The sequence below is a fragment of the Harpia harpyja genome, chromosome 12 (genome assembly GCF_026419915.1).
Source record: "Harpia harpyja isolate bHarHar1 chromosome 12, bHarHar1 primary haplotype, whole genome shotgun sequence".
Classification (NCBI taxonomy): Eukaryota; Metazoa; Chordata; class Aves; order Accipitriformes; family Accipitridae; genus Harpia; species Harpia harpyja.
This window is the reverse complement of record NC_068951.1, coordinates 40,107,881-40,355,154: the sequence shown is the minus strand read 5'-3', so window position 1 is coordinate 40,355,154 and position 247,274 is coordinate 40,107,881. Positions and strand designations below refer to the sequence as shown.

General features: G+C 40.5%; 1 protein-coding gene across 5 annotated transcripts; it reads left to right on the top strand.

Annotated features, from left to right (window-relative positions):
• The first annotated feature begins 24,702 nt into the window (after window positions 1-24,702).
• On the top strand, window positions 24,703-227,094 carry LOC128149374 (multiple epidermal growth factor-like domains protein 6). 5 transcript variants are annotated; one of them, XM_052804504.1, is made up of 39 exons: window positions 24,703-24,781; window positions 24,880-24,954; window positions 39,562-39,696; window positions 40,351-40,460; window positions 41,930-42,034; window positions 138,727-138,849; window positions 159,027-159,149; window positions 166,022-166,147; window positions 170,371-170,493; window positions 173,156-173,278; window positions 175,875-176,012; window positions 178,108-178,230; window positions 178,810-178,932; window positions 179,920-180,078; window positions 182,643-182,774; window positions 185,046-185,174; window positions 185,537-185,665; window positions 186,514-186,648; window positions 187,664-187,798; window positions 188,236-188,361; window positions 189,477-189,608; window positions 190,544-190,672; window positions 192,293-192,424; window positions 195,495-195,623; window positions 201,840-201,968; window positions 206,631-206,759; window positions 208,439-208,567; window positions 209,086-209,211; window positions 210,282-210,410; window positions 210,640-210,768; window positions 211,874-212,005; window positions 216,687-216,815; window positions 217,686-217,811; window positions 218,492-218,620; window positions 220,830-220,958; window positions 221,276-221,404; window positions 222,071-222,196; window positions 224,635-224,763; window positions 225,814-227,094. In XM_052804504.1, exons 2-39 carry the CDS (start codon window positions 24,947-24,949, stop codon window positions 225,891-225,893), a joined length of 4,707 nt encoding a protein of 1,568 aa, XP_052660464.1. In that variant the 5' UTR covers window positions 24,703-24,781; window positions 24,880-24,946; the 3' UTR covers window positions 225,894-227,094. The 5 variants fall into 5 exon arrangements, 4 of the variants coding, with proteins under 4 accessions (XP_052660464.1, XP_052660463.1, XP_052660465.1 ...); XM_052804503.1 differs by lacking the exons at window positions 24,703-24,781; window positions 24,880-24,954 and adding an exon at window positions 25,192-25,350; XM_052804505.1 differs by lacking the exons at window positions 24,703-24,781; window positions 24,880-24,954; window positions 170,371-170,493 and adding an exon at window positions 25,192-25,350.
• Window positions 227,095-247,274: the final 20,180 nt, after the last annotated feature.

The following is a 247,274-nucleotide window of genomic DNA, read 5'->3' as shown; positions in this document are numbered from 1 at the left end:
GGGTGTGGGTGCTCGGCAGCATCAGTAAGCGAGGCAGGGAGTGTGTGAGATGAAGGCAACAGCTGGTGGACCATGTGTGGGTGAAAAAAGTAAAGTTAATTAAATCTCTGATACAGCTCCATTATAAGGGGACTTGTGTCTTTTAGAGTTAGCTAACAAAAAAACCCCTAACACTGCTCAGTCAGTGGAGAGGAGCTCTTTGCCTGTGATGTGACACAAACCAACTGGAGTATTGCCCTGAAAGTTTAGGGAGAGACAGGAGACAGTGTGCACATGCATGATTTGTTAATCATACCTGAATTGTAAGTGCTTTGAGGCAATGGAGCTCATAAAGTTTTGCAAGCATTTACACAGCACATTTACACTGTGAATAAAGAAGTGCTATGGCTGCTATTAAGAACCTTTGTATGGAATTACTGCATAATAAATAATGAGTCTTGAGAGTAAAACCTACTCCTCTATGTTGTCAGACATTCTTGTGTTCTGGCCATGATGATGAACAGTCTCTGAGAGGCATAAAGTCCAGCTCAGTGCATGACTTTTTTGTTTGACTTTTGGTTTTGTTTTTTTTTTTAATTTAGTTTCCTTAGGAAATGATGCTGCAGTCAGCCAAGGGTGTTGTGTTTATGTGTTGTTCTCTTTAAAACCTTGCAATTCATTGTCTGATTCAAGCAGACTTATCAGAGGGAAGCAATCTCAGATATTACATTCCTGAAAGTTTCATGCAAATAGGTGGCAGGGTAGAGGAGAGTGAGCCATGAGGGAAAGGCTGAAATGTGGTATCAACTAGCATCTGATAACACGGAAAAATACTTTATAAATACTGGAAGCACAGGAAAAGCTACCATTACTTTTGGTAGTAAACTATAAACCACAAGATTTTCAAAGATGAGCTTCTGTTGGAACTATTTGTTCAGGCAAAAGTAACAGAAAACTGGTAGTAAAACAGGAATGTGAACAGGATTAGGGTATTAAGCAGCATCAGTGGTTTTACTCCTGATTACAGTCTCTGAAGTGGAATCACATTGCTAGAGTACAGTTGTCATCATACCCCAGCACATTGCCTGGTACCGTGGTACCGTTTAGTGCTACAAAAGTTCTTAGCAGGAATACATTTATATCCTGGCAGAAACCCAAGGACAGTGTTTGTCTTACCTAGATTTTTCTTGCTGTTTCGTAGTAGAATATCCTAGTATACTGTGAACATATTCTCGCTATTTTCCACTCATTCTATTTTAAACATTAAGGTAAACCTTGTCCCCAGTTGGGGGTTCAGAACTATAATATGTGACTGCCAGCAGGCTGAGGAACTGATGGTCCCTGAAGAAGGTGCCCTGTGACTTAAAAGAGGGTGGCAATTCACATAGTCCTAGGAAGAACAAATAGGAATGGACCGAACTCCCTATCTCTGTGCTACTGTTGGGACTCTTGCCTCTCTCATCTCCAGGCTCAAAGGGGATCTCCCTTCCTCCCTACCTATTCAGCCCTTGATCTGAAAAGAGGGGGTTTTGATTCATGGGGCAGTTAGCCTTGCATCTGTAGGAATCAAAGTTGTATTTACCGTAAGTCAAGCCAATCCTTGAGGAGGAGAGGGGGAGAGAGAAGAGATACCAGCAACCCAGTGGCCCAGATCATTGGTGACAGTCCACATGTTTCAGCAAATATCCCAGATCCCTGCAGCATCAGGTACACTGTTGTTTCTCTTTGGATATTTTGTGCTTTTTGGAGTCTCACTTATGCTGACCTGCTAGAGGGCTGGGACATGAGATTTTGTAAGACTAATTATACATGCATGTTTCTTCTAGCATGTTGTTTATTATCTACTCTTCAAAAGGAATCTCCTTTTCAAACAGCCCCACAGAAGTTCCTGTATTTAAAAATAACAACCATAAAGAGCTTGCATTCTCCTTTTGGCTTTTCTTCTTACATATTGCATGATTCAAGAAAAAGCCTGAACATAGAGGGAGGAAGTGACACAGACATACTGTTCATGATGAGAGCACTAAGCAAATGGAAAACAGAAAACAGAAATTTGGCAGAAGGAAGTAGGGAAGGTTAAAGTACATCTGGAGTAGAGCTGTGTTATTCCAAGGGGTAAAATAACCAAAACAATTGGAAATCAAAATACATTATTGGATATTTTAGCATTCAGATACCAGCAATGAGGAGAATCAATTTGCCAACTTTTGGTAAAATAATATTTTATTATGGTGAGCTTTCTACAGTGACTCAGGTAAACTTCCTCATTGCTTAAAATTAACTTGTTTTACCTGTAAAGTGCCTCAAGGGATGGAGAAGGCTGCTGCAGCAAAGCAACATGGCTTTTGAGCTCATACAGTACCCATAGAATAAACATGCTGCCAGGAAGCTGATGTTTTTTTCCAGTTTCAGATAGCAGAAATGTCCACATCTGAAGGTTACAGTTATGTAAAATAATTCCTGACCTCCTACCTTAAGAATGGTTGATTAAAAGTGCAATTCCTAATTCAAATCAAATATGCATATATATTTACCTAAGGTCTTCACTTCTCAGAAGAGGCGCATACTATGTAATGCGTATTATGTATATAAAACCCTTTAATTCCTACAGACAGTTTTCTGGGTGACATACTCGTTCTATTAAAGCCAACATCAGATTACTGAATGTAGTGTACTCAAGATTTCACTTTTACTTTCTTTTCACTTTACAATTTAATATGTAATTACTTTGTTTTGACTTGACTTACAACCTAATGCATGACTAATGCTGATATGCAGTGATAAAACTTCCTGTTAGAGTAAATCCCAAGGAACTCTAGTAATTTTATTGTCATTTTGGACTCATACCAATGTTACAGTGGAGAATTTTTTCATTTTTATTTCCACAGTAAAAGTAAGAGGCCCCAGCTGAAATATGACAGCCAGACTGCATGTTGGAGCAGTTTAGGTCCGGAGCCAGACCTGTATTCTGCAGTCTGAATCTTTTTCTAATTAAAATACACTTGATCTACTGTTATAGTGTTGAAAAGCTTTTGAAGTCAGACTCTCACTTTTTGACTTTTGCAGGGTATTTTGAGGAAAGACGGTTGTCTCTGTTTTGGGACACATAAATGAAGTTTGCTTAATAGATTATAGTAACCATAGACTAGATCACATTGTAAGTTTTATACTCCACTTTGATTTATTTGTCCTAAAACCCTGAAATTTTTACTGCATTCATCACAATGGCATTTGGAGACATATTAGGTTTCAAAGTGGGCTTTCTGAACTTTCTGAATCTGTCTTTTTTTTCCTAGAGGTCAACGTACACTGTCTTCTAGGACTCTGTTCATGTGTTTCAGTGCAAATTTTGAAACCAGTTCAAGAAGTAGGTTTTATATGATTTTCTGAAGACGCGAAGCCTCAGGATCAGTCAGGATTACCCATCATCTTTGGACACATCACTTATATCTAAATATGCCAATATTTCTCTATAAATATCAAAGGCACATGGTCTGGTCTGAAACAAATTAATTTTTTTTTTAAATGGAAAATAAATTTCCATTTTTTGAGTGGGATTTTTGGTATCTAGGATATTTTGCTTCAAAACAGGTTCCTTCCCTTATTTGAATGTAACAGCTAAAAACCTGACTTTCAGTAGCTTCACACTAGCAATGTACTTTTTACACCTCACTTCAAAACCCATGCAAATATATCATGTTAGCTTATTTGTGTGTGATGCTGCACACAACTGAAAACTTCAAGGTTTGCAGAGGCTGGATGACACTCTGTAATTGGGGAAAACAGTTGTTCCAGAAGAGCAGGATTTGGTTTAAACTTGATGTTTGTCATATTAACTACTTTCTCAGGCACGCTAGTACTCCCACAAAATTCCTGCTCGGAAAATATTGGCCTGTAAACGTCGTGGGATAGTAAGAGTGCTCTGGGTGACCTGCGTGTGCATGTATGGAAGCTACAGCATCCACCAGGTTGTTATGCTGGGTGCTGTCGGGGGACCAAAGCACAACTGGACACACAGATGCCTTGTTGCTGAGAGAAAGTAGTCTGCCCTCCACACCCCTCCACCTCTGGCTTCTCAGTTCAGATCCTCAGAGAAATCCTAGAAGTTGCTTCAAAAGCTGACCTGGAACATTAACGTTTCCTCGTTCTAATAGACAAGTTGATTTTATGGCTCTTAGAGGTTTTCTCACTTTGCACCGTCTATTAAGTTCTCACTGTCCCAAAGGTACCTCTCCTTCGCCTTCTGCTGCCACAGGGCCAAAGGAGCTTGTCTCTTTTGTTGCGTTAGCTTACCCCTAACATCCCTTCCTTTCCCAAAGTGCCAGCACCCTCTTTCTCACAATAACTGATTAAAGCAGTTAGATAAAGTTCTTGGTGTAGGCAGCTCAAAGGTTGGTGCTTCTGGCTTAGTAGGTGAAGAAAATGGAAGACGTGCAAGAAATGGAACTCAGTTAAATGAGGAACAGTAAAGAAGCAAGCATGTAGATATCATTTACCTTCTAAAAGGCATATGCAGAGTATCCTCTGATGATAAACCTGTAAGTTGCATATGCCTGATATTTTTAGTTAGTACAGGATTTATTCTGGCAATAATAAACACTATTCAAGGTGCCAAAGCTGTTACCACAAGTCACAACTTCTGTATGCAAACATGTAGAACACTGCAGCATGTTCCAATTGGTTGGTGCTTACCTAGGTATTATGCCAGACTGCAAAGCCACAGACTAATGATAATAGTTGGGGTTTTTTTCACTTTCAAAGGAAATTGTGCAATTAAGCATATGTGTAGCAGTCCTATATAATAGGAAACTTCGCCCGAGAGATCTGGCCATAGGTCTTGAAATCACTGGAAATCTTTTTAGTACTGCATGGGCCCCAAACCCTCTATTTATAAAACAGATCCAGAATACGCATCCAAGCTTTCTATCCTGTTTCCGTGCCATAGTGCTTTGTTGGGACACAGTTTAAATTCCTTTGAACTCAAATTCTCCTTGACTACAAGAAACATTCACTGGGATCCTGCCTTTAAAAACAGCAAAGTAAATGAGCCTCTACGCTCAATCACAAATAGTCAGGCCTTTGTTATCTGAGCTGCTTTTAACATAAAGATCTCCTATGCGAAAAAAAGAACACCCTATTTGTCAAAGCTCTGTTTCTGAGATGAAGGGATAAGTCTTGTCAGAGTCCACAGCAAGGCAGTGTACACATAAAACTTACCTGAGAGATGGCAGATGGAGGTTACAGTCGTCTTTGAGTCAGGGAAAGGAAGAATTCAACCGTGGCTGCCTCACACTATGTTAATATCCTAGCCACTGGGCTTCTGACTGTTTTGGATACCGTGTTGAAAAGTCTTGATGTCATCTCAAGCCGGATGGGGATCATACTGTAAATCTCCAGGTTTTGTAGGCTGGGGGAGAGTTTCTCACCTCAAATAATGAGCTGCTTTTACTGAAACAACCAATTAGGAATGTGTTCCTGCCAATTTATGTTACTTTCCTTTGCATCTAAGGATTGAGTCTGGAAAAAATGTTTTTTGATGTTGTGCTTCGGTTATACTGCTTCTCTGCGCAATATCTTATAAATACCTTCTGCCTTGAAGTTTATGCGGACTTTAATTTGAGGCCATATTGACCCCCGAGATCAGGACCCTGTTGTTGAACAGAATTTGGAAAAGGGATTACAAAATATGGGGTATGAGCACTTCATTTTGGACGTGATAAATGTGCAGTGAAGAGCTTTTAACTAGCGTATCTCCATCACTAGAGCCCATCTAGTAATGGCCAATAGTGCTGATACAACTGAAGAGAATGATGGGGGAGACAAAAAGAAGAGGGAAACAGGCTAACTGATGACACCCAGCTCATTAGTAAGCTTTTTAAAAGGAGGAAAACACACTAAAAGAGTCCTTACTCCAAGTTCCCTGGTGTATCTTATTTTCTATGTACCTTCTAGAACACAGCTGCCTTTGGACAAAGGCCACCTATGTTAGTTACGCCATATTACATGTTTCTGATGCATATTCACCAACAAGAAGCTTATCCAAGCTTTTTTAGGAATCTCCATTTGGATTGAGAGGTGCGTGACCTGTAACTTCATCTTTTCATGACGATAAGCGCCACAAAAGTAAATGGCTCAAGTGTATTTGTGGCAGTATTTGCAGAAACAAATCCAACAAATCCTTCTGGGGTTCTTAGTAACCTCTCAGATGCTAAATAGTAACTCCTTTGAAGTGAATACATAATCCTTTTTGCGGGTTTTCAGTGAAATATGACTTCACGTTTCAAGATGTGGCAGTGATATGGAAGCCCCTGTATGCAAATCAACTGCACCAATTATTTTGTGCTGATGAGAAATTGTTTTACTTTTTAATGAGACAAGAAACACTGACTAACGTACAGTCATGTTATACATTAAAAAGGAGCAGCATATTTGTTAGCCAATTTTAACACCTTGTAGTGAGAATATATAGTGGCAGAAATATTTCTTACAAGTACAGCCTGGTGGTGAAACGCTGAGATGTTCTGGCTCTCAATTAGCACAGTACAGTTCTACTTTATATAGGTACGTGCGCTGCCACGATGGGTTGTTTGCTCTGAAAACTCTTGAGGCACGGTTCCAATGTTCATTTTTACATTGTGTTTATCCATTACAGTGTATGGATGGCACTGACCTGTGAAATTCTCAGCAAAAGCAGAGCATTCCTGGTCACTTACTCCAATCCACCCGGTGCTTCTCTCTGACACGAGGTTTTTTCCAGCAATTCTGTTTTCTGCCATTCAGGCATCCAAGCTGGGAGCCGGTTTGAGACTTATTCTTCCTCTTCTTTCTTCTGTCGTTGTTCGATGATCTTTAACTACGACGTCTTTAAATTTCTGTTCTGTTTACCCTCTGTGACTCCTCAACAGCGACAGCATCTGTTCTGCTTCTGTATATAAGCCTAAGGGTCAAGCAGGCGTAATTCTGAAAACGAATAATTCTGAAAACACGGGTTTACGTGGCCGTTCCGTCGGTGACATTTCGGACCCTCGCGCGGGCCCAGCGACCGCGTGTATTGTGCCCGTGGGCTAGAGAAGGCGCAGGAGTGACACGGATGTCCCTCTGCCACCCACTCCAGTTCAGGGAGAAAAGGGAAAGGTCGCACCCCGTCATCTTTCCAGCTCCCTGCCACCCCCGGGGCCGCGCTCCCTTCCCGCCTTGCGGCTGACGGGGTGGGCTTGCAGCCTCACTCCGCCAGGTGGCACCACCTCACCGGGCTGAGGGCGGCTGAGGGCGGCTGAGGGCGGGAAGGCGCCCTGAGGCGGGACGGACGGCGCCCTGAGGCGGGACGGACGGCGCCCCTGAGGCGGGACGGACGGCACCCCCGAGGCGGGGCGGGAGCGGGTGGACGACGCCCTCGTCTCCCTTTTTGTCTGAGGAAACTAAGTCCGGTGAGAGTGAAAACGCGTCGGTTTAGATTTCAGACCGAATAAAATGAAATGTTCCCCGGAAGGTGAGGACGGAGGTTGAGCTAAACCCCAAATACTCCAACTTCCTGAGGAAAAAAAAAAAAAAAATATCCTGGTTACAGAGTTCCCTCAGGCAACATGGGGATACCTGGAAGTGCCGGGTCCTGAAAAAGTCTCCTGGCCTGAAGGATCTTTGTGAGAGGCTCTTTCAACCCCTCTACCCTCCGTATTCCAGGACACCTCTGTGGAAAGCCGCTTGCTCTCATCAACCCATCCCCGGCTTCCTCGTTCTACCACAGGTTTCCTACAGACCTGTACCTGAACGGGTTCTGCTCGCCAGGCGGATTGTGTCCGCCCTGTAGGACAGCTACTTGCTGTGGTGGGTTTTCTGTTCCTCTCTCCGCACGCACTCGTGCGGTTCCAGGTGTATGAGGAACATTTGTCAGCTCTTGGGAAAGGATCTGCAAGATGCTGTAATACATCAGTGCTTCTGTTCTGCGCTGCTCTGATCCGTTTCTAACGGCCTCAGTATAAAATTCTAGTTTAAAAAGTACGTCTGGTTTCTACTGGCTTGAGCTGGCTTGTGGGTTTGGAGATGAATTAATAGGTGTACTGTCGCAAAGGCGTACTGCCTTCAGAGCGTGGCCATGTGTACACATGTAAATAAAACGGGATTTTTGTTTATTATGATCTTTTCATTATCTGCATTGGGCAGATACTGGCATTTTATACAACAGTTTGACTGAAGAGGTTAGCTACTTGGAGCAACAGCATTTCCTCCTCTTCTGAGTAGTAAATACTGTATTGACACTTTTCTTCCACTTCACTTGAAAGTAGAGTCTGTCCAAGAAAAATAAAAACTAGTTGGGGCCACCTCTCCACATGTCCCACTTTTACTTCAGAGCCAAAAAAAGAAATGTTGACTAGGAAACAGAAAAAAAATATAAAACCCCTTCCCTAGTTGGTGGAGGTTTCATCATAGAGTTCAAAGATGTTCCCTGTGTCACTAAACAAGAAACAGTAACTGTATGTTAATGTTCATCTAGACTTCCCATCAGCTGATACACTTTCATGTATTAGTTACATGCCCTTTACTATCTTTAAAAAAAAGAGAATATTATATTGTACTATACTTGTGGCTTGGGCACTGCCACGGGCCTCAAGGTAACTATGCTCTGAGCATCCTATCTCTGCTTCTGCTTGACTTTGGACATGTTACATATTGCCTTTTTCTTCTCTGTGAATTGGGGATGGTCATTTGCTTCTTCCCATGTGTTGTTTATTTATACTATAAAATTTTAATCTCTCACTGTATGTTTTTTCACAACTGATTTTGCCTCAGTGGGTATCCCGAGATGTTAATATAATGGAAAAAATATTTGACTGCTATGATTTTTTATTGATTTTTTTTTTCTTTCTGTGTATAAATTGCTGATAACATTCAGGAAAGCTTTTCCAGAACTTTAAGGGAGCCTTTGCCAGAGGTTTGTAAAGTGTTTTGAGATCTGCAGGATGAGCATGCTAAAGAAGTGCCAAGTGAGATGATAATAGCCTATGTTTATTACCTTGATACAATCTGCAGAGTTTCAGTGGAAACAAGTCATAAAGTGCTTGTAACCAGCTGATGGAAACTAGGGTCTTACAAAACTTTCTGATTCCCATCTTCCACCCACCCCAGCTCTTCATCCTGCTTTTCATTGACCTACTGTTCTCAGTGTGCTGGTGAGCTGCTTAATTTCAGTGCAAACTTGATTCTTACAGCCCAAAGTCTGCACTAAGTGAAGCACTTTGGTTTATGTTGCCTCATTATTTTTCTTCACGGTATACCATGACACAAGGGTGTTTTTGCAAAGCTTAATTGAAACCAACAGGTAACTGTCTGACCTGCACTAGTTAGAAATGACCTACTAGGTATCAATTTAGTATACTTGAACTGCTTTTTTGGCTTATACACAAATATTTATGGCAAATTGGTTTAAAAGCTATTGTAACTGAGTTGCTGTGACACCATGGGATAATTTATGTCTCAGAATTTCACCCCTTAAAATCCAGGTTTTATTTCACAAATAAAAATGCATCTGTTCATTTCTGCTGAATGATCATTTTACTACTGTGCAGTCCCACATTTACTGGGAACTGCTCAAACTGGAGGCCTTATTCAGGGCCCTAAAAGGAGAGGAAAGTGGAAATCTGTGTACACGGGGGCTCACCAGGGCAGCTCCAAATGGGGCTTTTGGTCACTCACTTTTCTCAGGAACAGCTTTTATAGGAAATGTTTGTGGAGGAAAAACTCCTAGTAATTTTAAAAGCATTGGAAACATATTTTTCTTTTCAATGGACATCTGTTGTGCTAAAGAGAAAACAGGGCTTAGAAAATAATGATGACTCTGTAGCTCCATATTATTTTCACTGTTTGTACATACCCAGAACAGACCGTATTTGTCAAAAGTTTTGCTAAGCATTAGTAAGTGTTGATGTAAGTCCAATATGCTGAAGTGTGCTTGTAGAAATCACATAATAATTCATAGAAATATAAGCAAAAGACAGAGCATCCACAGCAGCCCAGAGTTCACAGTGCTAGAAAGGAGCTCTTAATTCTTAGAAGAAATTATAAATGCTCCTGGAATGCAACTTCTGCAAGTTTCGTTTGTCATCTCTAAACTCATTGACAGTGCTTTATTGGCAACTAAAAGCAAGTCAGTTACGGCATGAGGAATGTGCTGAACAAGGTCAAGAACATTTTAAAGCAGCAATTTCTTTCCTTGGTAACATAAGGCATAGACATTTCAATGCCTAAGTAAAGGTCAGGATGATTCAGGGTCAGCCTTAAAAGTGCTAGCCTTAAAAGAGTCATAAACACACAATGGCCCAGAATTTTCTACTGTTCTACTGTTTTTATAGCTGATTACTCCGGAGTGAGCATAGGTAGTCAGTAATCCTAACAAGTCCTGTTGGGTTTACACCTAAAGAGAGGAGAATATTGTGAAGGTTTTTTTGAATACCCATTTTTTGGTATGTCATAAACATGCCAGAAAAGCTCTTTGCAGTATGAAAATTTCTTCTGGAGTCCAAGAGTTAAAAATTGGCTGGACTAGGTAGTGACAGTCTTTCTTACAGCTTCAGCAGAAGTTGGACATAGTCCCTTTTTCTGGAGGATAAGATTATGGGCATTTTGTTTGTTAGAAGTTTCATTGTGTGAGAGTAATTCATGTTTCCTAAGTATGTCGCATATCTTTAGTATGCCTTTTCTACGGTGGGAATGTAGCTGTGTCCTGTCTGTCATCTGTCCTAGAATTGGGAAAAGGAGTGACAGAAACTACTTGTTAAAATTGTTAAAATTATTCCACAAACGCTACAGGAAAGGTACATTGTTTATGTAGTTGCACTGTGGTATATATACTTAAAGTGTAATATACTGGGGGGGGGATGGGGGGGAATTGGTTGATGGGATGTGTTAAAGGTCTTTTATTTGCATGGATGCTTCACTTCGCCAGCTCTGATTTATAAATCTGTGGATTCTGGAACCCTTACTAAATATTAGTGGGATAGCATTTGCCCCATATAACCACATGCTAGAACTGGAGTTTGCTCAGCAAAGCTGTCATCCCCCACCTCCAAAGATCAGATACTTTCTTAGCATCCTGATCTGTCTAAGGCTTAATAGTAAGAAATTTGTTTTACATATCTAAAGCTAATAAAAAAAAATCATTGCAGCAGGGAACAGGCGGAGACATTCATGTTCTCTGAAGTTTAGACTGGTATATCACAACAGATACTGATTTCTAGAGACTGATAGTTTATTATTAGTTTATTTCTCATAATTAGTCTGTCTGTGTGCTCACATGGACTTCATGAGTCACATCCCAGCTCATTATCTTGGGAAACAGACCTATTATTTTTGAAAGCCATCCAGTCAATAAATTAGCTTGGAAGAAATGATAGTCCAAAACACCTTTTCAATAGATTGCTGTCATGCTTGGTTCCTATCAAAGAGAAGCCTGAATTTTTTGTCGTGACATATGGATTAACTGAGCCTTCCCTGCTGTGAGAAAACAAAAGACAATTGGTGATGCATGGAGCAAACTGATCTTAAAACAGAGACATCAACAAAGAAACATGACAGCGTGAAAAGACAGAGTACAGTCTGCTATCCACACTTACAAAGTCATTCTGTCTGTAACTCCAACATACATCTATTGTCTATTTTTTTCTCAAAGTAAGTGACAGTGTTCCTTAACTATAGCACCTCAAAAAACCCTGCGCCTCAGACAGAAGTAGGGGCATGTTAACCAGAGTTTCTTTTGGTCTTGATCATGCTTTCACGCTTGCCGTTGAGCCACAATAAGCTCACCCAGTGTCAACAAGGAATAATTCTCCAAGCACAGTTCCTTTCTTTGCTCTGGCTTTCATTTGCTCTTCCACACGACTGAGACCGTATGGAAATTTCAATGGGATACAATAGAACAAGCTGATTTGTGGTATTTTCCCCTCATTATTTATGCATGAATATGCCTTTTACCTGATATAATTTTATTTTTTTCTTCTGTTATACGTGCTTCTGATGTATTTAAATAGCTCACTACATACCACTTAATGTGACTTTGTAATTGCCAATTATATCTTTATGATGCATCTAGATATAATACGGAGGCATAACGCAGCTGATTCTCATCTGGTGTAAGACAATGGCTCTCTGCTGCATCAGGTCACGTCTTTCACCAGATACTGATGATCAGAGGCTTTTTAGACTGTGGATGAGGGAAAGTCCCTGTTTGACAGTAGAAGTGACACAGCCATGGTGGCTTCCTTCTAGGAGTGCAGCGTCATGAATTTTGAACTTCCTGATATGACTTCTAAAATTTTGCTTCAAGTGAATCTTGATCATTATCTAATGCTCTTGTTCAGGTGGACTGAATTTGCTTGTTGGTTTTTACCCCTTAAGGATCTAAGCATTTTTGTTTCAGTGTCTTCAGTAATAAATGCTTAGTATTTTCTTGATTTCTTGAGAAACAGATATTTTATTTCCCATTTCTTTAAAAGTATCTCTCTTCTCTGAAATTCAGGATATTTGTGTGAAAAAATTATTCGTCCATTGTGCAGTTGCTGTCATACTCACTATTGCTTTTAAGTGTGATTGATTCTTGAAGAACAGCTATTAGAGCTCTTTGCCCGCTATCCTCTTGTCATTGCTGTAGATAGAAAGAAACCTTTCAGCAAGAGAAAGTATTGATTTTATTGCACCTTGGACAGACTGTCATCAAACTAGAATGAGAGAGCTTGATCCTTCCCTTACTAATTCCTATTTTACATTGGTAATACCTCTAGCTTGTTTCTATGAGAAATAAGCAAGAGAGGCTCACACAACCTTCTGCAGATGGAAGGATTGGAACCATCATCCCTTAAAACATTGTCCCTTAAAATTATTCATGAGAAAAGCATATGGATTGTGTTGCTTGTACAGAAACCCTGAGAAGCTAGAAGAAGAAATTGGTCACATCTTTCTTTACCCACAAAGCCTTTAATTATTGATGACATCTACCTGCTTACATAACTCTCATAATGTAAATATACCTGCATATTGCATGCATTAATGGATTTGTCCTTAGGCCACCTTGGCAAGGCAGGGAGAATTTAAAGGGAAACCTGAAATTAAAGCACAGCCCCCCCCCAGTGCCTTAGGACATTGAGGTGAAATACAAGTACTTAAATCCTGGCAGTACAGTGAGAATTGCAAGCCTAAAGCTCATAGTGTTTTTGATAGTGATGTTTCCCTAATGCCTAACATTCTGTTTCAGCTTGTGTCCAGAACTGTCTCTGTCTTAGCAGGGCTCAGCAACTTTGCCTGTCCCATGCTGACATCCCTCTGTGCAGACTGCTACCTGAGGTAACCCCTCCAGAAGACATGAAGCCAGTATCTATCTTCATTAGAAATTAAGCTGGAGGATACAGGTCTCTATTCTTGCCAATAGTTCAAAAGAAGACGTTTTTCCTCAGTGTTTTCTGTACTTCTGCCAGTCTTCCTCTACGGAAGCACCTGACAAAGGAGAAATAGGGATGAGAAATTGGGGATTTCTGGAGAAATGCTGGGAGAAAGAGGAAGCCAAGACAGGAATATAGATGAATGGAGCTGCTTTGAGCAGGCTCTGGCTCCTCAGTGCAGTGCAGTATGGTGCAGGTGCAGAAGGAGGCATTGAGCTGAAAAAGAGATGCCTTGGTCTTGATCCCTCTTCTAAAGATTGCCAATTTATCTAGTGATCGCTTGATGTAAAGATCAGGATAATCTCAGACATAGTTGTTTTTTCATAGGCCAGTATTTAAGCCCAGGAGAAGGTGAGATTTAGAACACCTCTCTCTTTTGTATTTTTCTATAGGATAATTTTTATAGCTTCCTTCTCAGTGATGCTGAGGATCCATTTCTTCTCTGCAGCAAGATTAGGTGCTGCAACTCTACTTTTAGGAGCTAAACAGCCTAAAGTTAATTTGTTTACAACTTTACAATTCTTCTCATGACTTCTTTCAGGTCATCTACAGGCTTTGGGAGCAAGAAAATAAACCCAATGTCCCATATAATTTTAATGCCTAAGCTATCAAATTCTGGTTCTTGTGCTGCTTTTACTGACTTTTAAGTAAGTGAAAACAACCCATAAGATGGACAGAATAGTTTATCAGTTAATAATGTATATCTGAATGATATCACTGCTGTGCTCAATGCTTAAAGAGAGCAAATATAAAAAACACCATAAATTTAAAGATTCCTGCTCAGTAATGCTGCAACAGCCAAAATACATCATAGCAGTTCAGGAAGCAAATTCCATTTTCACTGAGAATTATAACAAAATGTATACAAAGAGAAACCGCTTTTCAAACTAGATTTTAGTACATTGCTGTAATTCCTAATAACAGGAGCAGATGCCCTGGGGGGCTGCTATCTAGTTCAACAACACACACATAGTTAAGTGACAGGGGAGGAGCAACACAGCTGCAGAGGCATCCCCCTTTATCCATATCATGTCCGGACCAAGCTCTGAATGTCAATTGCATATTGCCCTGGTTGAAATTATCAGCTATAATACAAGCTAATTGATGTTAAGTGAATGTTGCCTACCGTAACAGTTTAATGAGATTAAATGTTTCTGTCATGAGTTCAGTACAAAAGTGGGAAAAATGCTGTTGCAAGGAATGACATAGTAGGAGTGAGATTTTATTCTTCTGAAATTGTTTAGATCCGCAAAATCAGCTTCGCAATTGCTGATCAATTGCCAGTCTTTTTCCTGCATGCATCATTGCCAGAGATAAAGGTCTTGTAAAGAAAATTTAGAAGGCAACTTGCTGATGGTGTACAAAGATATAATAGAAGCTATCTTGTTCTTCTGTTAGCCCTGCAGTGCTAACCTTGGTAGATCTGGCTTATCAGTAAACATATGGTTACAAAAGAAGGTGCTGCTATACTGAAAAGAAAGTTGACACATATTATTTTTCTAGTTCTAACTAAACTATAAAATCTGATCATTTCCCATTGTCAGTAACATTGCAAATAAACTCAGCTAGCAGGTTTGGACTATCTTGACACCACTGGTGTAATTACCCATGCTATCATGATAGATGACTGCATGCAAATTTGCGTTTTGAAATTGTAGCTGGCCTTTGCTTTTATTCAGCCTCTAGATGTTTTTCTGTGATCTAAAAGACAAATATATTCCTATCCTAAGAGAAAACATCATAGCATGCTGTAGTGTCAGGGTTAGCTTGCCATTTTTTGGTTATTATTTATATTAGCACAAGGCTAAAGATCCCGAGCAAGGTTCAGGATTCTATTGCACCCAAACACAAAGCAAAGATTATTCCCACTTCAAGGAGCAAGAATCTTAGTTGTTGGAAGTCACTGAAAGTTAGTTAAATTGGCAACCTTCAAAGCTATTTCATATAGTTACTTGAGGTAGAACCCCATTTTTAGCACAGGAGTTACTAGAAAAAGATCAATGTGTTATTCTTATACCTGAGGCTGCAACACACTATGGTTATAGTGATAGGATTCATAATTAAAAGGCTGAAAACTAGCAAGGTATGTAGGATTGAAAGGCACTGCCTGGTGACCAAATCCAGTTCCCTGTTATCACGTAAACCCATATTTTAGAATTCTTTTAATGAACTTATAAATTTCCACCATGTAGCTAGTTTTTTATTTTGTTCCTATTGCTTGTATTAGGAGGCTATTCCAGACACTCGCTGCTTAAACGTGTATGTATGGCCAGTTTGGACTGGCTTGTTCTTATGCCAGCATTGTCTTTCAGCTTTGCCAACATTCTTGCATGTCCCTGATATTTATCCTGTCCCACCCCCTTTTCATAGTGTGCTTTAAGAGAGCAGTCACATAACAGTCTCTCTTTCAGCCCCAACCTTCATTTTGCTAGTTTAAACAAGCCTTATTTTTGCTCGTCTAAACAGATCAAATTCTTTCTAGTTTCCTGGCTGCCTGTTCTCCTGTTCATCCTAACAGGCCTGCTCCGTACCTGCATCACGTTGAATTCTTTTCTTCATACTCCTGAATAATCAAAATCGTATGTGGTACCTCAGAAGGCCTCCTAGTAGGAGCAATACATCTTTACTGCTAATGTATCACTATATTCTAGGAGCATACTGATCTTTTTTTTTTTTTTAATTTTATTTTTTACTGCCTTATCACATTACTGGCTTACAGAATCTTGTGAGTGACTCCATTTCTTCTCTTTGTGTGTCATGGCAAATACAGCAAAGATTGGTGGTGTTATTAGTCCCCAAGCGTATCATCTAGCTTCTCGTGGTTTTAGATTTCATCCATGTCTTACTTCAGCCTCAGTCATCTTGTTTTTCCAGCATGATATTCTCATTCTCTTCAACACCTCTCACCTTTTCACCAGCAAACTTCATGAGGTTATGCCTATCATTTGTGCCATGTGCAAAGACTCATCTGTGAAAGATTCATTAGTGAGCTTCCCGTAACTAAACAATTCCCTTCTGAACACAACTCACCATTGTATCCTCCTTAGCTTTTCTTGTACAGTAAGCTGCTTGAGGTTAAACTAATAATTTTCCACATGTAATAAATGCTTCACTGAAGTCTGTATAGATTAGAGTTTGCAACTAAAAAGTCAATAATAAAAGAAGAATGTTGAGTTAGTTTGGCATGATTTAGCTTCATAAACTTTTTAGGATTTTATACCATTTCCATTAATCTTTAATTATAGTAACCTTCATAAATATTTTTGATTTTTAGACAAATTTTGAGGTCAGTCTAAAAAGCATGTAACTGCTGACATTGCCTTTTCCCTCCGTATATCTAGGTGCTTAATTTATTATTGTCTTGATACTTGAATTAATAAAACATGCTTGATATGCAGTACTTAGTCCACTCAATGCTGATTTTGTTGGAGTGAAGACTGCTTTTTTGACTGTTATATATTCTTCTCAGACACTTTTTGTGTAAGTCTTTGTAGCAATGTGGGTTTCTCCACAAGGTAATATTAGGCACAGAATTATTAGTTGGGCATTCCATTCCAACACCGTTCTGTTGTTGTTGGATATGATCATGGTACAACCTGTTAAGCTGTAGATAAACAGACACGCAAGCATGTGTGAAATATTTAATTGCCACTTTCTTGCTGCAGTCCGGTGCTTGCTGTTTCATGAAGCATGGTCAGCGCAATTCCCATACTCAGAATGATTTTATTTGCATTTAGCAACAAATACTGCTGATGCTAATATCTGTCTCCCTTAAGAATTTAAAAAGAAAGCTTATTCAACTATTTTCAGTTCATCAGCTCCCTGTAGACAAAAGTGTTTAAAATCTGCCTTGTAATAAGTAAATACCTATATATATGTGCATGGCAGTATGAGGTTAACTCTGTGTATTAAAAGAGCTGTTCCAGGGTACATATGATTCCTTGAGAATAAAGGAAATTCAGTACCTTTTCATGTATCATAGTTATTACAAAGAAAGACGAGAATCCTCTATGCTTCTCAAATACCCATGATTAGGAAAACAGGATCTATCTACTGCTAACTTTCTTAATAGTTCATTTATTCTTTTAAGAGAACTTAGTTACTAACATTTGATAGGGAAGTATGGCGGGAAGTATGGCAGATAGCTTGTAAATATCCTCAACTGCAGTGTGCAGGCATCATCTTCTAGACTTGATATTTGAAAAGAAAGCCTACTAAAGGCTTAGGAGTTAGGGAAGGATCTAGAGCAAAGTGCTTCAGCTGTCCTTTCATAAAGGAAAAATACGTCTATATGATTTTTTTTAAAATCATGGACCTTGATGAGTACTTTTGGAATATACATTTTAGCATGAGGCATTCCCTTTCCTCATGTCTTTGGTCTCAGACTAAAGTCAAACTGAGTGGTGGTGTTTAAGCAATATGTTTGGGTACCTGAGTTTGACCCATTTGGGTTAAAAACAAGTCCGGATAAATTTTGGGGTTTGTAGATCACATGGGTCATTCTTGTCTATGGGGAGGGGACCCAGGAGGAGGGAAGGAGCGAAAAAAACTTCTCTTTCTATCAAAATATGACAAAGTTTTCTGAATTTTAAAACATCTGGTTTAGTTCTAAAAACATCTGAAAATATGGGTCAGGTCTTGCACTTTCTACTCATTCAAAATACATACGGCAGTCCATAAGTGTTAATAGGGGAAAAATAAATACAAAGTGTTAGATTTTTTTTTTGCTTAGATTTCAGTTTCATCATTCCCATGAAATTCGACTGGTTTCTGTTAATAGTTGGTAAGTAGATTTATAGTAGGTGAACTGTCTCTCAGAAGAAAAAAGCACAGACAAATGCTCCTTTGTGCTATGGATAAAGTACCTTTCAATGGCAATAAAAACATGAAGAATAAGGAAAAACCTCTCCTCTTTCATTTCATCCTTCCCTCCCTCTTTCCCTCCAAGCCACTACATTAATTACCTGTCTGACTGATTACTCAGTCAAGGACTTAAGAGATCAATGGTGACAGTAGCCAGGCAGGTAATTTATAGAGAAAAAAACAGTAAAGTAATGCTCTAATGTCTTTCTGAGAATGAAGTGTGGTCTAGTTGTGTCAGCAGAACAGAGAGAGAGGAAAGTTATACAGAGAAACATGCTACTGAGTTTCGGTTCTTCTGTGACAAATTACCTGAAAGCATATTCCTGGGATTTCATTACCTCCTAATTGGAAGCAAACAAACAAAGCATTTATTCCTTTGAATTTTAGTATTTTAAGTACCAGTGATGTGCTTAGCATTGTATTAGACAAAGGAGAAAATAGAGGCTTTCCCAGCAGCTCACATCTGAAATATATGAGCAATTCCAAAGGGACGGGGAAACCCTGAGGAGAATTCTACTTCTGAGCACTTCTTTCTTTGATATATTTTGCAACTGCATTTTTGGTGATGTAGATGAGAGTTACTAGTTTTAACATCTAAAAACCAAATTTTGAGGGGGCTGCCTACCCCAGAGGATAAATTAGAATGCTTGAAGTATTAGTGCTAGGTAAGACTGGAGTTTTACATGCAGCGGTTGCTGGAGTGTTATTATTGCCTGTTTTGTGTCATTGAGTTATTCCCTTTAGTATAGCCCTGACACTCACTGAACTATGCTATGAACCAACTGAAAAATTCATTAGGTGAAACAGACCTCTTTTATCACATATTTTAGTATTTTTTTGCATTTATTTGTTTCAATTTTCTCAGAGAACAACTCTTTGAAATTTCCTACCCTCTGGGTAGATGAAGAATATTTGAAGAGTATTTATCAAGAATATTTATCAGATTGTGTTGTCTACCTGTGGTTGGTTGGCTAAGTCTCAAAGGGCTCTCTGTATTTCCTGACTTGATGAGCCTTTAAACACTCCTAGCACGAATACCCCAAATCTGATTTCTCTGAACACATCAGCATGCAGGTACTCTGCCGAGTGTTTGAATGAGTTGCTTGTTCAGCTCTTTGCAGATTTTTCAGGTGGGTAACAGCATGGCCAAAAGAAGATCACTGGGAAAAGAACTGTTAAAAAATAAAAAGAAAATTTGCTCCTAGAAAATATTTTGTAATACTTGCACTGCTCTGCAAAATAGTGGATTGCTCTGAAGTTTCTAAACCCTAATTCTTTTCTTTGTATTGAGATGAGGCTGGAATAGCTCCATTACATTTATTTGAGTTACATCTGTCTCTCACCTGTGTAGGTCAGAGAAGATGCAAGTCCCCCCCAAATGTGTGATTTTAATTTGAATGAACACAAATACACTAGATTAGCCACTCATTGGAGTGTCATTATCCCAAATCCAGAAATAGATAAAAGTACTCCCAGTTGTTATTGCCTGCTACCATAAAACTTACTTCAGGATTATATTGTCAATAGCGTGTTCTTGCTAGGGTTTTGGTTAACTAATGCTAAAGAGAAAAGCTAAGAAATTAGATCAGTGGTCTTTATATAAGTAATTGTGAATGTGGGTAACATTTTATTTTCTCAATCAGATGTAATAGCTCCCTACAGAAATATATTCCTGACTTGAATATGAATGGATTTCTACTTATTCTGTGAAAAAGAAATACTTTATGTGAACATTTTTTCCCTGTTAGAGAGACTGCTATGGGGTCACATTGTTCAGACCCTTTTCATTTTCCCTCCCTTCCAACCCCTCCTGCCGTCTCCTCTGAATGAATCCCCAACATCAATGAAAACCTAAGTTTCTGTTATACTGGCCAAATGGGAGAGCATTGTCGGTGACTGTTGGATTGCTAAGGTGGAAGTGACTGGGGAACAAGTAGGATGTTGACAGTAAATTCACACACAAGGCAAACCTACTGAACCACCCGTGCCCTGCGTGTCTTCATCACCTGTACCGGCACTTGCAAAGCAATGCCCGCTGAAGGCAGAGCCCCTGCGAGGGTCCCAGTTTCCAGTCCCAGCCACGTTTGCTCAGACACACAGCGAGTTTGTCATTACGCTTCGTGGAGGGGTTTGGTCCTTTGTGGCAGCTAATGTCTGTGGATGGCTGTGTTGCTACCAAGTAATGGAAGAGGGGGTCAGAGGGCAGCAATGCTCTGAAAGACAGAAACGAAGCAGGAATTTCAATTCAGAGCTAATGGATGGGGTTCGGAGGCTTCTATTAGCAGAAATTATCACTGTATTAATGTATTTCAGGCAGCATTTTTTACAGTTGAATATGGTGTTATTTTCCTAGTTATCCATTCCCGGACAAGTGGTTATAATCAAAGCTGTCTGTGAGCACTATTATCAGAAACTTACTATTATGTGCTGTAAGAAAAAATATCAGGGAATGATGCAGTGCCAGAAAGCTATTATATGTTTTAAAGATCTAGTGCAACACCAAGTATTTATTTATGTACTACTTTTACTTCCTGTGGAAGAGAATAATTTGAACTTAATTTTCTTGTCTTACCCAACTGCTTTAGAAAATGTACCTCCCGAAGTAAGTCCATAATTATGATTAACAACGCGGGCTAGATCCTCAGTTACTGTAAATTAGCGTTCCCCCATTCATTGCAACGGAGCAATGCCAATTCATTGCAATGGAGCAATGCCAATTCATTGCAACAGAGAAAGCTTCCAATGGCCTTGGTATGCTGCTTTACATCTTTAAGGGTATTAACAAACCTTCTTTAATACAGTATCGTACAGAATTTCCTCTGGCCAGAATGAACTTAAAAAAGCGATAAATCTAGCATTGTGGTCCTAAAGTCTTTAAAATGATCTTGAAAGCAAAATTAATCCTTTCAGTATATTTTGTTGATTAATTAAGTCAACAAAACTGCCATTGCTCTGTCATGTGTTCTGGCTTTGTAGAACAACTTTATTTTCTTCTTAAATTTCAAGTTAGCCATATACTTAAAAATATTACTGTAATTCTGGCATAGCTCTTACTGCTTATTGTGGAGGAAGGAACTCCAGTGAGACAACAAAGAAAGGAAGTAATTACCTAAAAATGTTTATATCTATATAGTTGACTATGAAACATGAAGAAAACAAAAAATCACAAACCATAGGGATTTTGAGGTTAAGGATATGAGTAGGCAATAATAAATTCTGCACTTTTCAATTAATAAATCCTCAAGAAGGCTGAAGCTTAATCAGATTAATTTGAGCAACAGAGTAATCAATACACTTTTGAAAACATTCTGTTTCAGGCTGGTCTGCCATGCTGTCCTTTCAGTCAGCGCTGATGAAAATGATGGTCCGAGACTAAGACTAGTGAAGAAAAATTTAGAATACCTAAGGATACACTGATAGACAGTTTGCATCTGAAAACAGGTACCATGCCTGCAACTGGTTCCTTCCAAATCTCCCTTTCTCAGCGTTCCCTCTTTTTCATCTTACACCTGGGAATTGAACAAACAAAGTCCAAATAGGTTTTTGGAACAATCCTAAATCAGGGATACTGTGAAGACAAATGGTAAATGTCTGTTACCCCAGCTGCTAAGTTAATTACTGTAATGGGAAACATCTTGAGAGAAGCATTGCATATGGTTATTAGCAATTAACCCACCACTCCAAAAATCACAATTCCTGCTAATAACAGAACACAGCACAGCCTTCCTAATTACAATCTCTGCACGAAAATTTCTTTATATCAGAAGGGAATGTTAAATCCTGTAACTAGCTACGATTTAAAAAGACTGGAAGTGGGGATATTAAGAATTAGACAGAAAAATGAAAATAGAAAAGGGTGGTGTGTTACTGACTCAAAGTTGTGGGCACACTCATTCACGCTTGGGGATACACCACAACTTCCACAACTCCTTTGTAGCAAGACGAAATCATAAATCAAAATTAAAATGTTAATGAGGAGGGAAATATGCTTTAAAATGGAGAGGATAGGATGGAACTTCATGAGAGATACCAACTTTTCTACAGAGTTCATGATCTCGACAGTGTTGTAAACAATGTGCTGAATTTGGATTGCACTGGAATCTGTCAGAACAATTTTCTGATCAACGAGAGAGGAGAATAATGAAAATTATGTATTTTCCATCCCATAGAAAGTCATTCAGTACTACACGGAGGGCATGAGCTGTCTTTTTTCTAACTGTTTGTATTCTATGCAATTGGATTAGATTATAGCTCACCTGCACAAAGCCACCAAGGGGAATCGGCACTTTAGCTGTTCAGTTCAAAAGCTGATTTAGAAGAGCAAGATGCAATGTAATTTACTCCTTTCACCAGTCAGGAAGGGAACTCTTTTGTCAACACGTTCAATGCTTGGTTTGGTGGTGGCCACAGTGTGGTTTGTAGGTATCAAGATCAAAGACGTACAATTGTATAGCAAATAAGCTTCATGACAGTAGGCATGTGTCTAGTTGGTCATGGCAGGAATGTGGAATACAAAGAAGTCACTAATGCTGTATCTGCTACCCTTTTTTCCTGACATAGCCCACTGGTACCACTGTAAGAACTGGAATAAATGAGTCTGCTTTTACCTCTGTATTGTCTGTGTCAGGTGTGAAGATTTAACTGACTTAGGCACAGTTGGATCAATTATCCCAGTAGGCTTTTGAAACTGCTTTCACCAATGCTGGTTCCCTGCAACTCTTCCTCATGTGAATTGTCCCATTAAAGTCAACAGCTTTGCAGGATATTCTCAATTAAAACACAGCAGAGGATAAAACATTAGATAATATTTGTAAGAAGGGCACATTGCACAGGCTGGGTTTACATTTCAGTTCAGGAGAATGTCAGTGTCAGAGTTGCTAAAGCAAGGCCCGCAAGTCTTTCTGCACAGATTGCAAGGAGATTTTACACCGTTCCATCTTCAGAATTCATCTGCAGCTGTATTTCACTGTATGGCCCCCAGGCAAAGGTCTCATCCATTAAGTGGCCTTCACCGAGTAAGATACTTTGCACTTCAGTACCTCCCAATTTGCATGTTGCTGTTCCATTATTCTTAGTAACTGGGTGTAATAAATGTTGTGTGTAATTTGTAATGATCACATACAGATTTGAAAAATAATGTTGAACCGTTTATTTTTGAGTCCCTTAAGATGGAAAAATTAAAATATTTTTTAAAGACTAATTTAACTCTCCTGGAAAAAACAGCTGAGCAATAAGATCCTTTGCTATTTTGCCATGATGTGATCCTGAAAATAATCCAGGTTGGGATGACATCTCAGGACATAATGAACACTCAGCCCTGACGTAATGAAGGTCTGTTATTTTATGAAGAAAGATTTTCTGGGGTTTAAGAAATAAAATGATTAGAAAACTATGTGCTCTGCAGGAGGTAATGAGATTAGCTCAACACAAGGTCCTGCAGAGTTAAAACTACTCCAGACCCAAGAAAAGCTTAGCCATTGAATGGAAATTTCAGGGTACAATTAATCTGCTCTAAGGTCAGATAAGGGCTATATGTTTTCTTTACCATGAAAAAGAAATGAGTTGATAAAATCTCAAGGGGATCATGTCAATGCAAGCTTCAAAGCAGTGAACAATATAAAAGCAGCTTTCTTGTTATGATTGGTAAACGTTTACGTACTTTAGCAAAGGCTTTGGAAAATAAAAACCATACAGGAAACTGTGCTTGTAAAGTGTGTATAAAGGAGGAGCCGGTGTATCTTGTTACAGGACTGAAAGGAAGACAAAGTAATGCCCTGTAAAACTGAGGCTGACCCCTAACCTGTGAGGATGTTAGTGTGCCAACGCAGTTCTCTCCATCACAAATTCGTATAGGAGCTAATCTGGAGCAACTTGAGACAAAACCCATTCCACTGGAGTGGAACGAAATCACAGTTGTCTTTAGCATCGGTTGGCTCAGGGCCCATCTGCTCATTCACAGCCCAGTGGTTGGTTAGTCATGGGTCTCTAGAGATAGGAAAATCGTGGTGTAATGGACCCCAAGTCCTACATTAGGTCATAAAATGCTTGAGGTGTGTTTTTCTCATTTTTTATTTGCTACTATGCACAGTTCCCTTTCCAGGTCAGTTGGTCTCCCTCCTCTCACCAGTAAAGGGGAAAGAGTTGCCTTCTGACAGCAGTAGTAAAGGTCTGGGGAGATCATAAAGAAGGGAGGATGGATGGTCTAGAGGATAGCAGGCAACTCTGGGATTTAAGAAACCACTCCTCGGTTCCCAGCTTCACATTCTTGCTGTCACTAACTCTCAGCAGTAGCGGTGTTACCCCTCCCTCACGCTGTTAAATGCATTTATTTTCACGGTTACCTCTTTGAAGTGCTCAGATGTGATTGCAATGGACGTCACGCACAGAACAAAGGAGGACCAGAGGAAAAAAAGAGAAGCCAAGATAACGCCTCTCGCAGCAAAGCAGGAGCAGGCTTGGTACCCTGGAGCAGAGGGGGAGCGTGCGGGGGGTGCTCAGCTCTCCTCCCAGAACCGGTAACCGTCACCGAACAGGAGGTTGCACGTAACTTCACATATTATTCAGTGAAAACAAATCCCTCCTCATCTCCACCTCTCTGCGTTGCACCCAACAGGAATCCGGACCAGGAGGAAAGTCCCTGTAAAGGAGGGGAACCGAAGAGACGTTGCGGAGGAGCAGAGATGAGGCGGTAAGTACGCGGGCAGAGCCGGGCGGGAGGAGACCCCCGCGGCGATGCGGGCGGGGAGCACCCAGCCTCCCCCCGGAGAAGAAGAAGAAGAAGGAGGAGGAGGAGGAGGAGGAGGAGGAGGAGGCGGGGGGCTGCCGGGGGCGGGCCGGGGCCGCCCAGCCAGTGGCGCGCCTCGCCGCCGCTTTAAATGATTTGGAGGGCCGGTGGTGGTCGTGGCTGTTGCTGTGGTTGGGGGTGGTGGTCGTGGTGGTGCCGCCGCCGAGCCGCGGCCGCCCTCCGGCTCCCTTCCCTCGGCGGGGCGATGGGAGCGGGGCCGGCGTGCCTGTACCTCTGCCTGTGCTGGGCGCTGGCCGCCCGGGCGAGCGGCGCGACGGAGCCGCGGCTGCAGCGGGGCATGTGAGTGGGGTCGGGGACGGGTGGTGGGTCCGGGGGGGTTTGGGGGGCTCGCAGCACCGCCGGGGCCCGCCGCCTTTGTCTGTGGCGGGGCAGGGTCCTGCGCTCCTCCGGCTCCTCCCCACCCCCGCTGAACGCAGGTTGGTGTTCACCGCGGTTCAACCCGGCGACAAAGAAAGTTTTGCTGGGTGCGCCTTTAACTCACCCGAGTCGTCGTCCCCCCCCCCCCCCCCCCCCCTGCAGCGTAGATTTCTGATCCGTGGAGTTATTTTTGAGTGGTTGCTCGTGAAACTTGCAGCCCCGGAGGGAAGGCGGGCGGGCTTGCTCGACTTTAGTTCGAGATCTGAAGTGAGCTTCAGAGAGTGCATCTGCCGGTATCACGGACTCTCTTCCTTCTCGTTTAAAAAGCAAACTGGTGGCAGAGCTGAGCCTCGTACGGCGGCACTGGTCCGTGCTTTCTGAGAGGCTAAGGTGAGCTTTACCTGCTGGAGAACAGCAACAGAAATACCAGAGTAAGAAAATGTAAATCCGGGCGGGAGCAATAGGGACCGCGAGCAGGCAGAGGTGAGCGATGGAAAGCATCCATCTGCAGCTGTAAGCACAGCTCGTTCGAGGACACAAAGGAGTTAGGTCCACATGGATACCTACTGGTGCTTGAGCAGAAGGAAGTTTCTATGAGGTGTTTCGCATGGCATGAGCAACAAATGTCCTTTGTTGTAAATGCAACTCAACATTTTTGTCAAGAGGTAGTTTTCTGGTCAAATTCTAAAGTAGGATAGCTGACAGCACGCACAGAATCTTATGGTTAAAGTTTTTGCTCATTGAAATTGAAAATAAAATTTCTGGAAACTGTTCCTTGCTTTGTGTCGGGCACCTTTTTCTCTGCAAACCCCTCTTGTATTTTTAAGGAATGTTCTCACCATGCCCCTGCCAAAGCAGCCTGACAACAGCCTTGTCAGATGTCTCTGTATACCCTAATTTCTAACCTCTTTTCTCTTCCTATTTTTTTGACTTAATCAACTTCATCCCACCCTTTTATAATTAATTTGTTTTATATTTGATTTCAATTTAGTTATTTCTTCCGTCACAAATTTGAAATCTCTTAGCCTATTGCTCATTGGTTTTCTATGCAATATTATCCAAGTATGTATTTATTAGAGGTGCTTTTAAGGTGGTTTGTATCACTCCATTTTGCTGGAGCACTAAGTATCCATCACAACGTGTAGAGAAGTCAAGTTCATTTTCTGGTAAAACATGTTTCTGTTTTTAGAAGTGCTTTGTGTTTCTTTCAGGCATGCTTCTTGCTCTCTTTATAAGCAATTACTCTACTGTGAGGAAGAATACTGTTGGCCTACATTAATCTGTTTGCATTTGACATTGGTAATAACCATGATCCTGCACTTAGGAAGCTGGAGGTGGTGTTAACTGTGAATTGCCTCCAAACAATTTTTGTTTGCTTTTACCTTTTTAAAGATAGTGTCCCTGAAAGAATAGGGGAAACATTCCTTTCTGGAAATGACACTGTATGAGGATATTACCATTGGGCTCAAGTCATTGGGAGCAGCAGTGCACTGTTAGCCAGAAGCAATCAAAAAAACCCACCCAAACACCCATACCTGTGGCAGAGCCTTGAGTGCTTTTTCCAAGAGGCATATTCCTGCAATTACTATAATTCTTGTTGCTTTTCCTGAGCTAGGGCAAGTATAAGTATTACTCCAAACTTACTTTATGCTATTTAGGGGCTTTACCTTTGATGTAAACAGAAATACAAGGCATCGTTACTCCTTAGCAGTAAGCCTGCCAGCTTTCACCAAGAAACAGTGAAATGTCTGAAAGGATACTTTTCATGAATCTCCTTTTTCTAGTAATTCTGTTTTGTTCTTTTGACATCGGTCATCTGCAGTCAATGGGATAAGAACAACAAACGTATCCCTTGGAACATACCATGCCGACTACTTTCTTCTTTAGCATTTGCTGTTGTTTTGATTGAGATATTATGTGGCTGAGGATATACAGGAGATTCTTCATAATTGTTTTTGTTCTGCTGTCGAGTATTTGCTCCTAGCTAAAAATGCAAGGGATCTGTGTGGATGTTGGTATTCTACTTCCAAGCCCCCTGAGGAGATTTAATGTAGAACAGATTATAGGATGACTAGCTGTTTCCATCAACTACATTTCCAGACAATTAGCCCTTGATGATCTTGTGTTAGAACTTTAGAGAACACTGGAAGGACCGGAGAACAAATATGCGGTTTTCATTGAAAAGCATGCTATTTAGGCCTTGAAACGATGAATTAACCATCTCTTGTCATAAAAAGCACATTTTTAGCAGCTCACTTTGCAGTGAGCTCTGTAGTTCAGAATTGGGGTATATAATGACATTGCAAGTGTGATGTGTGGTTATCTAGTGTTGCGTTTACTTTCAGGATCGTGCTTCACAGAAGGCTGGGGGTAGTTGTGGGACAGTGCAGAAATAGTTGAAATAGGAACTAAGAGTAGAGGGCTTGAGTTGCTGTCAGAAGTGGTAAATCCTCTCCTAGAGAAATATTCCACTACAGGTTTTAGAAGTACAGATGTTTGCTCCTGGTTAGCTATATAGGACAGAGCAAAAGGCAGGAGTGGTTATGAGGTATGTGCTAGGAACCCACTTTGTGCAATAAATATTATCTTTCATAGTTAGGACTGAGACACAGATCAAGAATGGATTCTTCTGTTCCCAAGTGACACATGAGTGAGATCTTCTTTGATGACTTTCTGTCATCATTAAGCCCATTGACTTGTTCTGTGGTTTTGCAGGTCCAGGATGACACCTAAAGGGTCTGGTTTGATTTTTAGAGGACCCAATCACAATCTTGCAATAAAACTATTTTGTTTAGGTGTTTTTGACTGCTCAAATGTTGCAGCTGCATATTTTCACTCTATCCATACGCAAGTAAATTTGGTCACATTCCAAGGAACACCTGGATTTAGAGCTGGATTCTGGGCTGAGTAACTGTTTTCTAGCTTCAATCCTATGGGGCACTGTAGGCTTACTTAAGCACCTTCAGATAAATCGTGTTCCCAAAAGCAAAATCTAGCATTCAGATGGTATCTACATTTGCAACACTCAAGTGAACTTGGTCCTTTAACCGTACCAGTTATTGGGCTACAAAGATACAGGACCATTTTTGCACCGTGTCTCACTGCAAACAGATGTGGTTGTGGACACTATTTCAAAGTGATACAATTTTTTTTTTTGTTAGGTATAATTAAAAAGGTGAAGTCCACTTTTTTGAGGACTGGAACGTATTTCAAGATAAGCTACTGTTGTACAAAGCATTTCCATATGAAGAGATGGTTCTGAATTTTGATTGCTACAGTGGAATAAATTGCATGTCACTTTGTTTTCTGCATTGCATTCCAACATATTCAAAGTAACACAAAAAATTCTTCTATAAAGTATATGGTGATACAGCTTAAACTTGGAGCCTGGAGTTTTGTCATAATACTGTCCAAATGACGTGAAAAGTAGGTTGTGTAATCATTTCTTGGTGAGAAATTGTCTTAGTATATTGGCTGTTTAGCCAATACAAAACATTTTCACCTCCAGCGGCGCCAATTTGCAGGTGTGAGGAAAGTTTGTATTCCTAGCATTATATAAGGACTCAGAGTATGTTTAGTTTTTGGAGCTAAAATGAGTAATGTAGTAGAATCTCCTTCTATTTCTTTGAATGGGATATCCTACGTTCAGAGACTTGATAGTTAAAAAAAGATTGCAGGTTTTCTAGTGAAAATAAAGACCCAATTTGCCACTGGTGTATTTAAATTTTTATCTTACATTAAGTAAGATGAAGTTAGTCTTTCTTATCAAGTCTTTTTAAACCTTGGCTGAAGCGATGCTGGCAACCCAGAGTCACTGCCAAATTCTGATTTAGACTACTGAATTTTACCTGAGAGGTTTTCCTTCAGCTGAAACCTCAAGTACTTCTTCTCAGTCCTGTCTGCCTAGAATCCATAACATTGCAGTAAACCCTCAGTACTCTTGAGTAGTGGCTACCTCCAGCCTTTGAGGTTTGGATAATGTGATTCTAGTAAGCATGGTTTAAATGCTTTGGCATAAGAGTTATAGCAGTCCCATCCCCCCATTCCCCCTGCCTACTGCCCCATGTCCCCCCAGTCCTTTAACATCCAGTAGTTCTTTCTAGGAAAGAAAAATAAGAAGACTGAGATGTTTCTCATCTTTGTGAATGTGAACATCATGCTGAACAAAAAAGTCTTTCTACCCTGTGCACTACAATATCTTGCCACCAGATAGAGCTCATGCTGGTCAGCGTTGTAACACAATCATGTTTTTCAAGAGTTTGCACTTAAAGCCTCTGTTTCAGAGTTTCTAGAGGAAAATTAATTTTGAGTTTAGTCTTTTAACAGATGGTAAAGGGCTTTTTTTTTTTTTTTTCTTCCCTAGTATATTCATTGGCAGGAGACTTAAAGATAATGAATGAGTGTCATCATGGTATAGTTCTTTTCCTGATTTATGACAAGTTTTCCTGCTCTTCAGGGAAAAAATGAGGTCAAGACTTCCTCCTAAACTCTGAAATAGCCATAAGACTATGAAAATATGTGATTATCAAAGATGAACTTGATCTCATGTTTAACTGTAAAATATTTTCCAGTTTTATAAATATCTGTTTTCGTATCAGAGAATCACATAATGTACCTACAAGAAGTTTAGAAATTTGCTGCCCATAATCACAATAGCTTATATATACTGTACGAGTCTTAAATTTGCAAGTTTAAAGTAGGTAAGCCGCTGCTCCCATTCACTTTTAATGGGATTTGGCTTCTTACATTATTCTTCAAAAATGCACCCTAAGAGGGGAGAACTTGTCAGCGTTTCTTTAGGTTTAATTGTGCTGCATTATGAAATGTTGATATAGTTTAGTTATTTATGCATACATTTATCACGTGCATATACTCTGTGTTGCAGAATTTTTGATTTCTAGGAAAATTGCCTGCTTTTTGCTTCAATTTCTTCCTTCTGTTTATATCCAGTGCTGCTTATTTATCATAGTTCTAGGCATGCCAAGATCTAGATGTGACAGGGAATGTGGAATATTTTTAATAAATTTGAAGGAACCCCCTGGTGAGGAGGGGTAGGATTATCTGGTAATGTGAAACCTAGTCTTTGGATGACTTCAGCAGAACCTCCTTTGATGGAAGCAATGCTTTGGCCCTCGGAGAGTTAACAGACCATATTGCAGACTTGTGTTATTCACCAATTAAATACCTTCTCTCTTTGAACACAGTTAATAGATTTCCTCCTTCTGAAATTCAAGCCTGTTATTGCTTACGTTCTCTCTGAAATCTATTGCTTTTAATTTATTTCTGAGGAGAAAGAAATTTCCTTTCATTACTGCTAAATCAAAGCATTTTAAAATTGCATACTGAACATATGTAGTCTTGGTTTTATACTTTGGATTCTGTGCTGGTCTTGGTTTAAAATTAGTCATTAATTGCTCCGGAGGTAAACCTGAGATTTCTGCCTCTTGCCTAAGAAGATGTATGCTTTCAGATACATGTACACAAGCACTTAGCTGTATTTTTCTTGGTGTCTTTGACCTATGGATGAATATTTGATCTCAGGTGTGTGAAAAGGGGAATGTTATTTAAGTCAGAGTGCTGATGTTCTTTTTTTGTGTTCTTTAGTAGAAACACCATACTGCCTTCCCTTTGTAAGTCAGAGCAGAACTTAGTTCAAATTGTTGCTTAGTAGAGAGCACCATACCCAGACTGTGTTTTTATGTACACAAATTAATTCAATATTGAAAATGTTTCATAATATCTTGGGCTATGCCTGAGAAGGAGGCTTTATAAGGTGCTTTGTATTGTTTTTATGACCAAAAAAAAATCTCAAATTATGAAACACTTACTTATTTTGGACCTCATCTTTTCCAGTGAGAGTATTTCTGTATAGGAGATGAGTTTTCATACACCTCAACCCTTACAATACTCTTCAGTGGTTATCCTTCTATTTGTAATTGCTAGTGCTCTCCCTGCCTGACAGATGCATCATCAGTGGTGAAAAATACAGTTGCATGAACTTATCTCTTATAATTTTATTCTTCATGAGGCAAGGCCTGTCCATCTGTTTTTGTCTGTAAAGTAACACCAGGAATCTGTGGGTTACTTAGAATCTCAGTGTAAATTTCTAATCTGAAAGATACAAATGTTTGGTGAATTTCCCCCCCCTCCATTTACCACTGTTGAACACTAATCCACTAATGCATGCTTGCTAGTTGCCATGGTTTTTTTGTGGCTAGAATTCATAAAATATTTAGCTTTACCAAAATTGCTTAATATTTAAAAAAAAAAAAAATTAAAAAAAACCCCACAACAAATGGGCATTTGCATCAGTGGTATCAAGCTAAGGATGTATAGGGGAGTAAAAGACTTGGAATATTTTAACACTTAAAACATTGGCATGTAGGGACTTTTCTTGCATATATTACATGTTACTTCAAAAGTAAGCTTTCAAGAAAAGAGGTTTTGGTTCTAAACTGTTAAAATCTGACATCCACCAGAAAATTGGTGAACAATTCCTAGATACTGGTTGCCAAACTGAAACTGAGGGTTTCGCTACCTTCTAACTAGTTTCACTGTCAAGCAATGTGGCACTTGCTGCAAACCAAAATGAGCTTTTTTTTCTTATGACACAACTAATGTGACATTTTTCAGTGATTTTTATTTTAATATTTTAGCATCAAGTCCTCTTGAGTCTTCTTGCCAAAAGAAGCTGAGATGTGCGTACCTGGCAGATTTATGGGGGTGACTTTTATTATGCACTATTCTGCAGTGGAATGATAATTGAGATGGGTGTAGTTAATGTGAAATTTCATCTAGAGGTGACTGCTGCTACTTGATGCTTTCCTTTTATAATTTCATATTTTTTTAACTTTTTTTTTCTCTGAGTTCTGGACAATTATTTGCTTTGTCTTAACAATGACTACGTGCAAACTATTTCTTAGCCTCCTTATTTGTGACCTCCTATATGGTTTTCTAATTACATTAGAGTTGGATCCTTGGGACAAAGGTACTGTATTGGTACAAAGTTGTCTGTAAAGCAGCCTGCAGGCTAGAAGGGTTTGTTGGTGCTGTGTGAGGCTTGGCAGGCCTCATCACTGGCAGTGATGGTGACATTCTCCTGGCTGCTGTTCTTTAAGTCACTTGTTTAAAAATAACGCCAGTGTAGAAATCTGTGGAGGTGTGCAGAAGGCAACTAACAATGAAGAGCACAATGGATTTAAGAAGATGCCAATGTCACATAGTCTCTGCAATTATTGTACTATTATTTTGGTAATGAATTTTCTTTGTTTGCAGTAAGACTCATGCCAAAGCAGCCATATTCTGGGATAATCAACTATTTTGGGTACAGTAAATACAAGTAATGTGCACACTTGAGTGAACGTTAATGAAGACATGTATTTGGAGGTTATCAGAGTTGCATGCTAAAGTGGTGATACTATAGTTGCCATCCTGTGGGTGTGTACTTTACTTGATGCTTTACCTGATCCTGCAGATGCCACTTAGTGCCTGCAGAGGTCAGCCAGTAGAAGAAACTATAAAACTGGTTGTTGCTGGGGACTGAGGCCATGTGACACAATTAAAAAAAAAAAAAAAATCACTCCTTGATTTAAAATGCAAAAAAAGGTGACTTGGCAAATTGTAGTTAAATGACCTGGATGTGCATGTTTATCTTCTGGTTTTCTTGCTAACCAGAATAGATTATTCTGTCTTGGGGGAGGGAGGAGGATAGTTAAATAGGAGCTAAATAACAGACGCTGCACTTTGATAGCAGTAGGAACTAAAAATCTTATTGTTGTTATAATAGCTGAGTGTGTAATTAATCATCTCATATTGATTTGCTCTTAATCTAGATGCAGTGCACAAAGGCTGAAAGAACTCTCATGTTGTTTAGCTGCTCCATGTAATCAGATGGAGGATGTGAATAAGACACAGCAGTGCATTAGTAACCTGTGGGGTTAGGAGAGTCTTCTGTGGTGGACCTTCGTCCACAGATCCAGAGAATAGTAGTGATAATGAGACCTAATCTAAATGAGCTTGGTGCTTACAATCCATACCCCAGAGGACATATAAACATCACAAATATTGATACAGGATCAGTAGAGAGCAGGGATTGATTAGTGGTCAAGGGAGCAGGATGTCCTAATTGTCTCTGGTAGTGCTGATTAATTTTATCTGGGAAATGTGGGGAAATGAGCCTTAAAATAGATTAAGGGTAGAAAGGGGAGCTTGGCAGTCTAAAAAGGAAGAAAAGCCTTTTCTGTCATTCCTGCCTTTGTGAATTATTGTTGATATTAAGCAATATATATCTAGAGACAAAATTTATCTGTATCTTTGTCTCTATATAAATAAATGTATGTAACTTGTTCTTTGAACCTTTTGTTTCTGTGGCCTATTTCCTAATTTGACTTTTTTTTTTTCCCCAGTGTTCAGATGAAATTTGCTTTTCTCTCCTTTCCACTTGAGATATTTATAGCAAACTTTTAATCAACATCCTGTTTGCATACAACATCATGTGTCTGACTTTTTCTCCTTTACGGTGCGGGATGTTTCTGCATGGTGCCAATCTGCCTTTCTAGAGATCTCTTTTATAAGAAGCTGGGCATGTTTTCCTTGGGTGGTTGGAGGTGTGAGGAGATTCAGACAATCTTCTAGCCCAAGAAGTTTCTAGCCAAAGCCATTGTAGCTATGTACAACCATGTTCTGATCAACATCAGCGTACCTCTAGAGCAAAGCCACTAGCTGTCATCACAGCAGTGGAGAATTTAGCCCTGACTATAATCTTGGTCTTCTTAAGGAAAGTTCTTATTTGATCTTTTCAAACTAAATCTGGAAAAGCATATAGACTATGCTTTTCTAAACTTTTAATAATGGCATAAAGGGAAGGAGCACCGACCAATTAGTGTTTTGAAAATACAGAATCCCAGCAAGTCGCTTCCTATGACAGGTTTCATCTATTGACTGTTTCATGGGAAGATCGATAGTGTTCAGGCTGCAAATTCTTCAGCTGAGGCAATGCAGGCTACATCATCTAATTTTTAGGAAGATGTTAACAGCCTTCTGGCTTAGTGTAGAAAGTGCTGTCATTCACTTAGTCTCTGTGGAAGAACCTAAAATCAGACAGCCAAATCATTCTTCGCTTCGTATTCATTAATGCTTTGATTTAAAGTTTGCGCTGTTGAAAGAAACCTTTAGGGATATCTTGATGTGTGTTTGCTCTCTTACTACCATTAAATCTACCTACCTTTAGCTTCTTGATTAGAGCTGGAAAAAAGTGGATTGATAGAATGAGAGATTTACTTTAATTGTCATTCAAAGAGCCAGGCGTTAGGATCATGGCAGGCAGAATAAGAAAATATCCCTGCCAACAGAGATACGATGTACCTTTTGAAATGGTGGAGCTGTTCCCTTTGTAGCTCTAGTGTGTTCAGTTGTCTTCCTATCTCCTGACCTCTGTTTGCCCCTGTCGGACCACACGTGCCACGAGTGTGTGCAGAAAGCTGCACCTCTGCTCCCATGAGCAGATGGCCTGTACCTGTAACTGTCTTTTCCTTTGTTATGTGAAAACTGTGTGCACTTCATCATAAGAGCCCCTCTACTGCTATATAAAATTATTTATGCTTGGGTGAGTGTGTGTAAAAGAGCTAGCTGCACCGATATCCTTCTCAGACTTGCAGAATCATGGGCAAAGATGAAACTGCAGAGAACCTCACTTGGGAGATTGTAGACATGCTGTTTCTATCATCTATTCTCTGCCACGAGTTGTGGGAAGGCTGTAATCCCTTCTCAGGGGAGCTCGGTTGAGGTGATACTGGTGGTGATGACAGCTTGAGGTGGAAGATGTAGAACTGCAGCTCAGGACGAATGACCACAATTGCCAAGTGACTCATTGAGGACATCAAGGATGCTGTTTGTATGTCCAAATGCTGTGAGATGCCGGGTAGGTGAGACCAGAGTCCATTGAGCTTGTGGGCTGCTTCCTGGAATGGGCAGCAAATGGCTAGTGAGGAGAATAGGAAAAGGGGTGAGCGTGCAGCGAGACTTTGCCTGAATAACTGCCTCAGCCTCAGTAACTTGAAGCTCATGGACTTCCTGAGCCAGATTTGCCATTTTTGTATTTAATAGACCTCCATGGGTGCTGCTTTTTGACTGTATTTTTGTATGGGGATACATATTCCTTTTTAAATTCTAAACACAGGAATGAATTATATCCTGCCTGGAGATGCTTTCAATTTTCTCTGAACTTTTCCTGTTGTGCAGTGGTTCACAGGCATCATGGCTATATGATTAGCCAAGGCTGCTCTCGCTTCATGTTGGTCTAATTATCTGTTCATTAGAATCTTAAGTCTTGAGCTGGAAGTGTGTAGGGTGTCTTTGTTTAAAGGGCAGTCTCCTAATGCAAATATTAAAAGAGAGCTTTCTGGCTTGCCCGAGTCAGACTGACAAGCTAATAATAGCCTTCGTGTTAGTCTTGGCTAACAGAGAGCATCAGTATAAAAAGGTTTTAAGGGACTGGTGTATCAATCAAATCATAGAACATAATATGCATTTGTGTGTTTTGCTTGTTTTAACACTTAAGCTCCCATTAAGAAATATTTTCTGAATGCAAAGGGTATGGGAGTAAAAATGGAGCTCTCCTCCTCTAAATATACTATTACATCCAGTTGAGGTTTCAAGTTAGTCTTAGACGGCCTCTAATAGAATGCCATATTACAAAACTGTATTTTTCAATAGCTGTAGTCTTGTTCAAGAAACTGTTCTTAAGTTTGTAGGTAACATATCGGAGCAATGAGTCAGATGGCTTAAAAACTGGTGTGTTGACTGTGTGTGGGGGGAGTTGTGAAGATGGCTAATTGTTGGAGAGGGCATGTTTTCTTTCTCAGCTTTGCCAGCAGAGGATTACATGTTATGCAATTGCTGCAATTTAATTATAGTGTAGCAGAGGTTTTGATATCTGCCTTTAAATTATCCCAAGGGCATCTAGGAAGAATGGCTTACTTTGAATAAATCTTAATAAACATATGACTATGCTGCTGGCTTGTTTTGTTCTGTGAGTGCCATTTGTTCCTATTAACTGTATCATAGAAGTCAATACAGCTATTCCTGGAAAGATGGCAATATCACATGAGTAAGAATTTATAGGATGGGCTCAGTATGTCATTACAACGATTGTCAGCTTCTCTCTTTTATTTATGGAAGAGCAATGCATATGAATGTACCTTTATCTGGAAAGTTTTAGGCAATTCTAATAAAAGGAGATATGCATGAATTATCAGTACATGATGTTCTATTCACTAGAGGGAGAGTCATTTTAAAAAGCCTGCTAAGTGAGGCATGGTTGCTAAGTAAGGCGAGGGTTTTATTAGACCAACTGACGTAATGGAAAAAAAGCAGGCAAGATTTTGGGTGTACAAAGACCTCCTTTGGATGTGAAACAAACGGCAGACTTTGTGCTAAGAATGGCTTGGGAACAATTGCTCCAAACTGAAGCTAAATATGTTAAATGGTGAGGTAATTTGAGAGGAAGGGGTAGCTGGGACACGTGGGAAGGATTGCTAAGTAGTTGGGATGAGATGGGAATGTGGAGGAAAGGTGGTTTCTGGAGGAATTTAAGGCAATCTGAAACTACGCTGCTACTGTCTTCTGTCTTGCTTCATGGTGTTGGGAGCTGCAGCTAGGGCAAACTCAAGGAATGGGAAATAAGGAGCAATATAGAAAACAGACTCTGCAGTGGAGGAGGAAGAACATGGAGCAATGCGGGAGGGATGTCCACTGGAAGTGGGGTTTAGGATGATGGAGATGAGCAGTTCCTCCAAAGCCTGGGAGAAATAGGCATTCTAGTTCAGGAAACTAATTTCTGTCAAGATAAGGTTTTCTAGTACAGACGTACTCTTTACTCTTTTTCCATGGTGAGTGAGGTAAGACAACCAGAGCATACAGTTGTGGACTTTCTTTTCATAACTTCCTTTATGTAGGCTATCTGGAATTCCTGAGGGGGTGGTTGGTTTGTTTTTAAATCTGATCTGTTTCTCTACTGGAGTGTCCTTGTTCAGCAAAAGTCCTCTTTACCCTGAGGTGGATGTCCCAAGTATTCCCCTCAGCTGGGGAGCTGCAGTACCTTTGGGAGACCTGGCTGGATTTCCCATTCTGGGTGTGCTTTGCATGATCACTGGCCTCTGCAGAGTACTGAGAGTCTTCTGCACAGTACTGGGAATGTTGTGGAGTGGATTTGATCTAGGTAGGCAGGGTTTCTTCCACATATTTAGCTCATCAGTAAAAATGATTGCTCTTATATATTTTCCTGTTCTGCACAGGCTTAATTTAATGATGTTTGTAAACTACCTGAAGACCTGCAGATGAAAGATGTACTTTTTTTATTAGAAAGGCTACCTTGTGTGGTGTTCAGACATAATAGGGAGCTGTAAATTACTTTGGGCCTCTGAGAGGAAAAGCACCGTAAATCTTGAATGAGATATTAACAGTATCCAGTGTAACTAATGATAACTTTAACTGCCAGGCAGCAGTTGTGCTAGAACAGTTCTCTATCTTATTAATGCAACCACCCCCCCTCCATTTTCTAGCGCAGGCTCACATTCATATCTCTGTCGATTGACAGAGGAAATGACTGTGTGAATGTGTTACTCTCTAGCCTGAAGAGGGGTCTCAAACTGAAATTTGGGGAAGGACTTGTCTGCTAGCCAGTATGACACAACTGCTGAATGTCGTTTACCACTGACCAGAGTGGGTATACAAGGTCCCTTTTTCCCCCCTGTGTTTTAGTCATTGAGGCTTAACCTTGCAAAGCTTCACCAGTTAGAGCAGGCTGTCTGGGGGAATTAATAATTTAATTATTATGTTAACAATCTGTAAACTACTCAAAATCACTGAATTAATTTCATTTTTGATACAGTAGGCTCCTGCCTTAAAAGAGAACAAAAAACCCCAATATTCTGTGGCTTTAGTTAGACCTTGCATGTTTTATGCAGTTATTTTCTGGCATGCAGCACTTCCTAATTTACCCCAGGGCAAAGAAATCAGAATAAGGCTGGCAGAATCTCTGCAAAACTATAAACACGTGCCCTTTTTTTTTTTGACCCTCCATGCCTCCTGGAATCCTGCTATTTTTGTAACTAGGGCTAGGTAGCAGGATGAAGATTACATATCAACATACAAAGCAACGCTTTAATTTTGGTCTTGTTATTTTAGGAATAATCAGCAGAGAACAAGGATACTTCCTCTTATGAATTTCATGTGCTTCCCTAAGGGAACTGACAGCAAAGGGGGTCTCTTACAGAATATACATTTTCCACAGCAATAGTTTAAATAAATCTTATCTGCCCTTGAATCCATGGTAAATATTCCATTGACTTGTGTGGAGCCTGAATTTCGTTGTACATTTGTGTACTGTTTTCTAAGGCAGATGCTGTGTTTTCATTGCGTATGTATAGAGGCTGGCTATTCAGTAGCTTTGAGCTGTGGAGGTCAGTGCCTATAGTTGTCAAGTCTTTGATTCCCACCCTGGCAAGTCAGCTGAAATGGGTGCTGTTGCATGTACAAGACATAGCGGGGGTCTTCCAGCAGTCTCGGTGTAGGAAGAGCCTCTTGAGCTTGAGCTAGTCGTCTGCTCCTCAGCTTGTGAGGTGCCATCCTTTGTCAGGCAGCGCCTCATCTGAAAGGGTTACTGTAGACTGGTGTTAGCGAGAGACAGCAAAGAGTGTCTGCTGAGTTGTCAGTCAAATCCTGCTCCAACGCTTTAGTTCTCGTTTTCTGGGAACAACATACAGTCGTGTTTTGCTTAGCCAGGCTGTTCGTGTAAAATAAATTGCCATTGGGAATGTGTTTGTGCTTGTGACTTGTGCAACCGATGCATTAATGAAATCGTGGCTCCATTAATGTCTGTGGACCACTTGCTGTTCTGGAATCGTGGGATCATGATTTGTCAGGTGTTTATGGATACTGTATTTTTGCAAGAGAGCTGTTTGATCAGTTCAAGGTGAAAAAGAAGCATAGAACTACAGTATTTTTAAATGGCAATATAAAATCTGTTTCAAATTGTTACTAACTATTATACATAGCATAATTTTATGTATATTTCTCTAGCCTTCTAAACTTTGTGCTAGAAGTAATAAAGTATATCTCTTTCTTTCCCTCAAGGCCAAATGTTTGTCCAGTGTTTGAGTTGGCACTGGTAGGACACCAACAGCCATGTGTTCAAGCCTTTAGTCGTATGGTCAAGATGTGGAAACAAGGTTGTACAAGGAGGAGATGGTGTATGGGCTATGAGAGAAGGTAATATATTATCTATTATTATAAATGGATTCTTGCTACTGAACTTAGTGCAAATTCTTCGTAACTTTTTTTGGTGTGAGAAGTTGTAAACTCTCTCATCTGAAATATGTGTGACTTAGTTATGGATGTAGTTAGTGTCCTGCTGAGACTTCACCTTAAGTCTGTTATTACTGAGCAGAAAACGTGACTTTCCCCCCCCTGTGTTTTTGGTGGGTCATGAACTTGGCTGGCTCTAGATCACAATTTTATATTATCAGAAAATGCTTCTGTCTCATTCTTTTTCAGGTGAAGTCCAGCTGTCAAGTCATCTACTTTGAAAAATTGAACTTCTTTCTTTTTCTGTCATATGCTTAGAACTGATGGGAGATCTGAGTCCCCCAACAGCTAAAACCAAAATTGATTGCAAAACAAAATTACTCACCTTTCACTAGCCTGAATAGAAATTCATCAGAAAATATGTGGACATAGTATATTAGAGCTATTGGATGTTATCAGGATGCATTTTGCTATATTTGCTTCATTTTTAACAAGAACTACTGATAGGGGCTGAAAAACTGTATAGTAAATATGATATGAGTACAGTTTGTTACTGATGAGATGTGAATAAGTGGAATAGAAGTTGTGATTGTTCTCTTAAACTTATTCTCTTCAAAGGTCTGGGTACTACACAGTTTACAAGCAGATGTACAGAATGGAGCGTCAAACTGTCTATAAGTGCTGCCCTGGTTGGATCCAACATGACAATGAACCTGGCTGTTTGCACTGTAAGTTGATGGCAAAACTGTGACAAACCGAGAGACGACATCCTTAGGCCTTACTTCCCTACTGATGCTTACTTCTAGAAAGATGGATTTTGTTTCTTGCTATTTATAACTGGGTTTTCCAGTTATAAAGAGGTAATCCGTTGATGGGGAAAGAAACTTCTTTTAAAAATACAAAAGCTGTCATATGTAAAAGTACCAAGTATCTCTAATTTTAATCTAAACAGGGGAAACTGAATTTCTGATTATAGTTGTTGCAGCATTTTTGTGCCAGCCTGGCTTTGACAGGCCAACCAAATTTATTGCTGTTACCCAAATTATGCAAAGAAATCTGCTGTAAGGTGCTTGTTTCTTGGATGTAGCACTCATTGCGGAGTCTGACTGGTTTTGGCTCTTTCACTGCTGCTGTTGCCATTGAAGCAATTGTGTTTCTACGCTATGGTTCTCCATCTGATGAGAGCCCGTTCCTATCAGTAATTTCTAATCATGATTGGATGTTTTCCTAGAAGATGGAATTTAATTTAAATGTTAAGGAAGCACTTTAGCCACTGTTAACAAGACACGAGTATAAGATAGCAATCTACTCAGTGTTTAGTCTTGTTACTGTTTTGTCAGTAATTGTATTTTCTGTATGAAAGTTAGCATCTGTTCCTATGCATTTTTTAATCTTCATACCAACTTGAGGGCTGCATTCAGAAAGCTTGCTTTTATGATTTTCTCTTTGTATTTAAAAAACAAAAACAAGCCTGAGAGGTATTCCTGTTAGTTTCAGCCTGAATCTACATATTTAGTGTGCACCTGTTTAGTTGTAAGAAGTCAAAGATATGTTTACAATCTGTATTTTAATCTCTGGTGTAAAGGAATTTAACATATTTGAACACCAATGGCAATATAAAATTATTTTCTTCCTGAAAGAGCAGTGCAGACTTGCTTTGAATTCTTTAAGGCACCAAAGTGGTTGAATTATTCTTTTATATTTGATACTCTTTGTAAGTTTGGCTCAAGTATGTGGAATTTAATTTATTGTAAATAAATAATGTTCTGCCCTGGAAGAAGGGAAGTATTGCAATTCCCTTGGACATATATAACATCTTTTAGTACACTAGTGTTTCTTAACCATTGCTGCATTGTTCTTTAGCAGCTCATCTCTCTCTTCTGTCATTCTGGATTCAGGCAGTGCTTCGAGTCCTAAGAAACTGTTTTCTGCCTCTGAAGCATCTTCAGGTTAAACTGCATTATCTTAGTCTTATTTTTATTAAAGTTAAATTTCTTCCTATTAACATGGTAGTTATACCCATGATAACAAGTTTCTATTGCAGTCTAGCCTTTCCACTTAAAAGCTGGATTTCTTCTTATTTGGAAGTTCATGTTACAGCAGGACTATGACAGGAACAGGCAATTCTTGAAGGATCCTTGGCACAAAACCAACAACCCCCCCTCCCCATTTCATTCATTCTGTTTGTGTGCACTAGTGCTGTGCAGTGTTGGCACTTGCTTCAATGGAGGGAAATGTTCTGAAACAGGATCCCAGATGTGCCAATGTCCTGCAGGATTTCAGGGTCCTCGCTGCCAGTATGGTGAGTTGAACATAAATTGTCTCAAATGCATCTGGTGTTTGGGTAAAATGCATGTTTAACAATATTTGTTGAAACATGAATATTTTATTAATGTTGACTTTACTGCATTCTAACTGGTTATTTGGTCATTCTCTTATTTTCCAGAATTTGCCTTTTTTGGTATTGAATTTTAACAAAGCAAGATGAAAATTTAATTTGGCTGATATCAGATGAGTTTCTGTAATGGATAATACCATTGAATATGAGCAGTGGTGCCCAGTGGAGTATCTTTCTATTGCTTCTGAACTTGCATGTTCTTGTGGTGCTCTTGCTAAATTTCTCAGCGTTGCTTTTACCCTTGTGAGAGTAAATTCTGAGTCAAAACAGGTTGTGCAGTAGGTAAAGAATGTAGCAAATGAACCAAATGTATTTTTTCGTGGGACTTCTTTTGGTGCATCTGAAAGTAGGAAGGCTGGTTTTACAGATCGCTACCAAATATTTCCTAGTATTCTTGAAATAATTTATGCACCAATCTTTCATTTCGGTAATTGTGTTCTAGCATATTATAGCCTAAATTCTATGTGACTTAGACTATCACCCACTCTCAATGGGAATCTTTTTCTCTCATATGCTGGTTCACAATCTGATAAATCCACAATGGGTTGTCTTGTAATTTATGTGAAATAAGACCATCACATACTGTGTAAAGCTCTCCAAAATTATAGAACTGCATCTATTTGGCTTCTTAAGGGGGGGGAAAAGTCATTCCCTCATAGTAGGCTGTGATTGGGACAAAGGATTTCTTTCGTATTAGGCAAATGATAATTTCCTTTTCAACTGAAGCACATTGTGTTTTGTTCAAAGGAAGGCAGATTTTTGAATATTTAGGTTTTTCACTTTTAAATTCTAGTGTGTTCACATCCTTACCTGGCTTGTCTGTCATGAAGTATAAGTGAGAAGGAACATAACTGTTTGCAACAATCCCTTTAAGAGCTGAAAAGCTAAGCTCTGTATTTGATACGTGGCTTGTATCATGCTTGCTTCATAACCTCTGTCCTATTCTGATCTCTGGGCTCCACCAAGGCTTGTGTGATAGACTGGGTCTTGTGTGATAGACTGGGTCTTGTGTGGGCTCACTGCACCAAAGCGACTGTGTCTGTATGGGTAGCAGCCTCCCTCAGTGAAGGTAATAAAGCAGCTGGAGTTGCAGCAGGCATGGTAAGTGGGAAATGCAACAAGTCAGCAAACATTGTAACAGGGTTGTTTTCATTGACACCTGGTCATAGATAACAACATTTTTCATTTATAAGCAAGCATTTAAATAAAATTCAGTGCTCTTTACAATGAAACTTCGGCTGACATCAGATCACGGTGTGCCAACATCTGCCTTCAGACAATGTTAGTTCAGGTAAGCAGACTGCAAGGGAGGTGCTGTAATTGTGTATTTCTTTACTGCCTGTAGAACCAATAAGTTTATATATGTAACTTGATATGAACCAGAGTGACACCAATGCAGATTGCTTTGATACTGACTTACAGCAGAGCTGCTGCTTCAAGGTAAGCAGGATCAGGATCTCTAAGGAGCCCATATAATAAGCTTTTACCAAATGCAGTATAAGTCTTGGCAAATTCTAAACTGTCTTCGCTAGTCTTTTGAGTCTCCTTCTCTTGCTTGGAAATACTTATGGCACTAAAGCATTTCCAGCAGGCGGATTATGGGGGTGCAGCCTGTGGATAGCACAGGTCAGATTTTCAAACTGAAATGGGATTGTGCGGTCTCTGTTTCACAGGTTGGTGACTGCAGACACTGTAAAAACAATGTGAGGTATCCTGCAGTTCTGGCTCTCTGCAGTTGGGTGGAACTTTTATCTTGGTGGTTTGTCTGCTTTCTATTGATTCCTAAGGTTTGAATGGAATTTCAGTAGTCATCATTTTCAGGTTTATACAGTAGCTGCTATCGCAGCTTGGCAGGAGTGAGTTTATAAATTAAATTCTGAAGGGAAAAACCTCCTTTCAGAAAGAATGTTATGGACAATTCACCTGCCTAACAAAAGCAAGGTAATTTAGAGTGTAAGGCCTTTTAACCGTTGCAGGTGTCTCCAGTCAGATGCTTGTGAGGTTTGTATCATATTTGTTGCAAGCAAAACTAAAGAAAGTGTGTTGTGAAACTAGCAGCTATAGCCTCTGTTTTTCGGCTGATGTTGCAATATTGCTCTCCTAAAGTAGCTTGAATTTCATGTGACTGCATTACTTAATGGTAATATATTGTGGTTTTAAATGATCATTAAGTCTAGTCTGTCCTCTTCTCCCTGCTTGCCTGTGCAACCTTACTGTAAAATAAACTGTTTTCCTTCCAACACTTAACCCAAAGGAAAAAGAATCTCTCCTACCAGCATCTTTTGCTTTGAGGATTCGGTGGAACAGAGGAGTGCCAGGAAAACCACGGTTTATGTTTTTGGAACGTGTGCTATAGAATGTTAGTGGAAAAGATTATACTGTGATATGTGAAGCTGTCAAAGGGGACTGTCTTTGGTACAGAGGCACGCTTCCCTGTACCTCTAAACTGCATCCCTCAGTTGTCTCTTTGGCAGGAGTGTTTGGATAACCCTCTCGGGGGCTTTACAGGGTTCTAACTGGGTATGAGACCACAAACTACTGGCAGAAATCTGCCCATTGGGTATCCTTGGTTGTAATCTTGATTTCTGTTGCTTTTGGTGTTGTGGCCTCCTGTCAATCTCCTGACAGAGGGGGAACCGTGGTCATTTCATAACTGTACTTGAACTCATTTGAGCAAAATTGCTGCCTGTATCCCATTTTATATCTCCCCCTCTCCAACCTCTTTGCTTATCATCTTTCTGTTTCTGTCAGTCAGTGTTGACAGCTAATTCTAAAGTTTTACTTGTGCAGTGGCCCTCATGATCTCCTGGCTGGGCACTACGATCCACGGACAATAGACAAGAAATTATTATAAAAATATTATGAAAATCAGCTACTTGAAAAAATAAATGGGAACATAAATCTTGAGAATCTTCTAATCTGGCTTTTCCTGTTTATTGAGTTTATATTTGCCATTAAGTTAGTAAGGAGGTCAGCCTCCTGGAAATCAAGTTGTTAAATGCTTTGTCTTGGTCTGTCCTGCAGAAAGTTTGTGGCAGGTTTTTGAGAATGACTTATGACAGCCCAGTGCATCATAGCAATCTGTAGCAGAGATGATTATTCACAATTGGCATGATCGCATCTAATGATTTTTTTAAAGATATCATGTCGTGTTTTAGCAGCCTGTAACACAACGTTATTTCTGATTAGACGCTGAAAGGGTTATGATTCCTGTAACAAGCTTTATGTAATTGTGACTAGAAATGCATTACTGCATCTTTTGTATACTTCACTCCATAGTTTTATTGTTTTACCCACACAAGCTGCAATAAAAACTTAGAAGAAAGATTTATGAGTGAAATGGTCGAGCTCTTCATATAGCCATTACAAGGATTCAGTAACAGATTGAGCTGTCTCTTCCATTGTCTGCTGCAATTTGTCTTGTAATAATAGACTTATATCAATTACGATGTAAACTTGTAAGCTGTATTTCTTTCTGGTTTGTTTTTTTTTTTTTTTTTTTTTTAAAAACTTGTTTGGAAGTTGAGATTCCCATTTCTCTTGAGCCAGTGAAAGGGAGGGAAGACTTGTAACAAAACTGTAAACCCCAGAGCCAAGAATAAAATCTGCTGCAGTGCTGCTTTCATTGTTATTCATTAGTTGTCCTGGTAATCTTGTTCAAGGCCTGCTAGCCACCTGAGCTGGACATGGAAGTAAATTAATTTCATTTAGCTTGTTTAATTCAGCCCTGGGACTTCTACTTGGACATGCAGCTAGTGAAAGCATTCCAAATTCTACAAACAAAGATAACTTTATTTACTCCTCGTGTACATAAAATTGTTCAATACAAAATGAGGGGTTAGTTTTGACTCAAACATTTTGTGTCACCAAGCCTCAAGTTATTGGTGGTTTTACCAAGTGCCTCCTGCTGGTTTTAATACTCAAAGTAAAAGCAAGAGTGAGAACTGAACAGGCTTTATAAGTTCATGACTGAAACAAAATCCCAGCATTAGAAAGGTTTTGCAAGAGGCTACCATAATTAGGAAAGAGTAACTACAATTGAATATCTCTGAGGCAATGGGTGTTATCAGAAGACATTTAAAAGTAGATGAGGAATGACCAGGGCAGACTTGTCAGGAAAGTCATCTTATGATGACATGATGTTTGTCATCTTAGCTTAATCATTTGAAGAAAGCTGATCACGATATTCCAGTGTTTAGCAGATTAAGTGTCAATATATTTAAATTTTACACTGTGATGTTTGCTGTAATGCAGGTGGAATTTTCAATTCTTTTATACTACCTGATGTAGATTACTAAAGATTGCGTGCTTGGGAAGCATTTACCACATCTTGAGGCAGTGTGGTCTGCTGAAAACAGTGCTTACCTGATATTTGAGATAAGAGCTTTGTTTTTTACCTGCCACTGACCTTGGATATTAGTTCAATAACTTAGCAAATTAAACCACTATGCCTCAATTTCATTATATACAAAATGTTGATAATGATAGCTAGTTCCTTTGTAAAGTGCTTTGAGACCTAAGTAATTAAGTGTAAGATAATAGCATTGGAATGTGTATATAAAGGCAAAATGCACACTGCATGGGTAGCTAAAATGAAATGCTTATGAGATAGATATTCATCAGTTCATTGACTAGCTGTCAATCTCTTCCTTAACTCTGGTCACACACTATTAAGATATTGAACTATATAAAGATTCTAGTAAACAAAAATGTCAGCACCTCCTAGTCCAGGTAGATCAGTTTACACTACAGAACTACTTAAAGGTGGTTTGTTTTGTTTTTTTTTTAGTTTTTTTTGAAACCATTGATTAAAATTGCATGAATTCTGATGTATCTTCTTGCAACTAAAAATGCTCCTTCATTCACTGTGAAAAAGAATTTTCCTCCATTTTCCTCTAGGGAATATTTCTTCCTGCAAAGAGTTATTTGATAAAACTTCTGATTAATGTCCTGTCTGCCATTCTGGTCTGTTGTAGGGATGCATATTTTCTTCTTTGAGACTGAAGACCTAGACAAACCTTACAGGGCAGTATATATCCATGAAATGGTGCTACAAATTTTCATTCTTTGTAGGTCCCTTGAAATAGCAAATGGCAAGCTTAAAACTCCTGTGGATCTGTTACCCATAGAGATGTAGAGATGTCTTTAGTTTTCAGGATCTTTGTTTCTCAGTGGAACTAGATAATGTTTCAGTATTTGTGAGGGTAGATTAGTTTTTAACATTCTTACGCAGTGCTGCTGATAGCAAGGCCCTTGCTGTTGCCAGGGGTTTTGGCATTTTGTTTTCCTATTTTGGCTACTAGTCCCATGCGGTTTTACTGAAGACAAAATTTTTAACATGAAAATTCTCCATTAGCCCATAGGGAGAGTGGAAGAGGATGGTGCAAACATAATTTATGTTCAGATTGCTCTAGTTTAGTGCATGTAATCTCTTTAAGATTATCAGGGTTTTTTTTCTGTCCTAGCAGAGTCATTCTCCTGCTCCAAATGACTCAGTCTCACTAGTGAAATGGTAGTGAGCCAGTCATGGCAAGGGAAGCAGAGATGACTGATTAGGCTGCTCAGGATAGAAAGGTACCTATTTTCTAGTAGAAAAAAAACCTTGTGATTATCCTCTACTCCTAGTGGGACGTGTTCTTCTGTTCTTCCTCTGCTCCTTTTCAACTCCCAGGAAAAATGATCCATCAGTCCTGTACCTTTTTCTTTGGCTACCATACCTTCTGTTCTTATGATTAAGAAGCACTGGCTGACAGCAAACATGAAGGTGTAGATGCTTTTGGTCCTTTATATGGCAGTAAAGGAGCACCAGTGTCATGTGAGCTCTTGACAGCTTGAGAGCATCCTGTTGGCTTGGTATGTGCTGAAGCACTTCAAAGCTGTGCAACTGCTTGTGCCTGCGTTAGGGGCTGTGGTAATGAGTGTCTTTTTTAGCACTTGTCAAAGTAATAACAGTGCTGTTGTACTAGAGTATCCAAAACCCTTCCAAGTAGCAAAATTTGAAAACGTGTGTGTTTTAAACAACAAACGCAGTTAATGACGTGTGTTGACATGCTTCATCTCATCAGAAGTTAAGAGTAGACCGTGGCACTTCCTTTGTGTTTGTCATGTGTGAACCACACAGGAGAGACGAGCAGCTTGAGGCACTTTCATATGATGGTGCTTTAATGTCTTTACTTCTTATGTGGCAGGTTGTGGCCAGCAACTAATGCTTAATGTTTTGTTAAGGAAGTAGTCACTGCTGACATCTCAGCCAGTTCTAAAGCAAACTGTTTTAATTCAATGGAATAGCAGGCAGTCTAGGTTTTAAACAACCTTAATATAAATTGGTCATGTTACAAATGCAGAAGCCCTTGATTTAGATGAAGTGACCTGAGAATCCAGTAAGTATTTATCACTGCTGTAATTCTTTCCAACATTGAAGATTTCACAGTTCCTTTAAAACTGTTTCAAAGGGTGTTTCAGGTGATTTTTATTTGGTGTTAAGAGTGTTCTACTGCCCAAATTGCATTTGAAAAATCCCCCTTATTTAACTTATTTTAGGTGGTTTTGGATTTAAAGTCCTACTTCAGTTGGCTAGACAGCTCTGCTCTTGCTAAAAATGCTAGATGTGTCTTTGTATGGCATAGCAATTTGTACGCTTGATTTGTGTAGAGCAGTCCTGTAGGCAAGAAAGCCAAACCAAAAGGAGATCTAGAAATCTGCTCAGTCTAAAATATGGATGACCTTTTCAAATTTCCCCTCTCGCTAACTAAAAATCAGTATCTTATTTCATATGAAAATACTGGTGTTATTACTGTGGTGGTCCTCCTAGTCTGCATTTCTTCACCTTCCTTGATACTGTCTGTAGCACACTGGCATCCCGTGAGTTTGTACCAAATGCAGCCTTTGTATTTCTCAATGTAATCCCCAGTGTATCATCAGCCTCTGTCAGCTTGGAGTTGTCAGGGCTAAATTGGTGTCCTGCTGTCACCGCTTTGTTCATTCTGATGCTTCTTGTGCAATCTGCTTCTTGGTGACCTTGGAAGCTGCTGTTATGGCACTGCCTGTTTCTGCCTCAGGTGGGGGCTGTGAAGCCTCACAAGAACTACAAATTCAGTTTTGGCCCTTCCAGAAGCAATACAAAAGCTTGACAGCACTTAAAGATTCCTTGATGGCACGGAAGTCCAGAGAGTCTATAACCACAGAGGCAACTAAGATAATGCTGTTCAGGTCAAAAAGCAGAAAGGAAGGTATGAATGATGAAAGTATGCTGTCCTTGCACTTCAAAAACTATTTCAGACCTCATATCCATTCAAAAACAGGGCTTGTGTAATTTTTCAAAGGACGGACAATACTTGCATCGTTTGGAGGAATATTAGGGCAGGAATCAACTGAAATAGTGGGATGGGGATATTCAACTCAAAGTAGCTTGAGAGTTCACAGGAACAATAGAGAAGTATAGGCACAAAGCCAGCTCTTCCCTTGGACTGTCGTTAAGAGCTTGACGCTTAACTTGGTCATTTTTAGTAATTGGGAAGCATCGCTAGTTATGTAGAACTTATTTAAGCAAGTCCTTTAGTATGCTTTTCTGTTTCTTGTGCTTGGAAATGGTGGATGATTTTTGTTTGGCTTTTTTTACTGCATGAGTTTTTTACTGCTTTTTTTTTACTGTATGTGTCCTGGACTGCATCAAAAGAAGCATGACCAGCAGGTCGAGGGAGGGGATTCTTTTCTCTCCTCCTACTCTGCTCTCATGAGACCCCACCTGCAGTACTGTGGTCAGCTCTGAGGCCCCAACATGAGAAGGACATGGACCTGTTGGAGCGAATCCAGAGGAGGGCCACGAAGATGATCAGAGGGCTGGAGCACCTCTCCTATGAGGACAGGCTGAGAGTTGGGGTTGTTCAGCCTGGAGAAGAGAAGGCTCTGGGGAGATCTTACAGCAGCCTTCCAGTATGTAAAGGGAGTCTACAAGAAAGCTGGAGAGGGACTTTTTACAAGGGCAGGTAGTGATAGGACAAGGGGTAATGGCTTTAGACTGAAAGGGGGTAGATTTAGATTAGAGGTAAGGAAGAAGTTCTTTGCTGTGAGGGTGGTGAGGCACTGGGACGGGTTGCCCAGAGGGGTTGTGGATGCCCCATCCCTGGCAGTGTTCAAGGCCAGGTTGGACGGGGCTTTGAGCAACCTTGTCTGGTGGAAGGTGTCCCTGCCCATGACACAGGGGTTGGGACTAGGTGATCTTTAAGGTCCCTTCCAACCCAAACCATTCTATGATTCTAATTCATCCTTTGTCAGGAGCAAATTTGGATAAAAATTGAGTTTATAAAGGATTTTACATAAACCAAATGCTTTAGGCAATTTTATGTGGTTAATCAAAAGTATTGGCAAGAGAAAATGTGCCAACAGACCTTTGGCATTCAAAATGAGTATATTAATCAGAGCAGTTATTTATAGTTAGTGAACTGAATTGATTGGTTTTTTTCTGTGATGTCTTACACTACTTAAAACCAATCGATCTCATCCTGTCTTACTTGTAGGAAAAAGGGAAAAACACTGGTGTCTTGCTCTTTCAGTCCATAATTAGTGTATCAACTTTAATGAAATTTTAGCCATGATAAAGTCTTCTGATGTAACCTTTTAGCAGATTCTGGTCTCAGTGGATAGTTGGAGACCTTCAGCACTTCAGTGGTCTAATTGCCTTGAAAATCCAAGAAACAAATATGCACTGGTGGATTCTTTCTTGGTTTTTTTAATAAGCCTTACTGTAGCATGTAAATTTCACATTAGATTTTTAAATGTTCTAAAAGGAAAAAAAACCCCACCTATTAAGTATTTTTTAAAAAATCTGTTTCTAATATGCAATGTCAAGCCCTACATGTAGGTCCTTCAAAACAGTCATCTGCTGTCATTGAATAATGCCTTCTGGGTTTGGTCTCATGGTAATATACCTTTTTCTAATCTGTCTCCTGTATTCTGCACTTTGATGGCAACTGATAGCTATCCTGACACTTAAAACAGATTGTGATTTGAATAATAAATTATAGACATATATAGTCACAAATTAATGCAAATGTAACTTTGGACCTAAATATAAAGTGTCACAGAGCTGGAGCCAGTTAGAAACCCATGAGAAAGATGAGTTGAATGTTTTGCGGAGACTTGCAAAAGACAAATGTAGTGCACAAAACACTGCAGAAGGCCCAAGCTATCCATAATCTCTCAAGAAAAAAGTTATGGTTAAGATAAAATGACATTATTTGTTCTAATGGTGGATAACAGTTGATTCAGTGATTAAATCCAGTTGCAAGCAAGATCCTATGAAGGATTCAAAAAAACCCGAAATCATGGCTTCTTCCAACCTTTCCATTCTCTCTTCTTTGCCCTTCCCCAGCATTCACTTCCCTCTTCATACACATCTAGTCTTTGCCAGTGTTGTCTGTTAGGAACACCTTTCATTGTTGGTAAGATATGAACCTCTACAGATAAAAAGCCTTTTAAAGTAGCCACTAAAAAGCTAGGAGGATTAAAAGCTTTGCCATTTTAAAATGGGAATGGTAAAACACTGATTGAAAAATCATGACTGGGTCTCACCTAGATATGACAGGATATAATAATCAGCCCATCTTGCTGAAATGCTCTTGAGTGCCTGGGCTTTGCAGCCATTAGTACAAAGCGACAGGTAGACAGACGGCAGTAGTGAAACAGCAAACAAATACGTCAAAAGTAAATGAACCTAAGAATACCACTTGAGAGCAAATTTACCCTTATTGTCTTTGGTACAAAAGGCTGTTTACTTTGTACTTGCTGCAAAAAGTAAAAGTGAAAAATAATGGAAGAAAACTTGCTTTCTAGCTGCTAGCATTTATTTGATGTTGGTTCAGGAAATGTGGTAGCAAACCATAGCAAAGGTGAACGTTGTGCAGAGATGCTTGCAGGTACGTTTCCCCTGCCCCCATCAAAAGGTGAGTGAACAGACCTTCAGTCTCTAAAAACATCTGGATTCTATTTCGTGACTCCTGCTGGTCTCTGTGACTGGGCAAACTTATTTGGGTATCCAGCCTGCCTGCTTCAGTGCAGTGCAGAGGTATCTGAGCTAGATCACGATCAATTATGTCGGGTAATACAGGTGAGTTTAAATAGCCCATGGTACTGTGGCTAGACCTTTGCCAACACCCAGTTCACGCAGTTTTTATGCAGCTCTGTATGCAAACCCTATGTTAAAAAAGCATCTAGGTAACCTAGGGTTTTAACTGATTTGGCAGAATATCCAGCAGATATTTTTTTTTTTTTTAATCTTTATTGATGTATTTTGGGAGGTTTGCAGAGTGAATTTTGAGATGGTTGCTATGCATGTCATTCTCCTCTCAAGAGATAGCTCTCCCCTTTCTTTAACCTTCTTGTGCTTGGAGTTAGAGGTCAGGTGCTTCTGTCTTCTCTTGTGCTTTCTCACCCATCCTCAGAAGTAGTTGGACTGTTGTGTGTTTCCAAAGAGGTACAAATAATAAGAAAACTCTTCACAAACAAAGCTCAGTTGACTATTGCTTTCTACTTCGGTGGCATTACTCTAGCATGTCGTCGCTGATTGCTTTTAATCCCATGAAATGTTTTTGAGGCATTGTCATTGCAATGTTTCTTATAAAAGTGAGGAAATGGAGCCTTCTTGAGCAGCACTTCAAGGATTATGACCGAGAGTCAAATTCAGGTAGCTGTTTTTGCTGACCTAAACACTTTGACACACGGATATGAACAGGTTTTTACTGTAAAAGAAAAAAAAATGTACCTCTAGAAGTGTGCCTATGCAGCTATTCAGTCACGACTCTATCTCTAAGTCTGATTTAAGACGTGGGCAATGGCCTTTAAGAAATGATCTTAGCATCAAAGGAAGGCCTGTGGTTCCTTTACTGGTTCCTTTTCAGCCCTTGCCTGCAATTCTCTCAAGCTGGATCTTGATATTTGCTTTATTCTAGATTCTTAAGTGTAGATCTGTTAGTGTATCCTGTCATACCTCCTTTACAGGAAATTCCTTCCATCCTGTGCCTTGTGTCTCTTTGGGTGTACTCTCAGTGCTTTTAAGGAAACAGCTATTTGTTGTTAGCCGTCATCCACTTAGAAATTTGTTTTCTCAGGTGTAATGACTGCAACAGAATTCTTCTATATAAATACTATTTTACAGTCATTTAACAGCATTCTTCAGTGCTGATGTTTATTTCATCTAAAAGGGGCAAAAGAGTTAATTACATTGTCTAGAAATGGAGACAGAATCTTGCCAGCAACCACGAGGCATTACTGTTCACTTCGATACAACTGAACTCACAGTAGTGGCAGCTGGATTTAATTACAAGTTTGCAACCCTGTGATTTCAGCAGCAGCTGCTGAAGAATGGATAATGCAAGTAGCCTTCGAAGCCATTCACATTAGAGATAAAACCTTGTCATTCACGGAGACAGCTGACTGAACAAGTATTAAAATGAACAAAGATTTCCCCAGGGAGGTTGCAGTATGAGGTTTGTTTTTTGTCTATCTGGCTTTTGCTCAGATATGTCAGGCATGCAGTATTTTATTCTGTGTTTCCACCCAAAAATATGAGGCTATTCACAAATAAAAAGTCTTAAAGTATCTGATTGCTGAACATACTGAACAGCAATGTGTGTGCATGTGTGTTTTGTATTATGAGTGACTTCTGTAATGCTAAGCAGTCTAGGCTAAGCATTGGTTGTGTCATTAACATGTGGCTAAACAGGCTAGAAAGGAAATAATACTTATTGGATTTTGTTGTATTTCTGTAGCAGTCTTATGAAGTAAGCATTATCCCTGCCTGAAATGTGAGGAGGGAGAGAAGGCTAAACATGGGAGAAGGCTAACCATTTGCTAAACGCACCTTAAAGTTTCACTTTCTTTGTTATTTTTTTCAGTGATATGTCAGTAATAGACTACCATGACTGACATGCTATGGAATAGTATGTGGCTATTGAAATTATATTTTCTTTGGTTGATATTTTTCCAGTTTTTATAGAATGGAAAATTTCAAATTTTAAAATGAGTTTGAGTCTGAAAAACTAAAACCAGAAGCTACAACCTCCACAAGCAATCTGAAGTATTTTCCAAGTCAGACTGGAACAAGAGCTAGGTCTCAATGATGTGGAAATTCTAAGTTTGATACAGATTATATGCCTGGTTTCAAACTTGGCTGTATTGGTGCCATTTAGTATGATATGCCTTTTACACCTGAAAAACTGTTTGCTGCTATGACTTCTTCCTCCACGAAGGCAAGTCTGCTGCTTCTGTGTCACTAGATTACTTGCATGCCAGTGTGTCTTCAGGAGAAGACACTATAAAGCAAGTCTGCATTATTTTGTGTACTTATACAGACCCTGTGGTGCATCTGTAAGACAAAGATTTGCCCTAGCAGCTGTTTGAAAAAAATTCTTTTCTAATGCTGTTGTATCACTGGTAAGTTGCTATCTTACTCCCAGCAGTTTTGGTAGTATTTCAATGGTAGCATAGGCATGTAACCTATAACATTCTTTATTAATCTCTGAAAGTTGTGGTATAAGCTTAATGTTGGGTAATGATCAATCTAGAAGTTAACTGTAGAAGAAAAAATATGAGGACTTTATTTTATCCAAATGTCAACATATTAATTGGGTGAAGCAAGTTTAACTACTCTTCCTTAAATTTGTCCTGCTCAGAAAGGCTTTCTAGCATCTCTAAAATGACCGTAGCTGTACAGTACAAACCCCGACAATTGCAGTCTTGAACTGTGGAGCAGGTTTTCAACTCTACTCAGTTCTGATATTCCCTGCTGCCATTTTCCAGCATCATTTGTTACAGTTGTGTCGTGGTTTAACCTGAAACCAGGACAAGTTGCTTCCTAAAATGACTTCCCATGCTCTCTTAAATTTTGAGGTGAGTAATGATTTGGAATACTAGAAATCCTTTTCTGTTTTCTGTACCATGAGCCTTGCTGTTTTCTGAAAATGGGCCCTGTTTAAGGTATGTTTTGGTGGGCACATAAAAACCTATGAAAGTTGGTCAAATTCCAGGCTTGGCTGTTTCAAAGCTGAGCCTCATGTGGCATTTCTTAGGCCTGTTCTTAGGTGCCCCCCTTTTTTTCTCCCCAATAATAATGAAGCACTGAATTACACTGTTTAAAGAAAGTGCAGCTTTTATTTGTCTACGCAGATATCTGTCATTTCTGCTTTGTCACCTCTCCTGTGGAGGAAGAGGCAGCTATGGATGAGATGGTCTCTAGAGGTGCTAGCCCTGTGATTGTTTGAAATTCTTTCATTTTTATTGAGTGTCTTGATCATTCTTCCTTCTTTTCATTGTTCATTTTTTTCCTGTCTTTGCTACTTTCCAAGCGTGAAGTTGTGACTTAAACTTCAGATCCATTTTTTTCAAAATTGTTTTCTGCTTCTTCAGGTACTTTCTAATAACCTCTTCTAAGTACAACCAAAGTTGAAAAGGCCAAATTTATTTCATGGCCACCTGGAATAAAAGTGGCTACTCTTGTTTTCAAGATGTTTGAGAGATTCTGATGGTGTGCATCACTTGTAAGGTACTGAAGTAAGGGAAATGGTGTCTGTGCTATCCTTTTAAAGAAAACTTATTTCTGACTGTTTCCTTTTTTGTGAAATCTAATTGCTTTTGGTTCACCAAGAATTCATGGGCAATTGCTTTTCTCACTATTACCCATACTGCAAGTACAGCTTTTGTGTTCAGGGTTGCTGACCTGAATCTGTTTTCTCTCACCGTAATCTCATACTGGTTTGGAGCTCAGAAAAGCTGACAGGAGTTAGGGGAGGCAATACTGATCTGTTAGATGGTAGATGTGTCTTGCATCATTTACTTCACATGTGAATACTAGAAATCCTGTATATAATGCAAAGGCTAACTGAGGAGGGGGAAACAGCCCATTCCAGTGGAGATTTTTAGGGCTAGTGTTTCACTTGTCCATCTATTTCTTCTTCTTCCACCCCTGCCCCAACCTGAAATGTACCTGCAGGTACAAGTGTGACTTTTTTCTACACCACCCCCCCCCGCAAAGGACTGTTTGTGTAAGTGATATTTTCCAAGCTGGGGTCTGCAGTATATCACTTCCGGATCTTTGCACAGTTAAACAAGTTAAAAGTTCGACTAAATCCTCTCTTCCCTGATTTCTCTGCTTTGTGGTTAAAATCTGCTTTCATCAACTTCAGGGTGGTGCTATATGACTGTATTTGGGAACTGAATTTGGAAATATTCTTGACCTTAGCATCGTAAAGCAACAATCTCCACTTGTAATAATCTTCCTTTAGTTTTATGTGGTGTGTGTGAAGCAACAGGAAGGAGAAATGTGCAAACAGAGTAGATAACAGATAGATGTTCATCAGAGGGCAAATTTTAATAACTGTGAAATAAGTGAGTATTTTAACAACGCTTGCTAAATTCTTTGCATGGAGGGTAAATTCATCTGTGGCATGACTATACTATTATACGTTGATTGCAGCGGAGTTGTACTTCACATCTCTAGAGAATTCAGCCACACTGTTTCATGTTCCACCTCTGTTCCAGCCAAGTAAATTTGAGACAGAAGAAAATTGCACAACACATGGGGAAAAAGAAAAAGAGAAACTGTAGGTGTAGCTCTAAGTGTTGCTCTCGTCATCATCTTTGTATTTCAGATAGCTTTGTGTGACGATCCATTTATCATGGCAGTTGTTCATTATCCTGCCAGCCACTTGGCATTATCATTTATTCTGACAAGCGCATAATAAATCTGAGAGTTTTAGAGCTGATGAACTACTGAATACGTGAATAAATACTTTAGGATTTTGGGGTTGTGCAACTAATTCAATTTCACTGAAAACATTTTCTTTTGGTTTCATCTAATTCTGTAAGAAAACGGAATGGCAAATAAAACAAGTCACCAACAACCACATTGCTGTCAATCTTGTAGTGGAATATGGACAGCTTTTTGGAGGTGAAGGATAAAGCTAACCAGCAATTTAGAAAAGTGTATGAAGGGTAACATAACTCAGTAAAATTTCAGAGAAAATTTTAGTTATCCATCCAGAACAGTTCAAACTGAGGTTTGGTCAGTACCTGACTCTTCTTCTCTCATTTTCACAAAATTCCTGTGTATTCTTAAATAAGCATTTGTAATGTAAGCATGCTGTCTTTATTAGAAACCAAAAAAAGTTATGTCTGACTTATGGTATGCTCCATGCATGCTTTTGTTGTAAAAGCCTAGCTGGGCAGTTAGTGAACTCCAGCACTTCGCAGGGTTCAGTTACTGTATCCCAGGAATGATTCTTTCTGCATGCTTTAGTCTTAAAATAAACAAGGAAGACTGTCTAAAGAAAAAAGCTTGAACTACCCCAAATATCCAGTCCCCCATATCTGTGAAGTTTCAGATGTACCTAAACATTTAGAAAAGCGAGATGCACAGGTTGTAGTGGGGGAGAACTTGCAGGAGAGGAACTGTGTGAGGTTGAATGTGCTCTGACATGGCATCAGTTAACCACAAATTCTTGAAACGTGGCTACTCTGTCAGTGCAAGTTTTCCTTATTAATTGATGTATTGCTTTCATGCCCTCTTTATGAATGTTCATTTACATAAGCTTTCAAAAATGCAAATTCAATGCCAGTATCTTTTTCTTTTATTTTTAATAGACCTATCAAAGTATCAAATGGAAAGTGTGTATAGGAACAGCACATTCAAATTTATAACCAGATGAAAATATACTATCAGGGTAGCATTGTGCTTGGGATTCAGAAATTGAATATGCTGGAAGTATGGTTCATCATAGTGAAGGCTATAGTCCAGTTACCTTGCACAAACATTTCTGGCTGACCTGCAATGCAGTTCATTCTGTCTGTACAGTTCATTGGATATAATGCCTTGAGTTTCGTTTGCCCTTTATCCTGACACAGGTACTTAGTAACTATCACCTGATTTATTTTGCTGGGCTTGTTCCTTTCCAATATCAAATTTCCTGACTTAGTAGTTTTAAACAGGTCATATTTTTTTGCTCTGTTGGGAGGCCCATATTTCTATCACCATTGCAAATGTTTTCTGTGTGGTCATTGTTAGCATTATTCAGTGCTAACAGGAAACCTGCTAGATTTTTAACTAGTAATGGTGAAGAACTCTTGCCTACATAGCGTACTATCTTCACAAATGTGCCTGTCTCTTCCTAATGACAGCCTAATGTCTATAGGCTAAATTAGTTGATGACTTACACAGCTCTGATGCATTGAGGCATGAGAACAAAGGATGGGTTATTACACTTGTCCAGAAACCACATCAATGTGGCTCATGTGTCTTACATTATACACTTTCCTGGGGAAAAGAAAATAAATACAGCCTTATTGTATGAGAGCAGAGTGATTGGAGGTTGCTCCAGTGCTGTTTTATTGGCATCCCAGCTGAGGGACAGAGCAGCCCTCCTTTCTCCAGCACTGTCCAGAAAGAATCCAGCACCTTTCAGAAGTCCTTTTGCTGCCGATGCAAATCAGGATCGTCTTTTATCCACTGCAAGGTCTTTCCTTGCTTTCCTTCTGTGTTTAATCTTGCAAGATGTTAGCATAAGCTAGGAGGCTCAGTGGTAGGTAGCTTTATTTGATAGTCCCTAGGACATGGGCCAGAGCATGTTGCAATCTCCTGTGGAACATATGTCTTTTGCATTTCATTTTATTGCACTGGAGTATGATTATAGCCAGTACAGAAATTCAGAGGATCATGTGTGAAGCACCTAGTCTCCTTCCCAAGCCAGGAAGGACTTGTTGCCGCACCAGCAACTTGAATCTGCAAAGGCAAATACTAAATATTGTGGTGTCCTCTGGCCTGTTCCTCCCTGAGTCTTTCCTTCCACTATAAAAGATTGTCCTATTCTTGTATTCTTCTCACTCAGCTCTTTGGGATTAATATGTAAGTGCTTCCTCAGAGGAGCTGTGAACTATATAGGCCTTAGTATAGGTCTCCAGGCCTTAAAGAATCAACAGCCCTTGTTAAGCAAGCAATGGCTTTTGAGCGTACTGCAGAAGCATTTTTTCTTTATGAGCACTTGCCCCATGTCTGCTTTTGCATAGCCTAGCAGAAGCTATTTGCATTGCATTTGGCCTCTAATACCCTCTGTTTGAAGGTTTTGTATGGCAGGTATTTAGCCATGTTTAAACTCTACATCAGGTTTGTTTTATTTTTTTAGAGAAAATGAGCACTTAACCTTTCAACAAATTATATGTAAGAAAATTAGATCAAAACCAGTATGTCTTTTTGATTGTTGCAATCTGCAGCCAGCTTTTAGATTGCAAAAATAGGTCTCGGTGATCAAAAGTACCATATGCACGTATTGACATGAAGGAAAGTCTGACTCAGTTGCACATCAGGCCTATGTCAAATGGAGGCAGTGAAGACGCAGTCCAAATGCAGTGTGGGAAGGATAAGTTGACAGTGCTTTTCTGCAAGAGAACATGCTTTATGCTGAGAATCCACAGCTAAAGAGTAAGGAGGATCACTACTTTGGTGGTGCCTTTTTCGTTTAGCTCCTGTGTTGTTTTCCACAGAACGATGGTGGATCATCTTAATAGTATCATGATTCATTTTTCTAGCTCCTCTGAAAATTAGGTACTTAAGTGTAGAGTGAATGCTTTGGTATTCCTCTAGAGACCCCACAAGCAATTTATGGGAAGTCTACGTCTGTGGAAAAAAAGCATCTTTGTATGTCCAGATAGATGCAGAGCCAGTAGTGCCTAATAGGACAAAAACATTTTCCTAAAAAGTTACTACTTCTTCCCATTTCTCCTACCTCTGCACACATGGACTGTTATAGAAAGGCTCATGGTTGTGTGTAAGTAACTGAACTGCTAACAGTCTCTCTTGGATTAGTTATTAGGGGTGAGTCTGAGGCACTTCTGCAATTTTAAGGGCTTTTTACTGTTTTTTCCTGGCTCAGTTTCTTTCTGATTTAAAGGTTTTAATGGCTGGGACTAGTGTGCAGTATTTGCATTCCTTCATTAGGAGCAATGTGGTGGAGGGTTTTTTTTGTTTGTTTTTTGTTTGTTTGTTTGTTTTTTAATGAAAAGCAAATTTCAAACCAGCGATGAAAATCAAACATCCCCCACAATGAACCCAGTGACGCATATCAACCAAAAATATTCTGAACCCATAAATGTGGAAAAGGTAAATTAGTATTTCTTCCTTTTCCTGTCTTATTACTGTCTGATGTTGCTAGATGAGCACAATAAGCCATTTTGTTACTTCTAGTCATGCGTATCTTTCTCCCTCTTCCTTCAATATCCTGAATCAGACTAAACCTCTCTTTTTCACTTCTTATAATACTGCTTTTAAAAGTCAAAATATAAACCGGTCATCCTCAAAGTTTTGTTTGACCTTTTTCTGCTGAACAGTCTATTCTTGTTTTGGATAAATATGAAGGTTTTGACATGCAAAACGTGATGTTTTTCAGATTACTTTCTCAAATGGTGTAATTGCACTTCTGGCCACCTCCTGGTGGCTCAGACACATGTCCCACCTCTTAGCACTGCTAGAAATATCAGTGAGTAAAATTTATATTCCTTTTACAAGTATGGAGTAATAGAGTTTTTCTTGGAGGTTGAAAAGGAACAGCGTGAGCACTTGCATAGGGCTCTAGCTGAGCTCTCTAAACGCTCTTTGAGGATACTAGCTGCTCTAGCTAGAGACTCCCAACTCTCCTATCTGTGCATCAGGGCACCCTTTCCACATCCTACTTAGCCTAGTTGTCCTCCTTGGCTCTCTGATGAAGGTGGTGTTAGCTGCTCTGTAGGGCTCTTGCAACGTTTCATGAAGAGGTAGCATAAAGGTCCCTGCATCTGGGCTTACAGGCAGGAATACATATTACTGAAAAATAACTGATCCTACAAACTGTACTTCTGAGCACAGAGGGGCTGAAATGATTCTCTAAAACATCTGATTTTTTTCACGGGTCTGTCCTTGGCTTGTTTGGCATGTTTTATGTCTGGGGGCAAGCAGCCCCCAGATTTTTCCTCATCTTACCCATCTATGAACAACATTATAAATGTTTGGGTGTTTTGTTTTGTTTTTTTTAAATAATTGCCAAGCCTTTCTGAGTCTTACATATTTTCCTTTTATAAAGAATCTTATCTCTACGGAGAAACACTCATTAAAAGCCTATTGTATTCACAATGAAGGAAGTAAGATTCTGTGGTTTAAAAAACACTCCTTTCAAAATTCTCTTTCAAGTATTGCAACAACTACATTAAAATTGAAGAGGTCTATTGATTTAATGCACACAACAATATGGTATTGTGCTACATTAGGTTTCTCTTAGTAGAAATGTATTATTGATTGTTTTAATTTTGACCAGATGGTAATGACTAGCAAAGTGAGTCTACACAAGTTGCCAATATCAAAAAACATTTGAAAACCTTCTTGCCATTTTGTTGGACTGTACTGTACTTGTAATGATCTCATTCTTTCTCATACTTAAGTAAATGGTTGTCGTCTTATTGAGAATAGGTTTAAGCTTAAAATGCAAGTTTATATAATTGGCAGCACTCTGTAACTTGCTGTTACAATTCATAGGTAGGAAAAAAGTGAATGTTGCAAATATTTGGAGAGACTTTGGCTGAGATTACCCTGACTTACGCTCTTTTCAGCCCTGCTGACTTTGAGGGAGGGATGTGAGGCAGCAGAGGACTTGATGCATGGTTAACCTCAATAAATAAAGGATCTTCTTGATTCTTAGATACTTGCAGCTCCTACTGAAATCGCTGGGAACTCTTCATGAGAAACAATGCAACTTCAGGTTGACATGTGTGAACCTGCAACAAGCTGTCCCAGCAGAATTTGGGAGAGCAGGAGCAAAGTGGTAAAATACCATGTTGTATATGATGCATCTGTCTGACAGGGTCCCTCCTGACTGCATGCACCCTAAGCATGTTTTGAAGCTTCAATATAATTTTGGCAAGTGATGTGCTGTCACAATGGAGTAAATGAGAAATGATCACCTTCTAGGAGAAGTGATGCTAGACTTCAGAGACAGAAGGCATGGCTGAACCTTTCTGTCCAGTGACTCCAAGCTGGTGCCCAGTCAACATGGCAGAATAAAAGTACATGCTGGTTCTGGTGGAGAGAATAAAAAATAGTCAGATGGAAGGGAGAAGAGGAGTTTTGACTTGGGTGGATAGCAGCATTAAGTGATGTGGAATGGTGGTTCTGCAATTACGTGGATCTGGGACTATGTAGGCAGAGGGAATAGTCCTGGAGCCAGAGGGAGAAAACTAGGAATAGGAGCCAAGAGAGTGGATGATTGTTTCATTTTTATTCTTATTATTTATAACATTAAATTTTTATAGTTTTTTTTTTTCTTTTCCCTGACTGAAGCCAGAAAGTTAGTGGTTTCTGATACAAACTAAGGTTCTGGTCTTGGCAGTGAAATGCAGCTACAGTCATCTATCTAGGATTTTGGCCGAACGGCTTGCTTAACTCTGCCCATCTGTCATCAGCATCCTTTATTCTGTGGCAGAGTGAAACTGGGAGTTTGACTTCAGAGATGCTTGTTATGCCTGGCATGTCACTGTTCATGACAGATCTGATGTACTCCTGTACCAATTAATGGTGGTGCAGATTTTCTTTTGGCACCATCATGTTTCATGAGTTTTCATCATCCTGTACTTGGTTTGAAGTGAACAAAATACTGAATATTAGAGACAGCGAGGGCTGCGATTGCAGATGCCTTTGCAAATAGCATGAGAAAAAATGTGCCATAGTGTAGGGCTGGCCAGGCAACGATGTTTCTGTTCTGTGATTTGTTTTCAAGATCAGAGAGCTGTTTTGTTTTGATCTTGCTCTGGTTCAGAACAGACTCCCAAAATTCAAGTGTTTACGGACCTGAAGATCTCCATTATTTTGCTTCAGGTAGAGTACATGTAACTTCATAAGACACCTGCTCCGGCAGGTGCTGAATAAACCTGAAATGATCTTTGCAACTGCCATTATATACTCATCAATAAAACGAAGAGCCTTTCAGTCACACAGCATGACGTGTCCCTGGCTCTGCACAAGCCTTGCAGCTTGGCTCTTTCAGGGCCCTGGCCAGCATGGCTTCTAGACGTAGGGGACATCTGTCTCCCGAGAATGTCCCTGTTCTGTGACTGAAGGAAAATCCTGTGGTTTCTGGGTCCGTAACTCCTCCAGATGGGCTCTTCTGGGTTGTGGCAGACCAGGGATCTCTAGCAGCCATCTGCATGAACTGCTGAGCAGCTATGCTCTTCACTAACATATGCCTCCTCGATGTTTCATCAGAATTTGATTTCAACTCGTGTGTTTTCTGTAAGATACTTATTTCAGGGAATGATCTAAAAACAAACAAACTTGTTTTTCTTGGAAAAAGCTCAATAGCCTTTATTGTATATTTAATTCTGCTGAAGTTTCTGGAAGATCTGATTGGCATGATCCACTGTAGTGGGCCTCTTCTTATAGATGGTCAACAGAATGGACTTAGTACAGCTTTAACATCTCTTCTGCTGAGAATATAACTACTTTTAGAAAAAGTAAAACTAGTAAAATAAAACACCAAGTAAACCACTTTTTGCCTCAGAATGAAATTGAATGTACATGTTTAGGCTAAAAAATGAAATGTTTTTAAGCAAGATACAGTATTCAGCATCTATTCACAGAAAAGAAGGTAGTAACACAAAGACAATTTTTATCTTCACCAAATTAAAAAAAATCCACAATGCTCATCTCACTTAAGCCTATATAAATAATTGCTCTGAATTAATTTTGGGTTTCTGTTTATTCTGCAATGTGATTGTCAGACAGCTGTTTATTTGCAATTGTAGCTTTATAGCCTAATTCTGCTGCTGTTGATGTGAATGTCAAACTTGGCTTCCTTCGGTGGAAGGAGAATTGGACCCTTAGCTTATGTCTTAAGAGTGAGAATACATATACAAGTTTTTACTTTATAAGAATAAATTGTTACAGAAAACCTTCCTGTCTAGGTTTTCAGTGACTAGACTGTGTTTTCCATATTCAAACTATAATGAGTAACAAGTTGAAACTTGCATTACCTTTGCTGGTTTTACTGAGTATTACAGCATATTTCCAAACTGTTTTATAGGCGTAATATTTCAGGATTTTGCTTACTGTAGTCTTTACACTGAAAAATGGCCTTCTAGAGTTGAGCTGTCCCAAGTCCAGTTTGGCAGCTGTTCCACTCTAGACTTGTACGCTTCTCATTTTAAATCTTGTTGATCGAGTTATTCCATATTGCATTACAGTTTTCTTATATAAATAACTTTAAATCTCAAAGGGACTGAAACAACAGTTGTGGCGGCCAATTCTGGACTGTGATTTTTCTGATCTTTTTATGCCTTTGCTGGCAGTGAATGTGTGTATCAGTCCTGACTCAGCTACTGCACCCTTTTGGCTGCTTTTTTTTTTTTTTTTTTTCTTTTCCATTATTAACAATATCAAAGGATCACTTAGTCACCTCAGCCTAGGTCTGAATACCCTATTTGCTGGTCATTTTTGGTCTTTCAGCCTGGAAGGCCTAGATCATCTAGGCTTTAGAAAAGACTTAAAGTAGATATTTAATATAGGAAAATATTCCTTGAAGCTTGGACTTTGTTATTTTATTCCCTTTGCCAGTATTATATGTGACAACTGAAATACCCAATAATAATAGTTTCAAGCCATCATTATTTAGACAGTTTTTCCCAAATACTACTTAATTCCTTCTCTGTTTTCCCTGCTATTGATAGGGGTGGAAAGGACAGATGTTACATGTGGTCTAGTCGCTTTACCATTTGCATGATAACCAAAAACATCTACTAAAAATTACTTTCTGCCGTACGATAATTTAACATGCAAAAATGAGCAAATATCTTTAAAATGTCTGTACCTTTTAATTAGCAATGCTACATTCCGATATTCTTGCCATGAACATCCTCTGTGGAAGAAATTTTCTTTTTAATGCCGTCTTTTGATGTGTGTGGGAGTGGGTCTCAAGATATATTTTAGCGAAAACCTTTTCCGAGAGTATACATATATATCTGCAGAGAGGTGGTGATGCATGTCATTGAACCGAGTGATTGATTGGTGTCTATGTGGCTTTCAAAATACGTTGGAGAATCTTCCTTTTTTAAAATAAGTCTTTCTGGTTTCAATAAAGGCAGGAGGAACAAGCTGCTTTTAGATGCTGTGAGAAATTCCTAACAGCTTCTTGATTCTTCTCCCCCTCCCCCAGCCAGCTACAAGGTAGTAATTCTGTAAGTTTTATTCCAGTTTTTAGGATCACCTAAGATACTTAGTAAAGTCAATATTGTTTGATCATGCATCTGCCATGTATAGAAATTGTCTTAGTGAACATTTAATTTTGAGTGGAAGGTGTGTGTGTGCATGTGTATGTACACATACATATACAACAGGTAAGAAAGAAAGTTAATTTTGTAAATCTGTAGAGTTTTTTAGTGAGAGATCTTAAAGCTAAGTAAACAGTATTTCTCTGCTTTGCTTAGGGAGCTTTGTTTATGTGCATGTACAAAGAAACTCCAAGTCCGAATTCACTGTTACTAAATAGTCCCTGTGCACCCTGTATACATATGAAGAAATTCTTTAAAGCTAGCCTTTTCCCAGCTAACCTTCTGACAAATGCTTACAAAAAGAGAAGAACCTTTCTAAGACAATCTTTTTTCAGAGGTTCTGTTTCTCAGCTGAGCATCCTTTAGGGCTAATGCTTCAGCACTAGCCTGGATATTGAAAACTAGGCACCATTAGCTGGAGTGTCCCAATTACTTTAATTGACACAGGCATATCTGAGGAGAGAGGCTGTTTCCAAGGTTACCAGGATTTGAATTACAACATTACTTTTAAAAAAGAAAAAAAGAAAAAAAAAAAGCTACCCCTCCCTCTAAACTCCAGTCCTATTAGAAATCAAAGAAATGGTAGTAAGAGTGGAATAGGCTCTTCTCAGCACTAGTAAATATGATCCTAGGCAAAATTATCCAATGCCTTATCTAATGCTGTGGCTACTTTGATATGCTTTTGATTTATTTGCAAAGTACCAGTGTTATGACTAAATGCTCTTAAAGGATTGGTTTCTGGATCATGCCTGCAGCCACTGGAGAATATTGTGAAACACTTTCTTCGGTGTCAGATCTATGTGCATGTCTGGCACTGAAAGAAAACACATCTTCTCTCATCACCCATTTTCTGGAGAAATGTGTGTTACAGTCAATAGAAATGAGAGTTGAGCCTTCAGTTCTGTTCTATATTAATGTTTAAATGTTCATCTTATTATATGCTGGCATAATTCTACAAATATTGTGTCTTCCAAATACTTTTTAATAATTCAAAATAATTTCTGTGCTGTGATGCAACTCTTAGTTCCATTTCTGCATTCCAACATCTGTTTCACTTTAGTGGGAATTTCAAACACTTATTCTCAATGTGGTGCGTGAAGTTTTTAGAATATAATTTTATCCAGTTTTCCAGAGACTAGTACTAGAAATGGCAGCAGAGTGGGTGCAGGTTTTGAGGCTGTCCTGGATTACAAGAGAAGGTACAAGAAAGGTTAATGCTTAAGACTGTTGAGTGTCAGTTGTCCTTCTGCCCCACTGCTGCCAACTTTATTGTGTGTACAGCACTGTAATACAAAGAAAAGGAATTTGCTGTCACATCTGGAGCTCCTGTCTGTCAGGTTGGTGGCTTGCTTTCCTCCATAATGTAGTTACATATTTGAGTCATCCACCCCTTTGCCTGCCCAGCAGGCCCTCTTCTCTTCCTCAGGCTCACTAGCAGTCCTGGAAACCTTAAGGACCTGGCAATGATGGCTGCAAAGGAAGAGAAAACATTGGAAGAATGGACGGAGAATGCAGCAGGGGCAGGGGAGCATCTATAAAATATACATCAATCTCTGTCCTCTGGCAGTCAGTTTTGCATTTAGTTTGGGGGATGATTGCTGTGGGAATTGACTCAGTGCTGGAGCTGAACACTTGCTGTTGTCTCCCCTTCTGTTCTATTGTAGCTTAAGTTGTGCTCAAAAGTTCAGAGAATCATTATGTTATTAATTCTGTATTTTCTCTAACAGTCTAATGGAGAAAGACTCTCTGCCTGTAAGTTCAGCCAATTAACTTTCTGTGAACTTTCCTGATAAGTTTTCCTCTATTTCCATCATTGTAAATCAGGAGCAGCTTTACTGGCCCCAGTCTGAAGTCACTTTATGTAATTGAAACTGGAGAGTTTGAAAACCAGTCTGCAAAAGGTTTTGTGGCAGAAGTTGCCACAAAGGAGCTTTTTCTCCTGCTGTGGAGATACGATGTCAAGTACCTAGCCTGTCTGTTGTGGAACAAGGAAAGATACCCAGTTAATTTATACTTCAGTATCTCCTGTAGACGTGATGCCTCTCACTGACTCAGTTTGCTGGTTGAACAGGTCCAGTACCATTTTGCCTAGTGCTCTGGCAGTCCTGCATTCCCGAAGTCCCTGATCGTCGGGAGCATAAAGCAGCAAAAGGCAGTGAAAGCCTCATTACTGGTTCAAACCTATTGATAAGTGTCTGGAAGTAAAATGAGAGATATTCCATGAGATCTCCAGAGCAATTGTGTAGCTGCGATGAGTTTAAATAAAGTTCAGTAAGACACACTGGACTCACAGCCTTTTGTGATCATCAGTCATCTGTGTGGATGAGAGTGTAATTGTTATGGGCATGCTGTCAAGACTCTGTAAGACTCTAGTGAGGAATAGTTTGCAAGACTGGTTCATCATAAATTTTGTCATGTAAGAGTGAAAACAATTTCTTCCTTATTGGACAAAACTGAAATATACATGGATCTTATCCAGTGGATATCTTCTTTTAAAGCCTTTCTGGATTATATCTGCTTTATTAAACTAGAACTGTTAAAGAAAATAAAAGTCTGTTCTCGGAGCCTGAGGTCTTTTCATTAGAGAATTGGAGAATGCCACAATAGGTGGGAAGAGCTTGTGATGAATTTCCTTTCTGGTCCATGGTTCAGGTGTTTACAACAGGAAATGATTTATGAGATTAATCTAGATTTCAGACTGTGTTTGGCAAGAAGAGGCAAGAGCACCCTCTGAATAGCGTAATGAAACTAAGGCATTTAATTTTTTAATATCTTCCTTCAGTAAGTGAAGCCTGCCAGTTCTAGACATATGTGCCATTACTGATTTAATCATATAAATGATACACACAGAGAAGTGATACACAACTTGTATTTGGAATTATTGAGTGTTCTTTATACCACTTCTGTGAAAAATAACCTTTTTTTATAATCTTTTAGAGCTCTGAATAGAGAATTGCATTCCTTAGTGTTGAACTGGAGTTTTTAGGCACTGTGACATGTACCAGGAGGTTTGTGTTAAGGACTGGACAAATGCTGAGCAAAAAAGATAGTCCATATAGAGAAGGCTTACAAAGAGAAAAGACTCATTGTCTTTTTGAAACCAAATATACTAAGAACATCTTCTATTGAGCATATTTGTTTCTTAATTTTAAAATTCAGTCACCTCTTTCTTTCTATACCAAATTGAGCACTTCAGATAAATGAATCGTAAATAAGACCAATTCCTTTAGTTGTATAGGTACACAGTGTTCTTCCGGTACTTTTATACTGGGACCAGTACTGCTGTATGTAAATTGGGCTGGGACCCAGTACAAGCTATACCAGCAAGGAATTGTTTCTGAATGTGTCCGAAAGGGTGTTGGATGCAAAATGACTATGGCAGTGTAGCCCTACTGTCCACCCTCACCTAGTATAAAGGCCAAGAAGGTGCAGAAACACTTTGTGGTGGTCTAGTTAAAGGCTGGCAGAAATCCCATCTGTGAAGCTATCACAAACATAACAAGTGTGATCATAACTTAAACTGTTAAGAGGCCAAAGTAAAAAAAAAAAACCCAAAACATAGAGTACAGTTGCAGCTAGTTTTTTCAAAGAATACTAGTAGAGACCTTATTGCAAAAAGCTTCAAAAATGATAAATTCTGAAGGAAGTGCTTTGTTTGTTTTGACACTGTTTATCTAAATATTGTCTTTTTCTAGCAAATGTGGTTATGTGTAACACACACAAACACATGTGTATGCTTCACAGGCATACTGTAGGAGTTGCTTATCAAATCCATTGAGACTCTTCAGTCATCTAGTGAGACATCTACCCATACCAAACCATGATTTTCTAGTTCCAGTTTCACAAAAATAACGTTGGGGATGTGGAGTGAGATTACAAACTTTTGTTCTGTTCCAACCTATTGAAAAATTGCTTTAACACACTTTTCATCATTTATCTCCTCACTTATATTCAACTGCTGTTCTTGGATTTGCCAGACTCAAAGATTTTTCATTTTACTATTCCTCTGCTTGTTTCAAAAAAAAAAAAAAAAAAAGTGTAGTAGCTGGTTGTACTTCATAACTGTCTGGGGGTGAAGTCATGGATCCCTTAAAATTGATGGAAAAACTCTCATTGACTGTAGTGAAACTGAGTTTTCCTTCTGAAATCTGTTTTTAATTATGAAAACAAACCTTTCCCTTTTTTTTTTTTTTTTCCTGTGCCTTCTCTTCTCTCCTTGCTTGACTTTTCATCTCACTTGCATCATGTTACAACATGCAAGTAAGAGCATTTGAATAACAGCAACAAACTTTATTTCTTTTGGATGGTCAACTTCCATCACTAATTCTTGTGCCCTTTGAAAAGAAGAAATAGCCCAATAGTTTTTGATGCTCACAGCAAGTATAACATGCTAGACAAGTCTGAAAAAAAAAAAACATACTTAGGTTATCTGTTCATCTCTGGAGTTGTTACTGAAAGCCAAAGGAGCTGTATTCCTGACTAAAGGTATTAGAGTGTACGTAAGTCTTTAAGATCTCAACCTAGATGTCTCACTGAGCACTCAATCGTCCTACTGAAGTTAAAAATGAATTTAGCATATGCTCTAAGTTCTTAAGTATTTGGTAGAGTTGATGCCTGTTTTATAACTGTAGTGTTCTGCTTCCCCAGCTAAAGCTTTTTTTATGTCTGCTTTGAAGAACTCATTCTGCTTACAATGGCCAACAGGTATTTGAAGAAACCAGGAAACAAAGTTTTCTAAAAGCGTACACGGTAAATAAAGCACAGTAGTTGCTTTAGTGAGCATTGTTCTGTTGTAAAGCCCTAGTTTTGTAATGCCTTTGTAAAGAGGGAATTGGATGTACAAGTTACTCTATTGTTAGGTAACCTCAGCAACCAGTTCCTATGAAAGTGTACATGAAAGAGACTCGTGTCTCTAGACATTGCCTTGCTGCAACTGCGTTTCTATAACAACTTGAGGAATCATTAATAAATTTAAAACATAGCTTCTCCCCCGAAGCGTTTCTTGCAGCAAAATGGGGGTTCCTACTGGATTTCAAAGAGAGCATCGTGTTTACAATTTATTTCCTGAGTAAAATAAATTACTTTTTCAAGCAGAACTGAGCCGATACATTGTATTAAAAACCCCACTGTTGGTTCTAAAAGTTGTTCAGTGGGTGGCTTGCTTAAACAAGTAATTATTTCTAGCATTCTGTAAATTATTAACTCCTTTAAATCATGAAAACTTTTGTTTGTCAAACTGTTCTTGTAATGTTTTCTCTTCCTATGTTATTTTTCTCTTCTCTTGTATCTGGAGATTTGAAAATAGCTGAAGATATTTTGGGGTTTATACCCACTTATTTTTATTTCTAGTTTTTGTATTGCTCACTTCTTAGAATGAAGTTTCAAAGGTTGCTTCTGAGAAAATTCATTAATGATGCTTTTTTGAGATATGTATTTCATGGGATTATAAAAAGCAGCTTCTGATCCCATTTCTTACTACCAGCTTGTTCTTGGGGTTGTCAGTTAATTTGTCTGTTCCTCAGTTTCTGAAATAAAACTGAGCTTTTCTTGTAATGAGTTGTTTGACAACTGTTACATAGCTAACCAGAATGAGAAAGGGTAGTCATGGAAAGATTTTTTTAGAAACTCTCATAACCTTGTGCTTAATATACTTATGTTCTTATGGTTCTTCAAAGGTTGTACCTTTGTGGCGGCCATCCTTTTTAAAAAAAAAAAAAAAAATCTAGAAAACAGTTTTCTACATGTTAGCATTTGTTCCATTGCATCTGTAAGTTCCCCAAAACTTTAGGAAAAATAAATATCATTAAGCTAAATGCTTAAAGAATTTACGCATATTGCATCATCTTCCCGTTTGTGCTTTGACTTGATAATGCTACATCTGTTCACTGGTTATCATTTACAAAAGAACTTGATTTAGAGTTGTAATAAGTATTGGTCAGTACTCATACTAACCTGAATTTCAGTTGAAATTATTCATTCAATTTAATCATTAGAGATAGCCGATTTCATTGCAGATACATAGTCTTCCCCAATAATGTCAAAATTTCCTTGGTGAAAATGGAATATTCTGCAGAGTCTGTAATTATGACAGAGGTTTGATCAATATGTACTTCTTTAAAGATATAATATAGCTTTCTGGTTAGAGAGCCAGTGAAATGATTTACCTTCTGTAGGACTGCTGTGTTGAAATGCACCAAGCACAGTATCACAAAAACAGATAAGATAGTTAATCTAAAAGTCCACTGTAGAACAACAAATGTTGTTGTTATGGCCTATGTAGAATGGTCCAGTGTGTTCCTAGAGAGCAGCTTAGATGATTCACGTAGTCCTTATTTCCATTACCACTGTCTGCGATGAGTAATAGTGTGCTGTCCAGCACACAGGATTTTTACAACTCCTCCTCTTTGTGAAAATCTGTTGCTCTGCGCCAGCTGCATCTGCTGTTATTTAAATGTCTCAAATATATACTTTCAGAGGACAAAAATATGCAGGCGTTGCTGAGTAAAGTTGAGAGAAACTCTGCTAATTCTTCTCTTACATTCACTCAGGCTCGTTACTGAAACCATCTCGGGATGCAGAGCCCAACTCAATCCACTTGCGTCTCTGTTGCTGTTGAATATAAAATGCCGATTCGGAGCTGTCTCTTGTTTGCTGTATAATTTTCAACCATTGACTCTGTTCTACGATGCCCTCAGGAGGCTATTAAGAAAGTAACTCATTGTGGGAATCCAAAGTGTAGTGATAATAGTTTGCCATAAACTGCATAATGGAAGAATTTTATAGATTGTTAAAGCTCATTTTAACATTCTTTATTTCGTCTTCTGCTTTGGATTAATGCAAAGACCACTGCAGACAAAGGATGGATGATTGCTGCTGGATTCATGAATTTTGGATCAGGGTGTATAGGAGTCCATGAATAGAAGCAGATGGTTCCTATTGGGCAAACAGGTTCTGGGAAGTCAAATTAGTGTGTGTTTTTACTTATATTTTTGCAAATAGTAAGAGCACCGGTCATGATTTCAAGGCCTCTAGTGTGCTTTTACCAGATGCTTCCAATGCGAAATTCTTACTCTTTCTGGCAGTAAGATTAACGCATGCTACCTGTCCAGCACACTCCATATACTCCACAGTAACATTAGAAGGCTAGAAAATATTGGTAAGCGTAATAAAACCACATTAGCATAAGCAAGTACACTGTCCCTCCGAACATGATATCAGAGAGAGTTGAGATGGTTCACTGGAAAATACAATACTTAATACATCAACATGCAGTAGTGCCAAAACAGAAAGGTTGGGTGGAGGCCAGAAGGAGAAGGAAGAGGAGCGTGTTCCTGGTGATTGGAGGGGAAAAAGAGTAACAAAAATACAGGGGCCATCTACCAATATTGAAATTACAGATCCAACGTGGTAGATTTGTTTCTTGTTTAACTTGTAGGGATAAGAAGTATTTTATGTTTTTGACAGTATTTCACTTTAAACTCCCCAGTAATAATGTTAGTTATGGATGAGATTCCCAGAGTGGTGAAAATACAAAGGAGTTTTGCTTATCCCCATCCAAGAATTACACCTTAAATGTAAAAGACAATAGACGCTAATGGACAGGGAGGTAGAAAACCAATGAGAATTCAAACTATTTATTGTTTTAGGTTGTGGTTTTGTCATAGCTATGACCTAATTGTTGAGCTTCTTAGTAACAAAGTAAGTTGTTAGAGGGATTTTTGAAGGTCGGCAATGATTTAGTTTCGTTCAGGGAGAGTTGTGTCCCTGCCTGGTCCTGCAAGGTGAGGGACAACATAAGACAATATGCAAGGAGAGATGTTTGCTTTTATTTTTATCATATGGGTAATGAAGTCTGACATGTTGATTGATGGGACAGAGCTATTGGGGACCTTGGAAGTAAGGTAAGGCAAGAAAATATGCTTGATGTCGCAGAGAAGAAGGAGTCAGTAGAAGAAACAGCACTGAGATTTGGCTGCAAATACCACTTATCTGGACTGGTGGTTTCACAAGTCTGTACTGATATAAGCAAGGGAAACTGCAACACTCACGCTCAAAAAAAAAAAAAAAGAAAAAAAAGTGTGAGAAAATCTTTTTACAGTAGTCAACATGTAAAAAATTATGAGAGCCTCAAAAAGAAGTTAAGCTATGCAGATGAATACGCTGTTATTGAAGCTGGTAGGCAGACCAGATCTGGCAGTCGGGATCTGCAGGCAGACCCAGATGATGTGCAGATTAGCAGGTTGCCTGACAGGATGGCGATGTGGTACCTGGTAGACGAGAGAAGATGTAGCAGTAACGTTTTTTTCTCTCCAAATAACACCCAGACAGACAACATGGCAACCCTGTTCTCCTCACTGCAATTAATCCTTAAAGGAGCCGGAGACTACCTCATTAAAACATCAAAACAATTTGTTAATTAGCTTGTCCATTCAAAAGTACATGCCTAGGAGTCCGATGAAATAATTGGAATGGAATAATTGGAATTCCAGGTTTTGGGGAAAAGCAGATTTAGAATTTTAAATCTAAGTAAGAGCAAGCAGTAAACTAGCTCCTGTTTTGAGCAAAACTGTTTGAGAATTAGAAAAATACAGATGCAGCTAGTGATAAACCAAATCTCAAGCAATTCATTTAACTGGAAAAGCCACCCTGGAGACTTGGATGGGTCTTGATCTAGAGTTTTCTTCACTGTCAAGTGTTTGCTCCCTTTTGTTATCTGCAGCAGGGTCTATCCTCGCATTTGATTTCTCCTTTTAATATTTTATTTTTTAGTTGCTAACAATTTTTTTGATCTTCATCTTCCCCACCTTGTCAGTTTGACAAAATGAATCAAATGCCTGACAATGATCAGAACTATTAATCTTTTGTGCTTCATCATTTAACTTTTTGTATCTTCTTTTTTAAAACTACAATATATGTAGCTTCAGACCTATGCAGCTGACAATTCCCCCTCCATAAGGTTTCTCTATTTTGGAAGTCCACTGAGACTTTCAAATAAATTGAATTGACCTGTGCAGCTCTCTGCGTGTTTGTCTCTTGCCTGACCCTCCTCTCATATGGCAAGCATACAGATTTGAATGAATATGATTATACAGGAAAGCAAATTCTCTGTTTATAATTGCTTTTAATTGCTATTGCTTGGCAATGGAAAGTGCTGATACTTTGTTTTTTCAGAAATGTTTTTTCTACAGGAGCTTTTGTTTGAAATGAAGATGGTCTCATTTGTTTTGTCCAATGACTATGCCATGACTAGTTACTAGATATTGTAATCGGCAGCTAACTGCAAGCTTTGGTTGCCTGTCTAACACTTTACTTCTTCGGAAACAAGTGTACCTTTTCTCAGCTTAGTATAATTCTGGCTTGGGTGAAATTAGTAGCTCGGTGTTTTGTTATTCTGCCCTATGATCATCAACCCTGCAAAAGCAGTTTTCCCTTTCATGTGCTATCTGTAGGAAATTTGTCTTTGTCAGCTGTGTTCCCTTATTCTGCATACCTAAGGATGTCTCTCTGTTTTATCAGGTGCTTCAGAATTATTGTGTGTTGTGTGGGAAGTCTCAGAGGAGGCATTTGTCCAGTCATTTGGGTCAGGGATCTCTTCCCTGTGCAGTATTTTCAATCCAGCTACTGCAATATTATGCAAACACTTGCAAACTGGAAAGTGTAACATGCTGTAAACAAAGGGGATGTTTATTAATATACTTTGCCTGTGCAAGCTGTAAATAACAAACAACAATAATGATGCAGTGTCTGATCCACATCTGGCAGTAAAATGTTTGGTTTTCTTTTTTTTTTTTTTCCTTTAAAAAAAATATTATCTGGATGACATCTAATGAAAAAAGCAGGATTTTTATTTTAAAATTTGTGTGACCCCTATCTTCCTTGGATTTGAATCACTAGTTAAATCCCTATAATTTTCTCTGTACTTCCTCATAGCAGTACTTTCAGGACAGTTTTTGTATATAAAACTTAGGAGGTAGTCATTTTAATGAAAAAGATTATTTGCTATAATAAGATACAGTTTTGTTCTCTTTCTGTGTAGAAAGCATTGAATTATTTTCCCTTTCAAGCAGCCTACTACAAAGTGAAAGAAAATGTTAAGTACTTCAGATAGCTACAGCAAAGCTAAAGGTTGAATACAAATCTTTGCCTTGCCGCTGCCGCTAGCACTGACAGTGGTTCTGATATTTTTGTGGCGGTTTGTTTACCAGATGGAAATACTTCATTCATCACTATCTTTTTTTTGTTTGTCACAAAAAACAGAATTGGACTTCATCTCTTTTAATCATGGTTAGTAGAAGTTACAAGAAGAGTCAAACAGTGGTGCCGAGAAGACTGGTAAATTTAACACTTATTTTTTAAAGAAAAATGTACTTACATATGTGTAAATGAAACTTTTTTCTCACCTTATCTTGATGTTTAATCACAGACCTTGCAACTCCCATTTTCCCTGTCTGGCGCTTACAGTTTTGATATGATTACTCATACTGTTCTCCAAACTCTAAAGCTCAAGGGAATGCCTATAAGCACATATTAATGATACAGTTTTTCTGGATTAAATTCACTTATATCATTCCTAAACGAGGAGATAAGTTTGAATTGCTAAATCTGCCCAATTTCTTTCTAGTGCAATGTTGTCTTTATGCCTCAGATAAAGGGAAAGTGGGCGATGTGGCTTTATTTAAAATAAAATGAATATTTGAGAAAACAGAGGTGCAACTAGTTTTCATATCTCCTCTAGGAGAGGAGCATGCTATTTTACTGAAATAACTTGACTGTTAAAAGGTGCAAAGTTTGAAGACTTAGCTAGTCTGATACTGAATGTACAGTGTTAATTTTGACTGTGTACGTTTTTGTTCTCTCTAAGTGTTGGCTTGTGACTTTTTAAGCATTTGAGCCAGGAAAGTGCTCACAAGGATCTTACTACCATCTTTAAGAGCGCAACCTTTTAATTACCAACAAAAGTGCCCTATAAGCAATATGCAAAATGGTCACAGTACAAATCCCAAATACATTTAAAGCCCTGACTCCACTCAGTCCACATGTTATTTTATATTCCTTGTAAGAATGATTCTTGTGAAAAGAGAAATGAAACCGCATGAAACATCAGCTCTGGATCCTTCCATTTGTCCCAGAACAGGAGTAGGGAAGCCGCCTTCCGAGTTACTGGACCACCAACATGCCTCAATTATGCTGTCCCTGGTGGAAACCCTTCCAAGCAGAGAGTTGTCTTTGTTCCCACTTCAGGCTTCTAATAAGGCAATTTGTGTAAATTGAGGTTGTTTTCAGCGTGGTGAGGTATTAGCTGTAATCTGGGCTAAAGCCATTTATGTTTGGAACTGGTATTGGGAGTACAGGACTTACTTGACTAGGAACCGTAGTTATTTTCAGCATGTCTAGAATAAAGTAAACCTAACAAATGCTGGTTATCTTTATTTCTTACCACTCTGTTACAAACAGCAGTGCTCTCAGCCCTATACTTATTTGAAAGCTCAAAGGCTGTTTCACATTAGACAGCTTTATTCTCTGAAGATAAATTCTTGCACCAGAAGAATTACTGAAATCTCAGACCTCCCTGCTTGGTCATAAGTCCTCTAAGCTTCCATCACCTCTTTGCAATGATGCTTTTAATGAGACTCTACAGTTCACATCTGGCTTTTACTACTGTGAATGTGTGACAGAATACAAGGGGTTCATTGTTTAAAAATCAAGACCTGAGGCTTGTAAGAAAGCAGTAGGAGTTGAAAGTGACTGTAAACAAAATCCATTTTAAATGAATTCAAGTCTTCAAGAGTGATTCTTGTACATTTTACATATCAAGGGCCTTCGTTTCTTATTTATAACAGGTAAAAACTGTATAGGCCATTGCTTGCTACTGTTTTATCCTTATTTCACTATATTAATGCTTGGTTACTTTAGGGTAGCATCTATATTCAGTAAATTTGTTTATCTTTTCTATCCATAAAGAGCCAGTGAGTCTACATTGTCTTTTCAGGAAAGTATCTTTATGTTTACACAGTACCAAATATTGTTGGCCTTTGGTGACAAGTAATGAATAATATTTGCAGTGGAAACAGAATAGCTTCTGTCTTGTGGGCAGACCCTACAGAAAGGGGTCGTGTCCACTGGAAAGCTCCCAGGCACTACCAATAAGGAGGTAGAGAGGGGCAGGTCCAGGAGGGGTTTACCAGCTGATGGATCCAAGCAATTGCAAGAGGGATTGCTAATTGTGCAAGTCAAAACCCCTCGTGTTTTGGAAAGGGGAAGAGAGCAGGCATTTTAGAAAGTGCTTTTTCATCTGAAAGCATCATCTGTGGAATGACTTTAATGGTAATCCGTAGCTGTGAAAAGTGTTATGATCTTTTTTGCTGTCCAACAGAAGGTCTTGCATGAAGCACTTTTTGCAAAGTGCAGAAATGCATTAACTTCAAGAATCATAATTTTTATAACTCATTAGTATTCTCGCAGAATTTCACCATATGTTACGGGAGTGATATATAGGGCAAGCAAGGGGAGTCAGGAGACCTGGCTCTGTGTTGGCGTTGCTGTAGGATTGTTTTGCGTAGTCTGTGTTAGCAAGTTTTTTGCTTTGCTGTATTGTTGCTTTCCACCTCCTACCATTTCTTTCTGGTTCATCTGAACTAATTCAGAACGGGGACAATTTTACCCTATGTGCTCTCAGCGGTGTTAGCCTGGATTTTCCCCCAGACTACCTGTTGCTATTTTTCTAGCTAATTTAGCCACACTGCATCTGGTAGCTGAGAACTTACTCAAAGCTCGTAGGAGGCGCTGGAAATGGCAATTTGCTGTGCCATGTAGGCATCTTGCTTGCTTTTGTAAGGCAACCTTGCTTTTGTACGGGTTGTTATAGCTGAGACCTTTAAGTGATACCATAATATTTGTGCTGTTTTTAGACAGGCTGATTAAGATAAAGTCAGGTTGCGTCTTTTTGTACTTCCCTTTGGTCTATAATGTTACTTACTTCTCAGCATTACTTATTTCATACAAAGAAATAAAATGTGGTGGTTCAAATTGATGGCATGTGTTCTCTTCTGTAAAGCCATCACATGTTATTAAACAAATGAGACTTCTGGAGAAATAGAAAACTTGTGATTTTTGAAGTTACATACTCATATGTAAGTATGAGTGTATACAGAAAAGCGTAAATGATAAGGCTAACCCCGTATATTGTAGGCAATGTTTCTAATTTCCCATATAGTAATTCAGATTGGAATTGAATTGAAATTGGGTTAGAACTGAATGTGGATTCAAAGACAATAGAGACTTCTTCCATACCTGGGTCTAAATAGTTTTTAATTTGAGTGGTTTTTCTATGGTTCCACAGTAGTATTTCATATCTCTATGTGCTATCAAGGCAAGCAGCTTTCTGCTCATAGGCCAGGGTTGGTCACTTAATATGACCTAGACAGTATGGTCCTTGAAATATCAGTCAGATTTAGACTTTGCGTTGGGGTATGTGAATAGTCTTGTCATGTTTGACCACTGAAAGCAGGCAGAAAGTATTCCTTTTCCTCCTTTGCCCCAGAAAACACGTTTTTGGGGGATATATCTTACCAAGAGATAGGCAACAGAGCAGGACCGTATAAGTTGGTGGTTTTTTTGTTTGGGGGGTTTTTTTGGTTTCTTTTTTTAAACTAGGTGAATACTTTTTTTTTTTCTTTGTGAAGGACTATGGTCATACACATTGATTTTTTTTTTCTTTTTTTTTAAATTTAAAAAAAAATAGACTGACATTCTAAGCACTGCACATTAATTCCAAAGCAGATTTACAACACAGCAGATGACCAGGGCTTTTTTCTAATCACTCTGCCTGCAAAAAGGAAGATTCTGGGTTCTCTGGATTTACCCTCATCTCCTCTACTAAGAGGGGCAAAGAGAACTTGACACCAAGTATGGTAGCTTGACTTGTTCATAAACCATTTTGTACGAATGAAAGACTGTTTACAATCTGTAAGGCTTTTCTTTAGTTTTAAGAATACTACAAATAACTGCAAGCTGCATTAGAGGGCTGAAGAGCAGCCACTTTTGTAAAGTCTCATGTGGTCCATGTGTATGTACTAAATGGACTGCAGACTTGTAATCACCTCAGAGCTAAGGGTCCTTCAACAGGCAACTGAAGGGTAATTCTGTTTTAAACAGCAATATGCACTGTTTTGAGGGATAATACCTTTTCTTTAGAAATGTATCTCTACAAAATTTGGGCTGTGCTATGAACTGTTACAACGTTATGATGAACTTTTAATGTGATGATGTCGATTTGAATAAAATAACTGTCTTTTTTCAAATGAATTTAAGGAATACTGATGGTAACCTCCTTGAATAAAGATTTAATAAAAAAGTTTCTCTCTGGAGCTGATATGCACATGTGATGCTGTCTCCATGAGATTCAGAAATGTGAAGAAAAAAAAAAGTGCTCTTGGGTCACTTACATGCATTAATTTTACTTAAGATAATTTTCGAAGTGCGAAACCAAAAAACTGTGTGTGTGTCAAATATTATGACAAAGTTCATACCTCGGTGGATCATTTTATTTACTTAAAAGGTACCCTACAGAGCTTTTGAGCCTTGTTGTGGATTGCTAGGAATCCTGGGCCAATTTTAGTTCGCTCTGGCTAGCTGAAGCCTTTGCTTTGTTTGCTCTATGGGGTTGGTAAGTGCCTTAGTTGCTCTTGGCATTCAGAGGAGCATCTGTGAGGGAGTTGATGGGATTTAAGGGACTGGTAAGGTACACTGCAGCTGCAGGGTCTTCAGAAATTAATCTTAGGCATAATAAGCTACTGTAGCCTTTGATTCAACAAAGAGTGAAAAAGAAACAATTTATAGACAGACTTGAATAAAATATGAACAAGTTAACTTCACTGCAAAATTTCAGTGATTCTGGTTTTCACCTGCAAACAACTGATGGGCACAATTCGTAGGTCAGAGTGTGAGTTTTGTCTGGCAGCTTATTCATGGTACACTTGGCTGGACTGTAGTCCAGTCATCACAGGGACTGCTGCCAGCTTGACCTTGTTGGGGCTGGCAATCTCCAAGTCAGCCCCATCTGTGAGATAGAAGGGTTTGTGTGTCTCTGCATGCTCATGGATGCTTACTCTGCTCATCTTCAGTTTTCTGATATATGACAGATGAGGTCCTGCAATTTTTTTTTCTTGGAAATGACATTGTACTGCCTTTTTCTTCTATGGAGGTTCATTTACTTTTTGTAATTCTTGCCAGTAAAGGGAAATTTAGAAGATTTGGTCCTCTGGAGTCAAAGCAACCCTTGTGGTTTGGCATCTGCATCTATTCCAAAGCAAGAAAGATCTATCCTTCCCTTTAGATTAGTTCAGAATATTACAAGAGCTTTCAGTCCAGGCAGAGAGAAATATTGTAAGAATAGTTAATACAAACAGATTTCTGTAAATGCAGCTTGTCCTGTTGTTCTGATGCAGGTATGGATTTTCTTAGGTAATAAATGGCAGAGATCTCCAAAATTTTATTGATACTGTATTGTGTTGGTATATTTATCAGCCAGCATGAAGTGCCAAGAAAGGATTTTGATCATTTGTGATATCCCTGTTCATGTTGTGGCATACACTGTAGCATTGGTGCTCTTGGGGACTTTGGTGGTGTGTACTCTTTGTATAAAATACTGTTCACTGTGAGTGAGGTTAGTGTAATCTGTCCTTAAAATTCAAGATAAGGAGTTTCAGCACCTCCAAGTCCTGAATAGTTGCTTTTGTAACACACAGCACGATGAGAAATAGAGCCGAGCAATTGAATACAGGAAAGATCACCAAGGTCTAAGGGAAACAAATACAAGAAAAAGTACTATGCTGAACAAGCACAAGCCTTCACATTGAACAGACACCAGAAACTTTATCTTCTGGGGGCAAATTGTGTTATCTTTGACTGTTTTCTGCTTCTGGAGCAGATAACTACTTTGGCCAGGAAGGTTTCTTTTCTCTTCATTCAGTCTCTCATTATGTGGCCTGATTTTTGCCTGTTAACCTTTCCTGCTTACACAAGGTTAGAGCTTCGACGATGTTTTGCTTTTCCCACTAAAAGCTCTCCGGTATGAGGAAAGTACAGAATGTAGTTTCGTCTCTTGCAGCTCCTTAGTTAATGCAAACTGCTGCAAAGCCACTGAAATTGCAGGGCCAACTGCCACGTTGGTTTTGTCTGCCTCTTCTTTCTCAGTGTGACTTATAGGCATCAGTACAGGAATGTTTTTTTATAAATGGCATCCTCCTACCACCTAATCTGTAAGCACATGGCAGTTTGATTATAATGGCAGTTTGATTATATAAACTTTGTGATAAATGAGAGAAACTGAGGCATGTTGTTGTTCAATGTTTGTGGAGATACGACTCAGTGAAAATGGCAACAATTAAGCGAAATTTCCCAATCCTAAGCTATTTTTGTAACTCCTACTTACCAGTTGATGCAGGGTTTAACCCTTGCCATCAAAGGGTGTCTATTTTGATGGTGATTTGCTCACCTTCCTGAAGAACAGGTAGTGACTGTAGCTTGATTTTTCAGAAATGCTGGCTGCCCAAATCATTTGGGAAGTCATTTGGGGTATGTGACCTTGACAACTTTGAAAATAAGACTTCTGGGTTGTAAAATGTTGCCCACAGTCTTCCAAAGTTTAGTCAGTTCTGGAAAAATAGTTTTTCTTTTACTGGTGCTATGGCAGTGGTAAATATTCAAGTGTTTAGTCAAAGTGTTTTTAATTGAGTAAAATGCAGTGTGGCGTAAATGAGATCTTAAAGACCAAACCTGTCCGAAGCTAAAATACAGTTCCTCCTGCCTCAGTCCTTCCCCTCCAGATTAATGACACCATAAATTGAAACAAATTTGAAATGTGTATCCAGGTCAGGCCTTCTCTACTCCTCCTGTCTTCAGCTTGATCCAAATACTCTTTAAGTCTTTCCATTGTCTACTTTGGGAATAGATCAGGCTCTAATCGTCCCTTTAGTGAGAAAGTTGGCCTCTTGACTGATTATTTTTCTTTTGCTGAATTAATTTCTTTTTGTGTTTGAAAAGTGACTCTGGATGCCACTGAAGTGACTCTGTTATACAAAGGGAACCGGGATTTAATAATAATAATAACAACACTTCTTTTGCACTTCCTTTTGATGTGCCCTGTAGGAACATCCTGGTACAATCATGAGTAGAAGTCAGTAGAGTCTTCCTATTAACCTAACCAAGGTCATAAAAAAAAATAAATAGAATTTTTCATGAAGCTTAATAAGGATGTATCTGAAGATACTTTTCTTTATTCTGTTCTATAGCAGATTGATAAAGCAGTTGGCTATAAAAAGACTAAAATATTTCTTTGTCTATTCCAGCCAACCTTTATTCAAAACTGAAGCATCCTAGGGTTTTCAAGCTTGACAGCATGAAAGGTCTTGGAGAACTTGTGTGTGTTAATGAATGTATAGTTTTTATAAATGAATAAAATTTTGAGTAATAATAAATTAGCATTAGAAAAAACACTCTTAAAAAATGTTTTATGAATAACACACCTCTACTGTGATTGTGTGACATCTCAATATTTTAGGTAATATTGTTTTAATGGGGAATTCCAAGAAACTGTGACCCATATATATCTTTTCTGAATTTTTATATCCAAGAAGGATATAGAGGTCACCCACTTCCTTGAAATGTCTTCTCTTTAGCCTAAATCACAAGCATTGCTCTTTTAAAAGAGCAAGTGCAGTAATGAGATGCTGCCGCCTTCCTGAAGAAATTCGGAGCCAGGAAAGGAACTCTGTGGGGAAACCAAATGTAACCATCTAATATTTTATGAAGAATGATTTCTCCTCTAGGGTTACTATTTCATGTTTTTATTCTAATAGATCTTGTTAAACAATGAGGCAGGTAACTCTGTCCTTACTTTTAATGACTGGTTTCAAAAAAGTGCTGCTGTTCATCAAGTTAAGTGCTTAATTATTGTTCCCTAGGCCATTTACAAATATGCCCTGAAACAGTCTATCAGTGTAAAGATTAATTGAAGTCATTTTGTTGTCTGGGGAAAATCTGAAGTAATTTTGTTGTCTAGAGAGAATTTCAGAAACTTTTCTTGCTGTTCCCTGGTTTTATGAGTAGGCTGACAGGTAAGGTGTCATGGACTTGTGTTGGGGTTGTCATGTGTGACATAACTTTTTTTCAGCTTTAGACAGTCTGTCACCATTCCTAAAAGTATATACTTTTGTTCAGGAGCTGATCCAAAGCCCATATCTCAGACTTTCAATCAACCTGTGGCTTGTGTGTTGGCTTCCTGCTGTGACTCAGAGGACCAAAAGAGCATCCACTTCAGTGATCAACAGGCTATGATAATAAGAGAGATAAGCTTTTTCTTTTAACAACTAGCAAAAGTTGGTTCATTAAACCAATATCGATACAAAAAATATCTGTTCAAATAGGCAGTGCCTACCTGCTAAGCATTTGGTATGCTGAATAATGTTTTATATTTGATGTATATTCTGCTTTTCATCAGTGCCCGTGGGCTTTATGAAGTGTTTATGAAATTCTTTGCTTCTCTCATTATGAAAATGCATTAACCTCCAGGCTGGAGCTCCTTGGTCATTACATCACAGCCAGTAGCAACAGAGAAGACTGAGGGAGAACTTGAAGCATTTTATTCTCCTCATTTGGTAGCGTATAAATGTCCTGGTTGTGCTTGGGCCCCCATTTTGCTGAGCAACGTACAACTACATAGCAGGAAAATAGTTTCTTTCCCAGGTATTACAGTAAGATAAATATAAACTTAACAATAACAGGTGGAGGCAACAGATTGAGAGAGCACAAGTTAATGATGATATTGCTATAATTAAAGTATTAGCAGTGGTTACTTTACAGCAGCTGCTCAGTTGTCTAGAACAACCTATTCAGCTAAGTAATGATACAGGTGAGAATGTAGCTTCTAATAATAATAAAAAAAGTCAAGAAGGCATTATAGTTACCATCTTGTCATTAATGCAGATTCCTCTTACCATTTCATTGCACTCATTAGTGATTTTGAGCAATTACTGCACCTCTTCAAAATCTTGTCTGAAAGATGGTACTTGTGATGGCCTCAGAGCATCTAATGTTGTAGAGAGGTGGGTTTGCTCCTAACCCATGGTACTTTTGACCTGTATTTTTAAAATTCCTGCTGATACCTGAGCTAGACTTAAATAATGAATTTTTAAAGAATTGTCACTTCTTGGCCACACCCTTGGAGTCTATCATTTTAAAAATTGATGGAGAGACAAAGGGAACTCACATATCTGTGGAACCATGCTGAGTGAAACCCTCACAAGCAACAAGTGGAAGGTGAGGCTGAAAGGCAGTCATCCATTTCATTTTTTTAAAAGCTTGGATATGGTGCCTGATGGGGAAGAAGACCAAGCCCAATAATATAGTGACAAATGTCCCTACAAGTATATTCCAGTGTCTCAAATTTGACCAGACTTCTTTACAAGTTACTTACAAGGAGTTGTTTTACATTAAAATATTATCAGCCAGAGGAAGCAAGTTAGGTTTGCTGTGGCCTTAAAAACAGGAGCAGCTTCAAGGGAAGTACACCCTTTGAAAGAGAATTGCGTTAACCAAGTTTTCTTTCTGACCATGTAAAAGCCACAGTAATGTTGTTTTACAGTTTAGATTTCAAAAGATTATAGTCAGGGGCAGGCAGCTCTGGTTGAGGAGCATGTGGGTTAAGGCAGGTGAGGTCTATAGTGCTCATTCACTGCTGTGGTTCTTTCTGCAGAAGTCTGGCAATAAAGTTAAGACATATAAAATGTTTCTTATTTTAGTCATTGCCCTTGTGAGGATATGCCTGTGAAGCTAATGTCTTGCCATTAAGAAGACAAGGAGTTTCTCAATGTGAAATTGCTGTGTGTGAAAAACCCTGTTTCAGATAAAATTTGGGAGTCTGTCCCCACCATGAGGTAATTGCTTCGTCCTCCACCAGCTGATTTGCATGTAAGAAATGATTGGAGCCAACATATCGTTAGTAAGTGAAACATTTTTCATAGGTCTTGTAAAATAGTGACAACTCCTGGAACAGTATAGGGGAGCTAGAGTTGTAAGGTACACACTCCTTAATTTTTGCTTTGCTTCAAAGAAATGCTGCCATACATATCCACTGAAGGTGAGTTGGAAAAGCTCTTGGCATCAGTCTGTGCCAGCAGAGTCAGCAAGTGTCCATTAATCATCGTGGCCTGTTCAGTCCTTGCAACTCTTCTGTGGTTTTCAGTGCTCTGAGCTGTACCTTGCCCCTCTGCAAATGGAATAGAGAAGCAGCTGTTCACTGAGAACAATTTCCTGGGAAAAGAAACATCTTAAGTTTTGAAATAATATTTCAGAAAAGAGTAGAAAAATACCATATTCAGATAAACAATTTATTATGAGAAATTTCCTGAAAAGGCAGTCGACTTGGTTTTAAGTGATGTAGCTTTGCAACATACCATTTTGCACTGTAAGCTTGCAAGAGCTAAAAGATGTTGTCTTTGCTCAGCACATCATATATATTAATAATTGAAGTTGGATTTCAAGGGACAACTGGGCTTTGATATGCAGCTCCTCTGCCTCCTTGCTTTTTTGTTCATTAGGGACCTTTGGAGTGAGAGAGAAAAAGGGAGAGATTTTCATTGCACTTTGGCTTTGCACAGTGAAAGGGCAGTTTTTGAACTGCATTTACAAATTTATTTTTTCATTGGACTTGCTGATTGGATTAGCAATACTGCTGGCTTTATTACCCCTGATTAAAGTCAGGGCACTGGGGATCTGACAAATGAATTCTGTCTGTAGTTCACCCAACACACACTGTTTAATCCTGTTGATTGCAAGGCTTACCGAAATTGTTTAGTCACAAAGCTAGTTCTGTAAGTCAGCTAGGAGAAAAAAGGTAAATAAAAGATGACTCAGGAGGAAATGAGTTTGCAAATTATATACACTCATAGAGCCTCTACCGAAAGTCCAGAAAATCAGTGTTAAAAGTTAGAGCTCTGGGTAACCTTCCAGTCATCTGGTCTGTCCCTGTACTAATGCAGGATTATTTCCTATTGTATATGTATTTTAAGTCCTTGTAGAAAGGAGATTAGGTCTGAGTACTCTGCCTGTGCAAATGTACTCAGTGGTGAAACAAAAGGAAACGCAGTACGTATTTCACTGTTATTGTCTTCTGTGTTCCTTGGACCTCAAATCTCCTAAATGTGGAGGAATGATTAAGTTATTTTGCTTCCATTAAAGATTTTTTTTTTGCTCCATAAAAGTGAAGAGTAATGGTTTTTCACTGAGAGTATTAATGGTAGACAAATTAGTAAGCAACTATTTTCAGTTGTAATTATCTTTGAGGTTTGGGGCTGTCATTGTTCTCCAATGCCTTATGTCTGCAGTCCTCAATTTCTGCTATGCTTTTCAGGCAGCAGCCCTGCTTGTCTCCCATCATGTTCTGTCAAGTAATTAGGCAGACTGCAGCCAGATTTAGTGGTGATCCTTCTACCTTGCCAAGATTTTTGCAGTGCGGTGTTCAATCTGGCCTGCTAGCCACTGCTCTTTTCAGAGTTCTGGTTTGCCAGCCCTTGGGAGTCATGAGAACAAAAGATGGGTCCTAGCGGGGACGGAAGACTAAAACCTGCACTGAGTAGTTTGTTGCTGAGAGTGCAAGTTATATGGCAGAGATTATGTATTTCATGACCTCTTAAGAAAAAGCCTGGTCTTAAAATTTGCTAAAGACTAGAAGGACATGATGAGGTTCACCTTAAAAGGTGAAGATCTGGAGCCCCCATCATTCTGCAAGTCGAGGTCGTGACTGGTTCCTCCTGCATGGGATTGCTTGTGCTCCTGGAGTGAAAACTGGGAGGCGCAAGTGAGCGTTTAGACTCTTGTTTGTTGTGCCCTGCTCAACAGCACTGCTTTAGGAGTTGAGAGTTGGCCTTGACTTTTCAGTTTTATTGCTTAATTCAGTACAGTAACATTGGAAATCTTCTGTTAGAAAACACTAAATTAGCTTTAGACTGTAGAAGAAGGTTATATAAATGAGACGTGATAAATCAAAGCTTTTTTAAGGGTGTAATTTGTACTGAGTACTCTTGGAATGAGTTTTGTGGATTTGGAAGCTGAATATTACAATTTCAGTGTGGCAGAAATATGTTTTGGTGAGAATTAATTCCTGAGTAACAGAATTATGTTTATGTCTACTCAGCCTCTATCCTTTCCAAGGCAGCATCTGGCTTATTCTCCTTCCCAATTTTACATTTGGATAAAGTCCGAATAAGAAAACTCTGGTTTGTACTGCAGTTCACCAAGTAACTCAGGGACCCAGTACTGCTTAGATCCTTTTCTAGCTCTCAGCTCATTGCTGTAACAGGTCCTGGAAAGCCTCTGAGTACCCAAATAAAGGGCTGATGTTTTTGTCTCTAATTTTCTGACTTTCTGTGAGGATTCATTGAATAGCTTGACCAGAATTGCAGATGACAGGCCCAGTCTGGACCAAAGATCAAGGAGAGCTTTCCCTGCAGCAGCTTCTTCTGGTACTTGGATTGGTGTCGTGCTGTGGGGAACGGGCTCTTCTGCCCTTTGCTGTTGCCTCACCAGATGAGAGTTACGGGGAAGCTGGTAGGAATGAGCTGCCTTGGCTTCCCTTTGTGCCTCTGCTTCATCAGCAGCTACTGCATGTTTAATAATCCTGCAATAATGAAGTAGGAGAGCTGGGAGCATCTCTATTCCCATTAAGGTGGGGAGTGGTATTGGCCCAACAAGGTTGTTGCCTTGTTAAATGCTTTTTCCATTGCTTCTTCCTGTCATGTTTGGGGGCTCGGCTTCTGTATTTTTGTTAATAAGTTGAAAATACACAGTGGTACTCAAATCTTGTTAAATGATGTTTGGGTTGCCTCGTAAAACAAGATAATTGTGCAATCACAGAATGGTTTAAACATCTGATTTGGATTTGAAACAAAAATGCTGTGTAATTGCTCTCTAAAACTTGTAACTCGCACATGAAATGGATGTTATCAGGCAGATGTTCTTTTATTCACCAGCACACTCAGTATCTCTAGCTCTTAAGTACTGGGATAAGTGAAACATGCTCAATTAGCTCAATTGTCTGTGGCTAACTGTTATGCCCAGCTTCTGATTTCGAGGTACGGCTCTGCAATAACTCCTGACAATTTTTCTCATGCGCTTGATGGTGTTATACCACTGAACTGAGCCAGCACTACAGGACACACTACAGGACGTAAAAGAACATAGAAGTTGTGGGAACACTAGCACTTACAACTGCCCCCTGAAAACTGAGGATTTTATGTTAAATAGGTTTAACACTGCATCAACTGTAAAACAACTCGCACCTTGCTACAGAGTTACTTAGATGGAAACCTTTTCTCTCATCAAGACAGAAGAGATTTAAAAATCTTAATTCTTTCAGGAGTAAAACTTTAAAACCTAGCTTAATTTTTTGCTGACCCAAAATTGAATACTGTCATTTTTTGTGTGCACCTTTTTCTCCTTGGTTTCACACCCGTTTGCATTGTCTGAAGTAATTTCAGTAACATTTCCTTGGGGAGGGCCACAAACCTCGCAAGCAAATGCCACCTTTTCCACCAATCTGTAAGCAAATTCCAAAGAAAACCTAGTCTTTAAGTAGTATGGGAGGGGGCTGTTGACAGGTCTGAAAGTATTATCCTGATAAAGTATGATTCCAGTTGTCCTTTTGATATATCTCTTCTGAGAGACTGTAAGCGCTTAGAAGTTCTCAGGACTGTGGAGTAGGTAGTTAAAGATGACTGGAAAAAATCCCTGCTAACCAGAATTTCTTTTGATACTTCTAGTGCATGTTAGTGGCTTTCCCCTTGTCCTGTTGCATGACTGTTGCCAGGTCTTCAGTCTTCCTGCACATCACTTCACTGTCTAAATAAATTTTTTTTTCCTCTGCTGAAATCCATTGCGCTGTCACCAGATTTGCAGCACATATTGATCTCTAGTCAAGCACACACTTGCCCTGCCTTTAGCAGTCTCTTGCCTGTGGGCTGCTGCTTCTTGTTATTTCTTCACTGGCCACTGTGCTCTCTGAGATATGTCCATCATCCTGTTAAGTGCATTTGAAAGGCACTGACTCTCTGGTGTTCTCCTAACAGAAAAACAGTAATAAATCTCTTCTCTCAAAAGCAATGCACAGTGTGTAACTTGAATATTTCTTCCTTTTGTCGTGCAGCTCTTTTTTTTTTTTTTTTTAACTTACCATGTTACAAAATATTCCAAGACTAGAAAAATTAAACAAAACAAAAGGAACTTTACCATATAAACTTGGAAGACTTGGTGCAGACAAATAACCCAACAGTGGCCTTAGTTTTTAAAGCTTAATTATGTCAGATCTGGTTAGCAGTTTAGATGGGAAGCACAGGATGAGGCAGAAATTGCTTTGAAGGTAGTGTGGTGAGCAGAGATGGTGTCTGGTTCTGTACTGAACAAAAGCCTAATCTTGGAAGTGAAAGGCATAGGGCAGTAGCAGGTGATGGGCTTTGGGCACCTTTAAACCCAAAACTTTATTCTTGTCCTCTTACACTGTGTTAACCAGCTAAAATCTAAATTGGGATGTTTAATTTGTCTAGCTAAATTTCCCTTGAGGATTCAAATTAGACTCTTCCCCCCAGCTCTCTGTTGCTGATTGCTGGCAGTTTTTTCTTTCTACCCCTTTGTCACTAATGTAAGAAGAAATTAATATCCTCAAACATAAACTCTTTTATTGCATAGATGGGACCATTTTCCTTCAAGTTCATTTTCTTTGTTGTACGTCAGCTCCTAAAGGCATCATACACGATTCTAAAAAATAGAAAGGCAGATATGGTGGCTGAGGTCCACATTACTCATAGTTCTAAATAAAACACGCTCCTGAGCTGTAGGTAAGAGTAGCTGTAGATGCAGTGAAGCAGCACAAAGTGTGCACGTAGGCATCTCTGTCTTCTTGCAGGACAGAGAGCTATAAGGAATCTTCCTTCCTCCAGGAGAACTGTAAAATCCTGTTGCTGAATTAATTAATTACTAGGAGAGGGAATGTTAGGTCTTAAAAGAAAATTAAAACAATAACCACCATTTAACAAGGCACCTCCTGATTTTATCAGAAATACTGATCACACTTAGAATCATTTATGGGATAATTTTTCAAGTTAGGACACACAGAGAAAAAATAACCATGTGTAAGCAAGGCTTCCAAACTAATTTTAGGAGACTAAAACAATGAGCAGATTCCAAGGTGCAGCATAAGACTGTAAAGGGAATGTAACTTGTATACTTGACAGTCTAAGAATCTATGTGCAGTCATCCTGAAATATTGTTAAATTAACTTAAAGTTGCCTCATGATAAAAATTGATTTTTCTTTTTTTTTCCTTATCAGACTTTTTTTTTCCTCCAGGAGAGAGAAAACCAACACTGTATTTGTTTCATTTGAAGTGTGCCTAGGCACTTTGAAATCTAGTCTGTGGATTAAAATGAATTAGGGATGAACACAGGTTTATTTCTGATCAAAACAGAACTTGCTAGCTGAAATTTCTGTGGCTTTTTGGGGTTCTGCTCTGGCTGTGCTGGACAAGTCTGCTAAAGAAAGCTGTGGCTGTGCTAAGCAGGAATGTCGGTTCATGGCTCTCATAAACCTGCGAGGGGTCTCTGACATGGGCAGTAACGAGATCATGGAAATATGGCACTTTCTTTGCTGGACTTTTTAAAAAAAAAAACAACAAACCCTTGTGCACTTCTAACCTAAATGGAGAGTTTAACCTTTCTAGCAAATTCAGGTCTACCCAGCAGTGAAAATGGGCCAGCTCTTACAAATCTCCGTCTCTTTATGCATTATCGGAAGAGCATTTCTCCAGGGGAGTTGAAGGCGAGTGCTGCAGGGGGCCTGTCCCAGGCTGTGTGAGCTGCCCTCAGGCGTGAGGAGCTGGTTTGCTTTAACATTCCTTAGTGGCAGAAGATGAATTTCTCTGGTTTGAGGCTCGCCGCTTGAATCAGGCTGCGAAGCAGGAAGGCGGTTATGAATCCTTAGCAGCTGGAGGACTAGATAATTTTGCAGCTACTTTTTCTGCTGTTTTTAATGCCTGATTGGTTACCATATAAAGAGCTTAGAATTAAAGTTTAGTTTAAGCCACTTTGCTACTTCCTTTAATAAAATTGTCTTCCTTTGGGGTGGGACAGAAGCAAGTGGTTTTGAGCACAGAACCTTGTGTACGTAAGTTCATGTCGGTTGGTCTAGGCTTTTGGGGATTTGCAAAGCACTGAAGATTTCCAAGGCTTGTGCTTGGAAATTGAATACCTGCCACATCTAGCATTATTCTCATTCCACCTATTAGTCCCTCTATGAACATACCTTTGGAGAAGGCAAAGAGATGAGAACAGAAAGAAACCTGAAAGAGGACAGCAGGATTGAAACAAAATGAAATGAAAATCAAAGCCCTTCAGTAAGTTGACATTTAGAGTTTTAAGATGAAGGATACTGTTCAATAATGCTGTGGTACATCCTTAACCTAACTGGTGGTGTTTGTGTCTTTAAATTGCAAGTGATTAAGACTTGGCTGTAGATTAACCCAAGATCCAGATATTCATCTAAAACAGTGACCTCTTTTGAAAGCTGGGTATTTCAAGATGGTCCTTGCTGTTTTTCTGTTATTGCTGTTGTTTGGGTTTTTTGGCAATACCTGCTTGTTGATTGGTATCCCACACACACCAGAAATGGAGCAGCCCACCCTTTACAGACTTAAAGACGATTTATACCATATAATTTATATACACCTATGTTCTTGGATGGATAGAGAAAGAATTTGATTTGGCAAAACTAAACTGTACATTATATAGCAGTATTTAAAACCCTTCCACCCAGAAGCTTCTGCTGACTTGTTAATAAGAGCATGAAGGATTCAGGAAATAATTTTGATGGAGTCATATTGTGTGCTATGATAAGAGAGTTACACTAATGAGGGCTGACTGAGATTCATTGATCTTGGAAAAGGTAGGAGAATAGTTAATTATCTCATCGCAGAGAAGATTAAACCACATAGGCGAAAATGGGTGGTGGGATGAGATCAGTGTTCATGGGATCACATCATCCTAGAGGAACACAGCATCCCTCTCAGAAGCTGGAAGGGGGTTGAAAATGTGCTAACTCGGGGAAGGGAAAAACAAGCAGCTGGTATTTGCTAAAGCAAATAGCAATAGAAATGAGGTTGTAAGGCCTGGGAGAACTTGAAAGCACAACTCTTATTAGAGGTTCTAACACTTAAGAAGATAATGGATAATTCTGAACGCACACGGTATGCAGCTGTCTAGCAGCAGCCAGTGAAGGTGTGGAATTTGAGACTTCACTGTAGGTAAAAGAATAAAAGAAGCATTTCAGCAAGGGAACATTCAGCAGTATGTGAAAGGTTGAAATGAGGTTCTGAGATGGCGGCATAGCCTGTGTATTTGCTGAGGCAGTTGCGCGCTCCTCCTTCTCTGAGCCCAGAGTGGGTCCTCGATGTCCCCCTTTCCTTGGTAAAATGGAAAGATTGGCGTTTCCCTGCCTCACAGGAAAGTGTTGATGGTAAACGCATTGAAGACTAAGAGATTCCCATCAAATAATGTAGACCTAGGACTGGAAGAGAGCTCCTGGGCCACTGACAGAATTTCCAGCTACCATGAGCAGATGTGTCTTATTAATCCCTCTATAAACTTGTTAAGCAATTGCTTTAAAAATTGTATGTTATAGTAGTTGTATCTTTGTTTCAGATCTTACTGCCATTAAATATTTTTGTCAGTGCTGTTGCTGTTAAACCATCTGGCGGTGGACGCAGATCTCTAGTTTTTCCAAGGTTTTCCTCATCTCTTCCTGTTGGGTTTTGGTTTCCTGGTTTAGTATGAGACCGTAAATCCAAAGAAATGAAGAGTTGAGGGGCTAAAACACTATTAATTCTCTTACTTTATGACCTGTGTGCAGGCAGCTCTCATTTAATATGTAGACCTTCACTGTTGTGATGGAAATTTTGCTTTTTCATTGTGTTCAGTTAAAACAAACATTTCAGAACACAAAATATTATAGCTTTTGGACTTCTCGTGTAAAGTCTCTGCTTTTTTCAGGAAGTCGGCAGAAAAAATATGAAAAAACGGGAAGAAATCTTATTCCTTTCCCTGCCTAGTTTGTCCACCTTCATGCCAATAGGAACATTTTTCTCTGCGTAGAGTTGGCCGTGAAGGAAAACGTTCTCAGAAAGAGGACAAAGCAGCCCTCTGATATCAGAGCAGAAAGCGTTGTGCAATTGCGGTTCCCTTGTAGAACAGGACAAAAAGGTGAGCATCTCTTAAATGTGCCACATTCCACAAACAAATTTTGTACCTCCATTTCATTTAAAAATTTTAAATAAAACTCCATGCTAATGCAAGCCACAGCAGGACACCTACAGGTAACTGATCAGCTTGTGTGTGGCACTAGGTGGTGACTGGGGAGTAAAGTTGCAGTAGATCTGGGAAGGGGAGCAATGGGAGAGGTGAATCCTGTGATGTTATTTTAGAACAAAGGCAGGTGATCATTGACAGGAATATCAAATGTAAGCACTATAACATTAAACAAGAGAGAAGTAAAACGGGTAGAGGACAAACATAAAATTGGTTTTGAAGATGTTATTTTTGGTTACTATGACATTTCTTTAAACACTTTAGACATGCTGCTGTAGATTAAGCGCAAAATATTTAAAAAAATACAGGTAAAAATCTTGATTGCTTTGTATGACATGCATGGACACAAGGTATAACTTTTTGTGTTGTATTTTGCTATTTTGCTCTCTTTTTATAAGTAACTAAACCACAATACATTATTTCTGGTTTTCAGAAAGCAGATTTGTAGCATTAATTAAACTCTTGGTACTTTATCAAACGTGCAGTGGCCAAAATGCAAGAGACGGACTTTGTTGTTGTCATTGCATGTTAAAGCCAATTGTATTTGCCCACGGAAAGACTAGCTACAATAGAAGATGTTAGCTAACATTTTTTTCCTCTGTTCAGGGTTGAGTAGAGTTCTTTCCCCTCCTTTTTACGTTCTGGTTCAAGAGGAAGCAGAAATGGCTAGTGGTCTCTTCCCATTTCTCACCTCGTCTTTTAATTGGCTATTTTATTTACGTTTGCTTTTACCTGGGTTAGTGAAGGTCACACTCTTCTCTGATGTCGTTAGCTGTGTGACACTTTTTAAAAACCTTCATTTCTGTAATAAATCTTAGAAATGTCAACTTGAATGTGGGATAGAGTCCTTTTGTTGTCCTTCTGTATTTGCACGTTGGTCTTTTGTGGACTGAAATTACACTCTCTATTTTCTTTACTTACAAGGTCAACATATGACCCCTATTTCCACCTTGCCATCCTGGTTTGAATTGCAGTTCCAGCAGTTAATGCCGACATTAGATACAGCTGCTTCCCCTCGAACAGCTGTAAGAACAGAGAAGTCAACTGAACAGTAATATCAAGTTCTGTTGATGCCACTCTCTTTCTTCAGGCCATTTTGAATCACTCTCTAGATAAACATTTCAGTCCTGAGCATTTGTACATGGTTTCTATCAGCGTATCGATTTTTTACTTATATTTGTATTCCATTTTGAAATATATATTTGAGGCAGAATTGGCTCTAAGTGAAACTCCACCAAAAAAAAGTATTTTTGTGCTTAAGGTTGCATCTGTTGGTTGAGCATCCTGTCTGCCGCTCTGATTTTGGATCCTCTTCTCACAAGTAACTCGCAGACTGATACCAGACTTCCAAGAAAGTCTTGGTATGAGCCACGCAGCCTCCGCCCTGGAGCTGTGATGTGTATAGCTGCAGTGATCCTCAGTATTTAGCAAAATGATCAATGTGAAAGAAGAGACATCCCTGTGGCAGCTGCTGCTGTTCTGGGTTCTTGGCCAGGATGGCAGCAGAAGTGCACATCAGCATCCTTGGTGCCATACGGCTTGAGACTGTTGTGTCGCACACCATGTGGAAGATGAGAGAGAATAATTTCAGCTGAGTATTTAGGGAAGGCTGCCGGGTATTTTAGGTGCCTCTGTGTCCTCATATTGACCCTTTCTCTGCAGTGTATCTGCGTAGTTAAATCTTGTCAGCATGAGGGTATGCGACATACACTTTTCCTTATATCAGATAAATTAGTCTGGTGAGAATATTACTCCAATAATAAATTTTACCCTATGTCTCCCTCCCCTCATCCCACCTTCCTGTTGTGAGCAGGCTTTACATCCTGACATCCCCTTTAAGTGTCTTTACAAATGACTGAATTAACTTTCTTTTGTGACTCTTATCCTGCATGTTAGATGAGATTGGCATTGTTGGTGGAGCTGCTTTTCAGCTAATGACTTGTATTTGACATCAAATGCCCCATTATAAATGCAAACAAAACATATCCTGCCAAAATGAAAACAAAGCATGTTAAGCAAAGACCAGGCAAACAGGGCTTGACTGATGTTCAGAAGTTATTTTTTTTCTCTGTGAACTCTTGTCAAAGTCTAGAATTCATGAAAGCAAAAAAGAGCCTTGATTCACTTCGCGTGCCCTTGGGGAATATATATGGCAAAAAGATTTAAAATTCTGATCCAGCAGCTTCAAAAACGCAGTGTCTGAAATAAATTATTTTCACTATATAGCAGCAAGTGAACTTTTACACTGAAATTATTCCTTTTGAACTTCTGCGTGGTGTGCAACACAACTGTCTCGAGCCATACGGCACCAAGAAAACACTGTCTTTCAGTGCTGTAGCCTTTCTGGCTCGGATTCGTACCAACAGCTGTCAGATGGCTGTCTCTTTTTTGTATTGATCATTTGACTGGAAAATGAAAAGATAATTAACAGCCTGATATTTAATAGGGCATTGTTTTAAGAACAAGGCGAAACCTAGATGGAAGGGATTCCTGGTGGAAATCACCTGGAGATTGCGTATTTCACTTAGCTGCAAATTTGCCTCATAAATCTTAACGGTTCTGTTCCACATTAAATGAATTTAGTGTCAGCAAATTTTAAAACTATGTCTGAAGTGTCTAATGAGTTTATAAGCCACTAGAGAAGATAGGATGCTTTGCTTGCAGCATGGAGCTTAATTTGATATTCAAGGTCAGCACATCAAACTTCTTAATCAAGACCATAATGAGGAAAACATTTCTACTCAAGCAAAGGAGCAGAAAATAGGAACAGTACAAGAAGGAGTATTTACGCAGCTGATTAACATGTTCTTGTTTTAGTCTCCTGTCAATGTTGAACCAAAAGTCTTATACGCTCTTCTATTAAACTAGTGCATTAAAATGTAAAAAAATTACCTTAGTTTCCAAGGGATTGGTAAATGGATGTGAAACCACATCATTCCATTTTATTAGCAAGGTGACAATGTTCTGGTGCCCTACATTTCAAATGGAAAATCTGAAGCCTTCAAGATTTAATCCATTAAATGTTCTCTTAAATTGTGCCGTAATAGAAACAGAGCATGGGGAAAGAACTTCAGGAACGCTTTGCAAAGGAGCTGGGAGCTGCTTTGGGGAATTAGTGAAGGTATTCTGTTTATATTAGCAAATGAAGATAAGAACTTCTCAGTTCCTTAGCAGCAGAGTTAAAATCTCAGTCCTTAGGGCACTCTTTTCGATGGAAAAACAGTCTGATGCTTTAATAATTTTATTTGTACAGTTGATAACAGGAATTGCTTCTGTCTTCACTAACTGATGACCAAGGGTTGAAGCAATAGTGTTGTAGTATAGCTGCTTTTTGTGAGTGCTTTAGGCATTTGACCTTCACTTTGTCCTTCAACTGGGTGTTTTTGGCTCTGTATCCACAGACTACATAAGCAGAGTGTCCAAAATTATTTCAGTCTGAGATACTGTCAATATGTCATCAACTACAGCCCTACTGGGGAGTTTTAAAATTCTTTCCAACACATAATGGATATATCTGTTTAAACAGTTCTTAAAATTCTGAGGAGATAGACAAATCCGGCAGAAAATCAATAGTGTGTTGCTAGTGGCTCTATTATTTATTAATTTCAACACAACCCAGTGTACTGCCAGGTGAATATCGAAAGCCATTTTTTTTTTAGTACATTATGAAGATAATATCTTAAGGGGGAGGGGGCTAATTTGAAAGTCTTTTGTCAGATAAATATCTCCAGAAGGCCCATCAACTAGACTCTGTTGCTTTTGAAGTCTGAGCTACATTTGTGCATTTTAGAGCCAAACATGGGTATATAGACTGATATTTGTGTGGATTTCTGTAGAGATACCTTTCTTCATAGTGTTTTATTTTCTCTGAAATTATTATTTAGAATATGTAGCCTTTAGTGTGATCCTTGTGTCAATGATATTCTGTAATCTTTCTAGGAAATGAAATGAAAAGTCTGATACGTAGAAATATTTCCTTTCATTTATTGGGCTATCTGATGTGTCTCATAAATAAAGATTTAAGAAAAGCTGTTTCAGTAAGTATATTTATATTGCGAATAAATCTATTTTATCACAGTACAAGCCATTATTGCTCAGCATGGGTGTCCGCTATAAATTGGCAATAGCTTGGGGCAGCTTTTAAATGGTATTGTGATTATGAAGATATTAAAGCCTGGCACTATCCTGAAAATAAGTATGTAATGATGACACCACCTTACTTGCAGATCTACTTCCTGCATGTATTTACAGTCCAACCTGCTGATGGAAGAAACTAAAATAGATTCTATTTGCTAGTAGCTCTGCAGTCAGCACGCTCCTGGAAATGGGAGTTGGGCTTTTCTCAGGGCTAAGCAAATCCACCATACTCATTAGGAAAGCTCCGATAGCAGGATCTTCATGGGCAGTAATACATTCAGCAAGAAAAAAAAATTGTCAGGGTTTTTAGATTCAAAATGAAATTGCTAGGCTGCCAGAAATCAATGGGAGGAAGCCAATAAACTGGTCAGGATAAATCTAAGGATCTCCTGGGAATGGGGCAATCTCCGGGGCATCTCCCAGAGCACTGTATGTATAAAAAGAAACAGCATTTCAGCATTCAAAAAATTAGTGGTAGTAGGGAAGTATACTTCTTTGCTGCAAAAATGTACAATTGTAGGGAAAAAATGTGGGGTTTGTTTTCTTTTTTTTTTTTTTTTTTTTTTTTTCCCCAAGTGCAAAATGCAAATTGATTTGCAGGGAATTTTGTGCGGAGCCTAGTCAGCAGTACACAAGGCTAGAAAGGAAAACTAAGCCTTGAACCAACAACTGGTTCTTCTGATGTATTCCTAGAACCGTGCAAGTGTGCTGAGGTAGGACAGAATGGGACCTTTTGGGACCATGGTGGCTAATCAGAAGTGCCTGGTTTGTGGAAATTTAGGGTAGCTGGATCAGTCTGGGTAATTGGGTCCAATTTTCTGCTGCCATAGGCCAGCCGTGCCATGTAAGTCCTTACATATTTTTGTTTTCAGACTACTCTTGTATTTTCAGTTTCGTTCTCTTCCTTTTCCTGCTTCATAAACAAGTGACCAGGGATACAGGACATGCTTCCAGTCCTTTCGCCTGGCCACCACGCAGTTCCCTCCTCTAGTCTTCAGGAGCTTACTGAGAAGCCTCCCAAATATGAGAGTGTTTCTCATTTCCAACAGAACTGATTGAAGCAGGCACATGAAGCTGATGTCCTAGGCAATGCAAAACTTCTATCTCCCTGTTTAAATTAATAAAGTAATGTAGACCAGGTGGCTGAAATCAGCTCCCGGTGCACAGACATCACTCATGGCTGTTGTTAACCTCCTCAGCAGCATGCTTCCCTTGGCCTCTGGTTTGTATTTAACCTCAGTTGCTGGTAGGTGCCTATTGGTGTTCATAAACTGATGACTAGTTATTTACATTGAATTTTTAAAATGTTTCTTTGTGGTTCTCTGAGGACTTTGCAGAGAGAGGTGTGCAAAGTATCAGCCTTCGCAGCAAGTTTCACATCCATTGAGATTCAAGCCTTATGGTTCATTGTCACCTTATGTTAGGGAAACTACTTGTCACAGGTACTGAAGTGGTATCTTGTTCTTTGGCAGTAATAAGATTGTTAACTTACTGTTTTTAAGAGAGTGAAATACTGGAATTATGGTACTGTATCCATCTTATAACCTTTGTTTTATACCATCATTGTCTTTCCGTGTATTGAAAGTGAAAACAAATTCTTAGAAAGTTCTTCTGTCAGTATAATAGACTGAAACTTTTTATAATAAAAGCATAGCACAGGTTTTTAAGACTGTAATTTAGAAGAAATTGCCCATGAGGCTTTTGTATTACATTATTTCAATATTATTTCATTCCTGTTGTTGGGAAAGTGCCGTTCTCATTTTGGCTTCCATGCTTGATGTGTTATTTGTGTAATGTGGGTATAAATTCTCTTTGGACCATTTTATGGACTTTGTAGGTACTGCAACTTAAGATATAGAAGTAGTTTAAACTATCTAAAACTAGTTTATTCTGATCCTAACCTGTCTAGTCAAAAGTCAACTGCCAGTGCAGTGAACAGGGATTTATTGTCATTTGAAACAAAAACATAAAGAGCACACGTTTGTTTTTAGAACCATATTTGGAGTTTAAATCTCAAGAGTTGTTTTCTATTATAATGAATCTAAGTAGTATAGCTTTGTGATCTATTCATGTGTTTGTATACATTAAATCATCTTAAAATTATGTATGAATTAGGTCAAGTTTGGTCAAGGAAGAGTCTTGGCAAAACACAGTAAAGCAGGAAGCCATGCATGAAAAATAAGCTTTAATCCACTTAGTAGCTTCTCTGTACAAAAGCTGTGTCCATTTTATGAACTGAGTCACGGGGTGTGGATGTAGGACTCCTATGGGAAAATCAGGGGTGGATATTTAAGAGAGAAGGTATGTGCTACAAAGGTAGGAAATCTCATTCTAGTATTTCCTCTTGTGCTTTTAACAATCATATGCATGTGTTTAGGTTTTTTGGTATGGGGGTTTGGATTTTTTTAATTAAATCTTTAAGTGGATTTTCTTTGCCAACTGGACTGTGTAGCTATATAAGTCTGTAGTGCAGTTTATTGTTTTATTTGGAATTCCAATTTACAATAGTAAGTCATTTCTTAATGTAGGATTTGAATTAGCACCTTTTTCTGTAATATATTTGAGCATGCAAATGTTGTATTCTAGTTTATGGTATCAGAATCCCTGTTAAATACACTTTTATCTTACCCTTCACTAGAAAAGTCATTGTTACCTGAAATATACTCCTTCTTTTGTTGAAGACAGAACTTATTTAAGACCTTTTCAATTTCAATAATTTATTACATATAAATCTTTGCTTATAACTTCATGAAGCCTTCAGGCTGGAGGCATTGTTAGAAGAAGAGTTATAGAAGGCAATCATTTTTTATATGCTTCTAATAAATGGAACTAGGCCAGGTAAGGGTATAAAAAAGTCAATACGTAAGAAGTAAAGACGTGAAGCTGGTGGATTGCATTTGTGTTCTAATCTGAATAGGAAACAGTGCACATGCAACAGATCAAGTAAGGTTTGCCATGCATCTGGGTACACAATAAATTCAGTGAAAGAAAATTCTTATTCTGGGCGAGTTCTTTCTTCTAAGTAGCCCAAGTAGTACGTGTGTGTCAAGTGTTATGTTCCAGTGCAATTGGTTATCTCATGTTTCGGATATATAAATACCTCTTTGATCTAAGTTTGCAGGAAACTCAATTCAACACGCAGTTGAATTGTGGGTGTAATTTTTCACTAAATGCGCTTGAAATTATATTGATTGTATGAAGCTGTTTTTCCTCATACAAATCAGTGCACGGGTGCACAGAGGTAGTTTTCATGTTCAGTCTTGCTGCATCAGGCCATACGCTGCCAGTTCCAGCATTTACAATTCCAACCCAAACTGTTATTGCTGTGTGGCAGATGACAAAGAGGTGATTGAAGGAAGGGTAGCCTAACAGCGGCCAGGATTATAGAGCTGTGAGACTATAAAATACGAGTATATATTTGTATATTAAAAAACGCACAGAGAACAACAACAAAAATCTTCCCCCTGAAGCACGGCCATCTTCCTGGCTGCTTCTCCCACCACTTATAATCCTAAAAAAGTTATCGATCATGTACTCTGACACCAGCTTGGTAGTCTTAAGAGCAGCAATTAAGAGACTCCAGTGCCTGTGCAGCTGTGTCAGATGTAAAATTAGAGTCCTAAGGAGCACACCAATTCACTTGGACTGTGGTGCTGGTGTAAATGTCCCGTGGGAGAGCTGAAGCCAATGCTGTATCCTTGTTCATCCTGTTGCTGCATAACGTTGGGAGGATACTCAGCTCCTATAAATCCTGGCTGCATTTGTTGAGGTTCACATACTGGTTTTTACACCACTTGAGGATGTGTCCTTGTTGCACCCGCTGCTGACGCTATGTCAGCGTGACTGTCCCGTTCATGTATCCTGCAGTTCAACGGCAGCTTCTGCTCGACACCTGTCGCAACAACCAAAATCCAGCTTTGTTTTTAATGGGAGTGAAAGGAGTTGAAAAATTCACAGTTCTTAGGATTCTTGCTAGTGGAAACAATGGTTTTCAGGTTATTACGTATCCTGTGAAAAATGGCTTTGTGTATGTTTGTATATGCAAAAGAGAGCGAGCACCAGGGACAGTCTCAGCACAAATACAATTAGTAGGTATGGGAGAGTTCAAGGCTTGTGTTGTTCAGGCATGGAAACAGCACAGAAAAAAATAAAAATAAACTTCTATTTGAATTCTTCTGTCTCGCAAAGTGGCAGGGAAAAAAAAAAATAGCTGTACCAAATCTAACAACTGTTAGATGGAAACAATGTGGGTAGTCATTTCTTTGACTTTCCCTAGTGTCAGACTGAAAATAGTGTCAGGATGCCTCACCTGTCTGTGTCTCCCCAAGCCAGGCTTTGCTGTTAGGAGGGACGCTCAGTCTGAGACACTACCTGAAGAGAAAGATTAATGTGTCAGTGGTGGCTTAAATTGTCAAGCAGGTAATATTTCTTTTTTTCTAAAAAAGTAATTACTAGTGAAGTAAAGGATGGGTTTAGGTATCCGGAGGTTTAAAATGACATGAAGTATTTGGTGCTACTATTATAAGAGGTGATTTATTCCAGTGGATCCAGAAGGCTGGTGCAGTGAAAATATTTCTGGTTACTGTTACTGCTTACCATGCGTAAAATCCTTGAAAGAGAAATATCTGAACCATCCCGAAGAGCAATACTGGAAAGAAACCCAGTATGTGTGGTTCCTTGCAGTTTGTATTCTTCATTTCATTCTTGTACTTTTTTTTTTCCTTGAAAATTCCAGTAAACTACAAATAATATTTACTACTGAAAAAACCCCCAACAATTTCACTCAGCTGTTAAAACTGTAAACTGCAGACCTGTAATTGAGGTGAATGCAAGATTCTTTGGCTGATTACCCATTTTCACAATGATAGGTTTCCTTGTTGTGTGTGAAAACTAAATGATAATGTTTAAGTCACAACTGCACCTTGGCAGCCTTTGAATTTGGGTGTACAGAGCTTTCCTTAAGGTAATATCAGAGCTTCATAGCATAAAGCAGTAATTGATGTGACTGATCCGCGAGTGAACTCTGTAAGGTGTAAGATGAATAGCAATGAAATTGCAAAAGCTACAGTAATGAGGCAGGCTGTATTTTAGTCTGCTTTACTAGATGTATGCAGCTGCAGATTACACTGATTTACGCTATGCTACACGGTAAAGGGCATCCTAATGTAAACTCAGAATTTTAGGTTTTGTTTATCTCAAGTACACCTCCAAACTGTTTAGTGTTTTGGGGCAGAGATTTTATTGGAAGTAAAAATTCTCTTGTACATACATTGTGCTAAAAAGGTTGGGGTTTTTTTTTATCTTTTCATAAACCTTCTAAGCAAAAACCCTGCAGTATTTGGACCGTTGCTTTTGTGTTGTTTCTTACCAAGTTGCAGGATGGTTTCTTGTATGTAACAAAACAGGTTTCTTAACTTATTTAAGTTCTTAAAAGAAAGTACACAGTTTCCTTCTGTGAAGTAGTCCTTAAACTAATAAAGGTATAACCTGTTATGCTATTGTTTAGTAGTAACACACTCATTTCTGAATTTGGCCATAATATTTCTTCTACCAAAAGAAACCTCTGCAAAATAGCTCGTTTTAAACAGGGGCTGTAAAATGTCAGACTCGGACTTCACATTCAATTATTCTATTCCCTAACCAATATATTTCAGATTTGAAGTTACAGTTTTGCTTCCTTCTTGATCTAAAAAGCTTCACTTGAAAAGCACCTTTCCTTGGCGGTAACTGCTGAAATGCTTCCTAGTTCCCTTACGCTACCAGAGGTGCCTTCCAGCTGGTTTCCCCTTGGCAGCACTGGCATTTTGGGAGATCATCGTTTCAGTCTGGTAATTGTGGCGCTGGGGTGGAATATTTCAGAAAACCACCAAGTCACACAGGCCATGTCGAACGGGACTTTTTCTTCCAGCTTTATCAGTTCTTATCAGTGAAATTGCACATGAAACCACAATGTGAAAGCAGAAAATTGAGAAGGATTAACAAAATCGGTAGCAGTGAAACTGACTGGACAAGCTCGCCTCTGTATGCATGTTGTGTATCACACAAACGAGGGTTTGGGCAGAGCTTTGGCAATATAAATGAAGTGGGTATTTAATCCTTAATTTTCTTTGTTTCTCCAAGTCCTCTGCATGCAGCTTCAGCCCTGGCAGGACCACTGAGTTTGAATTTCTTTGTTTGTAAAAATTAAGGCGAGGGGAAGGAGAGTTTCTGTTGCTGGAGATCAATGACAGCTCTCTCATTGGCTTCCATGGGGGTGAGAAAACAGCACGCAGCAATCACGGATGGGGGGAAGGAGTGAAGGGCTATTACGGTTTGGATCTCAGGGGCGTTAGGAGATAAAAGGGTCATGAAGTTTATGCATTATTGACAGAATACCCATAATGACTCCTTAGGAGCTATTACACAGTGATATGTGAAGGCCTTAGTTGGGGATGATTTAATTTATGAATCATTTCTGTGATGGATTGCCTGCTATGTCAGACTGGCTGCTGCACTAACTCGGTGTTCTTAATTCATTATGAAAGATTTTATGCAAAGTAATTGCTGTACAACAGCCACTCTTCAGAATGAAATAATGTGGATGCTTTTTTTTCCCCCCCTCCTACTAGTGAAAGCTTTTGCTCACATTACGAGCAATGTTCAGTTTGTGAAGTATCATCTGGAAAAGCTTTGCTAGGAAGCAGCACTGCTAAAGAACAGAGCTTCTGCAATGGCAAATGTTTTTGCACTTTGAGGTCTAATCTTTCAGATTTCGGGTTTATTTCTGTTTAATGAAGTCTCATGTTAATTCAGGCATAGGCAACTCATGTTAATTCAGGCATAGGCAACATATTGAAATTCCTCATTCACAAATCCTCCAGAGGAATTCAGGAATTAGTTCTAAAATATCAGAGGTGAAATTTGAAAAGGTCTTTTTATTATTTTGGTGGTTTTCCTGTACGGTCTTGAGTGAGGCTCATAATCTTTCCCTGCCTTTCTCTTCTTACTGCAAAACAAAACTACCCATGCTTCCTTTTTAGAGAAAGTGAAAAAATACTTTTTCAAGCAATGCAAAATGAGGGAACCCAGTTTCACAGTACGTGGACCCCCCGAAAGTACAAACGAATTTGGAAGGACTAGACAAATTCTGTGCCCATCAGCAGCGGTTGTATCCTGTGGCCCAGATGCAATTTTTGTCTTGGGAAAATCCCAACAAAATATGAAGAGAGGAGAGGACTTCTCCCTTTCCCTCCTGATGTGCTGATTTTCCAGCCATCAGCCAGCCAGGATGCTGAACCAGGTCAGACTGTGATCATCAGGGATGCTTCAGGTACCCTCTTTCCTTGTCGTCTTTCAACTGTAAGCTCTTCCCGGCAGAGACTGCCTTTCTCGCAGGGCGTGCTGGCAGCATGTGGTTAGAGCCCTGTTCTTCAAGGCATTGAGAAGATCATCTCCATGCAGTGCAGGGGTGTGCAGGAATATTGAAGTCAGGCCCAGAATAAGAAGCTGTGTTAATATGGTACACGCTTAATTTATTCTGCTCCTTAGGGGGTGAGTTGCTAGTCATTATTGAGAGAGAGCATAAACACAAAAATCCAAGGCATGGTTTTGATAGTTATTTTAAAAATCTTAATTCCTTCATTCTGCTTTCTTAATTCAAAGCAGGGATGAAATTGTAATATATTCTTCTGGGAAACACAAAAATGGATTCCTCTGGGTTAAAAAATTCAAGTGTGTGTTTAAAAATAACTCAAGTGATCCTTTTTCTTTCCATTAATATGTCCTATTTTTGAAGTCTAGAGATGAAATCTTTAAGATTTTTTTTTTTTTCCAAATAAATGGATGAATAACTTAAAAGTGCAATCCCAGAAATATTGCAAGAGGGTACAAGCTCCTCTGCCTTGGATAAGATTGATGAGGCTAGCCTGACTGGCAAGTGTGCAGTTTACATGCTAATAGCAAGTAGGCTGTCTTGCAGGGAGAAAATACATTGCAGAGTAAGTGTGGAATGTTTATTAGTCCCAGTAAAGTGCAGCAGAGACGGTACAAATGATGTAAGAGGAATGTTGTGCAGGAAATATATGTCATTAGATCAGGCATATGTGTTTCTTGGCCAAAACCCCTTTGTTTTATAATCAATCCGTAAGGATTTGGTGCAGACAGATGTCACACTCATCATCCTCGCCCCACGCTGGGTTCCACAGAGATGCAGCACCTCGCCCAAAGCCATCCCCATGGCTCCAGAAATCAAGGGTGGGTAAGACCTCGTAAGCAACCTTTAAGGCGACCCATACTTGGTTTCAGGGGCTGTGTGGCTATCGTCACTGCTGGGTATCGATGGGCACGCGCGCGTGTGTGTGTATGCGCTTTGTTTTCTTACACAATATACTATACGCGTGGCAAGTAGAGAACAATTTTGCTTTCCCCCTGCTTGCAACAAAGTTTATAACAATGAAAAGTTGAATGAGTCATAGTAAGAGGCCTTTCGTATTAGCAAATAGCAAGCTTACTTTTTGTTGGTGAAGAGGGAAAGCAGGGAGGCTTTAAACTCTTGCCCTCCTTTTTATCATACTAGTCATAAATCTGAGGGAGATTTTAAGGCACAGTGGTTGGGAAGAAAATGAAATTTATCCCTGCTGCTTCATAGATGGTATATATTTTTGCAGAAAGCACCTTGGCTTTGTTGGCTGTAGCTTCTCTGTAAAAATAGGAAAAACTTTGTTTCCTTCACGATTTTATCTAACTTACCAATAAATTCATCGTGTTTTGATTTTAGTATTACTGTAATTTTAGGAGGTGGAAGGGAGTCACATTCCCTAAATTGTCTTCTTGAAGAGTAGAAAATTCAAATTAGTTTTCCTTTTGAGAATGCTGGTTTTATACAAGAAGTCCATCAAGAAATGTCCTACAGTAATGATTGTACCTTTTTTTATCTTCCAGTACCAAAACTTCATTGTTTAAGTTTGCTGGACAAATCGTACAAGTTTTCATTCAGCACAGCTAGAGACTTACTCAAATTCCCATTTACCAAATTAGAATGGAAAATTGCAACAAGCTGTTGTGGTGTTATCAACTGCAAATAAACCAAAGGTAAAACTGGCAGGAAGCAATATGAGTCTGTGATGCCTGTCCAGTGTTATTGAAAAGGTGGGGTTTTTTTTCCCCAGTGAATACAATTTTTCTGGTTTCCTGTGGAATACAGTAAATCCATGTTACCATTTCTCCTGGTTGTGGATCTGATCATATTTGCCTGTGCAGGTGTAGCTCTCTGAATTAATTATTCCAATATATCTTGGATTTGGTGGCCCTTGAAGCAGCTGGCAAATGGGGTGGACCAAGTAATCAGCACTTTGCTACAGAAAATCCACTCCATGCCTTTGGGTTTTGGTTTGCGTCTGGGTGCAGACAGAAGCATAGAAATAAAGGAAGTGTGGACAAATATAAGCATCTGTTTTATGATCAATTGTTGACAATAATATTCAACAAAACAAGCCACCTGCTCTAAGTATGCCCCAAAATTCACTATCAGTGGCTTTCTAAACTCAAATGCTTAGAAAATAAAGAAAGAAATAAGAAAAAACCCTAAAATTATACTTCACAATATAAACAGAAAGTTCCTGTGTTGGAAAGCTCTGGCAAGAGGTTTAACAACAAAACAAAAAAATCACATCCTTGCATGTCATTTATCTATATCCTTTCTCATTTGCATACTAGCAATCAAAATAACCTACTCCCCCATTCTTTGAATAGGCTTTTCAGGCCTGTTTTTTTTTTTTTTTTTTTTAATTGCTCCATTTCCTTCTGGCATATAAGATAGGGTCTTTATATTTTTTTTCTTACTTCATATTTGTGGTGTAATAATTTTCAGATACATGCTTTTCTAGGAATATAAGGTTTGGGGTAGTATATTTTTAAAGCTGATTTACTGTTTTTCTTTTATTAGCTTAGGGGTTAGAAGCTTTGGGCAGATTTTAAAGTCTGTGTTTGATCTTTTTTTTTTCTTATGAAGATGACAGTTCATGGCAATCAGTAAGCTTTATCTCTCCGGGTTTTCTGCAAAATAAGTATCTCTTTATGTGAAAGTATATTTTTACATTTTAAACAGGAACCATTTCAGAAAAGGTCATACTTTTTAAATTTTTAAAACAATGATGTTTAATGATAAAAATAAGCCTAAAAAAATAAATAAATAAAAATCTAAACTTCGTTGTCTCCATTTGCTCAGTGTAGGTTTTGCAATTCATAAGGAGGAAGCCAGCACAATATCTGGAATTTGTAAATCCAAACTTGAGGGCAGGCACACTCTGAAATGAATATGGATGCTGGTCATGAAGCACAGTCCTGCCCTGGGTCTGACTGAGTGCTCTCATTTAGTCCAGGAACCTATTTACTGTAATACAGCAGGGGATTTTTTGAATTGGGCCCATAAAAAGGAAAATGTTCTTATTTACAGAGACAATACTTATCCTAGGCATCCTTCATTCTTCTTTCATATGTTGACATCCCTTTCATATTCTATCTAGAGAATGTATCTGCTGTACAGTTTATATAGCTTATAGCCTTTCATTCTGGGTGTGCAGTGATGTCCTACCCTGGGTACAGCTCTAGTAACTCCAGAGCTGTCCCTGCTCCTGACACTGCCCCATAAAAACAAAAGGGCAGCAGCTACGGGTGGAGGCTTGGACAGTCCCAAGCAGAACATCTGGAAGTGCACTGCTTCACATTTTGCAAGAAAAAACAACTCTCCTTTTATTTAAAAAATAATTTTCTTCCAGTTCCCTGCTGTGCTTCAGTACCATGTCTGCCAAGCCAATATCTAATGCTGCTGCTTGCCCCCTGACTATCTTCTCTTGGTCTTGGTCTTTCATGTTGTCTTCTGTTGTAGCTGGAACATCGCTGCTGCTTATTTACTGAGCCCCTTTTCTTCCCTCTTTTACACCTCTCCTTCAGAGAAACATCCTTTATTGGTTTTTGTATGCTCAGTCTTCCCTGACTGCATGTTGCTCTTGTTATCCATTACCCAGGACAGACGTACTATAGTAGTAGTTAATTATAGCAGAGAACTGCAAGGCAACACATCATATCTTTTGGGTATAGATAAATTACATTACATCAATAGCTGTTGGTATCTATGAAATTTAAGGAACATGGTTAAACTGCAGCACATCTGAAAATGCTGGAGGTATTACTCTGGTTTAAAAGATTTTGATTGTGGTGGAGAATTGTTTGTAAGAGTTAATCCCATTCTCTTTTCTCAGTGAAAAGAGGGAGAATCTCTGTCTTGCCTCCGTGGAAAGCATTTAACCATTCAATTAGCAAGTTCATCTGGAAGGATATGAAGAAAGACACAAGAATCCTCCTGGGCATGCTGTATGAATACCAATGTATTAATTAAAATCTATCTAAATATGTCAGTATTCTGCAGTTAGGGCCATATCTAAGATATCATGGGGCCATCTTTTTTTCATAAAGTTACAATGTACACATACAGCATTAGATGTTTATCTTTAAAAAACCCACTTTCTTTCTGGGACACATAAAAGTCTGGAAGGCTCCTGGGCTTATACAAATGTCTCTAACTGCAAAGAACCATATTGTCGTTACTGCAGGGAGATCTGCTGAGATGCCTGTGCTTTGGGCCCTGGAAAAACAAGCTCTGTTTGGGTTTGTCCGTCTGGTCTCCTTTCTTTGTTGAAAGTATGAAATGCACAATGTAAACACACAGCATAAATAGCCAAACCCAAATGTAATCTATAAACTTTGTTACTTTGGGCTTAGGTTTTTTAAATGCTCTGAAGTGCAAGTTCCCAGGCTCCTTAAACTTTGTGCTGAATCAGCAAATGTGCCCCTTTCGTCTCATCTACAATGAGTTCCACCAGGCTCAGGTCTTGATGTCACCTTATCTGCTTTCTGTCCTCTTTCTGTCTTTTCTACCTTACTTTCTCCTGTTCTTTTCAGTTATTCTCCTCTTTTTGCCAGTATTTCCTACCCAGCTTCTCAAAATTACTATTTTGGGATCCTAAGCCATGTGAATTTACAGCAGGGACAGATGCTAGGTGCCTTGGAGTCCGTATTTCCTCTGACCGCTATTACAAAAAGGACTAGAAACTGGGATTTGGCTGTTGGGTAGTAGCATGAATCCAGGAGACAGGTTTTGGGGGGAAAATTAGCAGCTATTGCAAGGCTCATGCTAAATCTCAAGGGTGAGAGACCTCACATAATACTTTCAGTTGTGGCTTACAGTAAGTAGGAGGGTGTCATTCAGGGTGAAATTGGGTGCTGTGCTGGAGAATATTTAATATTCATATGTGCTGGATTTTATATTAATATTAATATGTGCTCGAGGTATTTAAAAGACGTGTAGACGTAGTGCTTAGGGACGTGGTTTAGTGGTAGACTTGGCAGCATTAGGTTTACGGTTGGACTTGATCTTAAAGGTGTTTTCCAACCTAAACAATTCCATGAAAATCCAGTGGATCCTACAGGCAGGAGCATCGGTGCTGCTCTGAAAGCACCAGGACAGTGGGAACCTGGCACGACCGGGGTCTGTTTGCACCAGAAGGCACACTGACCCACCAGTATGTGTAACCAGTGCCGTGTCCTCGCTCCTTTGTCCCTTTGCTGGGCTTAGCCGTCTGCCCGCAACTGAGAGCGAGCAGGGGCACAGACGCAGAAGTTCACCTGCTTGATAGGCTGTGCTTGCCTTGGCAGTGTCCTTTTAAGCATGCCCTCCATGTCTCCTATGTTGTTTTAAAAAGTTCATAAAGTTTTCCCATTCGATTTGCTGTTGCTAGGTGCTGGGTGGGTTTGTTTTTTTTTTTTTCATTGTGCTTGTTATGAAAAAGCCTTCAGCAGGCTAAGAATATTTTATAAGGTTAGAAAATGGTGTTAAATGTTAATTAGCAGTTGCATAATCCCAGGTGGCATCCTCTCACATGCACTCGTCAATTTTTAATGAGTGTCACTCGTGCACATCAAACTCAAAATTAGCTTTCTTTCCCAAGCACTCTGTTTGATTTTCACACTCACTTCCCCTCCCCTTCTCCTTTGATGTTACTGACACAATATATCATGCTGGCATTTGCTTTGGTTTCATCTCCAATGCATATTGTCATGTAGCTAGTTAGTTATCTGCAACATATACACATACTCATATCCGTAGAAGCACATCTTCATAGAATCACGGAATGAATCCTGACTTTTTTTTTTTTTTTTTTCCTTCTTAAGCATACCCTCTAGTAACTTCAGTAAGGAATTGCCTTCATGCAAAGGCAATTTTAGGTTTCAGTCTGAGAATTCAGAGTTCCAGAGCTGCTCTCTGAGCTTAGCTGGAGGTGACCCTCACTGACAATACATTGCATCTGTTGGAGCTCTGGTGTAGTTTCTCCAAATACAAATTTGGAGCAAAAGTCTCTGTATCTCCGTGAAATTTATCACATGTTAAAAACTAACAAGGAGTGTTGTACATACATGTATCTGCTAACTGGTGGGATACTTCACCCCCTTGTTGTCTGTGCCTTGGACTGGCATAAAAGCATGACTAGTCAGAGGTGAAAAGGATATTTAGCATCCACGAAAGCATGCTTAGCCCTGTACGGGAATGCCCTCTATGGGTCAGTTTTGTTTTTGAAAGGTGTCATAAATGAAAGTTGCCAAGGCCAATGATGTTTTGGAGGTCTGCACGTGCAGGTGAAGTAACCTGATTATTGCAACCCTTGCATCGAATCTTTGGCTGCTCTCAGATGAGCTAGCTGTAATAGTGTTACCCAAACAGCTGGTATCGGAGAGAATGCACACATATAAAATAGATGCAAATAAAGGGACAGTCAGGCTGAGTAAGATCATCTCAACTCCTACGGAGTCTTTCTCTTGACTTTCTCAGTTTGAGAAGAGCTGTAGACTCAAATCTATTAAGCAACTTCTTGGTAAATCATGGAACAGCTGAACAGAAGCTCAGAGAACTGAATTTTCACTGTTGATCATTTCCATTAGTCTTTTTGCTTGTTAAAAGCAAAACTCCCACACACACGCTCCCCTTCTCTCAACACACACAGTTTGGTCCTTAGCTTCTGATTTAATCAGGGAAGTCATTTTGCTTTGGTCTGCATTTTGCTTTGATTTTTATTTGTTAAGGAAAGAGTTCTTCTAAGCATCAGGATGATTTTGTTTAGTTAAATGGAGTTGTTAGCTCACTTGGCAGGAGTCTCTGTACAGACTTTGCTTTGATTTCCCCTAAGAATACCATGTGTAAAAAATATTGGCTTCTTGACACTGTAGTGCCAATGACCTCTCTTTCCAATAGAACAAACTCAGCTTTAAATTATTTTTATTAATCAAGATTTTATCTCTTACCAGAGATTGACAGTTTTCCAAAATCTTTTTGACAGCTACTGTTACATGCAAGAGGTGAACCAGAATTAACGATCAAGGGTTACAGGCCTGATTCCTGCTGTTACTTACCGAAATGTAAATGGGGGGCAAGCTCGCTGATCCTCCTGCAGTTACACCAGCACAAATGAGATTAGAATCCAGTCGTGTATCCAGGAAAATGAAAATGTCATGGCAATGACTTGTGTCCAACTTCTGAAATAAACAGATCAAGCAGGAGTAATTACATTTCTCTTTCACCCTCTCTGCACACAGACACTTTTCACTATCCTTTGATGATCTGTACAGAAAATATATACGATAATAAATACTTCCACACCCATTGCTAGTTTGCAAGAGTAATGTAGCCACTTAATAAGAAGAAAGTAGCAAGATGACACACAAGGTGTTGAAATGCCGAAAGACCAGTATATTTTCTGAAAGCTTCCTACTTAAAATGTGGTGGTTTGTTGGTTTGGGGGGTTTTTTTGTTTGGGGTTTTTTTTGTTTTTTAACTTACAGTAGCAAAGGGAAAAAAATAAACCATGCTGGGTTGTTTTTTTTTCATATCCCAGCACACTACGTAGAAGCCTCGATTATGGACAGAAACCAGTGCAGGCACTGTCCAAGGAGGCAGTAGGGATAAAATCAAATGCTGCAATGCTGCCAACTCCTTCTCCATTGTTCTCCAGTGCAAGCAAAGATACAAAATATTTAGATGTGCTAATTGAAACACATTGTGCTTTCATTTCAAAGTTCTCACTGTATGGGAGAACTTAAAAGATAGTTCTAATATTAATTAACCTGGGTTTGATCCTTTGTAAGAAAAAGCAAGCTGTTCTAATAGGAATCCAGCCCTTGCTGCTCCTGAACTTGCATCTGCTCTAGACCCATCTGGAAACTCAAACGTGGTAGATGACTTGAAGAGAGAAATGATTACTGAGTTTTTTCCAGTCTGCATCAGAAGTTCCATGTTAAAAATCTAATGAGATAGCTTGCTATTGTGGGACTTGGCACCCCAATGGAGTTTCTTAAAAGCTTTGAATAGTACGTGGTATTTATTAGGACTGAGTTTGGGCTTATTTTGACTCTCACTGTCAACCTTCAGGTTTTCATACTTTGTCTTTCAAGAGATTTGGACTGACCATTGAAGCTTTGAAGAGCTAGGTACCATTAAAGGGGATGTGTTTTTCAGACTATTTTTGTTGGTAGATCAGTAGGCAAAATATCAGCTGCTTCTGGAAGATCTCCAGCCTTCTTGTGTGCATTTGTGACCAGGCATGTACTGCCAGGCATTTGCCTCCTAAAAGCAGGCTTATTCTTCTGTGTCTGCTAAGCCATGTGCATCGGCCTTAAAATGCTGTCTGAACGCTGACTCAACCTGGGAGAAAAAAGCAGGAAGGCGTTTTCAGTGCATTACTTCATTTTCTGTTTCCTGACATAAAAGTATGTATTTTCAAACACACATACTATAATAAGTGAAACCTATTCATTTGGAGGGCAGGAGTTTTTCTTTTCCCCCCTCCTTGCTTTTGAACTGTGATTTACTTAATGCAAGATATTCTGCTTTCCAGGAGACAGAAAATTGGTTGCTTCTGCCAATACTTGGAGTTATAAACCATTGCTTGAACTTTATGATAGCATTAATCCCAGTGTATAGATTGTTACTATGGTTAAGGACTGTCTTACCAGCTCTAACGGCCCTTGGTATTGCTTCAGGCCATTAAGCAACAAATTGTCTGTAGGGAATAATTTGTTGCATTTCTGCTACCTTGTTTTATAATGAAAGGTATTATATTTAATGTTATGCTTCCTTGGGTTCAGTTGTCACCCCCAGACAATGCCACCAGCTCTTGAGTCTATATAACTGTCCAGTTATTCCCTCTCTTGGGAATATACCTTGGAGAAGATGAGATCAATTTAAAAGTGTTTTGAAGTAATGGCAGAATTTTACTTTTTGAAACTGTGGAGTTCAGCAATCCCATGAAATCTGTGTTCTAATGGTTGTGTTTGGTTTTAGTCCGTGACAATTTCTAGGACAGACAAATACAGACTTCAGTCTGTTTTCATCATCTATTTGCATGTGAATATTGAGTTTTATGAATGCATATGCTGGCTTAAAGAAAGCTGTGACAGAAGAAGAATGTCAAAAGGCAGAACTACTGCAGAAATGTAATTATTGAATAAAATTAGTAAATAAAATTGGAGACGTGACAAAATCAGAATGTGACCCTATTTTGAATGGAGACGATTCATGTCATCTTCTCACTTGCATTGTGTTTAAGTCTGATTTATTCAAACTCTGATTGATTCTAAGCTGTGTAATGGAAAGGAGAATCAGCCCATTGTTCTCGATGGGTTCATTCTCTGTTTACAGCTTGTTTTGCCAAAGAGAGGAGTAAGGGCTTTTTCAGCCTTTCTAACTCTCATTGTGGTTTAAAGGAAAAAAGAAGCAAAGATGCAAATTCTCAAGACACAACAGGATGGATAGGACTTGCTCCTTAGCAGCAGCAATATTGAATTGACTCACTGTGTGTACTATTGACAGGCAAGGTCCCTCCTGCACATAAACAACATCCCTGTCTCCATACGTCTGCACAGACAATGGTGGAGCAAACACACTTGTCTTTAGCCAGTGGGCCTCACTCACTGTTCTCGTTTCATTCTGTTGCTTCATTAGAATTAATTTTTTTTCTGTGGAAATCAGCTGAGAAGTGGCCCAAATGCATCTCTGAAAATAGGCTGAGTTGCTGGGAGTAATAAGCAATTACATTGCATTAGATCAAGAATCCACCTGGAACTGGGAGTTCACAGGTGTGGAAAATGTGGTGAGAAAAGGTAAGAAATGTGTTTGGTCATTCTTTCCTTCTTCCTGGACCATCATCTTTGTATGGTTCACTTTGAAACATACGCTGGATTCCAGCCATTCCTAGTGATCTGCTCCAGACAGGTATTAGCATTTCACAGTTACTGATTTGGGCAGGGTGATTTAAAAACCTATTAAATGCCTTTTCTCCCAGTGCTGTTAGACTTGAAGAGCCAACAAAGCCAAGAGATAGCACTGTAGAGAAAGCTGTACGTTAGCGAACTCCATTGATTTTGATGGAGCCGCACTGATTGACACCACCCAAGGAATTTGCCTGAAGTGAGAGGTGGATTGTATTTTGTTTTCCTTATTATTGAGAGAATTGGGTTTTTTGCATTCCAGTTAGCTTAGAAATGTGTAAATTTGTTGAAAGCTTTTGGTGACACAGGGAACAGCAAGGACATAATTTGGCTCTGCAGAACTTTAAGCAGGAAGGTGAGAAACTGAGGGGTCTGATTTTCCTTTTAGGGTAATGTAAATCAGAAATAACTGCTGAAATCAGTGAGCTACACAAATGTAAAAATTGGAGAAAGCAAAAAGCAAATCTGTCCCATTACCATTTTACTTGTAAACTCAATATATCTGATAAAGAAATCATTTAGAAATAATAAACATGCCATTTTTACAGTCACATTTCAGAGAAGAACCACACTTCAAGGGCTATAATTGTGACTTACATTTTGAATTATTTGATAAGGCTGACCCCCCATGATGATCTCAAATTAAAATCTTATAAATTACCACTTTCTGGCAAATAGGCTTGCTGTTATCATTTCACTCTGACATTTATTCTTTGCTATGGGTCACTGCTTTATTACTGTAAGAGCTTTTGGCCAAGTGCTGTTCCCAAAGCATAGGAAAGACGTTAAAGGTTAATTTCTTGCAAACTGTGAGAAAATGTTACTTCTCATTCATTTAGACTTGCATTACTGAATTTGCATTCTTTTTATAGTATGTGTATTAGTACGTAGCTAAAATCCCTCACAGCAAATCAACCAATAAATTGCACTGAATTACAGTGCAATAATGAATTGCTTGTCATTCGGTTTCCAACAACAACATGAATGGGGTTTTTTATGCTCTTGGCCAGACAATTAACGTACTCTCTCTTGGTGTAACTCTGAAGTCTTTGGAGCTCTGCCTGCAGAGTACTTGGCCCAAAAGTTGCAAGTGCCGTAAAAGTTGATTGTCGTGTCTTGATCTGAACGTGTCTTGGGCTGTAGCCTTTCTATAAAAAATGATGATGACGTGAGCTAATGTTTGTTTCTACTGTGTGCCGGGTCTTCAAATGGACAGACAATTCCCCTGGAAATTTGCAGCTGTACCTCAAAGGTAAAACAATTCTTGGTTGGCCAACACAAGACCAGATGGGCTAATTCCCCCCAGGAAGAGCCCTGCAAAGTGTTTGTTCTGCATGTAAACAAGAATCATTTGGGATTTGACAAGGGGACTGTATATGGACGACTTCTTGGGATTTATCAGACCCGCCCTTCAGGTGGTGCGAAGGCCAGAAGGCAGCCGGAGCGATGTGAATGCATAATTGCCCTCTGAATATATTGTATTTTATGTGATTTTTTTTTTAAGGTATTAATGTCTACCTTTCCAGTGGGAAATTCTGTAGAGGGAACTGTTAATTATCTCCATACTCAGCTGGGATCGAGGAGAAGGAGCTGAACAACTATGCGATACCTACCTTCATGTTGCCTGTGCCAGTACTTCTTTCTTGGGGGAGAGAGTGTAAAAAGAAGTGGGGTACAGCATGGGGCTGACCATGGTAAAGGCACCCCCACGCACCTAGATCCCTTCGGTGTTACTCAGAGGAATTCAGCTATGTAGAGGAGGAGGGAGGGAGGGAGGGAAACATTGACACAGCTTTTTACCAGACAGAAATGATTAAAAAATGAATCATGGCCTACGCTGTGTGAGCTATCACCGGTAGTTCCCTGAAGAAATAGGTTAATAAAGTTGTGGCCTAATTAAATCACAGATCTTGTTTGTCGTCTTGCCCGTTTGAGACTGACATCTTCCAGACTTTGCTGTGACACCAGCCCAGAGGCTCACGTGCCTTGTGCAGGACAGTGCAAGCAGGTGAGATGCTTTACACATCAAGTCACTAAAGTATTCCCCTTTTGCACTGGGTTGGGACTTGTATCAATTAGTTTATTGTTTACTAGTTGGGGTCGCAGATAGTTTATGCTTAGCATCAGGAAACATCTGTGTGATCTCTCCTGAGGCTTTTGTCATTACTATACTGTCTAGTCTTAATTCTCTCCAATTGTTTTGGCAATCGTGCAGTCTCCCTCTACTGCCAAGTTTGGAGGCTTCAGTAAATAGCAAATTAAATGTGTAACCTGGGTGTAAGAAAAACCTATATATCATAAAGGCAGTGCTTCATTTTGCACTGCATGACTCATTCGTACAGTAAGAGGAAGATTAGCTGTGTTAGCGAGGATTATGCAAGGTTTACTTCGGTGCCAGCTGCTAGTTATTCGCAATTGTGGGTTCTCAGGGAAAGCAGGCAGGTTGCATACCCCGTGCCTGGTACTAGTGGATCATTGTTGCCCATCCCAGGTTTGACACTGGCAGAGGCTGGTGTTGGCTCCCAATAACGTTGTGTAACACTTTGGTACCAGAAACCAAAGTACTTCCTCATTCCTGGCACTGAATGAGGTTCGTTTGAAAAATAAGAGTGGTGAAGTGTTCTTCATTGTGCTGTATTGTGCGTTGTCAATATACAATAAGGAATACATATATAATATTTGAGCTTCACATCTTGCCCTTTTATGGCTTCACTAGGGTTAAGATACGAATCGGAGCGTTATGCCTGCCCCTATTGACTATATATTCACCATAAAGTAAAACTGACCTTTTGAGATTTTTTTCTTCTTCAGTTTGTAAGCATATTGTGTGTATGCTTTCATCTTGGTTTAGGCTTTTAGTTTGAGTTCAGCTCACTGCTAGTTGTCAGTGAAGGGTGTATAGCTATGGCTATGAAATTCAAGAAGCCACTGATACGATTATAATAGCCTCAACAAATAGCTGTGACATTCATTCCTCACAGAGCTGTTTTTTTCATTCTCATTCTTACCTAAAAGAAGCACTAATGAGAACATTTTGGAGTAAATTCTATAACTTTTCACTGCTTTCTTGTATAAGAGTTCGAGGTTTTGTTTGGATTTGTAAGCCAGCTTTTTTTTTTTTTTTTATAACTCCAAGTGGATGAGATTTTTTTCTGTAGGTAAACATCAGGGTCTGCAAGGAGAAGAATGACAAAAACATGTTGAAGATGAAGACAGTTCAGTATTTGGCACTTCATGCTGTTTAATTAGGAAAACATTTAGTTCTTTCTAATTTAATTATTTGGTTGATGTAAAGAACTTTAAGGATTTTGCCATTAAAGATCTCATCTTACATCAATATACACATTGACTTTTGGACTAGTTTGACATCATGCCTGTTTCCTCCAAAGTATTCCTAGTGCAGACCCACAAGTCGTAATGTCTGTGCCAGTCTATTTGACGAAGGGGTCAACTGGTGGGACCTTTTGACTCAAGGAAATCCAGGCTCTCATTGGTAGGCTATTGCCTTAAACTGTCAAAGGACTCAGCAACTAAGTAAGGAAATACATTTGGCGATGGGTCATCCAGTCTTAGTGCCGTAATACAAACTATGTTAAAAAATACCCAAAGGAAGTGTCTTGAGCTTAGAATTTTATAACTTGGATGACAAACTTATCAGTGCGTCCTGAGTTGCCTGTAGATGCTATGTCTTAACTCTAAATTTGGAACTTGCTGAGTTCAAGCATCAATAGCATATAATCCTTTTTAACCTTAGTTAAATCTCTATGTGATTTAATTCTGATGGTTTTAAAACTTTATCATCTAAGTATTAATGCAAATTAACCAATTCCATTTTTTCATTGCAAAGATGATGCATGATTGTCTTACATCTTGAAGAGGTAGGGTTTCCTTATTTTTCTGGAGTCCTCAACCCAAACTTGCCGTAACAGAAATGCTGTTTGGATTTAATTTTGAAGACAAATAATGAATGGAAAAACCCATTAAGTTACTTGAATAAGTAGAAATAATTTATAAAGGATACAGATTGCAAACTACTGACTTGAAATTTTTATGCCTTGTTCTCAAAATTTTTATTACAAAACAGCTGTACCTTCCCTTCCCTTATACTGTCCCTTGCATCACAACCCAAATTAGGTCTCTTAACAGCCTGCAGCAAGGACTACGGCCGTATCTCCAATATCCTGCAAAGACAGGATGCCACACAAATGTGGGGGAAGGGGCAGTATTTCCATTTATTATTAAGTGTATGATGAGAAGAAACAAAATTGTTTCAGAAATGAAATATGATCCTTTCAAAATCTTACGCCAGGGGAGAAAGTGAGTGTTTCTCTGCGCTGTAGAAGTAGGACTGGTAACAATTGTCAATTGAGTGGATTAAGGAGAATAATGAGTGTGTCTTTTCTTGTATTGTTCCGCTACCTTGCTCTCCAGCTTCTTTCAGACCCTTGCTCTGGATGTCTGCTATATATTTCATTGATAGAAGACTGTACAAATTTGTCCTCTAGGTAAACACACTTCTATTTTAAATTGTTCCAAGATAGAAGTAAGTGATGAAAATGTGCTATCAGCTCCAGGTGTAATTTTTGGCTTATTGATTTTGTCTGTGGTTAGCTACAGTACATTTAAAACCAGACAAGTGAGGCAATGGAAAATAGGGGAATATCCTACAGTGGCATGGGCTGGCCAGATGATGCAACAGTTGTTCTGCTGTAAATCCTGGTCTTGTACAAGTTTAAATTAAAAGGGAGATTTCAATTTTAATGTAAGTAGCAAGGATACAATGTGCAACTTTGAAATAAAAAGGTAGAAATACAGCATTAAATGTAAATATTCAGCGTTAAGGCTCCTGAGATGCTGTTTGACTAGGTTATTATTCTTCTAAATTTAAATACACAGCAGTACTTTTTGGAAAGCACTTGTACAGACATGCTGTTTCTCTTTGAGTAATAATGATTTACCACCTTCTGTTTTAACTTTTGGGGGTCCAGGATCGTAGCATTACCACACTGAAACTTAATCATATTTCTTATATCATATTTCATTCTTCAGCAGCATTTGACAAGATAAAGAAGAATATTATGTTTCCAAACTACAAAACACCCATACTTCCTTATGAGAACATTATAAAACTTATAAGGCACACTTTAGTAACTTCAGTCGCATGTACTCAAAGGAGGCATAACCAAAATATAAACTAATGTAGTATTTATATGAGGGAAGTTTTGGTATTTACTGTATAGCAAGAACTTATGACCATTTTGTGGAGATTTCTAGACCCTGAGATTTAATAACCTTTTTGATTTGTCACTCTGATGGCATGAAGGTGCTCACGACTTTACTCTAAATAGAATTTTCTAATCATCTTTAGGAAAATTAGAAATATATGGCAGATTAACAAACCAGCCATTCATCTGTTGGGTTAAACGTACTAACATGATCTTAACAAGCTATGTCGTCTTTTAACACACGCAAAGGACCAAATTATCTGCTGAAAGACTGACATTATGTAAATGTAACATTTGCTGGACCTCTAAACCCTGTGATTAAATTACTGTCTAAATTATTCTGCAATATGAATGTCGCTTACAAAAAGAAAAGCTGTAAAAGAAATGACTGTGATATCTTTTGGGTTTGCAGTATTTCCATAATGAGTATTTGAAATGAACGGTTTGTATATGTAACTCAAAATCTTAATAAAATAAGAAGAAAGAAAGTGGAGGACGTGATGTGAGGAGAACTTACTCTACAAAGAGGCAAATTTATCCCAGGGTTTCATCAAGACTTTGTTAGCGGAAGAAGCATGGCTCAATTAAGAGGGGAATTTCATCCACAAATCAAAACTTGTCACTGGAGAGACGCTTCCCCTACCTTCCTCTGTGGATGTGCTGGGTAATCAGTGGCAGGTAATCTACTTTCGCTTAGGACTTTGAGAAAGACACATCTGTAAAATAACAAAAAATAAAAATGGCAGAGTGTGCTCAGACTCTGGTATTGCAAGTAATTATGTCCCTGAAAGGCTGCGTATAAATTGTTCCCTGCAAATAGATAGATTCTTCTCATGCAGAATAACTGATCAGTTAACTTGTACTGTATCATTAACTCATGTAAATTATCTTACTTGTATTTCACTCATTCAAAAAATTAAAATCTAGCAGAACAAATGTGCTTCAGCAAATGGAGGAATTGAATGTTTTATTAATTGGCTACTTAGTAAGCTGTAACAACAACAGCGGAGAGAGGCAGCACTTCACAAAGAGTCATTAATTGAGCCTCGTGGTACGCCTGTGAGGTGGAATGACTGACCGATAGCCCTCTTCCAATTACATAGCACTAGAGTCCATGGTGACAGAGAGTTAATTTTCCCCTGAAAATCTGTAAAGGCCAGGTTTTTTGCTCCTTTAGCGTCTCCATGAAGCCCCAGGTGGAAATTCAGCCCAGAGGGAAAGCAGCAGAACTGAGATGCTCAAAGAAATGACTTGATATCCACCTTCACTGGAAAGTTAAAGATTTCTGTAAAGCTCAACTTTATTCCGTTGTTGGAGCTTTTATTCTTTGGTGGTGACCTTTTTCTCTGTCTTCTCTGTGCCTCTTTCTTGGGGGAAGGATTTGGGGAGGACAGGGGGGCTGCAAGGAGGGAAGGGCAGCTCGGAGCCCTTGGAGAGGGAGCTCTCCTGCTCCCCTCCGCTCACTCCTGCTCCCCTTCCTATTCGCCGATTGGTAAATGTGTAATAATAGATAAAAGGAGAAAAATACGTGTTCATTTAACTAAGGCAAGCTGTTACATTACTGTTTTTAGAGTGGTTAGTTTGAGCTCATGATAAGGAAGACTGAAAGAGAAATGAAGATTTTAAAAGGGCAGCGGGGGGAGAAAGGACAGGTATATAAGCAAACTAGCATCAAGCAGACACTATTTTTTGTGTGTTTTCAGGCCTTCCCAACCAACTTAAATATCCAGATCAGACTTTCTCCCCAAGAATATCTTCTAGTTTGTAAGACAGCTTGTTTTGTTTGTGCTGCTAGCTTTTCTTCCCTCCCTCCCTCGTCCTTCCCTCCCTTCCTTCCTGAAAATAGGCGCTGAGAATTTTGTTTTACCCAGTAATACCAGCCCCTTTCTATGGAGATTTTTTGGAGTATTTATTCACAAGTCTTTATTAGAAAAGACGGTCAGTGTGGCCAGTGCTGGTTCTCAGCAGATGGATTTGGAGGGTCCTTTTTAGCATGGATTTTACATTTCTGATGAGTTTTTCTTCCAGGTTTGTTGATATCCTAAGAGAAGCTGGTCCAGATCTCCACCATCCCCAGTGATATTTTATAATCGAGAAGACTGGTTCCAACACATGGGAATCCCTCCTTGTTTTCTCAGCAGCTTCATGGGACTTCTTGATTCTTTTTAGAGATGTTTGTGGTTGAAGGTTGGAATGACTAGAAAATTTAGTGTGAACTTTTTACCTGCAATGCATACATGTTATCTTTTCTCAGACAGCAGCAAAGTTTCCTCTCAGACAGCGATGTTTTCCCGAGATCCTTATTCGCTTGCTTGCTTCATGTGCCAAATCCTATAATAGGAGAATCAGTTGTATGTTTTAGATATAACCAGCTTATTCAAATTCTGGGGAAATCCAAATTTAATTTCCAGATTAGTTCATGTTTCCACAAGCCGAGCGATTGTGGTACTATTTTCAGATGAAGCAAATCTCTCTCAATCCTACAGACCATTCATAAAAACTCACCTCTTCTCCCTGTCCCCGGGTGTGATTTCATTCATGTAAGAAATGTGAGAGGGTGAGAATGAAAGGGGGTTTAATTCAGGTGATTTTGTAGTGATGCTACCTGTTTCAGCCTACAGCTATCTGCCACTTCAGTGGGATGTGATGGTTTATTTCTTTTTGCTAGAAAAAGGGGTTTTTTTGATAAAAAAGCCTGCAGGTGTCCTACTGGTTTCCCTTCATCCAAACCCTTCCTGTTGTGCGGGAAGAAAAGCAGAAAAATACTGGGGGGGGGGGGGGGGGCGATAAATAAATAAAAAACAAAACAAAACTTCTAAATTGCTCCCTCTTCCCCAAACTACAGATTCAACCGAAATGGCATCTTAATGTTTGAAACTTCCTTTTTATTTATGCCTTGGCACTTACTAATGTACCGTGGCCCCTACACAACTGGGAGAAGACTCTGCAGGGTGACTTACTGGTTTGTAGTATTTCCTCTTTTGAAGTGGAAATATGATTTTTTTTGTGTAACTGTACCAAAGTTACCTCCAAGTTTCACTTCAGTTTTTGTTTGAAAAGGAAATATTTCTGTTTTTCCTTTCTCCTCTCCCTGTTCTTGTTTGGTCGGTGCCCCATAAATACATCTAAGCCCCTGCTCTAAGCAGTTCAGTTCGTAATTGAAAATATGAGGAAAATAGGTAAGCGAGAGAGTCAGGGGTATGTATACTCCCTGTTTTTCCAATTTATTCAAATTCTGGAGGAAATGAGATGCACAGGAAAATAGATGAGTTTAAATGCTTTGAGGGTGAGGGCTGGACCTATATTTGATTATCTCTGAAATATATATTGCTCTTAGTTATACCATAATCCCTGGTAATTGAGAAGTTTGGTCACTTCTGGCACTAACATAAGTAGTTTTTCAAAATCTTCCTATTGAGCTTAAATTACCACAGGTTTACACTTCTGTAACTATAAACTGAACTTTATCATTAATTTTTTCAGCATTAAAAAGAAAAAGTAGGCTAAACTTCAGCTATACATGAAGTATTTAAAATAATTTCCCAAAGCCCTTCATAAATGTGACATTGATTCATTGATATACAGACCATTAGCAGTTAGTCTCCTCTGTTCATCTATCATTTCAATTATCTTTAGACTTCCCCAGGGTCTTTGACAAATGGGAGACAATTTGCATTTTGTACATTAATGACCTTGGTTGAATTTGTAATTTTATTCCCCCCATCTTATAATTATACTTTAGCATTTGAGGGGAAAACCCCACAAAACTATAGTCTGCCAGTTTTTAATTTAATCAGAAGTGTATGGCTGCTGAGGTGGGGGAAGAGAAAGAAATAAGGAAAAAAAAAAATGTTTAAAAGTATATTTTGCACTTTGTGAAGAACTTTTACCTGAGGGCGGAGAAGAGGCCTCTTTTATACGGGAATGTTACCTCTCTGGGTCGCAGGCTTAGGGGACCAGTTAAGGACACAGCTTAAATTTTTGCCTCACAAGAATTGTTGATCTTCTCCCAAACCAGCTGATTTCTTCCTAGAAAAGCTGTGTCTCAGTCCCTCTGACAATGCGCAAGAGGAATTTCAGAAAACAATCCCTTAAAAAAGAAAAAGAAGAGGAAAAAAAGTAGAGGAAAAAGAGCCATGTCCAAGCATCTAATATGGGGGCACAGCATACCTCGTTGCTTTACACCATCAGTCGTCTGCCCCACAGTGGGCCAAACTCAACTGTAAAAAGAAAATAGGAATGATCATCATGGAGAGAAATATTTCCTTGAGCTCCGTTCTTTTCCCCAGTGCAATCACTGCCATCCAGCCCTTAGCTTGGGAACGCTGACAGTCCGCAAGGACCCTCGGCCACCGTCCCACCGCGTTGTCTCCTTTGGGCAGCATCTGCTCCTCTGGTTTGCCCTTCTGAGCGCGGTTCCTACATACAGATTTGAGCTTTGTCTTTTTTCAAGTGTGAAATTATTTTCAGCAATGCCGAAGCATTCCTTAAAGGTATTTCATATCCGCTGATAAGCATGTGTATTAACATTTATTTTTGTGAGTTTTCCTACTGGGTCTTCGCATGTCAGAAGAGCCAGGGCCACCTCTGAGTGTTAAAGTTTTCATGTTAGATCTGGCACAGGTATCTTTTAAGTATTGCTTTTCACCCAGAAGTGTTGCAAAGCTCTTCTGGAGTAGTACACAGACAGAATTATTCAGGTTTCTGAGATACCACTGATCCAGCTGCTGAGAGGTTACACAGCATGGAGGACAGAAGTGACAGATAATGAGCCAAATTCACTTTGAGATCCTCTCTGCTTGGCTGCCTTTCCTGCTGTCTCTTCTCTCTGGGCTGCGGCCATCCTCTTGTCCTCCCGTTTCTGCTGACTCTTTGTCCGCACTGGTGCAAAGACCGAGAGTGTCACCAGGACCCGGGTGACTGCACTGCGACGGGTACATCTGACCTGATCCTGCATGGAGCCAACATGGACCCGGCAGAGATGTACACTGGGGCTGGGTCTCTCTAGACTTCAGGAGTTTGTCATCACAGGATATCTCGCTAAAACCCCTGTAATATCCAGTGGGAAGGTGAACTGTGGGCTATACTAGCACCACGGTTGGCTACTAGCTTAAAAGTCCAGTTGCTAAAACAATTTCCCTTAATAATTTTGGGTTGTCTAAAACCTCCAAATAATCCTTCTTAGCTTTATGTTATATAGAAGATTGCCTATTAAGTTAAAATATTTATTTTCTCCTTTCCTGTCTTTGAACCTGTGGTCTTTTGCTGTAGTGGTGTAGTAACCAGGTTTTAGTGTTACTTGTGTTGGTCACTGTTCACACCTTTCTCGCATTTACAAAAACCAAATGTGCAGAAGTATCCATGTTACCAGTTCTTTTCACTGTTAATGCTCGTAATGTGGGTACCCTGGAGAAGAGGTGTAAGTATTTAGTAAAATTAAGACTTTTAAGCTCCTAGGTGGGCCAAAGAGGCAGTACAGCGTACACAGAACAAGTAAAATTCACAGCTTAAGTATCCTGTAATTGAAGATCAGCTTGATGGCCTCTCTGTGTCAGTTCCTTTGCCAGAAAGCTTCATGGCCAAATTCCAGGATTTTGGGGCTGTATGGTGTTTTGGAAGTAACGCAGGGACACGTATGCGGTGAATGCATCCCACATGATGAAGATGATCGCTTGCCTTCTCTAGGAATGTTCTCCAGTTGTTAAAAAGTCACTGTTGCCATCAGTAACGGCAGTGTGGTATCTGAGATACCAGAGTCTGCCTTTTCCTTTGAACATGAAATCACTGCAGTCTCTCAGACAACATTAGGTGGTAACTGTTGGCAACAGCTACGATGTTAGGAGCGACGTATGTTTCTGGCTAGATTTTGAGAACCATCCATAACATTATACTACGCGTACTTTGCTCATATATCACACTTTCCTTTTGTGCGTCAGAATGAATTTGGCTGTCTCTTCCATGAAAAAAAGTGATTAGCCTGGGTTGAATGTGAGGAATTTATTTTTTGATTGGAACCGAAGGGTGAAATTCCAAATGTGGAAACCTGAGCTGTGAACTGGCGTCTACCTACGGCCCCAGCACTGCCGCTCTCTCGCATAAATGCTCACGCTTAGGAGGCACTTACGCATATAGCAAGAAAGGTCTTGGTTTTAAATAGTGCTCAATCCAGTCTGGGGTATGTTCAGGCCAGGCTGTCCAGCCTTGGATTCTTCTGAAGTACATTGTTCAACTGTTCTTCCACATGCTGAAGAGCCGGCAGCGTTTGATTTGAAAAGGTTTGGTTAAATTAGATGCTCTGAGTGGTCTGTAAGAGTGAGCTGAAGATCAAGGTAAACATATTTATCGATCTATTTCCTCACTCTTCTGAAAACAGGACTCGGACTCCAAACAATACGCATGTCTGTGGAATATACTTGTCTTTGCCTAAGTTACACGTGCTGCACACAAGTGCCCAGTGGATACGTATTCAGTTCCACACAGCCTCCGTGGCCGTGTTTGTTTTTTTCTGCCCCTAATAGCATTTGCCCTTTGATGTCTGTTTTTAATTTGTTGAACATCTACAATAGATCTTAAGAACTTTGAATTTATTTCTAATACATGTTCTGTTTAAGAGTATTAAATTTAATGCTTTGACCTTAACTGGCGCTGAAAAAATATGGTTGGTTATCCTAAACCCAACAATTTTATAGGAGTGTGTTGTTATTTAAGATTTTACAATGGTATACCCTTTGTTAATAGCGAGGAACATAAAAAATGTCTGCTGTTTGCAGGGAGAGGGGTAGAGGAACGCATGTTTTAAAGTGTAAAATGGTTGTGTTTGAAAAGACCAACTGATGTAGTAACTTTGAAGTTTTGAATTATTTACGCCATCTCACTGATGCCTTGCTGAAAACACAAATGCAAATTTCTTTTTGGTTATATCCCCTGACAAAATTGGGTATGGCTCTCCATCAAAACCAGATGCCTGACATCCAGATAGATTTAAAAGGCAAATTTAGTTTGTATTGGGAACCAGAAGGTAAAGTTTGGGTTACATAAAACTGGCTCTTTCTGGCTCTGGTATGAATCAGTTTTAGCAATGCAGGATTAACAATTTCAGCCCTCTAATTTCTGCCTGTGGTCACCTTTGACATTTGACGTTTTAAAAACCTTGAGATCACATATTTTTATAACCAGAACTCCTAGGCTGTAAAACTAAGTCTGCTACCTCTGCTAACGACAACCGCTACACGTGGTGAACACATGTGCTTGCAGAAGCAGTGAAGGTCCCAGGTTCAAATGCCAGTGTCAGGCTGAGGTAACTTTCTGCCAAATTGTTCTTTCTGCAGAGCGTCTGACTTACACCATCACGCTGAGCCTGATTTATTTGTTTTAAAGGAGACCTCTGTGCTGTTCTGCTAGGAAAGGCCCTGAGAAATCACAGCTGTTCTCTGCTAGTCATTGTTAATTTAACTGGAAAAAGAAAATCTTACTTCTTCCATCCTTTGCTTCAAGCTTGTCACTGGTAGAAAACTGTATGCAACTTAATGGTTTGTACATCTCTATTTTTCAAGCTTGATATAACTCCATATCCAAGTTTAAGTGTCCTGCTTGAATTCCTTAGTGGGAATTCCCTTCCAGTTAAAGGATGCTTACCTCACTGCCATTTCTGGTGAGAAGGATCTAGACCTCTCTGAAATATTTTGCTCCAGTTTAGCACTAAATGAAATAGCTGCCTTTCAGAAGCACCCAGTTCCTTCCTTTCATCGAGGTGGCACCGAACAAAGCTGCTCTTTGTGTGTGTAGGCTATTGCACGCTGCGCTCCTTAGCAAACCTGCCCTGCAGTCACAATAAGCAATAGTTAACAAGCACCCATTGGTGTCAGATAAGTTAGAAGAATTCAGAAGACAAATTAGGCAATGAAGTCTCTGGGAATAATGACTTCCCTTGGGTTTCTTTACAAATTAAACTGGTGAAGATTTAATCTTTTTTTTTTTTTTTTTTCCTTCTTACATGGGTTCCTTTGCCCTTGACACAGAAGATCAGTTACTAGAAGACACAGTGACTGAGTGCAGTTAAGTGGTAATGGCATATGTCTGTGTAAACCAAATAACGAGTTCTCATTTATGTCTCTTGTAAACGAGTGACCTGATTGTATGGTTGTATTTCAGCCATGCAGGGAATGATTACAGAAAAGTTGTTTTCTGTAGTAGAAAGTGAGATGACTTTACAACTATGGGTAGCGTAGGATTTTTGTCAGGGCAGTGAGTAATTCTGCCCACATAACTGTTAGGAAGATCTTCTAGAAATGGAAAACAAAAGATGGGAGAGAATAGTCAGGAGGACATAGGAAGGAAGAAAGAAATATTTAACCCATTTAAGTCAGTAGCGGAGGCGTGCCATTCATTGCTGTTTGATCTAATCCCAAGATATATCTGATGATGAGTAGAGTCTGTTCTACCCGTGATTGACATTGACTGGCAAGGACAACTATTAAGAAAAATAAGAAAAGAAAATAGGAGCTTCCATTTAAATCTCAATAATGAATTCCAATTCTAAACCAGAAGCTGGGCACACATCATCCTTTCTCTGCTGAGAAATCTTTCACATTCATTTCAGTTCGTAATGGTTTTGGAAAAAAAAAAAAAAAAAAGAAAAAAAGGTTTTCATTATTCATGTGAAAAATGAACTAATTTGCTCACATGCTTAGTCCTGGGGTTAATTATATTATGAAAAAGAATAGTTCGTAAGAAACTGACTTGTTACAACAGGAGCGCCCTGAAATTTAAGCTGCTTAATTTGTTAGCTTGCTCAGACCATGCTAGTGTAGTCATCAGCCTGTTTGTATATTAAGCAGCAACTTCTGGACTCGTGGCTTTGGTCCTGGACCGGGGGCTGTAGGCAGGCAGTGTGGTTTGACATGCTCTCTGCTGGGGGGTTCCTCCCATGGCAGCACCGATCGCTTTGCACCTATGGTTCCGGCCACGCTGCTGGCATGACATCAGGTAGTATTTTGTACCAGGTGAGAGCCTGCCCCAATGTCAATTGAAGTACCAACATTTACTGTGGAGTGCTTCGAGTGTCCCTTTTCCACAGTGTTGAGGTGGAAGTGAGGACACTCCTGGATTTGAGACATTTATTTTACAGGCTTAGGAAAAAGGAGCCATACACTTGCTTAGATTGATCAGTTCTTTTTCTGAGTACAAAGACAGAGAAAGAGACAAAGCTAGAATAAACACTTACTTTATTCTACACTTGTAATAGTACTTTTCTTTGTCATCTTTTCTGCAACTAGAAGCTAAAACCGTGATTTGAGTTTCCTTTACATGAATGTTTGGAAGCTAATTTCCAAATAAGCCGTTCTTGCAGCGCCCAGTTCCCTGTTCCTGCATCCTGCTGGCTGGAGCTCGCCCTGCTCAGACTCCTGCTGTCGCAAACTCAAATTGCTGCTATACATAGATTTTCAAGTAATAGTATAGCAGAGCTTTTAAACATCCCACATTGCACATGGGTACCAAAGTATGCCACCGCTGAATTGGTAGAATCTGACCCATCATTACAGCTTTTACCTGGAGCAAGCATATTTATTTCTGTTTGAAATTGTTCGTTCACCTTTTATCCTGGTGAGTCTGAAAGGCATCAACAACATACAGCTCTCTCTTTATCTCTGCCTTTGTTACTTATGTGTTGGACTATTGCAGTGCTCTTCATAGGACGTGACATCTTAAATCTCTGAAAAATACAGGTTGAGCAGAATGCACGAGCTGCCGCCTTTGTTTCCTCCCTGTTCTTTTTTGATGCCAGTGCTGTAAGTCTCTGAGCTTGTGTTTGGTCCTGAAGACGTTGCCACTAGCTAACCCATGGGTATCTCTATGTAACCATACTGGCTGTCACTCCCCAGCTATCTTGGCCTGAGAACCTCCATAATTTTGCATAGCCTTGATTTTTTTTAAAATATGGAAACAATTAGTTCTTATGGAGATTTATAAAACTTAATCTTAAGGACTGTAAATGCTAAGCTTTTAGAAATGACCGAGCATACCTGTTTTTTCTCTATTCTTTTTCAATTCAAATCTGATGACCTGGTTTATAGGAGATCATAGGGAGCTGGAGGAAAGGCAGAAGTTCTGCATGTAACTTTTCTTGAGATACAGGAGCAAGAGACGAAAGTTGGACATCTTGTTGGGAATAGTAGAAAATACTGGGAAAGAGCCAGCCTTAGTTTGTGACCAAGTGGCTGATATCTTCTACTGATTTTCTTACCCAGGAAAGCAGAAGGCAGCAAGATGCAAGCCTGTCTCGGGTTCAAGGTGCACTTTGTGAAGTCCCCTTTAGACACCAGGACTTGGCTCGGCTGGAGTCAACTGCTTGGCTTGTGCTTGCAATTCATACTTGGGATTTAGCACTTAAAGCATAAAAGAAATCCAGTTGCTATGAGTCCTGAAGTCTTGCTAATAATCGCTGCTTTGGAAATGATCTTTAAAGAATGTTTACCTGCCTGCAAAATATGTAAGGGCTTGTATTGTGAAATCAAATTTTTGAAGTTCAAAGTCTTTTCTCGTTTGTGTATGCATAACCAGCACTTGTTGGTACTGGAAGTTAGATATACGGCACAGAGAATGCATTTGTAGGGCAAAAGCACTTTTAGACAAAAGCAAGGGCTTTTAACGATGTCACTGAAGAGTCCTGAATTCTTTCTAAGAAGCCTCCATTTTGTGGCATAAAAAGTCAAAGCAGAAAGAAATCCATCTCGGCAGAGCTCTGATGTAAGGAAAGTTGCAGTATAGCAAACGATGCTTTCTTTTATGTTTTGCTCATAACCATCATAGCAGGCAAAGGCAAACACTTGTCTAATTTGATAAAATATCTTTAATTGCAGCAACGGTACTTGAGGTTTGCGCTGGATGCATAAGCTCTGTTTGTAATCATAGTTCCAGCCGTACTCCACAATCATCTCCAATCATTGCCAATTAGCATCCGTTAGTCTGTTGTTGCTTAATTCAGACGTTCTGGGATGTTTAGTTGCATTATTCATACCTTGTCTGGGAAAATGTATTTTAAAAATGAGTACTATTACAGGATTTCATTGTACTGCAATAGATTTTTTTCTTTTTTTTTTTTTTTTTTCCTGCCTCTCATTTTAGTTATTCTAGTTGGTGTAGGATGGAAAACTTTGTGCATGATTTAGGTCCTGCATTTCCCTTTTAGGAAATAGTTGTTACTGCTTGACAGAGAATATTAAACAGGGGTAAAAAAAAAAAAATTAAAGCTGGTATTTTTTCACATAACAGTTTGGTTTTGGAAGTCATTGTTCCAAAATGTCATTGATGCTCAGGACAATAGGAATGAAAAGAAGGGGGGGGGGGGGGGGAGAGAGCAGTCGTGTATATGGTTACGGAGCACTGCCATAACCAGTGATAGAGATATTAAAAGGACCTTTAAATGCCAGTTTTCATAACTGAGTCTAGTCTTTAGTTAGCAGAGAGCAGGAGGAGAAGAGCTTGGGGTGCAACAGGCCATCTCTACCTGCAGCAGGGCACTGAGCATTCTCTGCTGTTGCACAAGATAAACTACAGGGCTCGTCCAACACGGTAGTGCTTGCCAGAATCTTGGGTTTCAAGAGCTGCTTGTTTCACTTATTTAAACTTTGAGCCTGTTTTTTTCCTCTACAGAATTTTATTCTGACTTCAAAGGAGTCATTCTTAATGTGAATGAGTGCAAATGATTGATGAATCTGTTTGGTTTTTTTCTTAAGATGATGATTTTAATAAGGAAAAAATAATACTAGCAAAGTATGTTTAACAAGGGGCTTTGTTTGATTTTGGTTTTGCATCTAAGTTTTATGAAATGGAATTTTTTAGTGCCCCAGTAACAAAAGAGAGCAAACCATGGCAGAGACCCACATCCCCGGGAAGGCGGGCTGTGCATGCATTTGTTAGGTGACTGATGTTCTCTGTGTACATGAATGTGACATGGGGATAAAGAGAAATGAGTGCAGCAGTAATTTCTTTAAAAAACAAAAAAAGAAAAACAATTAAAAAGAGGAGGTGATAACTTGTGAAAGCACAAGTACTACAGCTGCCAATGGAGACAGTTGCAATGATCCGTGTTTTCTGGGAGTTCACACACAAAGAGCCTGTGCCAAACTCTCAGATAAGTTTGCTCCACTAATCAGACGCTTGTTAATAACAGCTCAGATTTACGATACTTCATAACAGCACAAGAAGAAATATTCATCCTGTTATTGACTTTGTGGAGGAAGAAAACCTAATAAAGCATTAAGAGTGCTTAATCAATACACATGTAGGACTGCGCTTGACTATCAGAATGAGCAGCTTTGTTTTCTATTCAGGCAGATAATTTATGGTTAGTGCTGGAAGTGATGGATGTAATTTATGTTTTAGAGACAATTACTGTTCAAAGACAACTATTGCAAAGCTCTTGCAAAATGAAGAAAAAGACAAATGCAGTCTCTGGGGTGTGAGCGTTGTGCTCGACAGCCTGTCCAGTGTATTTGCTCATTACATTATATTTACATATAACGTTGCTGTGATGTATGTGCGTATGCATTCTGGTGAACTACGTTGTGTCATAGCAGTGAGTGGCCTTTAAAGTTCAAATCAACTTTCTCAGGTTGCAGGATTTTTTAGACATATGGTTTTGGTTGCAGACCATCTGGGCCATAATTTTAAAAAACAGTGTCTAAAACCATAAGTAAAGGAGCTACCTATTTGCTGGATCTTTAACACTTTTTAAAAATTGAATTAAATTATGTAGATCTACAAACGAGAAGTTGTCAGGTGTCCGTTATGATTTGTAGACACTTGCCTATAACACCTCCTTATAAAAGCAAATTGTAATACAGTTGCATGTATACTCCTTTGTTCATGTACCAGGCACTCAGATATATTAAGGTACACGTATAGGCGCATTTAAGTTGCACATTATAAACTATATGTAGGCTTTGATTCTAACCATTATGAGGGTTTTGTACCTGAAAGTATTTGAGTTGTGTTTTCTGAGTTAGGAATTTACATCTCTAAATTGCTATTAAAGTCAATATAAGCTGCCAGCGCCTGTTAGAGTAATTAAACCTCTTTCTTAGATGAAGATATTTAACATTTAGATTCGAGAAATCAGACCATCTTCATCGTAGTCTTCAGGAGAAAATTCCAACTGGGAAGAAGTATTATTAGTGAAATGCTGTCTTCCTCCTAAATAAATATGTTCTCGTTACTTTGACCCCTAATTGAAGCTTGGTGTGTTAGCCTAACACTTTTAAACTAATCAAAATAACCTCCCCTCTCCGTGATGGTGGGCTTTGTTCGTGTGGTATTGCAATAACAATGTGAATGATTTTACAGATTTTATTCCACTTCAGTGATTTATTACAAGTCCAGCGAGCTCTGACATGCACTGAAGTCAGCGGCTTATGGGTCAGAGCACAGGTTAGCCCCAAAGGCTGGTCACTGAAATGGCAACTTTGCACGTGGCTGCATTAAATAAAGTTGTTGCTCATATACAGCTGATAAATATAGAAACCTTGGAAAATAGGTTTTAAATACTGGGCTGCAGTTTTGAGATTCTCTTTGTTGTCTTAAAAATGAATCTTTATATTAATGCATATTGCATGAACTTGTACAGGTAAAATATACTTAAAAATACTTTAACCTGTCCACAATGGGTTAGCTGGTATGTCCGATAGATCTAAACGTACGAATTGTTGCCAAAATTAAATGGTGATTCACTCCGTTGTTTTCCTGCTGCAGGACAACGGCCTTTCCTTGCAGGGTTGTTCCTCTTGGTGCAGATGCTTTCTCCTTCAGCAAGTCTGTCCAGTCGCGCAGTGAGGGCAGGCTTAATCCCTTGCTGGGTTTTAAAGACGCTGAATTAAGGTCCATATGGGGGACCTGCACAGCTGCAGCCCTCACCAATAGCTCAGCGTAAGGGTGTGCAGGGGAGACTTCTGCCCTAATGTATTTCTGCTTTTCAGACTAATTTTTTTTTTTCTTCATCTGCTTGCTACATTTGAGAGCTAGTAATAGTGCTTCTGTTAGGTAATTCCAATTTTAAATCTATGAAAACCACTTTGTCCAGTGTCTGCTTTTATCTAAAGTTTTCATTTAGTTGTAGGAAATCTGAAATCACCTAGACTCGCATAAAAACTTGGTGGAGGGTTGTTTTCCCTGGAGCCGAGGATGTCTCTGACTTGTTCTGCTGTGTGATATTTTAAGACAGGGAGTGAGTAGCATTAAACAAGAATAGAGAAGTAAAGGGATTGGAATCAGTCCTCCTCCATTTAGCATATAGCTCCTAGGCATATTTAATTGGGCAAAGATGGTCCATTTCATGAACAAAAGGCATGCTCCCCTACATATCAAATATTTGACGAGATTTTTAGACAAAAGAATACCTTTTTATGTAGTGCCGTTCCATTATAATGCGTGCGGGGAGCGAGGGACATAGGCATATGTCTACAATCCACATTTTGGAACACTAGTGGATTTAAAATATGCTGTGGATCTTTTTTCCACGTGTATCGTAGTCAGATCATATATAAAGTTGATATCAAGTTAATCTAGATGAAGGGTGGTTTCAATTTTTCTTCCTTAAGACTTCACATGGCAGGATTGAAAGCTCACATAGAGTATGTCCCATGGATAATGTTTTTGTGGTGCAACATTGGCTCTATAAATAAATGTGAAGCATTGCAGTAGCAAACATCACATTTATTTTTTTGAAGCGCCTACAGCATGTCATTACAGATGGATTGATAGTCTTGATAACATTGAACTTTTGTCAGACCTAACCTGGCAGACTTGTTACATATCAGAAATTTTCTGTCATTTTTCTTGCTATTCAAAAGGCAAATATATTTGCAACCTTGAGTGACATTGAATATGGAAAGCAGACAGAAATTTATCATTTGACAGAATTGTTTTTGTTGGTATTTTTTTCTTTTCTTTTTTTACAGTGGCAAAGCTGTAATCGGATTTTAAAATTCTGACTACTCTGTGTTTTAGGAATATAGAACATCTGATTGCAGCTTATAAGAGCTATATGAACCATCTTTTTACAAATGTTAAACGCATTCTTTATTAATTCCCATTCAGATCATTTATTTTTGTGCTTCTTGGACTAAGGCAACATCTGACCTTTATTAGATTTGTACAAAACAACTTGGCAGGGTACAGGCAATGGAGAAGGTCTTGTACACGAGACAGTACAGCAAAGGATGCGGATGCTTAGAGAGCAAATGTTCATAACACTAAGGTTAAAACTAGTACGATTTATACCTAGTGAGTGTATTCCTTCAAATGGGAGTGCTTTGTAGTAGGGATAAAGCTGTATCCAAAAGCTTATTCTGGTGTCTTAAAATAAACTATAATTTAATTTCTGAATTATGATGATTAGCTTTAAATGAGGTATTTGTTTTAAAGAGACATGTGGATGAAATGTCAGGTTTTCTGCATATGATAGAAAAAGCAGCGGATTTCTGGTGTAAGAAGCAGCAAAGAAATGGATAAAAACATTTCATCGAAGGATGAAAGCAAGTTTTAAGGAAGAGACAAGGAAATCCTGGACAGAGCATTAGGAAGACAGAGGGCTGGAAGAAGAAGATGAGGTTATCAGTCATATAGCACCAATGCTTTTTGGGGGGCAAAACTCATAGGTGGACTACAGCATTTTATGCTGAACAAGAAAGAAAAAGATTTCTGATTGCTAATAGAAACACACTGCAATCAAAAGGAAAAACATTCTATACATTAGTATACAGTAGCACTATATACTTCTGAATGTATTATACCCTAGTGAAATCAAGAGATAACGATTAGCTTCTCAGCTAGAAAGGCTTTCTTCCAATATTTTGGTTCAAAATACAGACACTGGTGTTAATAAATTGGGCTGTGTATTGTAGACCACATCACTTAGTCAATATTTTATGCTAGGAGGTCACGTAGCATTGTAGGTGCTAAACACCGTGTAGAAGAATAAAGTAGTTCTTCCCATTGTTTTGTTTAAAAAAATAAAAAAGAGCAAGAGATTTTATTAGTTTTCAATACTGTTAGTATAAATAGAAGTCGAAGCTGTGGAGCAGGATTATTATGTGGCTCATTACTGTTTATTACCACAAGGCACATCAAGATGTCTGCTAGTTAGAGGGAGTAAATCATTTGAAACATGCCTGTTTTGTCGATCTTCTGCACGATGCTCAGCGCTAGCGTGCCTTCTTCCAGTGCTTTGAGGAATATGTCTAAAATCTGTCGCTTGTCATATGTTCTCTCCGTCTCTTGCTGAAGAGAAGTGAACAGACGAATGTCTTATTTTGGTATGATTTGTTTTTGCATTTTTGGGCAGAGGGGAGTGTTTTTCTTCTGAAAAGTTTCTGTCTAAATTGTGTTCCCATGAAATTGAGGAGAGCCTTGCTGACTTCACATGAGTTAGGATTTGTTTTGTTATGTAGCTCAGAGATAACTGAATGTTGTTTTGGTTTTGGTTTTGTTTTTTTTATATATAGCTTGCCAGGGTTTTTCAGTATTACGAAGGACAAAGAAAGTTTTATTGTGTCAGTCATTACACTTGAATTTAGAGCCATAGAGAAGTGAGATGGGTTTAGTGAGTTTGTGCCTCTTCAGCTGCATTTTAGTAAGTATTGGTGGTTCATGATATGCTTTTCTTTTAGTTTTTTAATAGTCTGAAACCTCCCCCAAAACTTCTTCTAACCTCTGTTTTTTAGCCAGGATCAGAAATGAGCTAGTAAAGTTAAGCTCAAGCTCATCGAAGAACTAACAAACCTTGGTAAATCTTAGACTTTAACAGCTAAGGATTGCAATTGAAAGGCTCTCATCTCTCCTGCCTGAATGTGAAATTCTTTCTTTTTTTGATTTGTTTTTACAGCACCTTGTATTTCTTTTGACCGGAGTCTAACTAGAAGTTTTTTAAAAGACTGCATTTCCCCACTGGAGATGCAGAGTGCTGCTAATATGAAGTAACTGCCTGTGATTTTTACAGTCATCATGATGCTTATCTTCTGTTGCTTAATCTTCCTCCTCCTCCTGCTTTTCTCACTGTCTAGCCTGAATGTAATATATGATCTCTACCAGTGCCAAAGGCCTTGTGGATGTGAGATCTGTCACCTGCGTCCTCATCCCAGGCTTTGAGAAGGTGCCGTGTCCCCTTAGCCCTGGCTTTCCCCTTACCAACATGCTGAGGAGGTCTGCTCTGCCACCAAGCCAGTTCAAGACGTTTGTCAAAAAATGGAAAAAAAGACACCCACAGCCCCTTATTCTTATGTAGGTTTGCTGTCCCTGCTTACCCCTGCACTGATGAATTATGTGTGTGTATGACATTAACACTTCAGAGAGAGCAAAGCAAGCAAGAAAGCATCGCACAAGTATGTGTTCCAGAATACACGAAATCAGTGCAGCAAATACCTGCTGGTTTGTTACATTTACTATCCCATTTGATAAATTTTCTAGTTTGGAAATACTTCCATACCATCTGTTGTCTCTGATCCTGTTCAACAGAGCAGTATTACTGGCCTGATGATTTCTATTACATTTCTTCAGAAATTCTTATGTAGGGTATATAATACGTGGGTTAAAAAGCAAATGTCTTCCCTATTGATTTTTCTCTGCCACGGATAGCCTATTTACGTATTTATTTATGTGGTTGTTTAATGTTCTTCATTTATAATGTGTAAAGTTCTATTTTTGCATGCAGGCAAGCACTAACTTGATCGGGTGAATAAGTAAGGTGTGTAGATACTAGTGCACACATGTCTGAAGGAAAGAAGGACCTTAATTGATTTAAAAAACTACCATCTTTCAGAGGTTTCTCATCTCTGCCATGACCGCTAGAAGCAACCTAATACACAAGTGAGCCTGGTGGAAATGGCAGTATAAAGATTGTTCCTGATCTTGTTGCACACAAGTGGGAAGTTGGCGAATTGGGTAGAGCCTGCAACTGGAGCTGCGTGGACTCTGCAGCTTACCTTGCGCGGAAATGGGGGTAAAAATCCCACCGTTGCCGCTCTTGGTTGAGTTGGGGGGCACAGCACCGTAGCTGGGAGTCACTGCTCCTGTGGTTGCCTTCAGGGTCCTTAGCTGTGCTTCTCCATAACTTTCTCATTTTGTCACATCAGGATCATACGCGATTGTTCTCAAATAACCAGGTAACGTGGCCAGTACCCATTCTTTACTGACTGCTGTATGCTTTCTTCCGACAGACGTGAATGAGTGCGCCACTGAGAACGGTGGCTGTCATGACCAGTGCTGTAATACCATCGGCAGCTACCACTGCAAATGTCCAGCTGGCCAGAAACTGGAGGAAGATGGAAAATCATGTGGAGGTAATGTGTTGTACTGTGTCTCGCTGCTATTAAGAAATCAGGGAAGACATTGGAAAGGAAAAGGAGATGTTAGCTTTTATCTGGAGCCAACTGAAGAGCGTATACTCAGAGTTGTCAAGAGTGCAGATCTTCTCATATCTGGATTATGAAGATGTAACTGTAAGAACACTTCAAAGGGTTGGGGTTTTGTTTTCTTTTTTTGAAAAAATGTTATCACTTAACCTGGATTGGCTGTGCCATGTTCTGATTATGGAATTTCCACCATCAAGTTAAAAACTTGAAGAAAATGTATGTTTGATAGCATTTCATCTGTCTCTAAAACAAAGTGGTCCTTATCAGAAAATACACATACATTTTTGCATTTCAATCACAATTCCACAGCTACAGATTAACTGAATGGAAAAGGATTTAAAACCACATGCTACGTAAACCCATTTGTCTTCTTCCTAAGGGAAATATAAGTCTAGTCAGTGCCTTATGGGGTAAAATTTGTTCTTATGCAAAAGCTTGACTTTCTGTAGAAGCAAAACACGACATAAGCTTATGTTAGAAGGCATAATGAATTATGGTTAGACTTAAAGATGCACTGGTAAACACAGAGTGGGTGTAAGCAAGCCCGTCTGATCTGTTGACCTATAGTCACCACATTTTTTACAGCATCACATGCTGCAAAAGGTAGAAGAGATCAGGTGTAAAGTAGCCAAGGTGTACTGTATTGCAGACCCGAGCAGTTCCTTCTTGAACTCTCCTCTAACACAGGTAATGAATGTTTGCTGCCATATGATCTTGTGTGCACTGGCTGTGTGCCTGGATTGCACCCTCGATTGCATTTCATTGCAGCAGTAAGTATATCGTTGACGGTTTTTGATTGTCTCAAGATGAAAGGCACTAGGTAGGTTTTAATGAACTGTATTATCATCTTTTCACAAGAAACCATTTTCCATGGCTTTTCCTGCTGCATAGCATCTCACAAATTCCCTTCTTCCAGGATTTCATTTTACCATTGTCCTTCAACTCCTTTCTTAAGGTTTGTACAAAGCAATGTATTTCTTGGCTGTGGTCATATGCTTCATCCTAACTTTATAATTTATTTGGCTGCACTCCTTTTTTCACTAGAAGATGGTAGAATTATTTTCCACACCAACCTATCATTTGATATCCAACTTGACAGTGTAAATAATCTGTAGATGGTTATTTTATTTTGATTGAAGTTCTTCATTATGGTCCTCCATGCTTTCATTTTGGCCTTTTGAGAGCTCAAGCCAGAAATACTATGCATGATTCAGAGATTCCTGCTACTTCACCTCAGCCTTCTCTTACCTCTTTTGGGGACTGGCTTGTAATATTCCCATGGATGAGTGTATAGGTCTGTATGTTGATGACTACTTACAGCTTTCAGAGCTGCACAAAATTTGTCCAAAAACTAAGTTTTTGAAAGCAGGTCCTACTCATTGTAATCCTAAATTGCTTAGTATGCAAGAGTCCCATTTCCTTTAAAATAGTTTTGTGTTAATGAGTTAGTTAAATTAGTGTTTCTTCTGCACAATTCTTCTATTCTTAAAATATACTTTAAATTCTAGTGTTTTGACATTCTTTAAAAACTCAAACAGAGCTTAAGATGTTTGATTCTTGTACTATATACTAACCAGGAATTACAGAAGAATATATTATTAGCCGTTTTGAAGCTGCTTTTTGAAATCTTGAGACAAAAATGGAAATGTTCAATAAACTGAAAATGTTCAAGTCATAGAACAAAGCGAATGTAGCGGTGACACTAATTACACCTGAACTTTTTGGAGATGATAATAACAACAAGCATATGGCTGTACTGACTTGCAAGAAGGCCAGCTTCAGCCAACTTCTAGCCATCAGACTTTAAAATATAAGTAACTTAGTGGCTGATTACTACATAAGGGAAAAATCAGCTTCCAAACAAAACTGTGTGTGCTGCTGGAAGGTGCTGGTCTTTCAGGAGATGACACTGAATTGGTGTTTTATTGATGCCTCCGCATTGCTCAAAGGGGTCATGTTGCGGGTGAGAGTAAAACAGCTTCTCATTCAGGTTAGCCAGCATTTTTGGAGGAATAAGGCTTATAGTTGTTCTGGGTAGTTACATTTTTTCTTTTATAGCATCATTGTGCTTTATGTTACCCCTTAGTCTAAACTCGAGCATTAAATACACGGGTACTATTGTTCTGCTCCCATTATCCGTCTCATGGTTGGTTTTATTTCACTGGTGACTCAAATGGTCAATTGGTGTACAGGTTTTTTTATAAGCCAAAGTACAAATAAGGTGTATCGTTAGACATGCACCGTGGAAGTAGTACAGATTTTATTCATAAGTCATTATTAGTGCAAAGATTGATCCTTTTTTTTTCAGAAACAAAATAGAGCATCCTTCTGACAAAAAGTTAAGATGTTGTCAGGAAATAACTGGGTGGTTTGTTTTTTTTTTAATGTTTTCAGCTGTTTGTAGTTGTTTAATGCTGAAGAAGAGAAAGTGGATAAAAGTTCACTAATCCAACAACATAAGGAAGTGTACTGCTGATTTGATCAATAATAGCTGGGGGTTTTGTAAGCAATTTTAGGAGACCTAAATGCCTAATTCCACAGCTAGAATGAACTGAGGGTGCTCAGCATCTCTATCTTCTAGGACGTCAAAGGTGTGTGCAAGACACAAGGCTCCATGAATATGAACAAGACGACAACATAGAATAGGCGAGATAATCTTGAAATAAGTTATTGCTATCAGCATTGACTAAACCTTCCCTTTCTCGGGTGGTTCTGCGGCTGGTTAGAGCCACATGGGGAAGGGGATCGAGCAGCACAGCCTGGGACAGCCCACGCTGTGGGGTCCGTACTCCTTCCGAGGCCTGTAAGGATCTTTTCTAACTAATTGGGGACTCTTATGGCAGGATGTATCATTCAGAGTTATGTGGTATGTAAAGTCGTACTTCAAATCAGTGGAGGCATACTTACATCAAGAGGCAAGTTGTAGTAAGGTGAAGGCATGTGCATCTACATAGAAATGCCAGCCAGGGAGGTGAACTGATTAGCCTTTCAAAACTAATTATCTACATGTTGTACTGCAGATTTTACCCTCCGGTATTCATGGACAGAACTTCAGTTTTCTTATCTGACAGAGAAATATTTTCTGGCAGATAGTCACACAGGCATTACAGATTTTGACAGAAGGCTCATGCTTACCTCTCGCTCTTCGTGTGTCTGATGGATATTAATGATGAGAAAGGATTTGGATTTAAATCACCGCACAAATAATACAACAACTTAATATTTGACATTTACCAGTGTATGGCTGTTGGCCTGATTCTGTGCCCCATGCATCTGCACCGGTGTTCAGTGTTTCAGGGGCAGTCTGGTCAGCGTCCGTGCGTAGATTTGTTCGGAAAGCTGTAACTTGGTCTAAGGAAGGGAGAGGAAATCTGCGTGTGTGTGTGTAATGCCTCCTTATTTGTTAAGCAGAGGTACCACTGACTTCTTATGTCAGTGAGATACGCTGTGAGTCGTATAGATATTCTCATTTAATATTTTATACTAATGCTCAACAATTCTAGTCAAACATCACAAAAAGCAGAAATGGTATTTTCTGAACATAAATACCGTTTTATAACTCAATTATTGGCACAAGTCCAGATCTGTAAGGGATGCTGAGGCTACAGCTACAAAAGCATGTTTTCACACATGAATAAGCTCCAGAAGTCAAATAAAAAAAGGTCGTGACCTTATGTTAACCTTCTTAGGTAAAATGTCATTTCTTATTTATATTATTGTGCTCTCGTCTGTCAAGACAACTGAAGGAAGTTAGAGACCAATGAAGTCCTATGATTAGCTGTCGATGAAAAGAAGCTTTTATTTTACTGATTAGAGTAATATTGCAATCACTGCAACCCCATCCCCGGGGGTTTTGGTCAAACCTCAAAGCCCTGGCAGGTTTCCTGACCTTTGCCAGAGGGACTTTCAGAGCAGCTGCGTCCAGAGCCGGTGTGTGACTTTGCAAGGCCACCGATGTTTACCCCAGTAATGTAATAGTAGCCAGTGTCACTGATTTAGCCTGATCCCAGGGTCGGATGGGAACTCTCCAAACACCGTTGCCACGAAGAGTTAATAGCTGGGCTAAAAGGAATACCGAGGGATTTGTCGAAGAGTAAGAAAGTGTTTATTAAAATGACCTCAGCATGTATTTAGTCTGTAAGGTTTGAGGTGTAACTTATTCTTGTCAAACTCTGTTTTTTTTGTCAAAGAGAACAAACATGCTAATTCTGCACTTGGACTGTTTTCCTTGCCCAACAAATCAATGCACCAGGCTTCTGCCATGTCCTGTGAAAAAAACCTGAAGGATGTAATACCGTGCACCTCTAGGGAAATGCCAAGGAGCTTTTTCATTAATTTATTTATTTTTTAATAGAACAGGTGAAATTAGTCCACTGGAGGGATTCAGGATGCTTTTCTGTTGTCTTATCTGAGAAAGTTGCATTTGACTCATAACGCTATGGCATGCTGTGACACAGAGTTAGTTATTTTCAGGAACACTTCAGTAGAAGGATAATAAGGAAAATAAATTCTATTTTACAAAAAAAAAAAAAAAAACAACAAAACAACCCAGTTCTGATTACAGGCGCAACAAGTACCACTCCACGTGAACCCAAATCTTAGAGCAATGGAGTGAAGGCATTCCTAGATGAGGTGAAGCCACCCAGCCTTCTTCAGCTTTCTCTATTTCAAGACCTGTCTTGAGATACAGAAATAAAACCAGTTGCAGGAATTGTATCACAATTATCCAATTATTTGTAACTGAATTACCGTGCCCACTTAATGTCCACCTCGGAGAATTAGGGGAACGGGCAACTCCATCTTGTGACCTTAACAAACCCTGGGTGAACAGTCTTGATAACTAGATATTTTAATGTATTGGGTTTTTACAGCAATTCAAAAGGGAAGAGAAAAAGAATACGCAAGATAAAAAGAATGGTGAGAGAAAAGAGGACAAAACCTAATTTCTGGTATTTCCAACCCCGTTGTTAGGTGCTCTTGGGTACCCTGGGACTCCAACATGGGTTCTTACAGCTAAGTCAGAAAACTCCAAGTATTTCAGTTTCAAAATACAAAAAAGCAGTGAAGCACTCTGTCAGAGGCCGAAGAATAAACATTTTCTTCTCCATTAGTTTGGACATCCAGAATACTGGTAGATGTCTGATCATTTGAAGGGAATTCAACAGGAAGCAATAGCTGGTTTTACATTTGAATATTGTTTATTTATGGTTACTCCTACTTGTCAAGTCAGTATCTTTAGTCACAAATAAAAAGCATAATTACTGCTTTTGATTTCAGATCCCAGCTGAGAAAAAACAACAGTTCCCTTACTTCTCTTATGAAGGGAAATATATTAACTAAGATTAAGGATTAATTGTGCATTTTAAACACTATTTAGCATTATGCAGGCAGACTTCTGTGGTTTTTTGGAGGCTATTTGATTTAGGCAGGAGAACTGCATGGTGTTTGTGCATGGGTGCAGAGGAAATCCGGGCAGAAACTACTGAAGACATTCCTAGCTACATTTGCAAACTTTATTGGGAATGTAATTTTATTTCTAGTCCTGAGTAATTCTTTTGGAAATTCCTGATTCTCATTTTTAAGCATTTGTCTCTGGCTTTTGAGAAGAAATGAAGGCTGGAGGTCATTTGTCTGACCTTTCTCATGCACTCCTGGGCTGCATTCGGAGCCAGCTGGGATCAATAGCTGCAAGAAGCTGTTGCACTCTCCTAGGCAAATAGTGTCATCTTTCTGCATTTGTCTCTTTGTGGTGGTACTACAGCAAAAAATGCACTCAAAACAAGTAGTAAAAATTACAACAGATTCATAGTAAAGGTAACGTTAACTGTAGGTTATTGGACTTTTTAAATGAATTACCTGAATCCTGATTAATGGCAAGCCCAAGGCAGGCAGGAACCTGAGCTGAATTTCGGCGGGCTCATTTCAGGCTCGCAGGGGCTGTCAGCACGTAGCAAATGCCACGGGTTGGTTTGGTCAGTCCCCTCTCATTTTGTGCGCCCTCCCAAGCCTAATCCACTCAATTACACGCTGGGGACACATGAACCCTTTCAATCTTATTAAAATGTATCATATACTAAACTCGGCAAAATCACAGTCATTTTGTCTGACCTGTTTCTCTTCAATCAGGGAAAGGTAGACACATTACTCGGACCAGAACAGACACTTCCAACCTGTTTTTTTGAGCACTTATGTGGCAGTCTTAGCCGAGAAGAGCATCTGATGCTCTGATAATTGATATATTTTTGAATTTTAATTGCACTTCTTTAGGTTTTTCCAGATTCATGCTTGACTATTGCTAAAGTCTCCCCGCTCCTCTCTTACACACTGAACAAAGATGGCTGTGAGCTAAACTACATAATTTCTCACATCTGATATCCCTCAGGGTAGATGAACTAACAGTTATGACAGCTTCCTCCAAAGTGAATATTGCCATTGAAGAGTGAGCTCGTTTATCCCGGATGCATGTTTTTATTGATTGGAGCTGAGGACAGGCACAGTCAGTTTTCAGTCACTTTTTAAGCAGAAGTTTTATGCAGACCAGTTGGGTAGAAACGGCTGGTGTCAAGAGCAATATCCCAATCCAAGGTTCCAAAGCAACAGCTGAAGGAGTCCTACCTGCATTTGCAGCCTTGGCTCTCAGGGCAGAATGGGGCCGACTCATATTTCAAGAATTCAGTGGTTATTTCAAGATAATCTTGGTAAATCCCTTTTTTCCATGGAGGAAAAAATCTCTTTTTTTCCATGGAGGCTTTTTTTCGTGTCTAGAATTTTCTCTTGGAATGCTTAATTCATCTGCAGCATTTTAATAACAGCCTTTTGCATAAACAAACCATACAACTGGCAGTTTAATTTTCAGGTTACGTACGGTTTACACAGGTTGGCTGTAGTGCAGCTTATCGGCGTGTCACGCGTTTCCTTCAGCGCATCTTCTGCTGTGTTCCAAAGCAGCATGTTTTTTAAAAAGCACAGCGTTATTCATAAACCACAGAAAACTGGCACTCCGTTCTGCATTTCAGTTATCAGATGAATTATTGATCACTGATCTGACACGGCCTGAAAGGGAAAAATTGTTTCTAGATGTCACAGACCTCCCAGGTAACGACAAACGAAGAGTCCCATCTCTATGGCATCTGCTGGTCTAGTCCATATGGCGCTTGAAAGCTCACCGTGCGTCACAGCTGATTATAGACTCGGCACATGGGCTGCTTCCCCAAGGCTTCCAGCTCCTGTGTCTTCCTCCGGGATCTGAAAAGCCTCACACAGGCTCTACCAGCTGGAAGGAAATACTAAGTGGGAACCGTAACTTGCTATTATCTTTGGAAAGGAGTGGTTGTGTAAAGTGCAGGGAGAATGACAGTAATCCCCTCCACGGGTTCTCTGCGTGTGACTCCGGGTCTTGCAATTGTGAGTTTGTGCAGAAAGTTGGGCGTGAGCAAACGTACTGGCCTGAAAAATTTTCTTTCTCCAAACTGCTCGATGCATAAAGCTTTATTGATCAGCTCTTGACAATGAAAACATTTAAGGTTTGGAAATATTATAGTATTTGCTATACCACTCAGGGATTTAATGTTGTTTAATTAGTGCAAGAGCTTTGAATAGTCAGATGAAAAGCACTGTATAACTATATGAAAAGGCTGTTATTGTCCAGACAAAATATAATATTTAGAAATAATATGACAAAAATGATAGACTGCAGTACAGACATGTTTTGAGATATTTCTGGGGCTCTGATTAGTTTATATTAGCTAGTTTCTAGCATTTATGACTACCACCGAAAGGCAGGTTATGGAGAATGTTAACATTCCACTGGGCTGATTGACAATAATTAGTTTATTTTAAAGGAAAGGAAAGAAGCATGGTATTGTTGCAGTTGACTAATGTGAATTAAAAGCTAGGTAATCTTTTCCGCAATTACAGAGATACAATGCTTGCCGTTGTCAGACAAGAAAACACACTCGTACTTTCAAGAATCATTTTGTAGGAAGAGCTTTGCAAGCCTGAAATTGAAGCTCTGGTCATGGTCTCCAAAATTACCGTTAGTAGTAATTTTATGCAGAAGCAAGACTTTTGAATACTTAAATTATAGCTTGTTTGTAGCAAGGTATTTACCAGCAAATATAAGCATCTTATAAACAGCACATGAGTCATCTTGGTGTTCATTTTGAGCACATCGAAAATGTAAATTGCAAGTGAATTATTCTTGTGTAGAGAGGCAAGGCTTCGAAACCTTCAATTCATACTTTAAATGGAAATTATGAGAGGAAAAATGTGCACATTTGCCTTTCAGTGGAGAGTATTGTGCAGGGTAACTACTGCTTTTTCTATAGCTTTGCCTACAGGCTATGTAAACAAGGACTAATGGCAGATACAGAGATAGGAAGAAGTACAACTCCTGAGTGGTGTTTCTATTCCTCTTTAGAAGCATTTAATACTAGTCTTCCCTGGGACAACTAATAGAAATCCCGTGTTTTATTGAAATGCCCATGGATTTTACGAGCCATCTGATATATCCTTAAAAAGCTTTAAAACAATTTGTGATAAAATCTAAACCAAACAGAAATCTGTCAGCTTCCCTGTTCAAAGCATTGGCCCAAAGGAAGCGATCCAGACGTGACTGTCAGCAATATAGCAACTGCTGGGAGGGCTACAGTTCATTATTAAAAGATCAGTGGTTTGATCAACATCATATTGGATTACTCAAACTTCAATTACATGAGTACCTGAGGGCTTTAGCTGGGATTTATTAGAAGACCAACTTGAAATAAACCTGCCGTTGTTGCATACCGGATCTTTGAAAGACTCACCTGAGAACCTTGTTAACAATTACTATCCCAAAAGAGACTCAATGTCAGCCAAGGAGTTAAAAAACAACTAATAAAAATGGAGCAATCAAGTGATTAATTTGATGTCATTTTTAATCTTGGGAAGAGGAAAAAAAGGAGGGGGGGGGGGGGGGAAATCTTCTGTGCCTGGTGACATTGTTCATTAGGATCCAGCTCTGGAAGTTGGTACGGACAGGTTTGGGATGTGTTAATGCCCCTTCTCTCTTTTCGTGGTTGAATCTCTGCAGAGTCGCAACTAATATATGGCATAAGGAAGTAGAGCAAGAAAATCTGTGTAACATGCTGTCTTTTGCTCACTGAGGGTTTCTGTTGGACAACGGCCTGGAGTTGCGATAGCTGCAGTGGGGGATCGACGCTTGTGGCGGCTTCTTGAGAAAGGGGCCTTATGAACTAGCGGCTGTAGAGCAACGTCAGTGAGCCAGTTTTTACAGAAATGGAGTGGATTGTGCTGTGGTGTCATCTAGGTGAGATACTGGCAGAGAGGTGGACTTTGGTGGCTGAATGGTGTTGTCCCTCCCTGTTTTCCTAGTCCTGCATAGTCTTGGCACTGCAAGCACAGTGCCAGCATTGCACATGTTTCACGTGTTGAAGAATACAGTTCTGACTGGTGATTGCTCCTCCCAAACTGATTATTCCCAAGATTGGTTTATGTTCCAGTCAGTTTGCAAGATGAGTCTATCCATGTGATGTCTGAAAGCTTTTTACCAACCCAAGTGGGACATTTGTCACAAATAGCATTCATGTTTCCGACCAGCAGAGTGTATGTACTGTAAGCTGGAAACATCAAATTATGAAGGTATTTGCATGATGATCGTTTTCTTTTGCATATTTTACCTACTGTGTGTGGAAAAGACATTTCTCTATACGTTCTACTGTAGTAAAGACACTGAGCTCAGCAAGTGGGCATTAATATTGCTGCTAACACAAACCAGATGTTCTCATCAGATCAGTCATTTCTCTCTTTTTATTCCATAACTGTTTTTTCAAGCTGTCATATCCCGCCGAGGGAAGATGCTGATGGCCCAACGTATAAACCCCCTTAGTAAGTCTCATATTTGAATCTGCGCAAGGACTTTGGGCTGTATCATGCTGTCACTTATTAAGTACATCTCCTCGTAGAGATCCTTTCGTCCTTTGCCACCCTCCCACCTCCCAGCATGGCCTAACTGAATTGTGCCGAGGAACTGTATTTAAAAATTGATAGCCCCATAACAAATTTTCCATCTGCTATTCTGCCCCACGTCAGAAAAACTTGCAGGAGCGTTCCAGCAAAGCTGCTGATGCTAGTGATCTCAAAGCCTTTCTCCTAAGCAGAAATTACATAAAACTTTAATTATTGTGTTTCAGCCCACACTGCTGCGGTGCACAGGCAAAAGGTCTTCTTCCAACTTCACTGTTTACAGCTGGTACATTCACTTCTTTTCCACAGGAAACAGTAAAATTAATGAGGCTGTTTTCTTCAGTATATAAACATTTTTGAAGATCATAAGTTATGCGTTTGTCTGGATTGTCATTCTTCAGATTGTACTCCCTTGTTATTTCAAGTGGTCATTCACTTATCCTCATGTGGTCATTCACTTATCCTGGCACCAGTTTTCCACTGTGAGTTTATGTCCATCTGTGGATTTCATATGGATGTGAACTGGAGTCATCAAGGGTGTACAGTTGCCAAAACATCTATTAGTATAACCCCACTGTGGAGGCTGGTAACCTTATCAGTCTTCCTTTTTGGCTTTACTTTGCTGAGATGCTGTGTACTACTCCTGAGATTCAGAAATGGATCATTCTTTTTTGTTCTAAAGACTCAGAGTGGAGAAAAACGTACAGATCTGCTTTGTGAAAAGATGGAGAAAAGTATTTCTTTGTGGCTGTGTGAAAACGTCACACTGTTGTCTGAGGTCGGTCCATGAAATTATCATGTTCCTTACTTTAATTCTATACCCTGATTTTCTTGCAAATTATCTGGCCTCAATAATTGCTTAAAACATATATATATATATATATGTCTCTACGTGTATATTTAATGAAGAATGCCTTGAAACTCTAATTAGGGCTGCTTGACTCCAAAGCAGTTTACATATCACAGGCTTACACAGCTATCAAACAGATGCTTCTCCTTTTTTTCATTCAACTGACATTTTCATTTTCTCTGCATATTTTGAGGACTGAGCAGTGATGTGTTTTGACTCCTGAGGCTACAGACGATATCAAAATGAGGATTAGAAATGAAGCTTTACCTGTCAATTAAGTTGTTAAGCTTGTCCTCCACAGCATCTACACTTTCAAATGGCCTGTTTATTGAATTTGAAATAGTTTTCATTCTTGACCTTGTTTAAATTGAATGGACAGTTCTAATTATAATCTTCAGAGTTTTCAACTGCAACATATGGTTTGCATATAGAGTTGTGGATGAGGGGCTCTTGGCTGTTTATTGAGCTAAACCCCTGTTAAATATCTCGGGAGAGATTGGCATGTCAGGCATTGAAAGTAAGCAGAAATCGGCAGTACAGATATTGGCCGTTTTTGTCTTTTCACATCACTCTGTCCAGGAGATCTGCTCTTGAGGGACATCTGAGAAATGAACTGTGATTGTGGGATCCAGTCATTGGTGAGGATTGAGTCACCACTTTCAATGGTTGTATTGTGCCAGTCTTCACATGAAAGCAATATTTTAAAAAAAAAAAAGTAAAAAAAAAAAAAAAAAAAAGAGTCCTAGAGCATCTTTTTCCCTGATATATTCCTCCCCCGTCCCGACAATGAATTCAAATTACCAGGTTCTTTGGCAAATCAATGTTGTTCTTTCAAATCACCTGTGGCCCCCACTAATAGGGTTGCATGACATCTCACAGCAATTTATTAATATATTTATTCTCCAATAAGGCCAGTGACAGATGAGGAAATTAAATCCAGGCCTTTAAGACTTGATCAGGTGGATTGGCCCTTTCAGCGCTTACAGAAGTCTCCCCAAAAGCGGGTTGTGGGGCAGCTTGCACGGGGCATCTGTGCTGGAAGCAGCTTTCCACAGCCGCTCCATGAATCTCCCCAAAAAGCCATATCTCAGAGATGCCTCTGTCCTCTTCCCTCCTTGAAAGCAGTCATCGGGAAACGCATCTCCCTTCAGACCTGGACATAAATATTTATTACCTAACACAGACATAGTCCCATAGATGACTCTGCTGTTCAGCATTTCACAGTGCCATGGTCTCTGTCCTTTGGTGTTCTCGGTATGAAGACAGATAAACCAGGGGTGAGAGAAAGGAAACCAGACCTAGACACAACTAGAAGTCATTGAAGCTACCTGGAAAAACCTCTGAAATCTAGGGCAAGGTACCAACTACAGGGTAGAAAATTCCTCTCCGCAATGTGACCAAATCACTGGGGAGGTCTAAAGGAAGGTGACGGACTGAAAGACAGCGGATCTGGTACAAAAAGCTTTGGTTTTTTTAATGCCATCGATTTTCAGGGGAAGGTGAACAATCAGATGACTTGGAAAGTCTGTTTGTGCATGGCTAATTGGCTAGCCCTGCCAAAACAGGTGCTGGTTAAAGCTGCTTTGTCCTTAATCCCAGGTAAAGAAGAAACATAGTGGAAAACTGGCTGTTCTAACAAGGTTTCTCTTTCATTGTGGAGTCGGTTTGCAGGGACTAAATTGGGTAAGGAATCTCTTAAGCATGCCTTTTAACCAATCTCTTACCAGATGTGACATGCTCCTTTCAGTCCGGTTTGCTGAAGCTATTCCATTAATTAATTTTGTTGTAGCAGGCTTGCCTCAGACACCTGTGACTTACTGAAATTTAAGTAAGCTTCAGCAGTGATTGGAGCTAACCTGGGTGACTTTGAACCGGAGCAGACAATGGATGCTCATATAATCCATCGGAGGGGCCAGGAAAGGGCAGAAACAAATAGCTGAGGAGCAAAAATAAAAGCCTAGGAGCTCTAACAGTTCAAAATGACCCAGCTGGCTCTGCAAGAGCACATTTATCTATGCTGAAAGCTGTTTTAGGAAGGTGTTTTAACATCAGGTTCTAGTAGACCACTCGAAAGAGCTTGTAGCATATTTATGGGTTTTTGTGAAGCATAAAAAAAGCCCTAGACTAGGGATTTTGCAATTTAAAATCTCACAGCTATCAAAAATGGCTCTTTGCTGCTCAATTTGGTTCAATGAAACAGAAATACGGTTTTTATTAATACGAACAGAAATTTTGCTTTTTCTTGTTGAATTTTAGGCTTTGTTTTTGACCAGACTTTAAACCTGTATTTTTCTTTCTAGAGTCAATACAAATGTCAAACTTCCTTGTGGAAAAAAATGGACAAATATTTTTCTAGCAACAGGAGTTTCAAAATTCCTCCAATCAAACTTTCAAACCCTGAAAACTGCTTTAGTGTTAGTAAAACAGGAGAGATCCTTTTAAAAACTTCTGCTGCAAGAGCAAATTATGTCATGCTTAATAGCGAGTACATTTGTGAGTGGATTCACACCGGTTGTCAAATTACGGACATTTTCAAACTCGAGACTTGGGGAGACTATGTGAGTTAAAGGAAGCTGTGAGCTGAATCTGTCATAAATTTATCTATTTATAGCAATAACGGGTCTTATTTTATGTTTCATCTTTCATAAAAGTAATTTCTGACTTTTGTGATCAGCTTATGAATGGCTGGGAACCAAGCCTGTTTCCCTTCCTTTCCTTAAGTATATAAATTATTTAATTTAGAAACACACTAAATTAATGTGTAAAATCCGCCATGTAAATTAGTGGGGAAAGACCATATGATATTTTCACTTCATAACTCATGTGAGGTTTAAACATCCTTTGGAATATATAAAAGAGACTAATCACAGTGCCGTTACAAATAACAGAAGGGAAAGCACTGTCATACATCTTTGTTGATTTTTAAATTTCATGTCAAATAGCAAACAAGAAAGGAGTTTTTATGTCAGATGTACTAAATGATCTACAGCTGAAGAGACTAGGAGAGCTAGTCAGAGCAAGGGAGTGGTAAGCCAGATTTTTGTTAATTTATTTCCAAATAAATGTTTGAGTTGAACAGTTTATCCGCTTGCGGTAGTTTTAAATATAGCCACTTAAGGTTTCTCATTGTGGTTCTTTACATAAGACCTAGTCTTCTCTTCTCTGTTTCTCTATCACCATCATTACTGACTAATCCTCACAATATTGTATGGGGAGCAATGACCCACAGAGCTCCCTGGGTAAATAAGAGACAAACCCCTGATTTTACTGAATTTTAAGATAATGCTGCAAAGAGTAGGCTGTGCTTCCTCTTTCTGGTCATGATTTTTTGTTAAATAATTACTATAATTATTTTTAATTATAATCTGACTTTAAAAACCATCAGCATAAACCATTCTCTAAGTAAATGCAAGTAGGGTTTTGTGTTTCTCTGCGTCTGCTGGTTGCAACCTTTCTACAGTGAGCTGGGGGGATTGTGGTTAATGGAAAATGGAAACGTGTGTGTGTCATTCATTCCGATTTTATGTAGTATTTCTTAGGCATCTGGTAAAAAGGGTGTAGTTACGCTTCTGTGAAAGTCATTCGGACCAGATCCGCAGATGGTATTGTGGTGTTTCGGGTCCCTGCGTGCAGGCGATTGTTCTAGCATGTACCCCGAACATGTTTCTTACATCAGCTCCCAGCTGGACAGAAATCTTTTCATCCATATCAAGCCTCTGGTGTTTGTGGGGTGGGCAATGCTCACAACTGTTTGGTCTCTGCCTCATTTCATGTTGTTCTTTACTTGCCAAAGTAAAGAGTTTTTGCCAAAACTAAAAATAAATAAATAAAAATATATAAAAAGCATATCCTCAAATGATGAGGTCCCTACTGTCCAGTTCTGGTTTCTTTCTCTAGCAGTGCCTGGGCACTGTGAAGAGGAAATTTCTTCTCTGCTTCTCTATCAGAAAGTACTGGCTTCGAACAGTTATCAATCTGTCCATGTTTTTACAGTGAAGGGACAGAAAGCCTGTTCATTTGTCACCTAGAAGAAATGCCATTTGCTCCGTGAAGCTAGCTGGGAGGTAAACCTTACTGTGTCACCCTGTGCCTGCTTAGATCTCACATGGTGATCTTGACAAAGTGCCCTTGATGTGAATGCCATCCCTGGGATACCCTTGGCACATCATCTCTCTTTCCTTTCAGGATTCTCAAAATGTTTGTGCCATCATTGGCTTGGCCAGCCCAAAGAAGAGAACTCAGGTCTGCAGTAGAAGCTGTATTTTAAATAACCTTACACCTTTCATTTTACTAAAAATGTGCAAGCAGGAAAAGTGTGCAATAAACAATGTTAGAAGACTGTTTAATCTTGTACTTTCAAAGAAGCTGCACACACGTGCACAGAAGGCACGTGAAAAGCGATAAAAGTTGCAAATAATGACCTTATGAAGAATGCAGTGCTTTAAAAAAGAAATTGAATTAGAAGGATAAGCAGGCTTGCCTTTTGGTATTTCCACAGGCACTTTGAGATGTGAAGTGGCAGCTGTCCTACACCAGAGCCCAAATATATGCGTATGCCTACAGAGGGTTATGGATGCATCATTGCAGACCTATGGGAGAGCGGGTGATGTGTTAATCGTGGGAGTAGTTACTGCAGAAATTTCTAGACAGGTTCCTTGGAAAAAAAAGGATTTAAAAGCAAAGAGGACTTAGGATTGCATGAAGCGCCTGTCCAGTGGTTAAAACAGGGACAAACATTTCTAGGTCCCTTTGGAGGCCCGTGACCGTTCAGGTATTTGTTATGTGCAGGTTTAAGGATGTACCCCGTTTGCAGTATAAGCACAAGTGCCTTTGGCAACACCAGCTCCCCTCTGTTCGGAGGCATGGGAGCTGTGGCTGCAGCCTGCTCTTGACCTGCAAGTGGTACTGGGCTGTTGCAAGTGGAGAACTTAAAAATTGGGAGTTGAATATCAGCCCCCTTGCTTATAACTCTGTCTTGCACAATATGGCCAGAAAAGAGAGGAAAGATCATAAAAATAGAGAGGATACTGCAAACGCTCAGCCTTACTGCCATCAGAACTCGGTTGTTTTTTCTTTCAGGGTTTAGTTTTGCATGTTGTTTACGTTTCTTAATGGTTTAAAAAGCTAAGCTGTTTGTTAGCAGGGATCTGGCAACATCTTGAGGTTTTTTTTTCCTTTATAAAAACATGATTGCAGGTTCACTAATTATCTGTGTTTAACACTGCTGTCAGTTTATTTTTAAGGAGCTGATTGATCATAGCTGTTCCTAAACATTTTAGTAACAATATGAAAAAAGCCACTGATGTGATGACCCTGAATTCTGAACAAGCAATCCCACAGCTCTGTATTTAAACAGGTTTTGGGCAGGGAAATCGAACTCTTGCCAGCGTGGCCCGTCAAATCAATTGGGGACAAACTTCCTTGAAGATTAGCAGAGCCCCATTCAGGGGTGTGGAGGACTTTAAGATCTGTAACTTCATCAGTAGGATTTGCCCTTGGAAAGGGCACAGTGCTGGCAGCGGGTTGTGTAATTGTACACCGCATTTTTTTTTCCCATGTTTGGGACTTGAGATGTGCATCCTCTCGGGATGGAGGAAAGGTCAGTGTGCAGTCATGATGCGCAGAGCTCAGTTCTAATGCACAGACCTCAGAAGCAAGGGGAGCTAAAAAAGGTGCATGTCATGGTGGCTAAAATAATTTACGTCCTGGAAACACGTAGGATTGACTTTTAGCTTGTATGACTGACAATAAGGTCATCCCTGCCAGCTTGTTCCCAATGAAAAGTGAATAAACGGGGACACAATCCCTGAACGTCCTGGGATACGTGCTGCGTACAGACAGCATGGAAAGCAGAGACGCCTTCAGTGGGAAATCCCACTAAAATGCATCTCTGTTGAAATCTTTCACAGGTGAAGAGGACAATATTCACGTACTGACTCTGCTCTATTCACCCAGCAGCATAATCCCCTTTGTGAGATAGCCTAGGGACAGCACACTCTTCTCATTTCGCTTCTTGCCTCTTATCTTGGCGGATTGCTCTCCCTCTGTTTTGTGGGAATGCATGGTCTGACTTGTGATAAGCTAGCCATAAATGGCTTGAAATTCAGGTTATTCAGATAAGCATCCTAAATTGTAACTATAGAAAGTTGAGCACGTAGGTGTTTCAGTTTGATCTGCAGTGAAAACTAATACAAATTTAATTATAGGGTATTGTTAAACAGGTACAATCTTCCATGATCCCATAATATTCTAGAATTCCAATAGAATGACTTCATATTTCTAGAATATTTTTTATATTTTTATAACTTTGTAATTCTAAAATGATTTTATATTTCTATAATTATTCCCACGTAGAAAAAGAAATGGCTACTTCTGTACCTGTAACAGCATAAGTTGTTGTTTTCCTGGTATATATGTCCTTTACCAGTATAGCAATTTAAACATAAAAGTCCACATAGGTTAGAGTTTTAAAGCTTTCAAGTGGAGTTCAAGCATTTAGATTAGTGTCGACTTTGCACGCTGCTCCCCAGACAAAATAATTAAGGCATTTTTCTTCTGTAACTGGGGGCAAAGTTGTTTCCTGGTCTTGAGATGTAGGAGACGTTGAAAGGCAACTGTGCGTTGCATTTTTCTTGATTATATCTGTAGTACGTGACGGAATCTTTCAACATATAATCCTTAAAATATTGATCTTGTAGAGAAAGCCTGAGACTAGAAGGGATCGTCTGTCATCAAACCTGCCGCTCACGTGGCATCCTGGGAAGACGGTCGTGGAGTTGTGTTGCAGGCTCATTGATCTCACCCCTGTTTTTTCCCCACTTGCTGCAGGGAGTCTTCGGGTGGGGTTAGGTATAGCTTATATATACAAGTATTTTAGAGTTTTTTATTTTTCATTTAATTATATTGCCTTTCAGCAATATAATTGCCTCATGGCCTTTCGGGATGTGCCAGCACAAAGGAAATGCCATTGAAAGAAGACCTGCAGTGGGTGCTGGAGCTGCTGGGTGTGGAGCTTCCCCGTAAACTAGGTCACTTTAAACTTTCAAATAGAGACTAACAAATAGAGCTAACTCCAAGTGCTCATTTATATTAGCTGGACTATTTTTTCTCCTTTGTAAGTGCTGATATCCTAACTTAAAACTGTATTTGGTATATTATAGAAATTCTGCAGCTGATAGTAGCCTATAAAATTAATATATTGAAGCTCCCAGTATTTGAGTTTATTGATGTATAAATACTAGAACATGCTGTACTATATAGTTCAGCTGCTTCCTTGTTATATTTTTCTGAGCCTTTTTGCCTATTTTATTTCTGTGATACTCAAGGCAAATAGTTTCCTGGTTTTGATTTCATCCTGGCATTTTTCAGCAGGCTATTTCTTAACAGTATAGAATTCAACAAGATGAGTAACATTTTCTGTTTACTGTTTATATTAAAGAAAGCAAAACTTCTGTTTTAAAAAAAGAGTATTCCAGATGTCTCCAGGCAGTAGGAAATGTATGTAGTATACAGTCTAATAGAACAGCAAATATAGCAGAAGGATTAAAAAGTGGCGCACGTTAGCAAATGGTCTGAATTTAAACACTAGTCAACACCAGGACTTCATTTTAGGTGAGTGAAATTCACGTGTGAAGTATTAGAATTTAACTTTATAAATGCATTTCCTTAGAACCAGGACACTGTGCATTTCCAAGTCATCTTTAAAACTTCCTTTTTCATTTAATTTTTATTAGATTTTCTAAAATGGAATACACATAAAAGCATAAAGAAAATGTAAACCATGAAAGCTAAATGCAAAGCAGATATATCAACAGCAAAAATATGAAAGCCAGACCCCTTGTTCCTCAAGTGCAATATGGGGGGGGAATGTCTTTGTGTTGCTGTGTTCTGCTCCGCTGCTGGCTTGCTTCCCCATAGCAGCAATTGCAGACTTGCCTCTTGTTGCAGCCACTCTTATGTCTTTAAATCCCAGTCTCCTCATCCACACCCGCTTGGGTGGGTAAATCCCTTAGATGATTTGAGAACAGGATCTAAAGAGCAATTAAATCAATGGGAGTCTTTAATGTTGATGGGGGGTTCTTTATAGATGCCTGTTGCAGGAGGGAGGTTTGGCTTTGGCTAGAAGAGCGTGTCTTTGGTGGTCAGGATAATTTGGTACCAGCCTCGCTCCTGGGTGAGATGGAGGGAGGTGGAGTTGCCATCCCTGGGAGCTGTTAAGGAAAGGATGGACAAATTCTAGGCAAACATCTACCAGGTGAAATTTTGTCAGGGAGTGGACTAACTGACCCTTATTTCCAATGACTCCTGTGTTGATTTTTAAGGTAATGGCGTCAACATGCCAATCAAATGCTATTTACAGTAGCCCGGTGTTGCTGATAAGGTGCAGAAACTGCTTATGTGGTACTTTCGGAAATTCAGTTTGTGGGTCTGTTTTAAACCTTCACCTGTTTACTTAAACGGTTCTTGATCTTTTTTGTCCATCATTGTCCATCATTTTCAGATTAAACATGACAGCAGCATTCTCAAGCTGTTTTAATGCTAGTTTCCCTCTTCATTTGACTGAACGTAATCCTCTAAAATGTGAAATATGGAAAGATACCTGCTTAGGTTCAGAGAAGGTATCATCAGGAAATCCCATCATTTTTCTGGGAGGTCATCTGAGAAGATGCTATGGAAAGTTCAGGTGAACACAAGGAAGCCCAGAGGTGTGAAGAGAGTCACAGAAAACATGGCATAAAATCATCATTCTTTTTAAATGTAATGTCTAAGCTCTCTGTGTATTCAGTGGTTGAAAATGTAATGTTGATTGAGAGCATGGGTGCTGCTCTTGCATGGCTTTTTTCCATTTATGTCAGTTGTATGTGCTTGTACCCTCAAGAGCACCTGCTAATAGGATTACAGGCCTGATGCAAGAGGAAATCTTCATACAGCAAATTTTTACAAAAGCCAAAAGTTTGACCAGTGACACCTAGAAGCTTAGATGTGTTATCTTACCCTAATTCTTTCCCGGTATTTTTCTCTTGGCCCCAAGGAAACAGCTGTGTCACAGATCACTCTAATTACAAGGGCTTCAGAAGTAGAGACTACAGAGGCAGTGCCTGCGGGAACATTGAAAAACACCATAAAATTTCAATTTTCTTTGCTCTGTTTACAGTGCAGAAATGAAGTAAACAAAAACCCAGTCTGAGTGTAATGGTTGCATTATGTATGAGCTACGTGCCGTCCAGGAGAACCAGGGTATGTCTTTGCTGAGGCTGTCTTGTAATTCTCGTCATCTGCTTTCCTCCTCTAGACGTGGATGAGTGTGCGGTGGTGAATGGTGGCTGCCAGCAAGGCTGCGTCAACACGCACGGCTCCTTCCACTGCCAGTGCCAGGCGGGATACAGGCTCCATGCTGATGGGCGCACTTGCATAGGTAAGTAAACATTAACAAGCTCTTCACATACTTCAAGACGTGTTTTTCTCTGCTAAACCTGCCTCTGCATTAAGTGCAAAGGTTTGTAGACTTCCTCAGTCTGAGTTTTGCCTAATTCACAAAGGATGTCAGTATCCCTTCCAGTTCAAGTAGTTTGCAAGAATTCAAGTGTTTCTAAATTTGTTCTTATTTTGAGAACAAAGCGGTGATGGTGTCCCATGTTTCTGTGATGCAATCTTGTGAAAATTTCTTTTGTTTTGCAGCAGGCATTAAAGAAATAGGGGGTCTTCATTTCCAGTGAAAATGGGTTTTCCAATTCAGAGCGTTTTTTCTGTGTGTCACATCCCCCTCCATGTTCCAGTCGTGCCCTGGGGTTTTCTGCCCCCATTACTCTTCCTCTTACTTAGGCTTTTTGCCTGTTTTTTCTGAAGAGGTACAAGCAACAGATAGTAAATCTCCTGCCCACAGGTGTCTGGCAGAACGCTGCTCTTCCAACCAAGCAGTCCCAAAGTGCAGCTTGTGTCTTCAGTGATGAAGACAAAATAAAAGCTTGTGGTTGCCACCCTGAAGTTGGATTTAACCTTACAGTAGGTGACCATCTCAGTCAGACTGCCCAGACTGGGACCCCATAGACTTTCCCAGGTGGTGGCATGAGCAGAGGCAGAAGGTTATCATTTAACTGGGTTGAGGGGTGAGATGATGAAGTCAAATCTCTGCAACTGCACTACAGTGAGCAGAGCAGAAAATCCTCTTGGGGGGATCAAGAGCAGAGGCCAAATTTGTGAATTACTAAGATGCATTTCAGAATATGGTGCTATGGACTGGTAGCTAGAGAGGGAGCTCTAAAAGGCTAATGAAATATTTAAGTATGCACTCAGAGGTCTTCTCTGGTTTTCAGAGAGCACATGAAGAGAAGAAGGCCTACCCTTCATCTCTTCTCTTCAGCCTTTGCTGTGTGTTGAATTTTTTAGGTAAAACAGTAATGCAGAATTGTCTGCTTGGGTCTGTTTTACATTTTAGTTATTAGGCACAGTGAGAAGTATGGATGGGGTGGGCTGAAAACTCTCCTCCAAGGCATATTACATGAATGTTTAGTTTGTGCTAATCGTTTTAGCTCACGCAGGAGGTGTCAATGCATGTGAAGCTGAGAGTTTTGAGCACTTTTCCTGAGATTCTGCTCATGGTGTGGGCTGATAATTAGGGTGCTATAGATTTGCAAAAGCTCCTTGTTCCCACAGCAGTCCTATGCCCTTTGATCCATTCCTTTTTCTACATCGGTCTTTAGAAGGTTGCACTGCTCCTGTGCATCAGAGATACATCTTCATCCGCTGCAGTCCAGTTTGTAACATCTCCGTTACAACTGATACCAAATTTCTCTTGCTCAGCCAGCAAAACCCGTGCTGTACTCCTCCGTGGCACACCCAAGCAAAAGATAACACATGAAAGCCAACAACAAAAGAAGTTGCAAACCAAACTGATTGCCTTTTTTAAATTAGTATTAAAGCTCCCATATTGAAGATCTTCAATTCATGAATGCTTGCTTGTAGATGTGTTCCCCTTTCTGCTGACATCAATTATAGAGCATGGGCTGGCTGCAGGTCTCATCTTGGCAACTGCTCTGCTAATCTGAACGATGCTCGCAGTTGTACTGACAGACATCTACCGTTGGTCAGAGGAATCCCATTCCAAGAAACAGGCATTAGTAAACAGTAAGAAAAGGGTGGATGTGATCCCAAAGGCTATACCTTGTTTTTCAGATTTGGGTGAAAAGCCACTGATTTACAGCATGGAGTTACCCTATGTATGCTCATGTAAAGGAGAGCACCGTGGAGCTCCACAGTTCAGCCCGTGACACAATGCCCATTTGTGTGCTTGTGGAGAGGATTAGCGGCAGTTCTGCCATTAAAAATAAACCCTGTGTTTCTTAAGTTGGACTCTGAGCCCTGAAACAAGTCATGCAGAGTTAATTCTCCATGTTGCTAAAAATAATAATAATAAAAAAATATACTGTCCTTGTGTTGCATTTAAATCGGTACAAATGTCAAGTTGTTGAATTCTGCAAAAAGAATTAAAATGTTCTGTCATTTGGGAAGAAGAAAAGGATGTCATTTGTTTAAATTTAAGCCTGATTTTAGGTAATATGAGAAGAACAGTCAAGTATGGTCAGACCACATCTGCAGAGGAAGTTCACTCACAGTTTGGTCATTGTCTCGGTTCTTGCACAAAGTCCCTTGGTTGTGCTTAACTTCAGCCAAATATGTCATCAGTTATTTCTGGTATTATCACAGCAATAAATTTACTGATGCAACTGGAACACAAGATGTACCAGTGCTCAAGCTGCGGGAATAATGTTTTTTATTTAAAGAACATACCCTTTTAGGTTTGTTGGGTTTACCACATACAGAGACTTTCAGTGTTTTGGTAATTGACTGCAATTAAAAGTACAGTGAAGTCCCAATCTTTTCGTGATTATCTTAGTTACAGAAGGAATGGGTAAGGAAACACTAGTGTGATAGAAAAAATTAATGTAAAAGCAGAGTGGTTCATAGTTAACTAGAAACACTAGTGTTTTTCTGTGAATTAAAAGAGAGAAATTAATCTCTCTGATCAAATCTGACCAAGGAAGACCCAGAAGTGAAAAATGTGATGTCTAGTTACGTTAACTTTCTCTGAATAGTCTCATTTTAAGCTGTGGTGGAGAGGGAATTTAATTCAAAAAAGGACTAAAGTGGCTTTGGGGACAAGAACGAGATAACTGCATGATAAATGCAAAAAGTAGGTATTATGGTAATTAAATGAATTTACCTACGTAATATGTAAAACCTTCGGTGGACATAGAATAGTAAAGTTTTCTCATGGCACAAATAATCAAGAAGCTCAGTCTGGAGTCGTCCTAGCTATGAACGTTATCACAAAGCAAGTTTTCATTTCACAAATGTAAGTATTCACAAGAAGTTATTAAAAATACTTAATACAATGTTCAGTTCTGTTTGCAGTATCTCAGAAATTATCGAGGAGAAACAGAAATAAATCCTAAGATGAGAGACAGGAGGAAGTTTCAGAGAGAACTGCTATCATGATAATGGATATACACAATACTGAGCAGAGGATATTGAGTTCTGTTTCAGCTGTTTGGACAAGACACCAAAATAAATGGATATAATAAGCTTTCATGCTTTGGAGCACAAGACAGTTACTAATCGATGAGGACAGAGAGAAGCATTTCCTATAAACCAGTAATCCACAAGTGCCTAGCATTGGGATTTGGGCACTAACTACTTGCGCTGACCGTTGGGGATGGAGAGTTTGCCTCTTCTGCTACATCGGTCTATACAGTCAGTTTTGAGCACTCATCCAATCAAGAAGTAAACCCAATAATGCACCTCTCTTTGACGTAGTGCAGCTAAGCAGCAGATGTAGCATTTCAAATAGGCCTTGCATTAGCAATAATATTTCTTTTGTGGGTACATTAGAGGATGCAACAATCTTTCCCACATACTACAAATAAAAGGGATTACGTTCTGGAAATGAGGTGTTTGTGGAAGGTGATTATCTCGGCTGCAAAAATAAGAAACAAGCATCCCTTTAGACAGGCTTTATCAGATGAACCCAGCCCAGGTTTCTGTTACGTTCATTCTTTCCACGTCTTCTTTTTCTTTTTGGCAACCCTATGTTTCTGGGAGCCAAAGTGCCAAAATCACTTGAGGGGAAGCAGATTTTGCAGCCTAGATGGCTTGGAAGTCTCCCATACATAAGGCAGTGGATCTGTCTTCTTATAAGATATTCAGCCTACATCTGAAGAGTCAAAAACCGGGGGGGATAAGCTACTTTCTCGTGCGATTGCATGGAAGATTACTGAATGTCTGTCACAAGGTCTTTCCAGCGAGTCTGGTCCTCCTACCACATCATCACAGTGTGTTTGGGATCCTGACTAACTGCTGGTGGTCCATCCCTCCACTGCTAGTATGAGCCTCAAAATACCATGGTTTGAAGAAATCTGTTTGTTGTTTGTTGTTCCTCCTGCTCTCATTAGAAACTTCTCGTACTCAAAGGCAAACAACTTCTAAAATGGCTTGCTTTCTTCAGTGATAACTAGTGTGTGAAAGTAAAATACTTTCTTCTTGAATCTTTTGATGATCCCCAATACTTTCTGCCATGTCAGAATCTCATCTTTTTCAATGCTCCTTTTCTTTCTTAGCTTTTTGGTCCCACAAATTTTGCTCAATATCAAATTCATCTTTAAATATATGTGCCAGACTGAACATTCACTACAAGTTAGGTAATTAGAGTAACCAAAGGTAACACTGTCCAATTTTGTTTTGTTTTGTTTTTAAAGCCTTCATTGTGTCAATATAATGAATTTAACTTCTTTAGAGTTTAACCAACTGATGTCTGGAAAGCAGAAACTCAGGCAGAGAATATGTTTCTTGTAGTATCAGGCTGTGTTTTTGGATTGATGCAAATTCATTGTCTTCACTGGAATTTATTCTTGTTTGAACTCCTAGAAGTGAAAGCAGAGCACAGTCTTTAGACCCCGATTCATCTCTGGTGCCAGCTGTTATCTTTGAAGTCTGCCTTATGTAGAAAAGCTGTTGAGATGCGGGTTTTTATGGAGACTTTCACACACTAAGGCTCTTAATAGAGGAAGTAACAAATAAAATATCTCTACAAATCTATAATCTGTTTTTCCACATAAGTAAAAGCACAGTATGTCTGACATTACATTTCTTGTCATTGATAAGGTGATGGAAAACATAGGTTTGAAGAGACTGCATGTTGTAACCCCATGGTTGCTACGTACACATCTTAGGGTTTTTTTGTACAAATATGACCAGTATTATAAAAAAAATAATGGGTTGAGAAATGTATATTTCTCAACCATCGGCAGATCCTTGTCTTTCCCTCATGTTGCCTCCCACTGCCGTCCCCCTTCCCGCGCTGCTGCCTCCCTCCTTCGGCATCGCCAGGCGTTACCCCCAGCCGCTCGGGCAAAGAGCCAGGGCCGGTCCCATACCGCTGTGCCTGTCAGGACTCTGCAGCGAGGCTGGTTTTCTACCAAACTTTTTAAGAGTAAAATCTTTGAAAGCGGAGGTCATGCCATATTTTTGCCTGAACCCCATGCACGTGCTCAGACCTCCAGCTGTAAGCCCCTTTACAAGACATGCAGTTGGACTCGTGTCGTGCCAAGTCTCCCTTTTTCTGATCAAAGATGCATTGCCGGCACCTGGCAGCACGAGCCCGATTCATCCTGTTCCTTCCCCGGCAGCTCTTCTAATATTCAGTCTGACACCTCCTCGCACGTAGCCTGCACGATGCCTCAGCAGCAGGCATGACAGAGCTGGCAGTGGATGCTCAGGAGTAATCCCTCGATCCCTGGCTGCTGGCAGAGCCCCACCGGTGCAAGCTCTCGACACGGGAGTTCACGCCTGTCCCCTTCTGGCTTCGAAACGTCCAAAATTCTCGGTACGGCAGGTTGCTTCTTATTTCCCCTTACATCCAAATTGGCTTATGCCCAGCAAAGGAGGGAGAAAATGGCACTTTTAAAAATCAAGATGTATATTCTGTCGCTTGGAGCCTAAGGCGTTTTTCATCTTCTGAAATATTTTCATCTTATTTGAATATTCTTGCTGAAAAACAGGTCTTTGGATACAAATGTGCAGCAAGCAGGGAAGCTTTGAGTGTATCGGGTCTGCCGTCTCCCGTGTAGATATCGAGCTGCTTTCAAGTTACCTCGCTAACTGGGCAGGAGGTTTGCAGACAGAGGTGGAGATCAGAAGCCAGGGTCAGGTCCAGTGTGCAGCGAGGTGTCTCCTGGCTACTGCTGTGCATGCAGCCATGATAATGTAAAAATTGGCTTTTCTTTTTGTCTTTTCAACACATATTTGACTGCACAAACTAAGTATTTGTTAATGGGTAGCGTAGGGTGAAGTGCATCCTACAGCAGCTTTTGTGGCTAATGTTTTCTTAATGTCTATTACAGATAAATGAATTAATATGAATATTCCTAAAATAAATATCAAAGCTTGTTGCTGACTTCGCTGCGCCCAGAGTTTCCTGCCTTCCATGAAGGACCAAATAGTCTTCCCAGCTACTCATGGAGAACATAATACATCCCTGCTGTTAAAATATATATAGATGCAGTCATGCACACGCTCACACTTACATACGTACAGCACAATAACAGGTTCAAATGATCTATCTTATTTTTATATGCAGTGTGTGAATAGCTGTGGGTGTGTGTTAACGTATTTTGGCAGGAGGAGAAATGTTTCTCCAGAGGCCAGGGATTTATGTTGAACAAAAAAGAATATTAATTTGTCTGGGTAAAAGAAGAAACATCTTTAGAGATGTACTAAAGAGCCTCTTGTTCCTTGTGGTTTACTTTGTAAGTCTGTCCTGCGGAGCTTGTGACTCCTGTCATTTGCAGCTTCCTTTGCATGAGGCTGAGGAAATCAGCCTGAAAGACAAATATTATTTTTTTTTTTTAATCAATGATAGCAGGGACAGAAAAAAAAAAACAGTGGGCAAGTGCCAGTAGGGCCGCTCTTTTTTTTCGCCTCCTTACCTCAGTGGATTCTCGAGTGCTTTGCTGCTGTCAGATCAAAGGGTGGCTGTACTTCAGTCAGCATTGCAGCTCTTAGATCTCACCTGCCTCTCGCTGGAATCACGGGCTTTTGCCGACGTGGGACGCTGTGTCAAACAAGCACCGTGAATACAGGGGGGAGTAATCATGCAGGGAATGGGGACAGGTGCATTTATGAAAGCTGTTTGGCAAGGTTTGAGGGTTTTTTACTGTCATTTATGTATTTAAAATAGGAAATTAGTTTCTTGGGTTGTTGACATGCATTCCTTCAATGCTTTCTTGGCTCCAGCCATCAATTCCTGCAGCGTTAACAGGGGGGGCTGCGAGCAGGAATGCGTTCAGCTCGGTGAAGACCGCTACAAGTGCCAGTGCCAGCCGGGCTACCAGCTGAAGAGGGATGCCAAATCCTGTGAAGGTAAGTCCTGAGCTACCTGCTGGGAGACACACATTAAAGGCAATTTAAAAGCCCCCAGGATAGTGCTTCGGGTCCCTGTATTCATTCATATTTCACCCTGCTTGCCAAAGCAGCTTTAGGAATCGCTTATTAACAGGATGAAAATGACACGTGTTTGAGGTGTGAAGTTCACGTTGGTTCACAACTTCAAACAAGATTTTGGCCTCATAGACCTCTGGCTGTTAGTTGCACACTGACGATGATGGTAGAGGTTAGGAACTTAATCGTGGTTTAATTCTAACATTTTTATTACTCATCAAGTTGTATATAGACTTGGTCTGTATACCGTGCTTTATTCTACATGAAGCCTTTTCTTTATTTGCTTTTGGCTTATGTTGCTCCTAATCGCAGTCTGATTCATTCATCCTCCTCTTCAGGTTCCTAAGCAAACACTCTCACAAGCAGAACAGGAATGCTACCTTTGGGTTTGATTGTTGTTTTTTTTTTCTCGTATATCTTAGCATATTCATCAGTTTTTAAGGCACCCCCCCTTCCCCAACACAAGCACACACACATGGTATCCTTGAATATGCCAGAGACAGATAGGGCCAAATTTATGGATTTATTGCGCTAAAATTCCTGTCACAAAACCGTTTCCATATGGCTCCTCTTCTGCTCGGAGATTTTATATGCTGTGTATAAAGTGTAAGTAAATCCTGCTGTTCAGCTCGCTTCCAACTCATGCTGTGTGCAACGAGCGCTTGGCCTTCGGTTTTGGCCTCCCCGAGTCCTGCCCTCGGCAGAGACTGCACACACACTGCGCTTCAGTGAGCACCCGCAGCCAGCTCGCCTCTCCTCTGTCTCTCACGGGGTGGCCGCGTTTTGTCCCCGAGATTGTCAGAAAGAGCCAGAAAAGGAGAGCCTTAGTGGGGACAGGCCATCAGAGGCCTTTCTCCCCTCTTCTCCAGCCTGTTTCCAAACCTCTCGTGGCTCTTCCGCTGCCTCTGGCACTCGAGATGTCCTTGGCCAAGCCAGCTGGGCACGTGGAGCCCTGCATAAAACCTTTTGGTGTTTTTTATGGTGGTGTGGTGAGACAGAGGTTGGATCGGCAGGGTCTGACTGTGGCGATGTCCGAGCGGGTGGGAGTTGTCCCTTGGGCGGTCATGGAGCAGTTCAAACCTCCACGTGCCACTTCGTGCTCTATCTCAGCCACCAACCACTGGTTCAGCTCAGCAGCAAAATGAGCAGGCTCGGTCCCCTAATTGGTGAGGTTTTGCCACTGCATGGGCAGCTGTGGCCGTTTGCTCCCTCACATTGTGGGGCTGATGAGGGTCAGCCACCCACTGAAGGCAGCAGTTAATCACCAGCTGGTAATTACTGAACAGTGGAGAAGGGGCAAGGTCAGCTTTGTCTGTGGGTCAGACCTTATCTGGAGTTTGCTTGTATGTCTGGTTACCTCTGTTTAGGGTACTGTAAATCAAAATATAATAGTGCAACCCCTGCAGGAGGACAGCTGTGGTCAGAGGAAGGAGAATCTGTCTCACAAGGGGAGCTCAGCTGGCAAAATGAAGACTAAGTAGGATGCTTTTCTCCCATAAATACCTTGGTGAATAAACACCTGGGAGAGAAAAGTGCTAGTTAAGCTGATGGACAAGATTTTTACAGGAACAAATGAGCATAAAGTGGTCGTGAATACATTTGGGTTGGCAATTAGAGATGTTTTACATAGAAAAGGTGGGAGGAGGTGAGCCTGGCTGCTTTTAATTTCCAACCAGAAAGGATGGTTGCCATAGTGCTAGTTTGGATGGAGAAATGACAGCGTCACGAGGGTATTTACTACAGCAGGCGTAGCTGGGCTGCAGGTGTGGAGTCATCCTCGCTGACTCCTTGGGAGCTAATGCTGCACCCTGTAGCCCTGAAAGGCTGTACAGGAACACCCGAGGTGGTGCAGCCTTCAGCATGGAAGCAAACCGATGGCATGGAGAGGTGTAGCACCAGACGAAGTGGTGGGATAGCTGTTCTGGGGGTGAGACAGGTATGGATGTGGTCAGCAGTGGCTGTGATATTTGTGTAAGAGGATGGGCTATACAGGATGTGTGCTAGGGTAAATTCTTCATTGGGTTATCCAGGGTTGGCAAGAACAAATATCAAGCCACTTTGAGCTTCCTTTCTAGAAGTCAATGCTATTTCCACCCTTAGCCTTCCCTGCCATGAGAAGGAAATTTTATTCTTTACTACTTTGTATTTTCTCCAGTGTAAAGTCCTGATTGCCATGAGCAAGAAAATTAACTCGATAAGGCCCAATTCTCTTTCTTTAGGTGCTCTGGAGGTTGTGGCAGATAGGACTGGAGACCCTCTTCTTTACAACCTTGCAGTGAAGGTCTGGAAGGTCCACAGCACATGCAGAGTCCGTACTCACTCATACTACTGTGCTGTAATCATTCTCAAATTAAAGCTTTAGATGCTTGGAAAACCTTTATAATGTGCAGGTTTAACAGATGCTGTTTGATAGTAATTTCATTTAATTTAAACAAATAGAAAAAGAAGCTGCAAATAACTCAATATTTCGTATCGGCAAGGAGCGAGTTCTTGCTTGAAGCTAAATCCTTTGTAGACTGCAAATTGTTGAACTGCAGAGCCAAGTTGTCAGCCTTGAAAGTAGCATGAAGTGCTGCTGTCCTTTGGAAACCTATTTGCAACCTATCGTGTTGAAAGTCCAACAGAAAATTTCAGTTCTACATCCTTAACAGTGATTTTTTTTTTTTTTTTTTTTTAAAATACTGTCAAGTCAATCTCTCAGCCTGCTGACTTGAACGCTTATGTTCCTAAGATGGCAGGAGGTGAAACGCGGGAATTTGAAGGTGTTCTGGGGCAACATCCTCTTTTGCCGAATGGCGGCACAAAATGCCACTGGCTACATAGAAAAGTGAAAATTGGAGAAAGTGGAAAAACCCACCCCATATTTACATGTATCTATATAAAATAGAGGTCTTTCTCTCCTATTCCCTTCTCCTGCATAGCTATACATATGTATGTGGTTAGCAACTGGAAGAGCAAAGCAGCAAGGTCTAGAGAGAAGCACCTTCAACCCTTCCCCAGGGTTACTGAAACCCTGACTCCACTGCCAGTGCTGTTGAACTGATGCTGACTTTCTTCCTGGTGCCCTGATAGAAGTTGCCTTGTACAGAGCTTGAGATGATCAGTGAAGGAGATGTTGGGCTGGAGGCGAGTGAGGAATACTGGTCAAATGTCTCAAATTGGACAGTAATTAGGAACATGCTAATACTGAATTAGAGCTTGACTTGTAAGGAAATAGGCTTAACTTTTAAAAAGCTTTATTTGAAACTAAGCAGAACTTCAGAGGACACATTTTCGAAGGTGTCTTCCAAATTTGCCTATGTAATGTTATTCACCAGCGTGTTAGTGTAATTAGTACTCCAAACTAAAACCTCAACCTTGGGCAGAATACCAGATACTGGTATGAAAACTCTGGCTCTTAACTCAAATCAGACCTGTCCCAAACAGTCCCGGTAGGTCTATTTTTGTGTGTGCAAAGTTTTTATTTGGGCAAATACGTCAGTACACTTCCAGCAGGTATGTATTCCTGAAATAAACCCATAAAACACAGTGAAATCTTTGAGGTGGAGACTTCTGCAGACACTTTATAAATAATGTTTCTAAGTACTTGCCACTTAGAACAGCTTATCCTTGAAATAGTATGTTATTGTTCAAGAAAAGAAAAAACTCTGGATGTACAACATGAACAGCATATGTTTTTAGACTGAAGGAGGCCTTTTGGGGCTCTTCAGCATTTATTTCCTCTAGAGACTTTTAAATACATATTGTTCCGTGACGAACTCCACTGTTGTATATGTTTATGGGTTCACACATATTGGAGTGCTAATTGCTATTGTTTAGCGCGACTCTTGAAATCTGCTCAGTTACAGCAAAATACGAATAAAATGTGCTTTTCCTGTCCTACTTCCAAGGTGTAATACGAGCCCAGTTTCCTGCTGTTTAAAGTGTCGTTGCTGCTCTATGAAAAATGCTGTCCAGCAACAGAGAAAATAGCGTACAGAAAAACAACGGCTTTACTATACACCGATTTCTGTCAAATTTTTTTTTTCAATGTAATCTCTTACAGCTACAGTAATCTTCGTTGTTAGTTGTAACGATGGCAGGTAAGACCATTTTCAGACAAAAACGTGACCTTTAAGTTGACAGTGTGCTCTAATTGGTTTCAGTGATAGACCCCTGCACAAGTGGGAATGGAGGATGCTCACAAATCTGTCAGAATGAGAGAGGAATTGCAAAATGCGAGTGTCATCCAGGGCATTATCTTTCTGCAGACAAAAAGTCCTGTTTAGGTAAGAAGCTATGGACTATTTATTGGGAAGAAAGATATTAAGCAGCACTCTGGCTTACTGAGCTTTGAATGGAAAGGAATACGTTATACAGATATATGTATGCATTTTGGAACAGTGTTTCTCTCTGTGATATTTATGTCAGCCAATAGTCTTGAAGGACCGTTTTAGTAATGAAAATTGCTCTGTGATCTCTTAAATCATGCTTTCTAGCAACTGGATTTGTAGACGCCATAGTGTTATTCTTGTAGGGTCCCTTTAAAATAATGCCCCAGATACAGCTCCTGGAAAATTGGTTCAAGTAACACTCTGAACCAGGTCACTGAAAACCTATTTAGAATTCAAAGGGCTTTTTAGCTGGAGAACTGTTTCCATATTAATAGAGAAACTACTGTGAAGGAAGAAATCATGAAGTGTAAGATTTCCAAAGAGAGAAGCTTAAAAAGTTGAATTCCAAAGTCCTGTATTTAGTCTGGGATTTTCAAAAGGTTCTAAAGCGTTTCTGACCAGAAATGTGGGGGAATTAGAGATCAAAATACCTGCTTTTCTCTTTCAATATGATGCTTGGAAGCTAGATAGTTTATCAGTTCTATGAAGTAAAAAGCACTTGTGGACTTTATGGGGCACAGATTTTTAACAGCCTTGTCAGGATCAGGGTACATATTCAGACACTAATTTTAAACTCCTCCTTTTGAAAACTTGGCCAAAATTTTGCCAATATTGAAATTGTTGTCTTATGTATAGAGGGTGCTGGGTGCTTTGCAAAATACTTACTTCCTACCCTGAGTATTTTGCTCAGTTGCCTGTAAGCCCTTCTGTGAGTAGCATTGCACACCTCAGTGATTCCCCTCTCTTACTGGGATTACTCATGAGTAAGGTTACTGAAAAAGCAAAGTAGTTTCAAGTAATGTAGACACTTTACTGATGATTAATGGATGGAAACAGCAGCGGGTTTAATACTAGGGCCAGCATGTTACTCCTTTTATCTTGGATACACGTTGACAGTTCTGTTAATTTATGTATAAACTAAAGCACTAGGTAACTTGCAATGTTATATACTAGAACAAATTCTCTTCCTGACCTCATGGCAACAGTCTTTTGAATCATTAAGCATCATGTCTTACCATGGATATACAATTATTATTTTTTCTCCTAGAAAATATTCCATGGCTTTTGCAAAATTCAAACTGGTACTTGGAAACCGAGCTAGAAGGAGACACAGGGCAACTAAAGTGTCATACTTCAGCTACTAGGTGTATTTACAAGATACGGAGAAACATGTGCAGGATGGTGGCTGGGGTTCAGTTTTCCAACTTTATTTTTCTCTTTGAAAAAGCAGAAAAGAGAAAAGAACATTTACAGCATTTGCCAACATGCTCTACCTGCAAAGTGACAATTAATTACAGAAAAAGGAGAAATAACCCATTTTATTCTAAACAGCAGCTACTCACATTGCTGCTTCAGAGAAGCTGTCATTTATCCTGAAATTTTCATGAGTCGGTGTGTGGTGTTTGCACTGCCTGGGGCCTCTTTTTGCAAGTAGGCTGATTGCATTCGTAAAGCTACTTGTCTTCAAGTACAAGGGGCCATGAGTACAGCACTGGTTACAGCACATATGGAGGAAAAAACCTGTTAGAAAGTGGCTTGCTGTGGTAAAAGGTGAGGAGCTGCACACTGGACTGTTCTCCTGTGTGTGAGAGATTGACCCAGGATCGTTGCAATGAATAATCTGTATTTTGCAAGCGAAACATCAGAACAAGAGAAGGAGCAGGAGGTCGGTTAGGGGTTTGTCATGTGTAAGATAATGCCAGTCTTTGCAAGGAGGCTGGTGTTTTCTGCAGCCATACTCCACAGCAGCAGTATTTAGTGTAAGCTTTTGTTGGTCTTTTTTTTTTTTTCCTCCCAATTGTTATTCCTTAAAAATGTTTTCATGCTCTTCCACTAAGTTTTTAGGAAGATGGATGCCTTTGGTGACGTTAAACTCCAAAATACAGACTAGCGAGTGTAAAGCTGAGGAACAGACTGCTTGACAGAAGACTGGGTGAAGAACAGTCTCCCCACCTACAGCTCTTCACCTTTTTTGTTTTCCTACAGGTGGGGTGAAACTCCTCTGATTAGAGTAGGTGCCTGCTGGACTTCTGTAGAAGTAGGTGCAGGATTCAGGGATGTGACAGAGAAGATCTGTCTCCGTCGTACCTGCTGAGACCCAGCCAGCATTTAATCCAAATAATTTGACATTCAGAAAATAATCAGCTATTTCCTGCTCCATTAAATTAAATGTAATGGCATTGAGAACCTAGTGATAATTTTAGGATACTGGAAGATAGGAATTTTTTCTGAGTTCTTCATGTGGCTTCTTTTGCCATTGCTCTTGTTACAGGAATAATAAACAAACTACTTTGGCTGCTGCTGTAAATATAATGTTTGGTATTGTAAATATTCATGTTGAGAGGTTCAAGGTCAACAGTGTTTAGAAAGAAAAGATTATTTGGGAGAATAATGCTGTGGGTTCAGCATTCCTGGATTCATCAGATGCTGTAATTTGTACACTAACATCAGGATGCTCTTTTCAGTGGACGTTTGGAAATGCAGCCATGTGCATGTAGAGCAGTATTATTTTTTATTGTAATATCCAAATGAATGTCTCTGCCTTTCTGCTTCATAGACATTGATGAGTGTGCAGAAGGGAGAGCCAGGTGTGCTCATCGTTGTGTGAACACTCTGGGATCCTTCACCTGTGTCTGTAATCCCGGCTTCGAGCTGGGGGCTGATGGAAAGCAGTGCTACCGTAAGTGACGCTTTTACAGCTATGCATTTCAGGCTATCTTATCTGCAAACTGCTATGCTTCATTTTTAATTCAGTTGGATTAGCACTCCCAGCAAAATAAATGTATGCAAAAGCTCAAGCTTAATACTATTTTCTTCATCTTCTGCTACTGCTGGTTTTGCAGGTTGATACATTCCTAAGCCTGTGTTCACAGACCTTAATTACTGCATTTCAAAGAGCAAATAGCCCTGTTGGTTTATCTTCAGAGTCTGGCAAATTCTATTGCAGAGTGACCAAAATATTGCTATTCTATGAGATGTATTCATTCCTGCTCTCCTCCTCCCAGTTTTTTTTATATGCTGGATCTGATGCAAAAGAAAACCAATGTGATGTTCTGCTCTTGTCTTTATCTGTCTAGGTTTATTTATGTTTCTCCTGACATTATCGATACTGTTAAGTAGGTGCTCTAAAAAAAAAAAAAAAAAGGGAAAAAAGCAAGATTGGGGATGACAAAAATATTTGAACAACTAAAATTTCCCAAACTAAACTGATGCTGAGCCCTGTTGTCTTCCCTCACATACTTACTTCTTGCCAGTGGGGTTTCTTAATCAATGCTACTTTTCTTGAGAAGGGGGCTGACTCCCAGCACTGTTAGTTGATAGGTGATCCCTGGGCTGTCCTTGAGGGCAAATTTAGATTAATAAAGGAGGTGATGTGGAAGAGTTGGTGTTATTATGGACCTAACATAAGCTCACTGGAATGCAGACAAAAGCATGACCTGTTTCAGCAAAGAGGTGGGCAAAGATCATTCAATCTAATAATACTGTGCAAGAACTTTCAGCAGAATTTCCTTAGGAAAATACGCTGCATGCCAGAGAATGAATGCTTTCTTTAAGAATGTGTGTGTAAGAAATACTTAATAAGGATGAAAATCAGTTTCAAAGCATTAACATACATTAAAAACAAAACCCAATCATGTGCAAGACATTCTGGAGAATTATTTCATAGGTGATGGGGAATTGTGAGTAGTGCAATGGCGGAGGAAATGCAATTAATACGTAGTTACAAAATGATCTGTTATGGGGATAAAAAAAAGTGGTTTAGACCACTTAGATTTTATTGTGATTTTCTGATAGTATTTTTTCTCGATGTTCAGCAAACCTCAGGGGACGTTGATTCTCTGTGCCTTATGTACAATATTAGAGAACAAACAATAAAAATAAAAACATTCTGCATATATTTATGATCAGGATTATGCCAGTGTTTGAACAATTTACAACCTTTGTTTATTCTTTCATTTCCCCAGTGGCATGGGGAAGAACTGTTATTCCAGTTTTATTGATGAAGAGCTGAGACAAAGTAAATGATGAAGATAGCGTATAAAGTCAGATACTGCATTTGATCACTGGGTTTCCTAAATCGCAGCTCAACACACTGGACAGGAGGCTAGGTTTCTTCTCCCTGGTGCAAATAATCAGACTATGCATGAGATGTAGCCCTCGATATATGTTCTCCTAATTTATAGCCTTTTCTAGCTAGACTTGCGTTTCTTGTTGGCAGGCAGGTTGCTCCCTGGGGGCACAAAAAGGGATCAGAGCCATGATGCAGATGTGTCTGTGAGCCACGGCAGTGGGGAAATGCCATACTTCTGTACCAGATCTGATGGCTGCCGCTCTGAGCTGGGGTGTTTCTGGAAGTGCCGTGGCTCCTCTCGGGAGGGTGTTTCTCAGTTCTCCTACACAGTATGGGAAATTAATTCCTCTCTAAATAGCTCTGTAACAAGACAATCCGACTAATTCTTCAAGAGAAACTTTATAACCAATTTTATACATTCTTTTCATCCTAAAGAAATCGTTTAATGAAGTACCTTGGTGGGAATGAGATGGACAGATGTTCCCTTTCCTCTACACGGGTTTCTGCTGGACCTGGCCAAAATGTTGTGAGGACTGTCCAGCGCAACCGAGTGCAGGAGGATGGGGTGGTCTGTCAGGGCGAAGGGGGCTGGCGACAGCATCGTACCACCACTCTGTCTTAATTGTAGGGGAACAAAGTCACAGCAGAGGAGCTGCCATGTGTCCCCTAGAAGGGACATCCAAGGGTCAGAACCTGTGGATTGTTTTGTTTTGTGATTAGGTGTTAGGCTAAGGTGTAAGGCATTTGTGTTTGGTGGATGTTTCAGAATCCAACTCTTTCCCGTTCGCATACAAAACTAAAAGCTGCTTTTTGGAAAGCATAAGCAGTCTGGGTTGAGATGGACCACCCACGTTCCTCAGATGGTTCCTTTCCTCCTGTGGGGCAAGGGCAGAACTCGCCATTGCGTTCAAACAAAGCATAAATCTCAGGAAACCTGTGAATGGTCCCGTAGCAGGCAGGCTGCTGAAACAGTGAGCCGGCCTCACATCACTGAAGTCAAGAGCATCCACTGTTATGACACAAGGAGACAAATACGCGGAGTTCAGTGACTCCAAAACGTGCTCTTCTGGGGGGTGTGTGGGAGCTGAGTTTATATTTCCTGCTACAGTCGGCTTATGGATGCTCTTTTACAGAAGGCTTATTCTCTAGTGACTCTCCCCCTGTGCTTGCTTTTTAACATCCTTTCGATTTATTTCTCTGCAAGGCATTGAAATGGAAATTGTCGATAGCTGCCAGGACAACAACGGTGGCTGCTCTCACCACTGCGAGCACACGACTGCGGGGCCGCGCTGCTCCTGCGACGACGGCTATCGCCTCGATTTTGATGGCAAAATGTGCGCAGGTAATTCGTGGCGAATGCCTCGTCTCTGTGGGAGGAAGGAGGAGGTGTGGTGGGTCTCTCTGCAAGAGGAGCCTGCAGGAGAGCTGTCGCTCAAGTAAACACCTTCCCATCCCCTTCCCTTCTTCTACAAGTTTTAATTAATACTATCCTCTGGCGCTTCCTCAGCCGCTGCTCCAGCTTGCCTTGCTCTACGTGTTTGCTGGGCTTATTAATTAACGAGGGGAAGGAGTTCTGCCTCCCAAATGGAAGATGACACTTTGGTGCGTCTCTAGTTGCCGTGGCCGTATCTCACTGTGTCCAGCCCAAGCATCACTTCCCTGGCCTTTTTTTCCTTCCCTTCCTCAGCCAGCAGCTGGGAAGAGGGTCGGCTCTGCCTGGGAGCGGTAGCACTGCTGTTCTCAAGTGCTTCGTGCACAAACTCCACTTTGTGTTATGGAAGTTGCTGTACTTCCATCAGATTTGCTCAGAGATGAGATTGCACTTCTAGCTGTGAGAAGTCTCACTTAGGAAGTGAAAGCAATAGAGTTAGATTTGTTTTTATTTCGAGAAAAGAGCTTAAAAATTCCTTCATGCTTTAAACGATTTTACAATGTGGGGTTTTTTTCGTTTTTTTTTTTTTGTTTACAGCTTTTGCTATGCAAACTGTATCTCATTCTGGTTTAGGCTTGCTGTCACTATGCCATTAAAATTTTAAAGAATAGCCAAGAAGAGGCAGGGGTGGGAAAAAGAGCAGGCACCATAAAGCGGTGTAGAAAGTCATGAGGAGAGGTAGAGAGCAGGAGCTCTGGTGAATGTGAGAGGCATTACAGACAAGAAGAGTCTTGCAACAAAAAAAGCCAAGCGCAGGAGAGAGGAGGGAGCAGGGGAGGAGGGAAGCACCGAGGTCTGCAAGGGCAGTTGGTGCTGGAGCTTAAAAAACAAAAGAAAAGAAAGTGAGGGAGGCAGATCTGGACCCAGAGCCTCGCAGGGGTGGGATAGGTTACGCACTCTTGTTTGTGTATGGATGAGAGGAGGCAGAGCAGCCTCCTGCCCGCGCCCCGGCTCAGTGAGCTGCTGATGGAAATTTCAGAGGGAAGCAGTTACTCTGGACACAGCGAGGGAAGCAAGAGCACAGGGGAAGGCTTTGGCAAGGCTGAGGACATGAAAAGCTGCTCTTAACAGCAAAAAATCTCCTTTTTGTTGGATGCACATTTCACATTCCTACACAGACAAGGGGCTGTTTCTAGACCCCAGAGCAAGGCATCGTCTGACGTACTGCAGAGGAGCTCGGCTTGTGACATTTCTGGAAAACACTCCATGTTCACATAACCTACATTAATCATTTTCACGCTGACCTCCTCACCTCGATTGATTAATTACATTTTCCTTCTCCTCTTTCTCCTGTCGGTGTTTCCTAATAATGTTGGTGCTCCTTCCAAGGTTAATTGAGACACTGACCTTTCCCATCTGTGGCTGCTCATCTGGGTAACGTTCAAAAGCGTTTTGCAGACTCAGCATTGACAAGGTGGCCCTTGAATGGCCACCGACCAGCTCAGCAGGCTGCAAGGGCTGAGATCAGCTGAGAGCCTGCAGTGGAAAGATAACAGGTCGATTCTCATATCTAATCACCTGAACAGTGGTGTCGACGATACCAATTTGTGGATGGACGCAGGGCAGGATAAGGCAATGGGCAATTAGTTATTAAAAACTGCACCTAGCAGAGTGCTGGTGTCCAGCAGATGCGTTGTGGGATCAGAGCATTGTTTCACTGTTAGTTTGCATTGAATAAGGTTGAACGTAAAACAGTTAAATGTAAGTTACTGTTAAATAGATGGGTTTTGTGGGCTGGTGAAACCTAGTTGTTGTCTGTTTGTAAATCGCCTTGCGGCAGCTAAGACTTGCACAAAAGATGCCTCTCCCTGGACATGGAGGGTACTGGGTGCTGTGGGAGAAGGTAGAAGACAGCTGCTGTCAGGATTCAGACAGTTTTTTATGTAGGGGAAGAGAGAGGAGACAGAGAAAGGCACGTGCTGAAAAACGCAGTAGCTCCCGAGCAAAACTGCAGCAGCAGCTCAGACCGTGTCCAAGGGCTGAACGAGCTGCCCCTTCCTTGCAGAGCTGGACGAGTGCGAGACCGGAGAGTCCTGCTGCTCCCAATTCTGCATCAATTATGCAGGTGGCTACGAGTGTGCCTGCAAAGCGGGGTTCCAGCTGAACGCCGACGGCTGCGCCTGCGACGGTGAGTCCTTTGATACCGGTGGCTCAGTCTAACTAAGCACAGCAGTGGGAGGAAGAAATGCTGTCAGAGCTCATCTCAGGGCTTTGCGGGCATTTCCCTAATAAGAGAATCAGTGACCGTATGCCTGCTTTGCTGATAAGGTTTACAAATGTATAATTTCCACTTTGTAAGACTGGAATACAGTAATAACCCGGCATCCAGCATGGAGAAGTGGGGCTGTGGTAGATGAGCCAGCAGAGAGGAACTTTTCCTCCTCTCTCCCTGGACATTGTATATTGATGTGTGTTAAAGACTACTTCTACAAAAAGAGAGCCCTCAAAATAACCAAAGGATCAACTGAGCTTAACAGCTTAAAGCAGCTGTTTTCACTTGAGACAAAAAAGGTGAAATAATCTATTCCATGTTGCCCTGAAATGTTTTAATATCTCCAATACTAGTGAGAAACGGACAGCCCCAAAGTACTAAGAAAATCAGGTTTTCTTATGTGCAGAATAATTTTTCAGATGCAACCAGGCACAGAGTGTGCTCTCCAAGCAGAGGGACTTGCACCTAATCAGCATTTATATCTGCCTTTTCTAGATGTGGATGAATGTCGCCTTGATAATGGCAACTGCGACCATTTCTGCATTAATTCTCTGGGGTCATACGAATGTGCATGTAAGGAGGGTTACAGGCTTGGTGTTAACAGACGGTCCTGCATCGGTAAGTTATTTTTATATCGTGCAGGCCATTAAGTATCTCCCACTGATTTAAAATGTGAATTTGGAACTGGGATTTCCATGGATCCTGGGATTTTGGAAGCCCAACTTCAGCCATGTCTGAACGTGGCCAGGGTAGAGCTACGTGCAACATGTGGATCCCGAGTTCATCCTCAAGTAATGGGTTTTGCCAAAGATTAATGGGAGATGAATGCTTAAATCCCCTGGATAGGTTTGAAAATGTAAAGCTTGTGTTTTAGAAATAAATACTATTCTTGACAGTTTTCTCGCACTATTTGATGAAGTTTAACATCCTGTGGAAAAAAGGTAGCCAGATTCTGCTTTGATGAACCACTAAGGTTTTGGGTTTTTTATTTTTCCACTAAAGTCAGTGGTGTGATTCTGGATTTCTGCCAGTGTAACCAGTACAGAGCTTAGCCTAGCAACTTAATTTTATAACCAAGTTTAGCACCTGCTAAACCTTGGGCAGACTTTGGTATTTTAACCAACTCCAAAAAGAAAGCCAACTGATTTCCCATCATTTTAAGGCTCAGATTTTAGTTTTTCTGAAAATAAATCGGACAGCCAGCCTCACTCTATATTTGTCATTTCCAAAATGAGCTAGAGTAATGACCTTCATTAGCTAAACATAATCTCAAACTTCAAGTGAGGAAAATTAAACTCCCCGTTAATTTTTTTTTTTTTTTGACTCTCCAGGACCAGAGTTTATTTCCAGAAGAAAGGAAAGGGAAAGATATTTTTTTTTCCCCCACCCTTTTCTCTTTTTTGGATAGCAGAAACTCTGTTTATAAATATAGATGAGAAAATGAATCAGCTGTGACTGCTGTGCAGACTGCACAGGGGTGTAGCTGGAAAATCTACTAGCATAATTAAAAAAAAAAAAAAAAAAAAGAGGTAAATGAGAGAAAAGTGTCATGGAGGAAGACTCGGGGCCAGGCCGTGATGGCACGTGTGTGTGTGTGTGTGTCAGCCCTAGGTGGGGAGGAGGTGGATGCTGAGGAGGCAGCGGGGTTCGCCGCGGCTCCGGGGCTGCAGTTCAGAGGTCCCCCCCAGCTCCTTCGCTACGCGCTCGGTGCCGTCTACAAGGATGAAGATCCCCGAGGAGAGCTCACCCTGGTGCAGAGGGTCGGTGAGTGAACAAGTGTCGCTTTTAGCCTTCGCAGCAAACTGGGGGAGTAGTCTTGGAAAGAGGATTTGGGGTGAGAGTGGTGCTGGGCTGGCCAGGCTTAAGCAGAGGAGCGGTGAGCGTTAATCCTGCTTTCTGCCACGCCAGTAGGGAGGAGGCATCGCCACATGTCCCATCCCAAATGGGATACGTTTGGGGAACAGGGAGGCTCCCCAGTCGCAGCTGCTGCTGCCTGGATGTGGCGGGGAGGGATACGGAGGGAGGCATGGGAAAAGGGAGAAGCACAGCAAGCAGGGGATGGGAGGCTTCTTGGAAAAACAGAGTGTCCGCACAAAGCCCCGGAGGCAACAGACAGAGAGATCCTCTTCATCCTGGGGGCAAGAGGATTGCGTGGGTTACTGCAATGCACAAAACCCACTGGAACCGTTCTACTGGGAACAAGCCCTTGGGAAATGCTCCCTTTCTTCCTGAGCTAGGAAGGGGGCTTGTGGGGGCACGTGTACCTGTTTACAAGCCATTTTATAATAATTGGAGGGGGTTTGCTGAAGATATTTGCATTCTTGTTTGTGGAAATAACAACCCTCTGGAGATTCGGGTCCCTTTTGATGCTTTGAGCGTGTTCTCTGGGCAAAGCATGGACCCATCCACATAGAGCTCAGCTTGGCCAAGGGCTTGGCACAACTGGGGGCAAACAGAGCGCATGAGCACACACGGTCACAGGAGTGGGTGCAAAGCAGCTTTGCCCCCCACCTGGATTTTGTATGACTTCAGTCTTTCCACCTGCAGGTGGAAACATCACCACTTAAAGAGTTTTATGACTTGAAACCCTGTGCTTTCTTTTTGACGAGCGCAGTATTTGCTGGTGGGTCACCAGGGAAGAATGAGATTTCTTATTTTTGTTACGTATGTCCTGTGCTTTTTATATGAGCTCTAATTACTCATCCGAGGACTGTGCCCTACAGGCAAAAATCAGGAACTGGTCCTGGCTTTAATAAAAAATTAACTTATTTTTATGAACAAAACTGTTAAGACCTCCCAAATCACACAGCATCCAGCCGGACTCAACAACACTGATAACCAATTGGGAAACTGATAAATGAGATAACCACAGGCAAAATTATCAGGCCTGGAAACCACAATCAAATATTTATTGACCAGTTTTTACATGTTTTATTTATGTTTAGCCACATAAATTTGGGTATTATCAGTCATAGCTGAGCGTCTGCACTTTTTCTAAAGCAGAGGCTTTGTAGCACGTGGGGGTTTGTAGGAAAAGGTGGTGGAGGAATGAAACTTTTAATGGTTTAGTAAGTTCTTTTACCTCCCAGATGTTGATTTATTTCTCATACTTTCAGACATATTTTTCTGCTGCTACCTATATTACAGAAATACAGCTTTAAACGATAAGCTGGTGCAAGTAATTAACTCTTTTCTGTAGATTGAATGACTTTTTAATGTAGAAGCATGATGTTTTTAATGGTAGTCTGTATTCTTCTCCTGAAGTATGAATTTGTAACCCGTTCCAAGTGGGAGCACTGGGATTCTGAATGTCCCTGAAAGCTTGGGCATTTGTTCAGCTTCAGAAAAAGGAACAGTCGGGTGCTGAGACCTAGAGGAAATCTGGCCTCACATAGAAAATTGCTGGTGAAAAGCAACCAGCCTGCTGACTTACTGTTAGCTGAAATAATCTGCCAGCTCGCTTTCAGGTGTTGTTCAAAATCCCTTTCCAAAAAGCCTCCAGCCATGGCCATAAAGCCTCGAAGGCAATAAACTGACCGTGTGGATAGGATCTTAATGTCACTGAGGTATTTTAGCAGAGAGTAACATTTATTTTCTATGCCTTTCTCAATAGACCCAACAAAGAGAGAACATGAGCGTGCTCGTGTCTGCGGGTGCAAGGGAGAAAAGGAGGGTGGGGAAGGTGAGGGAGGAATGCATTTTCGTACAAGGTTTCCCATATAAACTAACCCTTTTTTTCATATCCATGAAGAAAAAAAGGAAGTGATAAATGCGTGATTATGCTTTGTTTTCCTAGGATAACACTCAGACTATGCTGTTAAAAATATCACTGAACTATGCTTAAATAGCACTGCATCCACCTACTGCAATAGAATAACAAAAAGGATAGCCTAGCAAGGAGAAAAGGAGATTCTCTCTCAAGAAATACTTTTAAATATATACAATATTATCAAGCATTAGGTGCAAATTCACTTTTTCTGAAGGCAAAATATTTGCTTTTAAAAAGTAGTTTTAAGTGCTCTTTGATGTGGAATTACAGCATTTAAGGGAGTAAATTCCAGCTAAAGTCCCAGCTTTCCTTTTATTTAGACTCTAAAATTTGAAGAGGAAAACTTGGGAATCTCCATTTGGAACTGTCTTTTGCGATGAATCAGTGGTATTTGCAACGCTACCAACATTAACACTAACAACGTGAATACTTTTCTTTCAGACTGTCAAGGTTGTGTAGGTTCCTTTTTGCACTTGTGCGTCTGGAACTATAGGTAAGAGCTTGTGGAATTATTTTGTCTGGATGCTCACTAAACCTTCTGTATATTTTTTCATTTCAGTTTGCCTTGATAACACTTTTGGCAATGACTGTAGCTTGAGCTGTGAGGATTGTCTGAACGGAGGCAGATGTAACAGTGAACACAGTGGCTGTGTTTGCTCACCTGGGTGGACCGGCATTATCTGTAATGAAAGTGAGTACAGTGTATTTGAAAGGTGGGGGCTTTGTCCTAGTGCTGTGACACTGCAGATAGGTAGGAAATAGGAATAACCTGTTGTACTTTTAATCTGCAAAGCTCTCTAAGGAGCACAGCTGCCTCACAGGCTGATCAAAATTTTATTGTAATGTGGCACATTAAATAGAAATTGTAAGGGATGTTTACCTCAAACAGCAAGGTCTCTGCCCTCCAGTGCGGTACAGTACGGTACCCCTTGCTAATTATTTGTGTCGGTATTCATTCCTATTCACTCTGCTGCTGAAAAGTGCCAAAGTTTGGCTGCCATGCTTTGCTGCACAACTTGTCTCGCTGACTTTCAGAAATCTGTCCTGGCAGGTGGTGTGACAGTCTGGGTGGACATGTATACTAAACTTGATTTTTTTCCATTATAGCATCCCAAGACATTGCTTTTTTTTTTGCCTTGTGTTGGCAAACTTGGGCCTGTTTTTTTCCCTTATCATTCTTTTTATTATCAGCATCGTTTTCTTGCGATGGTTAATTTTTAATATTGGAAATTGTATTTTTCAGAATTCTCTTACCAAGTCAGCCAGTGCCCTTTGCAATAGCTTCTTACTCTCCTTATTCCTGCTTCCTGGCAGAAGATATTTCTGATTCAGAAGTATGTGTCAAAAGCAAGTGGAAAGATAGAGAGGTGATTTCTGGATGTACCATGTGCTGTTCTTCACCTGCCGTTTGGCAAAACTTGTCTGCTGCTTGTCTGAGACTTCACACAGCAGGTCTCCCGCATGTTTGAGATGGATCCCTCTGTTTCATGGTGTATGGTGTGATGGCCCATCACACTCAGAAAGTCTGCGCTGTCCCTGATAAGACAAAGGGACGATGAAGAATTATTACTTAGCGTTGGTAGACAGCAATCTTCAGGTTAAACACCATCGAGATTGTTTTGGAGGCATCATCGCAAGGACAGAACTATAGAAAAAACAGCAAATGATTGAAATCAACAGTCTTCCTGTCGTTATTTTGGGAGACTGATCGTGGGTTTGGTTTGTAAATGCTAGGGACAGCTGCGAGAATAAGAATGAGGAGGATTGAAATGATAATTTCTAGTCTACCTAAGACAGTTCAAGCTATCCAGTTAGGATATTCTTAGTTCTATTCATGGTGCTCTAGTGGTCCAGGATAGATTATAAAAATTTCAAGACAGGATACAAATTCTTTAGTTCACTTAAGAAATAATAATAATATTTTTGCTCTATATTTACAGTACATATCCATGCATGTAATCTGGTAGAATTTGCCTCTGGAATTTAAAGAACTTTAATGGGATTGCATTATTGAGCCAGACCTGCAGTCCAATGAAGTAGGCATTGACAGTGATAAATACAATATATAATCTGTATGAATTAGCCATATGTGATTGCTTTCACTCTTTTCTCTCGCTTTCTTAATATACTGCATAGTGCATGGGTTTAGGGTAAGCTAAGCAGTTGAGAAAACCGGAACAAAATTTCTGTAATAATGACAGAATCACGGAATGGTGTGGGTTGGAAGGGACCTTTAAAGATCGTCTAGAACAACCCCCCTGCCATGGGCAGGGACATCTTTCACAATAATGCACCAAAGAAGCCAAATGGAAATTGATGTGAAATGTCAAGTTTCTTAATGTACATTGATAAAATGTCAGTTAAGTCAGATGACTCCAGCAATTGTATTTACTCAGCTAGCTCAGGCTGCAAACAGTGGAGCAAGACTTCATTTCACAATTTGTTTTGTGCTGGAGCGATGAGGGCTTTAGGAAAGAATCCCATGCTATTGTGGATGCATTTCTACCATGATCATCTGGGGAATTTAAGAGGCTATGTTAGAAAAACACAATGTTATTTTTATAATAGTATTTGGGAGGAAGAAGAAAAAGATGTTTAAAATAATTATCTCCAAGTATTCAAAACTGTGCTCTGATTTTTAAGCTTTGCACTTTATAGGCAATGTTTTTTGAGCCTCATGCATTGTGTGGAGGGGAGCCTGTGCAGAGGAGAATTTGGATACATCACATAGTACTTCACATAAGTAAGCTTGTTTAATTCAGGTGTCCTTTTCAAATTATCTAGTAAATACTAGATGGATGTGTATTACCTTATATAAAAAGAATATGACTTTGTTTAGAGCCCACTTGACTAAAGGGACTCTTTCCTTGCTCGGTTTGGATGACTGGAGTCTTATTTCGCTTCGTTTCTAGCGGAGGGAAAGGATTTCTTGGCCCATTCATCTTCCCTGCTCTCTCCGCAGCTTGCTCCCCCGGGACATACGGCAGAGGCTGTGCCAGCGTTTGCAAGTGCCAGAACGGAGGCTCCTGCGACCCCGTCACGGGGCAGTGCCGCTGCCCGCCCGGCGTGCACGGCAAGCTCTGTGAAGATGGTACGGCTCCCCTTGTCTTGCCGGCTGTAGTGTGTGCCTGAAAGCTCACCGCTTCTTTCCCCTCGCTTCTATCTAGATGTAATTGTGCGTGGTAAATCTTAGGGGTCTGAACGAGAACGGTCTCCATTGTGCGAGACGTGCTATAACACTGCAGCTTGCCTTGCAGTGACTTTTGTTTAAATAATAAGCAAGACAGAGGGTGAGAAAAAGCAAGCGCCTTGTACGGATGGGCTGCGCAGAGCCCCAGGTCAGCGACAAGTCAGCGCGGTCTTTTCTGTAACGTCAGCTAAAAGAGAGCTGATTTGGTGTTCGTGTTTTAACACTTAATGGCTGATGCCTTGCTGTGTTTGTGCACTCAAAAGGTTGCCCAAAAGGCCTCTTTGGGAAGAACTGTAACAAACCGTGCAACTGTGCCAACAACGGCTACTGCCACAGACTCTATGGAGCCTGCCTGTGTGACCCCGGGCTCTATGGGCGCTTCTGCCATCTTAGTAAGTCCCCATCATTTTTCAGATCTGTTTATTTAACACATGCACGACGTAACGGTCTTAAAGATTCCACACCGTGTAGAAAATGAGCAAGGCTTTGGGTTCTGCCACGAGCCAGGAGTAGCGGGAGAACATGACTTTTGATGCGTGTCAGGAAGCCCCAGAAACTTCATTAATCTTTTCCTCTAGCAAATAATCATTGCCATTAGGACTGAGATTTACTGATGCACAAAGGTGAGGACTATAGGTCGGGTTGGGATAGGCAGGTTAACATTAGGGTTGTTGGTGTGGTTAAAGTCTGGTTGGAGCTAGTTAGTGGCTGCCGATACGGTTGGAGTGGGAGCTGAGGAGCAGGGCTGGCTGGGGCAGGACAAGGGCAAAATGTTAAATGGGAATAAAAAGTATCAAAACAAAAATGTTGCGAAAGAGATGGTCAAGTTTCTTTGCACTTACAGGTTTTGTTCATAAAATCTATGCAAGACTGAAAAATAGTTGTGTGGGTTTTTTTTTTTTGGTTGGGTTTTTTTTTTGTGTGTGAAAGCTTTTGTCTTGGAGTGTATCCAAATATTTTTTCATTCAGAAACTTAACTAAGTTTGCTTTGAAACATTTCTGGTTCTTGCATTCACCACATATTGCTTGAAACGAAATGAATTACTTCATGTAGGAATCATGTAAACTATACTTTACACACCCACACGTTAATAGGCACTGTCATAGGAATGTGGATGTATTTGCTGAAAATAAAATGAATGTTTTGCTTTTTGCAGCAGTTGCATTCTGCAGCAGTGTGCAATTTCAAGTAACTCATGCATAATTACAGAGCTAATGATTCCTTTTCATCTGGCTGCAGCTTGTCCCAGGTGGGCCTTCGGAGCTGGCTGCTCGGAGGAGTGTCAGTGCGTGAAAGAGCACACGCTGGAATGCAGCGCAAGGAACGGGACTTGCACCTGCAAGCCTGGTTATCACGGCAAAAAGTGTCAGAAAGGTATAATAGAAAGCCAGATTCCCTATGTCTGCTTATTCCTTTGTCCTAGCATTATTTCTCATTCTTCCTTCCATCTGCTTTGTTCGGCTGCTGCTGCTACTAATATATTCATATTCTCCTAATTATTTTGTCTGTGGGTTTTCATACAGCAAATGCCATGAGTGCCTGCTATCACAGGGCTTACAGGGACATCAAGGGGAATACAGCTTAAGAATGCAGCAGTTTTAGCCTGATCAAATGACAACAGAAATCTAGAAACCAAATTCTAATGCAACCCTAAATAATGAAGATTGTGGGAGTTTTCATTTCTCTTCTTTCCTTTTTTTCGCACAGACAGTAAATAAGTGGCAAAAACTCTGTTTTATGGCAGCAGGGTTATTTGTAAAAGGTTTCAGTAATGCTACTTTTCCTTCAGATTTGCAGGTCTTTGAATTCAACTTATTCTTTGTAGTTTTTGGGGGTAGTTCAAAGAGAATTGTATTCCACATTCATGTTTGCATGTCTCAGTAGTCCTCTCCAGACAGTAATGGAGTAACGCAATAAAGATTCTTCCTTCAGATTCCTCTCTGGGCAGGCAGGAACGTGTTGGATTTATGACAGTAGTTCTGGGGGGGGGTTGGTGGAGAATAATAGTGACAATGTTTAATATCTTTAGCGTCTTGGTGATGTGCTCAGTTCTGGGGGAGAGCATCCTTCGCCCAGCACTGGCTTTGCACCAAGGCAGAGAGCAGCAGAAGGTACAGACAGATAAGAAGAGTAATTCTGTGATGGCTGTAATTGAATATATCCTTAAGTATTCTGCCGCTCTGCTTCTGGGTTGTATTTAAGCAGTAACCTCTTTGAAATGTCCATGCAAGTGTTTAATAAGTATTTACACTTCGTTATCAGCACCTCTAAAATGTACATTATAATACATTTTCTGCAAGTTTCCGCCAAATTATTTTCTGACTTTTGTTCAGTTTCCTTAAGTCTTCCTTTTTCTTATACGTGTTCTGTGTCTACTTGCATTTTCCAGAGTGCATGCCTGGCTTTTATGGGGCTGGTTGCAAACTGAGGTGCAGCTGTCCTACCGATGTTTTGTGTGATCATGAGACGGGAGTCTGCAAACATCCATGTCCACCTGGGTTTCATGGAGAAAAATGCCATTTATGTAGGTACTCACTGCATGTTTCCCTGGGAGGTACACTTTGGATGGGAAAGCTTACTCAGGAAACTTACGTTCAGATATAGAAGTTGCAAATAAAAGGTACATTTGTTGTTGATATGAGTTGGCAGTTCCCCACTGAAGCCAAACTGATATTTGGAGCCTGGCAACTGCTGTGTCACTCTGCTTGCAAAGGTCAAGGCACAAGGCTGAGGCCAGTTACTAAAACTAACATTTGTCCAGGTAACTATAGTGCCTTTTAAAGCTTCAGGCACAGATTTTCTAGAGCTCTGTTGCAGTTAATTACAGACCACCGGTCACTGAGACACCGATGCTAACATTGATCACTTGTTACCAGCACAGCTCAGTTTAACATTGCTGCCTCCTAATGTCTTCAAAATGCTTCCTTATCCTAACTGTGTCTTTGGGTTTCTTTTGACCAGCTTGTCAGCCCGGGAGCTTTGGCATGAACTGCAGGCAGAGGTGCAGCTGTGGAGAAGCACCATGCGATCCAAAGACGGGACAGTGTATTTGCCCAGCTGGGAAGACTGGTGCTACGTGTGAGCAAGGTGTGTTAGATGTTGGACTAGGGTAGTGAGTGTCTTGCTTTGACAGACACAATAAGAAGTGGAATTATTCTGTTTCCCACCAAAACTGCTGCAACGCAATAGGCTTCATTTGCAGAATGGGTAAAGGATAAGTGTTGGTGCAGAACATTCGACATCCACCACGTGGGATCGCTTGTAAAGGAGGGAGTGTGATTCAGTTACCCTGACCCATCTCTCTGCTCCAGTTAATAATAGTGATTTGTAGGCTGGGCTGGGTTTATAAAAGTTGGGCAGAGATATCGGGGCATTGCAGCAGCTCTGAGTCCCAGAGCAGGGCTTGGGACTGTGCTGCCATATGCACACAATTTGTCTCAGGAACTGTTGAAGGGCCTTGACCAAAGACAGCTATTTTGGAACCAGCAAATGAAGGACCTAGAACAGAGGAATGAATTAAAAAGGAGACCATTATTGTGGGTAACTAAGTAAAGGGATGAAAAATGCCTCAGGGACGCTGAACTACCAAGGGGCCACGGGATGCCCCTTTTCCACTTGCAGAGCTCTGGCTATTGCCTGCCTGAGGAGCGTCTGCCCTGCTTGGACCCAGGTTGTGGCTTCCCATGCCGCAGAGTGGGACCCGGATGAAGGCGGTGGAGCCGTATGGAAACCTGGGCTCCACCTCACGTCCAGTCCCTCTGGACTGGGTGACCATCCTGACCCCCACCCAGCCCACCAAAAATACGACAGCAACCCTCTCCTTCTGCATCTGTCTGCAGATTACCGTCCTCTGGACATGTCCTTTGCTGAGTGAAATAATTAATTTTTCAGATATGTCCAAATACTCCTGACATTGCTGTATCAGAAACCAAACCAATAAACAGATACACCATGACAGAAGTTGGAAGAGAGCCTTCGGGTCTCTCTTTAGATGTGTTCTCGCATGCTGCAGTACAGAGGCGTGTTGCCTCTTTCAGAAGATTTACTGTGACAGTGCTGTAGGTCTATAGAGATAATACAACAATCCTTTATCCAGCTTAGTTTTACTATATTTTTAAATTCTTCAGGGTAACAGCAGAAATCTATAACTGCCTTGAAACAGAAAATGGCACTGGGGACATGTCATGTGCTTTTTTTCCTAGATTGCCCGGCCGGCCGGTGGGGACCAAACTGCCGGTCCTCCTGTGAGCCCTGCGCCAACGGCGGACAGTGCAACAGAGAAACTGGAGCCTGTGACTGTCCCCCTGGCTACTCCGGGGCATCCTGCTCTGCATGTAAGTCCTCACATTGGCCTTCCCCATGAAAAGAAAGTCGGTTTGAAAATTCAGGTTATAGTTTGATTTCTACCTTTTTGCTGTTTTGCGAGATGCTTGTTAGGGTTAGACACACTGATCCAAGACAAAGTACCCTTCAGCTTCAAGGAATTCCTCAGGTTGGATTTGACATTATTTACCGGAGGGAGATTACAGATAAATGCCGATGATAAGCTAAACTGCATCCCAAATCGATGTTGTCATTAGACCTAATTTATGGCAATATATACTTAGAAATACAATGTTAATAGCCATAATACTTGCGTTGTAATTCTGGTTGCTTGGCAAGAAGTGCCGACCAATTCGCCCCTATGGCATCACTCTTGGGTTATGTTTGTAGCAATACTCCTTGATGTAGCTAACTCAGGATGAAATAGTAGTGAGGATGAAGGAGTAGTATGAGTGCTGTCTCTGCAGATCCACCAGAGACCATGGGAATATGCTCAAGCAACTGGTCCGTGCTACGGCGGCATGGCTCCTTATGCAGCCTATGGGTATTAAAGGCTGCTTGGGTATGCCTGTCATGCTGGCATAGACAGGCTCTCAGGGACAGCGCTGCTTCGTGCAAGACCTCAGTGGTGGCATATTTTTTCTCCTTGTTAGTCACAACATCGCTTTCGATGAAGGTTTGCTCAGCACTCTTTTTTCCTCCTCTGATTGATCCTGATGTGCAGGACAAGTACCTGAAAGTCACTCAAGCTATTCCTGCTTTACAGGACTTGGCCCCAGACACCTAGTATACAAATTACGGATGTTTCTTTCATTTTGCCGTTTTGATTTCTGGCTTCAGCTAATGCATGTTTTAGGAGGCAAGCTGTTGCTGTCTTGTTTGAAAAGATCAGCCCGTGCCTGAGTTATTACCTAGGTGAAATTGCAGTCTGTTCATCTGTTTTCAGCCTGCCCCGATGGTTACTATGGACAAAACTGCCTGCTGTTATGCAGCTGTAGCAGCAGTGCTCAGTGTCACCACGTCACCGGAGAGTGCACGTGTCCCCCCGGCTGGACTGGCCACGACTGCAAACACCGTAAGTCAAATGCGTATTCGCTCCACGGGGCACACAGTATCTCCCAGGGACTTAACTGCAAACGTAAGAAGCAGCTCTGTTTGTTCTTAGTCTATTACAGTTTTTTAATATACTTTTGCTAATCTTATTGCTTCTGAAATTGTGTGTTTATGGGTTTGCACAGCCTGGGTGGTTATAATCCTTAATTATCTAGGTTCAAAGTATTGAAATAGATGGCTGATGAAGCGCAAAGTATTGATATAAGCTCTTATTTCAACACTATGGATCCCTTTGCCCAATACCATCTGTCCTGTCAGCATTTTGACTGACAGACAGTTTTGTTTTTCATTTTCAGCACAGATTAGTTTCAAGATTAATTCTCAATTTTTCATTTTGTTTAGGGGAGATTTATTCAACAAGTGAGTGGCATGTACAGTCATGTGTCTTAAGGTCACTTCTTAACTTGTGAATATAAATGCTGGGAGAAATTCTGTTCGCTGGAAGAGCAGAGCATCATTCTGTTGACTTTAGCATCGCTCTCCATACTGATGGCTGTGTAAAAGTACAGATTTGCCCTTTTTGGATAGCACCATATAAATGTTAAGCCATCCTGCTTTATTCTTTCCTTTTCCTGTTTCACATCTTTTCTACTTGATTTGTTATGATCCCTCTTGCAAAAAGCCAACAGAATACAAACCGCTTTCTAAACTTGGTCTTAAACACATAAAATCATATAAATTAATTGTCGGTGTTGACAGCAGTAAGTTTTGGACCTGGCTTCTCAGGCTCCATACTGAAGAAAACTCTGGGAAATCTGAAGTTTCCACCAATATGCATATTTTAAAAATCAAACCAGTTGGTAATGTGTAGAGCCATTTAGATAGATTTCCATAACTCCCTAGGCTGTCTAAAGAATTAAGAGACCATGGCAAAGAAAAGCTTTTATTCCTGTTCAGGATAAGATATGAGAAAAGTTGTTTTGCAGAGATGTCTCAGTAAGGCAGCTCTTCCAACTATTGCAGACTGGCCATGAAACAGATGCCCAACTCCAAAACCAGGTTTCCGTTGCCCTAATTGACACTTTCATCTTTATCCTTACAAGAAAGGAAGGAGATGCTGTGGTACACTGTCGTAATCCTGTCAGTGTTATGTGATTTTTAGAATGAAAGCAGTAAGTTGCTTTAACAAAGATTGTGAGATTTCTCTGTCTGTGTCCATGTTGCATTTCCCAGCATTTTGAGGAAAATATGGAGGATGCTCACAAATCTGTCTTGTTTTATCCATCAGCTATTCTGGTTATGCAGATTTATGCTAAGTAAGTCAATAGCTGATATTTTATTTCCATGAAATTATGCGCTTGTGACTGTGGATTGATTGATATGGATTGACTATGAATGATTAGTTTTACGTGGATGGCGTAATATCTGCCTATGGACACCTACTTTCAGCTGAAATAAATCAGCAAAAATGGTATTTATTTCCATTGATCTGTGCCCCATGCTGCAGCTGAGAGTCTAGTCCAGAGCGCCTGTATCTTAAGGAGCCATTTTGCATCTTTTCTGTTCTCTCCTTTAGATGTAAAATAATCTGTTAGCCGAGCTCGAAGTTGATTCTCAATGCAAATACTGCTTTACCTTGCAGCCTGCAATAGTGGCCGTTGGGGACAGCGCTGTGAAAACACGTGTGTCTGCAATAACAGCGACGGTAGCTGCGATCCGGTCACCGGCTCCTGCTTCTGTGAGCCGGGATTCACTGGGAAACACTGTGAATGGAGTAAGTTGCCACTTTGTCGACACGGGGAATTTGCAAAACCAGAAATTATTTTTCCTGATAATTGTCTCCAAGACGACCTCCAGGCCGTACCGCCTCCGGTCTGCCCAGCGCGTCGCAGGGCTCTCGGGTTTCATCGGGCTTAGATAGTTTCCCTAATTTGGATTCCAGAAAAGTTATTTTCAGACTTGTTTTGGACTTCGCAGCTATTTTTAATGTTGAGACCTCGTGTGAGTGATAGGATTGATGTATATTTGGCTTGTGGCATAGAAGTTTCCATATCGGTTTTATTTATCTAGTTTTAGGTCTGCACTTTTTTCATAAATCTTGTTTTAAGGCCAGGCATGTAGAAATGCTTTACATGTACATAACAGAAGAAAAATCAGGAAGATTTAGGGTCCTCTATTTATTAACAACAAAAATGCGCAATGGTCTTACCAGAGGGCCACGACCTCCACTAATCTGTCTCAAACAGAGGTCAACAGCAGATGCCTTAAGAGGACAAAAATGGGCATATAGGTAATTCCCGATATGTTTCCCCAAGTTTCATCAATTTGTCACTTAAGAGCTTCTTGAGACAGAAGCAATATCTCTATATTTAATACAACTTGATTTTTTCCAATTAATGTGCTTATTTACTTTTTGATTCCATGCAAACATTTGGTATCCACTTCATCTTGTGACAATAAGTTGCGTAGTTAGGCTGCTAGTAGTAGTAGTAGTAGTAGTGCTAATGTTGTAAAATAAAATAAATCTTTTATCTATTAGTTTAACAATCTTACAGTAGCACAGATGTAGCTACCAGAGGCTCAGTAATGTAGGCAGAATTAACTGGTGGTGTCACACAGAAATGTCAGGTCACCATTCCAGATTAATTGTCTTAAGACAAAAACCTTGGAAAGTTGATCTTACGGCTCTTGTTGCTGTTGGCACAGAGGGAATGGAAGGGCAGTTAGTGGGAAGACCAGCTCCCAAAGAAAGAGCTGCCAGCTCCACTTCTCTTTTGCTCTTGACCTCTCTCAAAACAGCATCTCTGCAGACAGAAAGTAGCCAAATAGCTGGTTGTCATCTTCTCTGGCAAGGTTATCAGTGAAGCCATTGCCACCAACAAAACATCTGGCAACCCCTAATGTTCTGTTTATGGGTTTTCTGTTTTATTCAGTCTGCTTTTTACCCCACTTGAATTGTGTGTGTGTGTGTATATATATATAAATAAATGTATAAAAAATGCATATATATATATGTGTGTGTGTGTGTGCAAGATTATGAAAGCCATAATTCTTCCCTAAACTTTTCACGCTGCCTTGGATGTGAGATCTGTGCTATCCCTGGAGAGCTCCTCTGCTCCCGAGGCATCTCTAGCCTCTTGAGGCAGGTCGGGCTCTTTCCCTTTGCGGATTTGCAGGCAGCTCCAGTTCTCTGGCTGGGTGGCTGTATCTCAGCATGCATCGCACCAGCCTGCGCCTGCTCGAGCAGGGGGCAGATTCTCTGTGATGTGGACTGCGAAATCATTTGTGAAGTCTACTGACCCATTGCCATCACCTTGAAAGTCTCAGCCCCAGGCTAAACGCCGTAGGTTTGACGAAAGCTCAGCTGAGAGCCCCCCACCTATTACTGCACTGGAATGCTATTTTCCTTGCATAGATTCTCTGGACTCTGACTGAAATTTCAAATGAAAAGTAAACACTGAGCAAGATTGAGCTTTTAAGGCACAAGTGCATTTCTATGTATTTACTCATTAAACTAGTGTAGGAGGCGTGATGCACGATGATCTGCATCTTTGGGAATAGGAGGCGATGCAAATAATAGGATTTTGCACCGGTGCAACCCTGGGACTGAATTTCACCTGTAAGTGCAAAAAATACATTCAAACAACTCCACATTTAAACAAGGGCCCATTTTCTGACACAGGTGATTGAAGGCAAAGAAATACTTAAGGTACCTTGCTATCCTTCTGTCTCCCATCCCAACCTGTAGCCTCTGTAAGAGACCGAGGGGTTGGCTCCACTTAGTAGAGAGTCACTAAGCTGCAGGAGCAACCGAATTCACACCAGCTCCAAGCACTGCCCACCTATGGTACCAAATAGGCAGCACCAAACTCACCCCTTTATTCCAGATGTAGAGTTGTCTTTGAGGATCCTCATTGTTTTCTGTTCTCTGTGATTCTTTCCAGATTGCCTGAAAATCACTTTGTTGATGTAAATGCTAAAATCATACACTTTTAAAAGAAATCTGGCAATAATCTGCTAACTCATTTACAGAGGAGTTCACAAGGACTTCAAACATGAGTAGAGGCCCTATAATATTGTGTTTAGCCAAGTATTTTTCTATATTTCAGCCTGTCCAAAATATCTAATGTGAATTAGGCAACTGGCCCTATTCTTAATTCATTTTCCTATAATCCTGGAAGAAGTTATTTTCGTTCTCGAGTGTTTTCTTTCCTTCAATAGTGAGTACCATGCAAATCTTTTAAAACTCCTTACATTAACTGCCGTGGAAATGTAATTGTTAATCCGTCCCCCAGATGTAATGGTTTTGCTTTAATTTTTCAAAGCAGAGCCTGAAAGTAAAGTATGCAGCATTCAGTTTGGAGCTTTCTGAAGGAAGCCACCACACTTCCTATTTTCTCCAGCTTTCTGGGGAAAGAGGATTTGCAGGAAAACAGAGGATAGGGCCTCAAAAGGAGTACAGAAGCTGGGAGCTTTCCCCCTCCTGACTGATGAAGTCCCCGAGGAGATGTGCACGTAAGCAACTCCAGACCAGTGTGCAAAGTGTCATCAAGCAGAACCTGCGAAGTCGCAGGCTTTGCAACTACCAGATGATATTAGTTTTCTGTGCAAAATTCAGTCTTTCGATGCCCTAGAGTTTTTCTAAAATAGACCTTAATAAACACAGCCCAACTTACCTGGACCCCAAGCTGAACACTTAATCACGTCAGTTTTAAGGTGTTACCATTATGCCTTGATTCTTCTTTTGCAAATAGTAAGAATTCCCATGTATTTAAAAATTCCCTGTTGATCCTGGATCTGCTCCAGAATTAACCCATCATCTGGTTTTGATTCCTCCGCTGCAGGATGCCCCGAGGGAAGCTTTGGCCCGAGCTGCGAGTACAGCTGTCAGTGCCAGAACGGAGCTGCCTGCGACCACGTGAGCGGAGCCTGTACTTGCGCAGCGGGCTGGACAGGAACCTTTTGTGGAAGAGGTACCGCTGCTCCCTCTGGTCCCTTTTGGGTTTATGCAGATGGTTGGTTTTGGGGGTTTTTTATGCAGAGAGCTGGTTTTACAGTTTACAGTGCCTGATCTAAATAAACCATGGAACTTAATTGGAAGATGATACTGAGGTGCGCGCTTCCATCCTAACTCAGCAAAGCGTTTCGCCGGATGCCTAGTGTTCGGCACATGTTTTAACATGGTTAAAATTAGATACATGCTTAAGAGTCCTGCTATAACACATCTTTATGAAGACTCTCCTTTCAAGCAGACTCCTACTATTTGCACACTGAGCAGAAAGATGCTAGTCCTGCCTTACACTTGCTTGTTCCTAGTGCATCTCTGAAACGTTTTAGAGAAAAACATGGATCTGTGCATCTTCCCAAAGGAACTCTTTAGGAACAGATATACTTTTAACTTTAATAAATCCAACAGATCATTTTCTATTACCTGATCAGTTGGTAAACTGTTGGAAAGGTTAGACTGGATTCCTCGGAAACATTATTATGAGTCAGTCTGTGGCATCGTCTAAGGAGGTTGCTGTCATGCTGCATCATTGTGCAGATCATAAAAAATACACTCTTGAATACAACAGAAACAGCACTTAGTCAGATGTTATGAAAGTTATTTAAGTGTAAATGATTGAATATTCTACAAATGATGATCATTAAACCAGTCACAATTATTTTGCGTAGAAAACAGCTTTATCGGCCAGTGTACAAAGGTAACGTTAACAGCTACAACAGAGGGAAGTGACAGCACTCGCAGGCAGCTGCTGCCCTCTGATGGGAAGGGAGTTGCTCCACAGCCTTACTGGTTATGTAGGAAAGCACCCCGCTGACTGGAGTTCAGATATTGCTGGTTGTTTCCCTCTCATTCTTACCAGGAATGATTATACAAATAAATACTCTTCTCAGGGTTCTACTGCAAAGTGTGCCTCATAGTTTATGGTATCTCCCCTATGTCTCTTTTTTAAATTATTTACTGTAACTCTGTTTTCATAAGTCTATCTTTTCTTTTCTTTTTTTTAATTGGAAAAGCTATATGGTTATCTGTGTTGTGGTATAAATCTGTTCATTCCAGCAGGAATCAAAATGGGGACAAAGAGGCTAAATATCCTTCGCCAAAGTAGGTGTGAGGAATATGGAGAAGCCTGGGTGACGTCTACTGGAAAAAAAAATACAAGTCTCAGCTTCCGAATCCGTCATGTTGGACGTTTTTATCTTTTTAAATTCCTGAAAGAAGATTGTGGCGGGGAGAGTAGAATTTAGCGCCTACCGTTCGTAAGACCCTGTTTTCTGCATGTTTTCTCTCAAGCAGGCAGAGTGTTTCCTCTGAGCTGACCTCTGTTACCTTTTCACGTAGAAAGTTTCAGCCAGAATGGTTTGGCTGTTTCCAAAAGATGAAGAGGGAGGAAAACGTGTGGGTGGTTTGCCCTTGGTAGAACCTTCTTGGCACCTTTTCTCTGAGGAGCTGTAACACTTCTGTTTTTAGTGACTCGGAGACTGGCAGGGTTTCCTTCTGGCAAGGATGTGCTTTTTGCCGTCCTCTTGGCAATCCACCCACGTCAGCCAAGCTTTGCGCCTTGCAGACAAGAACGTAGAGATTGAGACCTGGCACGGCTGAATTGCCTTGGACTTCTCGCATACTGCTGATGCTTCATCCCAGGGCTGGGAAGGACTTTTCCATCATCACAGAAACGTTGAAACTGAAACTTTTGCAGCCTTCTAAGTTCAAAGTCCTAGGAGAAGACAGCACCTTATGAAACCTAATATTGATTAATATTAATAATTAATATTAATCTCACCCCTGCATAATAAGCATGTTTGAGCCTGCGGTTGTTGCTTTTGGTATTTTGCGTTGTGGCAGCATGGGATCCAGATTCAAGCTGAAATCACAGAAGTCCCAGAATTTGCCTTTGGGATTTTTGGAATTGGTTTTCTTTTTTCAGGTGGCAACAAAGTACTGCTGTTCCTTTTCCTTAATTTACTACCTTCAGTGTGAAGTAGTAGTCTCCATAATCTCTTCTTATTATTTATTAGCATTGTTAATGTAATCTTAGCCCTTGCTAAGTCTCAACATTGGGCTTTTGTAGTATCTCTCTTTATGGTGAAGTTAACCAGGCTTATCCAACTTACTCTGCCTCTGTGCATGCGCACTAGCCACTGTAGAAAGCCGTTGGAGGATTTATGGCACTTTGGTCAAGCAAGCCTGTATTTGTCAGTTTGAGCAGTCATGTTACCAGCTGACGTGCTGCAGTATCCTGACCAGTAACCAGTGTTCATCCCCTGGCGACACAGTCAACCTAACAGAAAAGCACCGTCGTGCTTGAATGTGCCATCGTGTTTGAGGCAGGGGCGATGCTTCAGTCATATTTCAATTTTAACTGAATCAAGGCAAACCTTTCAGTTTCCTGGACTTGAGTATTTTGGAGGTATGACCCAAGACCTTGTATATGATTCAGGGCTCTCTGAAAAGAGCATGAAGAGTGGGGACAGTGTGGTGGCTCAGAAGATATTTGCAATATTCACTGCAAATTGGTATGTACGTACATATATCACCTGTCAGTAATACAGATAACAACCACAACCAAAGCCACATCATCATCCACCAGCGCACGACAGTTTCCAAGCCTAAGCAGTAGCAGGAGATACTGTCGCTCCAGGTTGCTGTTTCATGAGACCTTGCTGTGAGTTTTTCAGGGGTTGCCTGAACTTCTGTGCCCTCAGCCACAGGATGCTGCCAAGAGACCTCACACTCTTCAAAGTAGTCTCGTCTGTCCATCAGCGTCTCAGTTCTGCTCTGCTCTGTGTCAGCTTCAATCAGCTGTACTTCATCTCCACCTGGTATCATTCAGTCGTCCTGCTGCCTCTCCAGTAGTGGTGTGATCACATATAATAACAATGGGTAAGAATAAAGCTATCAAGGCACTTTCTGAAAGAAAATTAGACAATTCTAAAGGTGGTACATGCCTGCTCCCGCTTTCAGCTCTGCTCAGTCCATTGGAAAAATGAACCTTGTGAATCTTGTAACTCTTTCAAAATAGCTGCAAAAGGAGCAGAACTGTTTCAGTTCCAAAGTAGCTAACGCTTGCAAATAAGCCTGGAAACAAAATAATCTACTAAGAAATGTTTGCAGGATATCTGAACAACCTAGGAAAGGCTTCCTTTGCATTTTCTTGAAAGCAGCAAGTGATACAACTAGAACACTTGAAGAAACACTGTATGGTTCTTCGCAAGGTCTAGCATTACCAAAGGAAAATGAATCATTTTCTGTGGTGCCTTGAGAGTGATGCTATTAGCAATGCCTCTAAATATCTTTCCTATCTGAGAGAACAATGTTACGTGCCTGGGGAGAAGGTACCTCAGGCATATGTGGGCTTCTGGCTGTTCCTGAACTGAAGCAGCAATTAATGCCTCTGCATTCCTGGACTGTGCAAAGGCAGCGATCATAGCAAAAGATGGCTTTCTAAGTCCGTTCTCTATCCAGTTAAAGCATAGATAATGTGAGTAGCATTTTCTCCAGAAAACATGCCTGTTGTGATCACCCACTGCTGCAGGGCTTTGGTTTTAATGCGCTTACAGCTAAGCAGGCAAATACAAAAAACCCAAACCAATCAACCAACCAAAAAAACCCTGACCCCAAACCCAATCTTTCTTGTAATAAACAGCTAAATATATCAATGCTGTCTTCAAATAAATGTTAATATCTGACACGCAGGAAGCCTGGGCTAGGGGCTTCTGATGTCAGGCAGCCCAACTGCCCACCCAGCCAACCCAAAAGGAATCAAAGTGTGCCTGCGTTCACCGGCCGTGCTCATAGCTCTGTCACAAGCGTGCCGTGCCATGCCGAGTGAGCCGGGTCACCCTACTCTGCACCGGGATTGCTCTGCTCCTGTTTGGTGGGAAGGCAATTGTTATAATTGGTTTCATTCTGTGAAGTGCTGAGCATCTGCTGCTCCCACTTTGAAGGTTGCGATTGTTTTCACTGCACCGTAATTCTGTTTAATTTTGTTCCCCACTGCTCTGGTATGTGTTGTATGACTCAAGGCATGTGTCCAGTTACGGGATCAGGCCAACAGAAGAATTATCCAGTTCGCTGCTTAATCTGACCGAATATCCCAAAATGCCACACAATTATTCCACAAATTGGAGGCAGCAGGAGTCTTGGACTTTTCCTACAGTATGTTCATTAACTGATGCATGAATAACAGCAACATGAAGCGCAGCACTCAAAGTTTGCATTTGAACTGCTGTCTAAATCAGCACTACTGCAGGACAGACTGACTGGGCTTCTCTCTTGGAATTTCAGCAGTTATTCATTATCATAAGATAGCCCAGCAAGATTTCTGTTTTAATAAGATAAAAGGGAAAAATAGATACTCTGCATATCTAGGAATAGCTGACAACGCTGTGTAGTCCCTGCATTAAACAAAGAAAAACTTTGTCAGCCTTTGAAGTCACCTAGGGTTAAGTAGAAGTCCTTTCTTGTATGCTGTGCCATACACGCTACCGAAGCATAATAAATAAGGGCATAAAGATTGAAACCACATGCTGATATCTCTTCCTTACAACTTGATAACAGCTCTCTCCCCAGTACGAACTGAACAGAGGCTGACGGATGCGGTACAGTTTTATATCGGTATGAGGCACTTTTCTGTTTTTCTGGGACAGCACGTACTTGGAAAGTGGTGTAAGCCTGAAATCTTTCTTACACCGAAGAAGAAGCTGCAGTCTGGACAGGATGAAGGGAAGAACAGCCTTCTGATTTTGAGTAGATGAAACAATCACCTGTAGTCACAAGCTGAGCAGGAGCCCTGAGAGTAGAGAAGCCAAAGCAGATGTTGCAGCGTTACCCGACGGCTGTCACTGTCTGAAGGTCCAGGTTTGCCTTATATCTACAGATAGGGAATTTCCCCCCTGTAGCCAAAGCAGACAGCAGTGCTTTCTGCTAGAGGACTGAATTTACATTTGTGGAAGAGGCAGTACAAGTAGACTGGGACAAAGAGCCTGGGCATGAAGACGACACAGGGCAAGAAAAGGGACAGAAGAGTCCAAGGGTGGAAGGTGCATATGGAGAATGGTGTTATTCTGACCCGGTAGAGAGCTGTGAAATTAGTGTGGAGGGTCATTGGGTAGTGTATATGATGATAATCATCATAAGACTCTATCGGGAAGCCAGTCGTTCTGATTTCATGGTAGAAGAGTGAGGATCGGGTTTTAAATATAAGTTTATATTGAACAAGGAGGACAAAGAGCTAAGTTTTATTCAATAACTGCTTATTTAATGAGCACCGTCGATCCCGAGACTGAGTGATTCGGGGGTTCTGTGGAAAGAATGACATACAATTGTGTATCTACAGATTTATTATAATTATACTTGTACTTATATAATCTAAACACACACACATATATATGCAGACAGAGAGGTTAAATTAAGGCTACCCAGGCAACATAATTCCTAATTATTTTTTTTTTTGTAAGTCTGCATAGCAGCCTTAATGTTCTTGTAATGCAGCATTTTGGGTATGATGTGGCCCACTGACAGGCACCGATGGCTTATTTTCACTACTGTCAACACTGGTACAGATGTAAATTGAGTCCATGGGGCTGCTCTTCCTTACGTGTCCTAGATGTGTCCTATGTGTCCGTAGGTACTGAGCTCCTTAAGCTCCCTGGAGTTGTTTTGCTACATTTCATTTATCTCTGTTTTCTCTGCTCATTCTCTTTGCCAGGTTTTCATTTCAGCACTGAACTACAACGCTATGGCTTATATTCGCTGTTAAAAATGTTTAGAGAGAGTAAATGGGAGCGTAAGTTTTGCATTTCAAAAGGCAGGAATGGCCCCATAGTCTTGCATCGTGTTGAATTACTTCTTTTTTCCTCTGTCCATTACAGAAGCACTTGTGTGAATCCAGACCCATTCTCTCTCCTGTTCTATGGCTTTTCAATATTCTCAGCTGTTTTTTTCTATGCTTTCTATCTGTTGCTTGTGTAAAATGGGTCACATTTTTCTGAGATGCATGTAGCAGAATTGTGCAGGCTTAACCCTTGAAGCAACCTCGGCTCTTCAGCATAGTCACAGAGCGGCGTGTGACAAAGCATCCATGAAAAGACGAGCAGCGCCCTGTGTTTTCAGATCTCTGAGCTAAAGTTTATACAAAAAAGAAACAGGAACTCTGCTAAAAATGAATCTTTTGCATTTTCAGCTTGTCCAGATGGATTCTTTGGGCTTGACTGCCACCAGGTGTGCAAGTGCAAGAATGCTGCTGGCTGTGACCACGTCCTGGGAACATGCCGCTGCCTCCCCGGCTGGCTGGGAGAGACCTGCGAGCAGCGTACGTACAGGCTACACTCGCCATCGCTGTTCACAAACTCTTTCAGCGCTAACACGGGTTTCTTCTGGGAATGTAGGATGACCTACCAGGGTACAATTTTAGATAAGTCACATTCCTTTCCAAAGATGCCAAAAAAAAAGGAACAATTTTTGGTAGCTGTGTAAATAATCAACTTTTTTTTTTTTTAACTGCTGTTGGCACTTGTCAAACATTACAAGCATCAGTTTTTAAATAGCAGAGCTGTCTCCTACCATATGACAAATCTCTGCTTTTTATTTTTGTGCAACATTAAGAGATGAAATGTTGTATCTCTGTTTCTGGTGTATCTCATCTAATTATCAATTATGAAGTAACAGATTACAATGTGCAAAGTGGAAAAATCAGAGCTGGGACTATTTTGTTATTTGAGCTTGACAAAATAGGTTTTTAACTAATTCTTAGAAAAGTTATTTGTTTTTAAAAAAAAGTCAACTTCCTAGATTTCCTAAGTGTGGATTATCCCACAATCTTTAAGCTAATAAGGGTTTTTTTTGTATGTTTGTGTGTGTGCATATATGAAATTGGCTCTTCTGAGAAATTGTTCACTAAATTTCATGGGAAATTAAATTATTTTCTTTAGCTACACGGCATTATATATGGAGATCACTGAGCCTATTTGCAAAATATAGCAAATAGGGTGGGTTTTTTTTAAGATTTTCAGGTTTTAGCCTCTCAACTTCCTAGTTTCACTTTAGGATGATGTCATGGTCTATACTTGCTTTTGAAAATATGACTACCGTCTGCAGGACTGTGTTGTAGAGCTGGGGTCCAAGGCAGCTCCACAAGGAGCCAACGTTCATTGGTGGTGAATGCTTTTGTAAGACTTCTTTAATCCACAGCTTGCAGATTTCTGCAACAGAAAATCGGTTTAACTTAGAAAATAGAGAGAAATGATACTTGTATTGAAACAATTCTATTCTCCAGCCATACACCATGTTATAACCAGCCCTGTTTGAGTGCTGTGCTTTCTCTTCATATGTTTCCCTCATTTTCCCCCACCATGCAACAGCCTGTCTTCTGAAAGGGCTTCTCCTGTAAAATCCCCTGCTCTTTTGATGTACAGGAAGGTCAATGCTGGTGAATCTTTCTATTTTCTAGACACTTCTGCAAACATCCCACCGTTGCATTCCTTTTTGTCTCCTCGTGGCCCCCCACAGGAACACTTGGCTTTCCGCCTCCCACTGCCTGAAGATGGTGGTGGTAATACTCCCCTGTGGGTGTAGGTTAATGAGCTGACCATGAAATAATAAATGCAGAGCCAGAGCCATATAGCCATAGCACAGAGCAGAAAAGGTGCTGCTGAACAGGTACAATGTTTGCTTCTTGGTCACAGCCCACTTTTACTGCCCTTCAGCCGAGCTGTGGCGTTAGCAATGTCCCACTCCTTAGGGACTGCATTAGGTATGGGAAGCTTTGTTCCTACATATTTCATTAAACTCAATTAAGAAATGCAACTCTTTGTCAAGAGCATTCTGTGCCTCTACTCGCACGAGAAAAAAACCTGTTCTCTTGCGCCGCAGCCATTAGAGCTTTATGCCACTTTGATTTATTCCTCACACTGGTGAAGATGCTAAAGCCTCCGAGGTCTCCTTTGCCTGTAAGTAAAAGAGCAGGGTCAGTTAACAGCGCAAAGGGTAATCTCCTTTTCTCTTGGCTAAATGATGAATCTTCATTTTGATTTTAAGACTGGACCTCAGCCACACCGCTCAAAAGCTGCTCGGAGTAAGGCAGCCATGGGTCGGACACGCCAGCTCACCGCTTCCCATCCTTGTTGGGTGTTTAATATTCACCTTGCTGGTTCCTGGGACTTGCCAGCTCTAGCAGCTGGAAGGACAGCACTCGTGTTCAAGTAATCAGATTGCAGGCAATGTGCTGGAGGATATTGAGGAATAATTCTGACATCATGGGATTTGAATTGATCTTAAGCCGGCCATGCAGCGCCTTTTATACACTGCTATCTAATTATGGGCAATACGGACAGTAATGCCTTTTGTTGAAGCTGCCTAACGCTTTCTATTACAAGACCGTGTTTTTCAGTTGCTTGTAAATGAGTTATATTAATCTGGGATGAAATCTGCCAAGCAAGTTCTGCTTCAGCTTAAGTTTGTGTTTGGTGATTTTTTTATTTTTGGGGGTTTTTTGAGTGTCCACCTAAGATATTTCAGGTTTCCAGGAAAGAGGTTTAGGAAAAGTATGTTGCCTTTTTTTTTTTTCTTTTTTTAATAAACTGTTTCATTGAGTGTTGTGATGACTCAGTGATACAGAAGTGAGGACTTGACATTTGGTATCTCTTTTTGCCAGAGATGTAACCTTCCTTTCTGTATACAAATTCGTCCAAATTTTGCTGTCTCAAACCCAAAACCAAACAAAAAACCAGCTCCAAAAATCTCATGTTGCATATAGTCTGTAGAAGCTGAACACAATTCAGCATCTGCATTTTGCCCTGACTCTATTAGTACTAAAACCACCGGGTTTTGGAGCTGTTGGGGCTCAGCTGCATCTTCACAGTTTCTTGTGGTAAAAAAGAGACCACACTGGTTTGCAAACTAAATGAGCAGAGAAAGATTGGCTCTGCCAGAGTCTCTGCTCAGGGGCGCTGATAACCAGGGGTTTGACGTTTCGTGGTGTGGGAGCACCTGACTTTGCAAATTCCCTGTTCTTTTAAAGCCGAAGCTTCATTTGGGGGAGAATAATCCACAGGAGCTGCATGAAATCAAAGCTTCTGGGCACCCCATAGAGTCTGAGTGCCCATCACTTCCCCATGCTCCCTGACACTTTTGATGGCTGTTGACTTCGAGTCTGGAAGAAAATCTCCAGTTTCATGTGTTCCTTGTTCTGTGTGCAAAAAGGGATTTTAAAGACTGCAAACGAATAAATCCTCCTCTTACAGAGGAAAGGCACTGAGAGGAAAATTTTGAAGCCGGAAGAAGTCTAATAATTTAAACCTTTCTATTGCTTCTTGCCTTTGCACTCATCATGAAGAAAGGAGGAAAGGCCCAGGGATATTTGTACATTCAGTTGTGGAACTTCATAAAATAGCTTCAATATATCACTTGTTATCTTAATCTTCAGAAAAGTACTTTGGTAATCAGGATTGTCCTACCAAGAAGCTAAAAAAAGTCTGTATCCACCCAACAGAAGAATTAAAATTTTCTTCTCCAGAAATTTCTGCTTTCTTACCAGAATTTTCACTGGAAAACTCTCTTGTCTTCTTGGTAAGCATAACAAGAGCTTTGCACGCATACTCCAAAAACCTCACACGGACCACTAAGTAACCAGTCAGGGGACCTGGTTATGAGCTGGTTTTTTCCTTTGGCTTGGTTATGATATAGTTCTGGTCTGTATTGTGGAAATATTTAGTTCTGCTCCCAAAACCGAGCCAGAGCTCTGTAGGATGGGCTGAACTTTTAACTTGGCAACCAAGCCTCATTTGCAGAACAGACTTTTAACTGTGATGGGACTGAGCTCCTGCACTTTCTTGTGGTTTCAATGTGGATGGGGTCCAAGCGATGACAAAAATGAACACTGTTGAAAAGAAGTCCTGGGAGAAATGGTGTCTGTGAGAACTGTGGGAAGCTGGAAGTCCTCAGATGGGAAGAGAAGAGCTGAGAATGGGTCAGATACCAAGTTTACCCCTGAGGTCAAGATGTCAACCGAGTTCACCCCTGAGGTCAAGATGGTTTCACGCCTCTCTTCGGTCCCCAGGGACGTGTCCTCCCACAACACTGCATCTCGCTCCACACACTGACACCCTCAAAGGCATAGATGTTCTGGTGAAAAGTCATCGTTTGGGTCTGATCCTGAGATGTCACGTTCAGCGAGTGCAGGACACTCCTCTGGATCAGGGCTTTTTTTGCCTGACAGCTAGGTGTAAGTGAAGGACAGCCTCTGCAAGGCAGGCGCAAAAAACGTGCAAGGAGGCTATCCATCTTCATTAACTTGTTTTGTGTTTTTGGGGGTGATATCTGAAGAAAACAGGGTACCAGTACTGACTGTTTTCCTCCGTTTAAAGCTATCCAAATCTCCAGGGCAATGGAGACTACAGGAATTTTATCACTGCCATTTTTCATAGGCAGCAGCACTGAAAACGGAGCTGCAGCAAGTGTACGTTTGTGAAATGGCTGTTAAGTTTCCACCTGGGAGCCAGCTGCTTAACCGAATGCGTTGAAAATATCACCCCTCTCTGACCAAAGAATGAGACTCTGGGTGAGCGAAGGCATCCAGCTGTGAAAAATGAACACTGAAAACAATGAAGTTGTCAGTTCTCTTACCAGGATGCAAATAAATACCCGGGCTGTCAAGCTGGTGGTTCTGCTGGACCATTAGTTTAGCGCAAAGACATTCTGCAGGGCAGGGGATGACAGCTGATCCATCACCCGAGCGATCCTGCCCTTCGATAAAAACCTCTTCATAACGTGCTATGATACATATTTTTAAGCCACGTTGTTTAGTGTTGGGCATAGTTAATATATGGACTTAGGCACCCTTATGATGTGAAAAGTGTGTTGTCGGAGGCCAGTTTCAAACTGATTTCCCTGGCGCTGGGTTCTGTCTCAGGTTTACTCTGTGCAATGCCTCCTTTGATGCTTCCTGATGGAGTTTTATGGAATTCTCTCGTTGCAGCCTGCCAGGGGGACAGCTACGGGCCAGGCTGCAGCCACACTTGCCACTGTCACAACGGAGCGCTCTGTCATCATGTAACCGGGACGTGCCTTTGTAGCCCGGGGTGGAAAGGAGCCACCTGCCAAGAAGGTACAGTTGGAAAATCAAACCCTTCACGGAGGATTATAGGAGGGAAAAATAAAACTTCTGCCCAGGGGTCTTCATTGGTATTTTAATTATCAGCTCATTGCCCTGTGTTGTCATTGGTTTTGTATCCACACAACGATGGGGATCGGTCCATTAAATAAATCTGCGACACTGTGTTGCAGGGGCTGGGTGTAGGAGCTCAGTGTACGTAGGGCAAGGGGGGCTGAAACAGAGTCATAAACTGGAAACAGAGCTGATTTTGAAGGCTGATTAAGGGAGAAAAGGTCCATAAAACTCCCAATTATGACACTGAAATAAAACTCTGTTTCTTTTCTATGGCCTGCTTTACTGTCCCGTGCGCCCGACTGATCCTCGTCATTACCGTACGCTGTTCCAGACATAGGCTAAATCCAGAACATGTGAAAGGCATTGGGACTTCCAGCCTTGGCAATTAGACCAATACATGTGACTCGAACACAAGCCCAACTCCAAGGAGCCTGAAGAAAAGAGGCTGGCAAAGAAAAGGCTGCATTGAGGCTTACGTTACACATCCTAATCCCCTGCATCCAAGCCGCTAGAAAAAGTCTGTCCATTCCCATTGCAGAAGGCTCCTTTTTCTGTGCCTCCCCTGTGAGGTACCTGGCTCTGTAAGCAGTGCCACAGAGCTGGGGATGCTGCTGCGGATGCTCCTGGGTGAGCTGGGGTTTGGAGTCAGCACCTCCATGCAAGCAGCGGCTGCCCTTCAGTGTACCGAGAGGACAGGTAGGGAAAGGAGATGAAAGCTGGCAGGAGTAAAGGAATATATAAATTAAGTGGGCCCCCCTTTAAAACCTAATACGAAGATCTCTTTCCATGAAGGAATAAAAAGTTGAGAAGGCGCCAAACTGTTCTTCATGACATGTATGACACGATCTAAAATATTCTGTTCTGCATGAAGGCCTCAAATACAAAACCAAAGCAAAAGTTAAAACAAGCTGTTGTCAAATATGAAGACAATGTAAAACATTTGTCTTTAATGGTACATTTGGGCATTTCTTTTCTCTTTGGAAGTAAGGAGGTAGAATAAATGTGTGAGGCTGGTTGAGCCATCCTCTGGTGACTGCTTTTGCAGAGTGAGAACTTGCTCCTGTTAGCATCTTAAAAAGGTGCTACTCTGGCACATGACAGAGGTGTGTATTTTCTGTGCCAAAAAAATTAGGTTCTATCTATAGGATCTGCTTGTGATGGGAATTAATAAACTTCCTTAACTAAAATCAGGTAAACTGTGAAGTGGTGTCAGCCAGCTGTGGGTAGCAGGATCAATTAGAAAAGGAGTTGTGATTTTAAGAGGACTCTACCAAGAAATTCTGAAAACAGGGAAATCAATAACTTGACTCCTTGGTGTTGAGAAAGCTGGTAGGAACCAAGAGATGTTTTTTGTAGGCGCAAACAGAAAATCTTGAGGCCGTTTGGTAGGCCATAGCTAATTCTGTTCATCACCTGTTTTGTTCCCAGACCAGTTTTACACTGGTCCGCGTAATTCCTTATCAGTTGTGGCCCCATTTTTACTTGGTTGTACCTCCCACAGCATCTTCATGATCACCGGGGCGAGAAGGGGTGTAAGGTGGGAAAGGTTGTGTTTAACCTGCGTCCTTCTCCTGCATTTCTTCATGGAAGGCTTTTGTCCTACCTCCTCTTCGCAGCCTGTCCTCCTGGATGGTATGGTGCAAACTGTCTACAGCGCTGCGTCTGCCACGGCCAGGCGACGTGTGACCGCGTGACGGGCGAGTGCCTGTGTCCCCAGGGTTGGACGGGGATAGCGTGTGAGCTGGGTGAGTCTCGACGTGTCCTCCACCCCTCCAGCACCTCGTTTCAGTCGCTCTGCAAGGAAATTCAGTTCTTGGCGAGGTCTGGTTGGAGACAGCCCAGAAAAAAGAGAGTGGAGGGGCAGAGGGCTGGAGAGCACTGGGTATGAAGAGGTTGAAAAAATTGGGGTGGTTTAGTAAGGGATGAGAACACTGAGGGGAGATACGGTATTGGCACTTGAATGTACTGTGGTGCTAGAAACTTGCTGGACAGAGGAGAGGAATAAGCTATTCTCTGTCCCTTGGGGAGCGGGAAAATAGCTAATAAACTCAATTTGAAGAGAAAAAAACAAAACCAGAAGAAATTCTTCAATGGCAAAACAATGTCTTTCTAGAGAATTTTGTCAAGGGAGGCTTCAAAATCTCCCTCACTGAAGGTTTTGGGGACCAGCTTAGGTGGCTCACCATATTTCAGAGGCATAAGTGTGTTCTTCCTGGAGCCTCTCCAACCTGGCCCCCCGTCAGTCTTCCCCCTCTCTTTTCAGAGTGTGGGGACGGGAGGTACGGAGAGGGCTGTGAGCACAACTGTAGCTGCCACCATGGGGTTTGTGACCAGCACTCAGCGAAATGCATCTGCCACGCCGGCTGGACTGGGGACCGCTGTGATGTTGGTAAGGGCAGTTCCTTCTGCAGATGCTGTTTTAACGCTCTCTTCTGCAATCAGTCATTTCTGCTTTCACAATATGAAGTCCATTTCTACTTTGTATCTTAATTTTCCAGTATTCTGTAGGCTAATAAGAAATAATGCTGGTGTGAGCGCTCACCATGTCTCAGGAGCCCCACAGCAGGTCTCTGCCAGACCACAAATACATGCCCCTGTCCAAATCATTTTATGTCCTCCTAGTTCTGTTCCTTGCCTGCTCAGAAAATTAAGGTATTTCTCTACCTTATGGGTACAAGGAAGAACATAGAAAAGGGAGTGAGTTATAAGGAGAGTTTGCCAGATCAGCCACATGCTGCTGCATCTCAGTGGGTCATTGAGGGGAGCTCAGCAAATTGGACTGTAATGGTTCAGATTGTACCAACTTTGCATGTGGACCAGATTGCCCAGATTTGACATAGCTGTCTGGAATTTTTAAAGCCGTGTAAATCCCTGAAATAGAAATCTTATAAACGGTAGATATCAGATGACTTGAAATGTGCTTTCAGCTTGGCTACTGAGGTGCTGTGATTTTCGTAAGCCACAAGCAATTTTCTGATGTCCCCTGAGGTGCTGAGGACTTGCAAAGCCTCAGCCACTAGTGTGACCTGTAAAGCCTTCACAGTGCCCACCTTCCTTTTCTTCAAGCCTCGCTTTCTCTTTGATCACTTTGCAGAGACCTGTGAGGTGGAAAGCAGTACACGTGGACACAGTGTATTTTCACTGTTCAAAGAGCTGTCCCTTTGTCTATGCGTAACTGTGTAAAAGTGAATGACATTGCATTCTCTATAGACACCATCTGGATTTGTGCTCTAGACTAGGACTAAGTCTTTGCAAACTTCCATGTGCAGACTCATTAATAGCCAATGCTAAATGCTTTTAATATTTTTCATATATTCTCTTTCAATGATATTTCCTGGGCATGCAGCCTTCTAAATATACATCGCCATGTGCAAGAAGAACAATATTGGCTCATTTGCCAATGACGGATGCTTTCTGTGCAGCAGGAAGAACCCTTACACCCTCTGCTTCTCCTCACAGTCTGTCCCCCGGGATTTTTTGGCAAGCAGTGTGAGGAGCAATGTGACTGCGTGCACGGCTTGTCTTGCCACCATCAAACTGGAGCATGTCACTGCGAAAAGGGATGGCGAGGGAGGCACTGTGACAAACGTGAGTGTCTGCTGGGCGTTTACGGAGGGAAGTTCAGGTCACTGTGTACATTCCTCCCGGGTCCAGACCTGGTGACAGGATCCTTTCACTCCTGTGTTGCTCCGTGGGGTCGGTCTGGAAGTGTTCACCGGGGATGGGTGCAGCAGATCCAGTGGAGGGGGGGTAGCTTTGCAGCGTCCTGCCTGGCCCCTGCCCCACGCCCTGACGAGGACTGGTTGCATCGTTGCAGCTTGCTTGCCCGGCCGCTATGGCACGGGCTGTGCCCAGCGGTGCCGGTGTCCCGTGGGTACCCCCTGCCATCACCTGACGGGCGAGTGCGGCTGTCCTCCGGGATTCACCGGCTACGGCTGTGAGAAAAGTAAGTCTGTTATAAGAATGCAAATACTTCCCTTGTAAATTAATTAAGAAATTAATTTCTTAAGTAAAAACCTGACGATATAATGCCTGAAGAGGGAGGAGACAGCAGCCTCACAGCAGTGAAGATGGACAAGGGCTGCTTGTCACTCACCCAAACGGTTTGGTCGGTTCTGGCCTCTGTGCCTGGCGCAGTTTGGGCTGGCGGGGTTTGCCCTCTCTAGCTTTGCAGCTCTCAGGCTGGCAGGGAGCAGCTGGGGGCTAAACTGGATCAAAATAAGATTGAGGAGGTGCCAGCGGAGCCCGGCTTCAGCCCGTGGCCATCGCTGTGCCGTGGGTAAAGCAGCAGTTCTGCTTTCTGTTGGCTTTGTCGCTGTGAGAGACTGTCTCTTCCCGCTGTCAGAGCTCATGGAATTGTCATTATCTGGTTTGTCTTCAGCATTGAGTTTGGCCGCCTGGAGCTGTCTTTGAAAGGAGGCTCATTCTGTGACCCCGGCTGCCTAATTTTGACTTTGTTCTTCCTTACATTTTGCCTGAGGGCTGCTTTAGCAAAAAGAAAAACACCACCAAAAAAGAATTAAAAGAATTGACATCGGTGTCCCATATCCTCCACTAAAAGACTCTAAATCCTGACCCACAACCAGGGCAACTTAATGGAAGTGAGCTGTGAGAATTAGATGTGGAAAGTCCAAAACCTGTAGGCAATGTGGCTGTCAACAGGCAAAATGAAACCTGTGAAGATGTTGGTGCTACAGCAGCTTTGCAAGTTTAAATTCCCTGCAAAAGCTAGAATGTCTTTATCCACACGCCTGGTTCCTTGTGAATTATGCTGTTATTTTAGTCAATTTTACCTGACATTTCCCTATGATTTTTTCTAGTGACAAGAAAATTGTATCTGGCCCTTGACAGTTGGGCACAAATTGACTGAACAAAACAAAATCAAGCAGTGAAGTAACCCCCAAGTAAATGTAATAAATCCAAAGTCCCAGAGGGGAGCGTCGTTCTGTAGGCAGGGATTTTATTTAATAAATTTGAGCTCGCTCTTTGTTTGAGTGCTATATTTACCAAGACAAATTTAATTTATTGGTTTACATTTCCTCTTTCCCAAGCTTGTCCACCGGGCACGTATGGTAAGAACTGTAACCGAGTATGTCAGTGCTCTGCCGAGAATGAGGAATGTCACCCGGTGACCGGCGACTGTGTGTGCCGCCCGGGGTATTATGGGGCCCGCTGCAACCTCCGTGAGTATTTTTGTGGGCTGCCCGCTTTCTGAGCGAGGACCAAGTTAGGCAGAAGCCTGTGCTGGTGCTTTGAGTTCATCTGTGTCAGTACCTTCAGCATTGACTGAGATAAAACAAGCGTAGGTTGGGTTAATTTACGATAACAAAAATACCTGTATTATTGCCACGCTGAAGAATATCAGTATCGTTCTCTGCATTTACCTCTCATCTTCAGCGACACCTGGATATTGTGTAGCTCCTTCATTTCCAAATACCTAGGCCAAAATACTTCCCGAAATCTCTGCGTGCTCAAGTAAGGACAAATGGTTATTAGAAAACAACAAGCTGCAATTGGCAACAAATCTAAGTGATTCATAAAGTCACTTAAGTTGTCGGGCCTTCTGAGGAACAATCAAATTAAAAGAAATTGTTACTCTGGATTGAAAAATGGTGACTAGTGTAGAGGACAGCGTGCCAATTGGCCGAACGCTCCATCATAAAAAATATTCCCTGATCCACATGCTTCATGCCAGTGTTCTAGGACATCTGTGAAGTTGTTTCTGGTGGAATGTGGCAACTGATAAGAAACATATACCAAAGTATCCAATAAAGGAGACAGATAATTACCTTTTTATTTACAACTTTAATCTTGTTCTTACTCCATGGCTTGTAATAGTCTCATTTAAAAAAAAAAAAAACCAAAACTGTCATCTTTCAAGCTCAGTCTTTCTTTCTTTGGTAAATGCTTATTTTTCTTTCTTAGAAATCCAGTACAGCTCTGTTTGGTTTGCTTGCTTTTTTGGGTGACAATTTGGATACAAAGGCCAGCTGCAATGTATGTGGCTATAGTAAGGGTTAAACGTGTGCTTTATTCCTCGAGTAGAAATAGGAGAGAGGCTCATTTTAGAGACAGGCATTTGTATTACCATCATGTCATCACAAGTTATTCTTTTAAATGTAAATGTAAGGATCGATTCTATCCTCCTTTGTACATCAGTTCTCACTGTAAGCGAGATCGAAATCTGGCCTTCAACATCTCGGCTAGAGCCATCTGGATCCATTATACATTACATTATAATAAATATTATAGCAGAGCAGTAGTGGAGATCAACTATTTAACAGTATCATTTTAAAAGACTTAATCATGGTTAGCCTATTACTTTTATGTAGCAATCTTTCAGTAGTGATTACCTGTGCGTGTAGCATAGTACCAAATCTCTATAGATTATAGTAAATGTCCTCGAGCTTGCTTAGATCCTTAAGATTTAATTTCAGAATTTTAAAATTTAAAACATTAGTAATTACACTGAAGTTCTGATATAAAAGAAATTACTTACAAAATGAAGTCTACGTTTCGTTGCATTCAGAGGGGATTTTGGCACGGACTTCTGTGTAGCTAGGGTTAAACCTGTAGCATATGAGACATGAGCCTTCATGGCGTTGTGTTCTCTTAGATTCCAAAAAATACACAGTATCTTGCACAGCAAATTCTCACTTAATAAATATAGTTTTGTTAAATGTTTACTGGAGAGATAATGGAATGGTGGAGATTCACAGAGAACATTTGTCTTGCATCTATGAGGAGTTTTTTTCCTATTCTCCCCTATGCCACTCTGACCATTGCACAGACAGACACAAAAATGGAAGGAAAACAGTTTAAGTGGGAGTTATTTTTAGGTTTAGGTCAGTGGAGTGAGAGACTGTGGACCTGATTCTGAAGTGACTGTCTGATAACCAAGGATAGCTAGCGTGACTTTGGTGGGAATACTCCATGTTCCTGCCGTCCTCACTACAGGGAGAACTGGGGCTGCTCCAGGATGAAGAAGCTTTCAATGTAATATTAAAAACAGCATAGGGAGCCGCTCCCAAAGACGTGAAATGGGCTTCAGTCCAGTCAACATGTGGTTGGATGCTGCTGGAAACAGTTTCTGGCAACTATTGCTATATTTATAGTACTGTGAAAAAAGGTTCAAGAAAGTATCTATAAAAGGTGTAGTTGGCTGGGAAGTCAAATTTCCAGGAGCCAAGAGCAACGAGGCTTTCATGTTCTCAAATTTTGGAGTGAAGAGCTGAAACAGTCTCTTGGCAGGATCCAAAGGAAGCAGACAAACTAGCAATAAGGTTCCCATCAATTGTCCATAACTCGGTGGAGGACAGATCTACTTGAGTGGAGTTATGAATAAAAAGCAGTAAGTGGTGTTGTAATGGATAAAAAAAATCCCATGCTATGTCTCTGTGACATTTACCGGGCTGGGTGAACCCTGAGCCAGAAAGATCTCACCAGCTTCACCTTCAAGCTGTAGGTAACAGTATGCTTCAGAAGTGATTTTTTTGAAAATGCAATTAATAACATTGGTAAGAAAAGCCCTAGCGTATGCAGTTGGTACGAAAAGATTTAGGAGCTCTTGGTCATGGCGAACCCACCCAAACCAGAAGGAAAAAATCAAGAAATGAGTTAGAAATCTGGCTGCTGCTCCTGCCATTCTCAGAAAAACATAAGTCAGATGCACAGGAAACTGTTAAATTAGAAAATGTCTTTATGAGATAACTGGTGGTTAGAGGCTAACCCTCTTTATAAAGGCAGAGCCTACTTAAATGGCAGGACACTGTGTAAATTGCCCTAGCTATCTGCATAGAAGTTCTTCTGCAAAGTAGTAACAGATGAGATGGCCTTGTTAATGATCACGTGAACGTTGCAGCTGATGTGTTTGCCCTGCTTGTGCTGCTCCCTGTTGAACCATAATAAATAAAATGCTTCAAGGGTAAATAAATTGGTAAGGAGGGAATTACTGCATCCCTTTCAGTAATGAAGCATCTCTTTCTAGTCTTGAGCTGAGGAACAACTCTGAAAGCTTTGCCAGGGAGAAGCAACATGTTTAGGAGTGTGGGAAACAGAATTAAAAAAAGAGAAAAGCCAAATTATGACTGAAAGGAAAGGGAGGAGGAGAAGAGAAACTCACTTAGAGTCCAGTTAAATCATTGAATCTGGGTGTGTCCTTAACTTCATGCCTTGGTGGAAATGAAATGGATGTTGCAGGGCTCACTCCTTGGTGCCAGGGTTTGCACATGAAACAGATTTTTCTGTACTGACAGATGGAAGCACTGATGACGAAGTATTCATTGAGAAGAAGCCGTGGTTGAGAATGGCTGGGGAGAGTATCTGCTTGTTATAAAAGTGTGTATCTGTTTAGTCCTGATGATTTGCTATCCTGGTTTGAGCGGAAGCCAATTTTCAGTTTTATTTTAAAAGGCATCCCTTGAAAGCTTCACCATAAGCTCTCCCCCTCTATTGAACAGTTCAAAAAATCCAGAGATTTCTCCAGCCACTTCAGACCATGCTTTCATGCCTTCAGAAAAGAAAGAAAATATATAAAGTTATTTATGCACAGATTGTGAGAGATCTGTTGCTTGGAGACATGTGCAAATATATATTCAACCAGATTTCCAAAGTAGCCATAGGCTTTTCTTTTGCCAGGGGAAGAGAAGGAAGGAAGGAGCAAAGAAATGGCATGTTAGTGGTAGTAGCACTAGTGGAACTGTTCAGCAGTGATCATGTGGCTTTAAAAACACCAGCTTCTCCCTCTTCACTGGAAAACACTGGAAAATTAGGAGAATAACCTGCATCTCTAGAGTTCAGTGGTGGCACGCTGGAGGCAACCCTGACACACGAAGGCACGTGCCTAGCACCTCTGCCCAGCTCTTTTCCTCAGTTCCAGCCTCCATCACTCTAAAGAGCATCTTGAAGACATGAGCTAAGCGTGGCAGATGCATTCACGTCTTTCTCATCTCATATTCAGCTCTCCTTCAACATTAGCTGTCCAAAAAGAAACCAGAAATACTCACTACCACCTGGAAAACCTCTTCATGGACAGCTCATTGCCATGTAACACTGGCTCAGCAATCCATCCAGGTCTAATGTTTCTTCAGGTTATTACAAAATACAGCTGCTTTGTTTTTTTTTCATCTGGAGAATTTTCTGGCTTTGCATTTAAACCATCTCTCTTCTGTATCTATCTTCTGAGAAGGTGTCTTGTGAAATTTCGTGCTATTGTCACATGCATATTTTCATAGTCTTCCATCCGCAGCCCGCTAGATGTGCCAGAGCAATGCCAGCTCCAGTTTGGAGGGAAAGAGTAGATTATAAAGGAAATAAACTTTCTTCAACATTTTTAAAAGATGAGACCTGGCCCAGTATCCATAACTGGTCAGCTAAAATGACTGCTAAAAGGGGCAGAGATGGCTCACAGCTGCTCACCGTCTCAGGCAAACCAGGCTGTTGCTGCCCAAAGGAAGAGGGACCAGGGCCCCATCTCTCCATCTCTGCCATAGGACGGAAAGGGGGAACAGGTTGACTTGGAACAGAAATCCAAGAGGAAAAACCTCTAAAGAATGGGGCTCGCTTTTCTTGCTACCGTTACGTGGGAGGAATGGGAAGAGCAGGCAGAGCCAGGAGCAGTCGGACCAGGGTCGGCAGCAGCAGTCGGTCTGGCTGTCCAGGGGTTTGACATTGGAAGTCAGCGCTGCCTTGCTGCCCCAAGGAGTGCCATCTGCTTGTCAGTGCCTACTCCTGGCCCTCTAGAAGGGAATAGAGTTAGAAAATGAAAAGCCGATTTTGGTTGAAAGCAACAAAGTGCTTATGACATGAGATGCAATGGCCCCAGTAGCAACATAGCCTAATTGCTATTTTGTTCTTTTAAAACAGGGTGTCCAAAAGGTACTTACGGTTCAAACTGCCAAACCCCCTGTAAATGCATGAATGGAGGCCAGTGCGACCCTGCGTCAGGAACTTGTGATTGCGCGCCTGGTTTCATTGGAGCCGACTGTAGTAAAAGTAAGCCAACATTCATGTTCTGCTTCTTTCAAAAAACAGCAGAGAGAATAACCTGCATAAGAGCTTGTCAGTAGAAAAACAGAAAGATCCCAGCTACCTCCTCCTTGAATTGTAAATCAGGATTCCAGCTTTGTAAAAAAATCTCTTGCAAAATATTTTCTCTCTCTTCTGCATGTGTAGAAGCAAAGACACTCATCCCAGGATTACAACCTGCTTGCCCAAATTTATTTCTAGAGCCAGCTCAGCATGAATTGCTCAAGTTCCTTCTTCCTGTCCAAAATTTCTAGGTTGAGAAATTATCTCAATATTTTGCTTCACACTATGGTGCCATTAGTTTCAATAAATGGGAAAAAGATCAAGTTTTGTCATGGCAAAACTGGTAAAGACTCCATGGCAACCCTACTCTTACTTCTGTATTTCAGAGCTAAGTTGTGTGGCTGAATGCCTGTGCTATTTCCAAAGCTATGATCTCTCTGAAGTTTTCTCTCACACAGAAAGGCGATGTTTTAATGTGTAGTAGCCTGTAGCTTTGCTCTTCAGCATAGGGCAGCATCAATATTAAGGAAGGAAAGATGTCTTTAGCTGGAAGGATGAGCAGCTGATATTTCAGTTGTACGTTCACCTTTTTGGTAGGAAACCCACTAAATGTTCCATGTGAAACCATGGATTGTATTTATAACCTCAAGTAAAGTTTCAGAGGAAGAAGCAGTCATGACTTTGGATGGATTTTGGTTTCATAGCTGTTGCTTTGAAGCATATTAGCTGGAATAAAAATGAAGCCAACTCTACCTATAAGATCCTGCCTATGTTAAAAATGAAAACTGGCATTGGATACCCAGGGTGTTTAACAAAAGTCTGCGTTTCCTTCAGCTTGCCCTGAAAACCGATACGGGAAGGACTGCACCCTGTTCTGTGCATGTGGTAAAGGTCAGTGTGACCCACGGACTGGCAAGTGTACCTGTCTTCCCGGCCAAATGGGACCCAGCTGTCAGCAAGGTAACAAAGCGGGACCCAAGGTCATCTCGTCAGTTGGTGACACTTAAAACCACCAGCAAATAAAACTCGGTGCCAAACATTGTTTATAACTGTGTTTCCCAATGCGGTCGCTTGATAACATTGCGGTTTGCTGTACTCGGCCCCTGTCCCTCTCCGCTCCATCGCCCTGTCTTTATCCTGGCCCCGTCTCCTGTCCGCATCTCACCGCTTTGCTCCACCACACTTGGTACCATTGCACTGGTTTCTCCGCAAAGCTGAAGTGACTCCTTTCAGAGACTGCAGTCCAAACAGAACGTAAAGATGGGGAAAAGGGTAGTTTGTACCACACGACGTGAGCAGGGTGAGGGTGCTGTGGATGGATGGGGCTAAATTTAGAAGCAAGTTGCTTGAGCTGAAAAAGTGAAGGGAGAGGATTTGCTGAAGAGGAAGAGTTGAGAGATGGGACAAAGGGCGGAGAGCAAGAGGAGTAAACGTGGAGTGAAGCCAAGTGAGGAGATATGGCGAGACAGAGAGTGTTTGGATGAAACTGCTAATAAGCACGGAGTACAGTGTCCCACAGCCCTCGGGAGACACCAGGGATACTCTGTGGGGAGCATGTGTTTGTATTTATTCCCTGTCACCTTCATCCTTTTTTGGGATGCTAATTTATTTTTTTTTCAAACTTTGTTAATTCTCTGTAGTGTGTCCCCAGGGACAATATGGCCCCAACTGCCACCTGACATGTACCTGTCAGAACGGTGGTATCTGTGACCACGTGGATGGCAACTGCACTTGTGGCCTTGGCTGGACAGGAAGATCGTGCGAGAAAGGTAATTTTCTGCTTTGGTGATAGTGGATGTGTACATTCAAGCAGCAGTTTGCAGTGTCTACAGACCCACAAAAGGGGACAGCCTTTGCTTAAGTAGACTCCCTCCCAGCTGCACTCGTCTCTGTAGCTTCTCTCATGCAGAACTGCCCCTAGTTAGAGCTTTAGGTCTTTTTTCAGAGACAAGTTTCCTCGTGAGTCCTGCTCTGTAACTCTCATAAATTCCTTTGCACGGACTCTTATTTCTTCTCCTGTCCAACTTTTGTGTTCCTTCGTTCATGGGAACATTGTTTTGTATCTTCTCTCACATGCTCCTCCGAGGTCAGCAGAAGCCTCCATCTCCCTCCTCTCTTGTTATGTTCTCTCTCGTTATTCTCTTCCCTTTGACATTGGACTGCAGTTGAACTTCCCATGTGTTGACTTCCCTGCTAGTACAGTTCTGACAACATCTGTCCAAAGCAATTGAGATTGTCGTGCTATGACAGCTCTCCCTTACACAAGACAAAGCACATTTAAACAGAATAAGCTCAGTTTTCACTGCAGGAACCTTCCTGCCAGCCCAGAGTAGAATCTTTCCAAGTCTCTCCTTCTGTTCATCTCCCAAAAGTCATTCTGCATTTCTGCATTCCCATTTCTCTCTCTAGATAAGAGATATCTGTATAGTTATGGACTTAAACGTTCAGGAAACCATGAGTTTACTGGTATAAAATATGAATAGTTAGTTCGGAGTAGTTAGTTCTGAGTTCACATTCAAGACAAATGTCATCGTTACATCGTAACTGTCATGGTGCAATCTCCCCAACACACTCCCAGGCCGTCATTTACAGCCTTTCTGTCCCTGACATCTGTAGAATATCTACCTCAAACTCCATACATATTTTTACCAAGAACTAGTCGTTCTTGACACTTTTTTAGCAACATTCTTCGATGCAATTGTTTCACTTTGCACCTGAGAAGACCCAGACACCCACTTCATGCATGCGTGCGTGCAGAGAAGGAGACGGGAGAAAAGGAACGATGCTAACTACATGGAGCCACTCACAATGTGAATACCAGTGCGGACAGGCACTAAAAAAGTGCAGTTTACCAAAAACTGGCTAACTTCATGTTGCGTAGGCCACCTGTGTTCATCTCTGTTTGTCTGTTCCCTGAAATCTCTGTAACCACCCATAGGCAGCATTTGGGTTGCAAAGCCTCAGTAGGGTCATGCAGGTGTCACCACGTGGAGCAGTGGATCGTGGGTGTATCTTAGAGATGTGCTTAGATAAAACATCTCTGAAGTCAAGCACAGGAGGCAGACATGCACACATTGTATAAGGCGTGGTGTGATATATCACTAGAAAGAGCTTCACTGTTTATCTTTTGACAGAGATCGCTAAGTTATTGGAAGATTGAGTCTTGATTTCCACAGCAGTGTGGTTTTGAGTGTGTTTTGACTCGAAATCAAAAAGGCAGCTAATCAGGCATCCTTTTTCTAGTGATTAGATATGATGTTCTTGAAAGCTCTTGTCTGACATTTGCAGTTATGAATCTGATTATTTGGACAGCCACGCTCATTTAAGTTGGTCTGCCCAGATTCAAATTATCACAGCAGTGGGAAGTTAACTTATGCAGAAGTGATGCCTAGGTTAATTATATTGGCACAGTCACTTTTGCATGACTTGGCTTTCGGTAATTTGAGAAGTGTTTGGTTCTGTAAAAGCAGATTCTCATTATACATGGAAAGTCTGTTGCTATGTGTGAAAAAGAGATCCTCTGGGTTTTATTAGGAATTGGAATAGTGTGAACTCCAATGATAACACAGAGGAAGAAAAGCTTCGTGTTTTCTTTCACACTTTCTGAGTGCCTGAAAGAAAATATTGCTGTAGATAGAGAAAAAAATTTGAAGATACCATTTATGCCATTTACTATGTGGCTTTACAACACTGACTACATGAAGAGACAAATTAAAAAAGGTAGACTATAAAAAGTACAAGGCAATTGCTGTTCAGACATCTATATAATACAAAAGATTTCTCATCAAAGTATGTAAATGCATCATAGCTGTGCAGAAATGCTGTGTCCTCATAACAAACATTCTCCTTGGCTCTGCAATTTACTGTATGGGCATCATACTTCAGCTATACAAGCTATCACGTAAGAGCTTTTCTGGGTGAGGTCAGTGATTTTTTTGTTGTTGTTTGTCTGTTTTTCTGTCCGTGTCCTGCCAGCAGAATGTCTCCCAGGGAAGTACGGGTCTGGCTGCGGCTTGGACTGCTCGTGCCAGCACAACGGCACCTGCGACAGGTTCACGGGCTGCTGCCAGTGCCCCGAAGGTTACTACGGCCACTCCTGTGAGCACAGTAAGTGGAGGCACACTGGGCAGCCTCCTCCAACAGTGATGGGATGATGGGCTTCGGAGTAGTCACGTAAACACCTCGCCAGTTCAGTTAAAATTTTTGGGGTGTCCCAGATCACCCGGCTGCTTCCAGATGTGACTAACTTGCATACCTCTGATGCTGGGGTGGTAGAAGTTTAAAAGCACGTGGCATTATTAGAGTGAACGGTAAATACAATTTTTTGTTGGCTCCCAGGGAACGTAGCTAACAATACAGAGGATTTTAAAGGGATGTATGTTTTTCTTCATAAACCTTCCTCATTTGATACTTTCATTTTTCAGGGTGTCCCTTTGGATTTTATGGGCTAAGCTGTCTTCATGCATGTGCCTGTAAAAATGGAGCGAGCTGTGATGCGGTGACAGGACAGTGCATTTGTCCGTTGGGCTATCAAGGTGTCTACTGCGAGAAAGGTACTTGTACCCCTCTGACATAAAAGAAAACAAACAAACAAACAAAAAAACAAAATAAAACCCCTAAAAACCATGTCATTACTCAAATTTTTGATTGAGAGCAACTTCTTCCATATTTTGAGCTTTATGAATATCCCAAACCACTAGATTTGGGATTGTTTACCTGTTATATAGCTGGGTGTTCTCATTTCCTTAGAAATTAACTAATCTGGTTCCAATTAACACAGTGAAAGTCCTGGTCTCCATGATGTCTTGCAGCAATGAGTTCCACATGTTGTTTATTAAAAATAAGTCCCTTTTACTGATTGTAATTTTGATTCTAAAACTCCAAATGAGATTATTAAATAGGTGCATGTCAGACCTGTTGAGTGTTATGGAATGGTCTTCTAGAGAGTTCTAATTAAAAATGAAAATAAGTGCCAGTTACATTTCTGGGACAGTTTTACAGATACCTTTGGTAGGTTAGATTAGATGAACCTGACATAAGGAGAGTTCATATAAATATTATGCCTATTCCACTATGTTTCATTCTTCATTAAACTTGGCATTTACGCTAGCTTCAATGCAGCGTTTATGAGCTTTCCTCTGAGATATCCTGGAAAAACTCTGGCCTAATGTACATCTTGCCATTCAAATGCGCGTCTAAAAAAGTGCTCTTGCTGTCAGGCTGCGACAGGGGCTGGTTTGGAGAGAGGTGCCGGCACCGGTGCGACTGTGGAGGAGCTCCTTGTGATCCAGAGACTGGGAAGTGCCTTTGCCCACCTGGGAAGACTGGAGACAAATGTGACGTTGGTAAGGGTAATACTTTCTAAGGGCTGGACTATGTATAGTTAAACCAATATGACCTGTTGGTCTAAGCATAACTGTGAAAGGACATTTACCGGTATTCAAGAACACATTGTTTGTAGCAAATCACTCTTACGGGTTATCAACAGCTTTATCAACAGGCTGTACCTCTTGATTTAATCAATATTTAGACTGATACACTGATAGGAAAACTGACCCAGCTGGTCAGCTGTAAAATGTCATTCGCCCTGAGTTTTGGAGAACATACGCTGGTGAAGAATATACCAATATACCATGGTTTTCCAGATGTAGTTGGGAAGACTCCAGAGGGTGCAAATGGGCATGAAGGGATACAATTGCTGTGTGTCTTGTCACACAGACATTTGTGACCCTTTTCAGACCAATGCAAAAGTATGTCCAGCTCTGGGTTTGCTTCGCCAGGAAGCAGGGCAGGATCCCTGCGGATGAGGGTAGCGGAGCTGCAGCAGCTATGCCTGCCTCTGGGGTTCAGCAGTAGTCCAGGAACATTTAATCCAAATAAAATTCCCTCATTTGCAGCACAGGCACTTGGGCTGTGTGTTTGGGGAAATGATTGGCCCATGAGAACAGGATTATTTTGTAACAAGGGTATAAAAATAGGTGAGAAAATTCTCCTGTAGGGAAAACCAGTCCTACCGCTGTAGCCTGATGAGATGGTTGCAGGGCTGAGAGGCAGCAATGGCAGGCAAGATTCTTGAGCCAGAGTCTGATCACAGTTATGACAGAGTAAATTTAGGGTAATCACTGGAGTAAAAGGAATTGCAGTGGTTTAAACAAGTGTAAGAAGAGATTTGTGATCCTAATGCTGTGGCAAACAAGATAAAAGGAGTGAACATCCATGTGCTACTATTGGAGGTTCCCACCAGGAACCATAATCCTCCTGAGCCCCCGAATCACAGTGAGGGAATATTATTTCTCCTTTTGTTCTAGGATAGAGCAGGAAACAGCTTTAAACAGCCTGTTATTAATGCAAAGTAATTGCTGGGAGCTTAAGTGTTAGTGTAACCTGCAAAACTAAAATGGAAAATTATTTGCTTCCCTCTCCACACTGTCCTGTGGTCAGAAAGCGAAGCCACCCAGTCTGCAGGCACTGGTCCGATGGGGGACATCAGCCACCCCTGCAGCAAGCACGGCGCTGGGCATCCAGGGGCCTTTCCAGAGAAATTTTAGGCAGAAGTGGAACACAAGGGGGAAGCTCAGCACCAAAAATGTAAACGGAGGTTTTGCTTCTTGCAAACTCTAGGAGTCATTTTTATTTTTCTTAAATCAGCTAGGGTAGCCCCCATCCATGAAAAGCTGTTATGGGGTAGGTTTTATTTGCATTTTTATTTTCAATTAGGCTCAGTTCATCTGTGATATAACTGTGAGCAGCTGTGACCGTGCAGCAGCCATAAAGATAAAAGGCCTGATTTTAATTTGAACTCTGGTAAAGCACCCATTAAACAGGCAAAATGTTAATTAAAAAAAAAAAAGAGAGAGAATATAACAGACTTTTATGGGCGCTCTTTTTCTGTAGTAAATTAACATTGCAGACTTTCAAACAGATGTCTTAAATACACATTGTTATTAACATGAAAATGTGGTATTACATAAATGAAAATCAGGTCCAGAGGTGTTTGAGGAGACCTTTTCTCATAACATTTCCTAATTGAAAAGGCCAAGCTCTGAGCGCACAGGGAGAGTTCTCCCACGTGTTGGGGCTGCAGCTGATGCAGGGCTCGGCAGCGCTTTTATTTACCTAAATGGTGCTTGTGTGAGAAAGCAAGCGCCTTGATTATTTACAGTATTCTCTAGCAAGGTGAGGGAGAGAGGGCTATTGTTTACAGTGTATTTAGCACCCTGCCTTATGACCTGCTGCTAACTTTTCCTTCATGCCCGTACTCTGACTGCATAAAAAAATTGCAGTGAGGTAAGAAATGTATTTGTGTTTGGGAGTGAGACATTTTGCGAGTTTAATTTGTCAGGAGGCAGAAGAATTGTGCAGTCGGAGTAAGATGTAAGAGCATATATAAAATGGATTAATTTTCAATTTCACATTCTTTGAGTGAAGGCTCTCTGCTGGTGTACGCAGACAGCCAAGACGTGCAGTGGAGAGCTGCAGAAGATAGTGTGGATCCAGGATGCTGACAGTAACTTTCCTGAGCAGATCCCAAGATCTTTTCTGTTGGGCTGTCAACCCCTGTTTTTACACCAGTCATGGTTTCCATTCTGGGAACTTCTTTAGGACAGCTGGGCTACAGTTTGGGCAGACCATGCGGTAGATGAAACTTGAGGACTGCAAGGCTTTCCAAAATGTCATGTTTTAATGTTAACAGATGTAGGTGTCTGAGTAGCTTCCTGATCCCAGAGAACAGGGAAACTACTAGGGAGCATTCACCCTTTTCCAAATGCTTCTGTCCTTCCAGAATGCAGGTCAGACCAGTACGGCCCCGACTGCTCCCTGCGATGCCAGTGTGCCAGCAAATCCCAGTGCAATCCGTACAACGGGAACTGCGTATGCCCAGCCGTGTGGATGGGGCCAACCTGCAAAGAAGGTAAGACAAGCTGCAGATGTGCAGCCTTTCTTAGTTGAAGAAATCATGCATCGACTATGGTGGTGGTCAGTGGACCGTTTGGACAGGAGTGTCAACCCATCACGCAAACATGGTGCTCAGCAGCAGCCACCACAGTTTCTGCGTCAGGCTGTGTGAGGCAGAAGCTATTCTGCATTTCCACCTCTGGTGAAAAACTCAGAGCCTGTGATAGCAGCAGCTTTGCTTGGAAGGGTTGCATTTGGTGCGTGCTGTCCTCCTAAACGTCTAGGCGCCTGATGGTGCAAATGCCAGCAGACAACTGCAAATGCCAGGAGTCGTTCCAGGTGGTTGTGAGGTCTTGGCCAAGCTGAACTGACTCAGTGCAGTGATTTCCCCTCAGAGCAGGCTGCAGGGATCTTGCACAGCCTGCTCAAGGATTCCCGAGGCTGCCTCCAGCACAGCTGTGCCGGAGAGCGATACACTCTTCTATGCCTGCCAGTATGAAATCTTGCCCGAGATAGCTGATATCCACAGCCTCTGTAAGGTGAATAAAGAGGTTTTCTTGCTGTATGTGCCATCACGTTCGCTTACTTTTTGTAGAGGTGTCAGGTTTTGAAGAGCATGGTGAGATGTGATAAGCCAGACAAGCAGATAAAAGATTGGAAAATAGATTTGGATTGATTTGTGAGTGTGCTAAAGCACTCATCGCCCTATCACAAAAGGGGTTGGGTTGTTTTTTTTTTTTTATTTAGATACTTTTTCCTCTTAATGAGATATAGTACTGAGTGAAAGTTGCCTCCCACTTGTAGACTAATCACCAACTGGCTTGATGGTGATACCATACGATTCTGCATTTAGTTTAGGAAACTCTTCGGGAACCTTCCGTTTGAGAGGTGTTCTATTGTTTTGCCTGCTCTCTGCCTCTGTGAGGAGGCCAGTGTAACTTAGTCCTCTACCTTCTTTTGAAGAGTACAATTTATTGAATTATTTAAGTGTAAATTGTATAATCTATATAATATTTCAGTATTATGTTATATAGACCTGAAACCGTGTTTCTACTTAATTCTCTAGGTGGCCCTCCAAAGCTTCCTTTTTATGAAGAACAAACTCAAGAAAGAGGGAATATTTTTCCAAGAGTTCTACAACAGTAACATTTGGACTAATAAATGAACTGTTTTATATGCACAGACGGTATTTGAATTTGGATATGAAAACAGCTATTCAATTCAGCTTGAATTGTACTGAAGTATTCACACTTCTTATGGAAGACTACAGAGGCCATTTAGTAGCTGGATCCTTTTAAAAAGTTGAATCTGTTTCATGTATTTATTCCTAGCTCTTACCCTTCCATTAATCTGCTCTGGACATTCTTTCTGATATATAATATAATTCATTGTTTGAAAGCTTGGACATGCTTTTAATAAGACCAGCTCCAAAGACTATCAGGCTAAGCAGTATGTAACATATCAACGTGCAGTGAGCCACACCACGTATAAGTGGCTTTCTGAACCTGCTTGACAACCAGCATGAAGTTTAATGAGCATTTCACGGATTATGAAGCCAATATGGATTCACTGCAAAATCACATTGCACAGAAACTAGTGGGATTCACCAAATTAATTCCTCTTTGAAGAACATTGTGTGCTCTAGAAAAGCATTCAGTCTAATTTTAAACTTGCAACTGAAGAAGAATCCACCACAGTCCTCGATAAGTTTTTAATTAATTTAAGAATATGTACCACATTGCTAGCGTGGATTGACTGATTGGAAGGTCTCCATCTATATCTTGCATATGTCTGAAACCATCTTCCAAAGAGCATGGTGTCATCTGTCACACTTTTGTGGCTTTCTATGTTCTCCCATCTCGTCAGTTGAGTTTCTCGGTGGTTTGTCGAGTCAAACTGCACAGCAGTTCTCACCAAACAGTACCTGCTAATGCAGAAAAGAGTTATATCTTGGATAGAGGAAGCAGATAGTAAGCAAGGATATATGTTTAAAGATAATCTCTGTGTTCTTTATATAAAGGATTATAATGTGCTTTTACTGCACAATAGTTTGATTAAGTCAGCTTTAAAAAGTCCTGATACAATTCAACAGCTGCTGTTGGTCACTTAATAGAACAAAGACATTTTGGTGCTATTTTGTCTTTTTAGACAGGTTGTTCTTTAATATAGGACTATGTCATAATATAGAAATAATGTTCTTTATTTTAATGTTCTGAGTTAACCAGACTAAAAGATTTCAGAGTACCTCTTTATACCTCTCTTTAGGTTAGGAGTTAGTTACAAAATCTATGTAGTAACAACCTCTTGAGTCTGACTATATCAAAAGTGCACTTATTAAAGGGCGTCAGGACCAGGCAGTTCCAGGTCTTGTGTTCACACTACCATTCGCACACCATAACGAACTGCAACTCTGCAAGAGAAGGTTTTTGTCTTAGAAGAGACAAAGTGACAATAATTGATGCTAACTTGTGATTTTTAAAGATGATGTTTGCTGTTGCAGTTGGATAATGAATAGGTGAAGTAACAGTTTTAACCCATGGTTCACCTCAGGTCTTAAACACATCTGTAGTCATTAACTGTCCAGTATGAAGCACGCAACGCTTGCTCACCTGGGAGTTTAATTCAAACTGTGACCTATAGGAAGCAATACAGGTTTGGTAGGTATTTTTCAAGCTTCATGGAAGTCTTATTGTTGTTATTCATCACTTCATCAGTATTGAAAGTCATCCAAAACACGGTAAAGATATTTGTGAATGTGTCAAAATTAATTAACCAACCGTGCTTTCAGCCAGAAAATCACAGGGGCTAATGCTAATCCCTTGTCATTTCTTCTTTAGAGCTCTATAAATGTCGCTGGAAAGTTTACTCAATGTAAATGTGGCAAAATTGTTGTCCCAAAACTAGTTAGAAGTGTGTGGCGCTCTGCAGGGCTTTACTGTCAGCTGTGACATTTTAAATGTTCTTTTGGAGATGTGATGGCCTGGGTCTGATCCTACAGTTATGTGAGTTTGGGGCGATTTCACTGAACTGGAACTGATAAGGTAACTCTCGTATGAGACAGTTAGATATAATCTTAGCAACTGCTGGAGAAGAACGATCCAAGTTAAGCAATTGACATGTTTTGATCTTAACTATGTATTTACCGCAGAGCCAAACTACAGGAGTAATCCAAGCATCGCATTATATTCAAGATTTTTCATAGAATCATAGAGTAAGTTAAGTTGTAAGAGACCTCTAAAAGTCCAGGCTTCTCTTCAAAGCCTGGTCAACTTCAAAGTTAAATGGCGTTGCTCAGAGATTCTTCCAGTTGAGTTCTGAATAGCTCCAAGGATGGACATCCCACCACCTCTTTGAGCTCTTGTCCCAGTGAAAATGTCATGCTCGCTTTTTTTTTTTCCTAGTTTCTAATCAGAATTTCCTAAGTTTCAACTTTGGTCCGCTGCTTCTCATCCTTTCAGTGTGCATCTCTGAGAAGTGTTTGGCTTCATCTCATCTACAGCCCCCATGGGGTAGTCGAAGACAGCAGCAATACCTCCCCTTGGTCTTCTCTTCTGAAGACTGAGCAAACCCTGCTCCCTCAGCCCCGACTGTGTCAGCCCCCATTACCTCAGTGACCCTCCACTCTCCCCGTTCCAGTACATCGGACATTTCAGTTTAGGGAAAGACACCCGATGACTGGTATGGTTACTCAGCAGCTAATACCTAAAACCCAAGAAGTTATATTTTGCTGTTTGACAGCACTTTATAAAATGTACTGGTTTTGTCTTATCTATGTATACTGATAGGTGATTAGAGCAGCTAATCAAAGGGAAAGCCTTTCTCAAGCCATATTATTTACACCTGTGTATACTTGTTTACATTTTCCACAGTACCTTGATAATAGAATTGTAAATATGTAGTATAAAGGAAATAAAAGATTTTTGTATTAAGTATTTTTAAAGAATGTCACAATTTTAGGTACATGATGAAACACATATTTTAAGTGACTGATACTGAGCCTGTGCCAATGAATTAGAGGCCCAAGTAGATCTGCCTGGGAAATATTTCAGCAAACTTTTTTTTAGATCCAAAAATGCCACTTCATACAAAACCATTCACATGCAATAGTCTTTTTTATGCATTCCTCCTTCAGAATACTTCTCAGCTTCTTTATGCTATTGCCTTGGGGAAAGAAGTTCACTTCAGTGCCATTAAACAGATCATATGACCTTGTTCCAAAACAAAGTACCATCATATAAAGGTAAAAAAATGAAATATTTCATATTAAAAGATTACTTTTGATGGGGTGGTTTTAAATGTCTTGTCTTGGTTCTCTATTTGTGAAGGTTTTCACTTTTTTCACAAGGCAGGGAAAATGTTTACAAGATGTCGTTTTCTAGAAGAAGGGCCAAAACTTTACGTCATTAGCTGTTAATTAAGGAAGTTTACTTGCTTGTGATGTCATTAATATGTTTTGATGCTGCTCCTTAGTGCAGAGTAACAGATTTACCTAATTCTGTGCCTACAAAATGGTCTTTATTAGACAGCATGTACTTTTTAATGGAAAAGCTACTAACTTAGTTTTTCTGGAGATTGATTTTGTGGCAAGTGAGTTCAATTACTACTAAAATAATATAACTTTGCTTACTTGCTTTGTCCGATTCCAGTGAAAAACTGTCAGTCCTGAACATAGCACTGGAGCTTGTTGAAAATGAAAGTGAAAACTTCAGTGAAAATGGCTTTTATATTTAAATTTATGTCCATCTTCCACTTGGTAAATGCCTTTCTTGGCTCTCCATTTCCCAGAAGACTGAAGTTAATTATGCTTTCTTGAAAAGAGTGCTCTGTGTATTCCACTGCAACACACTTGCGTGCACAGATAACTCCTTTCAGAAAGACATTTAAATTACTTTGACCATGCAGTTTCTGTGCCAAATCCCACTCCCTTACCTTGTTGTATATTCCAGATAACTTCAGTTTGAGAAGAGTGGAAATGAGTTGAGTGTAACTCAGTGGGTCCAGCAGAATCTTACTCAATGTGAATTCATGAAACCAGAACATGTTTTAAGTTAGACTTCAGTATTTATAACACTATCCTCATAGGAAAACAATCAGAATTTTAAAAATTCCCTGCTATCCCTGCCAAAAATTATTATTCTACTTTTATCCTTTTTATGTTGAAGAACTATAGCTATTAAAGTTTGCCCAGATTTCTTGCCAACCATATTATTTTGATTGGCTGCAGGTTTCTGTTTGTGTAAGTAATAACCATCATAGTATCAGGAGCTGCCAATGGGACAAACATGGAAATTATACCTTTATGTCCTTCCCAGAAGAGCCAAAGACACTTTTTGGAGCCATGGTGGCTTCATACTGTTGATCTAACAGTGACAAATGACGTTTCTGTTAGAGTTTAGCTTCTTATCAGAGCAAAGAAAAGCTTAGGAAGAGTCCTTGAGAGAACTGGTGGTCCAAGAAACCTCCATCCTTCCATCCTTGCGTTAATTTTTTTTCTAGTTAGGCTAGAAACTTTCTCAGTCCCCAGTTTTTGAAGGACTCTTCCTGCACGTCGACCTGTGGCTGACTGCAGCAGCTCTGTGCATGAGCTGCGACTGCCCAATAATTCTTTTGTGGGGTCAAAGCTTTAAATTCTAACACTGTGTAAAGCAATTTCTAGGAGTAAACACCGTATCTCAGACTTGTAGAGCATAAATTGTTTATTCTGTTCTTTTTATTGCTTTTAATAAGCACTTGCATAGCAATATTATGTCTTTGTGAATTTGTAATCCCTCTTCAAAGAATATGTGGGATGTATCTCAAAACTGTACTGTACTTTCTGTTGTACACGTATCATAGCAAAAGGATGCTGACTTTTTTATATAAACATGTCATTAAAACTTGTTCTTGTTTTCTCCTCATTGATAGTCTTGAAGCAGTAGGCTCATGTTGCAGATGAAACTTTATTCTGTTGAACTAATTCGCATTCAGAGCAAACACACGAATTCACACCTGCTTTTAGTAGTTTGTATAGAATAAATAATGGCCTATACATAAATGGGTTTATATAGGATCCCTGACCAGAGCAACTTGTCCAGTGACCGAGCCTGATAAATAGAGGTTTCTGGCACTCAGACTCCAGAGTATTAGAAATATTCAAAACACAGCATCAATCTTGCTGGAAGAGGATGGTTATGAAGTGTAACGTTTCTGGAAGACTTGGGCATGAAGCACTTTGAAAGCATTCGAAACCGCACACCTGCGGGCTTCCATCAGCCTTCTTGGATGCTTCCCAGCATAGCTCGGTTCACCTTAAGGGTATTGTCTTCTCACATTGGCAGGAGCTAAAGGAACACATGTGCCTGTTTAATGCCAAATAATGCAATAAGTGTGTGCTGGTTAATTGGAAGTAGCATGCTAAATTGAATTCAAAATGTGCAACAAAGGGGGGACAGTATATCAAGCTGTCAGAAAAAAAGAAGACAGATATGGCTAGCTAGCTTCTGGGAGAACAGCTCTACAGGCTTGGACTTATTTTTAAATTTTAGAGCAAACATTTTAAATTAAGCTCTGTAGTACTGCAGGATTTTGTCGTATGCGATTTACTTCACTTTTCATAGAGTTTTCAACAAGGAATAGAATAATTAAGTTCATTTGGTTTGTCATCTTTTTAACATATGTTATAAAGATAGTTCTATAATCGTTGCAACCTATTCAATAATTTCTTTGTTAGAAGCAATATTTAAACTATTCAAAGAAATTGTTGATGTTATTGCACTAACCTTTCAGTCCCTATGATTGCTATTAATAGCTGATCAAAAGGTAGACATGGGAATATTAAACTATAATATTCTCAATTTACGCAGAGTTAGCGTTGATCTATGTCTTAAACCTGTAAAACAGCCACGTCTCTGCAGCACTCGAAATGTTCATGTATGCCTGCAATAGATATATGGCACCAGAAAAAGCGTGATCTTGTGACTGTGATCCAGAAAGCACTGCTCCATGGTATGGTCCCCTCAGCATCTTCAGACGCTGTTAAACCAGGCTGGGGCCAGCACTGCTTATCTCTTCTTTTAGTCAGCACTAAAAGTTCACAGGGTGCTAATAGAGTATTCTGTATACACACAGTAAAAAAAACCCAAACCTGTCCAAAGCCCATGAATGGTTTAAAAATGACTTAAAAATTCTGTATGATAAGGCGCTGCTTTGTTGATTCCTTCAAGCATGGTAGTTAAAAAAAATACAACTCAGTCGTGTTGTTTTATATATGAATAAAGATGTCAGCAACTAGTCATCTAACTGTCCATGCCATTTGGCAGTATCTAGCTTCCTTTTCAGTAATAGCCCAATAAATCTTTATCTTTTAGTAAGCTGATGACAGCAAAACATCTTGAGAAGCTGCATGTGGTGTAGATATTATAGTTAATGTTTAAAATGCTTCGTGCCATCATCTACTGGGTGTTTTTTCCAGTCCAGATGTAACATCTTGGCTTAAGGCATGTGCTCACATCTCCCTCTAGTGACTCCAAGAGCCTAATGATAATTAAACTAATTAATTAATTATTTTAGGGGCTGTGATTTCTTGGTGTAAGAGATCAAAGAGTTAGGCTTGCTGCTCCTCAGAGGTCAAATCTTGGCTAATTAATTAATATAGTAAAGTGTGACCTACTAGCATCAGTCGTAGACCATGGCCCACCTGAGCAAAGGCTGCACAAACGTAGCGAGGTGACGGTCCTGCCCTGAGACCACCACGTTTGTCCACAGCAACGGACCTCCATCTCTGCTCAGGTGGCCTTAGTGCTCGCACGGACCTCTTACCAAAAGTAATACAAAATTTGCAGTTTTCCGATGCGCAGAATTTTCTGTATTTCGCATCGACTTTTTTTTTTTATTTTTTTCCTACCTACAAGTCTGTCTTAGTTCATCCAGAAACATGAAGGAAACCTATTGTGAAATTCAAGGGTTGTCTTATCTCTGTCCCCTGCTTGGAAGTTGGTGTGGAGGCTTTCCAGCGTGGGAGCACCAGAGTTAACTGAGCGCACATTGCTTGGTTAAGTGGAGCCATATTTGGGGTGGAAATGCGCCATGTTCCCACTGATTCTGCCCTGTTGTTCCAGTTCTCATTAACAAGAAGCTGGCCTGTCATTTCTTTGTTATTTTGTAAGTCTTAGCATGCTATAAATTACTTACAAAGTGACTTAATGAAATTTCTCTGGTTTTCACAGCTGGAGGTTTTTTCAACCAGAAATCCACTTTTAAATGATTTATATATCCTGTAAGATACACGGTAGGATTCCTTGCTGTATGTCATCAGCAAAGAATAAGATCGGTGTGAGCAGAGGCTATTGGGGGTAATTTCTGCCTGTCTGTTTGCTTTTTTCCCTTTTTCTATTTGACATTTATGTTGCGGTAGCCATTGTGGATCTTGGCCTTGCACTACTAGGCACATGAAAAGACTGCTTTTAATTATTACTTTAACCTTTAGGGTGTATATGAAGTATAGAATAGCAAGCATAATAGCATCACGTTAAATACGGGCCATATTCCTGGGTTACGAGGGACGGGAGTGCTGCAGGAACGGCCTCACCGCGAACCGCTCTGGCCAGGGCACTGCCCTGCTCGAGCCTTTTGTGGAACCCTTCTCCACCCTCTCAAAAGCGAGAGGCTTGAACAGACACCTTGAAGGACTAGTCGAACTGTTCACAGTCTTATTTAGCATGTTCAAATTTTTTACAAGTACTAGCGAATTTGATCAGAAAACAGTTATTTTTGGCTGCCAATGTGGCAAAACCACTTAAAATACAAACTCAAGAATGTGCTGAAAGGAGACGGTTTGCCAGCACAGCTATTGTTGCAGCAAAGTCTCCCCCGTGATCCAACGGGAATCCTCTCTCTGAGATATATTACTTAAAAAGTTAAGGTGGATGTCAAGCACCTGGAAAATCTTTACATTTTTGAAAAGCGTGTTGGCGGGGTTGTTTTGGTTTGGTTTCTTTTTGCAAACCCTTTTGCTGTGGCGTGGTAGCTGGGGTTTTTCCTTCCCTTGGAAGCTTTGCAGATTAATTCAGTAGTCTGGTGTCACTGGTTTGATAATGTGCTGCCTAAGAAGGATAAAGGAGGTGTGTGACTCGGGGCAGGGCAACCAACCAGCCCTTTAAGTCCTGGTTTTTTACTCTAAAAAAGTAAGTATAGTATCATGATGAATTTGCAGTGAATTTTCTCTTATTTCTGATTTCTAGCTCAAAAAAAGCACCTTTTAGCTGATTTTTTGTTTCTTTTTTTAATACATAAAAAAACCAGTGCTACTCCCAGGGGTGCAGTCCCCCCCCGACTACCACACAGGGCCCTCTGGACAGTCAGGGCTGCCTCCCCTGGGAAAAATCAAAAAAGGTCTGTAAGGGTTTGGGACAGAATGATTTTTCACCTAAGTACGGCAGCAGTAAAAATCCATTTTAATGCATATCTCGGTGAGTGCTTGTGCAAGCAGAAAACAGCCCCTGAACACTTCAGAAACTGAAAAAGGGACGAATCCACAGCGCCTGTTATCTTGAGTACGTAAATGGTGCTTCAGTGCCCTGCGCTACAGCTATCACATCGTAAGCGTGTGCCAAGTCATGGGAGAGGTGAAAAACATTACGGCCGATAAATGAATGTTTTGAGTAGGCATGAAGGAGGATGTTGAAAACCGGGTTTCTTCCTGACTGCTGCCAGGAGTAGAAAGCACCACACAAGAGACTTTGAAGGTCCCTCTGGGAAAAATGCCATTACCAACTCAACTGTGGTGCGTTGTCCAAGTTGCCCTGAAGGAATCTCTGCCAGAAACACCTGTTAACAATAAGGACTTGTTAATGTTTCACAATTATTTTCCCAAGCATGTTATTGCTACACCGGTCCCCGACACAAGAAATTTTGGCAAACATTAAATACACATGATACCTGTGAAACCTCTGGTCTGTCTGCATCTGCAAAGACCAAGATAAAGCTGCATCTGCAGGTCTGGTGGGGACTCAGTGGAGCTAAGCTTGCACTCAGCAGGGAGGGATTAATGGGGTGTGTTGGGCACACACTTGGGATCCTTTGGGAACCAGCGCTAGGGAAGAGAAAGTAGTCCATAAATGAAAACTGACCTATTCCGGTGCCTCCTTACCATAGTGTTAAAAGTCGTATATGTGATTAGTTGTTTGCCCAAGCCCTGTGATTCTTCATTTTTAATCTATCCTTTTCTAGTCCCAAAGCTGACTTATTTCATTAGAGATAAAAAAAAAAATCTCAGACTTGGGCTTTTCATGCCATTCCCCTGACATGGGGCACATCTGCCATCATGTAGCATCTCCCCCCTGCTCTCTATGCAATCAGGAAGAATAAAAAGCTGCAGCTCTATAGTCATGACTACAGATTTCTCAAAGAAAAATCAACGTGAGTATGCCATCTTTTGTGGAGGAAAGTTAAGCAACAAACTATTCATGGCACATCCTAACTTTTCGGTAGAGGCTGCAAAAGGGAATGGAGGAGAGCTGCGCTGGTGGCCAGTCAGGAGGGATTTCTTGTATTATTTGCCCCATCCCTCCAATGATGTTGGTTCATCACCGGCTTCAGTTCAGACCAGATACAAACTCATGATTTATCAGAGATGTGAGCCTCCTGCTTCAAGGTGTATTTACAGCGCTCTTGGTAAGCATGGTAGACTTCCCCTTGTGGAAGTCAGGGCTGACCAGGCTGTGTACCTCTCCAACTAAAGAAAAACCACAAATGACAGCTTCTGTGCCTGATAGCAAGGCAACATTGAAGTTTATTTTGATAGTTTATGCTCCCCCAGGGAGAAAACTGCAGCACTAGCACAACACTTTCAATATACCCACCTCACACTGCTGGATCTTAAAGGTAGGGCTGTATGTACCTTGATGGATGTCGAAAAGGGACATTGGCTTTTGAATTTGTACTGAGAGCCTTTCTTGAGCCTTGATACAACTTTTCAGTAGGTTTGTAAGTTTAGATAGCAGCTTAAATCTCATCTGCTTGATACGGTTTATGTGCGAGCTATTTGACAGCATACATTTCCAATTAGTGACAGATTGCTAAATGACGTGGGTCCCGAGGAACGGTTCATGTCGATGGTGCAATGCATCTAGATTCTCATGTGTTGAGTGTCACATCCATTGCTTGCAAAAGATATTCATGGACTGTAATGACAGAGACTGATTCATTTTTCTTGGCTTTTCCAGAGGAATAGGTGGATTCAACCCTGCTGAGATACAAGAGGGAGCTGGGGCTGGGCTCTCCTACACCCTGGTAAGTAAGTGCTCTAGTCACCGAGTGGTTTGATAAGGAAAACACTATCTATGGCTATCTTTCCACAGGTTTATAAATACAGCTTTAACATTTGTTTATTTTTAACTGGAACGAGCATATTGGTAATTTGCACAATTTTTCGGCCTCCAAAAATGTCCAAGTGACTCAGTAGGTGGCACCCTTTCTATTCCTTTATTTTCCACCAAATGTCAAAAAAAAAGTTGGAGCTGGAGCTTGTGTGTGTGTGAAACAAGTTCAGTAAAAATGTAAATGCATATTTGTCTCCTTAATTGAATATAGTATATTGTGAAATCATTACTGTCAGGGCACACTTAGGTTTATACAAACGCTTAAGTAAGTAAAGAAAATATATAAACCTAGATTGACTTGAACAATTTGAATGTGATAGCGGACATCTGTGTTCAATAACGTTACTTTGGTAAGCGGTGTTTAATATTTCATGTCAAAGCAAAGAGAGTAATAGAACAGGGTATTTTCTGAATTCTTAGATTGCTGAAGTTTATGGCACGGCGTAATATATAATCTGTCCTTTGTCAAGCTCACCAGAAAGAGCCCTACTGCAGCTGAAGATGTAAAGTGCTCTAATATATATGTTTCTAGACCTCTCCCTGCTTGAGGAATTAATCTTGGAAGGTGCTGAGTGCCCTGAAGTGCCAGTGAAGTCAGCGGGATCTGAAGTTTCTCGCAGTTTGGTGGACGGGGATCCTTACAGGGGCTAATTACCCTCCTCCAGTCCCCAGCCAGGAAAGCCCTTAAGCGCTGTTTAAACTTTATTATGCGAGGACTCCTCCTGAAACTGGCCTTAGTAACGCTGCTGAGATAGTGTCCAGAGGTCCAGCTCATGCCTCCATCCTCTTATTATTTCATAAGAGCTGCTCCCTGACCTCGGGAAGTTAAAATCTGAATGTGAAGAGGTGAAAAAAAGGGAGAAAGCTCCTCGCCCGGGGTAGATCTGCCACCGAGGGCTGAGCCCAGAGTGCCCCAAAATGGGCCAGCGCCTTATCTGCTGGGCTGCGGGTGGTGGAGGAGGAGGGAAAGGGCACGTCTTCGCTCCAAGTGAAGTCTACGCACAAGCACATCGCCGGCTCGAGGACTCTGTTCTCCTTCAGAAAGTTCAAAGGAAGAGAAACATTTCTAAGTATCTTCCAAGTCTATTATTAATGAACAATTACGTTGATGTTTTTGGATGGATTTGCACAGAGTAATTCATCTACAAACAGATCTTTCTTTTGTATTTCCCCGCCTCCAACCCCAATCTTTTGTATTTCATTCTTAGGTGAAATTCTGTAGTGGAAGTGGCCAAAAGAAACATGCTTTCCCGAGCTTCATGCTGAATGTCTGTCTGGATATTTTCATTTTAACTGCAGCTTGGGAAAAAAAATGTAAACATGGTGCTAGTATCATTTTTAAGCTGAAACTGTTCTTCCCCCGTGTTCAAATAGCATTATAAATGTTTGCTCAAAAGAGGGATATTTATTCATCTAGCCTCTGAGAGAACACTGTGTGCATAGGTAGTAATAAAAATGTATTAAGGAGTGAGAGAGATTCCCCTGGTAAATGGCCTTTCTCTTGACCTCCTCTTAAGCATCTTAGCGGGGCTCTGCTGCTGCCTCTCTGAGGAAGTATGTTTGCACTGGGGAGGAAGAATTTTTAAAGTTGCAGAGTGTTACAAACAGTGAGCAAATAAGTGTGGGTTTGCCTTTTCTTTTTTATAAAATGCTGGAAAAAAAGTCTTATGAAAAAGACATGGCATACAAAGCAGTCACACGCAATGAATGTTGTTCCCAACATGCTAAATAATTTCTTACAATGTAGATGATCTATTTAATTCTTATTCCATAACATTATTTTTTTTCCTCACTAATTTCTCAACAAATCGTTTTTTGGCGTGACTATTCGCTAGTCCTGCATTTGAAACTTAGATGTTGATCAGATGATACCCAACATCTGACCACGCGGCTTATCTGGCACGGGACATTATTGCCCCCTGATTACCAGCACAAGTGCAAAAATGATTTCCAGTAACTCTTTTGCATGAGACCATGGAATTGCTTTTCCATTAATTTGATTCATTCGAATGTTTGTGGAAAGGAAACTCAAAACAGGAGGGACTGTAGCAGGAAGAAATTCAGCAGGCTATTTGTATGACTAAGGGCAGGACTTCCCCGCTTTGCTCACCCAACTATCTCTCCTATCCAATTAAATGTGCACTTGGCAGTCATCAAACCGAATGTCTTGGTTCACCATAGAAGCTGGAGATGGAAAACACCTGCTCAGACCATCTTCCATCCAGTGCAGAGCCATTTCCCTGCAGGACATAGGTCATCCCTAAATTCTGCAGCTGACGTGCTATATACAGCCTCAACTGGCAGCATCCTGTCCAGCGCTGCACTTCATAAATCAGGGTTAGGCCCAGTAAATCACCAAGGAAGAGCAGTTACCAACGGCATATCTCCCTTCCCAATGGCTTTCTTATGTTTCAAGGAATCAGTGGCATGTCAGAAATGATACTCTTACTCAAACACTAAATAGTATCTTGATAGTGCCATATCTTGCCAAGCAAGAACATAAGCAAACACTCAGGTCTTCACTGGGGACTTGAGCAATCGTCCTCCGTGGCCAACATTCCTCCCAGCTGTTTACGCGTCTGTCATAGGGTCGTTGCTGTTCTTATCAATAGATGATGTTATTACTGCTATATTACTATGTCATTTTATCATTCCTGGGTGGGAGGATGAGTTAAACGATGAATCTGCACATATTTGTCACGATGGGAGCCTCCGGATCTCCGTGTTTCTCTGGAAACCTGGCCCTGGTTTAGCTGAACTGGCTTTAAAATCTGGCCCCATTGTGGGTGCTGAGCACTCAGAAAAGGAAAAAAAGCTGGCGCTAAGCTCCGCTTGGAAATCTGCTCCCAGATGTATGGATGTTTGTTTATTTTTACATTTAAAAGATCTAGAAAACTGCACCAAGATGCAAAATAGCACGACAAAAATAGTTTTTGCAAATACTAATCTTCACCGATTGGCTTAAAGCAGATATGTATTCTTTCCATAAATTTTTGGGTAAGCTTAAGTTACAAGAGGCCAAAAAGGAAAGATCAAAAAAAGCCTATCTCGGCCAAGATCATTAGTTTAGAATATATGTAGTGCCAAAACAACACAAGTTGCACAATTTCACCACACATACCCATTTCTTAACTCATTCTGGCTTGATCAAACTCAACAGAAGTCGATGACTCCAGTAGACCGTGAAGGACTTTGCACTGGGCTGTGGCAGCTGATATCCCACTCCTAGTTATGGTCCAGTGGCCCGTTGACATCAATGCAGGTAATATTGGACAATGTAGTGTTATTTCTGCCTTTACCTGGTGAAGCAGTGAGTATTTTGAGCAGAAGTCCCTTGAGTACTAATCAGAAACGGTGCGCCCTCCGTTCCGTTAGAGACGGGTTGGAAGCAAGCTTTGACGAAGGGCTGCTGCTTCACTTTCTGAAAAAGACCACAGTGCTATATTATTGTGCGTGTCTTCCTGGGCCTCGAGATGAAGTTTTTCAAAGTGCTCTTGAGATACCTGTAACATATGGTGACATTTTCAAATATTCGCCATGCTGGAGAGCCTGTGCTGTAATGTAGGCAACTGCCACGCTGCAGTGACGCTAGGGAAATAGCAGAAGTCTGGCTTACAGAGCAAAGATTAAATAACATTGTCCAAATTTTAACAAGGTTATCACAGTGGGCCTGGGAAAAATTCAGCCATGTGGTTCTCTAAAGACTTTGAGGTATTGTTAATTAAATGACTGCTGTGTTTTTACCTCCCATAAAAAACTTTACCTCCCGTAAAAGCTTTTTAGCTTGACAATGCATTAGGCAGAAATCCTGCCCAGTGTCTGCCTGCTCTTGAGCGAATGCCTCGCGTTGCTCTCGGGGCTGCGCGAGCAGACGCAGCTCCGGTGCCAGCACCCCAACCCAACCTGCGTCTGGCTGGAAGGGCCCCAAAACACCCACCACCCCCCCCCCACGTTTGGTCACGAGTGAGACAATGGCAATAACCTCCTGGCTGATGAACACAGCCAGGCAAGATGGGAAGGGCATGAAAACGTTCAGATTGCCATGAGTGAGAAGCAACACAACATCCGTATTGCCTCTCTTGTTCTTGGCATTGCAACAATGCATAGTTTTCTGTTGTCTCTGGAACCACTCAGGCCTGTAATGAATGGAGTACCAGTGATTGGAAACGTTCCTTTTAAGCGGATGTTTCCATTACTTTGTTTTCCTCCTTAAGCCTTGTAATGGTTTTTTCAAGTGTCAGCAGAAGGGCTGAAGCATCTCTTGATCTTGCAGATTGCATGTCCATGCGGACCAGTCCAGGCACTGTGTGGAATTTTCAACACAATATTCACTTGTTCTCCAAACTCTCAATGTTTTGATTATTTCGTTTCACTGGTACTAAGACGGAAGGACTTCCGAGGTCTATATTTTTAAAAGTGATTGCAGACAGTAATTCTGTTTGCAAACATGATACGTAAAGCCGATTTTCAGAAAAGCTGAGGTCACCTTCTTCTCCGTGACTCCAGGCAAAGTTATGGGAGTTTGATGTCTCTGAAGAACTGAAAAAAAGAGTGGCCACCCTTTAAAACATCAGTTGAATGTTTAGAGTTGGTTAGGACGCTTCAATTAAAATAAAATTTTAGAAAATCATTTGTCAACACCAAAGCTCTGTGGAGGATCAGATGAACTTAGAGTGTACCTTCCACTGTCTCCGCTTCTTAGTCTGTGATTTACCCAAATCACAAGAATGCTGCTGCTTTAAATAACCCAGTGGTCAGGATAGCTCACACGTGCGAGAACTGGGATTACAACCCTCAGCTGAATGCATCTGAGCAGAGATTTGGTCTTGAATTTCCCACACCCAAAGACCTAAATTCCAGGATATTAGCAAGATAGAAACAGTTGTCAGGCGTCTATCTTGTTCTGTTGGAGAAACAAAAAAAAAAAAAAAAGGAAAGAGAAAGGGAGAGAAAAAAACCTTGGCTTCATCCCAGTGTGGAAACCTTTTCCCATCTCAATTTAGCTGAAAAAAGAGCCAAGACTAGCAGCCAATGCCTTAGTAACGTAGGGACCCTATTCTGCAAACTGTTTAATCCCATACTTAAGTGTACCTATGGATATGGTTTATGTTCAAACTTGCATGTTTTGCTGGATTAGGTTGGCTTTAGATGGAAACTTGAAGATCTGGAGAAGCAAGTCTATATTTCTGATCCTTCGGTCTTTACTCAAGCAGATTGCTTTCTGGTCAATAAAAACTCAGGTAAGTACTGTAAGCGGAGACCAGTTCCCCCCCAGCAGTGATAACTGGGAGAAGTTTGGGCTCAGTATCTGCTTACCCATTTTTTTTTTTATGTCTGTAAGATGTGCTACAGATTGGATCACACGTACTCCAGTCTCTGAACACCTCACATCAACCCCAAACAGAGCGGCCATGCTCTGAAAAAGCTCCTAATGCCGCACCTAGTGTCAGCAGCAAACGCGGATGCTTAGTATACATGTCACCTCATGTTGAACCTGTTCCACTTCAGCAGAAGTGTGTGGACCAAAGTAAATTAGGAAGTCCAGAAAAGGGACCATGGGAGTTTGCGTGTTGGTTAGGTTGGTAGCCTGGAGAAGAGGGATATAAAAGAGGGATATCCTGGATCTGCACCAATGCAGTAGAAAAGTCCCATGTTCCTGTGCTTCCAGACGTGCTAGATGCGTTTTCATGAGCTCACAGAAATGTGGGGTTGGCTGGGACCTTGGGAGGTCACATAGTCAAGCTGCTGCACTGATGCCAAGACCATCCCTGACATGTGTTTGCCTGTGCAGTTATTGAAAACCTCTTCTTAAGGGACTCGCTAACTTCATTCTTTTCATTAAGTGCTTCACGACCTTTGCAGTTGGGAAGCTTTGCCTAACATCCAAGCACACCACCTCTGCTGCAAACACAGGCAATTTCTTTCCCCACAGGATACAGAGTTGTTCATTGCCCTTTTCATAACCACACGTTGTGCGCTGGGAGATAGCTAGCACGTCTCCTATATGAAAACAAGCACCTTTTCAATTCTCCTCCAGCATACATATATATGTGCGCGTGTATATATATATATATATATAAAGGCACTTCAGTCCCATTGCTCTCCCGAGTGTGGCTGTTCCTGAGGGTGCAGCACACTCATTTCTCTCCAGCCATGCCCTCCCTGGAGCTGTGCCCCTCTTCCAGACCTCTGTCCCATCCACTGCTCAGCTCCTGTCCATCACCCTCATGGCTCTGCGTCAAATGGCCCTGAGCTCCTTCCCTCAGGTCATTTTTCTAGGCTTTGTCAGACAACGTTGAACGGGGGCTCTCAAAGTCCTCCCCGAATCCCCCGGGTCCAATGTTGGGAGGTGCTGGAGGACCCACAAATCCTGGTGGCCACGCGAGGTGACCCGTTATCTGGCGGCTCCCACGCTGATATAACGACAGCGTTGTTCGTAAAAGAAATGTGTTGGCATTCAGGCATGACTCTGCCCCACAGGATCATAGAAGTGATTTAATATTTTAAACTATGAAACACGGCTTTTAACAGTTTCTGCAGGGTGCAAGTGCACTTACAAGATAGCACTGTATTAGTCACTACCATGGGCCACCTTCTGAATATTATAAACCTTAATTTACTTTTTTTATAATCTGAATGGACTTTTTAAGTATATCTAAGGGAATTGGAGTGAGGAGAAACATTGCTTAATTCAGCCGTTGCATCCTTAAAGCCAGATTGGAAACATGGAAACCATATGTGAGCTTTTAGCTAATAAAATAAAATGCCAAAACGTGGCGGCTGAAGCTATTGCACCCAAAATATAATTGCACATATGCTCATTTACTCACTTATAATCAAAACATTAAAAAATAAAAAGAAAAATCTTTGATACTCAGACTAGGTGTAACTGTTGGACTAAGTTATTTTACAAAATTATTTTACATGGAAAGAATGTGCATGGGTTTTTCTAATGGCAATATGAAAAGCAAACTGTATAAATACAGCCACACACAGCACCAATTGATAATGTTTCACCTGAACACAAAAAAGTCCTCAAAATCCTTTAGCGGGCCAAATTTATATTCATTTTACTATAAAGTAATCTTACTTTTAGATGTCTCTAGACTACATATTAATGGTAAATACGTTTCTTTTTATGCTGAGCATTGGTTTTCTTAGCAGTAGATTCATTTTTTTTCATTATTACAAGTCCTAAAGAGATATTTAGCACTGCCAAAGGTGCCAGAACTGAAATCCTCTCTTTACTTGAACACTTCATCCCTCATGTCCTGACTGTCTCTAAAACATTAGTTTTAGCTGGTTTTAGTCTCTCTTCAATCCAAGCCTTACTGTTCCAGAACTGATTGGAAGCTTCATGGGGATGTTGAAAATGAGCTGCTTAAAAATCAGTCGGAGAAGATCCTGCTCCTCATTCAGAGGTTAAGGACCATACAGTCCTCTTTCTCCTCCTATTTTTTCCCTGTGATATCGGTTGCATGAATTCAAGGAATCTCGGCTTGGCTTGGGCAGCTGAAAAGGATTTTGCAGCATGTGGTCCCTCGGGCGACGTTTGCTGAAAGCCACGCAGGTTTGGAGCAAAGAACATTTATCGCATCAATCTTGAGCGCCAAGATCTAGTGCAAGGCTGAACCACTGATGGAGCCGCAATAAATTTACTTTTTTCTGTGGATTAGCTGTCAACAGTGGGAAGCGAGAGGAGCAGCATTGCTCTCACTGACCAATAGGCTACACTAAAACTTAAAAGAGCGTAAACCTCAACCTAGTGTGCAACGAGAAGCTGTTGCCTGGCTGGAAATAATGGGACTAACTCTTTTATTTTGGAGGCATTGACATTCCTGGTACTGCCCCAGAGTGCCCTCACCGTGGGCAGCCCCTGTCTCTGCTCCAAAGCATCGGTCCGAAAGCCAACGCAAAGTTCCTTGAAATTAGCCAAGAAGTGACTAAAAAACCTGTGACGTGCCTGAAGAATTAGATTTTTTCAGTCTCCAGTGCTTTATCTTTTTAGAAACATGAGAGGAAGGGGTAAAAATTATAATGTGTCTTCTAAAAGGATGAGAGAGGAAAATTAATTAATAGGGAAGCAATTGGATGGGAACGTGGGTTAAGTGCCTGGCTCTGCCATTGGCTTCTTTCGCAACCACGGCCAACATCCATATTTCTTCCTCTCTCCAACCTTTGCGTCTCTCTTGCCCCCATACGCCATCTGTAAACCAGCTCCCATCTGTAAAGTATTTCCATTGTTTGTCTCGAGAGCTTGATGGCTTTTGACTATATGCAGCGCATTGCACAATGGCCTCTGGATGCTATTTTATAAACAGCAAATAGAAATAGAAGCCTTTTAAGGAGACTAATAAAAAAAACTTTAGGAATAATCTGTTTAAAGTGAATTTGAAAGTGAAAAGCTGATGTGCAGATGCAGTGCTGGGATATCTTTGAGGCGGGCTAGCCAAGAAATCGGCCCTTGTTTATTTTCTTATGTGATAAGTTAGATAGGGAAAATGTTTTTATAATTTTTTTTTTTCCAAAATTAAAAAATCAGATGGAGCAGCCAAAGGAACGAGTGAAGTCAGATCAAAGATGATAAATTGAGTCTGATGAGATGAAGAGTTTACCTATTTCAAATACTCAACTGAAAAGTCCAATTTTATAGAAAATTCTTTCTTTAAAAAAAAAAAAGAGAGAAAGAGGAAGAAAAAAAAACACATAAGAGAAATGAAAAGAAAAACATGCCATAGCCAATAAGTTGTGAAAAACTGTGGAGACTGGCACTTTCAAATGCTTGGCAGGTTATTAAGCCAATTTTTATTTAGTCCACTATAACTGTTGGAGGGTCTGTGATTCCCAACTGTTTCACATCAGAGAATGAAAACAACTATAGCCCAGCCAAGACCACATTGGTGACTGCCAGCCCCTTTATGTGCCAAACATGAAAGCAACAAGTCCAGATGCTTTGATCCCAGCATTTTTGGATTTAGCCCAGAATGTTTTTAACTCATGTTAGGACAACATACATTATAACTGGAAATCAATCAATAGCACTGTGACCTTCAAACGCAGTAAATGTTTGGAGTTAGTTTCTGAGCATGTAATCTAAATTGGGGATTGGAAGTTGGAAGCGATCCTAACCTAACAGAAAAAAAAAAAAAAAAGTATAGTTTTAAAATGTGGAGTCGCAAGGAAGCAACAAATGAAGGTTTAATTATCTAGGGAAAGAGTATCAGGCATTGGAGATACATCTGATGTGGAGGGCTCCAAAAGCCCAAGGAGCAAAGCAACGCCATCGAGCCATCCACCCCAGCATAACGGGGAAAAAAATTAATGGGACGATACAGGAGAAATCCACAAGGACCAGCCCTCTCCCACTCTGGACTGGGTATCGTGAGCCCACTTCAGAGGTGAAACGCTCCCTGGGTCGGTGCCACATCGAACGGCCACGGATGCCTCCTCTCAGTCACCGGTGGGAGCCCGTTGCCTTCAGCAAAGCTGTTGTTGGGCTTCACTCCGTGCTGTGGGTCTGCAGGGCAGGGTGGCACGTGGGGGCGAGGAGATGCCCGTGGGGAACAGGCAGGGAAAATGCATCCACGCATCCCGGGAAGGTTTATGCCCAGTGTCTGCATCCCGGGCATTTCACATGAGGTCCTGAGTCACCCCCAGTGCTGTGGGACTCCTTTGGCAAAGGTTGTAGGAGATTAAAAAAAAAAAAAAAAGAAAGAAAAGAAAACCCCTTAATTTATTGCAAATACAGCTGTACTATAGACCAGGCTTTAGCTAGTCTTATAGTCCGACACTGTGATCCCTTTAACCTTTACACCGCTGCTACGTCAGTGGAGTAACACCTGATGTGCACCGATTTAAATCAGATCAAGGTCTGACCTCTACAGGGGAGAAGCGGCTTCAGAAGGTAATTAAAAGAATTTAATCTCTTGGGTTTTTTTTTTCCTCTTTCTTTTGCAGTATGATTTAATTGTATTGCCACTAAATACCAGTCTAGACAAGGTCTTGTTAAAAGCTTTAAAATCCCGGAGTAGTTTTACCTATTAGTGATCGTGAATAGCTGTTGGCATGCTGTGGACTGAGCTCACACAAAAGCTCTCTTACAGTAACGCTCCTAAAGTTAAAAACCCCTATCACAAGGAATAAAAAAACTAGATAAAAAATTCTAAAAAGCTTTTCTCCAGCTAGAAAAGCAAGTCCTTTTTAGCAAATGTGAGATCCATACTGTCACGAATCGCAAATTGGCAAATCGCTGTGTCACTACAATACCAACTCCGTGCCCGACACAGGGCCAGCGGCGATGCCAAACAGGCGGCGGTGGCCCACCGCGCCGGCTCGCCTGGCGGGGATTTGCAGTCCGACCTGAAGACAAGGCTCAGCCGTTACGGCGATTCGTATCGCAAATAAAAAGTCCCTCGAGGTGCTGCAATGAGGGGAAGGGAGACAGCCGTTTCACGCGGGGAGGGAGGGAGCGTCGGGCACACGGGGACCGTAGGGAGAGGAGACGCAACCCTCAGCCCGGAGTACCACTCGCCGGTGGGAAAAAACCTCTGTCGCAGTGAACACGACGTGCAGGAGCAGGGTCAGGGAGCGGAGGAGCCCCTGAGAAGTCCTGCTTGGGTGCAGGCTGAGGCAGCATCGGCCCCGGGCTGAGCCTGGGTGCGGGTATGCGAGCACCAAACCCCTGTGAGCTGGGGCTGACTGCAGGAGTCCTGTGCTCCTCACGTTGACGCCTGTACTTCTCACGCCTGGACATCTCCCATCTGGACTTGTCGTGGCTGTACTTCTCACGCCTCTACTCGCTGCAGCCCGTACAGATCGGAGCAGGCTGTGTCATCTCTCCTTTTCCATTGCACCATATTCTTAGCAGCCCATTTTTAAGAAGAGGGAAGATGCACCAAATGTCACAGGGGACCCAAAAACCCTTTGCGCGAGCCTCCGGCCCTTCACTGTCAGAAAAAGTGCGTTTTGTCAATACTTAGAGAAAATAACACGGTGCTAGATAATTGCCGTCGTTTGTCTGTCTGAGCTGATGGCTTTCCCGTTTCATTTCCTCCTGTGTAATGTTATAGGGGACATATATGAGATGTTCAGGGAGGACTGAAGCAGGGAAGTCTGCAGGAGTGTTTAGTGGGAGGTCAGGAATTTTTAAGAGGTATTATTACAAGGCGGT

Bases quoted from the DNA above. Each gene is read 5' to 3' on its own strand.
- LOC128149374 (XM_052804503.1), top strand. From the start codon at position 25,256: ATGGGAGCGGGGCCGGCGTGCCTGTACCTCTGCCTGTGCTGGGCGCTG. The intron at 42,035-138,726 runs GTGAGTTGAACA...TTCTTCCGACAG, and splicing joins GGGTCCTCGCTGCCAGTATG to ACGTGAATGAGTGCGCCACT. The intron at 186,649-187,663 runs GTATAATAGAAA...TGCATTTTCCAG, and splicing joins CGGCAAAAAGTGTCAGAAAG to AGTGCATGCCTGGCTTTTAT.